This window comes from Rhopalosiphum padi, chromosome 2 (genome assembly GCF_020882245.1).
Source record: "Rhopalosiphum padi isolate XX-2018 chromosome 2, ASM2088224v1, whole genome shotgun sequence".
Taxonomy (NCBI): Eukaryota; Metazoa; Arthropoda; class Insecta; order Hemiptera; family Aphididae; genus Rhopalosiphum; species Rhopalosiphum padi.
The window spans coordinates 14184319-14428111 of record NC_083598.1 but is presented as its reverse complement, the minus strand read 5'-3'; the positions used below and the strand labels follow the sequence as shown (position 1 = coordinate 14428111).

The following is a 243793-nucleotide window of genomic DNA, read 5'->3' as shown; positions in this document are numbered from 1 at the left end:
AAATTAAGAATTACGCATTTATATAGAAAATCATTTCACTATCAAAACTCTAAATAATTTCAGATAAACTAGTTCAAAGTTTAAAAATAATTTGGTTTTGTAATCTCTTACGTAATTGATTGGCAGGAAATGAACCGAACCTAAAATCTAAATAATTAATAATTTTTGTACGTGTATAGATTAATCTTTCTGTTTTTTATTTCGTACTCTTATATGTATTATTTATATACAAATGTATTATATTAAATTTTTATTGTAGTGTACCTATGAACTTTTATCATATTGTACATACACTTGGTATATATTAAAAAATAATTAATTTAGTTTCCTTTTTAATAGTCAATAGAAATGTATTTCAACTTAACTATTATTTTGATATATATTAACTTGTATACAACAACTAATAAGTTTTAAAAATATTGAATTAACTTGTCCAGACTTATTAATTTGTTTGTATATTAATTACGGGCATTGTGATGGGATCAAGCTCAGAATAATATCATAGACCATTATAGAATTGTGGCAGCATTTTTGGTACCTACACAGCGTATGCAATTTACGGTAGAATATCATATTATATTAACGCACGTATGCCTAAATTCTAATAATATTAGAATAGTAAAAACATTATAAAAAGTTAAAAATTATAAATATAAATGTAGTTTTGTAGAAAAAAAAATTAAAAAAATATTTTTCTGGAATATGTGGTAACATTATTATAATATTTAGATGTCGTTTGTGTTGTAATAGAAACATCGAATGGAAACGCGCGAGAGTGGCCGACCCGCGACCCCTGCGCCGCGGCATTTGACCTCGTCGAACTCGTTTTGTGATTCAAATTACGCGGTCGGACTTTACACACCATCATTATTATTATTATTTAAAAAACGTATGCCTACGTGTGATTACAATCTTGTAGAATGTAAAACGAAATTATACGAAATCATAATATCATACTGTAGGCATATATTATTGTATTCAACTGCTTGACGCGTGTACGCTTTAGAGTCCACCAGATAGTGGCTTGAATATTTTAGTTTGTATACGGCGACAGCCGACAACTGAAAATATAAATTTCCGGCCGTTTGTAGCTTTATATTACAATAATAATATATAATTAATATATTGATTATATTAATATTCAAATTTTATTCCGTCTGTGGGTAAACTGCACTAAAGCAGCGTATACATAATTATTTTTTATGCAACACAATAATAAATAGTAATATGATGACACGTATGATGTAAAGCAACATTTCGGAAGCTTTATCGTAATAAAATATTGTTTCGGACTATAGTCTATAATACGTACCATAACTTACAAAAAAATTACACATGCAGTACAATTAATTTTTATTCCAGTTAAGCAATATATTACAAATTGTATCATTGAAATTCGTATAATCGATAACAATTAAAATGTTCCTATTAATTAATAATTATAATAATTAGTCAATAAAATTAGGTATGTATCTACTAACATTTTACTGAGCAGTATACATAAATTTCAGTCCATTATATAACCGTAGATTTCATCTGAAATGCGTATATTCATTAATAATTAAATATTATCACAATAATCGTCCAACGTTATCATTATGACTTATTTATTATTTATTAAATTCGATGATAATTATATTTTATTTATATTATAATATTATGTATTTATGTTATATCATATACCATTATACCATATATAATTTGTATTAATCGTATACATAATTATTTTTCTCTGTTTTATTAGCTAGTAGGCATATTATTTTCTAATAATAATATTATATTATTCAGTGTTTTCCAATATTTTTGATTTTATGAAATACCATATAAAATTGTTATATAGATCTTGTATAATAATAAAAAATTGCTTCCTTTAAGTTTGGCGATTGTCAGTATATTTTAACTATATATTTATAAAAAGCACTTCTTTAATTATTTTAAAAAACTAATCATTTATTGTTTGTCAACGGCTTAAAACAAATTAAAATAGTTACCTACTTAAATCAAAACACTTAAACATACTTTTCAGTATAATGTTTGTACTAATACGCTATTAAAAAATATGTTCGTTGGGTAAAAAAATTTTGAAATATGTAATTAAAAAGTGAAACGTTAAGTATTTTGTAAGAGAAACGTTAGCAGATTAAAAATACAAGATCAAAATATTAAGATTAGGTGAACGAATAGACGGACAGGATTATACTGTAGCAGAGACATGCGGTCATCGTTTCCGCCTAAAATGTGATTTTTGTTTCCACTAAATCTATTTCTACCTAAATTATTGAGATGGAGTTTGAAAACCCTAGCCTATCTACAATGCTATCGATCATCGATGTAAGTATAGGGATTCGGATTAAACCATTTATATTTTATTGTATCAACATATTCAATCATAGTAATTTCGTCCAATTTATACACTTATTTCAATAATAATATTGAAATCATGTAAGTGGATATAATTGTTTACTACAAGTAAATCAAATTGAAATCATAATTTTAATTTTAATCGCAATGACTAGCGAACTTTTCAGTTATTTATATTATGTTTATGGATACATATACAGGGTGATTCTTTTATCATTATATACACTTATAATTTCGTAAAATATTGACTTTGTTTAATTTTTTATTTTGTTTACTCAAACTGTATGAAATTTGTCACCAACCACTTTCTTTTATTTTTAAAATGGCAGCCTAAATTTAAAATTTAATAAATTAATAGAGCTATTTTTTATGAATTTTAACGTTCAAAGTTCAAATTATTATTTTTCGTTAATTGTTTAGCGAAATATAGCTTTTCAATGTTGTGCCGTTTTTGGTTTTTATAATACTTCTTGTTTCTGAAGATCAGTAGCCAGATGGGTAATTTATAATAAGAAGTGCATATTTTCATTTATAATAAACTCGTTATAGGCTATCAACGCAATGATAAACTATGTATTTCACAGGCGTAATAACCTATAGGATGAACACCTAAAATACTCCAAACCGGGTACCCACGAATTGCGTACCAAAATAGGTATAGACAAACCTTTTTGAACGTGCTACTTTTTCATCTATAATTAATTATTGTAAGTAGCTCCTAAAGTGATATTGCAATAATAATTAATAAAGATATGCCAGGTTATATAAAAAAAATTTTAATTTAATTGTAAAAATATAATAATGTTATAATAATATAAATTATAAGTCATAATCAATCACATTAGTTATAGTTAGTTGTTCTTTGTGAGTTAGAACGTTTTTCCGCCCATAATTCCGGAGTTATTAAAAAATTCTTCAATCACTAGGTTTCTCATAAAATATGCATTTATTATACGTTTTTTTCTATGCATTCCTCGTCATAAATCATAGTGCATACATACCATCTCTTTTAAATAGTGTCTGTGTGGATTGTATGCCACCTCTTACATGGACTTGTAGCCTTAAATTCAAATAGACCATTTGAAAAGATGTTGGAATGTAATTAGGAAATGTTTTGTCATATGATTAGGATACAGCCAATTTAAAAGATAATACCCCAATGTTTTTGTACGTATTCAATAACGTAATTCACATTTCACCGAATTGCGGTCAAAGGGACATTTTTTTCCTTTTTCATACCCCGATTGTAATCCGTATAAAGTAGGTAAGAAATACTATTTACAGTGATTATTAAAACTAAATAAATATCCAAATGCATCTTAGGTATTATAATGTAGATAAAAAAAATAGTACATTTGTGTGACTTTAAATTTAAAAAAATGTATTTTCTTCAATAATAATCGGCGTGAATGTTGCTTTTAGTTCGTTACAGATAAAACAAATCGATAAGCTGCAAGATTGTAAATAAAAAATGTTGAGTTAATAAAAATCAACTTTTAATATTAAAATTATTTTATTTTTTTTATTGTATGTCTTTTATTTATATTCAACTAGTATACTTATAACACATTTTACGAACTTGACTATGTTTACTTAAAATACGTATATCTACCGTTAAGACATTTTAATATGTGATTTATTTATTCTGTAAAAATATATTAATTATAAGTTTATTAGTTGACTGTACTAATAATTTTCTTAACTTGAAGTTGTTAATTGTGTAATGATAACTAAAAAAATAGATTAAATTATATTTTTATTATACTTTGATGTGTCTATCCTTAAAATTGCACATGCAAATATAATAAATACATTATATGTAAAAATATTATGAGTTGTCACATTGCTTATAATAAAGTTGAATTTTTAGTGGCACCCTAGTGGCCTAGTAGATACGTTATTTTGGGAACCGATATCGCAAATCGGGCATCTCTGCATTGTTATAATATTCCGAAATCGACAAAAGTATTACCTAATTCAACTTTCGTCCATTATCGTAATAGTTGAGAAACAGTTATAAGTCACTATTTAATTTGTAAACGAAGTATGTAATATACAATCAATACATTATTTATAATTAAAAAAAAAATGAATGAATAGCATAAGTTATATGCACATAATAAACAGATAACAAATGAGTTATTAGCGTACGGTTTACAATTTATTATCCAAAAATCATTATTATAGGTACATACGTAATATAATTTGTATATAGTATATAATAGTATAATATAATATTATAATGTGTAGGTACCTAATATAATTAAAATTATTTTGTACTTAAAGTCATCATTTTATATCGATGTCGATGTGTAGTAGTTTCTTTTGAAGAAAATAACTGATCCCATCTTTAACAGTCTTTTCTTCTCCGTTTTTGTTTATTTTAATAGACTGTAAAGATAAAGTATGAAAGTAAGTGTATTAACAGTAATATTCAACATAATATTTTTAAGTCAAAGACTTAATTGCAATTAGGGGATATTGGGATTCAGGGGTAATAAAAAAGAGTTGTTAATTTATTTTTAGTGCCCATAGTGTTATTTTTACAAGATGGTTTTATTTAAAATATTAAAATGTATAAGAATTGTTACAAGCTACTCCAGCTTTAAAATGTAACTTATGCGTGGCATAATAGCTCAGTACTTATCGGTTATTCGGGCTATCTTGGCTAAATATAAAATGTACAAGTAAATTCAATTCTTCTATTATTTTTATTTAATTTACGGCCACTACTAATACTGCGTTATATTGTTTTACGTCGACTTGGTAATCACAAGACAAAATAATAAAAGCATGTTTGCTCAATGCTAAACAAAACTTATAGTTTAAAATAATAGAATTAAAGTGCAATTATATAAGAACAAGTAAACAATAACCTCGGAAGTTTGAAGTGGTATGGAAAATATTGCAGTGACTTTTCCATAGAGTATTAACACTATGGTTCAGTTTTGTTAGGCAAACATGTTTATATTTTATATTAACTTACCGATTACCAAGCCTGTACCTATAAGGGGGGTTAACTCGATGAAAATGTTTTTTTAGTACGGTACTACGGCCTTGTGGATTACATATTTGTCTTTAAATAATAAAACGTGGTATTAACCTATGGTATTCGCAATGATATAAATGGGTACACAGGAATATCAAATAGGTAATCAAGGTAACCGATAAGTAAATATATTGCAATATTTGAGCTCACGTAACGCTAATAACTGTAAAAATTGCAGTTTAAAACAAATTATATATATATACTAATTTAATAATTTATAAGAATTATTTACACTTGAAAGTTCTTACATTTAATCCTGTTCAGGATATTGCCTCTTCTTCTTTGGTACCACCTTTGCTAAATCAGAACAAGTCAATTCGTAACCATCCATAACTTTGTCATACAATTCAGGTCTGTCTATTGTGTCAAGAAGTGAGTCTCTACAGGCCACAGTACACTGCATTGGGACACAGTTTAGACAGGATTTGTGCTGACATAGTTTTGAGCGTACCTGCATTGTGAAATACATACGAATATATTCACAGTTGATTTTATATATGTGGCCGTGTAGGTATTTGTGAACAAATAAATCAAAACCCTTACCTCCATTATCTTTTTAAGGCAAACGGAACACTCAAAACTCACGACAAAAATTGATATAGTTGGCGATGGGTCTTCCAGATTACTTGAAGTAGATGTAGAGGCGGTCGTTGTTCCTAAAATAAAAAAAAGGTTAAAACATGGCAATTTAAAAACAAAAAAATTAACTAAAATAGTGCTGTCGCATCACGTTATGTACCTTGGGGATTTTCTGCAAAATGCTTAGACCCTGAGTTGTCGTGTGAGCTAGTGTTTCCGCTCATTATTTAATAGATTGTGATCAAAATATAACAGTAGTTGATTGTTAAAAAAACCTAAAGGTAACAGAAAAAAATTAATATTATTATTTTTATATTATGCGAAGTCTAACGTTCACATCATAATAAATATATTATTAAAAAGGTATAATATGTATTAATATCACATCGTTATAGCTTTCAGCGTATAAAAATGTTAATTTAAACCATCTTTTTATTTGTGAATCAAGATAAAGAATAGCAAAACTAGACGATTTACCTGCTCTAAACCAGTTACCCGGAGTACGGTCGCTGCTATTTATTAATGTAGTGCGAGTTAAATTCCTTAGACGGTTCAAAAATTGAAGACGCTCTTTTGCCGCGCGAACACCTAACAATTACAGTAGGTGATACAAAACTGATCTCTAATCAGTCATTTCTATGTATCATGCGGCAAGGAACAGGTGTCATGAGTGCAGCTGGTGGCGCAGACGCCGATCGGTGGCCACGACTCCAACTCCTCGTGTACACAGTGTTGACAACGTAATACGCGCATCCCGCCACCCATAACCACTCAATACTGTGTTGTTCTGTCATAATATCTGGTAATTTCCAATAAAAAAACGGACTGATAAGTGATAAGTGATAGTAGTTGGAGAAAGGTTCGGTACCTACATTGATAGAAAAAGATGGTATACAACTCGGACTACCTCAATTATATAAATACCTATTAAAATCGAGAGAGACAAAGAAAGCAAGTAAAATACAACAAAAAGATACCATAGGTACACTTTTTGAATAGGTTTTTATAGTGTTGGTACACATGCGGCCGCCGGATTTGAAAATGCACGGCATTTCTTGTATACCTAAATAAAAATTACATCATACAATGTTTATTTGTCTATCAGTCAATGCTCAAAAGACATTACGCGACGTACTGTCACAAGTATCTCCATTGAGGATTATCGCAAATTCTTGATGCCCGTTTAAATTATTAACCAAATTGGTGATTTCTGCATTGTTACAGTAAGTACTCTCTAATATTTGTTACCAAACCAATATTTAATATAATATCTAGCTGAAAAATAAGTTTTAATTTTTTTGGAAAGGCGAGGGTTGCTCGTTTTACTAGTAAGTTCATTGCCACCTATGCATCCCAAACCCCTTGATTAAAATTTATTTTCAACATGTAGATGTAATTTATTAAACAATTAATCGAAAATTCGTAGTCTGCAGTTAATTAAACATTACTTATATTATTATACAGGTAAACAGTCTTCATTTAGTTTTTTACAGAATACCTTAATATGTAATTATTTATATTTCCAGAATCTCTGAAATAATTTATTTTGTAAATAGATACATCAAAGCCAGTCTTAGGGTGGAACGAGGCCTGGGGCAAATCGTAATTTTTTTTTAATTTTATTTACGCAAAGCCCAAAATGTCATACCAAAGCGCGAGGCCTGCTGACCCTTGCCTAAGACTGGCACTGACCAATATAGGTGTACACATTTTGTAGGATTAACATTGTTTATACAAATCACTAATGGTTAATAATTAAAGATGAATTTAATGCATTACAATCTTCAAAAATGTATGATGTGTTGTCGTGTATTCTACGCGTAAAGAACATAGCTTTACATAAACTAAGAAACAGGTGAACACAGGAAAAATAGGGTAATTTTGGAAATTGAGAAATTATATGTTATTATAAACGAATGACAACAACCAACAGCTTTAGGAATATATAATATATTGTATAATGTATATATTTTATAATAATTTCTTGGCTTTCCTAACATTTGGTAAGAATCTTATCTTCCCAAAATTCTTCTTCCTTGCGTTAATTTGGATCCATTCCGGATCGTTTTTTCAATTTTTTTTTTTGTTTTAATATCACAAATGATACTTAACAAATATTTATGTTTAAACGTTTTTACGTTTTATTGTATTATTTATTCATTTATTATAATACTTATACTGTATAACTAATTTATTTTTTTACCATTTAAATAAAAAAATTAATTTTTTCGGTCTTTATGCCCATGGAAAAATGGAATTCACGAAAACAACTATAAAATTACGACAGTTATGTAGTACACAGTACATGCAGAACAACAATCGTATATTATACGTATATAATAAAACAAATCGTTACACATCGTTATAATAAAACAAAATATAGTTCATTGATAAAATGTTTACGCTAATAATAAAATCCGTAATCTGGTAAATATACTATAATATTTTTATCAATAATACGTATTTAGTCATTTGTATTATACGACAATAATTAATAGTAATAAACTAATAAACAAAATTATTGCCGTGGTTGATTGAATATAAATTACGCATGCACATGTCATTAAAAGAGGACGCCACAACCGCATTATGTGTTGTTTTTTTTACTAGAGTAGGTAGCCGGTAGGTAGGTACACATCATAACAAATTTAATTTGCGTTCAGCAGAACACATTTTGTGATGTTAGCTTTAAGTGCTTGCTTTAATATAATTAGAGTAAATTTACCTATTATCAAATTTAAAGGTAAGGATATTACTTAGAAAATGACATATACTTTTATTGATATTATCATTTTAAAGTGATTATACCAATTTTCTAAATAATATTCTTACCTTTAAATTTTCATAGGTAAATTTACTCTAATATTAAAGCTAACATAACAAAATGTGTTTTTCTGAACGCAAATTTGTTATGATGTACGCAGCATCGTCCAGATGATCACTCAATGGGAGAGAGCGAATTTTTAAAAATTAAATTACCTATTTTTATATAACCTGTAATTTATTGGAGGCTAATTATTTGCATTATTTCACTAACTAATGCTCTGTATGTATTATTACTTATTAGTAGTATCAAAAAAAAATAAAAATATAATTTTCAGCTCAATTTTATAAAATTAAAATAACGTAAAAAATATGGCCCAAGGGGGGGCCCTTGTACCCGCCACAGGATGTGTGTTAGTAAAACAGAGACAACACTGAACACATGCGGGCGCGGCGTCCTTTTAAACGTCATAAGATCAAAATATTTAAGACCAATATTTGTTATGGACGTAAAGTCGTAAAATAGCCGTCACACTGACAAAAATTAAGATACTACTATTGGTTTGATATAAAAAAATAATGTAAAGATGTTAGAGTTAGGTAGTAAACAAGTTTATTATGTATCAGAATCAGTCGGAACACTTTTTCAATTTTAAGTTTTAACACATTCTTGAAGATAATAAATATTTTACATTTTACTATAAATTTGTCAATGTTTAATATTAAGTATATATTAAAATATTAAATGTGCTCCAACCGATGAAAAGTAGACTTGTTAACCAATTCAAACATCTTTACATTTTTTAAATCGAACTATTAGAAGTTGGAAGTTAGTAGCTTTAAGTTTCATTATTAATCTTAAGCTGGAAAATGATCTTGTAGATGTCACTTGTGTTTAAGGTAACATAAGCACATATTTATACGTCATAAGATATAGATTTCTATATATTTGACAATATAAATTATATTTTACTAAAACAGTGTTACAGTAGGTACAAAAAATAATTTTTACTTCTTACAAAATGATTTTCAATCATTGTTATTTTTTGCCAATACTTCTTTTTCATTGTTGTTTTTTATATAAATGATTGTTGCATACGTTTCAGGAATACTTTTTTTTTAATTTGTGCTAATTCAGAATTCTCTGCAAAACTTATAAGCTCATTTTTCATATTTTCATTTGCAGCATTTTTACTAAAAAATTAAAGTTTATTATTTAAAGTAGTTAATGCAGCAATATTAAATAATCCATGTTTAGTTACTTTTTTGAAGTTTGTTGATGAAAGGCTTGATAAATCAGTAATAAGTCTTGACATTTAAGAAATTTTTTCAAACTTTCCATGGTAGTATCAAGAGTTATATTATGTACATCAACTGAAAATTGTTGAAGTTGATTATTAATTATAATTTTCTATAACTCTCCTAGCATTATTTTGTGTTTTCGACTTCTAATTTAGGGAAAATTGTCTTCTACAGCCATATCCAAATTTAACTGGTTGGATTCAGTGTTTATTTGTAGAACAAAAACATCCCCACACTTTTTTACTCCATCCAAATATTTTTGAATTTAAATCAGTTTTTCAAAGTCATATCCACTAGTTCTTATGATTTTAAAAGATTTATTTTTTTTGTCTGTAGCTATTTTGAAAAAGGATCAGTATTACTAAAAATTTTATTATAAGTACATTTTGTTAGTATAGTAAAATATTCCGTGTGAATATGTGATTATATGATTGTTTTAAAAAAGGTCTAAGTTATTCCATAAGGTAAATAAAGTTGCTGGCAAATAAAGGTGATTTTAATGCATAAATCTTTTTATTTTAGAATATTCTTTAGTAATTGACCCATATTATAAACCTGTTGCATCTGTACAGTATATAAAAGAAATTTACCGTTAATGAATATTATAGTCGACATATCTTATAATAAATTCACATTGATGTTTAGCAGTGGTTTATTATGTATAGTCGAAGAACATAAAATAATAAATTTAAATTTTGTTTACATCTATGCTGATTGATTTATTGATTAAAGTACATATATTGCTTAAATCTACTGTAGTTTTTGATACGAATATAAGTTTTCTCTTCCTTAACAATAAAATCTTTTTTGCTTTTTTGCTTTTTGAGTAACTGTATCTAAATAATCTTTAATAGCTAAGTAATAATTACTTAAAAATAATTAAACTATTAGTATAAAATATACTAAAGGAGTATCTAATGGTTTTTTAATATTTATAACTATTAAAATATTAAAATATTATAGTTTAATATATTTAAATATAAATATAATACATACAATTAAAAAATTAGGTATAAGGTACTTACTCAATTTTAAAATAAATCAAATAATAGTTTACCATTTTGATTTCAGATTTAATGTTCTTATAATTTATTTTCTGTATTTTTTGTTAAATAATAATTGTTAATATTTTTTTAGTGGTACCTTGATTTTTTTTATTTAAATGAAAATAACTTTTAGAATGAACATTTATTTTTTCCCTGAAATAATAAAATTGTAAATATTAACGAATGATAAAAAAATAAAGTTAATACTTTATTTTACAAAATGACTGACAAATTAACTCGTAAGTTTTGATGAACTGTTAACTATAAAGTCCTACACCAAAATTAATATTATTTTTTCAATAGTTAACTTTTTTTTAAATTTATACAACTAATTCAATTAATACATATTAGAATTGTTCCAATCATTGCTTGATTATAATTTTTTTTAGTTTCATTCGATTAATTTAAAGTGTTGAAGGATCTAGTAATAATCTAGTAATAATTGGATTTTTTTAACAATACACAACAAAATAATTTTAATATTTAATACTAATTACATATTATTATAAAAATATTACATTTTTATTTCATAAGTAATGTTCTGAGTAAACTTTTAACAAAAAAACTACAAACACATTTTATACATTACTTTAATACATTTCTTTGCTAAGCATCTAAAATTATGTACGACGTACGTGACAAATTGTATTAAAAATGAACAATCCAATAATTAGATTTAAAGTACTTAACTGCAGATAATGATTAATTGACAATCGTATACTAAATACCTATACTTATATTTTGTTAAACTTACCTTATATATATTTCAGACATATTTAAAATATGATCAATGTTTGATGTGTTGTTTTTGTAAATTTTGATTTTGTTAATTTTTAAAAATTGATCACTATAGTTCAATAATAATACTTTTTTCTTTTCGCGAGATTTCCTCCCTTTTATTTCTTGGAACTAGACATATTGATTTAATTAGACAATCAGTAGATTAATGATATATTTTATTAATAGGAATCATAAGTTTAAAAGTTAAGACATATAGTCACTAAACAGGCAAGTAAACAAAAAAATATATATTATATATTATATTTTATAACTTGTACATGAAATTAATTTAAATAAATAAAATAAAATAAAATATAGTCCAAAAATTAATTATAAGAGTTAGGTTGAAAATTATTTTATGTAGAACTTAATTAATTTTTAATACATCATCCCTTTACTAACTATATATTAACAAATATAACACAGCATCTACACAATGCCGCTGTAATTTACCTAAGCTAGGCTGCTAGCCAAGGATAACAAATTAATTAATCAATTTTACATTTTAGCCGCTGTTGTAGATGAATAGGAAATTGGCAAGTTTTAGATAGTATTCAAGGATTTTTAAAAAAATAATATTTTTTCCATCATTAAATCAGAAATTGATAAAAATTATCCAATATCTAGAAAATTATTTTCATTATAATTTATTATAATATTATGCATCTCAGATTGTGTTTGCAAAGTATTTAGTACATCGTTGTCAGTTACAATATCATGAATAAGGCCCGGAACTCCATGTATTTGCATGTTTTTACTAAGTGCATCAAAAAGTTGCTGGATGAGCTAAAAATTTGAATCACAATCTAATAAGTTCAAAAATGAAATTTTAGTGTGCATTTTTTGAGATTTAAAAAAAAAAAATATGTATATTTCAAAATAAAATTGCATTTTATTTGCGTGTTTTTTATTATTTATTGATATTTCATAAAAATGCCGGACTGATTATACTTCAAAATTTATTTGTTGAAAAATATGTCCATATACAAACGTAAATAAAAAATAAAAACCTGATTAAAATTATAGGTCATTATTTGCTTGGTCGGGTTGATAATCGCCGTTCATTTGTATTTGAAAACCTGTAAAAATCCCTAGTTGTAAATTTTAATTTTTGAAATAATTACAACAAATTATATTATATTAAAATTGTGCATTCATCTCCCTCATCTTTTAAATATTATTATTAACAAAAACGAACAAAACTTAACTTAAAAAAAATTAAATGCATATTTAGCGCATATTTTAATAGTTTTTAATGCATGAATTATTCATGCCCTAATCATGTATATTCCCCGACTCATTTTCATTTTTTGCATTATTTTTAGTTTTTTTCACACCAAAACTAAATAACAATGATTCACCTCTACTTCTTTTCATTTTTAAATTGATCTTTTAAACTAATAACTCAATTTTAAATCACACATCACAACGTACGAGAATCGGAGAATTATAATTTAATAAACCGTACCGTACCGTCAATATCGCGCATGATGCACATAATCAAATATCAATACATACTAAACGTCTTAAACAAAATATTTCTGACTTTCTTTACGTTATACATAGGTTATGTTAGGTAATGGGAGTAATAAGGCAGTACCTATATCAGGGGCAGATCCAGACCAAGATAACAAGGGGGGGGTCTATTTTTAAAGGGCACACATTCATTTTGATAAAGTATTTATTTAGGTACATATTTATGTTACTTTCCACAGTCTCGTACAGGACAAAAAAAAATATTTTTTATAGAAATAGTACTAAAAATATATATCTATAAATTATAATTTTGTTACCCTTGAAGTATAATTACGTCAAAAACTAAAATCAGAGACTTCAAACTATTATTTTTGAAAGATCGCCCACCTCTGGATCCGCCACTGACCTATATTACCTTTATTACCCAATAGGTATAATAAAATCACTTAGTCGTATTTTTTTGTAATTATTACATCGATATCTTATCGATACTAATCCAAATAAACTTTCACCGACCCGTTTTTGTAGTTTCCGAAGATTAATATAAATAAATTACACAACTATTTATTTTCAGGGGTAGGTAGAATCCACCAAATCTAACATTGCCTGCGTCACTAACCAGTAGCCAAACTTCAGTAGCGCGACAATGTAGACTGAGATACTACTGAGTACTGAGTATATTAAGGGTAAGTTGCAATGGTTGCATAAAGAGCAGTCTGTAAATTTGTTACCGGCCCTGTAAGGTTTTTAATGATTGTGTACTATTCTAGGGTTGTTTAAAGAAATATTAAATTATTGATAACCGTGGTTACCAAATAAATTAAACCGTATAGCAAAAATGTTTTTCACTCAACTCAAGTTAAAGACCTCGGAATAATCTTTATTCCAAACTTTTATTTAATCTCCAAATATTAGCTGTAAAAAAGAAGGCCCTTTCTTTAATTGGCATGATTAAACGAAATTGCTCTAGCTTTAATAATCCATTTATACTAAAATGCCTATATATTTCGATTGTTCGTCCTATAATTGAATATGCACCAATCATTTGGAAAACATATAACATAAGTCATTGCAAACAATTAGAAAAAATTCAAAATAATATACTTCGTTTTATCTGCTTTAAATGTAATCTATAAAGACCTCTTCACCCTGGATATGAAAATATTATAAACTTTTTAAATTTGAAAACATTAAAGGATAGAAAAAACAATTTTATATAACCTTCCTATTCAAACACCTTAATAATAAAATAGACGATTCTTCCCTCCAAAGCAACATCATTTTAAAAACAACTAATACAAACACTCAAAATAAAGAATTATTTTATTTAAAACCTAAAAACACTCAAAATTATATATCTTGTACTCCAACAAATATTTTATTGTCTAGTGGAAATTCAGTAAATAATTTAGATTTTTTTTTCTCTATATAACTTAATATCTCAATACTCATTATTATAAACTTTTATATTTTATATTTTATCTTTATTTCTTTTTATTGTATAAATATTTGACCATATTATAATCTTATATTTATGGATCTCTAATATAATTCATTTTTTTTTTTAAATGTAAACCCTATGTTATATGTGAATTGGACTAACTTCCGTTAAATAAATATTCTATATTGTTTTGATAAAAACAATAATCGCAATAACGAATTTAGTTAAAATAAAATATAAATAGAATATTGATAATAAAACGTGTTTTTCTTATCATTATAATAATATTATATTATTTTAACCGATCTGTTACTAGTTACAGAGCACAAATCGGATCTGCAGTTTACAGGTCCGGTAGCCGATAATTTACAGATATATTATATTTTATACGACGCTGGCAGGTGATGTGGTGTGTACACTGCGATAATCATACGGGGGAACATTAATAAATATACAAAAAACCAATCTAGTTTTAGATAATCAACAAATAATTTAATTATAAAATTCAGAGATTCTTAATTTGACCATCAGTGACATGATGAAGTCAGTGGCGTGCCCAGGTGGAGAGGAGGTTATAGGGGTTATATCCCCCCTCCCATTAACTTTTTTTTGCTGACTTTCGGAAAACAAATTATTAGATATTAGAGTTGTTACTTATTATAAAGTCATTGTTTTTGATTATTAGTAATAAGTTATTGCTTATAAATTATAATATTATATACATTTTATTATAATTTTATACTTTATGTTCTCTCATTCTCTGCCTATTTAATTTTATAATGCAATTTTTTGCAATTTCTCACGTTTTTGGAATTTTTTTTTTATAATATGGTGTTTTAATGAACAAAATACTTAACAAAACAAATTCATAATTATATAAATAAATTATTTAACAATGGTAATTATTTTAATATATAAAATCTAAATACATATGTACCTTATTTCGTTTATTTTAGGAAAACAAAGCTTTCTTAAAAGTAATACCATAGAGAATAAATAAATACAGAAAAGAAATGCCGGGTATACCTTTACCTCCCTATTCCCGAACCTATTATATCAAGGTCGGAAACATGGCTATTGCTACAATTTTCTATGCAAATAATTTTGAAATTTTTTTAATTTTGATTAAAAGTTTAAAAAACGATGTTAATCCCCATCCGTGTGAAAAAGCTGTAACAAATTGTACAATATAATGCAGTCAAATGTGGTTTATAACGTAGTATTCATACATACAATTACACTTATTTGAGTTATCCATTAATCTTACAAACTTGGGAGAATCGAATATAGTGAGCTACTTAAAATATGAATAGGTTTAGAAAAGCTGAAGATATTTTAACAAATATTCCTGGTCCAAATGGAAAAAAAACTATAGATAAATGTATGTATATTGAATATGTATACAATTGAAAAAAAATATAGGATATAACATATAAAACTATTAAATCTTACTATGAAGTCATGTCGGGTAAAGCAGATGTTTATTTAGATGTAACGCCTAAATTATTGAGTTTTTTTTATTATTCACTAATAACTAGTGCACCTAATAGAAATAGAACGTATTTTTTCATTGTACAAACATATTTTAAGTAATAAAAGATTTAATTTTAATGAACATAATTTGGAAATATATTTAATTATTAACTTTAATTCAAAAAAGTAATGCATTCATCATTTTTTTTTTATAATTAATTTTATTATTAAGAATTTAAAGTTTTTTTTATATGACTTGTATTTTTACAGTGCAATTTATTATGCAATTTTTATGTATTTTTTGGTATAATTATACAGTTTTTGAGTGTTCTTGATGGAATTAAATTCGATCTTTTCTTATAACATATATCCCCCCCATCTTATTCCTGGGCACTCCACTGGATGAAGTACATAATATAGTATACCTACTATAATTTAATAATTATTATTACTGTTATGGCCTTAGAGATATTCATTTTGATTTTTCAATCTTGTGACTAAATTGTAAGTATTGTCATTGAGTATATACTCAATGGTATTGTGCTATTGTCCAGTCATAATAAATTATAATTATATAAACTATATTATCTATATATAGACAGACTAGACAGTAGCCCACTGGGAATTTTCCAATTTTCTGGTGAGTAAATCTATCCTTGGTCCTTACCTAGTTTAAAACTAGTTTTAAACCTAAATATAAGTCATGTTAATTGTTTTACTTTATCTTATTTTTAATTATATGTAAGTTAAATTTGTCATTATTTGAGTATTAAACTATTAACTTAATTATAAAAAGTAAACACAATTATTTTCTAAAGTTAATATATAGCCATAAAGATCACACCAAAGGTATACATTACCTCTTCAGCGCTTATTTTTTCAAAATAATAATAACATTGATAACTTATCATTTTTAATAGTAATTTTATCATAAACAAATTATTCATCACAATATGTCATACTATACTTAATGTTAATCGAACGAATTATAATAATTTAATAATTAATAAGAACCTGCCAAACGACAACCGGCAAAAATATAATATATGAATATTTTTAGTTGGAAAATAAAAACGTCCACAGTAGATAATAAATTGCCTTACATTAACCTCTTAATTTTTTTTAGAAAAATAATTTAATTTGTATAGTATAAATCTATTTCTGACGCGTAGCCAGAATTTTTTTTAGGGTCGGGGGTGTTAATTTAAATTTGAATATAACTAGTGTACGGATCACCCACTCTTCGTTGTAGTAATCAGCCTTCATACAAATATTACCTATATCAAATATAAATAATGGATCCACATAACAGCATATTTTTATACATCTGAAGCACATAGTAAATATATATTTTGCATAAATACGATTGTGTTTGTAAGGTGATGAGCGGGTATTACAATATCAAAATCCTCCTTCCCGACTAATGATGAACTATAGGTGAATACCCAACGGGTAAGAAATATATTTTGGGTAAATATCCGGGCGGTGCGTACGAATTGCGTCACGTATAAAAATATATAAAAAAGTATAATACTAATTGCGTTCCGGGTTTTTCTCGAGCACGGCTGAATTGCGTCCCCAGTACCTATGATATCTAAAATGTATAAAGGCGAAATTATTGATTATTATAAATTATTTTAGTATTTCCGATTAAATAACACATTTTGTCTGAATGTAGTAAAATTAATATCATATTTTCTCCAAAAAAAGTGTTTGCAGATTTTGAAAAGCAATACATTTAGCTATTTTATCAGTTTGGCCTTCAATAACTTTAAAAGGATGACGTTTTCATTTGGGGCAAAGTTGGTATAGGAAAATACAATCGATTGGCCTAGGTTCTGAATATAAAATTGACAGCGATATAAGTAAATACTTGAAATATTTTTTTGGACTCCATTTCTGCGTCCTGACGAAGTGATCGACTGTTTCACAGACAATTTAATATCTATTAAACCGTTAGATGAAAAAATATATATATTCACAGATTATATATTAGATACATATATACTGCCAGAATCTAGTTTTTCACCTTCATTATGGGAAGAATACTCTACAACTATACGGACTACTAATAGTTGTGAAGCTTTTCATTCGAAGCTCAACGCGATGTTTTATAATGCCTATCCAAATATTTTTCAATTTATAAATACTCTGAAGAGGTTACAAACTGATATTTATATAAAACAACGTAATAGCACTCATTTAAAGAACCGTACAACCTCAATAATTAATAAAGAACAATTTTTAAAACAAGCAATGGCAGATTTTCAATCAAAAAAAATTAGTAGATTTGAATTTATAAAAACGTTATCTTTTACATTTTTCCAATACCATAATATTTTTTACTACAGATTATATTTATCTATTTTTTAATATTTTTATACATGTACAATTACAAATGCAATAATTAATATAAAAAGAAAAAACAATATTTTTAACCGACTTGTAGTAGTAATTATGTAATTATTATTACAGACTGTCCTAAGTCTGTATAAAAATGGGAAGGGAAATATTTATTTAGTTTTTAAAATATACGAGACGCATTTGGTATGCACAAAAAAAATCGGGACGCAACTAGTATTACCACAAAAAATAACCGGGACGCAATTAGTATGACCTCCAAAAAAACTTGGGACGCAATTCGGAAGGAATTGTTGCCGCGGGACGCAATTCGTGTGCAGCCAATATCCAGGTATTTACCCACTACCCACATCATATTGGGCGATTGTAAACTCCGCCAGAATACCGGTCAAGATAAAAAGGTAGTAAAAAGTCTAATGTAAACTCCGCCAGTTATTTTTGTTTACCTGTTCAGTGCTCACATTGCCATGTGCCTTCTCACATTAAATACATTAACATCTATTGCAATGGTATATGTCGAAATTTTTATTTTTATTAATTTGATGTTGTCAACTTTTAACATAAAATGTATGTAATTAAATATGGGTATTTTGACTTGGATCATCACACTGTTTACATTTTGTTCGTTTATAAACGAAATATTATTGAATAAGTTTTGTTTGAATTAATTACCCAAAATATCGGGCAATAACAGGGGAATTTACAAAATATATATTTACCAGGTATTTACCCATCACTACTCCCGACTACTAACCTATACCGGATATACCAGATACCATAATTTATATAGTTAATCTGTAAAAAATATATACTATTTTTGAATAGAATTGGCAAATTCCATAGATCTGCATAAAAGCAATTTAAACAGGTATTGATGATTAAATACAAAATCATAACGAAGTGTTGTCATCAGACCTCTAACTATACGTGTACACCAAAAATAAGGGAAATCATGCACAATATGATCGCGAGCTTATACAAAAATAAAAATCGTACGGAAATAAGCACTTTCTGTTTTTCCCGAATTTTCCAATTTTTCTTTCCATAAAAACCTTATTCGAAATATTCCAAATAATTTTTAAAAAATTAGCTAAAACGTTACAAACCTTCTAAAACGAATAGCGATGTGATTCCCTGCGGCAAGGATGGATCCACGTATAAACCTGGAATTTATAAATCTGGACCGTATAAACCCAAACTGTACATATCAGGAACGTACATATCTGGACTGTATAAATGTGGATCATAAAATTCTGGACCGTAGGGTTTTGGCCGTTCTGGACACATACATATCTGGAGCGTACAAACCTCAACCATACAATTCTGCGGTCCAGATATGTACATCCAGTACCCTACGGTTAGTAATAATTTAAAATTTTCACCAAGTGCTTAAATTATCATATTCTCTAAATAATTTTAACTTTTTTAAGCTATTTATAGACAATTGAAATTTTCTAATTTGTTTACTATAAAATTAATTTAATATAAAATTCCTAATAAAAAGTTTATTTTCCAATAAAAAAATATCTTTTATAATTTATAATCTTAACAAAATTCGTACCCAGAAATTACTCGATCTCAGTGTCACGTTTAGAACTGCGCATAACAAAATGTTAATCCATCCTATAGGTATCTGATATCCAGCGTAAAATTACATTTTTATCCAATAAACCTGTGAAATGTTGATTATTTTTATGAAAATGAATATTGCTTAACGCCAAATTATATTGCAGAGAAGAAAAATAAAATTAATAAAACATAATTAATTCAATTATCATCACAATTTTTGATACACTTTGTAATCGATCAGTAAACAGTAACACATTATTTCAACAAATGTTGCCGTTGTTTTTTTTATTCAATCTAGCTGTTACAATAACATATATATATATATATATATTAATAAGAATATTTTGTGGAATTAAATGAATAAATAAAATAAAAATAAGAATCACAAAAATAAATCGTGTGTGTGTGTGTGTGCATAAATAAATTATATCATAACAATTAGTTTTTAAAATAAAAACATTGATAATCTATAATTTTTTTGAGTGAGTAATTACCATTCAATTTAGTAATGTGGCATATTGACTGTTTTCTATTGCTGTTGATTGATTTTTATAGTTGTTATTCTCATTTGTTTTTAATAATTTTAATAATTGAATATAAAATATTCTTCTGGTACTCACTTTCTTATGACACTATTATACTCGGCTCATAGTCGGTAGCTAATTTGTAAAGGAATTTTCTAACTGTAAACTGGAACATATCACATATAAACATAATAAATACCTAAACGTTTTAAAGTTTAACTATAGCTGCACATTTTATTAAATTTTGAATTCATCCTGTGATAGAAAATTGTGTGGTGATTGCAAATTTGCATTGACAGGATTTGTTATCTATGGACTATGAGTACTTATCAATATAATAAGTGCATTAGATCATAGGTATACTGGTATACTGTATATTATGATCTAAGGTTTTCGCTATTGAACTATTCTATATTATGTGAATTTATGTCTATATAATATAGTTTATTATATGGTTTAATGGTTTTCGAGGAGGTACCGGGAACAAACATTTTACTAAATAATTAAAAATCATTTTGGCGATAATAAATATTAAATAAACTACTTATTAAAATATTTGTTACTATCAGTAACCAACTTTTAACGGTTTAGTTTATAGAAATAAAAATAATTTTTTATTAATTAATTTTTTTTTTTTTCGGATCGTTTTGATGATAAATGAACAAGTTTCATAATATGCATCACGATTTAAAATATATTTAAGGTCTGTCTCAAATCATAGTATGAATCATTGCGTCATGTATAATATCAATATTTAAATTTTCAGTAAACCACTAAACTATCAGCTAATTAGCTAACTATACCTACAACGGCTACAATCTACTTAGCATGATTAAAGATATTATTATCTAGCTTACGTTACCTCCACCGTATATTAAGTATATTTAATCTAATCTATGCCTCCACAAAAACTCGTTTAATGTTTTCGGAAGATTTGACTTTCCGAGACGTGGTATGGTCACACTGAGTTTTACACAGCTGATGATGAAGCACTGCTGTTGTGAGTTGCGATGCGACGGTTTTATTCAACTAACTTCATATTATTATATTTATCTATGTTTTACAGTATATGGTTGACTTTTACTTAAAGATAGTAGATTTATAATATTTATTCAATTTATTGTTTTTTGGAATACCTAATACCTACGCCCTACGGTGAATGGTATATCCTATATTAGTGTTACAAATTACAAAATCGACGTCTGAATAGTCTTGCTTGCTACTCGAACTTGTATTCTATTATGATGTGATGGAAGCAATGAACGTTCGCATCGTGTTCGTTTGATTATTGTTATTATCAGATAATATCTTATACACGACTCGTGATTTTTTGTATGTTCGTATCATTGAATATTTAATAATCGACCTAATTAATTGTCCTTTGAACAACGTATATTTTAATCTGTGATTTTAACTAGTTCCGTAATATTAATATACTTAGTAAATCGTGTTTTCACACTTAAGTTTTTCACTCCGCCATTTATTAGGTGTGCGTGTATATGCCTGTGTCTGTTAATTAATTTTTATAAAATGTGTCTAATATCTGTGGCATATGCATGTTTAATACATTAGCATTGTTCAATATGTTAGAAGACATCAAAAACGTTATGAGTTCCAAAAGGCTGAATAGTGATTCAAATGTACCGCTTGCATTCATTCAGGACACAAAGACTGGAGAATTATATGAGGTGAAAACCGATAGTCCAGTAAGTATTGTATCTACCTATCATTATTCTGCTTGTCTGTTTTTAATTTGTAACTAAAGTGTATCTGTTTAAACAGTTTCTCTTTGGACGCCTTCTAAAATCCTCGGTAGTAATCGAAGAACTATACATTTCTCGCTCTCATTCTACCATCACATATGCAAGTGGTCAATTTCTCCTTAAGGACAATGTGAGTAAATATTAGTACATACAGTTTTTTTTGTATTTGTTATATGATCTTACTGATATTTCTCTGTTGGTAAAGAGGTATAAACCTCAAAATATTTTAAGTCTGCTGCAGAGGTATACCATGGGTAAATAATAAATATTGAAGGGAGTTATGATTGGATGGCACATCAAATAGCAAAAATTACAATTTATTAAACCAAATATTAATACCATATATAACTAGTGGCTTATTCTCGACCTTCTCCACAAACCCAGTAATAGCCTTGGCAATATAATTCATACATTTGAAACTGTTAGGTAGTAATTTCATTTAACTGGCAATTGTTATAATGACTGCACTAAAATTAACAGGATGATTCACCAAGCATGTAACCCCCTTTATTTTCTACAATAATGCAGTTATTCAAAATTCTTGATATTTTTGTAGTAAGAGGTCACCTCACTCTCATGTGTTGTTTCACGCGGGTAAGAACCACTTGAACTGTAGTCCAAGATAACCAAATCTTGACATTAAAAAAAAGGAGATTTTTTACTGTGGAACATTGTTTTTATTTTATTGATATCAGAACTACAAAAATAGTTATTCAAGTTTGTCAGATGGAAAAAAAACATGCAGATAAAGCATCATTTAAGGAATGTCTTGAAGAGATACAAATTTTTTTTCCAATAACAACGCTCCTTTTGTACAAAGAATTATTTGTGTATAATTTTAGTGGAAATTTTGATGAAAAAATATCAAAATTCAAGCAAGTAGTTTTTTTAGTTATTTAACCTTGGTGACTAGTAGTTAAAAAAAACTTAATGTGATATACATATTTTATATTTTAGTAAAATAATTTTTGAGGATCATTATTATTGATTAAAATATTTCACTACCTATTAGTATTTTTAAAAATTAAAAACAAAATAATTAACAGTACAAATAGGAGCGAGGGAAAGCGGTTTTATTTGTAAAACAAAAGTTTGTATTACCACAGAATTCTCTTTAAGTTGTACAAAAAATTGCAAGAGTTGGATGATATTATGGTTAATGTTTAAATATTTCAAAAATTAGAATTTAAATAAATTCATTATTGAAAAACAGGGAACATGCTTGGTGAATCATTCTGTTTATAATTTATCATTAATAACTTTTATATATGTATATATTAATGATAAAAAAAAAAAATTATTCCTTCAATAAAAATATTCTTATGAATTATTATTCATTAGTAGACACTGACCAACTGGTGTTTATTTTTATTGGGAGATTCAGTTTCAAAGTCTATCCTCTGCTGCTACTGGAAAGCAATATGTAAAATATGATTTGTCACAAATTTGGTTTTAATTATTTTTTAAATTTTGTGACTATTTCTTATGTATCTATTAAGCTATAGGTATTCATAATACTTTATGTTATCTTTTAAGATAAATCAAAATTGTTTTCTTAAAACATTTTATTATGGATATAATATTAACAATCATAAGTTTTCATTATTCAAACACTAATATAATACTTTGAGATAGTATAGAATAGGATACAGTCAATAATGAACACAATGGTCAATAATCAACTATAAACCAATTAAAAGCCTTACAACTTTATTTTCACATTTTCAATTTTTTCTTTTTTTTTCAGGGATCATCTTCTGGTACATATTTGAATTATAAAAAAATTGCAAGCACCGAAGTTCCATTAAAAAATGGAGATCTTATTGCCTATACTGATAAAAGTAAAACCTGGGACTTTATTTACAAGTTTTGCCTTTTAGCAAATCCTAAAAAGAAATCCAGGTAAGTAAATTAATACTGATTAATATGTAATTGTGAAACATTTCATAAATTTAAAAAAATTTAAGCTTTCTTTATAAATGAAAATAATAAATTTTAAACTCGGTCAAAAAGTATTTAAAATTTAAAATAAGTACAAGTAATTATTTCAATAATTGTTTGTAGTTAACATTTTGACAAATATGAACATTTTCAATTATTTTTTTGTTAAAAATGTATAGCTTAGATTTACAAATTGAAAACGAGGTTCCTCAAAAAGTCATAAATAAACATTTCAAGTTCAAATTTTGAATACCTTTGGATACTTATTTAAAGTTTAAACAAAAAAGGTTGTTGGTAATATATGAAATAATATTGATAATATTATTTTATAATTTATGCTATTTGTCTTCACCAAAAATTATGAGCATAATATACTAATATTTATGTATTTCATACTTGCCACAAAGAGTAAAACCATAGGGATTATTTTGGAGGGTTTGGCAGTCTTAACTGAAAGATTATAAGATTTGGTGCCGACACTTGTTTTAATTTTCTTCATTCTACAGGGTACCTTGTTTATTGTTATATTAAATGTATGAAGGTGATCAATATTGTTGCATTAAAAATGTATTCTGAGCAGTTATATTAAAATTGCATTTCTTAAAATTTCTCCAAATATCTGGATAGTGATCAATTTTCTTTATGCTTAGAAAAACAAATAAAGAGTTCTCAATTTTCAATCTGTTAAAACAAAAAACCTTCTACCTGAAAAACACATTAAAAAATAATAGATTGTGAAATTAATAATTTCCTACTTTTCTATTTAGAATCTTTAACTTTAGTAATTGTGTTTGTTTTGTATTAAAAACATTTAGAGTACTTAAACATTTTATGGTGAGCTGATAAATATATTATTTATATGTTTTTTATTTACAGATTAGATGAAGAAACTGCTGATGTAGAGGAACATAACAAATTAAAAATTTCAAAGATACGTAAGCTTCAGAATCTTGTAAAGGAAGTAAGTACAATTGGTGTAAATAAACTAAATTTAAAACTGTAAATAAATAGTTGACAGGCCTGATAGTTGATATGTTTCTGTACTCTTTTTATAATTAACATAAACTGTAGAAAATATACATTTGTTTCTGTGGTATCACAAATTAAGTGGTTCCCACAATAGTATTACTTCCACTAAGTAACAACATTATACCTAAAAGTATATAACCGAATAAGTGTTGGATTAATAAATGATAATATACATTGCTCTTCTAATATTTATCATTTATGAATTGTAACCAATTGAAATAAAATAGTTTTAATGTAATATACAGCTTTTATTCATCATATAAATATTTTACATCTTTGATATTTTAAGCCATCCCAATGTTTTTTATGTGATAAACACCTGTGTGTTTTATTTTGAACTATTATAAAAGTAATATGTTTGATTATATTATTTTTTGCAGTTAAAATATGATAACACAAAACTTTACAATGACACTAAAACTCAAATGAATGCATTTAATAAAATGATTAAGGATGTAACAGAAATGAATGACAAGATGAATAAAGAAATAATTAAAGTATGTAAAAATGTTAGTATACATTTATTGAATGTAAATCAATAAACAAATATATTTTTTTTAGCTACAAGATAACAATCGAGAGTTGAATAACGAGCTGAATATTAATCGCAAAACATGTGCGATGCAAAAAGGTAATATTGTGAAATTATTCTTAACACTCAAAATTTCATTATGGTTTTTATTTATTTAAGCAGAACTGTTGGATGCTAAAACTGCTCAGGAAGAAGAACCTGTAGAAATATTTAAAACTCAAATCATTAAACTCTTAGAAAATGATTTTCAATGTTCTATTTGTAATGAAGTGATGTTTCGGGTATAAACTATTTATTTATTTATATTTAATGTTTACCAATGTTATTATATATTAATATATATTTTTTCTTTTTAAATATTTTTTAAAGGCAAGTACAGCTAGTTGCAACCACACTTTCTGCGAAAGCTGTCTTAAAAAATGGTTGAGCAAAAGCCCCTGTTGTCCTGTCTGCCGGGGTATTGTGGAATCTATAACTTATTGTCTTATTTTGGATACTTATATCACAAACCTATGTGATATTCTAGGTGGAACAATAAAGGAGCAACGTGTTACTTTACAACGTGAAAGTAAGAGTTTTTAAATAAATGTTATCTATTATTATTAAATCAATAATGCATAAAGTACTCATTAAGTGATGTAATCATATATTCAACATATATTATTTGACTTAGGGAATGGGTATCCACCTCAAGTGGCTAAAAGAGGTAGAAGAAGGGCTAATCAATCAACAACCCGCACTAGAAGAGAACAATCCATGTTTAATTTAGTTGATGTACCACCAGCCTTGCCTATTAGAAATACTGCTAGGTATAGTGTCTACAACCTACAACCTCCTGTTATTGATATTGTAGATCTAACTAATAATACGTCTCGATAATATTAACTATTTCTTATAATATTTTGAGCATACTGAAATTATCACTCATTTGCAATTTAAAATATACTAATTTCATAAGTTAATGAAATCCTAGTGCATTATATTTTAAGACACCAGTGTTCAAATATTTTTTTTTTTTATTTAAACTTAGTTCTATAATTAATGTAGACTTAAGAATCCATTAGAAACACAATATTCTTTTGTATTTATAAAAAAAATTAATAAAAGTATTCTATGATAAATATTACCTCTTTGATCTTTATATTATTAAGAGTACCACTTTATAATAACTTACATTATTAGTCTAGTTGCATTTTAATGTAAAACAACAATTTTATGTTTATATTCTTAAACAGTATTTTATTATATTTAAATTTGTCACCGGAGCATATAATTATTTTTCATTTAGGCAGATAAATTACAAAAATAAATCTTTTCTGGTACAACATATAAATTTAAGTATAAATCTTAATTTCTGTTGTGCAATTGTATTACGTCTTGTTAAATGTTTTTAGTTTCCTTACAAGTTGTATTTTCTACTCTTAAAAATCAGTAAAATTGGTTGTAAACTTTTTTATTTGATACCCCAGAGCTCAATTATAAACTATTTAGATTATAGATAATTTTATTATTATTTTAAAGTTTTAAGCACTTATAATTAAAGTTTAATTTTTATAATTTAAATATTTATTGATTTATATTATATTTTTTTTTCTTATACTATACCTATGATACATTGATACATAAAAGACAGTTAATAAACACACTTGCAGTTACTATATTGCAAAACACACACATATATATTATATAAATTATAAATTGTTATTTGAATGAGTATGTTACAATTACATTAAAAATATCTTCCTCAGTTGTTCATTATACATAAAATTGTATTAAATTTATTAAAAATCCATAGTATAAACTGTTGTTTTTATATTATTAATATAATATAATGTAAGTATTCAAGTATTATAGGTATTTGAGATTAAACTTGTATTTTGAATTGATTATGTTTATTTTGTTCATTTTGACTGAGTAAAAGCTTTTTATATATATTTTGTTTTGTACTTAATACATTTAAATTATTACAGTGAGACTACTATTTAAAAATTCTCAATGAAGGACAAAAAATGGAAAAAATATATATCTAACAATTAATTAAATTTATATTTTGGTTTATAAAAATCCATAAATGCATATTCAAACATTTAAAAATGTTTTAAGGTCATTATACTATATTTACTGATTAGTGATTGAGTTCGTAATTAATAAAAATATAATATATATATATACATCAGTTATCAACAGAGAATCTTTGTCATCGTTACCATATATCTTTATCAAATGGTCCTGAGTGAAGCTGTCTACGCCAACACAATATGCAATAACTTAAAATTTGTCGGTGTATGGATATGAAAATTGATTACTTATTTATCTTTTATAATATTTATGCGTGTCCTGGTGTCCTGCTGACTTACATTAAGTCAGCTCAATATGAGTTAATGGTAAAAATATTATAGTCTTACATTATTTTTCTTGTTGATTGATATTTATTGAGCATTATACCAACTGTTAAAAATATCTCTTAGAAATAAACATTTAATTTTGGAAAACATTTCTCTTCAAATCTTAAATTTATTAATTACATATTATTTATTGATTGTCTCGCATGTACCTGTTTGAAAACTTACTAAATTGTGATAGTAAAACAGATAGATGGTTATTTCCTTAATTGATGGCCAGTCAATAGGCACAACTAGTGTATTTCTTAAGAATATAACAACAAATATATTGATATTTGTAATCTGAAAATTTATATATGACTATACGATTATTTATATACAGTGAAACTTCTAATTAACGATTACTGGAGGAGCCATAAATAATGATCGCTATTTAGAGGTAACTATTAATGGAAGTTTCACTGTAATTAATAAAAAGTATCAACTTTTTTATTTCTTGTCGCATATCAAAATATATTGCATTTAAAATATGAATACAATATCATACAGAGTATCTTGTTATTATTGTTTTTTGGAGACTCGTCTATTAAAACAAGGATTTTTTCTTTGATAGTAGACGATGCAGTATAATATCTATATACATAACCCATTCTTGTAAAATTAAATTCTGCGAAATAAATAATAATAGTTATTATTTATGTTTTTAAAAATGTATTAATTATTTGTAGGTTTTTGGTATTTAATAATAAATGTGTGACTAAAAATTTACAATATCAGGTTAAAAAGGGTTATTAAAAACTAGAGTAAATTATACTTGTATAAAACAACAAATTAAAACAAAACATAATATTTCAAACTTTCAGACAATAATTTTCATTATTTTCAACAATTAAAAATAAAAAAAAAGTCCTTAAATCTTTTAAAATATTATAGTGTGTGCTTGAATTTAATTAATTAGTTTTGGCTTTTGAAAATAATGCACTTTCATCATGTAACACCATAGATGACATTTATTATATTTTCTAAGTGTTTTTAGTTGTTTTTACTTTTTAATAATAATAAAATAGTCCCTAATCAGAATCTCAAACATTACTCTCTACATAACTATGCAGTATACACATATTGTACATGACACATGACACATGTATTTGTTTTCAGTTAGAGCTAAATTAGATCATAATTTATAAGTAGTATAAATAATTGCATAGGTCATAGGAAAATAATACATTATATTTATATGGTTGAAAATGTATGGACTCTAGGAAACAATGTAAAAATAAAAAAATAAAACAACTATTTAATACTGACTATAATAAACACACTAAACATGATTTACTTAACCAAATCATAAAGTAATGTCCACGACTCGAAAATTGTTTTTTATCATGGTTAATAGGCATAATAATTAATGTCACGCAAACCAAAGTGTAAATGTACATTATTTTTTTTATTTATGTAATAAAGAGTAACAACATTCATAATAATGATAATCAATAATAATATAATAGGACTAGATTAAATACTTAGATTATATTAAAGTTAAAAAAAACAATAATGAATACTTATAAATTAGTAGATGTACAGTGATATTTAGTTGTCGATTGTTGATAGTACTCATATTATCAGTAACGTTCAGGTTTCTGTTCGTTCAGACCAGGCACTAGGCCATTCTTGCCACCAGATATACCGTGTTTTTGCATAATACTACTTTTTTTTTTCAGTTCGCATAGCAAATGCTTGTTGTGGTCTTCGACAAAATCCAGTTTTTCGCATATCCTTGCATTTTCTTGCTGCAGTTTGACCATTTTGTCTAAGACCATTTTCATTTCAACAGAGGTATCAACAATGTTTTTTTTCTGTAACTCTTTGGTCAGCTCAGACACAGTAGTTTTAAACTTTCGTTTAGAAACATGTAAATCATCTTGAGTGCGCTCTAATGTGGTTTTCAAGTCTGCAATCATTTGCATTTTATGCGCCAAATGACTGGCCAGTTCTTTTTTGTCGCAATCATAAAGCTCTTTTTCTTTCGCAATACTATCCTCTTGTGATTTGAAAGCAATCTTGAGGTCATTGTTTTTTTGTTTCAATATATCACAGTCGCTTTTTAATTTGTCCAAAGCTGTTTGTAAATTTAAACATTCTGACTGCAGTGATGCATTGCGTGAACTCAAATTTTCAGTGAACATAAGCAATTCATTGGTTTTGATTTCACAACTTTTCATATAAGTTTTAAGATCAATATTTTCATTTTCCAAAGAATTTACAGTATAGGTGCATTTGGTAAAGTTACTATTCAACTCTTCGATAACACTTTTTAATTTGTTCATCTCTTGAAGTTGTTGCTCTGAACATTTCTTCAAATCCAAATACATTTTACTGTTCAGTATTATCTTTTCTAAATTACTCTCTTCATTAAATGATTCATTTTGTTTGGTCAATGATTCCAATCTATTTTGAAGTTCTTGTATTTCGTGCAGTAATTTACTTTCTGTTTCATGAGAACATTTTGACTCGTGTTCATATTTAGTTTTCCAGAAGTCCAAGTCTTTTGAAATTTTTGACTTGTCATCTTTGAGCAAGTCAATTATAACCTTGTATTCCTTGATTTCTTTGTTTTTTGTTTCTATTACGGTCGTAAAACTGGCCACATCTTTACAGTTGGCTTTCAACCATGCAATCTGCTTGTCCTTGTCTTTCAAACTATCAATCAGTTTTTTCTTTTCTGTGTTCAAGTCCAGAATTTCCTTTTCCTTAAGCACATAGCGCATGAACGCCGCTTCTTTCTCATGCTTAGCAGTATCATACATTTTCTTTGATGACTGTAACTGCGATCGCAAATCGCTGACATCAGTCAGGTACTTGTGCTCATTGATGGCCAATTGCCGCTGATAGTAGTCTAGTTCATCTCGTTGCTGTCGAACGACATCATCTAGTACTTTCTGTTGGTCTTCACTGGGTCCTTCTAGTTGGTTTTCATTGGATATTTCCAGTTGATCTTCACCGGGTACTTTCAGTTGGTTTACGTCGGACGTGCAAATTTCTTCTTCCTCCTCGTCATCATCCATTACCTGGATGCTGTCGACGCGATCATTATTTTCGGTTGTTTTGGAAGGCGGAGAATCGTTCACAATCTCCGGGATATCCATTATTGCCCAACGGATAACGGCTACCTACGACAGCCACAACAGCTGCATGACGTGTTAACGGAGCGCGTCATCATCGTCGATTAGCCATCGGTCTAGTAACGTATCCTTCTATCGTCAAACATTCGGAAAAACAGCTGTAGAAGGAGTAACATAAACTGTGAATGAAAATTGTACGTGAAAAAAATTTAACGTTTTATGCACGATCAAAGATAAATCTTAAACCAAATTTTCGAAAAGAGTCACAGTACTAGTCTGACTAGACAAACGTGCGCAGCAATAATTGTAGTGTAATGCTACAAACAGCAGCAGTACGCCAATACAGTACGTCTGTCGTCTAGTGTCTACTGCAGTAGTATATCGTATTCGTATTTCGTATATCGTATTCCTTGTGCTATCACGATTCACGAGCGCGCGAGCTCCGGTATCCGAATATCCGATAACGTTTCAACGCGGTAGAGATAACATAGATGATGCCGTGCGGTAAATATCTCAGCCGTGATCATAGACCGCGGTTATATAGATTGTAGACACGCAGCGTCCGTGACCGATATTTGTATGGTGGTCACACTCGCGCCACGATAAAAATTGCGACTGCAGGTCTGCAGCTGACCAACATTCCGGTCGGTCAGTGTACCCCGCCACCCACCGACAACGATCCGTCAGCCGTCATCGCGCCGGTCTGACTGTCTGAGACACGCCTCTCAAAGACTCAAACTATCCGCCATCCGCGTAGAGCGCAACTGCGCACAAGCCACGTATTCGTCGATCGCGCAACCGCCGTCGTGAGCCGGAAGATAGAATTCCGCATTCTGTAAACCATAGATTCGGGACCGCTCCGCTCAACCACCACCGCGCCACCGATCGTTGTTTGTTCGCCGACCGGCGATCACCATTTTTCGTACACTGATCACTGATCAGTCGACGGTCGTCAGTCACTCGTCTCTTTTCTGTCTGTCGTTTGGTGTATGTGTCGCACATCTATTTTAAAACAAACCGCTGTATGATTTTCCGCGTTTTATCGGTGCGGTCATTTTCTTAGTTCGGGTCTTTTCCTTTCCGACCTACGCCGCCGAAACGACCATAGATGTAAGTAGTCTGTTCGCCTCGCGACCACCCCCCTTCCATCAGCGAAGTGATTACGGTCAAATCTTGAATCTTCGGCTAACTTAACGCGCACGTTTCTCAATACGGTTTTATCTTTTTCTGATAACCCTTTCATTCGTTTCAGCATCTACACAATACCACAGTTGGACGACAAAGACTTCACCATAAACTTTAGCAACGACATTACGTGAACTTACAGATAAGCGCAACAACAGCTTACGAATATTATAAGTCCACCATGTCTTCTTCAGTATGTTTGTATTTCATGAGGGGATCATGTCGATTTGGCAACCGTTGCTGGAACTCTCACGATCTGGGATCCATCCGCTCTGACAGCCCGTTCCAGATTCAAGGTAAATAATCCATCGTCCGCGTTCTATCCCTGTCCGACGACTACGCAATGTGTGTTACCTGTTGTGTAACGCTTCTCGTAAAATTCGTCGTGAAGAATGTCACTTGCTTTCCGGCATAAATATTAATATATTTAAAGTTATAAGTTAAATACATTTTTATATATCTGGTCCATTTTTTTTACAATTAATATGTAGATTTTGGACATTTATAGAATTACAGATAACGATATACAATGGTGTTTTACATGTCAAATGATTGACATAAGTCTTGATAGGTAAACTATCCTAGGTAAACTTGAAATGCATACAAAAATCATTATTCGAGACCATTTAATTCAAATTTGGTTTTGCTGCCATCCCACATATGTACCTTACAAGACTTTTAATCGGCCATTGTATCTATTATGTCTTATGCCCTATCGTATGTATCCAAGTATATATTTAAAAATTACAATAAAATTGAATCAGTAAACCAAAGGTTAATTAATAAAAAATTAATTCCAAATTACAGTCATTAAAATCCGCCACAAGCAGTCTTCTGATATTGTATCTAGTATAATTAAAATAATAGAAACTCATCTGAAAATAAGCTAATTTTAGGAAGTTTGAAAAATATTTATACATTTGTACCTTCTATAATGCTCTGTATTTATTTTTATAGCGGAATCCTCTGATGATGATGAAGAAATCAGCTTTCCTGTGGCGGCAAGGAGAGAAACTACTCCAATGATAGCTTCACCAAGTAGTAGTGCATCTAGACCTAGACAAAGAAATCAAGTTCTTCCCAATACAGCAAAGAAGTAGAATATATTTTTTTATTCTTACCTATTTTTGTTTTAACTAATAAATCATATTAATTTTAGGTCACCAGAAACTAATAAAACAGCAACCCAAGATAAGTGGAGCTTAAAAAGTAAATATATTTTTTTTCCTACATAAACATTTTATTAAATAATTTTTGAAAAATTGCTTTTAGATAATAATACTGGGGAGACGAGAGAAGGTACTCCTGATAGTGTGTTAGTAGAAACAGTAAAAAAATTAAATGAAGCTGAAAATTTAGTTATATCACTTCGTCAACAGCTGCGTATTAAGAATGAGGGAGAAAATTTCTCTTGGATTGAACATCAAATGGAACAATGCATTGAAAGTGATCTACAATGTAATATATGTTACGAAATGTTCATCAAGGTAATATCGCTAAATAAAATAGTCAATAATTTATTTTATTTTATATTTTTTTACTTATAATCTTAAATATTTTTTAATTATCATACTTAAATCACTTATTTTTAAATTTGTATATTATTTATTTAAGCGACTGTTATCAATACCGGTGAAAGGGTGGGGCAGGGAGAACTCTACTCCTAATTTGTTATTTTTTGGTTTATGGCGAATTGACCTATTATTTAATTTGTAAATTTTAAGGTAAGAGTATTATCCAGGACCCAAATAGGTTATTTACATTTTATAAATATAAAAATCATATGTGGCTGGATAATATTAATACCTTTAAATTTGATAATATTTCACCCTAATATTAAAAATAATAGTCAAATCTATACATGTAATTTTATAAAATTCATTAAAATATTGTCATTGCATATAAAATAGGCATTTTTATTTGTTGTTTATCAATTCTTACTCATCATTAATAGCAAAAATATTTTTTTTACAGCCAACTGTGCTAAATTGCTCTCATACATTTTGTCTTGAATGCATTGAGTCATGGACTCGAAGAGTTAATCACTGCCCAACATGTCGAGTTTACGTTAAAAATAAATCATACTGTCTAACTTTAGATACCTATTTAGACAAAATATCTGACTGGTTACCAGATGAAATAAAAACGAGGCGGGAAACTTTAAAAGTTGAACGTAATAATAATAGAGGTAATAAATTGTATTTTTAATATAATATATTATTAAGTAATATTTGTTGGTGATATCATAATAATTTATATTAATAGTGGAGGTTAATAGAAACCGAAGAAATAATGCGAGGAGAAGAAACCATAGAAACCAATCCATGCGCCGAACATTAGGTGTATTATGGGGTGAACGAGATCGAGATGGTGCTGAATGGAATATTGCCCTGGAAGAAGCATTATTTGATCCAATACGTTTAGGTGATGCAATTGGTAGAAATAGAGATGATAGGGAAGATGATGTATGGTCTGATAGCGACTTGGACAGGTATTACCATGTACTATTTTAAATTAATTAGATTAAAACTAGCTATGCTTAACTTCTGAATAAGTAGTTCTTTTGGTATATCTAGTCATGTACAAATTACTAAGATCATTGAAAGTTCTTTTATTAATTTACTAGAAAGAATTTTAATAGTATTATTATAATTTTGGTAGTCAAGACTAACAGATACTACTCATTTGAAAGGTGGATAATTTTGAAATGTGCACAAATGGAGTAAGATTTCTAATATTTTATTATTATACCACAAATTGCACATTGTTTTTATACATTTTATATTAGATCATATCTATAATATATGCATGTATTATGTTTGTTTGGGACATTTATCCATTGTGATAATAAATAACTATGGCTTCAATCAATACTTATTTATTTTTGAATATAATGACTAGGGACTGGATTTTAATGTTTAAGACAAGTGTCAAAAATTAATATAGACATAAATATATTTGAATAAAAATTAATAGTTGATATTAGTTTGTAATTATTAAGATAATCAAGACTCGTGCTTTGCAAACCTGGTTTATCATGAAAATGTAAAAGACCCGGGGATAAAAAAAACAAGTTTTAATATTTAAAACTATCAGTTTCTCTTTATCCCGTATTTCTTGGAAAATAAAAGATATGCTTTACATTTGTTTAGTATTGAAATTACATTTTTAGTTTGGAAAGTACCCTGTCCAAATTGTAGAAAAAAAATATGCAAATGCATTGAAATCCGAATCCTAGTAGTGATATTATTTAATAATGTATTATACAAAGAGATAATAGTAGCAGTATAAACTATAAAGTATAATATACTCCATTCCAAAGAGAATATCCCAGGTGGCAACCAGTTTTTGTCTGGCGGCGCACATCTGCATAACGTGGCATAGGTTGTGACCGATAGAAGGGGAAAAGTGCGCAAAATTGGTAATATTTGGTTAATTTTATTTATTATTAAAAATATGAATTTGAACATTTCTAAAGGATATTTTTTTTACTATTTAATCACATTCACATTTAACTGTGAATATATTATACATTTTACTTTTTACTTTTTTTTATTGTTTAACATAAACATAATTTAGTATTTTACTTTAAAATTGATGCTCATAAATATTAAATCCATAAATATATGTCAGCACAAAATCATCTGCTTTGCTGTGTATGTAGTCAATAATAAAATAAATATAAGTTTGGAATGATTTATAATGTTTTCTGGTTGAATATATTGGAAAACCTTACTTGCAGTCTTTTCTGTTAAAAAATTTGTTTTTATTCAATACTGTATAATAAGCAGATTGTGAATTACTGTGGTCATTGTTTGTTTCTCATAGTAATACTATAATATTCATCTTTTTATCATAGTAAAACCATTAAATCCATAATGCATTTAATAAATTCCAATAAGAGCCCTTATTCTTATGGAAATCTATTAACCTTAATGATGGATACCTACATATAATACAAATAATATTAAATCTTAATTAAATATGCATTAATATTAAAACAGCTACTAATTAATGGAAATAATTATTCTTTAATCTAATTTGTAAAATGTATTTTCTCATTGTGTTAAAATATATAAAAAGAAATATATATTTTATATTATTAAATTATATATTTACTATTAAGTATAATTTAACTATATTCAAAACAATGATGTAATCATGTATGATATTTAAATTTAATTTTCAGTATTAATTAAATTACTAATTTTTAGAATGTACCAACTTAAATTTACTTCTAAATATTTAAATTGTATGTGCGTTTTATTTTGTAAATATAAAATATTAAGCTACAGCTTTTATATTGTATTTGCGTGTTGCTATAGTAACAATAAAACATGTTCGCTACGTATCATATTTAAGTATACTTGTTTGAAAACATATTTTTAAAAATTGAAAAAGTAAAATATCAGTGTAATTCTTGCACATACTTATGAAATAATAATTAAAGGAGGCATGATCAAAAATCAAATGTAATGCTACACTAAATAATAATTTATTTAATACCAAGTACATTATGCCAATTGGCGCCATTCAGCATATACGAACAATATTAAACGACCCCATTCAGTGTTATTTGCAGTGAACATGGTTTTATGTAATAACTGATAACTAAAAATATAATTAATTTTTTGATAGATGTTAATTATTTGTATATTGTAGATCATTTATAGGTACTTTTAAGAACTCTGTAGCATTTTAAAGAGGTCCTCATACTCGCCTGTTGTGTTATCTTTATCTTACAATTATAAGAAAGCAAATTTTTGTTTAGCCATTCCAATTTTGTATATTTAGTGTAATATAGGAGTGTAATTAATTTTTTTACCTAGGTATAATCAAACTACTCTAAAGTATATTTTCTATGTTTTTACAATATTTTAATTTTTAAGTAAACTATGTGTATGTAAATTATTACCACTATTATATTAAAATCTTATGTAAAATAAACATGAAAAAACATGGATAATGTTCATTCCTTAGTTTGAAAAGATGTCAATTCATTTTAATATTAAAGTTAATTCAACAAAACTAAGCTTAAAAATATTATTTTTGATAAAATTTTTTTTTTTCTAATCAAATTATAGGTTAGAATTATGTATTAATTATGTATTGTGTCTTCACTAATTTTCAACTGTGAAATAGTCTAAAAATATTATAATTTTTGTAGATATTTTATTTTGATAGTCCAACAATTTAAAAAAAGTAAATTTATTAAATGCACCTTCCAAAACTTAAGAATTACTTGCTGTTCAATTTTAAATTATAAATTTTAATGTTTAAGAATTTAGATCATTAAAAATCCAATTGGACGTTATTAACAGTTGTTACTGAAGTAAAAATGTATACACTACTGTTATACATATATTTTAAATAATTTTTTTAATAAAATAAATAAATATGATAATTCAGAGCCTAAGGGTAAGCTATCTCAAAAAATGTTACATGTGCTCACTTATATAAGAACTAGTACCCCTCTCTCTTGTATTTCAGTAACCCAAAAAATTTACTCATTTCGTACAAAATGCGCGTATTTACTATTATAGTATTATACGAGTATTATGTACAAAATATACTATATATATTATAACTGATTAACTATATATGTGTTATCGTAATATATAACACAATGCCACATTAACATGGTGTTTCAATTTTTAAATATAGAGCACTGTACTTTAAATATTAGTTTGTTAAAAAATAAAAGTCTTATGTGTTGATACTGGTGTCTGGATGTTAAAGACCCAACAGCTACAACCCACCCACCCCAATTATGAAGGGCTGCTTGAGCACCTTTTTAGACACATGATAGCCGCCATTGCAGAGCCTTGTTAAAATGTAATTATTTATGTTTTAAATTAAATAAAAATATTTTAGCAATTATAGGATTGTGCTTTTAATGTCTTCGAAATTTATTTGATTGTAGTGCCTAGTAGATTATTTATTATTTAAACAAACTGAAATATGTTGTTTTTTTCCAATATATTTTATTTAATATCAATTCGTGTGTTTTTTTTTCCGGTCTTCAGTTATGAGTACTTTTGCTCTTATTGTGACAATATGGGACACTCAGCTTCCAACTGCCCCATATCCATAATGGAGGAGACTGATCATGTATGGTAGAGCTAATCACTTTTTTCTACTATCCCGTTATTTAATTGCGTTGAAGGCACCTTTTCCTAATACGCTTTTTTGCTGGGACTATTTATATATATTTTTTTTTTATATAATATATATATTATATTTTAAATAAAAATATAATACTTGTAATGTAATTGTTTTGATTATTAGTAGTAGTTCATATCATTAATCGATTAATCGGGACAAACTTGTTTCATTCATTTGTCCTCGATTTATTATAATTAATTGTTAAACTAAGATTATCGATTTATAGAATTTATGTACATTTTTTTTTTCATTCATATAATTCAGGTCTTTATAATAATATAATAACAAATAAATTAAAATATATATCTCATAAACATTAGTATTACTGCACTATTTTTTTTCCGTTTATTAGTTATTAGTTTGCTTAATTTTAAATATTTAAATACTTGGCTCGCATTACTTTTTGTCTAGTATAATTTTTTTTTATTATTATTATCATTATTATAAATTATGGATTAATAATATTATTATGTAAGGTAATTATATTATTGAAATTAATTTGTAAAATTATTTTATTTATTTTCTAATTATGATGCTTAATAGATTTGTACACCTGTTCATAATTAAAAAAAATATCTTAAATTGTTATGTTATTTTATACAACACGACACTCATATTAACAAGCACAATTAGCTTTCAATGGTGAAAACTTATTGTAGGTTTGAACTTTGATCAATATAATAACATTTAATAAGCTACATTTATAAATTATATTAAATTTAAGAGTACCTTAGTAACACTAAATATAAAAAAATATTTGGTTGTCTATTATGAAATCTTTGAATGAAAAGAAAAACAACAATTCCGTTACAACCTAAATATTCCTTTAAATATTTATGTCTAAACTCTGTCTAATCAATATTTATTTTAATGTTGGTAATATTATATTAATGTCAATATGCATTTAACTTAAATGATAAAAATAATTAATATCATACTTTGACAAGTTATGAAGTCAAATCACGATAGCCTGAGTAAAAGTTTGAAAGTCAAATTCTGAAAATTGTTGAAGTATTATTTCATAGTTTTTTCGTGTTCATGGGTTTTTATATTGATATTTAACAATAAAAAAAGAAAACTATTTTTTCGATCAGTTATGAATAATAATTACTCATAAATCGGTTGAACATAATATTCTAGTAAAATCAAATATTAACATAATAATTTTAAAAAAATTATTGATTTCCTACATTATTACGATTTTTATAAATGTTTCAGATATTTTCCTTTTGAATAACTGACTTGGAAATCGAATATCAATTGAGTTGATGTGTATGATTATGGTATGATATACTTTACAAACTACTATTAAAATCAAACGTTACTAAAGTAACAATCAATTATGTACCTAGACTTAATAATTAGTTTTTAAACGATGTTTATTTTTATTTTTCTGTTTTCTATGCATTTGGTTATTTTTGTGTAATTGTAACTTAATTATTAAAATTTTTTTTTTTGTGTAGTATCTGTTCTATATCTGTTGTATCGCCAGTAGAATTATTTTGTATCGTTTTTTGACGCTATTTAATCATTAAATTAAGTTTTTATTTTAATGGAAAAATATTTTTTTCTCAATTTGATTTTCAACATATTATGTTAAAAAAACACTATTATTGTTCTCTTAATTATTTTCAAGAAAATTATTGATTTATATTAATTTTTTATATAGATTTGTTTAGTTGTTACTTTTATATAATTTTATATAATTTTTTGGGATGGTAAAAAGTAATCAATTTTTTGTAACTTATTATTGTTTTTATTATTTTTGTTTGTTTTTTTAGAGATACTCAATGGAAATGTCTAATGAAAACCGATTTTAAACCTGTTTTATTGTAAAAATCCTTTATTTTATTTTAAATATTATACAGCTTATAATAAACAAACATGATGTGATGTGTAATAAAGATTGTACATACATAATTTTAATATAAAATGACTCGTAATAATTAAATTTATCATATGTGTATCAGTGTTGGCCGAAGTACTGCACTCAATACAATATATATATATTATTTATATATTCTTATTTATGTTGCTCATTACTATTTTTCATTATATTTTAATCAGATTATAAATTATAAGTTAAAACATATTACTATTTGCAATACTAAAGTAAGGACTTAATGTTAGGTTTTGTTTTTTTCTTCATTTAAAACAATAAATATGATATGATCATTTTTCAGCAAATGTATCTGTAAATATATCATAACAACATAATTAGTAATAATATAATATTATAGTATAAAATGTCTCTCAGTAATATTATAACATTTAATGCTATATTTTGGTTTCCTTTAATTAGTCAACTGCCACCAAGTTCTAGTAATTTTCTGTAAGTGTAATTATTTTATTAATAATTTGGTCTTCAGTCTTAACATTTTGGCGAAATATGCACAAAAAAAACATAACATCGAAAATATGTAAAAAAAATTTTATTATAAATAAAAATGAAAAATAATATAATATAATACAATTTATAAACAATGTTAATATTTCAGCATCTAATTGGACGACTTCTTGGTTCAACGTCTGTACATCTAAAATGATAATACGATAAAGTATAGCAGTGGTCTTCAACCGGTGGGTCGTGTAAGCTTTAAAATTGGGTCACAATAGGTCTTCTTTTTAGCAATTTTAGCTTTTTTACAAAGCTTACGTGGATCGCAAGTCCAAAAAGGTTGAAGACTACTAACTGATGTAAAGCATTATATACCTAACCACGCATTCGGCCAGCGAACCTTTTTTATCTGACATCTAGGTGTGCGATACTGCGATGGACAGTATATACATACCAGTGTCTTGGTAAGTATTATTCTATTATATTATATTTCGATTTAAGTAAAATCTTTGATAATATTAACTAAATATGTGAGACAAGGGTGCCCACTTTCACCTGCATTGTTCAATGTATTTATTGAAAGAGCAATAAATGTCATAAAGCATTGGTTAGAACAAAAACCATGCTTCGCTTTGCTGATGATATAGTCGTTCTCGCAACATCTGAGGAAGACCTACAAGCAGCATTAAATGTAATGAATTTTACGTTTAAAGAATATAGTCTGAAAATAAATTCAGCTAAGACCAAAACCTTAGTATGCTACAAGAAAAACGTACCATCTATAAATATAACATTAGAAAACAAAGAAATTATCCAAGTAGACCATTTCAAATACTTGGGCAGCATTATAACAGACAACGGGAAATCTATTAAAGAAATCAGAAGTAGGATAGGTCAAGCAAAGAGCACATTCCTTAAAAAGAGAAAAATACTAACATCAAAAAATATGAACATAGCAACGAAGAAACGGCTCATAAAAACATATGTCTGGAGTGTGGCATTATATGGAAGTGAGACCTGGACAATTAATAAGAAAGAAAAAGATATGTTAGAAGCTCTCGAGATGTGGTGTTGGAGGAAAATGCAGAGAATAAGCTGGACTGATAGAAGATCAAATGAAGACATCCTGAGAACAATAGATGAAAAACGAACATTGATAGACACCATAAAGAGAAGGAGATGGCAGATGATAGGACACACGTTGAGGCACGGAGACGAACTGCATAGTATAATAATCGAAGGTATGATAGAGGGTACAAGATCAAGAGGAAGACCTAGGACGAGATACATTAGTCAAATAATGCAGGAGTCACTTCCTACAGGGAGCTTAAAAATATGGCGAATGATAGAGAAAAATGGAGAAGTCATTTATTGTGGAAACATTTGCTAAAAAAAACCAATCTCCGGATTGAAAAACAAAAAAAAATTTTTTTTTATGCACGAAAAAACTTTAATATGCTATTCTTAAAAAATGTACCCAAATATGCAAAAAAAAAGCCACAAAAATTAATTCGTTAGATGCTAGATTATAAAACGGATTTTTAACTCACCTAGCTATAAATAGAAGGCATAGACAAAAATAAGCAAGTCCTAAAACTTCTCATCCCTATTTATAAATTATGATGGAAATGCCACGTCAATTTACCTCCATTTTTCTTTTACTTTTTTTTAAACACCAAATATGTTACAAACACAAATTAAGAAAATTATTAAATTATAATGCTTTATGACTTTATCTATATACAACAAAATTTTTAAAAATAAATTTAAAATGTATTCAATTATTATAGTTAATATGATAACCAATTAATAATGGCAAATGGCAATCTTATCTTATTTACATCATTTAAAATGCTATTCATTGTATAGAAAATATATGATTAGATAATAAATCGTCCACCATTTAATGAATCTGTTACCAACCAATCATTCTGTAATATTGGCTTACGGTTTTATGATTTTAAAATGCTTATAAAATCATTGTCCGCTATGAAATATTGAAGTAGTTATATTTTAATGCAGTAATCAGAGTTTAGTCTTCTAGGGCCTAGACACGCCTAGATTATCCATTATTTCATTGCAAAAAACATATGCTGTAATATTATTGTTTATGTAATGAAATATTTTTAGGCGCAATCAGGCAATTGCTCTCTTGCACTGGAAAAACTGAAACATATTGTCCTTTCCATTTACTTCCATGCAAATATTAATTCCGTTTAGAGTTTTAGGCCTACGAATTATATTATTATATTGATTAAATATGTCTTTATAGAGAAAAACAGCCAACAGAGAATTTAGATAACTAAAACCTCATTTTGCCTCCCTTAAATCCGTAAGTTATTCCACTAATAATATAAAGTATCTATTGAGGAAGCCTCTCTCCCACCCACAATTAACCCTACACCTACTATATATTATGAATTGCAATTTATTGAAAAAAAAAGATTAATATTGGTAACACATGTATCTAACATTCTATTATAATACTACAGAATAAAAACATACTAGTGTTTAAAAAGTCTAGCAAACTTGAAAAATTTAAATTGGTCAATAAAAAAAAAAAATTAGTTTTTAATGCATTAGTGCTTAAATCAACTTAAAAATTACAGAATAAATAATTATATTAGTATTCAAGAGTTCAGGATGTTTAATAATAAATACAGTCATACAGCATAATTAAGGGAACAAATTTTAGTATGCAGCAGAAAACATTTGCTCAAATAATATAGTAACCGATATCTTTTGGTCATAAAATTATTATATAGAATGAGAAATACTAGAAAAAAAAATTATACTAACTCGTCAATTTTTAGGAATATTGTGAACCAAGGTGTTTATAATTTTTAAAAATAAATTATATGTAAATAGGTTTTCCATCATTTTATTTGATACAAAACAATGTAAATCACGTCATTAACATAAAATTAAACTTCTCCCCTGACGTTTTGGGCGACTTTGTGACATTTGGAAAGATGGTCAGCGAACTCGGAATATGGGGTCTTCTTGAGTGGTACGTCTTTCCATAAATCAGGTGTCAAATAAGCGTATGTCTTAGCAATAGCAGCATATGTAGCCTTGGCTATAAAAATAAAACAAATAATTAATAAAAATAACTCTCAGTAACAATTTAAGTATAAAACATAATATTTTATCTTTCTAACTAACCGAAATTGCCGAGAGTACCAGTGGAACCACGGGCAGATGTGTAACAATCTTCAATTCCAGCCATTGTCAACAGTTTTTTGGGAACGGGAGCACTGACGATTCCAGTTCCTCTCGGAGCTGGGATCAAACGCACAGCGACTGATCCACACTTTCCTGTGACCTGGATGGAAAAATAACAAAGTTGATAAATAAATAAAAACTCACCACATTTTTGAAATAAATCAATATCATACTTTGCAGGGGACTGTATGTGGTTTTCCAATTTTGTTTCCCCAGTAGCCCCGTCTTACAGGAACTACAGACAATTTGGCTAAAATTATAGCACCTCGAATGGCTGTTGCTACTTCTTTAGAGCACTTGACACCCAATCCAATGTGTCCGTTGGAGTCACCAATAGCTGTAATATATGAGTATTATTAATATAAGCATTGATCATCTTGTTTAAAAGATAATATGACACTCTCTGATTGTACATTATCCAGTTGTTGCTTTAAATTGAACACAATGTAATGTTTAATTATCAGTTAGTAAAATAAATGCATTAAACAGAAAGAAAAATTCAAAGAATACATTTAGTTATGTACATGACAATTATTAAGAGGCAGATAAAAAGTTTATAATAAAGATTCAAATATATTCAAACTGTTATAGTGGAATTATCTCAACAAAAAGCCATCATTATTAAGAAGCATACATACCAACAAAAGCCTTAAACCTGGTACGTTGACCAGCACGTGTTTGTTTCTGGACAGGCATGATTTTCAATACTTCATCGTTGAGTGAAGAACCAATGAAGAAGTCAATGATTTCAAATTCCTAATGAACACATACAGTTAATAAATGTTACACCCAACAGACAAGTGCTCAAGAAGGGCGACATGCCGCCAAGAATGTTAGGCTCAAAGGAAAGGCCTAAGATGACGAATGAGCTCACCTTGATCGGCAACGAAAACAAATAGATCTCTTCCAACGAAGAGATTTTGCCATCCTTGACCAGACGGCCGAGCTTGGTGACTGGCACCCATTCCTTTTCGGCTTCCTTGCCTCTACCACGGCCACGACCACGTCCGCGTCCTCTACCACGGGAACCTCCTCTGCCGAATCCACCGCGGAAATTACCGCGAGTCTCTGCCATATTTAGCTGCGAACATATACCATTGTGGACATAAGATAAATTATGAATATTCACGATACTTAAACGTCACGTCACACGCCGTCACAAAGCACACATGCTCGACGGGGTGAAGATATTTATTAAGACCAGACGGCACGCTTAATAGCAAACAATCCGATCGCGGGTAGATATAATGACTTACCTTTGGTTAAACGCCGTCGGAGAAAACAAAAAGTAAGTAAACGAGCACGAAACAGGGAAACGTGTCGAACTGGAACTCTAAGTGTGAATCCCGTTTTCAGATAAAAGACGGAAAACTCGAAGAGACGGTATGAACATACGACAGATTGTTGGTTATGTTGTCGTTCACAGTGCGCACCAGCCAAATGTAGGTGCGTAAAACGTCTATGTAGTCATACTACCTACACTGATTTTCCCCCTCTTATCAAAGCATTCAAGCACGAATTGCCCGCTGAATTTGAAACTGCGAATCGATATAATATTATTTTCTTATTGGGCAATAGACATTATTTTATTGCATTATTAATCATTATGTTTATTGTTCATTTCATTTCGCGTGTTTGGGATGTACCGACCAAAAAGGCTTTATATTTAATAAAGATCAAACGTAATCCGCGACCGATTGCTGATAAAATAGACTTTCTAAGTTTACAATCAATAAACAGAACAACGAGCTCTGGGACAACTCTGTGGTGACAAGTAATGAAGTAACAATAGGTATACAAACGTTATTTATTTAATAGATTACTTAGTAAAATCTTAAACAACGGAATGTCTAAAAATAAACACTTTACACTTTACAGTTAAATAAGTTTACAAAAAATAAAGGTCCATGTGAGATGTGACTATTTGACTGTCACATGGACCTTTATTTTTGTAAACTTATTTAACTATAAAGTGTAAAGTGTTTATTTTTAGACATTCCGTTGTTCGAGATTTTACTAAGCATTCTATTCAATAAATGGCTGCAAACGAGTTGTGTCCCAGATACTAAATTGTGTCCCGCAGTTTTTTTTGGGTTACACGAATTGTGTCCAACAATATTTATAAATTCAAATTGTGAATTTGTCTATTAAAAAGTTAAAAATATGTTATATATTATAATATTTTACACGAAATAAGAAAAAGTTCGTATAAAAAAGTCATATTATTATAGTAAAAACAAATTTCTCGATTTAAATTTATAAAAACATTTATTTCAATTAACGAAACAACATATTTTATTCTTGTGAAAAATATCGATTTGATTTATATTTCAGCACACAACTTGTGTAAAACTTTTTAAAACTTTTTGGACTCAATTTGTGTATCCCTCTTTTATCATTGGGACACAACTCGTGTACCCCACTTTTATCATCGGGACTCAACTCGTGTACGAGAAATTTCGTCGGGACACAACTCGTTAAATGCGATTTACACCACTATTACCTACCTAATATCATTGTAAAAATTTGAACTGGTGAGAAAAGCACAATTTACTTCATTTATATTATTGGAAACGGATGAAAGGCTTTTGTAAGATTACAAAAATATTATTATATTAAGATTACATGTAATATTAAATTTAGCTCCACCCGGAACGTTTTGATATAAATATATAAATAATATTTATTACACATCTTGAAGGTTTTGTAAAATCTGTCACTAGATAGCCTCCCCTCTCATACTATAAATGGGCGTGCGCACGGGGCGAACTTTTTTGGGGGGGCATAATACATTTTCAAATTTATGTAGGTATATATTTAATAATTAATTATAACAATATGTTCAAGATCATGAAAATATTATTTGTTGTAAATTGTAATGATGAAATAAGATTAAAATATTTGTGTACCACTACAACAATTTTATTAATTTATTCATAGAACATAATATAATCATATATCATTCTATTTTTTATACATAATTTTTGTTTAACTTCAAAAATATATGTCTAGAAATTAATACATTAATATTGTGTGCACATTCAACTTGATTCTATTTACACAGTTTGTAATTTACAATTAGAATGTGTATGGGCGTAGCGAGGGTGGGGGGCAAGTGCCCTCCCCTTGCATTTTAAACTAAATTATATTTCTTACGCCTTATAAATTGAATTTTAATGATTTAAAATTGACTATACCACTGCCCCCCATGATTTTAGTTCTAGCAACGCCCACGCAGAATGTGTACTAATGTGTTTAAAAAAAAATTAGGGGCACTGTCCAAGTATTAGCTAGGGCATTAATTGTTCCAGGCTCGACCGGAAATTGAAGTCTGCGCACGCCTATGATACTATATTACCATTATATTTTCTATTTTCATATTTGTGCACATTATATTACAGACATTACATTTTTCTATTGTATTTTTTTTAATAAAAAAAATAATAAATATAATTTGTAAATTGTTCGATAATTATTTAATTATTTTTGGTTATTCCGAAATTCTTACAAATCATTGTGATGATTATTACTATTTACTATCAATTTGCATATCAACTGCCGTCTGTCAATATCAAATACACTATCTAATATTATATATATAAAAAAAAGAATAGCTGATCCCGTACGGTGTTGGCTGTGGCTTGCGACAAAGTAGATTTACATTTACCCTATCTGAACCCCCCTCCCCCAAATAACGCCACTGATTAGTTACTAGTTATAGTTAGTCTGCTTGGCATGTTACATATTGTTATCTTATTGTCTTATACTCAGTTGGGCAAAATATTATCTAGATGAATAGAATGATGATTTTTTTAAATTTATTAAAATAAAAATGTAATTGAATAATTTCCAAGCATAATATAAAATTCTACGGAAGCGTTGAAGGGCCAACCTTATTTATTTATTTTTTCTCATTATTATAGATTATCACAACTCATTATTATGAATTAGAAATTGGAATTCGTAAAATAGAAAAATTTTCCAATGGTAGAAACTTTGAATGAGTCTAATCTCAATGTACTGAACAACATTTATATACAATCTACCCCGCCATATTGTATATATAAAATTTGTATAAGTACACAATTGAGTCTCTCGAACGGCAGACTCCCGAATAAATTTAAATGTCTGGCTAATAATAATATTACAATATAATAATACAGTATATAATCTATGGATATGGATGGATCTATCATAAAAATCTATCATCTATGGCAATCATCAATCTTCGCTATTCGTCGACTCGTCGTAGACGATTGACGGTTGTAATAATTTTAACGGAGAAAAAAAATAGACGTACAAATCGTTAAACCGTATTTTAATATATATATTATTTAACTATAGACTAATCAGTGATCACTAACTAATAACAGTAATAACTGTTTTAATTTAAAGATAAAAATAACAATTAAGGATTTTGCAGGACTAAATCGTTACGTGTTTTTAGTATACCAACAACCGTCAAAACTGTTATTCGATGAGCCACGTTTAAGCAATAGGTAATATTAAACATCAATACAAATTATAAATGATTAGATATCGATATGTCTATATATATTATTTTCTATCCGACTAATTCACCAATTTAATGGGTAGCTGTATGGTTAACCGTTAAGAATAATAATTTCTTATAATATATTCCTTATATTTTTTGTATAGATCTGTCGAACACCGTGAGAAATTTTCAATCAATAAATTTGCATTGAAGTACAATTTAGGAGTACCTGTGGTTGGTAATTTTTTTTTGGCCCAGTACGATGATTATGTTCCAACTCTATACCAACTTATAGGAATCAACTAATTTCATCTTAAATTGTATTCATTTATTTAAAAATGATTGAAAATAATATTTAAGCAGCTTTTTAGCTTTTTGAGTTAGCAGTATTTTATATAATTTGTTAGTAAATTAGTAAAATAAAAATTATTTTTTTTATAAAAAATGAATATTTTTTTTACTTTACTATTATATTGATGAATATTTCACATTAATTATAACTTATAAGTAATATTGTATTTATTTAATGACGAGTTTATACCATAATAATGATTTTTTTAAATTTTTAAATATGTTTAATGACTATATTAATTATTAAGATTTTTTTTATTACTTATGGAGTGTCCTGTAGTGATATAAACTTCTATTTTCTAAATGAAAATCTCCCTTTTTACTAAAAATGATTTAGAGAATAATTTATTTAAAAATTTTGATATATCTAATTAAAAATTCGTGCAAGTAGTTTTACAGTTATTAACATTTTTATATTAAGGATAAAAATCCTTACAAATAGTTTAAAAAAAATATAAAATATATGTTATATTGGATTTAGGGTTTTTATAATCAGATAATTTTTATAAATTATAAATATTGATAGATTAATATTAATTACCTACTAACATTTTTATGTTACCATACCACTTATATCTTATAAATCCACTACGTGAATCTATTATCCTTAGTACACAAAGTTAAATAGTTAAATTCTTCGATTTTTTTGTAGTTTAATAATATAGATTCAAATTAATTATTAATTAGTATTCATATTTTATAATGATACATAATTGTATTTCTTATTAATATTCTCGTTTACTCTCAAGACCTATTATTCGTGTACTAAAATATTTAAATAGATGTGTATAATATTCCTTTTTATGTAGTTATCAATATTGTTGAACTTTGACATATCTTACACATTTATTTAATAATAGTACCTATCAATTTTACTATTATATTTGTTGATAAAAATTGATATACATTTAAAGTTGTGAACATTCCCCTTCTACCAATTTGCTACGCTATATGGCTGTAACTTGATGGCAGCGCGGGCTAAAGCTTTGCTTAATACCTAAAGCTTGAAAATTTAACTCAAAACTTTTTATTTAGTTTTTTTCATTGGAAATTAAAAAAAAGTTTAGTATAAAGCTACTTAAATTTTTTCGAGTGATATAAGTTAAATTTTGACAACATTAAAGGTGATTCAAATTAAAATAATTAAGTGTTCTGAAAAAATTTTTGTTATTCAACAAATATTAATCGTAGAATCTTGAAATATTTGACTACCACTTAAATTATAATTTTCTATAAAAAATTTAATTTTCAAAATGTTGAGACTAATTTTAAGATAGTTTCTTTATAGGTATATCTTATCATAATTCATAGATTATTTAATTATTAACTGTTCTGTACTCAATTATTAATCAACAATTACAAAAAAAAAAAAATTGTATAAAACAATAACAATTGTTGAGTGGAATTTTCCCTCCCTCTTTACAGCTTCAAAAAATCCGACAGGCTAATACTAATTTTTGTCAAGGTTCATGGATATACTAATAATAACAAAACATATGCACGCACTTGTACCCTCTATTATTTGCCCCTAATAATAATATTATATTTGTATCGATGCAATTTGTTGTTTAGATCTGGGAGCGGGAAAAGTACGCTGAGCTTGTTCATAGACGACCAGACGGGTGGTATACTGGACGATTTGATCATAACGAAAACGAATGGGGATTATTTGTACATGGTGACTAACGCTGGTTGCAAAGAACAGGACATGCGAATGTTAACCGAACAATTGGTGAGTATTTTTTTGTTATTCCTGATAACTTTATTGAGCACATGAATGTTTTGACTTTTAATAAAATTGACCAATTAGATCCAACTTTCTACCAAAAATCATATTCAAAAATGAGTATTGAAGCATTTTCATGATTCCTATAAAAGGCAACAGACGAATAAGAACACATCGTAGTGAAATCAATACATCCATTGCTTAGTTCAGAATCTTAAATATTATTTTTCACTAGTTTTCACTTATTTCGTAATCTCGCCTCTACCAACACATTTCTTTAGATTTTCTATTGTGAGCACTGCCGGAAATCGCCATCTCATGTCTTCTCGTTGGGTTTTCAGGCCATTGTCAAATCGAGCGGCCAAGACGTGAGCTTGGAGTTTTTGGACAGCGATGAACAGTCACTACTGGCCTTACAAGGACCCCGTGCTGCTGTCGGCAGTAGGCGAATCCATCGATCTGTCGAAGCTTTACTTCATGGACTCGATTACGGCCACGGTCTGCGGCGTGCCGGACTGTCGGGTTACCCGGTGCGGTTACACCGGCGAAGATGGTTTCGAAGTGTCCGTGCCATGCCCTCCGATCGGGTCGAGGCGTTCGTCGCTCACGACGACGTGAAATTGGCCGGACTGGGCGCCAGGGACACTCTGAGGCACTGTAATCGACCCATAGACCTAGTAATACTAGTATAAGGTCTATGAATCGACCGATCTGTTTTATTTTGTTATATTATATAATTATTATCGTTCTCGTCAGCACTGCGTTAGGCGTGCCACGATCGTATAATTATGTAATAATGTCGTGTACGTGATAATTCAATTTTCGTTTGCAGGTTGGAAGCCGGTATGGGTTTGCACGGATCAGATATAAGCACTGAAACGACGCCGGTCGAAGCTGCGTTGATGTGGACCATAAGTATATAATATATATATATACCTATATAATTTGTATAATATATCTGTACGCCTCGTTTATTGTTTTTCCTCCCAATATTACCGCCCCGTCCATTGTCCGGGATGTTGCACTGCACGGTGTAATATATAATATATATATATATTATATATGTGTGTGTGTTTTGTTTTCACAACGTAAGATTTCTGTCATTTATTTCCTTTCAGGCCGTAAGAGAAGAGACGAACAACGGTTTCCCGGCGCTTCTGTGTCTGAAACAACTGAGCGACGGCGCACAACATAAGAGGGTCGGTCTCGTACAAAAAGCTCACGGTGCTCCAGTCAGGGGCGAAGCTATCTTATTTAATGCAGTAGACGGTGAAAAAATCGGTTCGGTGACTAGCGGATGCCCGTCTCCGACATTATCCCAGAATATACGAGGTGTGGCTAATAAATAACGAGATTTTCTCTGTAAAAACTTTTTATTTATATTTTTTAATGGTTTAACATTTTTCCCCTTCTATATACTCCCCTCCATGTTTGACACATCGCTCCATTCTGATTTTCCATTGGTTGAAACAGTGTTGGAAATCCTTTTCTTGCAATGTCTTTAACACCTCTGTCGCTTTTGTTTTTACAGCTTCAACTGACTCAAAATGTGTGCCCTTTAACGCACTTTTTAGTTTTGGAAAAAGCCAAAAGTTGCATGGAGCGAGATCTGGTGAATATGGGGGGTGTTGAAGCACTGGAGTTCGATTTTTAGCTAGAAATCGCTTTACAGATAAGGCACTGTGAGCCGGCGCATTGTCTTGATGCAAGATCCAAGAGTCATTTTCCCACAACTCAGGCCGCTTTCTTCTTACTCGTTCTCTGAGTGTTGTCAATACTTGAAGGTAATAATGTTGATTCACAGTTTGTCCCTGAGGTACCCATTCTGTCATTATTACACCCTTAATATCGAAAAATACGATCAACATGGCCTTCAGTTTGGACGACCCACCCGTTGATTGTCTTCAACTTCTTCACGACCCTCACGAAATCGTTTGTGCCACTCAAAAACACGTGGTCGTGATAGGACACTATCTCCATATACTATACTATATATACATAAAACTTTCGGTCGCAGATTTTCCAAGTTTCACTAAAAATTTTAAATTAATACGTTGTTCAATTTTTTCGTCCGGCATGATTTCGACATTCAACACGTAAGAGGTCAATTTAAACGACGCTTACACATAGACTACAAAACGGAAACTGACTAAAAGGGTATTGTGCGATGCAGTGATATTCATAAATTACAAATATACTACCATTATACCCTTATCTACTCATGCCTTATCGCTAAGTAGATAGTCTCGTTATTTAATAGCCACACCTCGTAGCTATGGGTTATGTAGACAGTAAATTTGCCAAAAATGGAACGGAGATACAAGCAGAGGTCCGAGGACAGAAGATACCTATGGTTGTCACGAAAATGCCATTTGTGAAAGCAAATTATTATTCAAAACCCAAAAAATAACAATTTAATATTTTATTTATAATAACATAATATCAATAACATAACATAACAACATAATAACATATTATCCATCACAGAGAACTACATGGCGTTGACATTGATGAAATATTTAATCTAAAAAAAAAGAATAGAATATACAGTTTTAGTGGACAATGAACGTACCTAATTATTAAATATTTCTCATACTTTTTATTCCTCCTTCTATTGCGAATTTGTTTTTTTTTGATAATCGAATATTTAGAACTAAATTTTGAATTATTTATTATTCGTCTTAGTTTTCTATTTTTTTTATAAAGTTTACAGCAGTGATATTTTAGTTGATTGATTTTTTGTTTAAATCCTTCAATCATATTGTGCATTTCATTTCTCCACCTATAATTTTGTTTATAATTTAAATAAATTTAGTTTGAAGTATTTATATTATTATTATTATTGATATCTATTGATAAATGATAATTATGTACTAGATAACTACTAAATTATTTTAACTATGTTTATTATTTTATCTAAAAATTAATAATCATTATTAAAAGTAGTATTTAAACTACTCAATAATAGTTTATTAAAAGAATAATATAATTTATCTTACATCTCCATCACTTGTTTTTGTGCTTCTACGTGTTTAATAAGTTCATTAATTTGAGTTTCTTTTTGTTCAAAATTGTCTTCTGGTCGTTTCCTAATATAATATGATATTTAATTTTATTTTAGAATATGAATATTTTATTAAAGGTCTATATTATTTAATATTTTAAATGTAAAACTTGGAAATCATTAAAATTTCCTACGAATTTATACGACTACATCATGCTACTTGGCATGAATCAAAATAATTAATAATACATTTTAATTATGATTTCAAATTTTTTTTTAAATCATAAAATTGTATAACACTTTTTAAACATTGCTCACATAAAACTATTATTAAATATATGTATATTTTTAAAATTTGTTTTATTGATGTTATTTTTTGCCATACAGACTTAACAAAATCTGTTTTTATCACTTTTTAATTGTAGTACTTGTTAACAGTTCAACGTATTATCCTTACAATTTACTAATTTCCAATTCCAGTGTTTTTATTCTATCTGATGCTCCCAAAATGATTCCATTATTTTCAGATATTTCATTTATTGCTTTGTTTAAATGATTTTCTAGTGATTTTGTTGTATCCTTTAAAAACGCTATTTCCATTACATATTTATTTTTTTTTCTCGCGTAACTGTAAACATTATCAAGTTTGCCATTTTATAAAAAGCGGTATACTAATACTTATTAAACCAATAGTGATTCTTAATTAGTAATTACTAATTAGTCATCATTTATCTTTGTCAATAATTATATATAAATTGTATTTTTGGAAAAATGTAAATTGATGCAATTAAACATCTGGCTATAATATTTATCATACTTATAATTTACTGGTAAGTTTTTTTGCTATTATTCAAATGTTTATATTTAAGTTTTTACGATCGAATTTCAATTTTTTATTTAAATAATTGATGTTTAATCAATATTAGTTTAATAATTTTTTATTATAGCAATATATCGCACGCAAAATTCAAATAAAAATTACGGTTGTTATCGATTAATTTTGAAATTGTATGGTTATTATTTAATTAGGCATTTGTTTTTAAACAGACCTCTTTTGTAGTTTCCTATTTGTTTCTTTAAGAATTTCAATATCTGCTATTAAATTGCTGAATGTGTTTTCATACTCTTTAATTTGTTGGGAAAACATTGTCAATTTCTTAGAGTCTGGTTCATTCTTGCACTTCTGACTGATAGATTTATATTTCTTATCTATAATTTCATACTCTTTAGATATCTGTTCGGTTTTATTAAACATAATTTGTTTTTCCTGGAATTTATAGAGTTATTTAAGTCAGACCATAAATTTAAAGTATGCACATCCAAAATGTATTCCAACATTGAGATTATTTAATGTATAGATTTTCTTAATTTTCTTAATAATTAGACAATTTTTATTAATGAAGTATTTAATAGGCATTTAAAATACACACCGTACGTAGAAACTCAATTTCAACATTAGCCTCACGTAATTTGTCTTTGTAACATGTTTTCACCTTTTCCACTTCTAAGTTGACTTTTGTACCGGCTTCTTGTATTAAATTTGTAATCTCATTTTCTAATTTGACAATTTTTTCTGAAATTTGTAATTTATTTAATAAGATACATGTGTTTTAAATGTTATTTATAATAATGACCATTTGAATTTTTTAAATCCGTTAAAAGTTTATCTTTTTCTGAATATGTTTTTTCTACCATTTCAATTGCTTCTTTAACTCTGTATCTGGCGACATCCACGTCTGTCTGATATTTATAAACAACTTCATGGCACGATTCTAGTGCAACTTCTAATTCCTTACGAACTAATAATAGTAAGTATTATTTTATCATAACATATTAATAAAAATTATTATAGGAACTAGGCACTCGTAAACATTTTTTTATTAAAATAATGATAGGTGTATTTTTTTCTATATTTTTCTAGCTATTATTAAAATAACGTTTATATTATACATCTTAATTAAATCATATTTATTTATTAGTGAAATTAAATTAATATTATTTTCTTATAACATAAATGACATATAATATATTATATGATAATATAAAACTAAAAATTAATATTAAAAAAAAAAATTATTAAAACAATTTTATTTAAAAACTATAAAGTTATGTTAAACTTTACCTCGATTCGATTTGTCTATTGCTTGGTTTAGATGCAAATTTTCATTTTCAATCATCTTAATTCTTGAAATTTCCATCTGATAACCTAAAATTTTATGTATAAGTATTGAATAATATAAAATATAGATCCATTCTTAGGCTTAAAGAAATTACAAAAAATAAAAAAATACCTATATAATTACCAGCTGCATATTTATGATTTTTTTTTTTTTTTATTTGGTGAGGAGAGTAATTATAAAAATTTAAAATATAATCATTAATAAAATGCTAAAATAAGCAAATTAATGATTACCATAATAATAAATAAAAACAAAGTCGAAGTAAAATGGCCTATTTATGTATCAACGAGATTTAGAATACTTTTGAAAATGACTAATTTTGAAATTATTTGATGTACCCTCTCTAGTCTCTATATAGTATAATTATCTCAACTTCTTTATTTTTATAACATTCTTTTTCAAAAAAAAAAAAATTTTTTGTAAATACAATTTTCGAATTAATCAATTTTTTTTTAACCAATTTTGATCAATCAACTAGTATTCTAAACCCAAAATCGGTAAGACAAGAGCTAGGTATAATTTAAAAAAAAATGTATTAAATTTGATAGTTGTATATATTTTATCGTTTTAAGCACTATATAATACATTATACATTTATTATTAAAGTAATATATTATTTATTATTTATGAGTTATTATTTTATTTTATTATTAGTCACATTATAAAATTATATAACTTATATAAAAACATACTCGTATATTTTCAGAAAATACAATTCTACATTTATACATTTTTTTAACAATATTATACATTTTTATTTACAATTTAATTTACGAATATTATATTATAAATTATGTCATAGGAATTTATGTTTCATTAATCTAGTTCAACATCCCGCTTGCAGAATTTAAAAATATTTATATAGTAATGTGTGATAAAGTGTACACTGTTTTCACGGATACACGGTATTTATATAAAATTAGTAATCCATAATTAATATATTTAGTTTTATTTGGATATCAAATAAATATTATTTAAATTCATATATGTACTCCATGTTTGACATTGATTTAGTTTACTGTATTAGTGTATTACTGAACCCATCTATGATTATTGATTAATTAATTTTATTTGACTATTTATTAAAAAATTTAATTTTCATAAAAATGTACGGTATAATTTGTAATAAACGACCACACAGTTTCTTACTACAATTTTCTTTTTCGATGCGAATACGTTTGGATTCCAGTAGCAAATATTTGTCGTGTAATTCATCATATTTGTCCATCCAATATTGGCATTTATTTTCTACTTCGAGGATCTTCTTAATATAATTCGTTTTTTCATCACTAGTTTGATCAAAGTTTATCATTGGATGTAGTTCGCCAATTTTGTTTTGTCGAGATGGTGTGCACATAATATGATTGTTTTCTTTTTCCTAAAATGTTTTTTAAAAAAAATGTATGATAATTTATTATGATTTCTACTAACCTGCAGATCTTGTTTAATTTCATTTTTATTGTGTTGCACACCAAAGGAAGCTAATACATTTTTAAATTCTTGTTCTAAAACTCTAAGTGTTTTAGAGTTTTCTTCCAATAAAAAATTTTCGGAATCCTCCTAAATGTGTAGTTTAATAAAATTAAGACATTTGTATTTTTATTTTCTACCATTATAATAGTATAATAAGTATTCACAAACCTTATTGTATTTATTCTGTGATTGCTTTTTAGAAAAATCATTTGTTTCGATATGTTTTTCATTTGGTATTACTGTAGAACTCATACTAGACATTTCATTTACCATGGACATTTTTTCATCCTAATAAATCAAAAGAAAATTTACAAGATTGAATGAAATGAATGATACGTATAATTTAATAATTAATAATTGCAGTTACTTTGAATTTATTCAAATTTTCATCAATGCCAGTCTTGAATGATTTTGATAATTTCAAAAGTTTTTCTAATGGCAAGTCACTGTATAGAAATTGAATAACAATTAAAAATAATTAGTTGTAAATTCTCAGATTCTGTCAAACTTTTCGATCGTGTCAGATTTTTCTCCTGAATTTAAATCTTCCTCCAACGAGTTTTTGTTGTCTTCTGGTGTAGACATTGTGTAAATAGCGCAGCAGCTTATTGAACAAAACAACAATAATTAATAAATTAATGAAAAAAAAAAAAACCACTAAATGAACGAATTCAAATAGATTATATTTTATTTTGTGTTATAAACTATAAATATTTATAGTATAACCATATTCATGTAAGTCTGTATAGGTATAATATGATCAAAAAAAAATTCAAAACAACTGATAGTAATAGTACAGCTAGGTAGATCATAACACACTATTATAGGTAGTGTCGTTTAATTTTGTCTGGATACAGTATTTGTTTGTATATAGTAGTCGCGCTGTAATCATGGCAACACGTGACACAATTTTTGAACACTTCAAAGTAGAAAGATGTGTCCATCGTATTACAGCTGTTTCCTGAAAACCGTTAGACCGAAAAATGGCTTCTATGTTATTGTGAATACTGAATTCCACTTGTATCTTAAACTGTATAGATTTCAAGTTATAAGAATTTATAATAAATAATAATATATTATATTATACGATTTAAAAACACTTAGTATGTAATAAAGTGAAGAAAATACCAAAACAAAAATTAACGATCGTTGTTTAAGGGTTTTAAGGAATTATACAAACTTTAATAAAATAAGTAAAAACTCTCATGGCCTCATATCAAAAATAAAGACACTAAGTTTTTTAAACTTATACGTTCATAAATTCATAATATTATAAGATTAAATCGAAATATATATTCCTTTCAACGAATTGTTTTTTTTTAAATATTTTATTTGTATTTTGATCGTGGTATAAATAGGCTATAAATATAGCTCATAGGTAAATTGATGTATGTTATTTTTTTTTTTTTTATTATATACTATAACTTATAGATTGACTTTTTTTTTTTAATTTGTAAGTTCACATTATTGTTAACATTTAATTATAATAATACAGTTATAATTTACAAATGAAGTTATAGTTATTAGTTATTATAAATCCGGGAGAGATTATAATATAATATACCCGTCATCATATTTTCGTTGTCTTTATTAAATCGTATTATATTTGTTTTTATTTCAACGACAATAATAAAGTATGATATACTAAAAACAATACCTATAATACCTGTTATAAATTATAAAACGAATATAAATATAACTATAATAACTATTATAACTATTATAATACGAAATAAGAATGATGAAATAACAGCTCATTTAAGACTTTAAAAGTATTAATGTTTATTTTATTTGTAAGCCGGTATTAAATTTGTAGTTATAAATAGAAATAACTAATGTATATTTATGATTTTATTTTATAATTCAAAATATACCGTGAATATAAAAAAATATTATTATTATATGAAATAAATTACTTATAGTAGGTAATGAGTTCATCAAGGCAGTGTGGATTTGGGTTATTTTTTCATAAATGTCACAAAAGCAATTATGCAACTTCCTGACATCCGGGACTATTCATTTTAAATTGGTAAAAAAGTTGAAAATGTTTTTATCGCATATTTTACATATACGTATTTAATTTATAGAACGGAAATTATTAAATAGATAAGTATCTGACAGTTCATACAAATATGAATATTGATAAAATAAATTGAAAAATCGAGTCATTATACTTTGTATATTTTGATCATCTATACGTGCTTTGTAGTATTTTATAACAAAAATAAAAAATGAAGATTTGTTGCTTAATTGTATTAACTGTTTTCACTACATTAATATGTAATTTAAAGGTTAACATAAAACTTTATTACATTTTTATAATTAGTTTTAAAATTGTTATAAAAGTAATTTCAAATACCAATATATAGTATATAGATATTAGATGTATATTATTTTTACTTTATTATTCATGTTTTAATGTTTATGCACATTTAAAACTAATAATTAAACACTGCAGCATGTTTATAATCTATAATTATATGTTTAATTATATTATTGGCAGTTAAAGCACAAAAATTAAAAACTAAAAAGTAAAATAGGACTAAAATCTTCTTATAACTTTCAATTATATAAAATTAAAATGTAATATGTAAATATAAAAGTATTTTGAGTTTTATTTTAAAATAAAAAATATCATAATAGTACAATATACTCGTAAATTATTATATTTTTATTATTTATATTTCAACTGTTAATTAATTTTCAGGGTCAACAAACGACAAGAAAAGTGCAACCAAAATTTAATAGATTATTTGGAAATATTTCACGAGAATGTTTGCATGAATATCGTGTCACTCCAGGTAAATATAATTAGGTAGGTATATTTAGTTTGGAATAATACATGCTTGTTTCTAAATGGTGTGACATGTATTGTACATTTTGATTTTTACCTTTTCTATAAACTGCAAATATTTAATATACGAGTACTTACACGTGTGTATAGAAATAAACACACCATTAAGAATATAAATTTATAACTAAACTATTATAATCAATTTGTGTTGTGTTTAGAAAGAGTATTGGCTGTTTATACTTTAAATATTAATGACCGAGAAGCAAAATGTTATGTTGCTTGCATGTTATTGCGATTTAATGTGGTTTGTCAAATTATTATTATTACTTACTAGTTTTAAATCATGAATTTGATTTAATTTTGTTTAATTTTATATTTAAATAAATATTTAGGGATCTTCAAGTTTCTAAAAGATAGATTAGATCTGATTACTGATACATATAAAACTATAATAATAATTTATTTTAGGATTAAGAGGAATCCACAATTTTTTGAATTAGATGTCTAATGTTTATCTATTCTAAGTTTATCGTTAAATCATAAGTAAAATGTATGTTATTTTATTTCATTATATAAATATAATAATATATAATATGTATGAGTATGATATATTAAAAATATCTAAGTATAAACATTATTAGCTTTTAACCATATAAACTGTTCTTATTTTTTACAATTTACGGTAGTAAATTTGGAGTTTAAACAAAGTTTCTATTTTGCTTACCAATTTTGAATTTGATAATTGAATGCCTATACTAATTTTTAATCATCATTATAAAATTCAGTAGGATAATTTTTTTGACATTGTCATTAAAAACATATTAAAGTAATTAGAAAGTAAATAAATTTATAATTCATAATAAATAAATATTTGTAACTTAATTTTAAATATCACCAATACTATTTGAAATTAAATTATATTTTTAACTCTGTTGAAAAATTTAATTTTTTATTCAGACCACAAGAAATGGAAGTTACAATGATAAGGCTTTAACAATTGATGGCGAAATCTAATTCAAATAATGAAATTCCAACTAATATGAAAGCAGCCATAGCAATATGCGATTTTAAAATTTAAAAGTCCAACATAAATTTAATATTAAAGGAATAAGTGGCCATACAATGCTTGTAAATAAATATAGTCACCCTGTATACTATAGGTTTTAATGTACTTACCTATTATAATAAGTAGGTATTTGAGCAAGTTCTTTTAAAAATTATAAATAAATTCTACATTAACATAATCGATAATTCATATATCGTGTATATTATAATATAATGAAACGTTACTACTTATTTAAAACATCGAATCTAATATCATAATTAATGGAATTAGAGATTTTACAAACGCCATGCAAATTACTTATACTTCATAATATTTCATAATATTTTTAAAATTTAAATTGTTATTTAAGTATTTTTTTTAGACAAGTTTTTAAAATTACCGCTGATATCTGGGTATCTAAATGAAGTGGGAGATTATAGTTAATATGAAATCTAAAATCTCTTTGATGTTCTAAATGTCCAAAGCACGGATATAGATACTATCTATATCCGTGGTCCAAAGGGATCTAGTTGATGTATGTGGATCTACTTGTCGCGGGATCTAGGTGGTACGTAACCGGATTTGTCAAACTGTAAACTGTTAACTGTTATTATCATAAATGTAATGTTTATATTATTTATTTATGTTATAAATATTAAAAAAAAAAGTAGTAGGCAATAGTTAATAATATATAATATTTATGTAAATCTGTTATGTTATTGTTTATTCAAATTAGTAATTAAAAAGCATACTCAATATAACTGAAATAACAAATAATAACACTTTTACCCTTTAATTATTATTCTCGGTTTCTATAGAAAATAATGTCAGATCATTTTATTGCACAAGACATAATAGAATGTTCTGATGATGAAAATTATGGTTTTAAACAAAATCAGGTAATTGTAAAACAAAATATAATTCTTTATTGAAGACTATAGAAATACAGTGATTTAATTTTGACTAGGAAATTTATGTTTGTTTTAATCTCTATGGAAACCATGATACATAATAAGCAATTTGCTAACCAATGCATTTTAAAGTTGACTGAAACAAATATCAATACTAACAAATTAAATAAACAAGAAATTAAAGGAAAAATTCTTAGTTTCTTGTTTCTATATTTGAATTTGTTCATTAATTAAAAAAAAAAACATTCAAATTTAGTTGTTATATTTTATTTCCGTGAGTAAAGTAAATAATTGTATACAATTATTAATCTATTATCAATATCTGTACCTATGAAAACAAATGTTACAAGAGCCAAGTATGTTTAGAAATCTCAAAATATAATGTTTAAATATTTATTCAAAATTGTAAATTATTTTATTTACCTGATAACATTTCTAGTAGAAGATATTGTTAAATTTTATATTTAAATATATTATTAATTTCTAGATGAATGAATGTTATCCTGAACCATCTGAAATTTATTCATTGTACAAAGCCTTGGAGTCAGCTAATGTTACTTCTTTAAAACTTGAATGGACTTGTCCTGGACGAAGGGAATTAACACCTGACGATAGTCAAGTATCTCAGAGTACTACTAATGAACTTTGTGATATTGCAGAGTATGATAGACTTGTTCATATTTTAACTGATTCGTTTACAAAATCGTAAAATAAAATTTATTTTAGATCATTAGATCAATCTGATTTTGATTTTCAAGAAGACATATCACATATGAATTTAAATCGTATGGATGGCAAAAAAGAATTAAAAGGAAGTGCTAAGAAGAAAACTACTAGTTTAGATGCAGTTTTATCAAATATGGCTAGACATCAAAAATTAGACAATATGCTTGATGAAAAATTTGATTCATTATAAAATATAATTTTTTGAGGTAAAGTTAAGTTTAAATCTACTAAGTGTAAACAATTTTATTGTTTTTGTGTTTAAATTGGAATTGTACAAATTTTAATTAAGTGATTACTGTATAAACATATTATGCGTCTTTTTCCAAATTATAAAAGAGAAGAAAATAGTAGTTTTTAATGACTTAAATTTTTTTTAAATGTAGAATTCAAATAATATTTTGAATCATCAAATAGTTAAGTAAAATGTAAAAAAAAATAATTGGTACATTTTAATTTAATACTAATAATATATTTTTAGAACAGTTTAATGTTAAATTTTGAATTGCATACAAATAATATTTTTTTAAAACACCAAAATTGTTAATTTAGAAATATTTTAATTTTTAATTAATTAATATTTTTAATATCTACATGTCTTCACATTTAAAAATTACATTTTATAAATATGTTACATATCCAATTAAAAAAATATTTATCTATAATTTGTATACTATGGAGAATAGTTTAATTGTATTTTCATAATTTGAAAGGAAACTTTATTATAAAATATTTACATTTTTTTTTCAATTTACACTATGCTATATTCTACATTAATATAAAATAATAAAATTATGTTTTAGATTTAAGAAGCTGATATATATTAAACTAGAGATATGGGTGTCCAAACTATACCAATGGATAAAAATATAATAAAAAGCCGTCTAGGTTGCTCTGTATGCAAAAAAAAAGTTAATAATGATACTTCGATTAAAAACTTGTCATCAAAACCCTGGATTGATAAAAGACATTTAAAAAAAAATGTTTTTGATAAAAAATGTATTAATTGTGAATATAGTAAATTAACACCAACTGTTACATTAAATACTAAAAGTAATGAATGTTACTGTAATCATATGGAAGAAACAAAAAATGAATCCTTTCCAAAATTAATATGTTCTAAGCGTTTTAAGACTCCACATCTAACTAATATTAATGAAAAGTGGTTGAATGAAATTATTGAATTCAGACGTCAAAATTGGTTTGATTGTCATGCTGATTCACTTGATGATGGAATTTGTGTTCAAAATATTATTCCTCTAAGTAAGTAAATTATCATATTTTTTAAAAATTAAACTTCCTTCTTTTATTTAATTTTATTATATTGTAGTATACAGTTATATAGGCTATTTTTACGTTGCTCTGTATAGTATTATATTATGTTAATATGTTATGTATTGGAATATTACTATTGTTACCTAACTTATTACTATTGATATTATACTCATATCAAGTATATTTATTGGCTGATTTTTAAAATATACTTTAGTAAAATATGTATTTTGTTTCATCGATGTTTTAAATTATGATTGCAGATATTTTTAACAAATACAAACTAAATTGTAATCATCAAAATAATTCATTTTCAATAACTCATGGTAATGAGTTGAGAACTGAAAATCCATGTGTATACTCAGAAAATACTACTATAGTTAAAAAATATCTTAATGTACAAAAAAAAACTGCTGTTTCTAAATTTGCTGGTAATAAATTAAAATGAAATAAATATTAAACTAAAGAGCAATCACATCAATCACGTATATTTTTTCTATCTTACAAACGGACAACATAGAAATTTAGTGTTTAGCGGTTTCAATTTTGTATTGTGAATAGAAATTTCAAATTTATCGATAAGAATACTATCTATGGATCTGTGTTCTTGTTGGTTATTACAATAATTTATATTTTAATTTTTAAATTATAGTATTTTTGGTGCTTATAACTTGTACAAAGATTAAAATATAAAAAATATCAATGAGATAATGTAGATAATTAGTTTTATGATATACATTTATTCACTTGAATGTTTAAGCTAAAATAACACAAAATTGGAATTGTTTAACATAAAAATATTCTGCTTTAGAATATAAAATTTAAAATGTATGTTGTCATTTAAAAAAGTTAATAGATTTTGAAATAATATGTGTTGTTTGATAAAAGAATCACCCTATTTAGTTAGTTTAGGTATCTGATATATGCACATTGATGAAAATTTATTGTATATATTTTATATTATTCATACACAATCAAAATATCAAAGTTTGAATTAAATTAAATATATAGATTTTTAAATTTTTAGCTATGAAATAATATTTATAATCATAGTGTTCAGATTCATAGGCGAAAATTTGGATTATCAGAAGGGGGTTAAAATAATAAACATAGAACAGGCCCCCTATAAAGGGCTTTGCCAGGGCACCCCTTTCATATAAATACTTCAAAATCATTTATTTAACAAAAACATACAAATTTTAATTTAATTATTAATAACATTTTTTTAATATTAATTTAACTTTAGATATATTTTTATGTTCATCTGAAAATTCCTTAAGAATGGTCTGAATGGAATAATTTTTCCGATTGGTGATAAACTGATAATAATAGACGCTAAGTAGATCTTACGTTATATATACCATATCTAGAAATCTATTTTATCATGGAATAACCTGTTACTTAACCTGTTGTCGTTATAAAATATTAACATAGGTCAATGATTCTAATTTTATTTTAAATTTACAATACAAAATGCATGCATGAACATTAAACGCTCGTATAACACCATTAACACCTATGTATACCTATCGGATATCCTGTTTAAGAGTTACATAATACATTTTATAATTTTCTCTAGTAAAAAACATGAAATTTATTGAAAAACTTAAAAAAAAGTAGAGGGACTATATAAATGTTTGGGAGGCAAAGCCCCCGATTTATGCCTATGTTCAGACCTTTGACACAGACTACAGAGGATGCAACTTGATGTGTATCCAGGGAGTGAAGAGGATTTAGCCCCTTTTTGAACAATTTTCTTAGACCTAAATTCACAGTTGGTGCAGGTACATACCCTGCTTGCCCCGTGGATACGCCTATCGGCTATCTTTATAATCATAATATACAGAAAAATACTTTTCAATTAAAAACATGCACTAATTATCAAAATATACAGTACAAAACTTTGTTATTTTATTGATCAAGCAATAATTTATAAAAACTCTTTGACTTCATGGACATAATATAAAAAAAATAATAACATGCATTTTAAGCAAAATCCAATTTTTAATAATAACAATGATCTATTATATTATATGGTGCAGGCACGTACACAGGGGGTGTTTTGGGTGTTCAAACACCCCCCAAAATATTTGAGTTTTTGTATGGTTATTAACTTTTTTAATTTTAATGTTAATTTTGTTATATCAATGGTTATATTTAAAAAAAAGTATTGTAAGTATACTATAATTTTTTTTTATGTATTTATAATATGTTCTACTTTTCAATCACTGATTTTCAAAAAACAATCCCAAATTTTTTCTGTATACGTCCTTGATATGGTATAACAATGTATTTTGCTTGATTTAAATAATATATATATTTTATAAAATTATTAATTAACTGTTTTAGGTAAAAAAAAATATCCAAACACAGTTCATAAACCTTGGAAACCACCATCACCATCAGTTAATTATAAATTTTAATTTCTTGATTACAATTTAAATGAGTAATGTATAATGTTTAGTACACTTATAATATTTTTAGCTTTTTTTTTTTTGTTAAATTAAAAACTAATTATTGTAAAGACTATCCATGAATATATTATACAACACAATAAACACTGTAGTAAATTATACATAACTTATTTTTGTATTTACATAAAAAAAGATTATGTTGCAACAAAAATTATTACATTACAAATTTACAAATTACAATAATTGGTTTTGTTTATGTATATAATTATAACTGTAATATTATAAGTATTGTCTAATTATATTAATAATTTAATTTAGTTTTAATATTATTATTAAATTTATTATCAATGATACAATATGTAGTATATAATGTAATAATATTAATTTCAAATATTATTATTTTTAAACATTAAATAAATTATCTAGTATACTATAATATGTTTTCTTTTATAATTATATTATAATATTTTTAATTCAGAGTAATTTGTGTCTTTAGTCCATGTTAAATTAGTAATCACTTAATACTTAATAATTTATTTAAGTTAGAAGTGTTATACCTGACAATTTAACACTCACAAAAATACTAATACATTTTAATCACTAGTTAATATGAATCTAAAATTTGGAAAAATTATTGAAAGATAATAACAATTAACATTTTTGTCTTAACATGTTATTATAATAAAATAGAAATATTCTTCCAGATGTTCGTGATAGAAACTAGAAAAGCATTTTTCTAATGGTATGCCTGATAGATATAGAAAAGAAAGATGTTTGCTATTAGAATATTATGATTATTATTTTGAAGTACCTACCAACTGCTCAAATGAATTTGGGTTAGTGGGTTATGGTAGTCAATAGTTATTTACTTCTAAAAAGCCATACAGAGGTAACGGCAATAGTAATAATTTACACAAAGTATGCTCTAAAAATGTTATTACTTAAATAATTAATAAGTACATATTCTTGATATTTTCGAATACAAAATTGTTTTAAGTTGTAATGTCAAGTAGTTAACATAACGTTTGGAGAGCAGTAAAACAATAGTTAGTCAACCATTGCTGCATGTTAAATATTTTTTAGGTAATAAGAAATCTATGAAACTATATTTCGTTAGGAAATTAATCAGGGTCTACACAGAGACATATAATATTGTAATGAACATCTTTAGAACGATTTTATCATGTCTTCTGCTTTATAATAAAACTTGTTTTAATTAAAAAATAATCGTAATCACGTTGCGTTTTACGTTGGCTATGGCAACGCACTAACGTTCAATGCGTTCGTGACAAAATAAATTTATTGTCATGCTGAGGTTGACGTTTAACGCATAGAAAACTAATTAACGTGTGACAACCACCTATAAAGTATATAACAGTGAAACCGGACTTAAGGTAGTTTTATTCGTAAATGCTGAGTGCTGATTACTGAGCAGTGAACAAACGGACGATATGTTTTCTGTGTAACCATAATCATTAATCGAATCACAGTGAATCATTTCAATCATTTCTCAGTTTTCACTTCGGGTCTCGGGCAATTGACAGACGATACTTGGTCTGAATTGGACCGGTCACTGTGGTCAGCGTTACGACGTTACTGCTTCATTGTAATGCGACTAGGGAGCCCAAATGTTCAACCTATTAACCATTAACCACCCAAATGATGGAAGTTGTCTGAAGTTAAAGTCTAATATTAAAATCTTTGTCAGTCAATCTCAATTCTACATACAGTCAATGATCAGAGTATCATCAGATTAATCTTTTATCTATGATCACAGTGGTCAGACGTCAGTTGAGTTGTTGGCAGTGTCATAGTCACTGCGGGGTAGTCGGGTAAAGTAAGTAGACACTTGACAGACTCACTCTGACCCATAGAGTATTAGTATATATACTCAATGGTATTACTCTATGCTCTGACCACGAACTAAGATAAGTATTGTATATCTTAGTTCGTGCTCTGACGTAGTAGCCCGTGCCACCGTGTATTAGTTTAGGTGGCTGCTGGTCGTGCCGTTGGCACCACTGCGCTCGCGTAGCTCTATCGATCCATGCCCCGCCCCCGCCTTCCCAACCCGTCGAACCCGCACACCCCGTCGTCAACACCCGGTTCCGTATAGCCAAGCTCACTACTTTTAAGTATTGAGTGTAGTTGATCTATCGGCCGTTTTCCCGTGTGCGTTTCTTATTATTTTTTTTCCACTTTTTCAATACGCGATTCCCCCCCCTCATGCACTTCCTACCATCATAATCCGTTGTGTCTGCCGTCGCCGCTCAAATCACCAACCATTGCCCCGCGAAAACAAAACCGTTTCGTCGCGCGCACGACAACCAACGCCGTCACCCTCATCATCCCCGATAAAGGTCTGTTGTCGTCGTCGCCGCCGGTGAAACAGGACCAAAGCAATAGTAATAGCAGCAGTAGAAGTAGCAGTAGCAGCGGCAGTACCAGTGGTTGTAACAGCAACTATACCAACAATAACAACAACAATAACGACAATAACAACAGTAGCAGCACCACCAGTAGCCGTCGCCGCCGCCGCCTCCTCCTCCATACGCCATATACGATTAACGCCGCGCCGACTTCAGCAGCGGCAGCAGCAACAGCTATAACAACAACAGCAGTATCCTCGACAGACGCCGAAATGGAGCCCCAAGACACGAGCATGACGAACCTGATAATCAACTATCTACCACAGTCGATGACCGATAAAAAACTGCACCAAATGTTCACCCAGATCGGACAAATCGAAGCGTGTCGGGTTATGAAAGACGTCAAAGTAAGTTTTTACCATTGGAACATTGTGGTTCTAAGATTTTACCAAAAGCTGAGACAGTTGTATGGTGGCTTTGGGGCTCTTGCAATTGTATAAGTGCACGGGACTTATAAAACTAGGTTTGGTAGGCATATCGTTTTATTTGAATGGACAAATTTCTTAAGAATCTCTTTTGTTTAGAGTTGATTGATTATCTAGGTAAGAAACATGTTGCGTATTAACATTGTGAACTTAAAAAAATTCATTCCAACTCAACATTATTAATAAATTGACTATTTGATATTATATTTCTAGTTGAGTTTAAGGATTCAATAAATGGACATAAATCAATTAATCATATTTAAGTTCTTGAAAATTTGCTTTTTAACTTAACTGTTTTTACATGAATGCTCTTAATTTGTAATGCATTAGATTGTGTTTAGAAATTGTTTGTTTATTTCACAAATGGCTGCCTAAATATAAAAATAGTATGGAATTATTTTTTCTGGCTGTGTGGTACTACCTATTTTAATACAATTATAGCATTTAAACAAAAATATGAATACATTGTTTAAAATTATCTTCGTTATCAGTTTAAAATAAGTTAATATTTTAGTTTGTATCAAAGAAGATACCTGGGCTATAATTCTTATTAATTCTGAATGTATCGATTAGGTTTCTCAGAATGAAGGATTAAACAATATTATCCAATTTAACATCATTTTGATGGGTTAAAATTAAATAATTTCAAAAAACTTGAGTTTTTTAAGTACATTCATATAAGTTATGGAATAAGAACTTTGAAATAGATTCCTTTTGATTATATTTATTTTTAGAGATAACATTAATGTAATTTGACAGTTATAATATTTATTATCATTGCCAATTTCATAATGATTTGTATTCAACCTAGATAGGTTCTATTAATTACATTTAATATTTTTTTGTTTTACTTATTTAGATAAGAATAAAATTACAATAGTCTTAATATGTATTATAATTGCCACTATTTGAACTACCTATTTTAGAATCAGTCCCAGAATCGTTTAACTGACAAATTTGACTTATTTTATAATATTTCGAAAACTAATAAGAATCCTGACTATCTTATCAATTTTTTACCTATATGATATTTATCTCAAAATTGATTATACATTTTTTCATACAGCTTTTTATACTAACAAATAACATAAAAATAGAATTCTAATTTTATGGATACATGATGTTAATGAATAAGTAGAGATGTTAAAATTGTTAGGAAGGTAATTTTACCTAGGTAAAAGATATATTATTAAAATGTATTGAAAAATTTGTATACCTTCTACAAATTTAGAATAAAATCAAATAATAATACCTATTTTGTTTGTTTTAGACTGGTTATAGTTTTGGTTTTGGTTTTGTCAACTTTGTTCGTCCTGAAGATGCTTCTAGAGCTATTGAGGTAATGAATGGTCTCCAAGTTGAAAATAAACGTTTAAAAGTATCTTATGCTCGTCCTGCTGGAGAAGATATCAAAGATACAAACCTTTATGTTCAAAATTTACCAAGGTAAAAAAAAATTAAAATAATTAAGTTAATTTTTATAATAGTTAACATTTAACATTTTGAAAATAATTTTAGATCAATAACAGAAAGAGAACTTGAAGATCTATTTGCTCCTTATGGCCAAATTGTTCAAAAAAATATACTTAAAGACAAATATAGTGGACTTCCTAGAGGAGTAGCTTTTGTTCGGTAAGATATTGATTTTTTTATAATACATTGTGTCATTATTTAATCAAAATAAGAAACTAACAAAATACAGAGAAATTTTGTTTTGGAGTCTGCTCATCAGGCGTTTTTTTTTTTTACAGGATATTGGTATATAATTTTTATAAACTTGATCATAATGATAAAAAATCACGTTTACAAATTAATTTTAAATGAACTTTGTATTTGAGTTTTGAGTATGTATTTATTCGAAACTGTTAGATGTTTATTTTAATATTTTTCCAAATGTTTTCATGAAATATTAAAAAATTACTGGACTTAGTTTTTAATATACTACTTAAGTTTTGGAGAATTCCTTAGTAAAAATACTATTAACACAAATAATAATATAACAAATTTATATATTCCACATTTTCCCCAGAATTTACTAATATTTCATATAAATTGATTTTATAACAGTAAATGTTTATTATTGCTATTGATCATTATACACTTAATACTTATACTATAGAATATTTCACTGTAATTTTATTGATTGTATATTATTTATTTTTTCTGTCATATTATAGTTATAACAAAAAAGAAGATGCCCAAAAAGCAATTATTCAGCTAAACGGTGTTTTGTTGGAAGGATGCACAGAGCATCTATCAGTGAAAATAGCAGAGGAACATGGCAAACAAAAGGCAGCTTATTTGGCCGGTCTGCAAACTGGTTTAGCGCACAGAGGTACAAATGACACCCTCACATACTTAAGCTACTAGATAACAAAAGAAAAAAGAAAAAAACCTAAAAATTTCCCTCCCCCCCAATCAATAATCTGTTTCAATGTCTTCGAAGTTACATGTCATAGATCAGAAACAAAATGTAATACCTTGAATTCTGGCGCTACGATTTTCTGTAAGTATCATCAATTGTATCTAAACATAGGCCTATTACGATACATTACAAGTGTATGGTTATTTTTTATATTTGGATAACTATCGGTTATTTAGTCTATTCAGTGGCAAGCTTATAGTTTTTGTTAATTCTATTAAATACAAATAATAGTTGACAACTATTTATTGCATGTAAATGCTGTAAAAATATTCATGAATAATTTAAAACACTGTACTTTAATATCTAATGAGCAAATTCTGTATTGAACAAAAGTATATACAATATAAATTATTACTAATGAACTATTATGTAACTCAATATCATTAAGAGAAGTTTTTAAGTTATACTTATTTTAATTTTTTTGCATATATATTTTTGTTATTTTATTATTATATATTATATTGATTAGCAAAATTTCTTATTGTAATTATAAGCATTCTGTTTCACTGATATTTAATTTAATGACTTGGATTAAATAAAATATTGATAATTTTACCCTATGTACATTTGTTTTCTATCTTCTATTTGATATTTATATCATGCGTATTACAGTGTTTATTTGATTAATAATGTTACAAATTATAATATAATATTATGATATATAAAAAAGTTTTAAGTATTTTGCGCGCTTCATATATTATTTTTTGTAATATAAAGCTTTTTTTAGATATTTCTTATCAAACAGTAAATTCTTTTTATTTAAGTTTATTAAGTATTAATTATATTATATTAATTATGAACTGGTAATTGCTTAATTATTTAAATTATTTTTAGTTATAATTTAATCCGGTATATTATAAATATAATCTGTGACAAACATCAATAGCTGTTAACTATTTCATTATTTTATCGATGTTTCATGATAAATACTTCAAATATTATCAAAAAGAAATAATAATAATTAAAAATAAAATTAATATTTTTTGGAATAGTGTAATTATTTAGTTAGTTATCACAGATAATACATTTTACAACTGTTAAGGTTTAGTTAAGTAGTTAAACCTTAAATAACTTTTAGAATATTTATCTAAATATTAAATATTTTGTAAATGAGTATAATATAATATGTATCAAAGGTATTGGTATTAAAGCTTAATTTTTAAATAAATTGTATTTTAAAATATTTAATTAAAAAAGTTAAAAATACTTTCCTACCAACCTTTTTATATTTGCATTAAAACTTACATTACTTAAAGTTTTCATCATAATAAGTATTTATATAACTGAATGATGTATATAATTAGAGTTCATTTAATGTAAAGCTATCAAAAAATGCTTAATTTTAGTTTAATTGTGGATTTTTGCGAGGAACTATATGAAGAATTTAGGGAAAAAAGCAAATGATAAAAAGACACTGGTATGAAAAAACAATTCAGATATTACTAATAATATTAGATAGGCCATGTATATTTTGTTTAAAATCGAAACACATTTAATTAATTAAGATTTACCAAATTAAATGAAACATTAATTTTATAGTTGATAAAGAAGATTGCATTATTAGTAATTTTGGGGTAATATTATAATTTGGACTTAATCATCTGATCCTTCTTGTTTGAGTTAGTATATAGCTAATTAAAAATTAGGTTGTTCACATTTATTGACTAAACATTTACACATTAAAAAAAAAAAAAAATATTGCATTTTTTTTATTTTGGTTAATATGCATAATAATAATTTATTAAATTTATTTATTAATAATTAATGAAGTTCAAAAATGGTGTTAAATAATAATTTAAAAGTATGGTTTCCTAACTTTGAAATTTATTATTATCAGATTGATTTAGTTGAGTATATTCAAGTACATTCTAAATTATAAGTAGAAAAGAAGTAGTAGGTTACTAGCATAATTTTTATTTAATTTTTGTGGTGGAAGGGTTTTAACTATAAAATAACTTTTGCTATTAAGGTGAACTCTATTCAAATAAGATAAAGTTTAAATAATGTTCATATTGCATTTAATTAAATCAACGTGTTTTTAAATTTTAATATTTAATAAAACAAATGTACTGCTTTTTTCCATATGCCTTTTTAATTTACATTTTTCTTTTTACCACATTTAGATAACATTCATCTCATCCCAAATATTATCATAAAACTCTTCTGTATGTGATATATAATATTTATATCTCAATTATTTATCAGATTTTTGTTATATATAATTAGTAATTAAAGTTACTTTTTGTATACTTAGCACATTAAATCTGAATCATTTAAATCTCTATATTTGTATTTTCAGCTTAACATATAAGTCCAGATTTTCAGATTATAAATTTGTAGTTGCTATTTTTTGCTACAAGTTGTAGTTTTTTGGCCATTTTCTACCTTTTTACCTAAAAAAAATTCAACAATTAAATATGTTTAATGTTCTGTTTTCTCCAGTACATCAACCCATAATTTGATTGTACTCCCTACTTCTTTGTACTTAATTTTCAATAGCTTTATATATTTTTTTTGCATTTTGGTTTAAAGGTTTTTTTTTTTTGTATTATTTAATATTTGTTATTTGTTAGTACCTGTTGGCATCCATTTGTTTACTAATATTTTTTCTTTTGTATCTTTAGGGGCTAAAAATCTACAAAATATGCATCAATTAATCAGAGCTAATCATGTTATTGACAAGTATCCCAATCCATTGTTGCAGCATGTTGAAAGACATACTATTGGTGCTATGCGCCAAGATAGGGCTAGTTACCGCCATACACCAGTTGGTTTGTTTCCACCGCCACATGGCTACAATGTTGGAATCGGCAATGGGAACATTTATTAATGTGCATCACTTTCTGATAATATTTTTGTACAAAATTTAAGGTTTTTTTCTTTTTAATGTAAATTAAATTAATATAATTTATATATATATATATATATATATAATATAACTTATCTCCATAATTTAAAATTGCTCGATACATTTATGAAATGAAAACAAAAAAAAATTGTTGTAGATTTCTTTTATATTTAGTATAGTATCTATATTGTATTGTAAATAATTTCAAGTAACAAATAAAGTTTATGTTTATGATTCTTTGGAGTATTGAAAAAAACTCATAAATTTAATTTTGATATTATTATTATTATTTTATATAATAATTAATTATCTTAATTAGTATAAAATATAAGTATGCATGTGTGCCTATATTTCATGTTTTTCTACTGTAATGTTTTTTAAATAAAATAACTTGTCTGTATATACAATACTGATCACTGAAGTCTTTAAAAATTAATATTTTCCACACAATTTATAATACTATCTTTGAATTAATATATATATATTTTTCTTTTTTAATGTTGTTAATATGTTAGAATTTTTTTTTCGTTCATTTAATACAATATAAATTAATTTATGTGTAATTAAAGTTAAATTGTTTTTTTTTCTAATTTTATTTTTATTTATTATTTGATTGATTTACAAGCTGTGTTGGGTATTTGTTTCTTTTCTCAAGCACAGTAGATTTTTAATTTTTTTTTTATTTTAGTATATAAATATAATTTATAGAATTAAGTTGTAATATTAAAAATAATAAGCAGGGAGGATACATATCTATAAAAATAAACATAATTCTTAACCTTAAGTAAGTCATAAAAAAAAGAAAAACTTAATCGTTGAACATTATAAAAATAAAATTGACTTCCCCTGTTTGATGTGTAGATTAACCTATTATTTTTCATACATTATTTGATGAGACTGTTTTTAACTATTTTTTTTTACGATGGTTTACTTTATGCTATTATAATTTTATATTAAATATATTTATGTTGTGAACCATAACATTATATATAAATTATTTGAAGGAGCCCTTTATATATGTAAACATTACTTATTTTGGAGTATTAACTCAGTTTTTTTTTTAATTTCTATACAATTTTATTTTTGTAACTCCATGAATTCCATAATATGATAAACAAAAGAAAACCATAAGTTTTAATATGTGAGGTAAAATAAGATTGAAGAAGATTGTGTAAAACTACAGATATTGATTTTATAAAATAGAATATTATAATAGATTACAAAATTGCTATAACGTGCCTCCGTGTATGTATATACTGTTTATAGTTTAAAAAAAAAGGATGGGTAAGTGGGTACTGCTCTGCTGTATAGTCGGGGGCACGTATTTAAAGGATGGGTCCATGTCGATGGGGTGTCTGGACCTTTTGAAATTTTTCCGTACCGGCATATAAAATCGTAATCCTTTATAATGTATATCGAATTAAAATACTTTGTTATTAAATACCTACTGTTATTTAAAAATATATTTGTTGTATTGTGGGCTGTGGCAGTGTGGTACAAAAATAAACCACTGTACAATGGATGATCTCGAATATTGTAAAGGTATTGCGTAGACATGATGCACGTCAGCAGCGACGTCATTAGTCATTACGTCAATATTATTTAACAAAGGGTATTACCACAGAATACATTAAATTTATTTATTTATTCTGTGATAAACGGCCAACGGGCATACTGACTATATAAGTATGAATCATGAAAAAATAATGCAGTTATACGCTGCTAAACATTACAGGTCTTTAAGTCTTGTAATTGTAGTTATTGGCTATTTATAATTATACTAGACATCAAGTTTAAATGAGACATAAATTCACTAGAGATGATATAAATAATTTAATAAGTTGGTTTATATTTTAAATACAAAATGGAACCTAATTAACGTAAAAAAACACAAAATAATAATTAAGTAGTTTAAAAATAAAAATAAATAACAATGAAATAAATGTTACGTTTTTAAATTAATTAATCAGATTTTCAAAGTTCGTACACAAATTTTTAAGCAAAAGGAAATACGATCACTAGATGGTTTCTTCCCTCATCCTATTCATGTTTTTTAATATAATGTAGCACATATTCTCATTATGCCTATAAGCCTATGGGTATATATTGTATATTCTCTAATAATAATAATAATAAAAAAAAAAGATTTTCAAAGTTCTCCACCTGACTATAAACAAGCTTGAGTTCTAAATATAACACTGTGTACCTAGTCCTTTGTTTTAACGGCCGATATTCGATTCTAAGAAAACTAAGATAGTGTCGATAGTGACCTGCGTATTAACCAGTTATAATTGTTATGAAAACCAAACTTCATTTCCAGGTATTTTTCAGTAAAATAATACACAAACAAAAAAACCCACAAGTCCCAAACTAAATATTGAATTATTTGGAGTAATACGATATTTATTTTTAAAAATTATAACATGATAAAAATGTTTACTTTTTCAACATAATAATAATAATTTGCATAATTACTGGTTTAATTGTAAATGTTAGTTAAGTTAGTTCATTAGTTGATAGGATAATTAAATAGCTTTAAAAAAAAAAAAATTATGTTATAATGTTGAAGTTCTGAAGAAACATAAACTTGCGTTATAAGTTTGGTTTTTGTTTCAAAAAAGTTGAATTGCACATAACTTAATAATAAAAAAGTTAGACCCTCTTATTTCGTCATTTCTTATTTCTTCATTTTAGGTAAACTTTCATGTATCATATATCGGCCGGTCACTTCCCCCCGGAACACATTGTATAGCCAGCAGTGTGAAAAAAATAGACATAGTTAAAAATAATTAGATTAAATTGTTTTATTAAAATAAAACGGTTGGTTTGTATAAAAATCATATTAAAAAATAAAGATAAACATTATAATATGTAGGTATTCAAGATTATTTAGAACTCCTACCACCCACCAAAAATAAAAAAAATGCTGGCTACTACAGTACTACCTGTGTTTACAGTTGGGGTTGATTGAAGGCCATTATAATAGATGTTTAAACAATTTTAATTCAATGATATATTAATATATTAAAATTGTATAAAGAAAACAATTCTGAACGGAGGTTGTCCAACAGCCCAGCATATGGTTTATTACACTAATATTGATTGTATTATGTATTACTAGATAAGTTGAATTTGTTTTTACCAACAAGATCTCTATTTCTACCTGTACAGCACTTATACTTATTGTAAAAATAATATATTTACAAATTGTATAATAAAACAAATAAAAACAGATTACAAGATCTAATTTGCTATTCAGGAACCACCCATATAATTGAAAATTTGATGTATTTTTACTGACGACTGATGACAAAAAAAAATAATACACAGTTTTAAAATCAATAGATTAATTATTTTGCTCAGAATTTAAAAAATTTAAAATTATGAATATTATATTGTGTATTAAATTAGGTATTGACTTAGTATCAAATTATTATTAATTTTATTTAGTCTTTTATGTATAATATATTTATATATGGTATATAATATATATATTGGTATCACAGATTTCTGTACTTTACTCAATACATAAAATAATTGAATACTGTCTGTCCTTTATGTTTTGAAAGGAAAAAGTTTGTTTGAATATTAAAATTGAAAATTATTTAGTTAGCAATAAGCTAATATACCAAAGATTATTATTAATTATGTATTATTAACTTGGATGGAATATTTATTAATGGTATAGATAAATCTTTTTATGGACAATTTTCAAGTTTTTTCACTTGTTAGAAGGTTGTGATAACTGCTTATTATAAGTTAAGACGTTAAGTATCTCTATAAGAGTTAAGTATAAAAAGGTATGATACTGTAGCATTCATGCACTTTAGTCACCTTGCGTTTGAATGACTTTCAGATGTATCACTGAGTATTGAAAAAGATTTAATGAATAAATTATTTGTTTATCTATGCTCTATGCATATGCCACTTAGCATGGAATATTATAATTATTTTAATTTAACAATGGTAACAGATGTATAAAATAAAAATTGTCATACATTAAGTTCCTCTAACCATTTGACCACATAAATTAATTAAAAACAGAAGATAGGATAATTGCTTTTATATAGATAGTTACTTGTTATTAATCTTTAATAAAGTAATTGATTTTTTTAATTATTAACTTTGTATAAAAGGGAATAAAATAATTTGTATTGTTAACTTTGTATAATTTTAGTACTACTAAAATTTAAATGCTAGTTGTGCCCACAAACACATTGGTGTTAAACTTATAGACGAGGTATTGTAAAAAGTCTATAAGCCAATAAGATAACTGATAGTGATACCATTGTTAGTACACATCATTACACGTCTATTTCCTCTGTTGTCTAAAATGTTAGTTGTTTCTATATAGCATAGAAATTTAATAGTGAAAACTATATGTTTTCTTCATTATGTTTAGTAAAGATAAAGGTGTCAATAATACTTTACCGAGTATCACATACCTACATCCACAAATTATTAAAATAATTTACGTGCATAAGTAATGTGTATTTTACAATTTATTCCAGGCAGAGCACTGAAAAATATGCTTACATTTAAAGTAATAACAATTTGAATTATCATATCTATTAAATTCGATACAAATCATTGCAAAAATAATACCAAGTCAATTTATAAATATTGTAAAATTGTTATAGATTACAATTTTAACAGTCTATAACTAAATTTTAAAAAAGCTGACTAGATACTTACATACCATATACTACTAACACTAGTAATCAAATTATAATAAATTACTATTTTTATTATTTAAAAATAAAATTATTCATAAATTATAAAAACAAAAATTCATATGTTTAAAAAGACTTCTAACCATATATGCAATTATTAACCATTAATGTTTATGTAATATAAATAACCTAATTTGAATGTTATTTCCTTATATTATATTTTCTTCAAAAAAATACTGCATCATACTGCTTTCAATTTTATCAGAAAATATTTCTTGTTAAATATATAATTTTAAAAATAATTTAAATAAAACATTTTTTTCTGGGGGAAAAGATGTAGAGATCTTTTACCCTGATAATCTTTTTATCATTAAATTTAATATTTTTAAATATTAGCATTATGTTGAATAGGTGTTCACATATATAACAACACGGCACATTTTGATGTACAACATAATTTAAGCTATAACTAATTATTATATTAATAGTTTTAAATAAATCAAAACTCGAACTTGTTATTTTATATTTTATATATTTAATAAAATAATTATTTTACAAAAACATCCTTATTCGTCTCCCTTAGTTACCCTCGTGTATATCACTTGGGCATGGTGTTGTATAACTTGCTTGATAAGACCTGCATAAATATATCAGTAAATTATATTCCATAAAACATTTAATTGTATCGCTATTACTCACCTTTTTGGCAGAGCTCATCTAAAGCTTTTCTTGCCAATGATCCTCGAACCTTCAAACGTTCACTGACAACAGACGGGGTAATGAGTTTGTACGATGGAACTTCTTTCAACAGTTTGTCATATGATACCTTGTCGAACAATACTTGGTTGTTCAACTTATCACGAACTTTACCTTTGGACCACTTCTGCTCAGAAAAACATACATAAATTTAGAACATAACCTTAATCATGATTAAAATTAAGTAGTATTGATTAAAAACAGACCTTCTTTTTGGCTTTGCCACCGGATCCTCCTTCCTTTTTCTTTTGGGTTTTCTGGGGCTGCTTGGACGAGCCCTTTGTGTCCTTCTTGGGCGGCTATAATACAAAATAAAAACCTTGGTTAACCAAATATTTAGTATTTATATCAGTTTTTTTAATGAAATTTATGACGATATAATTCGCGTAAAGTCGATAAATACGGTAATCGGCATACGTATAACGCGGTCGAACAAATACACGAGTAGCAAGTGACGAACAAATAAACATAAAAACCAACGTCGTTTAAAATGAAATATACACAAAAACGTATTAGTCACATGGTTTTAGGAAATGTTGTTGGAAGTGTCTTTTATCGTCATACAGTTGTACTATGTGAAACGAATATTAGTAAGAAAGATGACCGATTGACAATATAATAAGTAATAATAACAAAAATTACTTACCATATTTAATTAGAAAAGACCTAAAAAATAATATATAAGTCGAGCTGAAACCGCCGACAAACCGTGTTTTATTCCACCAGAAAGAAGCAAAAACACGACGTGACGGATGTCGGGCGACAGGGAAACAAAACTTACAATGTGTCCAACCTACGTTTCAGTGTTGATAGACTAACGATTTTTGTTTATTCTGTGCGAGCCATTGGTGTCACTGCACGGTTCACTTTGCCGTTATCATGTATTTTGTCCTACCGACAACAGCTGTTTGAAAAATCCAATTCGTTATCAGTTATCACGTTATTGGAATAATTTTCCAATAGTTTATGGTACGAGCACAGAACTTTTAAGTCTAAGGCCTAAGCAATTGAGTTGATCGTTTTCTTTGAGGAATGTTGTATTGAGTTCGACCGTTTGTCCAAATAGTGCTCTAATCGCGTGCTAACATGTCTGTGCACGTGTTCAACAACAACGTAAAGGTTCTCAGTACGTATGGTTACTAAATCGTGATAAATTAGATTTGGTTTTCAATATTTTAATTTATAGTAAACCGGAATTTGTCATTGGCCGTCTGCTCGACTCCGCACTATAGCACTGAATCTTCTGAACCCCGCGTCATCAAGAATCCGTCATTGTCGCAATTGAAAAGAGGTACCGGCGGTCGGTCTAGTTTCAATGGGGTGGTTGCTACTGTTTTTGGAGCGACCGGACTTTTGGGAGGTAATCTCATCAATAAATTGGGCAAGATTGGGACACAGGTAATTTTTTTTTCATATCATTGATATTGACATTCCTATTCATTCAAATGTATTTCATTCAAATGTATTGTGGAAATAGTTAATCATTCCATATCGAGGAGATGCTTATTTCATAAGAGAGTTGAAACTTGCTGGCGATCTGGGTCAAGTGTTATTTCAACCATATCACTTGAATGATGAAGAATCTATCAGGAAAGCAGTGAAATACTCAAACGTTGTCATTAATTTAGTGGGACGTGATTGGGAAACAAAAAATTTTAAATTTAACGATGTCCACTATGAGGGAGCAAGACGTATTGCACGCATTAGTCGTGAGATGGGTGTTGAAAGATTAATTCATGTATCTGCACTTAATGTTGATCCATTGCCTGCCGTAAGTTATTAGTGCATTTTTATATTAACTAGACTTTTAAACACCAATATTTATAAATAAATCTTCAATAATTCTGCTAATCTATTAATAATTATTAGATACTATTTTATTATTTGAATTTAAGTTAAGAATATATTTTATAGAAATAAAAACTTTATAGTATAATTAGTTCCATTTTCTACAGTTTTTAAAACTGTTAATTTATTTATAATAGTATAATTCTGTTATATATGGTAATAAATTGTTATTCATTGTTCTAGCCTATTTACTTGAAAAAAGGATCAGGGTTTTTGGCATCTAAAAAAGCTGGGGAACAAGCAGTACGTGATGAATTTCCCGATGCTACTATTTTTCGCCCATCGGACATTTATGGGCAAGGAGACAGATTTTTATTGTAAGTATTTCATATTATCAGCTATGAGTGATAAGGCTGTCATATAGTATGCGGTCTACCGCAAATAAATAAATTAAAAATTATATCATAATATTAAATTATAATTATTGTAATTGTAGCAGTAATAGTAAAAAATTAATAATTTAAAATTAGTTTGTCAAAAAAATTCATCCAGTCACATACGGTGTTGGACGATCTCCCAGTTAATGTCATAATTGTTTTATTGGATAACCTTGAGTCCAGTAGAACACCAATTCTAACTGTTGACTGAGGCTTAGTCCACTATTTGGACGACTATTTTTGTCAATAACAGTCAAAAAAGCATTATCTTTCCTATAATAGTATATACAATTATGATTAAATAAGCCAAATGAATATAAGAAAATAATTTTCTTAGGTACCTTAAGCTTTGTGTTGTTTGACATCCCTTTCTCTTACAACGTAAAATCTCTCCTTGCATAGGTATAAATTCATACCACTTCCACACTTAATACATTTGGCATTTTCATTATTTACCACAAGATTTTTTCTAATTAAAAAATTTGTGGTTGATTCGTCACTACTAATAATTGAATAAAAATCTTTTACCAACATATTGAATGTGTAAAATATAAATTGTGTCGCGCAATAAATGACGTACTGAGCTATAGAGCCTATACTTTTACAAAATGTCGAAGTATTGTTATCTGTGTATAAGGCAATAAAAATAAAGTTTTGACCGAAGAAATCTATTAAAAATAAACTTAAGCCTATGTAAAAACTGCATCCTACAGTGGCCGGTAGAACGCGTTTGCCGGTAGACCGCATACTATATGACAGCCAGTGATAATATAATTGAATAATTTATGAGTTTTTATTCAAAACAAGTTACATTATTTGTGAATTATAAAAATATATAAATTAAATGGATGTCATACCTATTTATGTTGTCTCCGTTTTGTTAAAACATACCATATCTAAATATATGCTCAGAAACTTCAATTTTGTATCTTAAGCTTAAATATTAGAATGAAATAACCTATTATCAAACTTAATGGTAAGAAAATTATCTGTGTTCTCTTGCCGGTTAATGCAGTATTTTAATTTTTAAGTTAATGTTATTAATTTAAGAATTAAAATATCCTACTAATGAACACAAATATTTTACTTATCTTTAAGTTTGATAATAAGTCATTTCACACTAATATAGTAATATTTAAGCTAAACAGACAAAATTGAAGCTGTTGAATTTATATTTTGGCATGGAATGCGTTACTAAGACAAAGACAACACATGTGGGTATAATGTCTTCTTCTACCTACTAATTTGGAATATCACAGGTATTTCTTGATCAATTTAACCTTTCAGTTACACTGTTATGCAATTGTTCATATTTAGTCATTTTGTCATTGTGATATCCATGGTGTAGAATTCTACGTACATTATAATAGTTATGAATTAGCCATAATAATAATAATTATATTCTTTAAGTTAATATTTTTATGCACTTAAATAATATACCTATTGCACTTAGTGTCTTAAATTTAATGCTTGTTTATTTCTTTGTATGTCATTTCCATAAACCAATAAGTAATTTTACTGCTATTCTCTTCTTTTAAGTTTTTTTAAAAAAACTAGAGAAAGTTTAAGCTTGACTTTTAGATTATAAATTTCTGTTTTAATTCTTAAATTTATTAACTTTTTTACTCGAATCATATTCTCAGATATGTTAATTAGTATTATTAAGTATGCATTTTATTTTTTTTTATAACTATGTAGTTCTTTGATTATGTTAACACCATCATCAAAACCTAAAACTTCAAACTCTGTTTAAAAAATCATTCACTATACACAAAACTAAAAATTTAAAAGTTCTTAAAATCTTAAAAGTTAAAATCTAAACCTAAAGATTTCTAAAATAATTTTTATTAATGATTTGTTATTCCCTTTATCAAATCCATTAAAATTTGAAATAGTTTTTTAGTAAGGCCAAACTCCACCTTAGAATGAATTAAATTATTGATTTTTACATTTTAATAGAGCTCATTTGTCTCCATTGAAAATTTAAAATCAATCTCACTCATGCTTCATGTAACATAGTCTATGATTTATTTTTTAACCAATTTTGGTTTTAAATACAATTTTACATGAAAAAAACAGAATAAGTTATAAAATTATAATTACTTATTTAATGCATTTATTTATATTATTAGATTTAATACTTTTTTTTCCCTGTAATTTATATTATAATAGATAAAAAAATTTTTAATTCTCTCACATTTTAGTCCAAAATGGTAAACATTTGAATAATTTTATAAATAAAAAAAACATTTAGATATTTAACTTTTTTAGTGTTCTTGTAAATAAATTATTATATTGATTTATTATAATAGATTATTATCATAAATGATAATATGATAAAAATATTTTTGTACATTTATATTCTAAATTTAATTTGTTCTTAAAATATAAATACATATTTATTGTATTGCAGTTTAAATAAAATTTGATAAAAATGTATTGTTTAGGATGTACAGCCATGCATGGCGTCGTACTCAACAGCGAGTTGTCTTATGGAAGAAAGGAGAACAAACAGTTAAACAACCTGTTGCAGTATCTGATGTAGCATATGGTATTCTAAATGCTATGCTTGATAAATCAACTTCAGGAAAAATTTATCAAGCTGTGGGGTATGTCAATTATGATAAATTGAATACATTTTCACAATATTATTTTTAAATTAAAAAAATATTAAATATTTTTAGGCCAACTCCCTATTTGTTATCCGATTTGATCGATTGGATGTTTGCAGTTTTGCGACGTGATGGTAAATTCAGTTTTGATTATAAACGAGTTGGCATCATGGAAAGTCCTCAATATCTAATCAAAATGTGGTTAACAGACTTACTCTGTCCCAGTTGGCCTCCAGGTTATGTTACCGCTGAACGTTTTGAAAGAGTAAATAGTTTTTTAAAATTATGCTTGTTCTTATTGAATATGTGTTAATAATCAATAATTATAAGTATGATATGAAATACATATGTATGTTATTGTAGGAGTTTGTAAGCGATATACTTGATGAAAGGTTACCAACTTTGGAAGATCTAGGTGTTAAACTAACTAAGACAGAAGACCAAATACCACATGAACTTAAGTTTTTGAGAGCTTTCCAGTCTTACATGGATACAATTGGTGAATTTGAAAACCCTGCTCCACCACCACCTTACATAGCACCACCAAAGCGTATTTTCACATAAATCATCAAAATTAGGTAAATAAGATGAAATAATAAGTAACACTCATAATTATAATATTTTAATTTTATATTTGTTTTTATTTACAAACGGTAAATTCTTGACATTTATCATTAACTTAATAGTAAATATTAAATAATAAAATAACATAATTATACATATTTATCTATAAAATAGTTACAAAAAGTACCGTTCACATTTAAATCCAGTCATTATCAGAGTGCTATATTATATTATAGGAATACTGACTAGGTATATTCATACGGTTTTAATAACTTAGACTGAAAAGTCAATTTCATTAAATTATATAATCTTATATTTTTTTTGTACCTAATCCTAATATCTATAATAATAAGACTTGAACTGAAGATATATTCTATTACAAAGTTTAAGTCATCTTAATGGCTAGTATCACATCCGTCCTGAATCGTTGTTTTGATGTTTCAGAAACCATCTGAAGAACGCGTCTGCCGCAGTGGGCCTAGTCGGCTGTGCCACCAATCAGAGTCTAAAAAAAAGAAACACAAATACACAAATAAATATTAATTGTGTTAGAATAAAATTAAAAGTTTATCAAATAAAAAATAAAACCAAAAAAAAAAAAATTGTATAAGTAAAATGTATATTTTGTTTTAAATAAATGTTTGTGTGTCAAATATTGTATACATCAAACATTTAAATTGTAAAGGGAGTGTTAGAAATAAAAAGGTATCTACTAGACAAACCCTTTTCTGGACTTTGTTCACGTGTGTATTATTTATTTGATACAACAGAGTACAGGTTTATTTATTTTATTTTTCTATTTTTTAGTTGGTGAGAGGTAAATGGTGTTGATTTTGTTTATTTTTATAAACAATGCAGAGTTAAAACTCCATGAAAGGTTTGGAGATCTTTGATTTATAGAAAAAGAATAAATACTACAGTTATCTGTTGTAATCTAATACATTCTAGATTAATAAGCTATTTATTATTAATGTGTGAGAAAAATAATTAATTCAATGTTATATTATAAACAGTTTTGTAATAATGCCTATTTATTAACTAATGTGAGTATAGCAGTTGATAGTTTGAAGTTCAAAGTTATACTGTGTACACAATATTTAATTTTTTTATAGAACAAATAACAAAAAGAAAAAGTAAAAAAACCAACCATAGGAAGAAAATAAATAAAAGCGTTGACTAATCAAGTCCACAACTAGAAGAATTACAAGTTTCTTAAAATATCAATAATTTGAATTGATTATTAAAATAAAAAACATTAGCATAGGTTAGGTATAACATTTTCAGAGAATTTGAATAATATCTATATCATTTGGTAGTTTTGTACTCTACCACATTTTAAAATACAATCGCCTAGGTTACCTACATTTATACAATTTTATTTTTAAGCTTATGAAATGATTATTTGTGAAAAAAAGGTCAAAATTTAAAACGATAGTTAACTATTAAAAATAAGCTTTTATACGTAGGTACTCTAATATTCATATGCATAATATTATATATATAATATTCTATATATTATATAGAGTCTAAGTATAAGCTCTCTAGTTATAGGTATAATGCTAATGAATTGTCTATTTAGCAAACTAACAGTGGCCAAATTTCTTATGCGTATGAATACACTCTCTATCAAGGCACATTATACGAAAAAAGTGCAGCTCCATGATGGTAGCAGCAATCTACGGAATTTTTGAGGTTCTTCCTCGTGGCCTTTCCGGAATTTCGATTTACTTAATTTTTTATTTTCTAATTAACAATATGTCAACATATAATCAATTTTATAGTTATTCTTATAATCGGGTATTTTTCAGGACGTATCCACTCTATGATTGTACAAGAGTACAAAACTACAAGAGCACCTGCAAGACTAGGTATTTTAAAGGCCAAATGTAAACTCCTACACGAATAACCTTTTTACCTGTATCATCATTAAATGTAAACTCCTACACTAATAACCTTTCAAAATTTTTACCTGAAAATCAGAGATATTGTAATCTCCTACATAGAAATTTTTCCCCTTTTAAAAATAGGGTAATATTATTTAAATTCACGATTTTGAAGTTGAAAAGCTCAAAATTATCATAACTTTAAAATAATAAATATATATTTAACAAACAAACGCTTGAATAGAGCGTATTTATACGCTGTATGATGATTCTAGGTTATATCCATATTATATACTATACGTTCATATCGGCACTTGCAGTACAAAATGTTAGATCATCGATATGATATCGAATATTGTCAAATAACGATAGAACATGATAATCTCGTCTATATCGGAAATTTCCGAACAAATTGGCGTTTATTGCCGATATCGTAGTCCGCTCGTTACTGTATAACTGTGTTTGTTTGAATCTTTTGCGTCTTTCTTCGTTTTGTGCAGTAAAGTTAGTCACAGACAGACAAAAACAATTTCTAAATATCAATTCATACTTAATCAAAAAAACAAATATATACGAGAAGAAATTTCACGTTTTGAGTTTATCTCCAAAGTGTGCCATAAAAATATACGTAAATGATTATGACTAAGTATTGTTTTATTGAATTTTTTATTATTTTTTTCAAAAAAATTTTTATTTGATGTATTAATATATTGCAACTATATTGACTGATATTTTTTTACAGCAATACGAGCGGTATTAATTTTTTGTAAGAGTTAACACTATATTTTGTAGGAGATTACACTACATTTGTAGGAGTTTACCATTCCCTATTGTAAAATGTAGAAAACTGGTAAAATGGAATCAGGAACCTATAAGCATAGACGTTTTGTATACTGAACCAATTAGCATTTATTATAGGTATTTCTAAAGGCTCAGGGAAAGGCTGTACTCAGAACGAATTCTAAGGATAGGTTTTGAACCCCTTATACCCTCCAAGGTATGGGTTTGAATTGTGGAGTATTCTTTAGCTTTGTTTTTTAACCCCTATAGAATTGCTCGCCTATAGATTTTGTTTTGGCTCCCGAAAATTTTTGTTAATTAACAGGACGAGGTGGCAATAATTAGTTACAAATATAAAATTTAAAAAATAAATTGCTCCGACCAGCTATATACCTACGTCGCCATAGGATTTTCTTTTTAAATAAAGAAAATAATATTTAATTTATTTTAATTGTTGTACACAAATATACAACAAAAAGCAATATTTGTATGTCAGTGTCTATAAAATAAAAAATTACTCTACAAAATGTTGATGACAGTTTCAGACTGTTTTTAGAGCTATCAAGAAAAATTTAGAGAGTATAATTTGAACCACGTCCAAAGATGTACCAAGTATTGTATTCAATTCACCACAGGCAGATTGTCCATCTTGTTCGGATTAGTGGACAAAGCAGAGAAGTAAACTTATATGCCGATTTGCCTGAGCAGAAATGAGTTGCGTTGAAAACCGAGATACCTACACCGTATAAGAGGTTTTGATAAATTTTAAAGAATTGAACAATATCAGCGCCGGTGTCTACGTCATTTGATTGTTACATTAATAACGAAAGATAGCACTATTTACAAAAATGAAAACACACGGTTTTGCGTTTCATCAGACATGTAGTGACAAATTTGGAATTACAAATTTATTTCTAAAGAAAAGAAATGTATCTGAGCGATGCTATGTTATGGACACGAAAATAATGAAAACAACAACAATAATTACTAACACATTTTTGATGAAATATGACAAAATAACTATTACCTATCTAGGTAGATGTATTATTATATTTATATTTTATATAAAACAAAACGTAGGTACAGGTAAGCATATACTATATGTCTATATACCATCGTCGTATTGTACATATTATAATAACGTAAACATATTAAAATGCGTATCAAAAATGGGTAACTTGGTATTTTTTTTTCTATTCAAATTGGGCATGGCCTTAGCCAATATGATGCGTACTATACGTCAATCTGACGCGTCGCAAACAAAGTAGTGAGTAGTGTGCAAAAGACTACGGTGAGGAAATCGGAAGTAGGAAGTACAATCATCGCAGTTTTGCGAGGACTGCAAACCGCGTATTCGATGACCGCGGTCACGACCTTGTTAGCGGTAACGCACCTATAATAATTATTATTGCAGTACGTATATACCTGTACCTATACCTATATAATGCCGTGTGCCCGTGTTATAGCAGGCTGCGGTTAAACAGACACTCTTGTGAATTATAATAATGGGGGTTCCGGTCGGAGTCAATGTCTTTCGAGGCCCCTATTATATTGCGTAGGTTAAATAAATGAATTATAGTAGGTACCATCGCGTATAAGTAGACCGTGTATTATTATTTATTATAAGGTATCGTATTACACAGGCGAAACTTACCCACTGAAGAACCGTAGAAAAGTTTCTAATCTTTAAGATAAATATTTTTTGAGATACAAAATTAAATTTATGACTAAAATCATCAGAGTTAAAATTGTAATTTTTTTGTTTAAATATTTAATTTTGTCAAAATGTAATCTTCAAATAAATACAAAAAAAATCGTTTGTTCGTTTATTTTTTTAGAATTGTATAAGTTGAACTAATGAGGAACCTTTTATTAAATTTTTCAGTATTTTGATTGAGTATAGAAATCTTGGAAAATGTTAAAAAAAACAAAAATTCAAAAATTCGTAAATATTTTAAAATTAGTTTAAATATTTTTACTTATTATGCATAAAAAATGATTATAAATTGTAAAAGTGGAATTGTTTAACAAAAGGATAATAGATCTATATATATTGTACGTTAAAATCATGAACATCCAATGTTGTAAAAATTTGAACTTCAAATGTTCATAAGAAATGTATGAGATTTTGTTTTTTTATATAAATTAAAAAAAAATTCTGTTGAATCTTATCTTGTTAAATGTATAAACCTCAGATATGAGAATAAAAACTATGAATTTTCAACTACAAAATAATTTTCAAGTTTTAGTGATTTTGACGAATTATATTAAAAATTGAATTTAAAATACTTGTAAAAAAATTGTGACTAAGTAGGTACCTAAGAAGTTTTAGGTATATTCGATATGTATTAATTGTTTTAAGAATAACATAAATAATCTTGTATTTAATTATTTAAATTAATTTAAAATTCAAACTATTTAGGGTGATTATTATATCGAACAACACTTACTTAATATTTTAAAAATCTATTAACATTTTTGAAAATATTTTTGTTACATAATTTTCAGTTGAAATAAAACAATATTTTTTATCGTTATATTTTTTTAATTTTTGTATTTTTTTGATCAATAACATACATTTTTCAATTCATATTTTGAAGAAAAATATTTTTCGGAGTATTTCGTTACATAAAATCTAAATTTGGACTAGTAGTTTATGAGTTATAAACTTATATTATAACTATTTAAAGTGCTTGTTAACGGAGTAGAGTGGTAGGGAGCACAGCGGAGGTATATATCGAAGAATGATGGTCCACCACACCGTTCACCTACATAAACTTTAAATACTTTTAACAGTTATAACTTATAACTCATTAACTACTAATCCAAATTTAGATTTTTATGTATAAAGATACTCTGAAAAATATTTTTCTTCAGAATATAAATTTAAAAATGTATGTTGTACAAAAAAGTAAAAAAAAACTTAAAAAATTATAACGATTAAAAATATTATAGTTTAAAAAAAAAAAAATAATGTAAAAAAATTTTTTTCGAAAACTAATAAATTTTGAAATAATGAGTATTGTTCGATAAAAGAATCACTCAGGTTAATTCAAGACTTTTTGCTTCAATAACATATCACAACATTTTGCAAAGATTTATACTTTATGTTTCAATTACTAACAACTTGTATAGTTGTATTATTAGTGATGACTGATGACTAATGAGCTTTAAAAGGGCGCAATAATAATCAGTTGCTTCTTTTTGTCTTGTATAAATTAAGTTAGTGTAAACAATGCTGATCACGATTACACGGTTGGAATTAAGGTATCATAATTTGTAGTAGAACAATTTTGTTCGTGAACAAAGTTTTTTTTGTATATTCTAAGTATTTTAATGATTTTTTTTTTTAATTGCCTACCTATTCATACTGATAAATTTAAGTTCATAAAAGCCTCCGACCAATTACGGATAACATTTTCCTTGATAATTTTCATTATATAATAGTTATATTTATGATAGATAAAGGTAAGTACATTAATTTTGATCGTGTAATCACAATTATGGAATTACCCATTGCTTATATTGCGTGCTTATAAGTTATTACAGTTACACCTATAACGATCTTACTATTGCGCCCCTCTCGAGATGGTAAATACGTAGAGTAATCGAATTTAACGTTAATCTATAGTCGACAAAGCTAGTAAACATCCGTACAAAGTCACAATAGATGTCGAGATAATATACATAGAAAATGTATGACGTGCTAATATTTTTTACCGATTATTGTTTTGATTCCTGTGGTATATACCGCGCACACACGCACACAAATACACGATATCCGGAAATGGTCTTGTGAAATAGATGTATATTATAAAAATAACAAATATAGTTATTCAATAAAATATACACTATACAGTTGTGATTGTGAGTGCGTCGGCCGTCGTCAGACTATTTAGCTGTTGTAGGTATGCTAACAGAGTGGACCGGAGGCTGCTCTTCTGGTGGGAAAAAAAATGACAAGATTACTAAAATGTTTACACTATCATTACATATACATGCTGTGTCCCGAGAAACGTGCAATTGCAGGCATTATAATACTTAGATATTAAAGGTATTATATTTTCATGTATGGTTGAATATATACACATCACAGTATAATATTATAATATACCATGATATATACACACACTTATATATATTTAATGACATTTTTGTATCTATTATACTTTTGAGAATTTGCGCGATAAACATACTTGTTTTATGATGTTCGTGACGTAGAAAGTATAAATATAATTTACGTAATAATAATTAACAGGCTCGAAAAATAAACTAAATTAAGTTGACGATATAACGATTTCGCACCATATGATATACTGCGCGTATTAGTGGCAGCGAGAATTATATAAGTCGCACGGCGAGAACATATATTTAGCATTCTAGCTGTGTATTACAATAGGGTGAAAACTTCTAAAGTAACTCTGTTCGCAATTAAAAATATATTTTATTTTTAAAAAACTAATTTATTTTATTTCTATATTTAAAGAACTTGTATACTTTCGTATAAAATGTTTTATATGTCATTAAAATATTAGCTTATAAAATCTAAGTCATTATTGTTGTTTAAAAATGATTATTGATGAGAGGAGGTAATTCTATTATGTGTAATAATAATATATAACCTATACAATTGTAGCCTCCCTCCTAAAATTAAAGCTCTAGTTTGGAAAATGACCCTGTCTAAATTGTTGTCTATATACTATACCTAATACATTGCCACACCCTTTTTTGAATAAAACGAATTATACGTTATAATTCATGTCGTCGTGAGCGCAGATACTTAAAAAATAAATCTTGTGTTGTCGCCACTGCTGCACACCATAAGTACGAGGATATTGCACACTCTATAATATAGCTGCAGGGAATGACAGCACCACGTGCAACCCGTGTTTATCGTGTAGTGCAGATAGGCACTTAAATACATATTATATACAAGACAAAACACACACACATATACAATATATACAATATATATAACAGCCAAAACTCGTGTAATGATTTATTATAAAATGCACTGCATGTGTGCGTACCCGATTTTGTATGATAACTAATCCGGCTTCCCCTTCCCAGAGGGTTGAGACGAAAAGAACCTAATCCATGACATACATAGGACATACCCCCTGCGACGTCTATAAAAGATGATTGATTCTGTGACTGTCGTGAATGGTCATATGATGTGTAGCAGAAGAAAATAAAATCTTTGACGTAATGACGTGTATATATATATATATATATAGAGAGAGAGAGACACCCCGTATTATGCATAATACACAAGCAAACGCAATATTCATAAAATACCATTAAAAAGCCATAAAGCCGCAGTGGTGCTCCCACAGGTAAACCCTGTACATAAATATATTAAAATATACACCGTAAAATCATCACCGAATGGTGAAAAATTACGGATACGCCGGTGCCCGATAACTTCGAAGCAGACAAAATAATGTCGAATAATTCGCGAAAAAAAGAATAATTCGTTAACCCGGGAGAGGTCCCGTCGGGAGTTTTGACCGAAACGATGGTATATAACTTTAGAATGTCGTTTGAGTGGGATGATATATTATGTTTACTCGTATATTGTATAGAATTGGTATAAATGGTTTTAAATTATTATTATACGCTCATATAATACAGCTGATGGAAATAATAATACATAATATTATAACGAATTATTCGTTATAATCGGCTTGTTCTTCGCGAGGAAGGTGCTTTGTCAAATTATTGACATTGCTTTTTTTTGTATATATATATATATATACCTACTCGAAGTGATCACCATTGACGCGTCTCACGGCCATCCCTTCTCCTTCCTCCCACCCCTTACGATATACGCCATCGGTAAAGCCTATACACACAATATCGTCGGACAGCACTCGACGGGCACAAATGATGAGTATACGTACACTATACGCATAGCAGAAAAAGAAAATCGATGGGAGCATCACTGCGATAAAGGTATATGTAAAAAGCGCGCGCGTTCAGCTGCGTACTCACCGAATGACGTCGATCGGTTGGTGCCGGCGGCGACCGTTGTACAGTTGGTGGCGGCGTCTGTACGGCCGTCGCCACTGCCGTCGTCGCCGCCGCCGCCGCCGCTGTCGTTGCGTTGGGCCAGCGCGGGCGTCAGTTCGTCGGGCGTCGACGACCTACTGTCGGGCGATTCGCACACGACCGCCGCCGCCGCCGCAGCCGCCACTGCCACCGCGGCCACGTCCGGTATCTGCACACACACACACGCACAAACACTCACACATCATTTCGGCCTCGGGATTCAATTTTTTTTTTTTTTTGGGGGGGGGGGGGGTAAAGTTTCCAGTTCTTTCGTTCTTTTAATACATTTTATTTTCTTTCGATTTTTTGGTTTTAGTCTTATATCGATAGAATATAATATAAAGCTATTAGGTAATAGGTTATTTTAACGAGACGCATCCGCGCCTGCACGTCGATTTCACAATATTTACCGTTCTCGAGTTTTGCGCCGTGTCCATGAAACTCCGACCACGTGCGTACTGGTACACGTCGAAATCGTTGGGCACCTCTTCGACTTCCACGTGCAGGAAACTCTCTTGACTGCCCGTGAACTAAACGTACAGGCACACATACACACACTATTAATAAGATTTTCCATCGATCGTTATTTAAAAAAATTTAGTGTTCTATCATAGAGTATAATATATATATATATATATATTATATATATAGGTAGATGTAGGTACCTATAATAATACATCGTATAGTGAATATGATTATAATATACGTACATTATAATGTTATTAATAATTTGTTGTACAATATAAAATATCGACTAGATACAATGATATCCTATATAGTTTATCGGTATATTCATGTATGTATTATTATGTGTAGCTAGTAGCCATGTATAGGGCATTGACCGTTCGATATTTCTTAGAATCTTTGTATATACGCCTATATTATTTAAATCAACATAAACGTGTGCAGATTCATATTCAGGTATCTATACATATTACATATGTTTACAGCCATACAGGTTACTCATAAGTTATAAAGATTAACATAATAATTTATAATACTAATATAGGCAATGGCTATATAATGCTATGTATATGATATGATTAAACATTCTATTTTATTATTATTGATGAACGCATTTTTATCCCAACCTCTGCTACGCACGTCGCTCTTTGGTTCAAACTCCAAAACAACATGAATATTACCAAATTACAACCAGTTTTCGAAGTTTCGAGTTATATTAGCGTTTCCTAAATTATTGCGTCAGACATCCTTCCACTTGATCATATTAAAAAAACCCTTAGGTACAACAGTTACAAAACAAAATGATAAGTGGAAATATTGTAGATAAACGGTATTTGAATAATAACAATAAACTGTTTGTGTATAAGTATTTTCAGTCACATTAAACAAACAAAATATAAAAGCAATCGATGGACTGGACTTTTCAAGGTTTAAATTTTAAATTTATAAATAAAATGAGAAATTGTTGAATATTTCAAAATAATAATTCTTTAGATTCGTTTTGAATAAAACTAAAAAGTTAACTTGTAGTTTGTACTCAAAATATGTTTAAATATTTTGTTCAACAAAATATGATTGTGATTTTAAAATAAAAACTGTTAGGTACCTAATTTCGTATTTTTCTTTATTTTTGAACAGTATTGAAGATATTTTTTTAAAACTACACCGTTCAATTAGAATATAATAAATATAATGTTTCATCGAGAAGATTTCAACAGAAACACATTTTTGTAATAATCTCGTAATATTATATTATACATACTATTAGCAAATGGCAATTAAACAATGACATATATGTTATATAGTCACAATAAACATTCGATTTACTTAGATGGTATTCGATAAAATAATAGCCGAGATCATTATTATGTAGTTATATCTTATATCACTTGTACGTTATAATCAAACAGATTATACGTTTGATAGTAATTACTAATTACATTCTGACTATTGTTATAGGCTTATAGCAATTATCAACAATAAGTCTCTTCATTTTTTTGTGTATATCCTTATAATCAATTTAATGAATCCTTATAATGCTAAATAGATTTCATAATAATTACCTAAGTATAAAAAACAGGCTAACGTGATGGAAAAAATTATGGTTACACAAAAATAAATCAAGAGTATCTTCGCACTCACCTAAATATTGATGTAGTCCATACAAAAGACTTTTAATCCAAAATAAAAATAATCTTCATACTTTGATTGATTTGAATAATTTTTTTATTCAGTTTTTAAAACAATTCTATGATTGCATGTTCATTATAGAACAATAAAAAAAAAAGTATTTTGTAATAATAACGGAGATGATAGGTTGATCATTGTTTATAATAGCTTATACCCGTATAGGTATATAAGTATACACGTTAATGCCTACTATAGTCGTATGACATACTAACCAATATTGAGTAGGTAACTAACCAATGATAAAAATGCATTATAGCTGAAAGAATTCTATAATTTTTTGATAGAATAATTTTATTCCATTAGCCTAATTGGTCGATAGCAAAAACCATTAACAAAATATCCTAATTACATAGGTTTCAACATTATTATTTAGTATTTTTTTGTTTTAATATTACTTCATAATTCATAATTTCTGTTTAAATTGCTTAATTGGTTGGTACCTATAAACTATAAAAAACTTTTATAAAATAAGAATGTTACATATAGTGTCTAATGTAGTATTGTCTATGTATAATATATATTGTACACAGTATTATTAAATGACCGTAATATTTACTAACTTGCACGACTACTATAAGTAAAATCCTTCAAATATTTGTAGTAAGAATTATTATTTTAATAGACTTAAAATATAGTCCTATAGCTTTATAATAGATAGATAATATTAAATACTGTTTATTTGGTATAGGTACATCGAATTATTAAGTACTATTGTACTATACACGATAAAGGTTAATGTATAATTTATATCTCAGAAATACTGAAGAAACAAAAATTCACTTTCAAACTAAAGAATAGGTATCATGTAGGTATTGATACGGTCTTTTTAAAGAAGTTGACAAAAATAGTCGGTGTTAAATTTAAATATTTAAAATGTGTGAATTATGATAAATTGTTAGATTAATAATTATTACATCCAGAAAACGGAACTAAGCTAAGCTCGATCTATTATATATTTTTTAATTTTCTCATTTTAATGGTGAATTGAAAATAATTCCTTTCCGAAATGTCTAAGTATTTGTTGTCAATTTGTCATAGAACATTTAATAGAGAATTTTTAATGTCTCAAAAAATCTTAAGATAAAATAATAGGTTTTTGTGAAACTTGATACACGGAATATTAGTTGAATAATATTTCGTTTTGTCCTTAATTTTTTAAAAAAAATATTCACGAAAACTATATGAATAATGCAAAGAAATATTGTTAGTGGAATACTGGATAGATATCCGTTTTACAGATTATATTAGCGTATTGCACTATCGTATATATTTTATATGGGCTATACATAATATTACATATAGTTTAATTATACGAGATCAATAATTACAAATGTATTCACAACACTTTGTAAAAAAGAAACCAGGCTATTATACTCGTAATCATAACACTAGGATAATTTTCGTACAAAATCTTTAAAGTGAGTTATCGTGTCTTTAGATTGAAAACTTTCACGCACGAGCATTTATAATAATATATATGTCCTAAATTTAATATATATTATTATGTATAATGTATAAACGCATTTCTGAATTTCTACTCACAGAGATTTTATCATTGATCATTGATCAACGTCACTACTAATTAAGAATATAGAAGAGAATAATATATTTTATTTATATCTATATATTTTATGACGTAGGTATGTTGTACCCTGCTTGTATACCTACATATTGGTAGAATATTTAATCGTGTTAAATGCATAAACCACGATCACGATCAGCGTTTTTAATTTCTATTCCAGGTTATGATGGCTGGTTTAAAATTACATCAAAGCCATTTGTCATCATGTATTTGCCATCGTTTTCTATAGTTGTATGGACCAAAATTGTTATGATGTTTTATTCCCTATCGCACATTATACATATAGCCACATAGGTACATGCACAATGTATATTATTATACGAATGCCAAGGTTCGCAGAAGATTATTCGAATAATATGATGTTATTTGTGCCGATGAAAGGAATCGTCAACACAACAAAATCAACCTTCACTTTAACGGTTGCGACTTGTTTTCCTTCGATCTCTACATGCGTAAATGCGTAACACCTCATTCGCATAATATAATGTAAAATAATACACGTCTCCATATATTCGATTTTTGTCAGCAAACTGCATTATAAATACGGATTTTGTTGAAACATATTTTTCACGGTTGATATTAATTTATTGAGGTGACTAAAAATAGGCCGTTGTATATTTTTCATATTCATATTGTAGAATAATTGGGATAATCATGAAATAGTTTCGATAAAATCGTGAAATGCGTATTTAGTTCATGCAATGGACGTTTTTTGCTACGATTTTGTTTTTAAATTCTTATTGAAAATTAGTAATAAATGATTTTTTCTAATTTTATTAAGGTAATAAGTGGCGATCTATAAGCATAATAATTTTTATATTTAAAAAAAAATATATAATTTGTAGTTTAACATGTGAAGATTCATTAATAAAATAATAAATACGAACATACAAGGCAACTAGTATTGTCATATATTATTCATTACTATATATTATAGGTATATTAGAGGTACTCAATATATTGTTAAAATTATAACTCATACAAATATACAATAAGTTTTATGAGTTAAGCACTAGTAAGTTCTAAAGATGTTTAAAACATCATACGCCTAATAAATTTAGTTTTATTCATAATCGTTATCTATAAAATATAGTCTAAAAATATAAAAATTACAACCATATTATAATATATTTCTGTAATTTTGAATACAATGTAAGGTATACGTATTATAATGTAGAAATTGATAGAGCTGAAGTTTGTTCACAAGGTTTAAACTTTAGTGAAAGGTTTTATTTTAAGTATTAACATGCCTAAGCATTGAGCCATTTGAGCCAAGTTTTTCATATTCTTAATTTATTTAATATACCTAATTAATGTTTATCATTTTGATATACTTTTTATGCAAGTATTAAATTATTATTATTGTATTATTTTTAGGGAATATTTTAAAGTTATCTTAGGTTATTATATTTATCGTCAACATCCTCAATTAATAATTTATGATAAAAATAATTATATTTATGTTATATAATTTAATACTATCTTATCACTGAAATTGTATAAGATTATATTATTATCTTGTATAACCTTTAATAATATTATAATGTGCGACTGTTATTAATTATTATGGTAGTGGTATTATTTGAGAAACAAAACTTGGTAATAACGTATTATTCTGTATAATTACAATAATAATGACGTAAATGTATTTAAAATTATTTATATTTTGTGCGTTGTGCTATACAAAGACAAAAATGAACTCATTTTTTAGAATATTGGATAATTTCATGCAACATAATATTATATAAAATGTATTTGTGCAATATAGATTTAGTTAAGCATGCGGGAGAATCATACTTATACCCATTCTCATTAACATCATACGACAGGGCGTCGTTTAAAACTGCACACTTACTATTCATAACCGAACATTTTAGTCCATTCAATATTGCACACATTTTCTGTTGTTAAAAAAGAAAATCTGGAAGGTCGATAATTTAAAACCACACACATTTGATTGACAGTTATTAAACATTTATTGTTGATTGTTATTGAATAAATCCTCATAAAAATAACTTAATACATGAGATCTTATAATTTTAATAGTAATTAAAAATAATTTAATATGTAGTGAGATAAAATAAAGTATGTTAAGTAGAAAATGCATAGATTAAAATTAATTTATATCCTAGTGTTTACAAATAGTTTACTAATTTAATTTTATTGCTTATGATTTTTGATTAAATATGATTAACTGGTGTGTATGGTTTTAAGCGATAATGTGATTTTATGTGTTTGTTATTGATATATATCAGTATGTGCGGTATCAAAGATTTGACTTTGGGAAACTGTGTGCATTTGAATAATGGCTTTTTTTTAAAGTGTGCGGTTATGATGATCACCAATATTACATACACCCTACAAAACAAATGACAGTGATGGTGGTGTGTTGTAATCATTTATTTATTAACACTGACTTGAAACTTGTTTTAATAAAATTATAATTTTCTAACCCATTCAATTCGTGGTTATCTTTAATACTTGATCACATTGTTTTACTCTATAAAAGAAAATACTTTTTTCATTTTTTTTTCAGCTTAATTTTCAATATTTTTTATGGAAGTGATCATAAATTCAGACTATGCAGAGTAATGGATTTGATCGATATAGAAATTGTCACGCATGATTATTGATTTTAGTGCACTAGAAAATCATAAATATATAATATATATATAATATTATATATAAATATATCGTGCATACACATATTATAGGTACCTACCTAGCTAGTATCTATTATATATATATATATAATTATAAATATATTACATAGGATTATACCTATATTATTTATATTTTATGTATCACGTACACTATACAGCGTAAGGTTATAAAATAAAAACAATATAAGCCTGATATCGATATATACTGTTTTCATGTTAAACCATGAATTTTTTTTATATTAATCTCCGTGTTAAATTACTTTTGTTTCGAAAGTTTTATAGAGTGGCGTCGACATGAAATCGCACGCGAAGTTAAACAACCATTTGGTGTAAAAGTGACAAAAATATATTCGTTTTGACTAATTGTAATTGAGGAATCAGTACAGTGCTTTGCAAGTCGTATTATTTTATATCTAAGAACTCTATACGACTATATACTCAAATAAAAGTATAATATTTACGAATATTATATTTAAATGGCTATATTAATGGTCATATATTATATGCGAACCATAACATGTAATATACTTGGATAGGACGCGCAATGAAAAATCTTCTTTGATCAAGTTATATATATATGAATAATTTTAAATAGCAGCATGTGTAGAAATATTGTTACACATTAAAAAAAAAAAAAAAAAAAAATGTTTAACGTATATTGATCAGTGATCACTGAAATTCTAATAGGTATATTATTATTTACGGAATTTAAAGACATGAATTTCAGATACACGTATTGTAAATAGCTAGAAAGGTACTTTGTAATTCATAGTTCTACACACTTTGTAATAATTTAATTTAACGCCTTTGAACGATAATGAACTATTCTTGTTTAAATAATTATACTCAGGGCTATTTGACTTATGCCGAAATTAGCAAAACGTAACAGACGCGCATCACTATTATAATACGTATACAGTCATTATACAGGTACGCTATAATTAATTATATATCAAAATCTATTACTATCTGTACGCTCAAACGGTGGGGTATCCAAGAAGGGAAGGATAAGGGGGCTATTGTCCGCATTATTATAGTTTGTGTTTATGTCTGCTCTCAGACTTCAATTTTAAATATGTACCTACTGTAACGTGAAGTTACTCACCAAAAAGCCGTAGTGCTTGAGTATGTCCATTTTGCACATTGGGCAAGTTCGGTGCTCTAACAGCCAAGGATCTACACAGCTTTTGTGGAATTCGTGTCGGCATGGTAATATCCGAACTACTTCGGACGGTCTATATGGTTCAATGCATACTGCACAACAGTCACCGTCACCGCCGATTTCCTGTAAAATGATAAATAATTCAATAATATGATTTTTTTAACATGGCGGTGAAACGCTGTTTTTCAGTTACACATTTCGAGGTTTAATAGCTTTTTATGCTTTAATCAATTGTACATGCAATTCTTAAATTTCAGGTATAAAAAAGGGTTCACAAAAGGTTAACCGGTGCTGCGTCGCGATTGCAGCATGTATATAATATAATATATTTTTTTAAATTATTTTTTATGGGTCTTAAAATGTTAAGTACCTATATTATACATTTAGGGTTTTTTTATGAATATATTATTTAACTATTGTTCAACATATCAATTAAAGAGCAACATAACAATTTAATTTAATACCTTATATATGCAGGTATAATATCAATATGTGCTAATGTTTAAGAAAATTATATAGGTATTTTTATGGTGTGCTTCAAATGGATTTTCACAACTATATATCTCTCTATTTCATATTTATAGTTTTTTTTAACTATTATCATCGCATATCTTATATTATAATATAATTGTACAATAATTATGTTGTAAATCGAATTTAGACGAATAGTCTAAAAGTATTATGACGCTCTATAAAGATTAATGTTTTCAATAAATATTTAAAAATATTATTGTTATTAATTGTCAATAGTCAAAATATTGATATCTGATTGTTTTTTTTTCATAAATTGTATACATTTACAGTGTACTTAAGTCAATTTTATGTTATTAAACTTTTTTACTAGCATATTTGCCTAGTTTATAAATAAATAGATGATTTATGGCGTGTAGGTACTCACATATTATATTAATATTTATTATGTTAAATAGACAATAAACATATAGGTACTTTTTCCAGGTTGTCTAAGAATACGTAAATATTAGTTTTATTGACAAAATATAGAAATTATTTACATGATTTGTTCCATGAATCTAGTGGTTAAATAAATATATGAGCTAATATGATTTTAGCTAACAGTATGCGTAAATAGTTAACGTAATTTTACGTAATTTTACCTTGTCATCCATTTTGATGTGCTTGGTAGGTATCTTTGACAACGCTTTTTTGGCCGCGTTACATAATCGCCTCTAGAAATCAAAATACAAAGGTATTTTATTATTAGAGGAAGCTATTATACATCTATAGTTTGTAATACGTTTGAAAAACGTATTAAATATTTAAATATTATTGTTGATATAAGTGTATTTTAAGTTATGGTTTATCAATGTACAAAGAAAGTATACGATAATAAATATATCAGATTGAGTATTCATTGAATAAATAATAATTATTAAAATTTTGTCAACAATAAAATATAGTAACTTTAAAATATTGTCGTATATTATAGAGTATAGGTAGTTACTAGTTGTTTTACTGTGTACATGTATCCTCACGCGTATCTTCTGTACAACGTAAGTATTCATAATAATATATACACTGGTCGATCGGCTATAATAAGCATTTAATGTACTTCCACTTTCACTTCCTCATTTCTCGGTACATGGGTTTGTTTCGTCTTCGTAGACACTCGACATTATTTTATTTTTTACTCTCATACAATAATACACACATCATTACAATACCCATAGGTACGTTTGCATCTGCGCCTACCAGTACACGTCATATTGCACAATGTTTGTTTTGGTTTGGAAAAAATTTTCTCCTAAACGAATAACACTGATAATAATCATTGCTCATTGAATAATATTATAAGTTATAACTCGATTTTTAGATTCGAAATTAATTAATTTTTTTCATTCAATTTTAATTTTCTCTGGACAATTGTAAAGACATAAAAAAACAGTTCTTTAAAAGTTTCAAGTTTAACCTCAACTTACTAGTATAGTAGTATCAGTAGTATCCAATAAGTTTTTAATTATCCATCGATAGAAAATCAAGTGTAGTTGTTATTATTTACTAGATTGTTTCACTAAGCATAGAGAAAAGGTACAAAGTGTAAAACAAACTAAAAAAGGTATAAGTAAGTGTTTCTACTCCGTTTAGAATAGTTTAAATTAGTTGATTTATCATTGAATCAATAATATACTAAACGCACAAAATTTACATAACTATTTTAGTAGTTTATCGAATTCAAACAGTTAATATTTTAAGTGAAGGTTATAAAACATTTAATTATCATAATATATATTTTATCATATGTATTTTATTTTAATGATATAACTTACCGAAAGTTGATCTTTAGCGTGTATATATCGGAACCTTTGTATGTAGTAGAATACAAGCCATGCCAAAGAAATTACCATAAGCACTATGAACGATATGCTCACAAACAATACTGAAGTTCTGAAAAATAAATACAGATTGTGCTATTTATTAATAATGAATAATATATTTTATTTCCTTTACAATATTACGAATAAAAGTGATTACTTATGAACTCATTGTAATATTATTTTAAACATAGAGGATTTTATTTAAATCAAGCCATATAATTTTAAATATCATCCATCAACTGTTTTAACAACTAGACCGTGTAAATGGGTGACATTACTTAGCTTATTGTAATAAAATAACGGTCTGCCGATTAAAAACAGATTAATTAGTAAATTAGTTTTTATATTTGTAATTAAAATAACAAAAATATAAAAAATATATTTTTTTAATTTTTTAATTTTAATGTTTTTTACCATTTACTAATTATATAATATTATATTCAGTTTGAAATTTGAAATCATTGAATAAAAATGGGTTAAAGTAAAATAGTTTTGTGTGAAACTATTTAAAATCTAAATACGTTTAAATTATAACTAAAGAATTTTGTTTAAATTCATCAAATGATTTCACAAATTAATATGTCTATACTGTATTATAAAAACTAAACATATTATTTTATATTGCGCATATATTAACTAATAATCTAAAAGGTGTGCATAAATCTCATTTAAAGTTGTAATTAATAGTATTATATTACATAGGAACAAATAACAATTAACATAATTTGAATTTAAAATTATAAAGTTAAAAGAAAAATCATATGCTTACCAAAGAATTAATTACATTTTGCAATTTGTGTCTTATATGAAATATGTATAAAAATTAATATAATTTATGTATAAAAAAGATAAAATGTGATTGAACAGGATACAAATTAGTTCATAAGATTTGTTAGTTTGAACCTATAGGAATAGAAATAGAATTTTGGTACACTAACGTGTTGAATTCTGAATATCATTGAACCATTATATATAGCTACGCTGTGCCATTTCACTATAAATTATTAATGTATTATACGTTGAACATTTTTCTTAAAAAAAGTCAACATTTTTTAAAACAATTTTCTTATCGAGTTTATAATAAATAAAAATGTAAGGCTTTGAGATAAATAAGTACCTAATATAATTAAATAGTATGAGTGTAATGTTATACTATGATAAAATCATACAATACGGTCATTGAACATTATATTATATAAAAAATAATATTTCAATTTCCTTACACGATATTTTAAATTAAATATCACTAAAATAGTAAAATGTGTAGGTATAGTTGTTTTCTTATCGCAACCGACACAATTTCTAATCGAAGTATTAGTGGTAGGTACCTACTACCATGTGTCTATGTCTATCTAAGTACTGTCTGGCGTTTACAGACAAATCACAAGCTCATTACAGCCCATTTATTAATTTGACCGAATATTATTGTAGCTTAATATTATTATTTAATAAGTACTTATTTAGTCATATTGAACTAAATTATTCACATAGTTTAAAATGTATTAATATTGCATCAGACATTATCGGCACTAGTCGATAAAAATATGTTAAAAACTTGGAATTGCTATAAAACTATTATCGAGGAATATTGATACCAAAGTGTTTTGTGTTACAAAAAACCGTTTATTTGAATTCTAAAAATCAATATTGATTTTTTTTATTATTCTTTATTTTGTTAATCGAGTTCATTTTTCGGAGAATTTCAGTCCAGAAGCTAGGATGAGGATACTTCGAATTTAAATAATTATAATATTATATTATAATTATAACTTCATCATCGACAACTTTTACCATTAAACTGTTTAGTTTTGTTCGTCTTTAATATAAATAATTAAAGGGCAACAAGTAATAACTTTTTATTGTCGTTGGCTGAAATATTTGAAATTTGAATAAATACTTTTGTTAAAATGTTAGTTTAAGTGAATGATGTTATGATACATCTGAGACTTATATTTAAATTGAATATATTTTAATTTTTTGAATATTTTAAAAGTTTATAAATGAATACAAAACGAACATAAAAATATCAAACCAACTTGGATAAGAAATACAATTAATAATTACATAAAATTATATATATTATATAATATAAAATATAAACGAAATATTTATATCTTAAATAATATTACTTTATTGATTTGACATTGAGTTTGCACTTTTAAAAGGTTATTAAAATTGGTATGCTATGTTTGATCAAAATTTGTGTGTCCTACTTTAGGTAGTCTATTTTCTTTTCTAAATGTTTATACATCGCATTTAACGCGTCAAGCATAATTAATGTTATACTGCCTTATATAATCAAGCGTGGACGATAATAATTAGTATCTTTATAGTATATCTTTCAATCTTTCATAATAAATTTTAAATTGACAATAATATTATCGATATTGTAAAAATATTGTAGTTTAAAACTTAGAATATTTTAAGGTTGTATCACTTGTATCAAACTATTGAACTTTATAATTTAAATAGGTACCTTAGATACTATAGGCACATTGACTTTTATTCTAGGAAGTATCTTCAATCTAACTATGTATTAAGTTTGTTTACAGTATTAAATTAATTATACTCGTATATCAAATTATATTATATTTTAAAATAAAATTGTTAAATATTACATTTTTATGCGAAACCATGATAAGTTTATCATTTATAATGTTAATATTTCACTATATGCATCTTGTTATATCGATGACTTATCATTATGATTTATGACCTATACGTCATAACCTATACACTTAAAATAACAATTTTAGTATCTAATAATTAATAATATTATTAATACATAAAAAAATTTCTTTAGTAGGTCTTACTCGTAATAATACAATACTAAATTTTAAATACTTTGTAAATTGATGATTTGGCATCATTTACTCTTAAATACAAATTTGTATATAAAGTAAGTATTTTGATAATATTTTTGATCTGTAACTTTTGCAATTTAACATTTAACATAATTTCACAATTCAAAGTTGTTTTGACATTTAAATATTTGTTAATTTGTCATTGGAAAACCTGATTAATGGTAGTTATATACCGTAAACTTGATTGGTTTTGTATTAAATGTGTTGGTTTATAAATTATAACATACGTATATAACTATATATTATGTAATTTTAAATTAATGTTTATAGTTAAATATTAATGAATAGTTTTTTTTTTAATTTTCAAATTGACTTAAAACTAAGACATAGTAAAAACAGTGGCGTATTTTCAATAATTTCTTGAAGGGGGGGGGGGGAGTTAACATTTAAAAATATGATTAGCTTATTTGTTTCATCTTACTTTAAAACTAGGAATAAAGAAATAAAATGAATACAAACAATATTAATTTATTACTGAAAAAATGTTGTCGCGCCGTTACCGTATTTCCGCAACGAATTTCTGCCCGGTCGACTACGTGTTGACATCGGTTGCCGGTGCTTTACTATTATGGTTTTTGTGGATTGTGGACAATATTTTTATAATTATTTATTTTATTTGTACACACATACTAGTTAGGTATTTTAATTAAAAACTTCTACGACGTGTTGGTGCATAGATCCATTTTTTTTGTTCTTGGGGGGGGGGTTGAACCTGGGACCCCCTCCTCCCGTAAATACGCTACTGAGTCAAAACTAAAATTCTTTATTTAGTTATTAGACATATTATTATCATGTTTAAAAAGAATATATTTTAAATTGTTAGTACCTAGTTGATAATTTATTTGGTTTTCAGTATTTTAACAGTGTAAAACTTATTTAAATCCATCTTAGTTTTAATGGTTGAACAATGGGTTAAGTTAATATTTATTATTGTAAAATAGTTTTTAAAATGTCCATGGTTAAAGTTCGAATATTTATATCGATTAGCATTAGAGGTGACAGTGTTTGACATTGTCTCTTTAATACTAAACTATAATTGCAATGACCACGCACTACTATCGACGTCCAATGACCAATAATAATAATTATTATTATGTTAAAATAGAAACCTTTAGATAACAACGACAAATAAATGTGTTCTAAACTTGGTCAGTGGTCTTATATGGTTAGATATTATATTATGTGAAATGGACCACAGTTCAAATAGTCCATACTTTTGTTTTTATATTTACGATTAGATCATCAGAAAAGAATTTTTATTTTGTTCTAAGACGATGTAAAGCTATTAAATTTTTGTTTGTAATTAAATAGTTAATTGTATAATAATGTTATAATAATAAGTCGTTCGTACTATATAATATTGATATTATATTATAATTTATATAACTTATTATCACTGTAGGTTCATTTTTATGTGTACCATATAAGTAAGGATTGTCGATGTTTTTGTGGTTATTGTTTTACATTTATATTTAACGTTAAAGAAAAACTGAAAATTAATGAATTTGAATAGATATTATAAAAATGTGAACGCATAAAATTGTTTATGATTTTCTAAAACCAGTTTAACACGATGGACGGGAAATAATGTGATAACGTTAACAATAATAGATAATTAGAAGAGAAGGTATCAAAATACAATAACACAATTTTGTTTTTGAATACTAATAAATTTAAGAATTCAAATTAACGACTCTCTTATTAAATTAATTTACGCAGTTATAAGTTTATAACTCTTATTTTTAATTTTTAAATTATGTTTAGTTAAATTTTGATTCTCGAATGATACTTAATATACATTTTTTTTTAAATTTAAATAATAATGATTAGCTCTCTCAATCAATATAAAGATTCAAGATCACAGTTTAAGTTAGGTCCAACACTCATAGGTCATAATAATTTCATAGGTTTTTGTTAAGTTTAGTTTGTAATTGTTTAATATAGATAAAGGTAGAAATAATTTACATATACGTGCTAAAATTAAATATTTTCACTGGATGGTTACCAAAATATAACAAAAACAACAAATAACAACTATAAAACTTAAGCTTAATAATAATTGCTTAGGCAATTAAAACAATATCTAGTAATTCATTGTTTTTGTTCTATCCTGTTTGAGAATTATATAAATATAACAATACATAAAAAAGTGAATGATAATATTATTATTATATAATATGTTAACAAAAAAATGACACGTAGATTGTTATTATTTAAAAAGAAAAAAAAACCAATAAAGTCACGTTTTTGTTGGTTTTGAATAAATATTTTAAGATAGCATTTTAAATTAAAGTTTAACAAAGAAAAAAAGGTAAATTTGGAAAACGCATATTAAAATACATATAATATAATATAAAAATTCGTGCCATGACTTCATGAGCTAAAAATTGCATTTCAAATGTTTATGCCAAAAACTGTTTTTTAGATCTTAGTACTTATCTTGAAGTTATAAACATTTGTTTTATTATTAACAAGATACAACAAGCATTTTAACGTAGGTATAAATAAATAAAAGTAAATAAATAGTAAATATTTGGGCAGCATTAGTATCATACAATAATTTTTGTCTTAATGATTTAATATTTTAATGTATAATATAAGATCGGCAATTACACGTAGGATATTTATAATATTACAATTGTACATGATTAGGTATTAATCTAGGGACGATTGCTTAAAATAATTTATGCATCTTAAATGTTTTGTATAATATAGACCCAAATATAATTTCGAATGAATTTTATGAATTTTATGAACTATTATTATAGTTGTATATATTATGTTGATACTACTATTTTGATTACATTTTTTTTACAGTCAAGTTTCATTCATTCTAGTACTTAAATTTTTTGATAAAATGATTCATTTATTCATTGTTTCTTTTTCAATATCAAAACTATCATAATGCACCTTCACATTTTTTACTGACAATTACAAATTACTATACGTATTATCGTCTGAATGTCAATATTAGAACCACATGGTGCTGAGATACAATATGTAGGTACCGGAATTAAAATAATAGATTTTATAACCTAGAGCTTAAGTTTTTTTGTATAGAAGTTTAATGTTAGAAAAAAATTCACCTGATAAGTTAGTTGATTTATAGAAATAATTAGATACGTCAAATGAGTATGCTAGTTTATGATCTTCCGGAATACTACTAACCTTATGACCTTGCACTCCACGTTATTTTTATCAATTTGATGATCGTACTTGGGAAACCTATTTTTTATTATATAGGATTTATTAATGAGTCAAACCATATTATACATTTAAACAAAGAATTATCTACCTATTATAAATGGTAAAATGAGTTTACTAAAAAAAAATATCCATGATAAGTTAATAGCATGACTGTTCAGGTATCTAAAACGTATTTAAATACAAATACGAGTATAACTTACATCAATAGTTATTAAAATACAAAATAGGTATTTACACACTTAAGCACACTAAACGACAAGAAAAATTAGAAATAAATGAATAAAAAAATTGATTATATTGAAGCAATCTAGAAAAAAAAAGAATTATAAAATTTGAAATTTTATTTTATTTCATTTGATTATTTAGCGAAACAAAACAAAAATTGTGTTGTATACACATAAAATTATTATATCATGATCTTATCTGTTAAGTGGGAGTAGAGTTATATGTGATAAAAATGTTAATTGAAGTTTGACAGTTTTTACATCTTATGCATCTTTAGTTCGATATATTTTCTTTTTTTGTCCATGATGTGTTATACCCTTATAGTAGGGATGGGCAACTGAAAGTTATTAGATGGCCAATTTTTAGAAAATTTAAATTTAGCGGGCCAGAGTATAGAGAGCAAATAAAAAGGTCATTCAAAATATGCATTTTAATTTAGCATAGACGTAGCATAGAGTATAGACGATTGACTTTGAAATTGTATGGTTTAATTTGAAAATGTAGCGCAGGCTAGAAAAAAAGGTTCGCGAGCCGGATGCTGCCCGCGGGCCGCCAGTTGGCCACCCTTGCGGCTTACAGGATATATTTCAATCCTATTAAATAAACGTTCCGTTTAATGAAATTTATATTCTACTGTAGCATACAATTCCATAATACTTAAAGATAGTTTTTTAAACATTTTAAAATGTAAATTTTAATCGTAATTTTGTATTTTTGATCTCACTTTATACTTTTAAAATATCTATATGTTATTAAAACAGCAGCTTTATATTATATATTTCAGGAATGATTATTGAAAATGAAAGGAATGAGAAAAAAAACAAACATTGTGTAAACCATGTATTACAAATTAATACTGTATGAAAAACAATTTTTACTGGAGTCAAGTTTACTGTAGTCCTTACTCCTTAAGTAGTTTTTAAAATGTGAAAAAAAATGTGTGCACCGTCATTGCATAGAATTGCTTGATTTTATTCATAGTAGATGGGCATCACCAAACATACAGTGGTTAATACACAAATTCTTTAAAAAAGTGTACCTGACAGTAAGTCACCTTTGCGAGGGAAAAATTCATAAATGTATCAATATTATATTGTTATAATATAGTATTTAATATTGACAACTTAAAGTCTTATATATAAAAAAGTTTAATCCGGCTATTAAATGATTTAATTAAATTAAATTAATTTCAAATGGAACCATTGTTAATTTTAAAGTTAAATTATTAAGAAAAATGACTAATAGTACCATAGTATAGTCCATTGTCCAGCCAATAAGAGCTTGACTTATATTATGAGGTATTTGAGTAATCTCAACCACTATCCAGATATACATTCGTAAATCCAAATGCAAGCCACTCGATTAAAATATAAATTATATTATTTATATTTTTCTAGTTATACAAGAAATTATTATTTATTTGTTTAACCAATGATTGAGAAGATACCTATTAAAATTTTAATAAAACATTTATAAAAATATAATTATTAGAGTTCAAATTAAATAACTTGATAGTTAGGACTTAATTTTAATTATTTTAATATATGAATTACGCATTATTTTTAGAATGTGTCGTTTATTTAAAATATATAATATCCCAATGGTATTTAAAATTATTATCAATACTAATAATACATAACAACTTAATGACATGAATAACGTAGTATTCATATACGTATTGCATAATATATTAAAGAACGATTTGTTCTTATCTAATAAAATAGAAAATAAAACACTTTATATAAATATATGTTCATTAACAAAAAAAGAAAAACCATTTTTTTTTTACTTTTTAAATATTTATACATATTAATGAATATCAATTTTATTTTTTAAAAACTACTATACATTTGAAATTAATTTAGAATAAAATAATATATCAAAAGGTTGGAAAATTATGTTTTATAAACTAACTTGAATGTAAACTATCAGAAGTCACTTTCTCTCTCCACTCCGTAATATGCAGTTCAATCATTAATATTGGCTAATAACAGTCTGCAAACAGTCAACAGACTCTACCACTTCCACCCACTCTTGAAATCCAAACTTAATTTAAAAACCAAAATGTTTTTATTTAATGGACAGACCATTTTGTTATCTGGTATTCAAATTTAGTGGCCTGCTAAATATTTAAACATCTAATCTATTAAATTAATTGTCCAAAATATAACTATATTGACGAGACTAAATGATATTTAAAATTCTCATAATAAACGATTTTCCAATGAGTAACTTTCTCGACAATTCTTAATGTTTATGTTATATCTTAAAAATTCTAATAAAAAAATATTTGAATATATTTTATATTTAGATATTCAATAATAAATAATGACAAAATAAGTTATGTTATTTCTTGTTAATTGTATCAATTCTAAACTCATAAATTACTTTCGGCTATCAGTTTTTTACAAATACCTACATTACAATAATAAAAAAAACTAGGGAAGTTGCGTATCTATATAGTAGATATCGAGTTACATTAAATAGGTCACTGTATGGATGCGTTAAATTTGAATTCAATGATAAATCATTCATTGTATACTAAAACGATTCTGAGCAAGACAGTCTGTTGGCCTATACTTATATTACAAAAGAAATGTTATTTGATTTATATTGCTATTAATTATTAATTTTTTTATTAGTAACACGATAGGTTTAACTCATTTTTGCATTTATTTTATTTATAATTATCATAATATTATATACTAATATTAAAATAATATATTACTAAATTACTGTAACTAATTTTTAAATCAATATAAATTTACGGCAGAACGGTGTGAAATTGTGAAAAGACTATTAGAATAAATATTTTAAAATTAATTATTATAAAATTGTATAATATTTAGACAATAATAATATACATAACGGTGAAAAGTTTCAAGATAATTTGGCTTTAACTTCTTACAAGAAAATAACTAAAATCATTTTTTTCGTTTTAATATCAAATTTTGTTCAAATTAAAATTTAAAATTTCTATAAAAATAAATTATGCATATTCATTTTTATATTTTGAGGTTAATGGTTTATACTAGAAAAACTTAAGTGGAACTTTGTATTTAATTTTTAAACTTTAGATATCAAAATTGAATATTTGAAAGATTTTTAACTTCAAAATAATTTTAACGAATATTGTCAACATTGTAACTTCAAAAGTTAAAAAAATTGTGCTTATGTATTTTCGATATTGTTAAATTATTTTAAGAATCTCTTATGAGGGATCTTCTATTAAATTGTCAAGGTGTTTTGCTCTCAAACAAGAAGTTTATTATACATTAATTGAATAATTTAAGTAGAAAATTTAAAATGCCTTTATTTAACACAAAAGATCCAAATTATTTCGAAAATTATAATATCATGTCTGGAAAATGTTGTTATAAATATTTGGTAAAAAGCAAAAATCACTAGTTTTTTATTTTTGAATTATATAAAAAAATAAAATCAAAATTTATTTTGTTGAAAATTGGTTTTGCCAAAAAAATTTTCTATACCGACTAGATCCAATTTTGCTTATAGAAACCACTCCCGAAGTTGAAAAATCAAATCAAACACACAGACAAATATAATTATAATAACTGTACAACCAATTGCTCCGTTTAGAATCTAAAACACAGGTACCTAGACTATGGATTTAAGATTAAAATCATAGATTTAACCGTAATTGATTGTTAAAGAATATAGACGAATAAGTACAATCATATTTTAAATAATAATAAAAACGAACTATAAATATTTTTTAAATTAATTTAATAACATATTATATTTTACACTGTTATTTATAAATTTGGTAATATGGGTAAAATTGAAACTCCACGAATATGAATTACAAAGATTTATAATGACGACAATAGACTTTTTACAGATAATATATTTATAAATGTAATTTAAATGATAATATAATATTTTAATTTTATTATTGAGCACAGGTAAATTTGTGTACTTAAAATACCCAAGATAAGTACTTACATATAATTATCTAAATTTAGAATTCTGTTACATAGAAATATATTATAGTACAGTGTGTCAAGAAAGTTTGGAAACGATAAATTTAAAAATGGAGATCACATGTCACATGTAATCTTATTAATGCGATGAACCAATGACTAAATATTAAAATAATCGATAGCACTTCACAGAATTTCTATTTTCAATTATTTTATAATTATTGTGTCTTATCATCATGATATAATATTATCCTCAAACAATTATATAGTATTATTTATTTTTCTTCTTTTTCATAGTCTTTATTCTTCTCTTCGAACTTAATGGAGTTCTACACCTCCATAGGCCCCTGTTCACTACCTCTCCTTCATGTATACTAACTATTTATTTAAGCTAATTTTACCTAAACAATTTAGAATAATATAATGTGGAATATTTAAAAATTTAAACAGTGCAATATAAATTAAATTTCTCATTAGTTTATAACAGTAAGTGACTTCTTGCTTATATTATTATTATTTTTAAGTCATATTTTGTTAGTGATATCACTAGTTGCGTATTTTAAATACAATAATTAATTCAGTAATACAATGAAATACAAATATTCCAAGACTTTCACCTGTTCACCGTGGAATATTGGAGTTATATTATTATTTAAATCTTACGATACTTGGTAGTTAATAACCACAGTAATAAATGTACGAATATAAATATAAATGTTAATTTAATAGCAAGAATAAAATAAATGCGTTTTAGGGACGAACAAAAAAAATTAAAACTGTTGTACATAACATATTTATACATCTAAAATAAATAATTTGTAATTAAATGTTGATATTGGGTCGAATGATTTTTTTAAACATTTTATTATTTGACTAAGCATCATTTCTGGCAATCGTTCAGTTTTAAAGTATTAATGTAATATAATGTAAACTACATTTGCTGTATTCTACAAGTATATACATTTATCAGGATTATCATAGTTATTCTGTAGGTATATTAAAATGAATATTACATAACATAATAATATGAATTATATACGGTAAAATGACGATTAAAGGTATTTTTTTAACGAGCCACAAATGTGAATGGATTAGGATTATATTTTACAACTAAATATATTAAACACAAAACTCATAATTCTAAAATATTATCAAACTTAATTATAAACATATAAGACATAGTTGGAATAAGGAATTAAAGTTTTAAAATGTAAGTAGAAAACTATCATTAATATGCCTTTAATACATTAAAATAACATTTCAGATGATCGGAAAATATGTGGCTATTATTAAATTTAATATTATCACATATTTAACAATCGCTTAGGCTCAAAATCTGAATAAAATGTAGTAGTATTAACTATATAAACAAAATCTATTATAGTATTTGTGATTTTTATTTGATGTAAAGTATATCATGCTTTAAATTATTGATAAAGCGTAAAAAGTGAATAATGTTTACTCATCGTAGTATAATAAGTATGTGTAATTCATGAATTTTTAATAAAAAATAATGGATTTTGTATAAAAAAAATTATATTGTAAGTTATGGTCAGAAAATATTGATATATCATCAAAAAAATTATAAAACCAATTTTTATACATAGAATATTTAGTTGATATTAAAATATTATTACGTCGATGAAAAGTATTTGGAAAATTAATTTATTGTATTATTTTGAACTTAATAAAGCAAACAGTTTTGCTTATTACGCTATGGTAAAAAGAAAATTAAATACTGGGCTGTCTGCATTAAGAATTGGGACCTTTTTGTTTTTTTTCGGTTTCAGTTCCAATTAGATTTTTCAAAAAAAAAAAAAAAAAATCGGTACTAATTCCGGTTCCGGTTCTTAAAATTACAGAATTGAGGTTCCGGTTTTTACCGGTAAATACCGTTATTTAGAAGTATATTTTTTTTTCAAAAAGAAAAAAAAATGATTATCAACATCATACATATTATCTAAAATTATAACTTTCTTAATGGGTTAGTTGTATGTTTACTATTTTATTTTAAAAACGTCAAAACAAATTTAAAAAAATAAGATTTGTTGAATCATATTTTAAGAAGTTTCAAGTTAAATAATAAATAATAAAAATAACGTTATTCAATCCGCACTTTAAATTGATTGAACACTCGGCGATTCGAACGCTCGCCTCCGTGCGTTTCAAACGTCGCGATTTTAAAACGCGAACGAGCTTACACATTAGGCGTGTTGCACGCGTTTTACACGCGTTTCTCAAAAATAAAAAGTGCGCTAAAACTTAAAAATTAAAAGTTCGCCAATACTTTGTATTTCGTGATGCAGGTACTAATCTTGATGTTACTATTCATCGTGCATGACATACAACATAATTTTTGTTTCAATTTTAATTTATTTATTTTTAAAAATGGAAATATTAAATTATATTAAAGCTGCGTGTGTTATTTTCGCACTACACGAGGAACACAAACGTAAAAAAAGAAAATAAGAAAGTTAAAAGACGACATTAAGTCCATCCTCTGAATCTAAAAATGCCAGAAAATGGTCAGTTTCAGGTAACATTTATGACTCTACGCAGAGAGTTTTTTTTAAATATTACCGTTTGTCTATAACATTGTTTGATGAGTTGGTAAGTAGAAATATATAATTATTAAATATAAATATTTTTTAAAATAAATTAAATGTTTTATGATTTTACGTTATTATAGTCATTATTAACATTACTTAACACTTTTGAATACCTTATGTAACTAAAATATTTGTTCAAAATGTATACAGCTAGTATGCACTAAATAGTAAATATGATATTAAATGTGATTTATGATGTACAACACTAACTAAAAACCAAACATTCCTTAGCAAATATTTTATTGAAGTTTTGTAACTAAGTTTTATTTTTACACTCAACAATATGTAATAACAATTAATTTTTTTTTAAGATATCACTGGTAGGACCTATTTTTTCAAAACAGCATACTATCACCAGAAGAACGATTGACCGTGACACTGAGGTAGATAATTTTTAAATAAAAATAAAGAATGTAGACATAATAATTATTTTTTAATTTATTAACTTTTATTTTAAAAAGACATTTTATTTTTAAAAATGTTAATAATTTGGTTTTTGAGTAGAATACATTTCAGAAGGGGATGGTTGTGAAAAATTGCTTGATTCATCATTTACACTTGGCGGAGAAGTAATTGTAGAGCTTATTATATTTTTAGGTACATTTTGGGAAGTATACTGATGAGGAGTAATATTAAATTGTAACATGTGTGACAGTGGCCTTTGATAAGAAATAGATGAAGGACTATGAGGATAATTATTTGTGGCGTAATGTTGTTGAGAAAAAAACTCGGAGTAAGGTTGTTTATTTGATGTATTATAAGCATAAGTAGAGGTTACCGAAGAGTTTTTTACTCGTTGTAGGTACGGCATTTAAAAATTCAACATATAGCTGAGTTATTTGGTCTTTGTTCAAAGATTTTATTTGAGGAAGTAATGACATTAAAAAAGACTTTTCCGGGTCTTCTGGTATCCTTTGTCGATTTTCTAATATTTTTAGTAAAGAAGATCCAACATTTTCAGTCTTTGGATTTTTTTTTAATTACTTTCAGTTCTTCAAAAATATATTAATTATATATAATTTATAATTTAGATTGTTGAATTATGTTTAATATTAATATATTATTATTTATTGTATGTATATTTTGTTTATACTGTTTGTCCGAAAAAACAGAGTACATTTTATTGAATATATTGAATGTATCTTATTCGAGCGTAGTATACCGTAAAAAAAATTTATGAGTGTGTGAAGTTTAAATTTGTAAAAATCGGATAATTTTTTAATATAATTTAGTACAATTTTTAAGTATAATATAATCATTACAATTTACAATAGCAAATAATACCTTTTAATAATATTAACAAAATAGTTGTCTTAGTTTAAATATCTAATTTCGTCCAAATTTAAATTTAAACATAGGTCATTAGCTATGCTGCCACTGAGGATGAAGTCTAGTCACGCCTTTGAACTTAATATAACAATAAAAAACTGTGTTTATATATTTTTTAGGTTTTACGGCATACTTATCAGAAAGATTGTTCTAAATGTTCAATCTTTAGCTATAAAAACTCAACATTTAATACATTTGCAACTACTAAATAATTTTCAAATTTTCGAGATTTCGATGAACTTTGTAAAATTTTGAACTTTAAAATTTAAATACTTATAAAAATCGTGCCTATGCATCTTTAATATTTTTAATTACTAATAACGTCTTGTGAGGAACCTTGTATTTAATTTTCAAACTTTTTGACCCAATAAAAAAATAACATTGATATTTATAGAAAAAAAATATTTAAAAAAAAAATTAAAAATTAAAAATGTCTTAGAGTATCTCAAAACGAGTTAAAATATTTTGAAAATGTTATCATGTATAAACATTTGGTAAAAATTTCAAGTCGAAAATCCTTCAATCAGAATTCTTTAATTTACGGCTGAATATCCAATAACAAAAAAATTTAAACTTCAATCGCTCGTAAAAAATTAATTAAACTTTCAACTAGGTATTTTATGGCATTCAAACTTATTTTCATTTCATTGTTTGACTTTTGAATTTAATAAAAACAAAATGAAATTAAAAAAATAATTATAGAGAACAAATATTTATTATTATATAGTTGTATACTTATGTATAGTATGTATATATACTATATACAATAATAATGATAATAATTAAGGCTGTGAATTTAATGCTATTAGCCAATTTATCTATTGGCTATTATTAAACTTTAAGAAATAATCATAACAAAGAGTTTTACAAACTGACATCGAGGTGCTGAATAACAATAATTATTACTTATACATTTTTATTTTGGTAACTGCTCATATTTTATCTTTTTCTGGAACTGTTAGATTATAGAAATATAAAATTATAAATACACGTATACATTTACAACATCATCAAATTTAATGAAATATTATTACATATTACCTAAATATATAAAATAGTTTAATATTTAATTGGAACTTTTGGAACTAAAAAAAACCGGAAAAACCCGAAAAATTTACTCCCAACAAATATTGGTTTCGGTTCCTAAAAAAATCCTAAAAGGGTTAGGGTATATGGTTCTGGTTAAAATACCGGTATTTTTAATTTCGGTTCCAAGCCCTGATCTGCACATACACATATATAATAATTTATAAATTGTAAGTAATACATAAATAATAGGTATCAATATAGATATAGTAATAAACAAATTAAATGACCAAAAACGATTGTATGGTGTAAATATCGCAGGAAGTTAGAGGATCTAAATTAAATGTATAATTTATTGGTACTTACACTACTTAGTAAAAAGTGTGGTTTAAATCCGTTATAATATTACATTATAATTTATTATCGATGTGTGTCATAATTTTGTGTTTACCTCAGCGTTGATAAATCTATTAATGTTTAATAATGTTTGGCGTTGAACGGATATCAAGAATTATATTAAAAAGTTGAAATTGTATCCATGATTAAGCTTCAAATAGGCAATTGCCAATTGGTGTAATATTTAATTAGTTAGGTATAATGTCTATATTTATAAATATAATAATAATAACATTTTTAACATATAAATATAGCACTTGACTACCTAATCAATAATAATCATATTATTATTTTGAACAATTAATAAATTTGTTAAAATTTCTCTGCCAATATATTTCAATTGTAGTTATTAAACAAATAATATGGTACATTTAATATGAGTGTTATTACAGTTTAAAATTAAAAAATACAAAAATCTTAGAAAGTTTTCAAAATAATTCCTATTAATTTTAGAATTGAACAATGTTAGAAATAACACTAGACGCGTATAACATAGGCATGTACCTACTATGATAACATATAATATACTACTTAATTATTTATCAGTAGTACTTAAACTGTTAATAAAAAAATTTCAATGAGGTATTTATGGTTAAAATTTAAAAATAAGTTAAATTAGAACTTGATTATCTTGACAAAAAATGAAAATATTAAAAAACAATTTGGACATTGCACAGAAAATATTCTTTTTATAAAACGATATAGGCTTTTTGCTTTTAATTGAACCAAAGAGTTTTAATTATAAAAGTACAGAATACATTTGTTAATGCATCATGTGCTAGACAGACGAAGAAAACAAATATTGATGTTAGACGGACTCTAAAACAAATTACGCCAGTAAACGATTAAATAGGAATATTGTATTTTAATAAGTTGTATTTGAACTTAAAATCTTTAACCAACTTATTAGAGCCCCAGTAAATATGTGATACACATAATTAAATATTAATTTTTTTTTAATGAAAAAGAGTTTTTACACCTAATTTATGGATCTTATCGGTTTTTTTTTAAATTTGGGTACATAGGTTGTTTTTTTAAGTTAGCTGTAAATCGTAATGAAATATTAAAAATGCACGCGGCAGTGATAATGATATTTTCAAGGCACATAACATTGTATGGTTTATTAATTAATATTGATGTATACTAAAGATAGTAATTTATAAATAATACATATAGGTATAGTTTAGCAAAAATTAGATGTGTATGACGTGTGTGTTTTTGTCACGGTCAGCCTGTGTGTTTATGACTTGTGAACATCGACATATTATTGGCGTGAGAGATGAGCCCGTGTTCATATTTTTTGTTTTCATAAGTAAAATGTTTGTTTATTTTTGAAGGAAATTGTTCTACTTCTTTGATATTGCCCGATATTGCCTTTGCATTTATTATATTATGCGTTTAAACTATTCTGTCATTGTCATCGTAATCGTTTGGACAGTGTAGTATTGCTTAGCCAAGCTGGTATTTATCAATTGGTTTAGTAAAGTTGTAAGTTATAATGTAATAATAACAATGCTATAATAATTAATACATGCGATGTTATGTCAAAAATTAGTTCCAAGTTCAACTTACCATATTACTAACAGAAAGATAAATTAATTTAAAAGTATCATAATAATAAATGTATTTTTAAATTTAAAATATCCTAAGAAATAGAGACAGAGAATAGCTTAGAATTGTTTTTGCGTGCAATAATTTATCACTGAATTAAAATGTGAAACAACATCCACTATAGTAATATACTCAATGACGAGGTGCATTCGAAACCTATTATACACATTAGAAGCGGGTCAGAAGTAGGTTCCTTGATATTTTTCAATTTATTTTTTTGATTTATTCATTTAAAATCTTAGAGCAAACACAATATATGTATAATGTATATAAAATACATATGACCTAATCTATGTATAGATTACCCATATTATATTATTGTTTATTATATTTATCCATAGATAAAATTGTTTTCTTTTGGTGTGTGAAAGATAATAAAAAAGGAAAATTAATTCATAATATTAAGACACTAAACATTTAACACACTATTAGGATTAAAAAAAGGCATGATCTCCATACATAACTAAATTAATTATCTTTAAGTAAAATAAAGTAATGAGTGATGACTAATAATTTAAAATATTAGGTAATTAATATTACCTAAACTTTAATAAGTTTAAACTTTAGTGAAACCAACTTATTTTTTAACATCTCTATTAAAGAATTAACTTAATACAAATAAAACTTTGTGCGCCGTGTTGGATAACGTGCTCAAAAACAATATCATAGTAGGTAATTATTTAATTTAGTTAATCAAAAAATGACCAATAAGGAAAGTTATTAGTAACTTAAAACTTTATTACTTATTAGTAAAAATATATTTAATTTTAATTTTTAACTAACATATAAAATATTATGACGACAATATAAATTACATAAATAATTAATAATTTATTAATGGATTTATATTTACTCGGCAGTTTAAATTATTTTTTGAAAACAGTAAATATAAATCTTACGTTCAAAATTCAAATCAATGAAATTGATGACTATACTTTAATAAACATTAAAAGTGAAGAGCTTAAAATTTGTTTTAAATACAAATATATTTTTTTCCAAGCTTAGAGAGATGATTATAATAAACGATAACAATTACTTACAATTTAACACATAAATAATAATAAGTTTGGTAATTTTTGAAACCACGCATCTTACGATATGAAAATATACTAGTAATAATTTTATACTTGTACATAGAATAAATCTAATACCTAACTAATTAGATTCGAAATATATTATTGACTGCTTAATAAATAAGAATTACAATGAGAAGTATAGTGGACAAAATAATACTATGATACAATTGGATGTGTGAATTGACATGGTCAAATTCACTATATGTTCAAGAACTCGCATTAGTTCAATTTCTTTGTCTATTCATCCGTGACTGAAATTAATTTTACACGTGTCTTTTTAGTTTTTATCGATTATTCTCTTATTATTTCCTTATCAATATATATTATATACTTATGGTATAACGTATAAGCAATGACATTTTTCCGTTTTCTTGTATTATAGCGTCGTGGGAAAATGAAAAAAAACTACATGATGACTCAACCGATATAATATATAAATAATGTAGGTAATAGATTTTTCGTTGAATTATATTATATTGTGATTTTTACTGATATGTTATTTAAGAAGAAAAACGTTCTTAAGACAAGTTAGGGTTTATTAAAATTTCAACTATTCCTAAATTATGTATTTTATTTTAAAAACCGTATTGAAAATAAACCATTTTTTTTTTGTAAATAGTAAAATGAAGTATTAATTTTTATTTGGTAGCCCTAAGTTACCTAATTAAGTTAACAAGAAATATATCCTTGAGTTACAAGCAAGACATTTAAATGTATAGAATAAACAATATTATTATTTGTTGTACATTATAATACGATCAAGTATCAATGCTAACTAGATATACCTCATACCTAATCATAAAATATTATACATATATATTTTACTCAGTAGGATATTACTTTTAATAATAAATCATATTGTTGTCCCTGTGTATTAACAATAGGATCTAACACCACAAAATCAAATTTATAACAAATCGTATATAAATATATGATAAAAATTCAATTAGTATATTATATAATCCAATGGAGTTGTATATAAATACCTGTTAATGTTACCGTATGGCCTGGTGCAATGACTGGCTATTGTGATTTTTACCATTACCCTCCTGGTCATGTCATCCAGCATTCGGGCCATGTCCTCGCCCTTCCATTTATACGTGAAAACCGCACTGATATTTCCTACGACAAAATAAAGTCAAGGTTATTAAATATGTATAATTTTACTACACTAAATTTAGATATAGTGTTCCGTGGTGATTGCAAGTTTTAATTAAATAACTATATAGTAGTTGCCAGTTTATAAGAGGTTATACTGGTTATAGAAAAAACTTTGTGACAACATCGTCTGATGGATTTGCATTATTTCATTTCCATTGCTTATATATTTACAAGATGACCGGGCGTGCCACCGTATTTAATCGTTTTCTCATATGTCTATAACACAGGTCAACGCGGTGGCTCACTATATATATTATTATTATTTTTATTGTCATTTGCCTTTTCATTTTTTAGATAACAAAAGGACTAACGATAATACAACAAACTAACCAAAACGAAATAGTAGTTTGGATGTAGGTCATGGCTAATACTCGTGTAGTAAACACGTAATATAATCGCGCATGTGTATTTTACTGGACCACGGCGAACTCATGTTTATTTTTATTATTGCTTGTAACCAATTTTGTATAGAACTGCAAGTTCGATTAGGTTTGGGATTTAACACGTGCGACGTGCGTGGTTAAGAAATGATATTTCGTGCGTGTCGATAACCGTTTATAGCTGAAAATTTGAAATGGACAATTAATGTGATAGATAAAGTAAGATTCATACTAAATTTCATTTGTTTTTATAAAGTAAATCCGTTTCAAAACGAAATCATTGTTATTAAAGGATGAACAATTATAGGTTTATATTATATTCGAAGTAAAAATGTTTTATTTGAAATTTTTAAAATTAGAACGAGTAAAATAAATTAGAACATAACATGAATAAGTATGAAACAAACTTAGATAGAGTCTCTCACATTCACTGACATCGTTTTCTCACTATGATCACTATATGATCTAAATCTAAAAAAATTAATCTTAGTAAATTATTAAACAAAAATAAGACGATAAATGTGTCGGATATTGATAAAAATAAATTATTTATTTTATTTCATACATAAAATTATTTTTTAAATTACCTCCGCTAATCCTTCCAACAAAATAATAGTTATAACTTTACAAACGTTTCAGTCAATATGTCTTCGAGTAATCATCAAAGTTCCGTAGTTTGTTTCAATTGTATCTTTTCATTCAAATCTAAATATAAAGATAATAGATGAAACTGCTACAATTTACTACCTAATATTTCGCTCAAAACTTATACTCACTCAATTCATCTTATTACAAGAGTGATGTTATGCAATACACATTTGGAAAGTTTGAAAAGATGATTAAACTGGAATTGTTACAGAGACCTACTGGTGTAAATTAAGTTAATTAAATTAAGGGCGTCTTAAGTTAAGTTTTATTATTGTCAATTCTATTGTTTCTTTTAATATATTTACCTGATGTACATTTAATATATACACACTGTAAAAATTATAAATCAAGTAAGATTAAAAAAAAAAAAAACAATATTAACTTATTAAATTTATGAAATTAATTAATTCAAGTAAGTAATATTTAAAATATGCAGTAAAGCTCTACTAATAAAATGGCATTTTTATTGATAATTTTTAGGGTGATTGATTACATAAAATTGTTTGAATATTTTTTTAAATAAATACATAATAAGCCTACCCTTTAAACATTTAATTTTATTTATTACAAAAATTGTCAATATGTAACTAATTATAAATATATTACAATAACGTAATACCAGAAACTCGAAATGTATTTATTTTTATTTTTCACGCTTGAACCGCATAAACCGAATAAGAGTTTACTGACCGCGTATATAATTTTTACAAGCTATATTGTGACCATGTCCGTTGATCACATCAATATATGTTGACATCAGTAGACTCACTTAAGAATTCTGCATCGTTGTTCACGCAACAATAGAAATATTTATAACTAGAATAATAAGCATACCGCTGTTATAACAGATTTAATTTAATATAATTTTAAACAAATTTGAAATTATAAATCAAAAAATATAATAAATATTTATTATTTGTACCGTTAGGTAAATACATTTACAAAATATTTAATTATACTGTAAGTAGCTAAAAAATACTAAATTTATTTCTATCTAAAATGCAAATAATAATAATATGTACTAAGTATTTCGTTATAACCATAACTAAAACAAGCAATTAGAAAATATTTCAATAGTCCTTATAATAGACTTCAAGATGTATAATATTTAATGATAATATTTTTTTTTTTCGTTTAAATATTAAGTAAATTTAATTCTTAACAAATTAAAATATTTTACATTATAATTGTATGGGTATTAGGTATCTAAAAATATATTTATTTCAGTGATAAACAGTGGTTATAGTATGACGTAAAAGTAATTGCAATTCACTGATATTTATATGAATAAGCATTTGCCAATGGTCGACTAACAATGTAGACTATACCTATTGAGAAAGAGAATACGACATGACTGTGAGTTTTAGTAAAATAAATCGTGCAAATCGAATCGCAACGAATTATGATTTGGTAAATTGTCAGATAAGCATTTTGTTGTGAACTCTACAGCGACTCGCAGATAAAAATAGTATATTCTTTACATTGAACGTTTTCTCCATACACGTCTTTAATTGACTTATTATGATTATATTAAGGACCATAACTGTTATGAAATGAAAAACAAAAATATGTTTACATTGAAATATATTAAGATCTAAGGCTTAATACAAACGTCAGCATTGAATTAATATAATAATGAAGTAAAGTATAATTTATTAGAATATATTTAAAAAAAATGTACATAATTAGTGTTTCTATTTAACATAAATATTTATAATTTATTTTCTAAAAAGACAATAAAATACATTGTTATGCACTTAAATGTATTTAGTTATTACAATTTATGATTAATGAGAGATAACTATTTGAATAAATGTCTATTTTCAACGTTTATAGGTATATTTGATATATGTTGTTATATTGATATAAAATATAATTTTTAGTTAAATATTTCAACTGATTTATAAAGTTCCATAAACGAGTATATGTTTATTTTATAGGCTTGTACATTTTCTATATGTTAAAAGAACTAATTATTATTGTACTATATTTTATGTATAGTTTATGTATAGATCGTAGTTATTCTATATATATATATATATAAAAAATGAAATACAATTTCATATTTTTTTTTAAATTAACTAAGAAATTTAGAAAAATAAATATCTAATAACGTTAAGGTTTTGTTAATCTCAAGAGATGCATATATGCATAATATTGCATATACTATATGATTTATTGTATCTATAAGTATATATGTACCTTAGACGAAAAATGCATAAAGATGAAATATCTACATACTTTTATAACTTTCATAAGAGCCATCATTATATTATTCAAAACAAAATAATACTAGCTTATAGCATTTAGTAATAGGTACTAATATATTAGGTATAGTTTTGTTATTATGAAACTATAAACAAGCATTTGAAGTTATTTTATAATTTTAAATTGTACGCAGTTATGCACAGTATCTAATGAGTTTTATGTGCATAGCTTTAAACATTTTTTTCCTATATTAATTATAATATTGAACATAATCGATACAATGTTTATACGTAGAATACCTATGTTTTTACTTTTTACTAATAAGCACAACGTTAAAGTCGTTTGTTGTTTTGAATTATTATCTCTTTCAAAGTTCCAAAACACATATTACATTAATAATTTATTCAAACGAACAGTTTAAACTTTTTTTTTGTGTTTTCATATTTGCAAATAAAATATCTTGGATTATTGAATAATCAACTAAACAAATATTAACATGAAAAATCGATTATAAATGATCATGGAATTACTAAAGAAATCATTGTTTTGTACTTTCTGTTTTTAAACTCTCGTAGTTTTATGAGTGTCCGGCGTCCGCATTACGTTTTGTATAGTTCTGCAATGATATACCTTTGTTGCTATTTTACTGCGTATATTATATAATTAAAATTTATATTCCGTATATTGAATAAATATTATTTATTGTGTAAGACAAAAGAAAACGCGACAAGAATAAATTCGGACGATTCGTTTGATAATAATGTTTTATAAAAAAAATCTAACAGGCGATGAATAATAATTGAATTATCACTCAGTAGAAATTCAAATAAAAATTACCTCAACTATTTTATATTTAAAAACACACTAAACAATACGTAAGAACTTAATATATATAAATTATATTATATGTGATATTTTTAGAATTTAGATATATAGATGATAGTTTTTGTGTACTAGCGTCATGTGCAATGGGTCGTTAGAAATACTGAACAAGTATATCTATGTTTAGTCATAAGGTATATAAATATTATATAAAAAAAAAATATATGCTAATTAATATATTATGTAATGCTATAACTAGTTATAATAACACTGTCTAGATCACTCTAAAGACAATAAATAATTTTGATTATTCTAAGCATACCATAAAAACATGGTTATATTAAATTGAATTATGCGGAAGCCGGATAGACAACTAACATTGCCACCTTGAAGTTCCAAATCAAGGTATTTAATAGATGTTTAAATGTATAATGTACTTATGTAAAATGTGTAATATATAATATAATACAAGTATATCTTAAACTATAAAAAATTACTGAAAACTATTTTGAAATTGGAAACTATAAAAACAAATAATATAACTTGTATTTATAAGTTTATATCTTGTATAATATATTGGCGTATTGTAAACTTAATCGTATAAAAACTGTATTATATAGAGTAGAATAATTTCCTACTAAACTGTAATTAATGAAATATTGAAATATATTATACTAGTAACTAACATGCATAGTTATTAAATTTAACATGTTTGTTCATGACGAAAAAAAATAAAAAAACAAAGCGTTAAAGTGAGAGACTTAGATTCCCTACCTTTAACAGCGTTTATTGATTAAAATGCTTCTTTTTTAAACTTATGTTCTTAAAAATGTACGTTGGTACGCAGAGGGCTTGAAGATAATTTCTCCTCTATTTAAAATAGGTAATTATCTATTTTCAAAATGTTATTACTATAGATTTATTATTATATTTTATTAGTTTGATAAAAATGATTGACCAGTGATTCTTGTCGTAGACGCGTAACAACTAACAACCCATAGAATACAATTTTATCTTTAAAAAAAATTATTATGTGTAAATGAAGTCTTAAGGTAAATGTAATTAATACTTCTGATATTTATAATATATGTAATTTGTTAATATTCAAGAAAATGGAATCGATGGATCGATGGAAGCGAAAAAAGTATTTTGGTTCAGAAAACTAATGAATAAACTAGGGCAAAATAAAATAAAATTTACAGTATGCTTTTTAATTTTGTGTAACTTTAAATACTGATTAATATAAAGCATAAATTAGTTATATAATATTCTTAAAGAAGATAAGGAAGTTAAACACAATAACTGACAAAAATATTTTATTAGGACAACTTAACAAAGTCGACAGTTATTGACTATTGTATACGTACAAAAACATATAACAATTATCAATCTCCTATTTAAATTATATTAGGTAATGTATTTTATATCATTAGATTATAATAAATAATAAGTAAATATTTTATAAATATAGATATTATGAAATAATCTGGTTCAACCAATTTTTTCTACATTTTATAGAAGTATTTTATAGTGAATAAATTTATACACGAAAGTATACATGTAAAAGTATGGGATAAAATTTTAAATAAAATTAAATCATCATAATTCTGATTGATTAGTTAAAATGAGAATGATGTGAGACTGTTTAATGGAATAAATTCTGAGGTAAGCCATAATGAGGTAATTTAAATCTTCTGTATAAAATATTAACATTCACCTTCATCCTCCAAAATGCAATTCTTCCATATTGATCACATTATTATCTAGGTACAATTTATTCATTTCAGAGTTAACAACTCATATACATGGTATTATTAAAATGAGGAGTTACACGTTAAATTCTTAGCTTGTAACATCCTGCTACGTATTTCTGGTATTTACAATGAATAAATACTATAATAATAATTAATTTCTAAAATAAATTGAAGATGTATGTTAAAAATAGTTTTAAATGTTATATATTATAAAAAAAATTAGCCTATTATTAATGAACATTACTAGAGCATTCTAATTAGCTATAGAAATTGTGTTTATATTATTCACTAGTTAAATTGTGTTAATGCTCAATTATTTTATACATTTTTTTAACTAGGAAAGGTGAAGATTTGAAATTTATACAAATATTGAATTTTTGTATCTAAATATTAGTAAGTAACCCATCTTTTTTTTTATCTACTGTAATTGGATATTGTAATTGTATCCTACATAATCACTAAAAGCTAAACAGTATACTATATGTACACAGTACACTATTATCACAATAGATGGCACTGAACGTATATTATATTGTTTCTCATGTATATTATCGTTCTATTTATTAAGTTATTCGAACTTTCTTTTCACAAAAAACTTTCTAACGAACTTATCAATACCATACGATCCATAAATGTATTAATTCTGCAAGCAAACATCAAAATTTACTGGATATAACTATGAAACGTTAGACGAAGGTCCACCGATGAGGTGACGACCGGGACAAAAATACATATACGCTTGCAATAAAGCCACACATACGTTATTTATAATCAACTACTCCTCAACATTGAGAAATTTGCATACATACCATTGCATTCAATAATCTAATTACTAAAAATTGGTCCATTATATGGTAGTTAAACTCAGTGGTGTATTTAGGCCTGGGTCAACGGGGCATAGGCTCCGAGGCCTCCTAGTTAAGTCCAAGTTGGGAGGCCACAGGACCTGTACCATTACATTAAAGAGGGCCTCTAACTTTTAAAGGTCCCAGGGCCACTAAGTTTCATGCTACGCTACTGGTTAAACTTGAAGAGCTTTTAATCAATCCTCAAAAAATCGTCACCAAACATCTTTTCTATAAAAGATTGATCTTGGATAATAAACCACATTTCCGTATATAAAAAATAAAAACTTTACCTTATTACAAATTTTATTCATTGTCTATTAAGATCAATTTTTGATAGTCTTCATATAAAAATAATTTTATAGAAGGTCAAAAATTTTATAGTGACTATTAACAATGTAAAACGACATCATTGCATGTAATGTGTCTTAACATTTCCTTAAATGTATTAAATTGACTTATGAAATATTTTGATAAAATTCCTTTTTTTTTTTTAATAGTTTTATATTTATGAATACCTAATTGTGATCAGTGATTAGTGAATATATTATTTTGTATTATGATAAAAGTATTACATTATTTTCTATTAACAAATAAATATTAAACTTGTAAGCAATGTACACACCGTAATAGTTATAATTGTATTATAAACAAAACATGAATAATTTTCTTAATTATAATATTTATTTATTTATACCTTCTTGCCCACTTCTTTTAAAAATTATTAACTATAACTAGGTATACGAGTATAAATATAATCATTTATTCTTAGACAAAAACAATCGTTACCTCAGCTCAGAGTTTATTTTTTTAAATTACAATTATTACATTTTTAAGAACTCATGACATTTTCAATTTAAATATTTTATAAGTGTACAATTTAATTTTATAAAGTTTATCAAGTTCAAATTATTTGTCTGCTTTGTTGAGAATCATTTTTTTTTGTATATAACGATTTATTTAATTTATTGTATACATATTATATGCAGCAGTAGCAAACTCTACAATTTGTTTATAATTTATTTTTAAAATATAATGGAAGTTGCTACTGACGCAAGCAGTTTATAGAAAATGAGTAATTTTTATTTTCAGTCAAGAAATTAACCACTTTTACTATGAGTAAAATATTTTGTATGTACCTAATACTTTTTTACACATAATGTTTAAAAAGAAAAATATTACAATTATTATTTCTTATTAATTTTTTAGATGGCTTCAAAGAATTTTAAGTGGTATAGCCCTCTGATTTTCTGCTTTAAATATTTTTTTGTATACGTTATATTTATTTCTTTCTACACATCTTAATTAATTTACATAATCTATCTAAACAAAATATATATTTTTAAGAATTAAAGTCTAACGAATAATGATCTAATATTTAAACGTAGTAACTAAATGCGATAGGAATATTATAGATAATATTGTATGATTCAAATATAAATTCTGCGTACTTACTAAATGCAATCTGATGTAATTCATTGAGGCCAACTTTATACGATGGTTTTAAATTTTATCATATAATTAATATTAATTTATAACTATTCCTAACTATTTATAATATTTATAAATGTGTCAATGAGATTACAGCAGTTACACAGATGGTTTTAAGAGTAGAGTGTGTTAAAATTGTCGACTTCGTATGAAATATAAGCAATGAGATTTAAACAAAGGATATTATAATCTCTGTTTTAAGTTAAATAATTTGTTTAGAAGTTTTTTTGTTCTATTTGCACAGAAATAAACGTATAAAACAAGACGCACCTTTGGTTTTACCTAACCTAACCGAGGTCAAAATGCAATTTACTCATAAGAATTGAGAAGAATAGAATACAAATTATGTTTTGTTTTTAAGTATAATTCGTAAATAAGACGAAATCCATACGAAAATGATAACGATTGAAATTGTATTCACTTTAAGAGAACATTAATAAAGCATTAAAAATATAATTAAATTAATAAAAGAACATCATACTTACGAAGGTTCGTTAATATTTTTAGAGAACGGATAGAAAGGATGAAAATAAAAAGATAAACATTTTTCTCGATTATTATTATTTTAAGGTTACGACCTTAGACTTCCTGCAGAGATGTGTAAAATTTTAGCGGCCGACCTCGTTTTTCGGTTTTTATTTTGTTAACACAATTTAAATTATTTTTCCGTCCGCTTTATTTCGTTTGGTACAAAATAATAAACTACGAAAATAGATTGCTTGGCACTACAGACAAAACCTTGGCAATGGGGAGCAGCCAAAAGTTTCGTAAAACATTGTGTGTTTGATATCCGATTAGTATTATAAGCACGAAAGTGGTCGATAATTGTGTAAAATAAACTAATTTATGTTAGTGCCATTAAATATCTACCTATTTTGAAAATCGCACTATAATTTTTAATCTATTACAATTTATTATTATTGTATATAATAATATATACGATTATATTTATCAGAGTTTAAAAGTTTAGTATGATAAGGATTTACATATTTTGCATTGTTTATGAAAACATTTTTTTTTTATTTATTTCAAAACAAATATTTATTATTGTGGATGATTTTTTATAATTTTTTACTAAACGAAATAATTTAATATATAATATATCAATATTATATTAATAAAATAGACACATTTATTTTAATAATAAATATTTATATATTGTATATTAATATAAAGAAGAAACTTAACAAAAACTAAACCTGATAGGTTTCAATAAAAACATACATAAAGATGAATTAAATATTTGTATGACACTTCAAATATTTTAAGCATAGGTTTATCGTTAATTTTCGTATGGAGATAAAAATTTGTTTTCAAGACAGCTGATCTTTTGGCACATACGAAATCCAATAATCGTATCCGTATCAAAACTAGAATCCCTCATTGTGTTATGTAATTTTAAATCTGTCATGTTTACGTTATAAACTAACACTAATAACTCACACTGAATGGTCAAAACTTTTGATTAGCCGGAGACTTAGAGTAAAATTGTTTTTAAGAAAACAATATAATATGAATGCTAAATCTAGTTCATTTAAATAAATTAAATATTTTTATTGAACTATTTATTTAACCGTTAATTAATAACATGAAATAACATGAAAATACTCTCTTAAATACCTGATGTATTCTTGTATCAACCAATAAAAATATAATTATTAATGATTAAAACAGCCGTAAATTTAAATTTGTAATTTCTACCTAATGAGTATTTATATGTATACAGATTGATCATGATCTCAGGTAACACTAAATATTTCAGACCTATGGCCTTGTATTGAAAGTTTTTTTTTCAAGAGGGTGGTCTAGAAAGTACTGAAATGTACATTTTGTTATGATTCATTTTTGGACATTGAATTATAAATAATAATGTTAAATATTTAAATATTACATTTTTTATGTGATTTATTTGTATTTATTTAACTGCATTATATACATATGATTGAAGTATTTAATATTACCTGAAATTGTGATCACACTGTATAGTGTATATTATATAAATAAAAATATTTAATTGATTAGATTATGTACTAATATCCTATAGGTATACATAAGAAGTAGAGTAGAGATATAAAGATTGCAAAGCACTTCACAATTATTATTTCACTAAATAGATAATATATATTATGTACAGTTCTCATAGTCATATATACACACACATACATACACACACACACACACATATACTTTAGGTAACTTTGTTTAGTATAACATAGTTTATCAATATAAATAATAATATTAAAAAAGAAATTACAAAGAAACACAATCATATTATCTGTGCAGTCAATATAAATGGATTTTCAATACTTAATGAGTACTACGTATAACATATTATATTGTAGGTTTATTGTACTGTAAACTATAATAATACCAATATATATAATATGTATAATGTAAAAGTGAAATGATTAAAACATAAGATATTATGATAGCTTATGTAAAGTTATAAATTAATAACCACCATCCTATTAAGTTATTTATTTACGTTAAATTGTTATATAGGTATAGACGCACAGTGTTAGGTATATTGGGGAATGAAGATTGGGATATATTGCGTATAATCACTTCCCATATTTTGTTAGAGTAAATTCACTAAATTTACGATGGATGTATCCAGGTAAATCACCCGGATGTATAATATACCGTATTATAATAGTAAATATTATATTTTTATAATTTTCTACAATCACTTATCAGATGGTTGTTAGTACCTAGGTAGTTAGTAAATATTACCAAAATATTTTAAAAACTGAACTATAACAAAATACCCTCCGTTTATTCTTGTATATTGTAATATTATGTAATTATATGGGTATGACTATAAAATAGAAATAAATATTAACTTATTTCTTACCAACAAACCTTACCTAATTTTACAAATAATATAACATCACTCATCCATAAAAAAAACATCTACATTGTTTACTATGGATAAAAATTGTAGTATAATTATTAAATTCAAATAAATGCTTATAAAGGTAAAACTGCAGGTAAAGGACACCATGACACAAAATGGTAATTCATAGTAATTATTAAAAATAAAATCTGTTATGTTTCTATTTTGATTTTTTCAGTGGTAACATGATGTCCATTATGATAATAATTTTCAATTTGATAATAACAAGGACTTTATATTTAATAGATCAGTGGATAAATAGTAACAGTAATTATTATGTTGAAAATAATCATGGTTTGTGGTTAAATATGTATAATCATGATAGTTAAATTTTATCATTTGAATAATTCTGTGTCTTAGAAAATCTCAGCTATAATAATATAATAATGACACAGTAAATTGACAATAGGGTAAAGCCTAAAGGTACTTCAAAATGAGCTAAGAAAGTATAGAATTTAAAAGGCAGAGGGGGCTCTTTAAAACATGTAGACCCGTGTACGGTACCACCTTGATACTCCGTTGAAGCAGAACTCAATTTCATAAAAAAAGGACAGGGTGCTCAAATAGTGTATTAATAAAATAAGTATAGCTAGTATTAGTCATAATACAAACTAAATAAATTTCTAACTATTAATTTCTACCCATTTAAAAAAAAAAAATATCTAACATACTATTTGTGGCATTAGCAGTAGTGGTATTAAAGTATGTTTATATTAAGCAACGAATCCAAACGAATTTTGAATTTGGTACATCAAAATGTACCGATCACATAAGCATAACATGAAAGAAAGGCCGTTTTTTCAGAAATGGTAATATTTTCATTACTTGTCTGCAGGAAACCTCTAAATTCGGAACACTTTAAATAACGGACACTTTAATGGCTAGATTTTAATAATTTTTACTGTAATTATAAGTATAATATATTTTATTAAAATGTACATTTTTCATATTATTATAGTTTATCTTATCCCTCGTAGGAAATAGTCGTCTCATTCAATAACTGATTTTATTTTAAACAATAATTCATACAAGTATATATTATATGTAAATAGTATAAATGTACATATTATTCGTATTTTTTTATATATATGTATTTTGATATTTCTTCATTTACCTTCCCACCCTCGCAAAATATTAGAACCTTCAAATAGCGGGAAAAATCTTAGCAACCGATAGTGTCTAGTATTTAGACTTGAGAGTTTTAACTGTATTAATAAATTTATTTATTTTGCATTCAGCCCGTCATAACTATCGAACACACTGGATAATGAACACTAAAGAATAGTCTAAACACTCTAAACGGTGCTGTACACGAGTATTCGATAGATATTGAACGGTACAGACTTATTCGTCCTCCAGCGTTCACTAGCCTTCACTAGTGCAAAGAAATCATTGTGACGATGACGGGCCGAGTATAATATCCGAATGTCGTTCACATCGAATAGACATCATTTTATTTGATCTTACCACCGCTGACTCGAACAAGAACGAATTGCACAAAATATAGTATTCGCTTGTTCGGTACATTTTGATGTACCGAATTTGTATTCGTCCGCGTTTTATGCTTGATAGAAACGCATCTAATATTTTAATATTAAAGTATATCTGAACACAATTTACCGTTACCGCGTGTAGCGGCACCGCCAAGACAATAGAATTTTACCATCATCACTCTAATGTGGGTGGACCAACTTATACTCTTATATATGTATAATAATAATGTTTGAAAATTTTAAAGTATATTATAATTTTGATATTATCGGTCTCGCAACGTACAATTTTTATCGTTTTCGTGATTTTTTTTCTATAGACCGAAAACAATCTCCCTAAAGTACAAAATAAACTTATATCTACATAGTTCATATAACAAGGGATTAGTGGATATAATTATTTCGAGTAAAGCTATAACATTTTTCATTTACAAGTTTATCAAAGGTTTTTATCATTGTCACCTACTTATAAAGGTACGTTAAAAATACGTATACTTTCATTTATTTTAGCAATCATTGATTAAATAAAGTGGTCATTGGTGGCACTACAAATTATAGATATAAGTATTTAAATTAAAAATCAAGGGAATGAATCACCCATTAATAATAATAAAAATAATTAATTAAACATGAATTAACTATTTTATGTTTTTAGTGTACTATAAGAATAATCCATAAAAATGTTTTATTAAATAATTAATAGAAATATTCCTTACACGGGCATATTTTTAATAAAATATGTTAAACATTTTTATGATAGTAATTCGTATACATATTATATAAAGTTATTTACTTTAGTATGGACAAAACAAATATATTCCAAACACATAAACATTAAACATTTTTATATGTCAATGACTAATTTAAATTATTTTTAATAATTAAAAGGTCCGACATTAATTATAATACTCAGTTAATAACTAGTAGTAACTCAGTAGTAACTAGTAAGTATAGTATACAAGTCTCAATAATATTGTATTTTATTGATCATCATTAGTTTTGTTTTCGTATACTTTTATTCTAATTTGTTACTATTTTTAACCAATCGTTTGTTATATTTTGATAAGAACAACGAAATCCATCTATATTCTTACAATAATTAAGCTTAAAAGCATAACATAGAATAATACATTTTAACAAGTAAATATACATTATAAAAATATATTTATTGAGAAATAGATAAATGGTATTTTTATAGGATATCAAATCATAAAAATATTACGTTGTAAATATTATATTAATAATAATTATATAATTATTACAATACTTTTAGAAAAAGTGATTAATTTAAACACTGATAATAATATTGTTATTGGCTTATTATTGCTCGAAAGAGTAAAAAAAATAATACATGACGAATAAATGACGATAGTCGATAGGGTTAACTGTGAACACGATAATAATATAGCATTAATATTATATTATAGCAATATTGTTGTAGTCCGCCGATCGTCGATAATAATAATAATAATAATCTGGTTACGTGTAGTTTAGTCTACAATACACTATATATAATATGTACAAGTAAATAATGAATAATAAATTATTATGTATACTACAATAAGTACATAATATTTATAGATTATTCAGGTTATACATAAGTGTTTTCGAGTAGTGCGACGCACCTGAATGGTATTAAATATTATTATTATTAAAAACGGACATGCTCAACTACGATTCTCGAGTGCGAAGCTCATACGCGGGCGAACACGATTGACGGCTGTACCTATACTCCTCACCGTTGTAAAAGATTCGTTAATTTGTGTGTTTGTAAAGAGGACAGTGCACGGGGTTCCTGTATTATGAACTATTTCGTGCGTGGGTATTTATTTTTTAACATGTGGTATACGGTACCTATTCTGCAAGAGAAACACAAGAAGACATAATAAATTATAGAGGCACTGTATTAAATTTTGTCCGATCAATCTTGCTTGAAGCAGTTTGAAAAATTAGTCTGTAAATTGATGGTACAACATTGTAAAATTGTCAGTACTTTTATCAACCGTAAATTTAGGTATTTAAAATTTGCTATTTTTCTTCGCTGATTAAGTGCAGTGGATGTAATTATTTTGGAGCTGCAATTTTTCAAACGTGTGTAGAATCGCAAGAATAAAACATTATTTTGTAAAGGTGAACGAGCAAGGTCTTGTCATAATAAACCAATTGTTTTGTTTGTAGCGAATATTCTCAAAAATGCCAATCAATATAAGATTACATTATACGGTCTCTCGGGGAAACTGAAAAACTTCCCGTAAAACGGGTACCTATATACGACGTGTAACTTAAACGATTTAAAAAATATAAAAATTGCGATCTAATGTTGAGATGCCAACGTCGGGGACGAGACGAAATATATATTATTAAATCATAATTTGGTCGTAAACCAAGTGACTACGAATCGTAAGCACGAGTGTAGGTTTTACGTACTATTTATAAGGTACTCACTCGGATCAGAAGGCAAAAGCTTCATTTTGTCGAGGTCGGTGGCTTCGCGGTCGTTATAGACGATCACAGCGGAGGCGCCGGCCCGGCGCGCGTTGTCCACTTTTGTCTGAAAACTGCACTTGCCCCTGCGCACCAGCGCTATCCAAGGCCCGGAGTCAGGCGGCTCTTGGACACCATGCACCGGGGGCGCGCACCCATTGCGGTCGCCGTCCGTGCCGATCACGTGCAGCAACATCCCGGAGGCGGCCCCCACGTGATACTCGCCGAACTTGCCGATCTCCGATTTTTCCGTCTGGACCGCGACGCCCGTGGCCACGTCGTAGCTGGTCACGTTCAGGTATGCGGTCGTGTAAGAGTCGGCTGTCTCGTCGACGGTGGACGCGGCGGCCGGCCACGGGTCCGACGACGCGGCCACGCCGAGTAACGTCCACGCGGCCAGCATCGCGTTCATGGTGAGGTAGGTGTCCGCCGTTGTGGACGCCGATTCGTATTCGATTGGCTACAATTTAATACGACAGTACGTTGGTAACAATATTTTCGACGTCGAACTTACGCGCGGTCTTTTTTTTTTTTTAAAAGCGGGCAAACGAAAATCGATATTTTTCGACTGACCGAAATTACTTTTATTTGCTCGAAAATGGGTTAAGACTCTAATAATGGTGATGTGGTGGTAAACCGAAAATCTGACGGATGACCGGGAACTATACTACATCGTCGCGGATGCGACGGTAATATTAACGTTGCCGTGAAACCGATCGATCGAACTTGCTTTCTGAAGCTCTGTATGCGTTTTCACCGCTAACCGACGACTTTCCGTGAATAAAAGACGACCGTCGGGCATTCCGCGGCTGCTGTATAAGCGGCTGCCCAGGACTAATGTCGGTGAGCTATAACGATTTTTCGCGTCTAACGCTTAGTTAACTACGCAATCGCTGCTGTGGCAAATTCACACGTCCGCTGTGACTACACGACTAAATAACGAGATCGAGAAATCTTCGCCTAAAGCTCGAGCAAAACGATGGACCGCGGCGCGTGTCTCGCACACTACTGACGTTCTGTTATCGGGCTCCGCTGCACTAACGCAGTACGCGGGTGGCGCGACGTTGTTACGGGGACCCCGTTATTGTGGTGGCGGCGGCGGCGGCGGCAGTAGCTGCTGTTCTATACTGTAGTAGTTGTAGCGTTTTGAATAACAATAACAAACCAATGCAGCCAGCTAGAGTGACGTTAAAATACCGCCTGCGTTACCGTCACGTTCTCCGCTATCGGACCGTGCGCCCGTGCACGATAAAACACGAGCCGCCACATATTTTAAATTTAAACCTCTGGTAGTTTGGCCTCTGTCCGCCAAACATAATTTTATTTATTATAATATTATTCTTATGTCATTGTAACGATTTGATGTCCGTATAAACTATAAGACATTAAACTCATTAAATTATCAAAATCGGTGTAAAATCAATGTATCGATGTAGGGACCAACAATCGGTGTATAAAATATAATATTGTATTAGATAATATCGGTCTATTCACTATAAACTATAATATCGTGCCGAATGAATTATGAAAATATTAATATCACTACTCAGACGATATAGATATGATATTTTGGTTCATTTTTTCTTATTATACCTACGTAAATAAGTCATTTGTTAATGATAGTTTGAATTACCTACGTCATTTTATGATGGCCTACACGGCCGCATGTTTTAAACGTTACAACTTACAAATTACAATATTCAAAATTCACGATTTACTCAAATGCTACATCAACAAATAATTTTTAATCGTCATATTGTCATAACCGATATTAATTAGCACTGATAAGTTCGTAGTTAATTTAGATTTAAAAAATAATGACTGAACCTAGGCACTTCAACACAAATTACCTATTTTATGTTTGAGTCATATAATCGAAGTGTTAATAATGAATATTTATAATTTTATATGACAAATTATATTATATGTGATGGGAATTATCTATAAAAGATTATGTATTTATTTAAATATATAAAATCTCTGTTGTTAATTTTTAATAACACTGTAAGCACATACATATTATATATTTATAACTTTATAAGTATTTTTTTCTTTAAGAATGTTTTAAAATTATGAATATAATATAGTTAAGACATAATTAAATGTATTATTACTTATCAGTTAGAATAATATTTAAACTCTAATATTACAAGTTACAGGACTAGACTACTGGATTTTGTACATCTTATAATTTAAAAATAAATAAAAATAATTATACACCTAATTAGAATAAAAATAATAGTTTTTTTTTTGTCAATAAATTACTATTAATTTGACAGCAATTGCTACAATATCTAAAAAAATCATTGAAATTTATTAATTACTTATTAATGAAATAAAATGTATAATTAATTGTAATACTGTCATGTAATTCAATTAATGAATATATTTCCCATTTTAACTGTATAATATGTTATTTAAGATTAAAAATAAAACACTTATAAAATAATTTGATAATAATTTACTTTGCTTGTTTTAGGCTTTAGCAAATATAATAACATATCACACATGGTTTGACTACATTTATTTTTTAAGCTTTTGAGATTTAAAATTTAAAATTGTAATAATAAGAACAAGGCATTTTTGAAGTTGAATCTAATATTGGTGCATAAAATAAAATATTGCAATAATAATTTTTATTTTTAAAACTTTTAATACTTCTATAAAATACGAGTAATAGTATAAATAATAAGGATATCTTAAAATGAAATGTATCAATTATTATTTATCGTAAATAATAAAATATCTTTAATATTTCATCACTTTCTTCTAGCGATAGAATTTTTAAAATTAGAGTTCGATTGCTTATGTATCTACGTATAAATACACATTTATTGGTTAACCTCGAAAGTTAGAAAATGCAACATGAATGGGTGATATCCAAGTCTATTTTAAGCTTAACCAATCAAAAATTTGAACTTTCTAAAGCATTTAATATATCAATATTTAACAAATTGGAGTTTAATTTATTAAGGGATGAAAGACATAATAATTGTACAATTATTTTGTACTATTATAATATTAAATACAATCTTTATTTATAAGCTCTCCTAATAAATTATCCTTCAGAATGAAAATAAGTCTATTAGGGATATTATTTAAACTCAAATTACGTATAGAATGTTAAAACTGGTTTTCCACATTCGTTTTTTCCTTCAATTACCTCGGTGTATGATAGTCAAAGTCGTTTTTAGTATCTTGATGGCCCAGTGCTGATTTTTCTTTGCTGTCCCTCGTTATCGTTATAAATATCAATTTTTGACAATAGCAAATAATTGTATTGTTTACATATTATGTTATATAATTAAGTATGAAAAATAAATACATTTTATTAACACTACATAATACCAGGTAATAAAAAAAAAGTTTTCCAATAAAATAACAATAAATAATATCTGTTAAAATGCCCATATAAAAAAATTATACTAGGAGCGGTGTTCACCTGCCTAATCACATCTCTAAGTTAGATCCCTGTATTTCATATTTTTCAGAGTGGTTTTTAAATACGATAAGCCTGTTATTATAAATTAAAATTATGCATTCATTAAAATTCAGATTTTTGATTTTTAATCACCTATTAGTAAGTATACTAGACTCTATATACCAAATTTGTATTTTATCTAAGGACTTGATGATCTTATGATAATATATTGTACATCAAGGTTTTATTTAGATTTTACAAATCAATCTATATTATATATAAATTGTATAATAAACAACACTACATTAAATTCAACTGTAATAAATCTTAAATAATTATCTTAGAGGCGTACGAGAAACCTGTGAATAACATAATACAGATGATTGTTCCGTATTTGTAAGTCTTACCTTGACGCGCCACACTTTGCTCATAATCTTCGGGTTTATTAATACGTATTGTCAGACCGGAAATTGAGAGGATTAAAAATGTATGTATTCGACGTACAATATTGAATATTATATTAGTTTTGAACGGCGACGTGAAAACGGTTTGATCGAGAACCGTTGAGAATCGGACGGCTGACGATGACGTGGAGAAAATGGACAGTGGTATTATTTTCCAATCTGACTGACCAATGTAAAATATCGAAGTTATTATCGAATAATATAACCAAGGGCATAACTGTAGGAAGAGTGCACCTGCACTTCTTCTGAAATTGTTGAGTGGGTGGGGGTGGGAAACCCCCCCAGATATGCCAAAAGTAGAAATCTTTAAATTTTCTAAAATAAATAATGAATGCATTTAATATACGTTTATAAAATAAAAATATTGCGACTATTGTGTTTTTAAAATTATTGAATAAAATACATTTATTTCACATGTCTCTTATTGTATAATATGTTGACGTATACTCAACGTTATCACATTGTATATAAGTTACGAAAATGACCCGGTAATGTTATTTTTTAAATATATAGAATAATTATCGTCACATTATTTTTTTCAAACAAGTTATACAGCATTTTTTACACGAGCTTAGGATCTCTATATACTTAATATTATTTAACGATACGGGGATTGCTACGATTTGTTTCTAAGCCATAAAATTAGTTTAAAACTTGTGTAGTTGTGTAAAAACAAACATTAAGTTATGGTTTCAATTTTGGCGAATAAATTATTTTGTTCTCTTTTTCCTATTTATTTAACCAGTTAAATCACTAAACATAACCTTTGTTATATACTGCAGTATAAATTTAACTTTGACAACTACACCAACTACGGTTCAAATTGGAAATAGTAGGCTATTCGAGAATGTGTGATATTATTTTCTATCATTCAATTGTCGATCATTCAATTTTAAGAGAACGAGTCCGTCACCGACTTTTGTATTCATATGTGTACTTCCATTTTAATTTTATTCTTGATAAGATCGTTTTCTTGTCGTCTACTACGAGTGCGTTAGTTATTATATCATGTACAGATTGACGTAATTCCAGCAAAACGAGTATTGTACATATTTTGTTTGTAAACCTTGTCATTTCTGGTTCAACGAAACGCGTTGTCTGTTTATTAAGTATTATACGAATCAAATGTAGTGAATGGTAAGACACTAAGACGCACATTATCATGTCAGTGTATTCACCTATATTATTCATAGATTCCTACTAGGAATAGACAATTTATTCATAAGATTTAACAACTAATCATAATGATTAGAAAATAAGCTAGTATTATTAAAATCATTAAATAATAATCGTATTATAATACTTATTATATAAAAAAGCGCTTCAGGGGTCATACTGCTTTGGTGCTTCGATCTTCCTCTAATAGCACTTAAACACATTACTGAAAATAATGAAGATATTATTATAGTTGTAGACTTTAAATCAGAAATAGTTAATCGTAGGTATCCAAAAATTGATTATGAATGGAATTCAGTGTACCTACGGTGTACTATAATCCATAATTTATTATACTGTTATAATATAGTGTTAAACATAAATTTCTAATATTTTATTATTTTAAGTTAATTTTTTGTGTAAAATTACTTATACAACATATAGTATTGAAGTCAAACCTACTCAAAAAAGCGATACAGGTGTATTATGCAAAATTATAATCTATTATTCTGTTCAATTAAATGTTGAACATTTTTATTTTAATTTCAAAACTATTTCATTATTCAATTTCAATTATGATGTTTTACTTTCTTGATTTTTAATCAAATAAGTATGGTAATTGAAATGAAAAAAGCCTGAATTTTCGTTAAGTAGAATAATGATAAAAATGTAACTCAGTTGTAATGATTATGTGGATAATTAAGCTAGATTTAACATAAAATATTAATGAGAGTGATCCGATATCACACCCAAGCGGTATAATGATTTGAATTCGCAAAAACGTCGGCGTGAACAGTCCCAAAATTTCTATTTTTTAACTTTTCTCCAAAACTATTATAACTAAAAAGTTGGTTGATAGCTCATTAAAAAGGGTTATCAATTAAATACAAAATGTGTGATTAAAATTAATAATAATATTTATTTTTTTACAGTTAAAAAAATAGTTATTTTTTGTTAGATTGTCATTTAGTGTGGTAGATTACCGAAACTGGAGAACGGATTTTGTTATTTGGGGTCTTGTTAGATTCACATTGGCTAGGAGAAGTGCTGTGAAGATTTTCAGAACTTTAACTTCAATCGTTACTTCACTACAAAGCTATAAATTGAAAAACATAAAAAACGCCCAATAAAATGTATTTTAATTTTTTTTGAATGTCTTTAGTGAATTAATTATGAAAGATAAAGTTCTGAAAATTTTCACTGCACTTTTCCTAGCCAATGTGAATCTAACAAGACTCCAATCAACCAAATCCGCGCTCCGGTTTCAGAGATCTACCTCACTAAATGAAAATAAAAATAAAATACATTATTCATACATATTGCATACAATTAATAAATTTCTAAAAATTGAAAACCGAGAAAGTTTACATGCCGATTTTTCAAGCGTTTTTATATAGGTTTTGAAGTACTGTGAAAATTATTTTTCTTTAGAACACGATTTTAAAAATATACGTTATCTTTCAAAAAAGTAAGAAAAATGTCTTTTTTCAATAACATAAAATTAAGTATAATTATCTAAAAATTTCAAAAAAATTAAATAACGAATGTAGATACTTAAATGGACCACTTTGTATTAATCAACTATATCTACATAAATTAGATACATTATATTATTAAATAATATATTAAAATAGATAAATAGAAGAACAGTTCTACAAAGAAACTTTAAAAATATCATAAAGACTAAATATTGTTGTTGAGCTTAAAATTCTTTATTTACAAAATATAAATCCACCCAAGTTGCTTATCTGGCATGCGAAGTTTTTACGTTTTATTTTTACTATTATATATTGGCGTAATAGTGAAATTGTGAGTGGATAGTAGTTTATCCACTCACAGTTTCGCTGTACCAACAATATTTTATCATTATATTTTTACACTCACTTCATTTATTTCAAACTAAAGTTCAAAAAAAAATAACTAAAATTAGTGTTTAATGTTTTTACTGTAACCGTAGTATGTTTGTACTTACACTTAAAAATAATTCAACATAATTTCTGATTTATAATTTAATTTTTATTGCACATCTACACGAATTTAAAATTAAGTATTAGGCTATTATTGTGTTAACGATACTATTTATAAATGGCTTTCTCCTTTTCTGTTCCTTCAAAAATCAAGACGGATATTTGCGTTTTCTCTTTAAATTATTTTTTAGATCGCTAATATTTAAGAGATTAACTATATTTTCTTCTTTTTCCGTATTTCATTCGACAAAATTAATATAAAAGATAAAATATGAGAGACAACCAAATATGTCTTAATCCTATTTGTTCAATTGATTAAAAATAAAAAAATAATTGCTATTGATCCCTGTTCATCATTGACTAATAGCTTTCACTTTATTACTCACCAGTATCAATATATACATGAGTAATATATACACTTTCGATTATTTATGATGCTTATTCAAATGCTTATTTATTTTGTGATAATTATTATTTACATTTGCGCCATTAAAATAAACAATTGTTATTCCATGATATTGGTTTTCAAGAATATTATCATTTATATTTAAAGAACACAAAAACAATTTTTATTTTATTATAAACTATTTTTTTAATCCTTATTCATATTATAAAAATTTAAATTTGAAGTGATGTATGTATAATTATTTCACATACATTTTTGTATAATTTACATTTATAAGCAATTTTATGATGCAAGCAAATAAAATGTATAACTATATTTTATTAAATGCAACTATTACTTTCTATATAATACATATTATACAATAAAGAAATATAAAATACCTAGTTTATCAGTGGGTATTATAAGGATTTTTGATTTATTTTAAAATTAAATGACGTGTCAGTGTGAATGTCGTTAAATTTAATAACACATTACAAATATGTCCAGATTTATTTGTTTTTAAAATGCACATGTATCGATTATTTTTAACGAATTAAAGAAAAACATAACATAGGCATTATGCTAGGTATGTATAAGAAATGCTTGTTTATATAATTTATAGAGTTAATTTAACTATTATAATATTGCATATTTTATTATTATGATGAATGTTTACCTTAAGTTTCCAATTTCACGTTGTTATCGAATTTTGCTATAAAACAAAATTCAATGCCAAGAAATAGGAACGGACACACGATTTATTATTATTATTATTATTATTTTTTTTTTTTTATTAGGGTCCTTATCTGGAACAATTCACAGTTGGCATGGTGCGTATAAACAGAAAATCATGGACCACGGTAGACTGCACACAGCTGAAGGAAGCTGCAATCTATAAGCCGTGGCGAGTTCTTATAAGGTCCCTGTGAAACTATGGTAAGAGGCAGAATTAGAGAGAGATAGTGATTCATAGAGATAATATACTATATATAGGTATAAGGAACATCTTTGAACAGTGTTTTGTATTTTTATTGGTTAGACTTTTTTTTATGTAACACACCTATTTGTATTGGATATCTGTATTATAATATTATAATATGCCTTTACAAAATATATGTAATTGATGGTTTTTGTTTTTTAATTGACATCTTAACACAAGTTATATACGTCTAATACTCTAAACTTGATGTAATGTGGGAAATGTTTTTAAATTATTGTTTACTGTATGATAGATTCGAGCAATTAAAATATAAATAAATGATGAGTCAAATAAATAATTTTATTATTATTCTAATGCACTGATAGAAATGAAATAATCGTATTTTTAACACATGGATCAATAACATTTAAGAATAAAATGTAATAAACACGCGACGTTTATCAGTAGTATTGTTTACATTTAATCACTTGGTGAAAAAGTTTATTTATAACACATTATAGAATACACTTCGTGTATGTTACATATTTGAAAAAAATTAAGTTGGTTGTTTGAATTTTAACAGATTTTTTAAGTAACTATTAACTATTGCATAAATAGCATGCATCATATTTAGATATACATTTATATTATGCAGTGTAAAATAAAAAAAATTAATTCGTTATAAAACTAAAGACGATACAGAATTATAAAAATGTTAACAATTTATTCACAAGTATTTATCTTTTTTATCGTGGTTTATGATGTATATGGAAGTACAATTTCGAATTTTCTATTGCACCGAGTTAATGAATTATTCTTAGTAATAATAAATTATAAGTCTTTATTATACTAGTATTAACAAAAATCTCTTCCCATTTTAAAAATCCACCATCTAAACAATTAGTCAATACGTTAATAATAGTAAAATATAATGGTAATTTCTTTGACACCATTCAATTCACATAAATATATATCATCGTTATAAATTATTCGTGCAACCATTGACAGAATCAGGTCATTAAAATTATATTCTATTTCATAATTTATTAAATTTTGTATAAATAATTCAATATTAGGTATAGTAAAATAGTATTTTATATTACCTATAGGCAATGAGTAATTTCCAGTTAGGTGTGGTTTACTTGAATGAGGCAACAGCAACGGACGCTACGGCATAGTAGTTTGTTTCAAAATACCAGAATTTTTATTTTGTTGCTACTATTAGATATTTTTTATTCAAAACCAACAGCTTATGAGAAAACAAATTCATACATAAATAAAAAGAAATTCTAACATTACATAATAAGTGGTAGTAGTTATTTTGTTTTGACTTAATAAATATATGTATATACGCCATTGAGTACAGAAGCTTACCATATTACACACAAAAAAAAAATGCTAATGATTATTACAAGTTGGTACTCGTATAAAACGTAAAATATAAACATATATAGTACTAAAGAAATAATATTATTCAAGAATAAATATGCATTCATGATAAAATCAGAAAAGATAGAAATAGTGCGCTGAATTGTGATGTAAAATTAATAATAAATATCATATAAAAAGAAAAAATTTATACATTTCAAAAATAAATGTTTAAAATACCTACCTATTTAAAGTTGTGTATACTTCATAATATACTGCACACAAATTATTTATATTATTTTAAAATCGTTTATCAATTATTTAACAATTAATCAAACAAATGAAATATGTAAAAGACTCTAGGTTTAATATATTTTGAAATATAAGTAAAAATGCACCTATTATAAAATATCTATTGGCTATTATTTTGATGGAAATTTATTTAATACAGCACAATTGATTTTCTTATATAATTGTTAATTGATAATGAATACGAATACTTTCAAGTTTAATATTTCCCTATAGGTATCTATATCTTATATTTTGATTAAAGAAACCTTCAACATATTAATTTGTATTCTACGAATTCTCAACCGAGACTTGAATATAATATTGTACAATAAAAAAATATTCAACAAATATCATTCAATTTATTTATTAATTATTTTTATATACATTATTCACAATAATAATGATAAATCCTACATTCTGTTATATCATGTGATTGGAATGAAAAATTATTTTTTTATTCTAATGTAAAATAGGTACAATAGTTACATTGAAGCATTAAGAATTGCCTACCGTAATCGCCCTATTATAGAGTATGTACAATTTTTATAATAACTTAAAAGTTATACGTTTATACGTTTTATATATTTATATGTATTATACAGAAAATTAAGCTTATTAATAACATTATTTGTATTCTTATTTCTTAACACAATTCAAATATCAAATTATGAAGTGCACTGTATATAGGTTATTTAATTTCTTTATATTATGATAAGAAAACACCTTCTATACTCAAGTTTATTTAAATTGATGTATACAATAAATTGTAAATAAATACACATTATAATATAATATATAAATAAATCAATCACAAATATTATTTGAGTAATGGGTTAATGAAAATTTGCTAATAACTAGTATTCTTATCGGTTTCTTGTAAGCAATTACATCTATTATTTCTTGTTTATGATTTCGACCAGAACTTAGAACTTCATGTTTCGCTTTAGAAATTGTATTAATGTTGAAATTATCTTATTATCTTATAAGATCTATACCAATCTTAAGGGTCAAGTGATCCTGTAAAGGACTGTTTTCGGTTGGTATTGCTGGTTTTTATTGATGTTGATTTGAAAAGCTGCGTATCAGTGCCCCATTCTTTTTGGTTATGTTTAAATAAAATATAATTTATAGCTTATTAAAAGTTAAATTTTTATTGAAAATTTGATAGCTTTTTTTTTCATAAAAATAAAAATGTTCTTTTTAATTTAGAGTGGAGTAATAAATTGAAAATGGAAATGTATTGAATTTACACCGTGTATTTAATTTTAACTGTCATCTCCTCTTGGAGTAGTAAAAATGCTTTGGTTTATCACTTTGAGTGTGGTTTCTTGTAGAAAATTAGATCTAGTTTGTACTTGTAGGGGTAAAAAGTGAAAAATATCAGTATTTATAAAAATAATATATAAAACAAATGATAAAACAAAACAAAAACTAAGGAGAAATAATTTTTAAAATATTTTGATTTATTTTGTACTATTTACATATATTTTAAAATTTATAATTTTTAGTTAATTTTTTTATTTGTAATTATTAAAATTTTTGTTTTTGTGGAATAAATAATTAACATAGTAGTATAAACATATTGTAAAATAAACTTATTAATATATGCTTACAACTGTCTCCATTCAGAATTGTTATTCGTATGAAATTATTTATCATTAAATTTAAATATTAATTCAAAAATATCCGTTATTAAATAAATAGAGCGGTTACCTATTTTTATATTTTTAATATTATTAATTATTTTAATTTTTATAGGAAAGCCTCTTAAAAACATTACTAAATTTATTAGATGAATAACAATATAGTATTTTTTCATTTTAAGTTCTGAGCAGAGCGAAGAATGTATTTATTTTACAAACATGTGTATTTTTTTGTGTATGCGTATACGATAAGTAATCAAAATAAGTGTTGAAGGGTGGTTTTGGATAGCAAATTAGAAGATAGGTAGTTAGTTAGTAATTTTATTTAAAGAAGTCAAAATTAAAAATTCCCGGTATTTTATTTTATTATCGGATAAAAGAAACCAAAAATTAAGGTAAAACAGGAATATTTACGTAAATCCATAAATAATTATTTTATAGCCATGGTTACTATGGTACATTATTAATTATATAAAATGGAATTTAATTAATTTTAAGGTATTACCTTTATATTTACACCATAAACTTATTCACACTGTTTTACAGTAAGATGAATGGTATTGATTCAAAAGTTATAATATAGTACAAATATAATATATAATTATTTTAGCTACATCAATAAAACATATCATAAAATATAGGTAGGTACATATTACATAGGATCTAACAGATCGTTTCAGCTCAGAATAATTATTTTGTATACAATAATGTTATACCATTGAATTCAAATTTAATACACCTAAAATAGAGAACTACACAACTAATGTACAGAAGAGTATTTCCCCACTTACCTTCTATTTTTATTGATAATGATAAAATAATTTTATATCGGATTAAAGGGGTATTGTATTAATTTATCATTTATATAATTTTTACTTAATGTATCTTGCTATATGATTTACCTAATAATACACATTATTATTATGCATTTTATTATCTACCTATACTAACAGTATTTAAATTAAATATATAATATATATATATTTAATAACACTGTTAAAATAATAATTTGTTTTGAAAATTAAAGTATTATAAAAATATGAATATAAAACATAGTACCTATACAATAGCAATTTTATTTATAAGCTATAAGAAGAAAGCTTATAACTATACAATTTATTTTTAATTTTTTTAAAATGTAATTATATAGATAGAACCATGACGTTAATCAATAAATGAGAAAGTTAACCTCGTTGATTATCATTGAAAAATGAAAGGATTTAATAAGTAATATTTGGCTGTTGAGATAATAATATAGCTGCAGGTTGTGCCAAAAAGGACTTTATAAATTTGTAATTTGAAAATGTGTGAATGCTTTAAACGGAGATTTATTGAAAAAAATTGTATTACATAGATATATAAATTATCTATACGATAATTCAAATAGAAATAAAATGAAAAAACCAAAACTAAAAATTGCAATCTATAAAATATAAATTATAAGATTATATATTATAAATTCTATATTTTCCATTAATACCTACATATTACATATTTCGAGTACATCTAATTAAAATGAAATAAGGAATATGGAATATGTGACAAATAGTTTATTATACAACAATGATAAAAAAAAAAAAAATAGGTTAAAATTGTTAACGAAAATAATAAAAGTCATAACGCATACTTGTGTTTAATGTTTAATATGACAAAAAATAAAATATAATTAAATTTGGTTAAAAATCGGATCTGGATGCAACCTAAGCTGAAGTAAAGCGAAAATACCATCGTTTTTTATCAATCATATTTTGCAAGATGTAATGATAAATAACCAATCATTATAGAGGTTAAAAAATTATTCTGCAGTATTAACATAAATAAATAAGTTATAGCGTCAGAAAAATTCGTGTTAAAAAAAAAGTCATGTGAAAGGTCCCCCGTGATTTGTTGAATCTTAAATTCTGAGTGAAGTCATGAATAATATATTGATTTCACAACGATGAGGTTTTTTTTGTCTGTATATACGAATAAATTCTTTGATCTTAAAATTGAATATAGTTTTTGATAGAAAATTCAATCTGGTTGATACTTTTGATAGGAAAAAATTAAAGTTCAAAGTATTCTTCGAAATATTTATGTGAGGTTTTTGATCAAGTTTTCTCAATCATTTGGACGAAATACGATATTTAAAAAAAGAATAACAATAATAGTTATTTGTAATCCAAAAATATTTTTTTTGGTGATTTTAAAATTGCACGTACCTATATTATTATATTTTATAAACATAATCATATTTTAAAAACATTTAAACACATTTTATCAGTTGCCTATGTTTTATAATGTATACTATATTATTACTAAAAAAAGCAATAAAAAAAAAAATCATTATAAAAGTTAATAAAAATATATATTTATATAATAATAATAAACTGACAGATCGTCTCCGCTCAGAATTATTTTTCGTTTGAAATGATTTATCATTGAATTAAAATTTAACACATCCGTAATGTATGTTGAGTGACCTTTTCAATGACGAGTTACACTCGACTCCTACTGAACAGCAAAGTGGTTACCTAATTTACTCATTTTTTTATAATAGCGTAAATCACCAAGCTGTATCAGCGTGTCAGTGACGCGAAGTCCGTTTTATTGTTATAGTTACGAAGAGTTTGTGTGTGTATTATACAGGGTGTGACGATATTTGTGTGAATTACATTAGTTCAAAAAACGACTATGTCATGTAAAAATAGAAACACTCAGTGTCTACGGTATTATTGTTATGTCTTATATATGTAAATATAATTATTATTACATCACTACTTCTGCAGTACCCGCATAGCCACATGACCCGTGTAATATTCTGCGAAAACTTCCCAGCAAAATGTTGACAACGTAAACTCGTTGTCAAAATGTATGACAAGTTTTGTTGAAAAAAAAAAACTATTTGTAAAAACTTTTTTAATATTCATAGTGTATTTCATATTCATTGTGTAGTTGGTAATTTCTTTCATCCGAGTAGTCTCGAATTTAAAAATGCTTATTCCTTTTTACAAGCCCTGCGAGAAAAGTTCGGTTGATTTTTCTTTTTGATTGGTTATCGTTTGAATGTGCTACCGTTTCACGACGGTTTATTAATGTCACCATATAATATTGTATACAACGAAAACATACATAATATAAATATAATATGACAATACTAATAAAGCATTGCTACGTATGGGCGTACAGACTACAGAGTAAACCTTGACCGTTAGCAATTTATTTCAGAGAAAAAACATAAAATAACTCTCTAAAAAAAAAAACTCTTGTTAGTTATTAATATCATAAATTGAGTTATGCCTTATGCTTATACTATACGACATCGATATATATATATATATATATATATTATAAATACATATTTTCACAAACTTATTGCATTTTATAACTAACCACCCGTATTTTCGGATATAACTATTTGTAAGTGCCTATTACTGGATACACATATGAAATAATATAATATATCATTTATCATTGTAGTTTGGCACCTTTAAGAAATATTTTCGTGCTTTCGCCACATTGATTGATATTTTTAGTTATTTATTTATGGTAAAATAATTGATTATTTATAAATACTGTTTATGTAGGTAATTGAATTAATAACCAATAGTATTAAATACTTTAAAACTCGCACCAATTCGTTTAAAAAATGTTTAATTGTATTCATTAGTGTATATAAGTATAGCATAAACTGACGGAGTATATAAAAAACAAGTTGATTTTTTTTAAAGAAAAAAGCTTATTATAATATATAATATAGCTTTTCCTAGTTTTCCTAAACAAAAAATAGAACACTATCGTATACTTAAATTGTAATGTTACATTTGTTAGTTAATATAGGTATTACATAATAACATAATATAGTAGATACAATTAAGAAATGTAATTGTGATTAATTAAATTTTATGTAAAGGTACATAATATACAATGAGTGTATAAAAAGGCATAATATACTTTGTTTTCGGTTCGATGATTAATTTTAATAATCAACGATTTAACATCAAATGTTATTTTCTTAAACTGTAATATATGTTCGTATCTACAAACAATTTTTATGGTACAGTTTAGTAAAATTGTCTACTTAATAAATAATATTCAAGGACATTATTATATCATCTCTGTTTAAATTGTCATCCAAATGTCTAAACCTATTTTGTTATATTTTTAATATAATGTTTGTTACTGTTAATTATTTTAAATAGTATTCAGCATTCGTGTATTTTTTGTTATGATGAAACATAAAAAGTATTAATTTTATTTTTATTGTTTTGTTTTGTTCTGGTAATGTATAACATTTTTACAACTTATTAAATGTTTAAGAGGATATTGAGAGTATAGATTAATCCATTTTTTTTTTAAATATAGAACTAGTAGTAAGTTAAATAAACTTTCAAAATTTTGTTATTAGTTACTATAATATCTATATTGTTTATAAATAATAAATAATTATTTTTATTAAACATCAATTAAACAAATCTAGATTTATGTATTTATTTTAACAATGAAATTTTTGCTTTTTGCATACGATTAAAATATAATATTATTGCTGCTGATCTCTAATATATACCTACTATAACAATATTTATCATTCCAAAATTCAAAATCTATTTATATTTTGGAAAATGTTTTTCTTACATAATTTCCAGTTGAGATAAAACAACATTATATATATATTTCTTAATATTGCTTATCGTTTTAATTTTTAAAGGTTTTAACTATTTTCAATGACAACATACGTACATTTTTAATTTTATATTCTGAAACAGAATATTTCTCCATTCAGTCAAGTAGTTTATGAAATGAATATTAAAATATTTTGAAAAACGTTAATGAAGTAATGATTATTATTTGATAAATTTTGTATATAATATATAAGAATATCTTATGTACGAGAATACCCAACAGTATTTAATAAATACTATTTATACTGTGTATAATTGCAATATTACATACACACATCGATATTTTTTGTAATACTGTTTGCAGAGACGAAACGGACACAGACAACTGCACTCGGTGGTTGTCGTCAGATCTCAGGCGCCAAAATTACATACTACACGCACACATACATAACAATATAATATATATATCTATATACTATATAGAGTGTAATTGTGAATATACATAGTAAACATACTGCTATAACACTGTGTTTTACTGCACAATAAAATATAGCACAGTTTAACCTAAATTAGATAGTTTTTGTCCTTACAACGGATAATTTTAAACAAAATGTATGTGTATGATATAGTAATAATATCGTTGTTGACGAATTATTTTTATCAACAACAATGTGCACGCGAACTTAAAAATACATAATGCAGTTTCGTCGACCTTGGAGCGGTCACGTCGTATAGATTTTCCGAGGCGTCCTTTGTACGGCATCGGCATCGTTACACACACACAGCCATAAAGCAATGACAGTACCAAGAATTCGATTGTAATTGGTATATACCAATATATTTTAGAGTAAATAATAATAAAAAAAATTGTTTATATTATTTTTAAAACACAATATTATCAGAATCGTAAATACCTAGACAGTGCACACGTTATTTAAGTGCCAGGGAAATCTGAACACAGAAACCATATTGATGTAAAATAATAATAATTGCACGTTCTAAATTTTGTAAAAATCTATGCATATTTTAGACGGGTGTTAAACGAGCAGTACTGGACGTGGGATTTTATGACAGTGTAGCATCGTTCAAAATTAATGAGGAAAATTTAAGCTGGTGAGAAGTCGTGTGCCTTTTTGTTTTGCACAGGTTTCACTAGTTCTTTATTAATAACCTAAACATCTAATTAGAATATTAAAAGACATAATTTTAAGTTCACAAAACCACGTGTGACTTTTTTTTATTAAATTGTTTAATAATATAATATAATCAGTAATCAGTTGCTATTACTTATCTAAGTTCCGAGGTAAACAGTAATCTTTGGACCATGACTCGTGAACTATTTAACTTTAAAGCTCATTCTTATAAACGGATAGTTTTGTGTATTAATTCTACAATAATACACACTACAGTCTACAACTACAAAATTACATTATCGGTATGAAATTAAAACATATTTAAGACATTTTTCAAGAAAAATAAAAGTATAATATATATACATATATCATATATAATATACTTTTTTTTTTATTCATATTATGATCTTAATAACCAACTGTTTGGGGTTTAAACTTTGAATTAAGTAGTAACTATACAACGAAGTTCATCGTATTAAATGAACTCCAATAAAACAATATTAAAAAACAATTATTGATGAGCACAATGTTTGGTCAATTATAATTTCCCTTCAATATTCACAAGTAAAACAAAGGATCAAACGTAATTTGGGACAACTGAGAATACATAAAAAAATATAACGTACGTGCTACCCCAATAATAATAATAATAATAATAATAAAAAACAAGTGTTATATACTATAACATAAAATAATAATTTTACGTGCTAATGGAAATCTGCTAAAAAAAATTGCACATAATTTAATATATAATATATGTCATTTATACAAAAATATTTTTCTAAAAACAAAATAATTCATTTTTTGTTTAAAATATAATAATATTTAAAATTGAACTAATTTAACTAGAAAATATATATTTTAAGTTAACAACAAAATTGAATCAAATTTATAAAATATACTATATGTACAAATCGATAATATATAATTAATTTAATTAATAAACTTAGATACAAACAAAAAAAAATTGTATTATAAATTTATTTTATTAATACTCTAGGAAAACAATCCTTAACATTATTGTTTGTTTATTGATTTATAAATATATAACATAGACAAAATATAACGTCTGTATAGCATGTACATGTGACTGGCACAGATATACAAGCGATTTAAAAAAAAATATATGTATATAATTATAATTTTGGCACTTACAACGAGTAATAATGAGATTAAAAGTTAATTATTTTTGATTTATTATGATACACTTAAGCGCATCAAAAACATCACTTTTATCCGATAATTGGTGTTTATTTTCATCAGTCGTTTTTTTCTTACAGAATATAATAATACGTTTATCGTGTATAGACATAAATGGGATTTGCATTTCATATTATTTCATAAGTTCTATCAGACGTGACTCAAAATTCTGTATTAAAAATATTGACCGAACGTCAAAAATTAATAATTGTATCTTATATCGTTGCGAGTATCTCGTCTGCGTGTTTAAATCAATGCTCGCATCATATACATGCAGTGTTATAGTTAAATATGAATACTCGCAGAAGCGCATTTAGTAATATCACGGACTAGCTGTCGACATTGAACTAAAACTCTTAAACATATTGTATTTGCACCTGAAAAAAAAATTAACATAAAATAACTGTTTTTAGTCGTAATTGCTATTATACTAATATTGCATCTGTATGAAAAAAATATGTTAGTTTGAAGAGTGAAACGTATGCTCGCTCAAGGACGCATTATGGATGTGATTACTGTGTGCTAACGCGGTACACAACAATACACAAAAATTAATCAAAGTATGTTAGAAAATTGACATCTCTGGGTAAAAAATACCATTAGTTTAGAACGTTGCTAGAATAGTAGATGGCGTTAGTGGGTTACAATTTTGATTCGAGTTCAGTATACCATTTAAATTTAAATAATTTAATATAATAAACATTATACATTTTATATATATAGAATATTAAATTACTCACCATTGGTCGTTATGTACAGTTTACCCCACTAGTAAGTTCTTGATTATTTGGTCTTCAGTTGTTGACTCTGAAATCAAATAACATAAATTATTTTCATTTTTTTAAATAATATTCTTAATTGTAGCAATGCTTATAAATAGACACATAGTACTATTATCATTTATAATACGCTGTTATGAATATTGATTGTTACAGTAAGCGTCAAATTAAAACGTTATTAATGAATACGATACAATATCAAACATCATTAAGATATGCTTAAGGTATGTAAATATGCACTAATTTTAGGGTTACTTTTGTAACGAGATTACTTGGAATATTATTATTATATATAGGTACCTACATGTTATTTCATAAATATTATACTAGTTGACAACACAAAAATAGGAACCAACGCACATATGCACCTATATTGCCTATACGATACGCCTGATGAAGATACGTAGTGAATTACTTTAAACTGTGACCACCCAAGTAGCAAATAGTGCCAAGGACACTATCCATATAATAGAATATGACAATTTATATGGATACAATAATAAAAGCGGTTACAGTATAAGCTATTGACTTACGATTTGGGTTGCTTGTAGGCCGAGTAATTTCTGCAATTTTTGTAGTTGTTGGACTAGAGATCCATTGCTCTCTTCAAGGTTGACAATTTTCTTTTTGTACTCGCTATTCTCGGAGACAAGAATCTCCACTTTTCTCTCTAAAGTATCCATATACTCCTTTTTCTTGCGTCGACTTTCTTGCGCTGATATCTGAGTAAATAAAAGTATAGTAGTAAAAAAAAATTATCGATGAAATAAATCAGATGCGATAACAGTTACATTTATATTATAATATAATATTCCAGTGTGTGATGGTATAATAATCTAAATGATAGATTACCTTATTTTTAATTTTCCTTCGGATTTTTTTTAACGACTTCTCTTCGGCCTTGGTCAATGGCAACCTGGTGGGTATTGGGTAGCCTTCAGCTAGCAGGGTGCGTTTCTCTTCTTCAGTGAGCGTCAGTGCGCCGGTAGATCCTTTCGGCTGACAGCTAATCAAAGGTGTCTGTATGGGCTGCCGGCTGCTAGTGATGGTGGAGGCAGTGGCTGACGACGAGGATGACGACAGGAACAACCGCCGAGTGGGCGACGACCGGTGGTGCGGTGATACGTTACCGCCCTCACTATCACTGGACGTAGATGAAGGTGGCGTAGGTGGAAGTGAAAAACCTACAGAGGGGCAAAACACCAGAGCACCAAGTAAGTATGTGCAATATAATGTATAAGTAGTCAGTTCATATAAAATATAAAATATTATGTCGCTTTTATATGTGCTATATATGTATTCAGATTACAGGGTAGTTGTGGAAATATATAGTCCTCGCCCACACGAGAGTATGTTTTATCCTCCGCATGCCATTACTCATTATGTGTTACCGTTTACCGGGACAAACATAAAAGTGCAGTATGACGATAATACGTCGAAATACAAATATTGTATTTTATATAGTAAAATTGTAGATGTAAACGTTGTATATTAAGTGTGATGTGTATAATATATGTATACATAAATGTCATTTATCATATTACCTGTGCCATCCATTTTCAGACCGAAGTTTGGGACGATTAATCTATGCGGTTGGTTGAGGAAAGCTCTGGAGGTCAATACGACCGTGGTGGGTTCATTATAACTGGTTTTCTGTACCTGTAACATTTAAAAATATATATTATTATGTAAGATTGTAAGGTATATAGTGGTTTTATTTTTACAAATTGTGTCCATTCACATTAAATTATTAAACAACTGTAGTGTAGATTAAATGGGAAAAAAAAGACGAAAATTGACTGTAATGTTGCTATTGAAAGTAATATATTTTATATCATTATTATACGAATAAATCATAATAATAATAACAATAATGTATAAGAATTATGTAAGTTCAAGAAAATAAATTATAATATATTATTCACAGTGTAAACGTGTATGCAAAATGATTTTAGATTTTTCTAATTTTCATCTATTAATGTATTAACTTCGTAATTATGATATATTTTTTTAATTTAAAATATTTTTGTATTTGTGTCTGTCTTTACCCTAAATGGAGCAAAAAATATGTTTTAATTTTAAACTTCGAAGGTGGTTACTGGTAGAATTTGAATCTAGTTGGTACTTATTAGAATATTAAATTTCTCCATACTTTACTTAATCAAAAAAATTAACGAAAATACAGGAATATTTATGTTATACAAAATTGTTTAACAAAATTGATTTTGTTATTTTTTTTTTTTTTGTAATTTGAAAACGAGTAACCGTTGATATTTAAAATATTCATGAATTATTTATATTAACATTTTTTTTTTTAGATGTAATTATTATAATTTTAATATTGATAATAATTAAATTTGGTTTATTGTTTATTGTTTGATATATGAGACTTTATCATAAGGTTATCAATATTCTAAACAAAGAAGATTCTAGACAATAGGTATGTACTCTACAGTTCAAAAACAAAAAGGAATGAAAAAAATGTTTTTTACTGTATCGTGTCTCTGTCAGAAAAATGTGTAATTTTCAATTAATTTTACTTATATAATTTAAAAATTCATTCAAAATACAGCAATAAATAACAAGATAAGTAGATTTAAATCCAAAAATATAAAATAAATAATTAACTGTTATTTTAAAAGGATAATCTAAGAAGATCGATTTTGTAAATTGAATTTAGATAAAATGTCATTGAGTAATAATAGTTCAATATATTTGCGTCATGTTAAATTAAGTTCACATCGATATAATGTACATAATACAGAAGTGACATAATGTTTATTAACGTTTTACGATATTAGTATGTTATTAAAACATGACATTATTCTGTAAGTCATTGGTCAGATGTCTAATGGAAATACTAAATATTTCACAAGAAAATATTTTTGTTTTACAATTTATTATAATTAACAAACATTGAACCGATCAAAGTAAAAAAAATAAAAATATTATATACATATTATATTAAATTGACTATAACTGGTATGTATAATTAAAATCAATAATTTAAACTAATTGGCTATTCAATTATTATTTTGTTTTTATTTAATGTTTATTTATCAAGATAGTAAGATCTATAGAAATGAATTATTAGTATATTATATTAAATTTCAAGAAATATAATAAACACATTAAACCCAAACACTAATTGCTTTAATTAATCATTTGGGTTTGAATTTAAATCGTCGTTATTTTTCGTAACAATCATATTCAAATAATAATCTTTTAACTTTTATAAATTGTTATTATTACATTGTTTTTTCGTGTGTTTGAGTATATCTATAATAACTATATGCCATTATTAAGCAATTAACAATTTAATTATTTATTCTGGCATGAAACATTTTATATTGTATAGAATTTTTAATATTAATTCATTAGGTTCTATAATATTCTTATTTATTTTTTTTATTTTTTTTACAATTTTTATAATAATTATTCACGTTTATTTCACTTGCTCGTGTCATTTTTATATTAGCGAGTGCCAAATAATGTTTAACATTTAATAATATTTGTGCATAATAAATAATTGAAAATGAAAATTAGTTCCTAACAGACTATTTAGTTGCTATAAAAATTTTAAAATATGTTAAAACGTGAAAAACGTTTATGAATATTGATTTGTCTTGCCAAAAATAGCTGAAAGAATTGATTTTTTTTGTATCATATATAACTATAAATTATAATACTATATAAGTAATATTATAACTGATAGATTTTACCAAATATATTAAGCAAGACATTATACTTTTATTACGGTTAAATTATAATTTATCGAATATCAGGAAGCATGGCCGTCATCATTACATGTATATTATTTATTTTAACTACAGTAATGGGAGCTGGTTACATGTAAATGAAAATTAATAAAAGTATATTTATAGGGATATTTGTATATTTATATTTAGATATATAAAAAAACCAGTAAATATATCTATCATATTCTTTCTTTTTAATGATTTTTCTTTAAACTATTATTTGTAATAATTGCATACACTATATAGCATTTAGATTTTAGTTTCTCTTTAAAAGTGTTCTAGGTATATTAATGTTTTAAATTTCTATTTTTAAAAATTCATAGGGCTAACATTTACTATAATTCAAATATATTAAGTTTGTAAATTATCAATAAACAATAATGTTAGAGATAATTAAATTATCATCGTTGATTTCAAATTTGTTATAATAAACGTAGTTTTAATTATTAAAATAAATATAGATAATAATTTGATTTAACGGGGAATCTTATTTAAATAACCTAAAATATATTTTTGTACTTATCAACTAATTGTTTTTTCGATTTTCAAAAAACTACAAACATTCAATATTTGTCCGTACATTGTATTATATTATTATGGTAAATGTCCACTCATATATTTGAATAAGTATGATTAATATGTTTAAAAACTAATGTTATAGACTTCATTATCTAATCTTTTTTTAATACACGCTGATTTATTACTTATACAATTTACATCATATTTGTATTATTACATTTAATACTATACATTTTCAGTATTAAATATTCAGCATGTAAAATGTATACAAAATATTACCTATATAAAAAATATAAAATGTTAAATTATTCGAAAATGCTAATTTAAGTTATATTTTGTCAAATTGTAACTTAATAAATAAATAATTTTCTTCTTTGAAATGTTTGTTTGAATTATTAAAAATTGTAATAACCATAAAAAATAAATGATTTGTTTTCGAAATACATTAGCAGGTTCGGTTAAAAAATCGATTTAAAGCTATTACAATAAATTGTGTAATGTAGTATCTGTTAGTAGCTATTAATATTACCTTGCCATAATGTCTGGGCGTATCGTCAGACGCAGAACATGGTGATGGTGGGCAAGAAGAAGTCTCAACATATTCCTGGTCACTCATCGGTTCATCTTTTACTGAAGCTGTGTCTTCTTTGATACTAATCATTTCGATATTACCGGTACGATCACATCTCACTTCATCAAACGTTAGTTTACAAGTTCCATCCTGACTGCTATCTTCGTCCAAATCTAAAAATTATTCATAATCATAATTAACAATAAAAATTGTGTTATTTTGTACTTCAATTGAAGTAATTAAAATACTTGAGGATATAACTAAAAAAACATTCTTGATAGTCCATTATGAATCAATCGATTTAATTCAAACTTAAAAAGGAGTACTTTTTATACTTATACATATGAGTATATGACTCATATGAGAAAAATTATTAAAAACAAATTATGTAAGTGGATAAATGAATAATACTAATATTAAAATTATAAATTATAATTACAGTGTAATATATATTATACATGCAGTATATAATTCTGTTTAGCATACAGATTACAGAATACTTGAATATCGTCAAAATAGTAATTTTTTTTGGTAAGGTTATTTTAATGCACGTCCCTATCATTCTATGTATTTACAACTAGTAGGTACTATGAAGTAAATAGAATTAAATAGATAGGATTTTATTGTTAAAATGTTTTAATTTTTTATGTTGCTACCATTGTTGCTATAGCTTTTTCGTTAAACAGTTATATACTAAACTACGTCACATATATGATATTATTATAGAATTGCATTTTTATCTATAACGGTTTCCATAAAATTTATGAAATTTCGATAAAAAAAGAAGAATTCAATTTCGTGAATGATCAATATAGTAATTACTAATTACATATTTTTTCCATGTTATTTCTGAACTCTGTGAGCAAAATCAAATGTATAGTAGTAATGAAGGGTTACATTACATATATCCAACCTGGACAATCTGATTAATGCATATAGCTCATGTATTTTCCAAATTAAGTTACTATTAAATATATGCATATTTATATCATAATAATACCTACGAATCATATTTAATATTTTTTCTACAGGAATTAATGAAAGGTTGAAATTTTATCCAAGTATATCTACGATATTTTACGACAGGTATGTAGAGTAGTTGGGTATAAATGTATAGGTAATGATATGCTAATTCCCTGAAATATTCCTAAGACTCGGAAATGATCAGAAAAATAATAATATTTTTATGTTGTCCATGTTGCAAAATTGAAGTTTCATATTTAACTTATAGTCATAAATGAAAAATACTTTATGAGCAAATATATATTATATGAGAATAGATAAACGTTTGGCTATGGCACTTAAATGTCAGTTTTTCAAGATTTTTAATATCGACATGATATAAAATACCATTTCCTCAATAGGTACTACCTATTTGTATAAATTAACTTATTTTCAAAGAAATATTCCCAATATGTAAGGGAACAGATTTTCCGAAATATTCCTGGAACGCTCCTCGAGGAACATTCCTAGTGGCACATCACTATGTAGCTATATAATTTATATGTGTGTAAAACAAATGACCATTTTCTTTTAGTGGAACACGTAACGGGTTTTGTCTTCCATGACTCACGGCCGTTGCCCCCTCTTCGCCAAAAGCGGTTCACGGTTCTTCTCGAACTATACGACGAGTGCATGCATTACATTATTATTATCATTATTATATTGTTCCACGGTACAGAGTATTGTAGGAATGCGGCGAAGAATGCGCCATTTACGCCGATATTATATATATATATATATATATATGTTATATATGTGTATTATATTATATATTATATGGCGAATTACGAAACTCGGCGACGAATGATGCGCGGCGACGTGACTCACCTATAGCGTCCAGCGACTCGCTAGACCCGTGTGTGGTACAATACGAGTGTTCGGCCTTGATAGGGGCATTGCCCAACAGCGCGTCGGTCATCAGACGGTCGTGCAGTACCACGTGAGAATTCGACCGGCCGTTTCCACCGATCAGCCAATCGGACGCATCTTCCGTGGCCCTTAGTGCGTCGCCAAGATCCTGTGAAACACAAATACTGACGTTAACTATATTGTCGTACACATAAAAACTGTTATTAATTAATAAAATATGTTATTCGCGTTTTAGGCACGATTAGGACATAAAGAGATAGAACAAAATAAAGTAAGCGAGGTATACGTATAGGTATAACTGTATATATATATATTAATAATGATTGATGTGACATTCTCGACTGCGTTAAGTTTTTTTCTTTTTTAAATTCCTATATAAGGTCAATCGTATAATATAATATATCGATGCATATTATAAAGATACGTTCGATAAATTATTATTATTATTTATCACCCAAGAAAGTGGAGAAATTTTCGCTAGACGCGCGAATGAGTGCTGCGCCTCCAGCGACATTTTGCGACCACCGTACTCTAATAACAATAATATTATTGGAAAACTTCTAATAATTTGACATCCGATGCATTATATGACGTGACGCTCACTTGAATTTATATCGTCAATAGTTATATAGAAACACTTACATGCATTTCTTGTCGATATAATATAAAATAATTGTTCGTTTATATTATTATTGACCTCGTTTAATGTTTAATAATCAATAATACCCCTTACAGAAAACCGTACGTGTGTTTGGACGTGAAAATGTCATAACTTTATTATATATATTTTGACGCAAACAGATCAGAGTCAACCGCATAGAAAAAATAACATCATATATTTTGTCAATGAAAAGTAAACAACGAATTTTAAAGTCAATATATTAAATATATATATATACGATGGTGTGGATAGTTTTAAAAATCCAAATGATAACTGTACTGTGGTGTTTTGAAAATATTATCGCGTCGTATTTACAAATTGGTCATGGGCGTATTTTGAAAACAATACGATAATATTTTACAGCCAGGAAGTTAAATCAACATTTCAAAGCACAATGAAATAATATGATATTTTAGTGATATTTTGAATTACTCTGGTATATAATAATATTAAAATGTATAATATTCGGAAGTATACATCATAAATTCATAATCATTACTGTGGTTCATCAAATAATAATTATAAACATGGTAATATATTATTTTTTATAAATGTTTAATATATATATATATATATATATATTATATGCTACTTGGCCTCTTTAATAATTGCTGTCTACAATTATTAAATGTTTAAACCATTATAAAATATATTATTGATAATATTAGTCTCTTATCATATTACGAGGACAAGTATACCATTATGTGACAGTAAAATATAAATACAAATCCAACTAGTCAAGTATAATCTTCAGACTTCAATAGCCAACAAATTAAATATTATTACGTATAGGTAATTTAAATTGCGTTTAGTCTATGCGTACAGTTATAATATTAGTAATATTACTACTAAGTATTAAACATAATATATAATATGTAATATTTATTTTAATAGCATATATTTTATGCGTTCAACAGTTACTCAGTTTTTTCATAACGAATGATATAAATGACCCCGCAGAGTACACGAGATCATGAATTTCCAAATTTAATGCTATTCGATTTTTGTTTAGCTTGTTTCCAGTTGACATTATGTACGTATACCTAGCTGTATAAAATATTTTGCTTAACCCGAACAGAGTGAAAAACTAGTTTTTTGAATTCATTATGCGGTCTTATACAATATTATATCTTGCCAGTTTTTAACAACTAAATAAAATATAAGTTTATATAGGTATTATACTTTATACTAAATTATAATATATACAATGCTGCAACAAATGTATAATTCCGATTATTATAATTTTATATATATATAGTATATACCCATTGAAATACATTAGAACTTTTTTTTAGCGATGTCCTCGATATTTTATGAGTATGTTTTGAATTGTGTTATATAAAAAATAAATTTATAATGTGATAATATTTAGTATGAAATAATCTCTACAAAACTTTGCATTAATTGGCATCCAACTGAGTTTGGAATTCTTCCATGTCCATGTCGATGAATATCAAACGAATACATATTTTACTATACTCGAAACTTCATTACCTTCTTGGGTTTTATTGGCTTTACTATATTAAACGTGTGGCCTATACATCCTAACTATGCTCGCACTACGTACATATTAATATACATTATGTTCATGGCATTTTTCCTGTTTGATAGTCACGTGAATACTGAATTGATGTGAAAAAACGCTTTGCACACCAAATTCATCATATATATTTATATATATATATTATATTATTATATATACCTTTGGAGTTAACTCAAAATGTTATATATTAAATCATATACATAGACTAAGGAGCCTTTATTAGAGACCAAATTATGAACTCGAATACTTGAATAATACGCTACAATATATTATATTCATTGGAAAACCATAAATATACACAAGTAATAAAATAAAATAATTATAAATACTAATTTATTATTTATTACCTATACATCATTGTAAGAATACTACATAATAATATAAGTAATCAACATAATTAATCAACACTCTACATGAACATATTATTATTGGCATAAAGTACTGTTATGTATATGGGCATATAATAATATATATACATATAAAGAACGATTACTTTCGGGATACACGATTTCGGTTCATAACGATATTTGCAACGACGGTGGCTGCGGCAATGGTGAGAAATGTGGCATGAATATTTAAAAAAATATATAGTAATAAATTTGTTCTGATAAAATGCATCAGTTTGCAGTCGTCTGGCCTTTCTCCACTCTCTTCTCGCGGTACACCTACACTATGGTCGCAACGTTTGATCGTGCGCTCACACAGATACGCACAGTGCATATTATTGCATTATTGTTGTTAGTATGTACTTTATAGTATGGGTATAATGTGTGTGTATGTGTGTGTGTATGTATGTATATACTTTCACCGTACACCACCACTGTGTATATATATAATAATACAACAGGATAAATATGTATCAAAGCACGCCCACTATTGTTGAATATATATGTTTTTATATTTTACATATTATATACATATATATTTAATAAGTACAAATTCAAGTTTATATATAATATAATATTAGCTGTATAGTATATTAGGTACATGACTTTAAGCCACGCCCTTGCCAAATATTCACTCACTCGATTAACCGGTTCTTTGCCTTTCTCCGGGCCGGCCGGCACAAATCGTTTCCTATAACTACCGCGATGTCGGCGGCGTGGCGTCCGCTATTACAGTTACCTTCAAATAGCGGTGTAGCGGCAACGGTGTTTATTAGAAATGCAAAATCCCATATACCTATAGTTAACCGCGCACGCAGTATAGTAGTAAATTATACAGCGATATTATATTTATCAAAATGTCGTATTCTATGAATCCATAGCAGTAATTCTACGTAAGTCCATATAAATGTATAATATATTATATTCTAGACTATACAATATAATATAGACTCTACAGTTCTATATACGTTGCATATATTGAGAATCTAGGACACTTCCCCCCAGGACAGAGCTACAGACGTGTTCACCCTAGTTTATAATATACATGTATATAATATACACGGTCTTCAAAATTCTTGTGACGAAAATGCTGTGGATTATATCGGTTCTCATATGGTCTCCGACATTTTTGTCACACACTATTTAGAATATCCTGTTTATATTTTATATGACGTATAGATAGACTGCATAGAAAATGAAAATGTGTTTTGAGCAAGTACCTACATACTACATGAGCATACATGTAACAAAATCTAAGTACCTAAATGAAGTAACTTATTATATAATAATATGGCACCCCATGTATTCGACACGTGGTTTCGGGAATAATTATTCATCGGAGTGGATTGGACGAGAAATATTAGAATCATGAATTTGAAATTTGAATTAGGAGTTACTACTTAAGCCCTTCACTGTAACAAAGTCTTACCATTTTTCATCCCTATACACCCTAATGATTATTATTCTAATTTGTTTGACTCACGATGATTACCAAAATAAATAATAACACTATTAAACACAATACTTTTTATATTTTACTATTTATAATGTTGGTAAACTAGGAATAATAATAAATTATATAAATCGATGCGAGTCTGTCTTTGATAAATCTCTTTTGATACCTATTTAAAACTAAAATAAATCACTAAATCTATCCTGCGTCACAATGGATCTTGATTTTATAATAAGCTTTTATCATTCTCATGCAAAAAAAAAATAATTGGTCAATAGTTTCTAAAAAAAATTCATATTTAGATATTTTTCCAAATTTGAAATTTGTATGACAATTTTTTTTAGGAGGCCTTCAAATACAAGTCATTATGGTAGTTATGAAAAAGGGGTGGGAATATGTGAACAAGCCTTTTTTGTTATGTCTATAGCGAATAATATTAATATAATATACTAATATAAATATACCTATTATGGTAATTAATAAAATATTTTAACATACAATTTGCGGTTTCAGAGGATGAATGCAAATCCAAATGCGATCGATCGGTTTTCACGTGTGTATAATACAATATTTAAATACACATATACTTATACCTATACATTAAAATATTGTTATAAAGCCATGTAGGTACATAAATTGTTCGCGAGCAGAGGAAAAAAAATGGAAAACATATTTTTGGCACCTATGCAAATATTGTCAACGAGTATCTACGTAATATGACGTGAGAGGTGCGTAGGCAGGGCAGGCACGGTTGCGGCGAATTTGTATCATATTATATTATGTTTAATGCGTATGATTGTGCGCGTGCTAGCGGCGTAGGTTTTAAGTATTTCAAATATTAAATTATATGCCACATTTCGTCTGTTTAAAAATCGGAACTTTAAGCTTTGCATATATTGGTACGGTTCGATGATGACGAAATAAGTGGGCTAAATATTACGTACATCATTATAAGTTTATAAAATTAATTTTTTAATGTTTCATTTTTAAGCATAAATAATGTATCATTAGGCATGGTATTTATATATTTATTGGTAGCATTCAATTATAGGGTCAGTATATTTTATAGTATTGTCTGTAATATAAAGTGTTAATTAAATCGTTATATTATATAATATAATATAGTACGATACAGTTGCGACTTGCAATGAAATTAATAGTTTCGAATGATAAAATATGGGACAGAACGCGGAACGAAACGTATTCATTATCATATTGTCAGTTGAAACCGACTGATTTCGTTATTGATAAAAAACAACAAACAATAATTAACAAATTCATTTTGACGCATAAAGGCGGGGATACAATAATGAATAAACACCCTTCGCCAATTCACTAATAATCACCATGACACTATTTTTATCAAGAATTTTAATATATTATCATATAATTTATATATCATACGACAACGATAAAAAGTACCTACGTGTGTGACAAACTGACAACAATGTCTATTTTATGTACCAAATATATATCGCATACTGTGGGTAATCATAAATAATAATAATAAGACGTAATTGAATTTGTAAAGAGTTCCTGGTGCAGTGGTCGCGAAGCACCGGCGCAGGGGTGGAGAAGCGCTTATAATAATATTGTATATTATTTAAGTATCATATCCGGTATTGTTTTATGCTGCACACGGCGACGACGTTTTCTTATTTTTTATTCGTTTATTATTTTTTTAATCATTTTTTTTTCAGTCAGTCGCCTTATCCGTAACGGAAGCAGAACCGGTAGTGATGTTGTTATCACCGTGCACTGTTCTATACATACATATAAGTTTTGATATCCTGCGTAACGGGAATTCGTTCCAGAAGAGGATCAAATCGTTTAAAACACGCACGCGTCATACAATATACAACATAGCAAAATGTATATAACTACATAAAAAACGGCAAATACATATGATCTGCGTGTAAACACGCTGTCCAGGAAACGATCAGGCGAAAACGAATATAATAGTATAGGTAACACCGAGTGAAAAATAATATGGAATTTTTATTTTTTTTTTTATTTTTTGAAATACGACCACCGCGCGCTACCGACGGAGATTTGTCGACATAATGTTTGATATTATTACACACGCTGTTGGTTACAGGCGGCATGCCTCTGTAATGCTATGCGTATACCGATATCAGCGTGTCATATGTATAATATATGTGTGCTCATATATTCATCGGTCGTGTTACGGTTTTTACTTTATAATCGTAAACAGATATTATATTAATATTTAATATTATAACGTATCGTACGCACTTTTACCCTTATGCGATTATTCATCTATTTATTATGCTTGTAAAATGTGTACACCATTACGACGAACAATACAATTATAACGATTGAGATATACAGAAATATGTTTGAGTTAACATAAACTATATGTTAAAATGTTATGAATGTTATGATCAATAACTGATGTATAACTTCTATAACAGCATTTTATTATGAAAACGACAAAATTATTAATACTATGTTTAAAATTGTATTTAATTAAGAACTATAACAAACATAAATATATTATAATGATAATAGCGATAACAGTTAAAAGACGTTTTGGTATTAATTAATTGAATTATGTACAATATATTATAAAAATGAATTTCTCAATCTTTCTTTTCTAATAGGTAATATATAGTTATTTTACCAAAATAACTTACGAAATTGTACAGATAATATAACTGATGTGTTATATTGTTAAATTAATAATTAATTCCTTGTTGCACTCAAAAAAAAAAATTATATATATATAAATATAAACAAAAATTAACTATCTTAAATTATAAGTTATATAGTTACATAGATACTAGATAACAGTAGGTAAATTAATATTGCTGAAAGCAATAAATGGTAAAATAATATAAAATATGGTCTACTTAAGTTTCAATACTTAACACATCGAAAAATTATTTTTTTAATATCACTTTCAAGACAAGATTTAAAAAAAATATTTATATTTTACAATTTTTTATCGTCACTTTAAATGATATAATTTAAAGACAATACGAATTTTAAACCTCGTATTCTGAAGTAGAACATTATTCTATGACTTCGGTACATAAAAATATAATTTTGATCGAGTAATTAATTATACTTATAAATATTTATCTAATGATTTTATGAGCGAAGTAATGTCTATCTGAGGTAGGTTATGAATTTATGATGGTCTACTAAACCACTACTTAAAAATGTGGTTTTACATCAAATTATACAACAAAATATTTTCAAAAAATTTAAAACTTCAAAATAATAAGCGCAGACATTTATGGTTAGTTATGTCGACGCTAACATGTCATTAGTATAATGATTTTAAAATATTAGAGTACCTATACATATATAAATAATAAATCTATATATTGTTTATGCTGTATAAAATTTAAATATCCCGCGTGTTTCATAATATGTATGGCTGTAAACTGTATCAATAATTATCACTTATCTGCAGTAGTCAGAGTACCTATAACACTTTAACAGCTATGACATGTCTGCTTTTGCTTATGTACTTAAACAACAATAACAATAATAATAATAATAATGTACTTATCGTTATCTATATTATTTTATTGTAAGCAACTATTCATTAATTGACAAATCCATCCTTCCTGATATTATAAATTAATTCACATTTGATGAAGTATAATTATTATTTTGTGTTTGTATAGGTACTCAATTTTAAATAATGCGTTTTATTTAATAATAATTTGTTTAGTAACGCATAGTCGATTTCGCCGGTATCAATATGACTTAATTGTTTTACGGGAAAAAAGAGAAACAATTAACCTTCTACAAACATAGTTGTTGATTATTACTATTATTACGTACTTCATTGCATAGTAAAATATTAATTTTTATTCTTATATGTACCTAACCAATGGTTTAATGGTTTTTTTTTAATTACCAATTATCATAAGCAAATATACATCTCGTGTGGAGGGTTTATCGCTGTGTAGACATATATATTATTAACTATGTGCTATATTTATGAGCACGTAGGTTTATGAGCACAACTATAGTTTTAATATTTGAATGAATAAATCACAAATGTACCGTATGGATTCTTATCGAATGTTCTAACAGTGCTCTAAACACGCTAATTAAAGGCGTTTAAAAAATTATTTTCTTTCGAAAAATCGGATTCCTTTCGGGTGCCGGAAACCGAACGGGTTTACCGTTGTTCGTTTTATACCTCGGCGACCATAATTTTTGATGGCTTAAATATAATATGCGGGTTGTTTAATGATAGATTGTAAAAGTCGCTGTTGAATATTTATTAAAGTAGGTACCTATACTTAGATATTATACATAAATACTAGATAGTAGGTAGTAGATACATACACACAAAAATCTTTCGGGTTACTTGTATTATATTTTTATTAGAAAAAAGATATATTATTTCATTGGAATAAATTTATTATTATAATTGAAATCTCAATATAGTCTACAAAGTTAGCATTAACAATTTGTTACAATCGTTTAATAATTGATAATTTTTTATTATCTTTCGTTTAATGAGTTGAATAGAAATTTGTTAAATTAGTCTCAGAACCTACCTATAAAAAAAAAAAGATTAAAATCGATCAATTCACCGAATACTTTAATTTGAATTAAAAAATTATCCATATAAAAATAAAAATAAATTTAATTATCCATTCAACTAAGCATTGGAGAATTTCTAATAAAAAAATTCAAAAATAAAATAGTTAAAAACCTAAACTTTCTAACCTAGCAACCTAAAAAATATTTTTTTGATATGTTTATTAGCGTATAATATTTAATTTTAGAATGTTTGCAAAAATTGTTTAACTTAAATTATGGTTACCTATTTAAATATACTTGAATGCAATGTTATAATCGTTATTTATTCGATTGTTAGCTGTAAAATAATTATAATTGGTTTATTTTATATTCTATGCAATGTACGCCGCGAGGAAAATTATACATGTAATAGTAATAAATAATAATCAACTTGATATCTTAAACATATATATATATAATATATAGTATGTGCAATAATTAAAATGGAAAGTTACCATTGATAATGAGTTTGCTTTTATCAAATTTGAAATACAGTTTAATAGTGATAAAATAAATCAATAACACATTACATAGTAGTTACTAGTTACCACCATTTAAAGTTATTACCATTTAAATTATATGAAATAAAAATGAATAAATGCAGCAACTGTATGGAAACAAATAAATTAATATAAAAAGGTTTAGAGCAAGTGGTTTGATTACAGTACTACTCGTGTATTGGCAACAAAATTATATCGACTGCTAATGTATAATCTGTGACATTTTAGCTAATTTAGCTAATAATATACTAATAAGTTCCAAGGAGAATATGTCAGAATTTGTTCATATAAAACCGGATTATTCAACATGAATACTTACACAAAATATCATTTATATTTTGTACATTACCATTACCGGTTCCCGACATAATTTAATATATTAAATTGTTTTGTGTATGATGAGTATTCCTCACTCTTCAGTACCTACTTATTTAAATTTGCATTTTATTTTTAATAAAATAGGATGGTACATATTTTACGAAAATTTTTAAATACAATGTTGGTATCACTGTCAGACGACATTAAAGTTATTGAATTTACATATTATGTATTATGCATTTTGACTTACAATAAAATATTGAATTTTACGTAATATTCACTGAAATTAGCTTATGCGTTAAAGGAATAATTTAATTTTAATGTTAGTTATAATTGATATTTGATGTCACATTCTAACGAAGTATTTTACACTACTAAAGACTGTGATTATTTTGAATTAAAAAGAAAATAGGTACATTTTTTTCTTCTGATAACAGCTTTAACAGTGCGTAAATTAAGTATTGCTACCGGTAAAACAATTTAATTACGCAATTAGCTACAATATTATACTTGGACATCCTTATTAAAAGATGCATTTCACACAATAAATAAGACATATAATGTATATAATTAGCTAGTCCATAACTAAGAACGAATGGGGAAATAAGAAAATTAAAAAATGTTTAACCGTAATTCATTAACTTCTAGTGATATGTAATTACTACTGGTAATTAATAATTTTGTGTTCAATAATTGTTTAAAAGATGTTATAGCTGCAAAAATAGTAAAATTAACTGTTTTTTCAAACTATTTGCAGTTTTGTGTAATAAACTTTTTGACTCTTGTGCATACAAACTATGAAACCATAAGATGTTATAATTAAAATATTTAAGTGTTATAATTAGAGCAGTCTTACAAATAATTTGTATACTAGCTGTAGTATAGGTACATACAATTTTAAATATTATAACGATTGACTAATAATATAGGTATTAGGTACATATTATAATTATTGCAATATCACATACACGCGCTTATATAAATTTGAACTAGAACACATATAAACGTATATAATAGGTGGGCATACATAAACTGATAATATATCAAATAGGTTTCCCAGATTAACACTTGAACAGTACTTTTAATTGTTTTAAATTAAATAAGAAATATAGCATTTTGTGTACTGAATATAAGAGTGTAACGAATTAATAATTCAAAAAAATAAAAAAATAAAATAATAATAATAATATATATTAACTATTGTGAATTGATTAAAAAAATGCGGAATTACATGAAAACGTCGCGTTATGATGAAAAGACGAAAGTCACGGTGTCTAGACATCGTTTATGGAGGCTATAGAATACGGTTATAAAATTCAGAACAGAACAAATTCTGACCGGTATCCGACAATTTTCCCATCTGGTGATTGGCAAGCAAACCTATTTGCTCAAAACCGGTTTTGCTTTCTCAATTGTTTGAATCCGAGGCGGCAATTTGTTTTAGCGACCTTTAAAATAATTAAACCACTAAGTGGACGTTTGATTGCAGAAGACGCGATACCATAATTTCGCCGTGAAAATTCTCAGAAGAGTTTTTATTCGTGAATCCACTTAAGAAATCATTTCACACAAATGACAAAGTGACGTCATGTTTAACGAATAATGTAACATCATATTAGAGCCAATTATTATAAGGTAGTGAATATCATATTATTTTAGATGAATACCAATATTAATCAAACATTTAATATGCATGCATGAAAACAATGCGAAGTAACCGAAAACTTCCTACTGCAATATATTACAATCATATTACAGTATCATGGTGTGGGTCGTGATCTACATTTTGTTTTTGTTCCGAAAATTTTCACGATTTAGAACAACAACAGCAAAAATAATAGGTTAGTTTCCACATACGTTAACGCGGAAAGAACCCAAACATTATAAATATTATGCATAATAGCTACTAGCTAGTACACATACCAAAATATGAACATGCGCCACGGACGGCTCAAGTCACCACCGCCGCGTTTACGCGAAAAGAAAAACACGAAATGTGTTTGTCGAACAATGTCACGAATATATTATTATTATTATAATCATTCGCCTACACGTTGAGTGGCTCGTATACGCTGTTATTGTACATTACTATACACCATTGAGTATTATATAGACAATGATAATATGCTCAGTATACGGTTTTCGCGTTTATACCTACATATTCGTATGTAGTGGCGTGTACAACATTTATTTTGGGTGAGGCCCAGAAATTTTCTATATACCTATCACCACCACCCACTTATGATCAAATCAGTACTTATATTTTAGTTTTTTTCTCATTGCATCTGATATTATCACTAAATTAGGTATATACAAATAACTGAATAGTTTTGAATAGTTTGAAAACGGAAAAGATCCACTTAATTGAAGTTATAGTAAAGTAATATTATAATATTTTTTTTTTTTTTTTTTGTTATTGTGTTAGTAATCCGTTGCATGCAATCGCTCTCATTTAGACAACAGAAATTTAAAAAAAAAAACCTAAATATAATAAAAATGTCAACATTACCACGCTTCTAAAAAAATGTTGAGCCGTGGAATGTGCCGAATGTGTTAGATAAATAGGTTATGTGTATAGATAAACGATGATGTACTAAATACCTAAATACAGACAATTTTACTTATATTTTCTAGAACTTATATAGAAACATTATACAACGCTTTGCACTGTTTATAAGTTTTATCATGGGCCATGGTAAGAATTGCTTATAGTAGTACACCATAACCACACCATAACCTATACACTTTAATAGATTGTATATGGTAAATGTAAAAATGTAATACATTAATATTGTATTAATAATTGTAGTTCATTACTTTAAAGTCACTGATCTGTATGATAGTCTTATACGCATCCGAACCACCTATTGATTTTGGCAGAGGCACAGGATAATCGCGGATAGCACATTATATATGTGCCTATCGCTTATACGACGCTTAAAACGTTTATATTATACACAACATCACACATTGCGATCATAGTAAAGTGATATGCGATCGTGTGATCCGTGCGCGTACACGTTCAAGGACAAGTCTTTTATTTTTTGCGACGCGAGTGATCGTCCGACGAGAGCATAATATATTACTATATTATCATAACGTGGCGGGATATAATATAATAATATATAATACGCGCACAAGAGCGAGCGGGGTGAACGAACAACAAGAAACGGAAGGAAGTCACTCTAGGTCATTCACACCTGTCGAATATAATATTACGTATTTCGATATTACTGTACCTATACAGGTATACACGCAGGTACGTATATATATATATATATATTTATAGATATATATACACACATACACATTATATATATATATATATTTAAGTGCGCGTGCGTGTCTGTGCGCGCCGAGCGGTGTGTTCATTCAGAACTGGTGTTTTCACGCACGCACGTTGTGCACCGCGCACGCGGCGCATACCGGCCGCGGGTCAACGGGGCGGCCGCATTCCCGTCCACATTCCAGGAGTGCCGCTCGCGCGCGGCGTGTCCGTCGTCGGCGTCGCCGCCGGTCCGGTCGTCTACCGCCGTGCCCCCGGAGGCGACGGCGATATTTCTCCCCCACCCCCCCGAAAACGGGCGTATATTCTTATCTCGTTTGCCCGAGGCCCCCTGTCGGTTTTCGGGGTCGCACCCGCGAAAAAGACAAAATAATATATCGACACACCACTCACGCGTAATATTATTATATACATGCCGATCCATTAATGCCGACGACGACGTGCGAAATTTTCGTATCACGTACGGTGATCCGTTTTAATGGGTTTCACGTATATATATATATATAGGTGTTACGTACGCGTAGTATATTATACTCGTACAGGAACCGTAAAAAAAAAAAAAAAATGGGAGGGACGGTTCTCATTTGAAAAACAAAATAATAATTGTATCGCCACAGGAGACAGTAGTAAAAATAACTCAAGAATTTGAAAACATGATCCTTATACTAATAGTGTTATATTTGAACATTCCAAAAGTTTGAATTTTAATACATTTATCGTTATTAAAAGAACAAATGGGGGTGGGCATGCTTGGTAAATCACCTCGCAGTATATAGATAGTTATATTATCCAACGACCCATCTATCACGTCAGATGTATGTTTTAGATAAATTGCACTGCACGAATTCAGGGGGGTAGGAGCGGTTCGGCTTGTAATGTCATTAGCATCCTTCGCCGTCGGCGCCTACGTCCGCCGCGTACGTCTATATAGGGCAGCCGATGACGTCGGGTGATGCGATTCGTTAGTGTTTGTTCGAAAACCATCGTATTGTACCAGCTGTGACACATTATTATGTGTAAAGGTACATAAAATTGTTATTCGTACACGATTCCCATACATATAACATACACTCGAGAAACATTTATTTTTAATTCTTGAATTATTTACCTAACCATCAAGTTATATATAGTAGGGTTGTATACAAGGAACCTATACATAGGAATGACGACAAGACTGTGTCATAAACCTGTAATATTGTTCGATATACGATTTTTAAGTGTGGTTCTGCTCGTGCCATCGTTTAGACATTAAAATAAACACATAGTTTTTTTTTTTTGTTAGAACGTATTTTAAACACTACAGTACATATTCGTACTAACGGCATTTATTTTCAAAACTAAAGCTTGCAAACATTCGGAAATTAAAAACTACACCTAAAGCTGCAGGTGATTATATCGAGTATTTGTTTCAATAAATATTGTTATCTTTTGTAAAATTTATGTTACATACAATATCTTTAAACTGTGCGGTTAATGTTTATTCATCAAAGAAACGAATTATATCTCCATAGATCCGTGTTCACGTTACATATTAATGTTATCTAACGAAGTAACGATTCGTAAGTGAAAAGCATTTAACAGTTTATATTTATTATAATATATTATTCATAAATCATTATCATATGATATACAAAAACGGGTACTTTAAGTTCATTTTCTTCTGTGAAATTGAAGGTACACTCATTTATCTCATTTATATAATTTCCGAGTTTTTTGATAACCATGTAATGATTTAAATAATGCAGAATTGATCAATAGTCGATAATAAATAATTGATAACTTGATAAACAATAATTAACCATCCGTTGATAGTTGATACACAGCATAGTTTCAAAGTGGTATCAGTCTTCTACATTTTAAAAAGTTTAGTTTTTCTTTAATTCCGAAAAATAGAAAATCGATTTTGTTAAAATAATTCCAAAATAGCTAGTTGGTATGTATTACTTAAATGCCGTTACCACTTTACAGTTGATAACTAATAACTAATAATTTTTATATTATGCTTACACTCGTAAATTATTACTATTTCAACATTTATTGCAAATGAAGGAAACTCCCGCGTTTTTAAGGTTATATCCTTCACCTTGACATTAGAAAGTATTTATGTATGCAAATTTTTGTTCTATAAACTATCCTATATGTAATTTTAAATATAATACATTGTATTATTCAAAATGAATGTGTAATAAAATCATAATTTATTAAATTAATTTAATATACCTGTATTTTGTACATTAAACAATAATTAATACAGCGGGCATAACTTGATTAAAATAAGAAATAATTTAATGCAAAAATAAAATCAGCGTTTTCAAATCATCATTACTAAATTGTTTTAATTTATACATAAAATCTAAAATTGATATTTTAGTTTTATTTCAAAACCGAAAATTTCATTAAACAATATGACATGATTATGCAATTTTCGTTTACTGACATTATACTGCGTTGACGACAATTTTATTTTGTTATTGTTTCCCGTTCATTCAAAACATTTTTAATCATATTTTATTATTATCTTGATCCTAAATAAGGTCAGCGGATATAGAATTTTGTTTGTGAAAAAATAAAAAATAATAAACGATCAACATAAAAATATGACTATATATTGGCGTGTGTGAAATTTACACGCGTGTTGAAAGACTAAAATATTATAATACAAACAAATGGCGACGATGCAACGGCGTCGGTGGCAAGTTGCGTCACTGCAAGCGGGCTATATTATGGTTTTTAGATATGGTACGGATGGAGCTTCTCATCTGTGACCTGTTTTTACACACCATTGAGTATGAGTTTTCATTTTCTTTAAAATATAATTTACGTAAGAGACATCTAAACGCAAGCGGAAAACGTTTTTTTTTTCGGAGAGGGTAAATTTTTTTTTTACGAAGAAAGTATATCGTGTTGACCACAACTGCTTGGTGATAAATATTGAAAGATTTGCGTATAAATGCACGAAAATATTTTTATTATTGTCTATATTATGTAGTAAGAAATCGTATTGGTATACGCAAGTACTGACTCATGATAATGAAAGTATAATATACTAATATTGAAATTTGATGGATAGTCATTACTCATAAGTGGTTGTACTTGTGGATAAATATCCATGATTAGAGTGAATGAATCACTGGATTCCAGTGCAGCAAGTATTGTAATGAACTCTTTTTATACATAACATAATATATCATATAAATTCATATTATTACACGTAAACGATATCGACTTTAGTGTCCTGAGCACATATGGAAGTAACGGTACCTGTAGGGTTATACAATGTGCTGTAAAGGTTTTTACCATTATCTATGTTGTTCAATTATAGATTGACTTCATAATGGTTCAATAGAATATATATTTTTTTTATTTAAAAGAAAACGTGTTGTTAAAATAACGACAATTCAAACGTTTTTTTTTTTTTTGTACTGATTCCGGTTTTAGGTCAAATTCAGATGGAATCATTAGTTTTTTTTTGCATACTCAGAATCTAACCACTTAAATCAGTAAATTTGAATAGAAGCCAATATGTTGTGAAACATGGATGTTTTCTTATTTTACGTAGTACGTTGATCGTTAAAACTTTTTATTTAGTTTATGTTAATACATATTTAAATACAATAATTTTGTGGAAGTTATCAATTCTAAAAAGATCGATAAGGGGTCAATTTATTTTTAATTGCCTCAATAAAATGGAGGTATTAAGGTTTTATGTATATGTAGATATTTAAAGACACATCTGGACTTATTTTATAATTCATTATTTTTTGCTTACAAGTTATATTCATTATTAAAATGATTAAGCTATTATAATTCTATCAATTATTTGTTTATAACAAATAGGGAATATATTTAAGTATTATTAGAATACATGTGGAATACATCAATAGAGCAGTTCATTTCAGATAACAAAAATGAATTTAGACGCCTGCAGCAATTAAGGATATGGTACACAAAATTAGTATACTGCTCTTAGTAAAAATAATAATATATACAAAATAATTGTCAATAATAAAAAATAAAAAACATATTCTGAAGTCTAAATTTGCTATTCTCAAAGTTTACATGGTACGACTTATTTAAAAAAATTAAATTTTGACGACCCACAATATAATAATGACCTTTATTTTTGGTCAACTTTTAGTCAAACAGTATAGCAGGGACATGTCACTAATACATTTGTAATTATCATTAAAATTCGAACATCAATGTAAAATATTATTACATTTACTCGTATTTAAATATATTGTATAGTATTATAACTATTATATAATAATACGTATATATTCATCTTATATTTTTTTATAATAATCTAGTTGAATATTTTATATAATAAAAATAAAAATATATCAAAATATTTCAAAAATGTATGTGACTCACAGTTTGGGAACCTCTGGTCTAAGTAATTTGTCATTATAACTAATTAAAAATTATCGATAATTGTACAAATGATTTTGGGGTTTCAAACTGATTGGAGATTAGCGATGGCCCGGGCCAAGGTCAAATTCACCCGGAAACACAGTCACCCACTCTCGTTTACAGGTACGTTTTAATATAACACGAGACACATTCACCCTTCACGACCAACCGAGAGATCCTTTCACATTTTTATATATACACACTACACACATATATACAGTTGCCGGTCCGATTGCAATGCCTGTCTGTCTCACTCTACTGGTCTTTCACCAGTGTACCTTTCACTTTGGCTGCCTTTCACCGGATCAGAATTGGCAAGCTTTTTCATGCATCTAAAGACACCCTTTCTCACATGCTATTATAATCCAGACACGGTCACGATTGAAGTCTAGGCCACTGAAGTCTCGTGGGAATGGGTTTTTATTATTTATTATTACTGTTATACCTGTGATATATAGGTAGCATATTCACCCTTCCCCCTATAAAACTAATGGACAATCAAAGATAATAGAGATAGTATGAATAATGGTATTTATCGACGTCTACACATAGGTTAGATATTACACCACGAGTCTTCACAATATGATAACTGATAAGTGTCAACTTAATATCGCCCTCAAAATTCTTTCACCAGCAGATATTATACATTTCTATACGGTCAAAATGTTTATATTTTAACTCTAATAAGTGTTAACGTTACATATTTATCTATCTAATATTTCTAAAAAGGTATTGAATTATTAAAATATAGTGATACAAATATTGATGTTGAATATTAAACTACAGTACAACAAGTATAAATCAATGATAAAAAAATATTCATTGATATAGGTAGGTGATTATTTTAATACTCCCAATTAATATATAAATTATATGATGTATTAATATGATATACCTATTATAAAATAGAAATAATGTTGTTAGTATTAGATTATAACAATAAATATATGCAACGATTTTTGCCTATTTTCAAAGAAGGTATAAAACTAACATTTTATATAATACTAGATTTATGTCTAAAAAACAAAGGTTTTGTGATTCAACTTAAAGTTTTTATTAATTAATGAAATAAATTATTAACTAAATTAATTTTATTTAAATAAATATATTTAAATTTAAATGTTTAATTGATAATCGTTGATGCGAAAGTTATTGTAGTTAGAAATCAGATTGAAAATTTAAGAAAGAAAACATATTGTATTTTTTCTAATTTTAGTATTTAGTGCCCTATTCTACCAAAAATACATATAGAAATTATTTTCCTCCTCTTCCTATACATTGGATACTTTCTTAAAAGTTAAGGGTGTAAGTGTAATATGTAAAAGTATACGAAAAAAAGAAAACGACGAATTAATTTTATAATAGTATAGCATACGAAATAATAATAATAATAATTCTCAATTAATTATACGTTTTAATTAGCTAATACACATAGATATTTTATATCTATATATTCAAACATAGATTATAATATATATATATATAATGTATATTTGTATATATACTAACTCAACAGGTGTGCGATTGTTTGAAAAATTAGAGCAAGTGTTTTATTATAAAGAGCTAAAAAAACGTGCAAACGCGATCATAAAAAATAAAAATAATAAAAACGTATGTGCACGTGGCTTATAGAATGACTACACTAAAAAAATCTACTGAAACGTCTATTAAAAATCTAAATAGCTATAATGAGGTAATTCCATTATTGCGAAATACGCATTTATTTGATGAACTTTCATATAAAATATGAATATACCTAATACTACGATTAAACATATTATGAATTATATTTTTATATAAATCCTTTAAATGAAGTTCACTTCAGTGTAATATCTATAAATAACAACTTTTATTATAGCAGCGGTCAAAATGTAGTTTTTACTTATTGCAAGTGTTTTTGATTTATTTTTTTTAATGCATGTACCTATGCTTTGTTTATTTACGTCTTACACAAATATAACATTTTAGTTATAAAATATCTAAACAATATTTATTTTACTGGTAAATTAGTCCTTTTAAAATTAAATTAAAACCAATTTTTATCATTAAATCGAATAAACCTTTTGGTTTAAATATACTATATACACAATTTGTTCAAAATAATCATAATAAGCATACATTTTTAAATGTGTTTAGAACTACAAACGAAGGATAATTAATTAATAATTGGCAAAACGATATTATTACGAAACATCGGAAATTAGTTCACAAGATAAATATATTAAAATGTAATATTATAATGTAGCACATAAATACAAACGAATAGTGTTCAATGTAAAATATCATTCGCCCTATCATAATTACACGCCCGTAATATAATGTATTATCGACTAAACGCGTTGAATGTCGAGTCTTAGAAATTTCAAAGGTTGTTAATTTTTAACCTCACGAAAAAAATATTAAATTATAATTTAACATCCTATAACGTAACTATGCGTGTTCACGTACGAGGTACATCATTAAATGATAAAGTACTAATAATAAATTCAACTAATATTTTCATATTATGTTTCCGAGGTACCGGAGACATATTGCTTATTTGTATATATAAATTATAAACACTGAAAGCACACGTTGACATAATTACATTTTCGAACAATATTATCGTAAACAAACAATAATATAATATCTGCAATATTAACGTTAAAAAATAATTTAATATAAACTCATAGGTATAATCCATAAATTATTGTTACTTGATCATGTATTCACTTTTTTAAAGTTAATATTGATTAACATTGAATGATACGTAAATAAAATTATGTTGAACATTTTACGTATTATAATATTATTATATATATTGTAGAAGGTACACAAACGGTATGCGACAGGGAAAATCATTTACGTCAGTATAATACAACAACGATATTCTAAAACTATGTTGTTCGTCGCCGTTGACACATATTTTAGCGTTGAAAAGTATTGTTTTAATTTCATGCACTATTTGCGACAGTCGAAAATGATTTATAATATTACACAATTTTTGTTTTAAACTAACCTTTTTATGTCACAGTAGATTAACAATTCACAAATTAGTTTACAGTTCGCTAATAGTTTAATAGTTGAGTAACGTTTTAAATTAAATTAAATAAACAATCAAAATAAAAAATTGTATAATATAGTTGATAAAATATAACAATTATACGTTATCCTTTTTATATAACTAATAATTAGTTTATTCTCATTATATAACAGCTAATTCAATTCACAGAACTTTGTATTAGTTTGAGTACCTATTTTAAATACATCCAAATCTTGAAAACTTATATTATTATTATGATTAGTTGAAGTGGTATTTTTATGACACATTGCAAAATTGAACTTCTAACAAAACGAAGATTGAATGATTTTTGTTGTCATACACTTCATGGTAAATGATAATTTAGTATATTTTAAACCTACTATATTTATTTAACACTTTATAATGTATACTTTATAAAGAACACATTTCTAAGAATTTTGATGTGAAAAGCAATTATGATATGTTTGGCAGTTCAATGACTTTTAAGTACGCTCCAACATATTATATAGACTGGATATTTTCTTACTGAAAATTAAACATGAGAGAAATAGTGAGGAGCAGCAGTTACTAATTTCACTTGTGATTTAGTAACGATTAAAATTGACGACGTACATACAGTCATATACTACATAGCCTATATCTGGTGCCTTACTTTTTCGTCGAGTACTTAATCATAAAATGGCAAATTCCACGACGGTTAATTGAAATCTATACATCACATCCAGATCGTACTTATAGATTTACCTAATTCGAGTGAAAAAAAATATCTGAGAAATTTTTCAATAAACGTTATCAGTAAATAATATGACAACATGACGCAGTATTCAGCAGGTAGTTAAAACTACGATACGAATGAAATTTTCGTTGTTTAAATGCACATCAATTTTAGTCGACTATTTTATAGGTGCCACTTATTTTGTGTCATTTCGATGGCTGGCACCGCAATTCATCCAGGTTTACGGTGCATAATAATGGTGTAGTACACCTGCAGTAACGGTAATGCAATTTAATCAAACGACGAGGAAGAAAAACAAAATTTGTGCACGACAATATATAATGTGGCCAGTAACCACGACCGACGTCAACTTTGGTATGCGTGCAACAGCGGCGTGCACGCGAAAAGGGCAGGTCAGAATTTTTCTGATATCCCCGAATGGCCCCCATACGACCAACGAGTGCGGTTATTGTCAAATCATCGTCGGAAACCGGTTCCGCCGAATCGTGGCGAATTTTTTCTACGACGTACGCAAACAGTTGCGGGCCGCAACAGACATTTTTCCGGAGCGTATTTTACGTTTAGAATATTATTTTCATTTACGAAAGCACACACAGACGCAGAACACAAATGTATAGGTACACGTTTTGGGCGCGCAGTGGAAATCACTAGGTAACCCACCGTCGACCGGTTTTCATTCCCAGGATCCCCGAAAAATGCATTTAAACATTATATACCGGTTTCGTATCCGTTCAGCACAACGCATACAGATGCGTACATACATAATACATGTATTAAAATAAGCACACGACGGTAAAGCATAATTTTATAATATTTCATATTTTTCCAATTTCTACGAATACAAAATACTACATTCTTATATAATTCAGTATATTTAATATTGTATCCACCACGTCGAGCTATGCGTAGAAATACGCGACAAGGCGGTGCTCATAATATATTATGTGTATCGGCGATTGTTTTTCATGATGCTCCCTAAAAAGCAGCAATATAGTACAATTCATGCAATAATATGTGGGATATATAAAAAAAATCGAATGATTACGTCCTTGAGTCTCGACAATCTGCATTGGTGGATTTTTTTTTTACTTTATTATTTTATTTTATTTCATTTTTTTTTTGCTTTTTATAATACGACTGCAGTGTTATAAGATAACTTATAATATATGTATTTAATATGATTGTTAAGGTAGCTCTTGATTACTAATAACTAATGAATATTTTATTTTTGAATAAAAAATAACATATGTGGCACCTGTTAATATTTTTTATTATATATATATATATATATTATATGTATTTATATGATTCGTGCAATGTTAAGTCAATCAGACGAGTATGACCTGTACCGTTATAAACTTGTTATTATTTTTTTGATTCACATATCACCTAAATGAAAACACGCAATTAGTAATAAATAATAATATTAATATGTAATTTATGTTTTTGTAATAAATTTTTTAATTAGTATTTTAATTCTATGTATACATTTTTTATAAATTATATTAATTGTTCATTTTGGGTGTTAAAAATGATAAGTATTATGTAATATACAGGCAATTATCGATGTACAAGTTTAAAAAATTTATCTGCAATTAATTCAAAGTAAAATAAATATGCGATCCATTAAAAATTGGCCTTGATTTCGAATTAATATTACATTAAAGTAAGTTAGAGTAATTTTTCATTTAAATATAATTTTAATAATAAAATTTTAAAATAAATTGTTTGGGTTTTAAACAGTCTTGAAGAAAATTTATTTTTATTTTTGGTAAGCTATTTTACAATCATATCAAACTGGAAAAAAATTAGATTATGTTGTGATTATTTTATGACAAAAATAAACAATTATAAGCGAAAACTATGCCAGACTTTTCATCCCTTAGAAAACCAAAATATTAAATAGATATATGTATTAATAAAATATTTTACTGTTTTGTATAACTCGACAAGATTTAAAAATATGCCTCACTCGTCTCACTACGTCTTACAAATTGTAGTCATGTAGGTATACAAGTGGTACAACAGTATAATCATAGTATTCGACAGAACAATTTTATGTTATTAAGTTGTTAACGTTAGTCTTTAATATTTGAGTCTATTATCAAACTCAAAATTTTAAAATGCTGATAACTCTTTTAAAATTTGAAACACTGTAAAAACTTGAACGTACACAAACACAAATAATATTTTTAGCTTTAAGTTTTAAAATAATATGTAAGCTCACTTTAATATTAAAATGTTTTTTAACAAACATTGATTTCATTCAGTATTGTATAAAATTGTTTAACATACATACTACATAATAGTGCTTCGTTTATACTTTTATCATTTAGTTTTAAATTTTTCATATAACGAGTTTTTTTTTCTAAAAACCACGTGTCCATTCTTAAACTCGACGATTCAAAACTTTTTATTAGTCTGACCGACATCGAATTATTGAGAGTTGACTGTATTATAAGCATTTTATGGTACGAAAAAATATAATTGAATTATTATTATAACAATTAAAAATATATCGTAGTATCATTTCAGGCCGTAGCGACCGACAAATTGATTTTTCCTATGTATAATAAACAATATTATAAACGAAACGTTTCGTAAAGCGCGTCGCCGCTGTGCAGAGCTTATATTTAGTGGTGGCGACGGCTATACGACAACGATGACGCCAGAAAACTGTTACGCTCGTGGGGGTTGTGATCGTCATTCGCCAGCGTCATCGTCCCCCGAGATCGCTGCATGACGTCAGCAGTGCGTGGGTTTTGGATCACTTTGCGCGCTTGCTATTTCTGTGCAACCCGTGTTGTATATATACACTGCAACCACGACGATATTGTATTAAATGAGGATTAAGTCGAACATGCGGAGGCGTTGACACGACGGCGTGGTGGTGGGTCCATTTGGGGAGGTAGCATGTATATAAACTTGCACTCGTGTATATTATTATTATGTGCGTGTGCGTCTGTGGCGGCACCACCCTCGGATTGTCAACTTGTAGTCCGACGCCAATAAAATAATAGTATATATTATTATTATACATATACCTACCTATATAATGCAATGTAGTTCAGACAATTTCCTAACCGAGTTTTCAACACCCACGCACAGTTGTACCATAATCGATCGTATCACTACCTCCCTCATCGCCTATAGTATAATAATATATAGGTAGTTTCCTACAGGTTGGATTCAAATCTCGCGATTGCCGTTCCTCTACATTTTAGATAGTTTTATATTATTACGATGCCAATAAAGTATAATGTCAGACGTCATGCGCACACAGATCACTATTATAATATTATTATAATCATTATAATATTATTATATATTATTCTACACGAAAGCTACCATATGTGTTTTGATTCGCTGTTGCATTGTATACAGTTTATATTATAGGCAGGTATAACCTACGCGTCATCCGATTACGAGTACTTTGCTCGGACTTCGTACAAAATCACATTCACGACAGTCAAATCAAACGAAATGATAAGCTGTGCGCACTGCACAAACGATGCATAATAGAATAATAAAGACGAAAAATAACCCGGAATCGAGTCAACATAATATATTGCATTTAGTTGAGATGTTTATAGACGAGGTGCCCAACCTTTGGATATTCGAGTGAACGTGTTTAGATTGTTTTATTACTCATCGTATAATAATATCATATCGTTTATTTTTTTCCGCGATCGGATTCGCACCTACAAATAACAGAGCGTCCGCTGCATACACTGCGTGAACAATATATTATAATAATAATATTATTATAAAACATGCTAGTTATGCACATAATAGCATACCTACCTACGATGTTGAGTCGCACAGAAAATTTGAATAAAACAACTATTAAATAGTTGGCGCGATGAGATCCTATAGAATTTAAGATCTACGAATTCGTGAAAAAATAAAAATAAAAATGGAACTGCAGATATTCCCAATGGTGTTAAATAAAACATTTTCGAAACAATAAATAGGTATGTATTTTTTAATACTTTAGGAATTATAAATATGCTATAAATTACATATAATTTTGTTAAACTAAAAATTGTGGTCAAACGTTATTGAATAACAAAAATAATGAATCAATATTTAATATAATATGGTATAAATATAGTTATATACCCACATTTATTATTTTCGTTTTTTCTGTTAGGATTCAAAACTTTAACAATTCAATGTTTCGAACTGTAGTAATGAATAATATCAGGTGTTTTTATTTTTAATTATATTTTAGTTTATATTTATTTTTGACATAAAATAGAACGATATCTTCACTGATAGACCGCGCATGTAATTTATTTTTTTATCGTTAACATACGAACAACGAAGGTAACTTATAAGGTTTATAAGGTATATATATATATAGTATATACTCGCATACAGTAATAAGTATTTTAAATTTGTAATAAGTATATTATTTTAAATTGCAATTAATGCATTTATAATAACTGTAATTGGTATTATAATATGCTATTATGTAAATCGTACTATGCTTCATACTACGATTAGTGAAGACATGCATTAACATCATACCGCGCGTTTTTATGAACTTTAGGTTTTTATATAAATACATTAATTTTTTTTTTCAATGCTACTAATTAACACGTTCCGATAAGTAAACTCATTCAGTTTATAAATACTTACAACCTACATAACATTAAAACGCATAAACTGCATATAATTATTATTATTTAACGACGATTACGTGTTTCTATATAAAAAGCCCCGTTGAATGTTATGCATATAATATAGCTGTAACATAATAGGCATAATTATATATTATAGTTGCGATATCTATACCACGATCTGATCGATTTTACGGGACTTTGCGGTAAACGACGACTTGAATGCGTCGTCACAAAAATATATCGCTGATATCTCGAGATTGCGTAAAAAACGCATTTTCATGCGACGACGGACGTATACGTTTCGAGACACCCGCCGAATAAAAAATAATACAAGCGTAAACCCACGCAATTCCTGTCACGATTCGCCCGCACCATTTTTCTTATAGATATATCAGTAAAGCGACGATCTCCACTGCGGCGGCGTAGACATTTTCCGAATATTTGTCGCACACGTTTAAGTATAGCCATATACATACGACGAGACGGCGGCGACCGCCGCTCAGGCCTTGGCCGACGAATACCATTATTACAATAACGATATATACTGCAGCTGGTATAAACCTAGGTTAGGTTATATTATTATGTGTACTACCTACTACAATAACGTATTGTTTTACGAGACACCTTATGGGATCCGTCTGCGGCGGCGGCGATGACCGCGGCGGCCACAGCCATTGCCGTCACACACTCACACACACACACACACACGCTCGCGAGCACAGGTAAGACGTACGTTTATTATACATTATGTGCGTTGCGTACGTGATGACAATTCCGTTACAAGCCAAGGAGTGTCGAATCCAGTCGACCTTCGAGAGAGATGGACGACCAAACGTTCTTCACACGCGCGCGAGCGCGCGCGCGCTAGACCTTGGAAATGTAACTTCACCGGCGTCAATGACCGACGTGACGTCACTCGGGGATTTTCTAGAAAAACACACACACACACACACGAAAAATCACGATGTGTGTATATCGACATCTCCACCCTTGGAGAGGAAAAAAAAAATAACCAAAACCTATCCCTGACCGGTTTACGGCCGCCGAAAAAAAAACCGGATTTGTTTTCCTTCTTACGATTATTATACGATGCCATACCGACTTCATCATCTATATATACGTAGGTATACCTATACTAATACCTATGGCTCGCAACTAAACCGTATACGATGTATATATTTTATTAAATACTTATCCGAGCGACTATGTACTACACGCAATATATATATATATATATATATAATAAATACATATATTTCTAATCCCGCGGACGCGCGGTGGCCGCACGTGAGAAGTTCGATGAGGCCCAGGGGGAAAAATGTTGTACGCTTCACGGGTTTCAGGAGTCATTGACCTTGCGGGACGGCCCGCGATGGCAACATTATGTGTAATACACACACACACACACACACTCGCGGGTTTGATCGCGTCTATATACTTAACAGCCGCGCGTGCGTATGTACATAATATGGGTTCGCAGCGAGAGACTGGAAATCCATTAACGTTTCCTTACGGGTCTCGCGAGCGCGCGCGCACGTCTTCCGGTGCAGCAATCGGCGTCGTCGTCGTAGTCGTCGTCATCGGTCGTACACCGCATTATAAATTATTACATAACATACCATTTTGTGCGTACACATATTATTATTATCATGTATACACGTCTCACATTATCGTATTCAAGAGCAGCGTTTCTTTCGTACCTATCTGTGTCGCGAACACCGGACTTGAATAATGAATATTCACCCCTTACCAAACGACAACGACCCATATTACGCGCGTATCAGCTGGTAGATATACCAATATATATATATGTACGTGAAGCGTTTAGCCGATAGCCGTTATCAATAATATGTATATATTATAATATATACCTATCGCGTAAAATGCTCTGCTGTATAGGTACAACGGCCGCGCGGCGGACTGCGGTATATTTTATGTATTACCTAGGTACTATACTTAATATCGCGGTCGTTTCGCATCAGGTGCGTGTGTAATCGTCGTGAGAACTGTCCCGCTACGGCGGTATATACGAGAATTCGTGCGGAAATCCTATCTTTGACCATATTATACACATAATAATGATATAGACATTCGTACGCTGGTATATAGTACATATATATATATATAATATTATGACATAGAACGGGCGTACGCCTATATTATATGTACCTACCTTTGAAGCCCGTGACATTCGCGAAGGATTCCACGATGATATTATGTTACGTAAACTCTAATTATTGGAATATTCACGCAGTTAAAACGCTATCAATTGAATATTATCGCTATCCTTACAATAATATACACATAACACCATGCTAGTGTTTATTGGTTATTGCACAACCAACTGTTGTGCTTTGTGCGTATAGCGCCTACAGGTCGTAAACAGGACCATCACTAACAATAACACGTAGTGTATACTTACAGTATAATAATATTATAATAAAGGTACTTGCGACCTAACTCGGTTAGATAATGTTATATTATGTGTATGGGTCGTGTAGTCTTCGGAATTTAGTATGAAAAAACTGCAGTGTAAATCACGTAAGATTATATGATCCCAACCCTGTTGTTGTCACGCGAAATTTGAAAGACCTGTGGTATATTATGGCGTTTATACGTCCAACTATACCCGTGAAAACATATTATAATTATTGTTATTCTGTAAATTTTAATTAATAATTTTACATTTTATCATTACTAGACCTGTGCGATTGTTTGTTCAGATGCTTTTCATATATTATGAATTATGACACTTTGATTACGTTGCGCACGAAGACGTTTCATATAGATTTCGATATTGCGGCTATTCAACCGAAATGCCAAACAACAATCCGGTCATTATTATGATATAATATTCTTATTGTATTAGGTATACCTAATACAATAATATTTTTAAATATTTACATTTGGACTCACAAACGGGTTGGCCACATTATTAAAACGAACATAGCATTTTTTTTTATAAAACTCGTATTTAGAACATGACATTAAATACAAATTATTTTTTTCTTTAAATATACAGTAAAATCCCAAAATAAATGTTAACTCGTTATATTATAACTGATTCTTACTAACCGGTTATAGAATTGAAAAATAATCATATGAAAGGACAGACAATTTTTTATTTGTTAATCCTAGAAATGATCAAAACTCGGTAAAAGCTTAATAAATTATAAAAAAAACTCGTGTTCAATGAATATGTATACGTCAATTATCAAGAACAAGTGAAATTCTTATACAAATAAATGCCATATTTTCTCAGTTGATATTCGAACTACTCCAATCTACAATATGTAACCTGATTCATTAATTTTTTAGAGATTTTTTTACATCATATAATGATTATTATTTACTATTAATTCATCAAATATCTACCTTAATAATTACTAATTATAAAGTAATGTAAAGTATGTTAGATGATAATTTATAACTCTAAAATATATAACTAGTAAATTGTACATATACCTATCTATATAGTAGATACTATAAAGCATATAACTAATAAATAATATAAACCAATGTCCGCTTAAACAATTATTTAATACAATTTTAAAATGTAAAACGCATTCGTGCACAGGTACTGCGCTATACCTAATTGTAATTACAAAAGTTTATGTACATATATCACTACTGCTATAGCAATAATTAGCAGTAGGGTATAAATCGTCAGAAATAAACTACTGTTATAGCAGTATTATTTTCAATAGTTTCATATTATGAAATAACATATTTTACTGTGTCACTGCAATATTTGATAACATTCGGCATTGTATTATTTATACTTAAGTTTTTAAGCAAATCTCTAAATGTGTAATTTTTCTTACAAAATATTTTAGGTAGGTACCATTCAATTTCTACTGTTTATAAAACAATTCTGAACTGAGTCAATTAATTAATTGAAAATTTAAAAATAAAAAATAAATTAGAAATGTATTCATAATGAATTATATTTCAATTTTGTTGTTGTATAATATGGAAGTTGCATTTGATTAATGTGAATTATAGTGCAATATGGTTATTGTGAATATCTACAAAAAATGAATAATTTAAAAGTAATTAATCGTGTTATTCGTATTGCACTAATACACGTATATATAAGACTAAAGATAAACGCAGATCTTCCACCATCATTATTGTACATAATATTATATATATTATAGAATATTTATTAAATATACATATACGTAATTTGATCATATAGTTAATAATATTATTATATGTGATATTTTCTGTATAGGCGGAGAGATAATGAAATCGTTTAGACGAACTCACGTAGAAAGTGGGCTGCAACTATTAAAGGCAAGACAAATTTTATGTTTTTTAAGACAGATTTGACGGTCATTACGAGTTACAATAACTACATAATTTTAACGACTGTCGCCGTTACTGCAGTCGATCAACAGGAAACTAAAACATCTATACTATGATTTCGCGGTCAAATGACAGAAAACGAATTTTTCGGTTTATTGTGACAAGAGCACGATAACTAGAAGTCTAGAAATATTTTTATCATACAAAACTGCAAACTGACGGTGTATTATGTCCGCATATTTTTTAGAACGCGTAGAGGAAACTCTATATCAATAACACACGTCTTATTTGTCTCTAAAAATACAGCCGAGGAAAGGAATGTATGACAAGGGATAGGTCAAAATATAAAAACTGCGGTAGTAAACTATTTCACGTGTATTAGATACTTGTTTTATTTCTTTTGCTTTTCTACAGGGTAGTAGTATACTGTGATTTAGGTAATTAAATATAAAAGAAATAATAAATGAATGAATTTAACCAATGGTTGTAAGCCATTTTAAGTAAATATTAAAATCCTATGCACGCTGATATTTTTAAAAAACGCTTAGACGGTTATCTGTAGTATTTCTGTAAATCCACGGCGAGACATTAGAGAAAATAAACAAAAAAATATTTTCTGCAGTTTATCTTTCCTATAGTCTATACTTTATTTACGATTTAAAATAGTGATGCGTGAAACATTTGGGCACTCCATCGATCCAGAAAAAGTGTTCGCAAATAATAATAATTATAATAATACTGTATTTTTGTAAAATAAATATGCATCTCACTCAGCTTCCGCGAATAATAATGAAAATGCATATTTAATTTAATGGTAAAAAACTGTGTCGACTTGCCCACCTACACGACGTTTACCGGAAATCGGTAATTCGATCATTTCGACTAGTCATCGTTTGTAATGCGAAACGGCTGGAAAAAAAGGGAAAGTGCACGCGATTATACAGAACGACTATGGCGGCGTAAACGGACGGTGGGTGGCTGTGGCGGCCATGATTTAAATGCAAAAATGTTAGTAGTTTTTCCAATGCACATAACGTAATATTATGTCGACCCGCATTATGCATTGTAAATGTATAGGTATTATAAAATAAATGTGATTTCGCAAAAACAAAAAAAAAAAAACAAAACAAAACAAAAATGAGACAATCGGAACAAAAGGAAAAAAAAAATATATTACATATTATTATACTAAGAAGCGTGTACACTGACTGTACACGCGCACTTAAATAAACTCTCGTATACAGAATGCAGATACCATCCGTTTGTCGGATATCAGTTTTGTAAAAAAAAAAAGTAATGTTTGTATACTTCTTTGGAAGCCGCACGCTATGAGTAATATCCATACCATTAGCAATAGTATTTTTACACAGATAATAGATATTGTGTGATGTCGAGATTTCGAAGAACTACTTGAAGCCGATTTATCAACCAGAATATTTGTCAAGGGGACCTTATTATACATTACGGTACAGTGACTATAATAATTAAAATATATTATACACGCGCCTGCCATGACCGCTACCGTCACTGCTACTGTCACCGCTGTTGATATTATATTGCTATATTAATGACTTTTGCGAAAGACAACACAATTGGCAACGATTTAGTTTGCAGAACACATTAGATAATGACAGTGTAATTCATACAATGCTTATATCGATAGTCCACGGGTTCAACACCACCCGTAGCGACACAGCGACACAAAAAAAAAAAACTGGGAAAATCTCGCGGGTAGTAAATGCAATAAAACGACCCGGATAGAAAGTAGCCCTCATTAGCCTCATTGAGGAATAAAACATAATAAAATAAAATAAAAACTCAATTTCTACACGATAAGGGCTCCCCCATGGACTACTTTTTTTTTTAATATAAATTATGATTAAAACCGTTTAATAGATAAAGGCGCGTATGAGTGCTTGACCCCACGTCAGACCATATTATATTCCGATTCGGAAATACCCGTATATAATGGATGCTATAATAGTGTAATCTAATTATCGCACATTATTTTACAGCCTAAATTATGTATTATTATACATTGTTATGGTGTTAGTAAAAAGTTCACTCTCGAATATAATAAGTATTCAACTTTACTGGGGAATTCTATTTATGTATAATATAAGTACCAATATTTGCTGAAGATGCAATACGCGAGTACGAAAATCGATTATGATTTAATACATTATTATATTTATATCAGTTTCAAAGGCCGACGGGTCGATAATACATGTATAATATATAACATTATTACAAATGTGTTTACACTTAATATTCGTAAGATTATAATACAGTATTATAATAAATTGTAAACACTCCTTAGTTTTTGTTACATGAAATCCTGGCCATATTGCAGTATAAGCCATCATCAGCGTTTAGGCTTTAGACTACTATGTATAAAAACAAATTAAAACATTACAAACTATAGTAATATGTACAATGTACATTAATAATAATGTTATAGTATTACATTTTAATATATATTAATATATTATTTAACACGAGTAATGGGTAATTAAACATTCCCTTGTATTACTGGCAGTCACTTTGATCTATAAAGAAAGTGTAGGTGAAAGAACGGTTCAACTTTCAAATGTCATTTCCTATACAGCCGCATATTATGTTCACAATAGTAGGTACATACTACATTCAATAAAAAATTCTATCGACTCAAGGTCACACGTATCGCATAAATAGTGCTCGAGATAAGATGTATTTATACTTTATGTAAATATATCAACCAATGTTCATTAATTAAATATTATTTTCGACTATTAAAATCGGAAATTCTCCCCAATGGTAGTTTAACGCAAAGTGTTGGTTAGGTATTATAGAGAGACATTTTTAATTTTAATCCCACTATTATAAAACTGGTTTTTGTGCGGCATACGCCCGGTTAAAATATGCATATTATAAACACATTGGGCATATTAATTGCTAAATTCATTTCTATGCAAAATGAAAATGATTATATTACAAAATGGTAAGAAAAGTTTTATGTTCTCGATAATGATATTCACACTATATCAATAATGACATTTCTAAAAATTTTAATGGAATATAATACTATAGATACTGGCATTCGTAATATATATATATACATATAAAAAAATGAACATACAAGTAATATAAATTACACACACACACAAGCATACGGGCAAAATATGTATAAGGTAGGTAGGTACTTATATTTATTATATATATTGGTACGTTGATCGGACTTTTCCTTCCGTGGGCGTTTTCTGTGTCAAACCAGAAATTCATAGGAATCATTAAATACACGGCCGATTAAAATGTTAGTTAGGGTATTAATTTATTGAACGCATTTCGATCGCTACAGATATCGAAGGTTTATTTATATTTATTTGTGTTGAGCTCGATAGTGATTTTAATATTTTTTATAGGTATTTTGATATATTCTACATTACGTACAAGCTTCCTGTATATATTACAAGTTATAACTGTATACACAAAATAATATAGGTATATAATATATGTGATTGTGGAATGTGATACGGCCGATTTACTTTTGCAAAATAATTTACTCGATGACTGTTTGATTTTTTTCTGTTATTTGGTCAACGTTGTGCACTATCAGCTGGATTTTAACTTCCTGTTGTTTGTAACTAGATAATAACACACAGGTATGTGTATACTTTATGTTGTATGCAATTTATGTCTGTGTATGTTTTGAACTGTATACGTTAAAATAGAAAGAAAACGTGTTGTTATAGCTAAGTATTACGTAAAGACAACGCACTTTCCACGAAAATGAAACGGGTTGGATAGACGGATCGTTTAACCGTTATTATCTGTAGCGTATTATAGAACAATAGTCGACGGTTTTCGAAAAACGCACGGTCCAAGAAATCGATAAAAGTAAAACCAGTATACCTACCTATACTCATTATAATCGGAGGAAAATCAAATACATAAACATTATAATCACCTGGTCCAAATCCGAATCCCAAAGGTCTTTCATGTCGTCATTGATGAATGGGTCGAGCTTAAGCTCCATGTATATACCCAAAGCGTCCATGTCTTGGCAGGACATGGTCATGTTTTCCTGCAACGTCTATCGTATGGTCGTATGTCGTTTTCTCACACGGGGTAGCGCGAGAATTGGAAAAACAGCGCGATGCTTAGTAATATGTCGACAGTGCACAGCGCACAAACACAAAAACGAATTTAACAAAAAAAAAATTGAAATAAAATTTGCAAACAATGACAAACGAAAAACCACTACAATTTTATGCAGGTATTTACGATAAATTAGGGGGGTGTATAACGGTTTTGAAACGCGTATGTCGTGTATAATATTATAATGTCGCACTGAACTCGGAGTGAACACGCGAATCGTTTGTCTTACATTTTCCGGTGAAACAATATAAATATGATTATATTATTATTATACGTCTTGCCGCAAGCTTAACAAAAATTAAAAGTAAATAATATTAATAATGATACGAAAGAATAAATGCACAGACACATATACACACAAACATAAACAACAAAAACCACACACACGCGTGTACACGGACGCAACGTGGGGACTGAATCGTTTGCCGGGCGCGTCTGATATTAATGAGAGGAACGTACGAGCGCGCGCGAGAGACCGACGACCTGTTGCTGATGCCGAGGCGTGTACGGCGACCGTCGCGTCGTCAGACGTGCGTGTGTGCATCCGGCGCGTCTGGCTCGTCGATCGACGGGTGGAAGGGGGGGTGGGGGTGGAAGTTTTGCCGCGCTAGCGCCATCTACCGTGTATCACGGGCGGAATTGATAGCTATAGTACTATGATAACATTATTATGAGTTACGATACATTTTATTTACAGAATTATTTTAAAATATTATAAATAATAATAATATTTCCAGGACAGTTTAGTGGCGTAACGGCATAATTTTTCGCGAGGGGAGATACCTATGTATGCAACTATATACACTATTTACTATTATAATAGGTGGAGAGAGGTACACAATAAAACAACGTATCGAGCTCCGTAATAAATGTCGATTATTTACGAATATCACTATACAAATAATATCATTATCTATCACAGCTGTTGTGATTATATAATTTAATAAATGTGCCTATAATTCATAGGCAAGTTATACTTGATTTTTTTTTATCTTTTATTGACAGTTATTTATACAGAATATATTTTATGATTCTTGTTGCAAGTCGTTTTGTTTGGAATCTCAAATATTAAAGATTCATATTATATACTTACCAAAATTATTTTCAGTGGATACCTGCAACAAAATGTACTTATCAAGTAACGATTTGAATGTTAAATATACATAACAAATAGGACAGAAAAACTGAAAAACGGGTCAAGGAGAAGATTCATGTGTGGAATTATAGGCAATGTGATTACTGATAACTGATAAGTGGCTATTTCTTATTTTATTAGGTATACTATAGATTAATATTATCAACAATTATAAATTTATTAATTATAATAATAACAAACAAATACTTATCAGCTAACCAGTATTCAATTTATCCAATACATTCGTAATGAATCGTATTATTACCACTTGAATAATTTATTGATTTTGCAAATAATCTAAGACATGTCTTGGAATTATTTTGAAAATCGTCATTTACAAAAAAAAAAAAAACTTGGATTGAACAAAATAATAACACTTATTATTAATTAATCAAAGTACTAATTTACCTATAGAAATAAACTAGCCTATATACATTGACCAGGTTAGCTAATTAGATAAATTACTTAGGTATAACTCCTTATACGTACTCCTATATGTCTGGAGACATAGTACGGGACGACACAAATTTCAGTCATAGCATTTGTTGAAATAATTTTCCAGATGAGTGCTAATATTAAAGGGCATCATATACTGAAATATTATAATTTATATTAATGCTAGTATAATAATATTTAAATAATATTCCAAATTAAAATACTTTCAACTTGCAATCATGAGTAATGTATATAGATATTAGCAACTTGAGTCATAAAATGTCATTAAAATCATTTCTTATAAAAATGTTATTAAATGTGTTATTACTTATTGCTATGGGATTGGTACGGGTTAAACGACTTAAACATAGCACAATACGTATATCAATTATCTATATTGAGTATAATAATATGTTATTATAATTTATTGTTCTATGTATATATTCAGCATAATTATAAAATAATATATTACATTTTTCCATTTCAATAATACTCATTTTAGTATAGCCGTACACGAAGGTAATAATCTATAATATTACCTAAATTAATAGTGTTGGCATTATAAATAATAATTATTTTTTGATTGTTAACCCTAATATGTATGTTAAAAAAAACTAATATGGAATTAAATCCATTAATTTTTATACGTATTAACATGTATCATCTATAATCAATTATATCATTGATCTGTTAAGTAAGTCTTAGCCTGCAATATAAAGTATTGATGTAACTTAATGACACACGAATGTACAATTTAAAACATTCGACATGCTGATACCCGATATTAAGAATTAATTTTCCGATACAAGGGAAAAATTGTAAATTTAATAATATGTTTTTTCTTTATATAGTTAGAAATCAAATAACATGGTAGATAGGTATAACTTAAGATTAACTTTTAAATAGTATTATAGTAATACAATTATAAATAGGTATTTTAATATGTTTATTGTTTTCATTTTTCACACCAACTATATTATATATTATAATTAATATGTAACAATGTAATAATGCTTAAAAAATAATTAGATTGGAATGTATAATTGAACACTATTTACATGGGCGCCCGGAGGGGGGGCAAGACGGGGCATTTGCCCCCCCCCCCTGGAATTCAAATAGAATGTTGAATATTTTAACTTTTATTTTGATTTATAAACATTTCATCGATATTTTTACTTTAGTATGTGAGGTTGGTATTTGATTTCATATAATTCTAACACATTTTGTAGTTTACAAGGAATAAACTTTTTTTAGTGTATTTTTTGGTGTTTGATTTCATTATGCCCCTCCCTAATAAATTTCCTGCGGGCGCCCATGACTATTTATGTTAATATTCTATAAGAAAATATTGAAATATATAAGAATTTAAATTACTTTCTGTTAATATTTTATTTTTATGTACCTACATAATATTAGCAAATAAATCATTATACTAAGAGTTTTAACTTCTTACACTAATAGATATGTATTGGCTTAAAATAAATGACACTAACATAATATTCAACTTAAACGTGATTCAATAATTAGTAATTATGTAGCAAAATTAAACAGAAAAATCTAAATAGAAGATTTTACTACTTTATTTTTGATATTATGCCTTCATAAAATTATTATAAGTACATATTTTGAATGCACCTTCAAAATAAAAAAAACTTTTGAAATATCTCACTATTTACTTAAATAGTTATGTCTTAATATAAACACTGCAATAAACTAAATAACTAAACCTCAAATGTTTTGTACAATGGTTTAATCAAAATATTAAGGATACAATTACATAAAAAAATCTGATTTACTCAATGCAGTTAAATATTTTATTAATTAAATATGATACAAAAAGAAATTTATGGTGTAAAAGAAATTTCATTTCTACTAGCTATAGTCCTTGTTTCGTAACACAAATGTTTTTAGTTTAAAACGAGGTTATTAGATCAGTGGTAATATTATTGTCTGTTCCTAGAGCAAGGTCGACAAGACAAGTTTTAATAGCTGATTTAAGGAAAGTGTCAACAAGTTTTGAAAATATTAAGTATTTTTCACTGGTTAATAGTTCCGGCATTGTATGACGCCATATTATTTCTTAAATAAACAATTATTATCGTGATATTATTTAATTCCATCAAAGCATTTCTAGTTAATTTATGTTCTATAATAGTATGTATAAGAATATAAATCAACCTTTTTTTACACAGTTTAATATAATAATTCCTGTTATGAAATTAAAATATAATTATATTGCACACATGTAATTGTAGATAAATAGTATATTCGTATATAGAGTTAATATGCTATTAATGCAAATATTTTACAATGTAATATAAATGTATAATCACTATAATAAGTGTAGGTACCTACTTATTTTCCACGTATGGAAAGAAAATGGTGAATTATAGCAATACTAAGAAGTCGTTTGATAGAAACTAATAAAATATATTATAAGCATACAATAAATTTTAAAGTAATTTATATTTAAAAAAGTAATATAGGTACTTTGGGAAATTTTATAACAACTAATAAATAGTAAGTAATTGGTATTTGCCATTTTACCACGTACAAAATGTAACTTATAAAATGTACACAATTGTATGCGTCATTTCTTCGTATTATTTGTTATACTAATGAAGAAAACAATAGTATGATTTTCAATTTACGCGAATAAAATATTTTTTTCGAATAATATGTAAAATATGATTTAATGATATTGTTAATAGTTCTGTTACCAAGCCTATTTATAGTGGTCGAACATACATTTCAGAAAATTTATTATTTTTACAAATCTCGCCCGGTAACTTCTCAAAATGTATTAAAGCAATTAATTATATTAATCTTACATAAAAATATCATGTTATTATTGTTTTAAATCTAAATTTAGAAATTCAATGATTTCTACGTAAACAATTAATGTAATAATTAGTAATATTTTACACAGAACACACAAACATCGTTGGTTGAAGAAATAGTCAATATATTAAAACATTAGGGTGGTCGTGCGTATTTTACGTACAACTGTTGTCTGAGATTACCTCGATCAGGAATTTCAGTCAAGTGGATAGAACGTCTGCACGTCACAGACCTATTGAAAGATCTTCAAGTACCAACATATAGTTGATTTTTCTTATTCCGTTGTTAGAAAATCAGTAGGTGTAGTTAAAAATAAAAATTCTCAAATACCACAGCGTAGACACTTTACAATAAATTATAAAAAAAGACACATACATAATGTCATAAGTTTACAAATTTAAAGGGAATCATTCTGACCGAGCCTGCAACCGGGTTTAGACTTTAGAGTAGTTTCTTATTTGCTTCACATCATTTCGGCTCACTATAATATATTATCATTATATTATATGTAGTTTTATCTAAATATCTTGTATCTTAGGATATGAAATCTAGTAGACACTTTATAATTTTAAACAAAATTATATGATGATAAAGTGAACTAAACATAATTATTTTAATTAAATTAGTTTATTAAATGTATTATACTAAAGTTTTAGTGATATGGTTAGGTTAGTTTAGGTTATTTTTAGCATAGTGAAACAAAATCAAGAAAACATAGGTATATAAAAGTTCCAGAATAAATATTTTTAAAAATATTTAAATATTATTTAAATTAGAAATTCGATCGTTACAAATTTACAATTCTTATATGTGAACGGCAACGTAATTTATTATTTCAAAAAAGTTTAAAAATTAAGAATTTTTTTTTTTTAAATTTACTTAAAATTTATACTTTTCATTCTACTCGTGCAATAAATAACACCATAAGACATGTTTAATATTTGATATACGACTTTAATATGGTATCTATAAAAAAATACATTTTTAAACTATTTTTTTTTTAAATCCAGTATTTTAAGATATTTACTTATTTAATTGTTAAGAATTTGCATTTTATATAATATTTTATAGTAGTATAGTATTATTCTCAATAAATTATATTTAAATAAGCCAACGCCTTGATAATACACGTATTCATTTCGCTTTACATATTATAGTCTACCTTTTTCAATTACTATTCACTAACCATATTGTATTTTATTTAATAGAATTTTTTTTTTGGCAAAGTAACAAAATTCAAACAATATAATAAACACGAAAAAATGTGACATACTCCAAATGTAAATTATTGTTTTTGACTGTATTCATTTTAATGTAAATTACTTTTTCGAAATTGTTTACCGAGAATGCTTAGTTTGGCATAGCATATCATTTCTAAAACGCCGTTTATATTTTACCACTACTTATATTAGTACGTATACTTTATAGTATATTAAATTTTATCATAACAATTTTTAATTTTTACCTACTATTAAAATAAAGTATCATTATAAGTAACTTATTTTTTTGATTCAATTACGACTAACTATCGAGTCTTAAATAGTTATATAGACGTAAAATTACAACATTAAATATTTGTATAATATATAATAACATGAATAATTATGAAATATGTATAAGATAATTAATATACAATAATTAACATCATACCTTATGGTATGCTATTTCAAAAAATTATTTACTAAATAGGAGATAATAATAGCGTATTGTTTAGTATTATCACAATAAATGAAAATAATTATTTTAAGTTCTAACAATAATGTTACTTAAATCTATAAAATATTGATTGTAGTCTGTTATAGAATTATATGATAAAATAATTATTATTTTTTAATTATTAATAATATACTTAAAACGCTTAAATGATATATGTGTTGCCTAATAATCATATAGATAAGACGTTTTTTGTTTGAAACCATTAATAAATTATTTTCTATTGTAGTGATTTCTAAATGTAAAAAACTTTTATACTGTTAATGATTAGCATAAAAAATAAATTTTTAAGTTTGGTGTTTGGTTGACAACTTTCATCTTTGATTTAACAAAAATAAATACAAGCTGATACAAATTTAAATATTTATTCATGATTTGAGCGTGGTAAAACTATAATTTATAAGCATAATAGAGTAATACACCCTTACATACGTCATAATGTAATGATGTGCGCCTAAGTCATCATATCCTTTTTAAATTTAAAATGTGTAATAAAATAACTATAATAATTGTTATCCATTAAAGATAAGAATAAGTTACAGATATTGAATAGGATAAAATATAACGATATTATACACATCATATAACTTATATGTTTAGGTTAGGTACTTAACCTAACCGAAAACTGGAATTCTTCTATAATATAAGGATTCCAGTTTTTAGTCGAAGCCCCAGACGTGTTATTATTGTCTTTTTGTATGAACGGTCAAAGACGAGTGTAAAAGACTACGCAGATCGTTTATGCAATAAGACATAATAAGTTAGTTATAAACGTTTGTAATAAATTCAAATACGTATAATTAATTGTGTTAAAAAAGTTAAATAAAATTAATATATAAATATATAATATAAATCGGTCATCTCATATTATATCTTGGATACGAACCACGGGTTTCAACAGGTAAGTCACTACAAGGAGCGGAGAGGTAATATTACCAAATTATAATATAATAAGTAAGTGATTAAAAGACATATGATTGTTCCCGATAATTTTGAGTCTTTTCAATCATTACAATAATATTATACATTGAAGATGAATTTATGTTTATGCAAACAATATTTAAACTTCTTAACTCTGAATCCCGTGATCATCGTTTCGCCTGTGGTACCAAAAGAGAAAGAATATATAAGAAGAACACAGTGGTTGGTAGTATCTCTGAATTGTTATAATTATGCCAATCGTTATTCCATTGTACTCTGTCTGCTTCGTCTTATCAAGTCAGCTCAAATCCAGTAACTCTTAAGGCCACGTTCACCGCATCTCCTTTCTTATAACATTTTAGATTGGCTTGTCAACCATGGTTCACATCCTTTGACAGTGCTACAATGACTCGCGATTTCTCTCTAGATCTTCTTACTCTTCACAATAGTGCTTTTATCTCGAAACGGAATTGCAATCCTTTTATAGTGGTTGGTCAGTACTTCATTAGGTCTTCTCTCGTAAGTCCACATACCAAATCCTGAAGGTCCGTGGGTCTTGCCTTGATTCCTCATTGGCAAGCGTCTGAACTAAGTATAACAATAACAAAATTTTAAATTTTAAAGCAAAATAATATTTAATATTTTGTTTCAAACCTTGTACATCAATGTGAAATTTAAATCGCTGACCTTTAATTGCCTATCTAATTTGCCGTTTTAAATGATTATTACATAAATAGTGTTACGGGAAACGTAACAATTTGAAACTATATACAGACTTTACAAATTACCGATTTTAGAGTATTTTCAAACAGAGGAGAAGAATTTTTCAATTACATATTAGTTTCCAATTGTGCACTGTCATCGTTAAATGAAGAACTTGACTGTAACCGAATTGTCACCAATTATTATTACAATATAGATACTGTTAGTACTGCAAGCGGACGAATACGGATGATATACACGCACACTCATAGGCCAAATATAAACGTCACAATATAAAGTACCATTCAAAATATGGATTGATGTACGTGTGTCTACATAGAATTATTATTGTTATTTATTAACAGGTGTTAGTTTTTACGTGTCACGCGTTTGCGCACACAATGACTTATGATTTTATGAGTCATAAGCTCACTGAAATAATAGCATACTCTTGTTGGCGATTGCGGATAAGAATAAGCGAATCAGATACTGTATCATTTTCATTACGACACATTTTCAGCTTAAATAAAAAAGCAAATACAATTATTATAGTTATTAATCCAATAACAACTTTTAATTTTTATTAAAAAATAAAAAAAATAAAATATTAAGTAATTATTACAATTATTTTTGAGTTTCTATTGCTGTGAATGTAAGTAACTATTTCTATAAGTGTCTATACTATTTAATGTTGTTGTGTTTACTATATTCATAATATTTTATTGTGGTTAGTAGTGTTAGTACCAATACCGGTTTTTTTTTTTTTTTTTTGTCATAAATCTTATAGAGTTTAAAAATAAACCTTATAATAATGTTTTTTTAGATTATAGGTATGGGTGTTTAATATTATTATCATGTTTAATAATGTTACAATGTACATTTTTATCGTTCACTAGTAATAATTATTGTCATTACATGTTAATAATTATTAGAGTTCATATACTATAAATATATTATTAATAATAATTCCAACAGATTTATATTCATTGTTACGGTTTTGTATTTATAATATTTTTAATTTGTAAATAGGTATGAAATTGTTGAAAACGAATATAAATAGTAATAAATGAATAAAGTGTTATGAAAATTAAACATAAATTAGGTACTCAAAAAAATATATGATATATGTGATATATTTTCGAAATTGTCCAGTCAATACTCTTTGAAAGTCTAAAATACACAGTTTTGTTCAAACTTCGCACAGAATATTATTAACAATTTGAAATATAATAAATAATATTATGCTAGAAAAAAAGTAGGAAATATATATGAAAAGTTAATGAAAATAAAAATAAATGTGCAAACTTATTATAATCTAATATTCATAAAGGGCTTAAATAATTTAATGAAAATAAGATATAAAAATGAATAATGATTTTGCTGATTGAAAAACTCCAAGGTAGATAGGAAAATTGTATTTAATAATTGATTATAAAAATAATAGTAGCAAATTAAATTAACAAAATTCATTTTCGAAATAATGTAAATTTAATTAACATGGTCTGTTCAGTTTTAATACATATAAAAAAAGTATAAGATAATAAACACTAATATTAACTGGAAAAAGATTAATACGTGCTGTGACAGAAGATGCAAAAATTATGTAAAATATTTTTTTCAACTACGTTTTGTTATAATACAGAAGGTAAAAATATTATAATTTTTCTCAGAAATCGTAGTAAGTACACACAATTTATTTTAAAAATGAAGAAATAAGTCCTTTTTCTCCATTATCATTGTAGTTATAATATTATTGCATTATGAAATATCGTTCTTAAACGTCATACATAAAACGAATTTGTAACATGATCTGCTATTTATACAACGAAAGGTGGAAGCATATAGAAATACATCTCATAAGTTCAGAAAACATTATTATTATTAAGTTTCTTAATTTTCATAATAATATATCAATTATATAGTAGTTATGGTTATAAAAAAAACTATATTATTTTTATTTTATATATATATGTTCGTATTTCAATAATCTTGAATTTTCATTTAAATATATATAAATAGAAAAAAAAATCATTGCTTAATAATTTAACGTAAAATAATCTGTTCTCCTTTGAAAATCCATTAAATGGTATAGAAATCTGAATAATTTAAATATGTTCTTAAGTATACTAAAAGTTAAAAATTCAATAAAAATAATTAATTATTTACTAAAGAAAAATTCAGGTTTGAACATATTTTGATCTGTAAATGGTGATTTAATAAGCACAAACGATGGATTTGATACTTATTTAATATTATTTAAAAATGTACAAAATAAAAATTTGTATTTCGCACATGAATCATCTTCTTACCGAATCCGTCCTTACGTCCTATACTATTCGAATCCAAAATGTATTGATTAAAGTGTTCTATATATCGTGTTGATACATATATGTATATTATATTAATGATAAAGTGGGAGTGCACATATATATACCCAACCTAGCGTAACTTAACCTAATATAACTTACGCGTAATATAATATACGCGTGATATTAATATAATATATTATAGCCAATCCTGTGTTGCAGTAAATATCATTGATACTGAAAAACACGTCGTCGCGCGTCGTTCTCCTCAGAGAAGGTGCGCAAAACGGTGTACGGCGCTCATCGCGCTGCAAACTGCCCAGAACGGGATCCCTACGATTTTGGCGGGTGCCTGGTGGGTGGTGGGACAAACGCCCGTTAACGCACCTGCATCGGCACTGTCGCAGTGATGTGTCTTCACACGCACGCCGACTCGGCGACAGGACGGATAACGCGACACGGACCCGCGGCACACGCTACACGGGCACCGCGCAGGAGAACCACAATGATTGCGGGCACGCTGGTCGTCGCCATCAGCTGTTGGTCGCTGTTCGCCGCTGCCGCACAACATGGTTCCGACCGGCGTTTGGTGCACTACGACGGGGACCTCGTTCGGAATTACCGCACCTCCGCGTTTACCGACGGCGAACCCAGCTGTTGCGCCGGTAGACAATTCCTGTCAACTGAAGATGACGACAATGCGAATCCCTTTGAGGTAAATGAGAGCTCCTATGCTGGGTTATATTGATATTACAATGTATTGTCGTTTTTGTTTTATACCGACTGTGTGCTGAGTTTAGACAACCAAAAAGTAATTATTATACCGCTTATAAAACGAGGGGGAATTGTAAACTATAGAAACCTGTTATATAAGTTATGTCGTCCATAGACTGTACAAATAAAATACGTATTTTTAAAATATTATAAAAATAGCATAAAAAAAAAAATTCATTTATTTTCTTGTTTGTTTGGATGTTCAATTTAAATCTACGATTTATTGTTTTGTATGAACTATACCCGTATACAAGGAGGCGATTAAAGCGGACCGAGTGATCTATTTTACATATTATTATTTCACAGTATTAAACACAAATAGAAGTCGTTACTTCCTAATAGTCATTGATCATTAGTGTAAAAGTGTTCTATTTAAACAAGTTTAGGCATCACATTTATTTATTTGTGGAAGGTTCTGTATTAGTTAATTTAAAAAATTTCAAATGAGGTTTAAATCAAAATTGTTGGTAAATAAAAACATAAAAAATGACATAGAGAATTAATGAATATTAGATTCTTAAAATGTATAACAAATTAAATTCGTTTTTTTGTTTTGCATAATGTATTCAAGTTAACAGTTATATGAAAATTCAAAATACCATCATAAACTAATTTTTATACAAATAGAACAATCCTAGTAACTATTATTTCAAAATAACTGCAAGATGGGTCAGTTAAAAATTAAAAAAAAAACCATGTCCATGATAATCTATTATAGACATCGTGCTGTTATTGGATAAACGCGTTATTGAATTAAATATAATTGTGATGGCTAGTGCATATTATAATATTAATAAAAGTATAGATAATTTTAAAGTGAATAAAAGAATTTATTATGTTATGTCAATGTCCATATTGCCATATTGGTATTTATGATATTATATGCTATAATTTGTATATATTACGTATAATAAAATATAGAGCCCCAAAATATACATACACATTTAAGACGACAAATATATATATTTTTACAATATGTTTCTATGATTTTTATTAATATAATATTTGTTCATTAAATTTAAAACATTTTCGTTATTTATAAGGTGTTACCGGGTTCAAGATAACATAAACCCTATGCACAAGCACAGAATAGATTATATACGAAGCGTAGTTTAAATCAAATATTTAAATAAATAAAATCAAAATAAAGTATTGATAAGTCTTGAAATGTAATCTATATATTAATAAAATCAATGTGTGTCGTGTGTATATGACTCCACAGGCAAGTCTATCGTAAAAATGGTTCTGGAATTTTGTACATAAGTAATATTATATACCCAAATTTTGTGTTTTAAAAATAGGCTCAAATAAATGTTTGTTGGCGAAAAACCGTTTTTTGGATGTAGACAGTAACAGAAAATAAAATAGTTATTATAATTGGATGTAATTTTAAATTATATTTGATAAAAATCACCAAAATGTTAAAAATGTGTTATAAATATGTGTAGTTGGGAGTATTAAGAAATGATTTTAAAAACATACTATGCATATAGCTCTATAATAGGTATTGATATTAACTGTAACACTTAACTATTAATATGTAAATGGTAGATCACAATCAAAGTGAGACAAAAGAATCTAATTAAATAAAATAAAATATTATAAAATTCTTTCATAATTATAATAAATTAAACCAATTAAAATGTTTCGATTTACTAGGTAATGTTTCTTGGTAACATTAAGGTACTAATTATCTGTCAATTACAATTTTATTGACTATAGATCTGGTTTTTTTTTATAACTGTCTATAATTACTTATTTAAATACCCACAAACCTATTAATGACTTTAATGGATTTTATATTTTACTTTGTATATATTATTTGTCAGAAATTTTAGTTAGTTATTTTAGGTTTAATATAAAATCATAGTAACTACCTACTTACTAATAGTTTTTGTTCCATTGACTTAAACATGTTATAAAATCCGGGCTAACTAGTTAAGATAAAATAAAATAAAGCGTGTGAAATAAATCTTTATAAAGTTTATTTAAATTAGATATACATTTTAGTATAGGCGTATGGTTTTAAATTAATTTGTGCAGTTAAGTCTTTTATTAGAAAATTATTCTTTTCAATCTTCCAATTTTATTTTATTATGATTATTATTTGATTTTATTTTTCAGAGGTTATGTACGTTTGACGGTCCTAGTCACTGCTTCCTATATCTAAATCTAATTCTTCTATCTAAATGAAAATGTACTATATTTTTTTTTACACACTAGTCATGTTAAATAAGTTCAGTTATACTTACTCTAAACTATAATAATTATGATATTTATTAACTTTAATTTACTTTGGTACATTTTGATGATATTAAGAATAAAATATGAACGATATGAATAATAAATATTATCAGACATTATAAATAAGCATGTAGTACCTACTTTTTAAGTAGGAAGTTAGTGTAAGAGTTATAAAATAGAATGACGAGTTTAAAATAATCATATTGCCCTTGATGCGTTCTCAGACGGATGAAGATTTTGCAGGTCATACAAAATTAGTTACTAACCATTACTATTTTGATTTTATAACAATATAATATAATGTAATATTGTTTAGTACGAATTTAAGTAAATTATCTTTAATAAATGTTTTGTATACTTGTTTAGAACCTAAAAGCAAAATAATATTAGTACCTACCAACTGATAATACAATTTACATTAATCTTGTACTTTCATAACAACGTGACTCGCATGTGCCATACACGATACACATTGTTGCATTCGTACAACAATACATAATAATTTAGTAATTAGTATTTATTTAAAATAATGTTTAAATTATTTCCATATTTTTCTACCGAGATCGATGTACAAATTTTGCTTTATGGCCATTGGATAAGATTAATACATTTTTAAATAGTGGTTTTTTGTATTGCTCATACTTAAATTAGTTAAAATATTAAATAATTACAATTTTCATCAATAGAATTGATTGTGTAGAAAACTTATAATTTCTTTTTTTTTTCCAGTTTAATCGGGATTAAATCTATTTACTGATAATTTATATCATAATATCGTAAGTTGTATTATACAGAAGATATTAAATTTGAAGTAGATGTTGAATATTTAGAATTTAAGTTGAAAACTATTATTTATTTATTCAATTAAAACTATTTATTAAATTAATAAAAGTTATTTTTCTAAAAATATATATTATTGTGTTTTAGATTCCATTGAATGTTATAATGGAACTGAATCAGGTCTCAAATGTTTCAGAACTATTCACCAAATTTTTGTCAGATACTAATATGGATGAAGCTCAAAGACGTTTTATCACAACAGGTTTTCAAAGTAAGTTGATAAATTGTCAAAAATGTATTAAATAAAATGAATACTTTTACTGCACAAAGAATCAATTAATATAAATAACTGAAATTATTTTTCCACTATAACAACTCTGAAAAAGTACCTATATAATAATTATAATAACTATTTTAATAAAATATTATTATATTTAAGAAATAACAATAAAATTTATAATAAGCAACAATGTAACATAATATACAGGTATAAATGTCGTATAATACAAAAAATACATAAAATACATTATGTAGTAAAATTATGAGTTATCCAAAATTATGTTTATTTTACATTTAATGAACTTAATTGAAAATACTTAAATACTTAAATGAAAATATTTAATAAAGAATACTAAAAAATAAAATACATTTAAGTATAATCATAAAATGTTTTTTTTCAGGTCGTACTACGTTAAACTTGGAAAGAAGTATGATTTGTCTATTTCAATAACAAAAGAAACACTTATAATACTTATAATAATTTATTAATTAAAAATTATGTGTATACATTGTGTAGAAGCAGCATTTATACCTAAGCCGGCTAGTTGCACTATTGAAAGTCAAACGATCAGCTTAAAAGATACCGATGATCGAAGTTTATATTATTTCCCTTCGTGCACGCGAGTTGACCGATGCGGAGGTTGTTGTAGTCACGATTTATTGGCCTGTCAACCGACTAAAATCGAGACACTCCACTTCGAAGTATGTTATTCTAAAATACATGTTTATTTGAAAATATTAAAAGTCATGAGATGTTTAATAGGTATTGGTATCGCAGTACAATGTAGCAGGAAAATTAGAATTCAAAGGTAGAAAAACAGTTTCAATAGACCGACATTTGAAGTGCAAGTGTGAATGTATCGTTAAAGAAGAAGTACGATTAATAATAGGTTTTCCTTTTATTTTCATAATATTATAATAATTAAAATAATATTTATCATTATTTTCTTCAGAACTGTAGCCCATTGCAGATATATAATCGAAAAGAATGTCGATGTCAGTGCAGCAATGAAGATGATGAAGATAAGTGCAACGACGAACACGACTTAAAGCAATGGAACTCTGCGACATGCAAATGCGAATGTCGTGAAATTAAGGAATGTACTTCAGGATATGGATTTGACAATTATACTTGCGGGTGATTTATCCACAGTTTAAATAACTATTAGATACGTTTATATAAATTATAATATAATTATAATTACTGTATATATTTCAGATGTGAACCTTTAAGAATAAGAACAAAAAATACTGGTACTCATTTGAACAGAAACAAATATTCATTAGTAGTTTCATGAGCTTAATTTTCCAAAAACAGGATACCAATTATGTAAATTATATAATGAATATAGAATACTAATCGTTTTGTTATTTATATTATTTACTATATTATTTAAGACTATTAAATTATTATGTTGAAATGTTATTTACATATATTCTTGTTTACAGTAAAATGTTAGTTTGTTTGAAAGACAATTGTAATTTATAAAGTGTTTAAAGAAAATATTTATTAGATAATATCTTTATTTTATTTCAGATATTATGATTAGAAATTAATTGAAATATGATAAAATTATTGTTTTAATCATAATTTTAATTCTTACAACCAGTATTTATTCAAATTATAATTATGATTATAGCTCAGATTTTGAAGCTAAACAAATATCAGATAAATCATAAGGATTTATATCTCAGAGATAATATCTGGATTTATAAAAAGAGCGATGATAACAAATATTTTTTCACAATTTGAATGTGTTTTCTCTGCATATTATAATTTTTTTTTTTTATTTTTTATTGATCTAAAAACATCGACGACAAAGCCCATTAGTTATAAACAGGTTACGATTTGATATGATTGGATACAAAAATAAGGTATAATATTAATTAGGTTATATATTTTTTTTATATATAAGATTGAAAATTTAGTTTGTTTTGATAATCCATATTACATGATATCTATAATTTTATATTATAACTTCACATAATTTGCAAGATCAGTTTGAAACAACTGATTTTCAAACTATATAACATTATTATAGATACTGGGTGGAGCGAGTAAATATGTTGGTTATATAATATGATATTTTGCATTTGCAATATCATTATGGTTTATATTTTTACGTTTTTTTTAAATTTTCTTCGAATAAATTTCAAAATTACTGCAAAAACTATAATTATGTAAAAATGGTAGGTTATAAATTCGCAAAACCAGTTTGTAAAATAATAAACGTTTTTTTAATCATGAGACTTAATTTTTGAAAAATGTATGTATATTTAAATTTTTCAGATAAACTTGTCTTATTTTGACTATATTTTAGATTTATTTTAAGCTTTTTATAGGCATTTGAAATAATGCTTGACATTCTTTATTAGTTTTCATTCGACTTTTGTAAGATATACATTTTTATTTAAACATAAAAATTTAAAATTTACAAGTTTCTTTACTGGAATTCAAAAAAAAAACCTTGAGACACATACATTTTTACAACTATTTGAAATTCAAATTTTGACAACATTTGGGGATTGAAGTGTAATAATATAAGTTATAACGATTTATCCTCGAATGATTTTAGTAAAAACTTGAAAAAATTCAACCATTAATACGTATAATTATTTTCATTACACAAATAATTTTTAAAACATTAAGACTAATTTTAAGTTTATCATAAAAATCTTTTTTATATGTATCAATAAAAAATATTATGTTTGGTTAAAAAGTTTGAAAATATAATACAAGGTTTCTCATTAGATGTACTTATAAAAATTAAAAACTGTCAACAATTTATTAACGGACATTTTTTTTTTACAATTTAAAGTAAAAATTTTAATTAACTAAATCATGAAAACTAAAATAAAATATTTTTAATTAAAAATGAATACAATTGTTAATATTTATGGCTAAAAATTTAAAATTTGTATTATAATTTTGTTTTTGATAAATTGGTCATACAGTATTCTAAAAATATCGAACATGTTTAACAATTATATGTACAATTGTTATTATAGATGTCTTAGGTTAACATTTTTTATTAAATATTTTTCATGCATAATTTAAATGTTTATTTAAAATTTAAGACTTCGGTAAATATTTTTCGTTAATCAATGACAGAAATAATTCAATCGAACCGATTTTTTTCATAAATAAGATGATAGGGATTATTCTTTATCGTTATAACTTAATTCCCTGTGGTTAGTTTAGAATTTTAGATTATACAGTTTTTATAATAAAGTACTAGTGCAAGATAATATAGTTTATTAAATTATTAATAACTTCTTATTTTTGTTTAATAACACGGATAATTCATGGCGTAATATGGCGTGGTAAAATAAGTAAGTATTTAGTGGTACTTTTTAAGTACGTATTTAAAGATAATACATCTTAAAATGTTTGGTAAAAAAGTGCATATTTTATGATTTTTAGTGCATTAAAGTCCTTGTTCTACACATATATATTTATATATTATAGTATGATACTAATTGAGTTTTATAAAATATTTATAAATAATTGATGATAGATTTTGTTCGTAGATAATATTAACTAAACGTATTTATTATATTTAATAAGATGAAATAATAAGTAATGTTTACCAAAATAAATCGATTGTAATTAGTGATTACGTAAAAAAAAATGATGAAAAGTCACTTGTCTTTTTCCACTCGATTATGTTGGTATGTATATAATACTTACACAGGATATTTGTGACTGCGCTACAGCTACTGTCCAATAATTAATCGACATACATGCTTATGAGGTTATACCCATGTGGTATCCTCTGTTCACCGTCGTTCATTTGCACGCCGTCGCGGTTGCAGAACGGATGCGCGAGATTCACCGAAACTGTATTTATTTTCACAGACTAACAACTCGCAATCATGTTGGCTGTTTATGCGCTGTCCGCCGTCTATTTGTCTCTGTCCGTCTTCACAGTCGCCTTCACCGAATCCACCGTTGCGGACGACGCCAGAAACTCGTGGGAAGTAAATAGAAGTTTTTCTTTTACATCCCGTCACGTCAATCGTAATAAAAAAAATAGGTATATACATATATACCATGTGCCCTGACACCCCAAAGTTTGAATTTTTCATTTTTTTTTTACCATTAATACTGTATTATAGCTTTTACCAATACTTATACCCTCAATTTCAGAAATTGTACCAAATATTTCCTGCACAAAAATCAATTTTTAATTAATGAAAAAAAAAAATTTTAATCCATTTTTTTAGTAACAGTGTGTTTGAGGTAACGTATCCTCTGCACTCCAGTAGAAAAATTGGTACAAATTATACTAAAATGAATGCTAAAAAAAAAAAAATTTAAAATTCTAGGCTGTGCAGGTATACCATCATTGTATGTAACTCATTCCGTTTATCGATTCTCTGTATCGCTCACCTATGTTATATTTTGGCGCTGTCGCTTATGTGTTTAATTATAAACTATTGTGTATTTACAAATTAACAATCAACTTGTTGATGCTATTCCGGATAAAAACGTGTTATTTATATACACATAATCTTACGTGAAATGTATACATTATAAGCCTATTTAAATAATTATTCAACTATATCAGCCACTCTCACGTATTACTGCATATAGTTACTATCAGTGAACGATGACGTGACGGTCGTCAGCGAATTCAAGGGGTGGCCTGCTTATCGTACCAATATAGATGCTAAATAAAAAAAATTACAGATTAATAGAAATCATTTAGCTTTTAATTTGATACGGAATTTTCATTGATAATAATTAATAATACAACTATTTTTTTTTTTATAACCTATGGGTCACATATACTATATTATAATATAACCCCAACATATTATATTTTTTGTTAGCCAAACTACCAGAAAATATTTTTTAGTCATGGCACTGTAGTACATCGCTATTTATTATTTAATGCAATCATTTCTGATTCAAACAACACAAACGATATAATAATGTATAATAACCCGTAAGCATGTACATCTATTTTAAGTAGGAAATCCGCACAAGAATGATATAATAGAATGACAAGTTACAAACAGAAATACAATCATATTGTCCTTGATCAATTCTTTGTGTAGGAACTTAATTTTTATAGATCATAGAAGTCAGTAAGTCCCTCTAAATTTTGCTATTTTACAACAGTCTACTACACGCATATTATAATATTTATAGTATCTAAACGCGATCGTGTTAAATTATTTTTAATGTAAGTATTCTGTGTACCTACTCGCTTAAATTCTAAGAGCTAAATAAAAATATTGACAGTAGAATATTATATATTAACCTTGCACTTTCGTGAAAACGTGATTCTTATGAAACTATAAGATACCTACTATATTATATTTTGGTAGGTACATTGGTATAACTGTATAAACATAACAAGTACGTAGTACATAAGTGGGCAAGTACATACACAACAATTGTTTGTTATCATAATATCTGATTTTGCAATGAAACACAGAATATTGGAAAATTCAACTCTTCATAGTAAACACTTTTAATTTAAAATAAATAAATTCATCTAAAGTCAACTAAATAATTAAAACTAGTCAATTTCACGACAAAAAAGTAATAAGCAAGAAATAAATGTTTAATTGGAATGAATTGTGTACTTAAATAAAATAGTTTTTATTGATATTGATTTAATTATGACTTTATTTATTATACCACCAGAGTTAATTTACTAAATAATTTAATAATTATTATTAATGTTTAAGTTAAAAATTGTATTACTTAACGTACTAAGGTATCAGCGTCGATTAAAGTGCTTTTTTTTAAACTTTATTGAGTACGCTTAGTGTAAGTAAAATATTTATTAATAATTATCAGAATAATATTATCTGTTTAAATTAATTTCCTATTATATTTATATTTATATATTATTTATTTTTATCTATGAAGATAAGGATTTTTAATCATGCTGTTCATAACACAATTTATAAAATGTATAAATTATAATTAATATATATGACTTATTAATTATTGTTATATTTTTTAGATTCCTTTGAATGTGATAATGGAATTGAATAAAGTAACAAATGTTTCAGAACTTTTTATTAAATTCATGCCAGACACAAATATGAATGATGCTCAAAAACTTTATACCACCATAGGTTTCCAAAGTAGGTTACCTAATGTGATCAAATCTAATAAGAGGTTTGGATGTATATAAAAAAAAAAAAACAATTATTTAATAATTTAATAATATTAATAACGAATAAAATATATATATATTGTTTTTCTGTATTTCAGATCGTAATGCATATAGCACGGGAATAAGTAAGTTTATAGTCTGTATTAAAATATTCAAAGAAATAATGTATAACAAAATATTAAAAATAATTTATATGTTTAGAAACAACGTTGATACCTAAAGTGGCAAGCTGTTCTATTGAACTTCAAACGGTCTGCCTTAAAGACACTGATGATCTTAGTTCATATTATTATCCAATGTGTACTCGAGTAAACCGATGTGGAGGTGGCTGTGGACATGATTTATTGGCATGTCGACCAACTAAAATCGAAATCCTCAACTTCGAAGTATGCGAATACAAGAAAATCTGAAATTTTTGTTTAATCTGTTAATTTATAAATTGTTTAATTTTTTTGGTCATTCATGTTACATTTTTAGGTTATAGTTTTACAGTATAAAGGATCGCAGAGATCTGGGAAATTTGAATTTAAAGGGCTAAAATCAGTGTCAGTAGACCAACATTTGAATTGCAAGTGCGATTGTATTATTGAAAAAGAAGTGTGATTAATAATTTTCTTTTCATTTTTAGAATAATGAATTGTTTATTATAAGTATTATTTATTTACAGAATTGTACACCTTTACAAGTATATAATCCTAACGAATGTGGTTGTATGTGCACCAATGAAGAAGATCGTCATGAGTGTCATGATGAATATGGGTTAAAATTGTGGAATTCAACAGCTTGTGCGTGCCGATCATTGTAACTGAAGAATATACTTCAGGACTTAACAGTGTTATGCTTGCGAGTAAACTTGAATTTTTAAACTATCTGTTTAAGACTTTATTCAAAGTTATAATAATGTATATATATTTCAGGTGGAAACTAATTATATACAAACACAAATAATTAAAAAATTAAATAAGCTTACTGGAAAACGTAAATAACAATTATGTACATGTGATAGAAATTTGATTTATCTTTTATAATTTAAAATTTCATTTACAAAGTTTATGCATATACTATATTATTATATTCTTAGACATCATAATGGTGAAAAATATGTTCATTATACAAACGTATAATATAATATTAAAGCTATTACCAACTTACCATACGGAATAAAGTTGTAATAATCTCAACGCAATCGTTTAGCACTAGTGTATTATAGTATATTCAATAGTATTAATTATTCATTCTTCAATTTCACTTTTGATTATTCGTTGGTCAGTCAACAGAAAACAGTCATAGTTTATTAAGGGGTTATGTATAGACAATTTTGTGTCATGTGTGCGCTACATTGTATTATGTGTGTTCATGTGAATGGGAGATGTAATAATTAGTTTAATTACTAATTAGTGAAAAGTTACGTTGGAAGACCAGTTGTATTGCGTTTGTCGTGCTTGGGTTTTAACGACGTCGCTTCATATGTCCGTATAATAATTGTATTATATTTGTACATCAGAATCTTAAAAAAAGTTGAATATTGCATTAAGCTTTTTATAAAACTCCCTAAACGAGAGGGTACGAATTTTCTAAAATCAGTAAACTTTTATACATGTTGATAATATTATTAATATAATATATCAGAGTAATATCAGAGTATGATAAAAAGAATCAAAACTATTCATGATTTTAAGATATTGCAATATTTATAATTTTTTAAATATTGCAATATTAATCATTTTTATTTTATATACTTACCTAGGTTACCATTTCTTTTATATATTTAGGATTTTAATTTATATTACATAATAACTATCCAGTGATTATATTGAGTCAGTTTTACATACTATCTAATGTATTATCATTTATTTATTTACATGTTTATGTTAATGTTAACAATTATTAGTAGGGCCCAGATTTATATGCAATAAAAATCTATAAAATATGCAGATTCATATCATAAGTATGCAAAATGATTTTTTTTTACAAAATAACAAACTAGGTATTAATAATTTATTACTATATATAAATGCCATATATCAAGAAGTTATATATAAAAAAAAAAAATTATAAACATTCTGATTTTAAAATGTTATTTATTTTATAGGTTAGTAGTACGTATATTGTATGTGTATGTACTCAGCGCCTTTTTGTAAGAAGATTTTTAAATTTAAGAGGGAATGTCTTGATTAAAGAAATTTATTTTTCATAGTAATATCAAATTACAGTATTTATAAAAAAGTATAGTAAGTATTCACAGCACTTTTATAGAGAGAACACAGTCTTTGACCCTTAATTTGTTGCTAAAAATATTTATCAAATACACATTGTGACTTATATTGTCTACAAAAATATTTATCTTGTTTAAAAAATGATTTTAAAACCTTTATTCATCAAACTGAAAATAATTATTTCAAATGATAAAAGAACACACATTTGATTAAATAAAATGATATTAATATCTATATTGTTTTTTTAAATGTGTTAATACACGTGTCACATTTATTATTATAAGTTAATATTAAATTATTTACGCAATTGTTCTTACTTCTCTATTAAAATGTACATATATATTTAGGTATGGCATTCCCTTTTTTATATTATAGTAAACAACGATAGAAATAAAATATAAAGAGGCAAATGTATATGTGGTAGTGTGAAATAGTGAAAAGGTTAATAATTTATAGTTTATACCTATATTGATATATAATCAATAGTATAAGAAAATTAGGAAAAAATATATTATGGTGGTTTTGAAAAGCGGACTAAAATGTTAGTCGAAAAAAAAGACTATGGAAAAAAAAATTCAACGGAAAAAATTTCGAAAGAATAACCCACCCGGTAAAATAATATTACACGGAAATAAAAACCTATATAAATGCTGCGCATTTTACATTACCCAACTATTGATAAAACTTTCAACACTGACTAGTTTGAGTACAGTACAGTTACAGACGTTACAGTACTTAATTTATGATTTTGAGTACTTACTCCTTATATTATCTAAACTATTACATAAAATGAAACAAGCACAATAAAAATGGAACAAAATAAAAGAAAAGCTCGTATAATTTGAATTGTTAAACCAATATTATGTAGGATAAAACAAAAAATTATTTATATCATAGTATTATGTTATAATTTTTTGTTTTTTTCGCCTCGAATTTTTCTCCGTGGGTATTTTTCTCGTGATTTGACAAAAAAATCTAAATACATAATTAACTTTTATATATAATATTATCCTTATATCTATTATAGGCACAACTAGGTGTTTTTTTTATCGATGATTTATCTTGTGTCATACGTTATTAATGTTAGGCTCGTAAAGATGTAATATGGCGAGGGTCACTATTTATAATTTTCTTGGTAAAAAAAGTAAGTACTTTTTACCGGGTAAGTAAGGATTGTAATACATTCTGTACAGCGTCGAGTACGCATGTTATTATTCGATTATTATTAAGGACAGTTTCGTATCATTGTTTGTTATTCGTAATGGTATATATATGTTATAGGCAAAGTAGGTCCGAACATTTTGGGAAAAGTAATAATGATCATTTTGGTATGACATTTTACGAGATTGCCCGGGCAAAGTGTAACTTGCCCGGATTCAAGTGGTTAAAGTAAATTAAATACAGTGCGCAGCGCGCTGCGCATATTTATATCGAATAGCATTTATACATAACAATTATACTAGAAAATTATACTTTGATATTTTATTCGTACGTGACATTGACACGGTACGCAACGGTCGCCGGTCGCCGGTACAAAGTACAGGCACTGCAGCGACCACGTGCAACGACGATACGACACCGTCGACTCTCCCCCGCGCCGCTAAAGCACAATGTGGGACCGGAAGACAAGTTGATCCGGACGAGTACCGGCCGCCGGTTGTCTCGCTCTCTTGCGTGAACCGTGAACCGTCTTACCGACAACGGCGACAACTTCGCCTAGTCGTAAGAACGCGTAGAACATAATTGTGTATTCTATTTTATGTCGTAAACACCTGACATAGTGACATTTGACAACTAGCTATTGTGTACCGTTATTTATCATCAATAAAAATACATCGTACAAATAGTGAAATTCGTGTTGTTCTTCTATACTGACTGGCTCACCGTGAACTCACCGAGCACCTACCGCCATGGGCAATACTCGTAACCGATAATACGAACCGATCCGTAATGTTAACGATACAGTGATCGCATAGTATATTGCGCGAACACTATTGCCATTCACGATAATATACACGTTTATCCAGGATAATGAGGTACTACCATTACAAACTTCTTTAAGATATGAAGTGACAAGAAAAATTGGGTGGTCACTGGTCAAAAGTATGAAAGGTGTACTTGCACCTTGGTAAGACCAACCGGTGTAAATGTAAAACATCTTTGCAACTCAAAGTGCCACACTATTGGTGTATGTTGTATGTAGGTACTATGTAGTAATAAATTAAGTTAAATAATTCTATCTCTATGTGCTTAACATTATTTCTTAGTAATAATAACTAAAATAATTATAACTTAATAATAAAAAGTATTATTTTTGATCATGTCAAACCACTTTTATATAATAATATTAACTCTTCAGTTTTATGTACCTAATTGAATACCTAATAGATTTAAAAAAACTAATATTTGAAGCGTCTATTTTAGGTTTATTTATGATTATTTAAGTACCATATAAGATATCTTATTTAATTTTAATATATTCAAATATTCAATATTTAACCTACAGTGCCGAAATCGAATTGGGCACTGTATACAATGCCCAGACAATGTTAACTTATTCTAACTTAAATTGAGTGCAGAGTGCTCAATGTTCGATTTCCTACTTTGACCGTAACAACGCTCGGTGGCAGCGGATAGAGAAGAACGAACATACCGTGTTAATTGTGGCGGTGATGCTGGTGGTGGTTGCGGCGGTGATGGTAATGGTTGTGGTGGTGGACCATGGTCTTGGTCATCGATTCGCGGACATCCAAAATCGTCATTCGCATGCTGTCACGACGACAGAACGTTAGCGACACCGGCCACGCCCGCACACGATCCGCTCGCGCAACGTAACCAAATAATATAAAACGCGCGGTACTGTTGTTCGCAGTCATGTTAACGTGCACAGCTTCGCTGTCCACCACTGTCGTCTGTTGCACACTGCTGATCGTCACTGTCACAGCCAGGCACGGACAGAGCGTGGCCCGTTTGACGACGTCCGCGGATTGGCGCGGAGACATCGTCCACACGACAGACATCGAGCGTGAAGACGTCGTCCACACGACAGACATCGGGCGCGAAGACATCGTCCACACTACAGACATCGGGCGCGAAGACGTCGTCCACACGACAGAAATCGGACGTGACACCATCACTTCGGGCGGCAGTTCTTCGTGCTGCGACGGGCAATACACAGCCGCCACATCGTCACCATCGCACAACACTGTCGCAAGTCCCCGTAAAGTAAGTAACTAACCTGGTTAGGTCTGTCCCGCCCTCTCGATCCGCACGAGCAGTATTTCGGTATAAACAGTATTCGTATCGTGTAATACAATATTTAATGTCATTGGGTATAACTATTTCGCAATGTAAAATGCTTATAAGCATAATAATATATTATATTATGAACTCTGCCTCTCACTCTCCAGACATTTTCAGTTGCACTATACTTTTGCATCCTGCTGCAGTATGTTATTATTAATTTTTATTATATTCGCGCAAGTGCTTCGATATTATTCATTATATGTAGCGTATGGAGAGGAAATATTATTCGAGTTGCCTCACTGTAAAAATAATACCCGACGTAACCAACATACTTATTACCCACATAGTAGACTCAGGGGTGGACACACGAGGAGTTTGGGAGTTCAGGTGACCCACAGTTTTGTTTTCAGAAAAATCTGGCACTTTAAAATGATAAACTACATAAATATGTATAATACTACAATAGTCAAAAATTAAATATTATTAAATAATAATAATTAATAAAATGTACACAGATTCGAGAACATTAATTCTATAAAAATATAATTACAATTTATAAATGTATTAATATATTATGTTATATAGAAATACGTTAAGACAGGGTTGTGGGCATTGAAGTATAAATATCAGGTACAATATCGGGGGGCTGGTGCATGTCAACAAATAATTTAACTAAATCGAAAAACACGCGTATAATATAAGCAGCCTACCGTACGCGCGGCTGCCTTGATCTTTACAAAACATTCACCGATACTGTTGTTTAAATAAATAAATAACATAATGCATGGTGAAAATAATTAGGGAAATATTATTGAGTCTGCTAATGACAATTTTAAATGTAATACCTATATAGTACATACACCGTACTATAAACGTACTTTGTTATTTTGGATTCATTTACAAATACATTGAAACATCGTTTGAAGATTTCTCTAAAATAATTTGAAGAACTAAATCCAAAGAAAACTCAGATCAAAACCTTATTTCTATTAAACATTTATCAAGATTTTATGAAGTTTACATATATGAAATGGATATAGAATTAAAATACCGTTCATTTTGTCTGGCTTACCATCAGCTTAAAGTTTATAATGAAACTGGACCATTAAAATTAAATGAAGTGTTGAAGTTCGTGATATCTAGAGACGTGGTTTTTTTATATCCAAATATTTATATTGTATTTTGTATAAAAAAATTTATACACCTTCAGTCAGCAGTGCAACTGCAGAGAGAAGTTTTAGCCAGCTAATGAACAATTAATAATAACTGTTGACCACACAACGAATTTATTTCTTAATAGTTAATATGTTGAAATCATTCTGGGTTTCTCGTTAAGTTAGAAGTTACTTATGAAAATAAAAGTAACTCGTTAAGAAACTTGGTTAAAAGTAACTTAACTTAACTTTTTAACTCGTTAATGCCCAGCCTTGAATTATTGTAATATTCTTTACTATTCTTATTTTAATTTTAATATATTATAATAAAAAATATAACTGAATTATTTTTCTATTGGATTAGAATTAGAACTGCCTTCTACTGTGAAAAAGAAAACAGTTATTGAAAACTAAAATTAAGTGAATATACTGCAACTATATAAACAATTAATACAATTATTAATATGTATAAACCCTTCTAAAAATCTAAAATACTTAATATTTTTTAAAAATTCCAGGTAATTTTATTAATTGAATAATAACAAATAAAATTAACAATTGATTAATAATACCAAAGTTTGTAAGTAAGATTTAAATTTTACTTAAAACTTAGTTGTGACTTATGTCTTATCCCTTATAGTTATATTAAATGTTGGTTTTAAAATATAATATAAATAAGGTAAATTGCGAACGCAAGACTTTGTAAAGCATAGTTGGTTGAACCTTCTGTACAGTGGCCTCTCGTAAGTGAGGCAGACCCACAGTAGGTACTTAAAATCCCGAGTTCGCCACTAGTAGTAATACGTACTACGGTATTTTGTTATTAATTACTGACTTGTAAACGATTTTATTTGGGCATGGATCAATTACCAATTGCACTAAATACAACATTTTTGTTTAGGGTCAGCATACAAATTGCGCTTCTTATATTTTAGGGTCAGTTTACCAATGCGTGCCATATATTTTAGGAAAGGTATACCTATTAAAGGACTTGTAAACGATTTTATTTTTCATAATGAACACCAAACATAATAAACAAATGACGCTGATAAGTTACATAACGTTTATGCAGTTATGCTTCCATCTAAACCAATACTTACTTACATAAGATATCATTATAATATAATGATTTAATTAATAAAATAATCAAAAATTATTTTATCAACATTTCAAAATAACTATAATATAAAACGAGTACAAGTAAACAAATATTATACTCTCTTCGAACGTATTAGATTTAAGATTTCAAAACGTGATTATTATATCAAAATAATTGTAAAATTTGTTTCAATTGTATTTTCGTTAAGTATTCCGGTTGAATCTTGATGGCACATCATGGTACAATCACTATATTATATAATATCCCGGTTTTAGTTTTTAAATATAATATTATATTTTGATGATAATAAAGAGTCAATATATTTTATTATACACAAAAAAACGAAATTTTTATTACAAATTTTTAATCACATTTAATAATATGGGAAAATCTACTTATAGTAAAGTTATTATTTATATCTAACTACATAAGTAACTAGTTATGGTAATATAATATTATAATCATTAGAAAATCCATTTGAATTAATATTTATTTAATACCATTTACTCAAATTTAAATTGTAAATTGTATGTATTATATTCTTTTGAGGTTAATTATTAATTTTTTCGTTTTGTCTAGCCAAACTAAAATCTACCTAAATAATATAAATATTCACTATTAAGGAAAAACTAATCTTAATTTATTAACCAATTCTCAAGTACTAATACTTACCTACACTGTTGTATTTTATTTTATTTATTTATGTTATATTTTTTTTAAGGCGCGACATGCAGCATGTGATGTTGATAATTAGACACTAATCACTCAGGGTCTCAGTGATTACCAACTTTTCATTCAATATGAATTTATTGAAAAGTATAACTAATACCTATTAAAAGCTACTAGTGGAAGCATGATTAACGAAAATATGTACTATAACATTTTTATGGGTGATGATAGTTTTCCTTATCAAATACAAACATATCTATATCATGACTCACACAACTTAGAAGAATTTATAGGCGACATCTTACCTATCTCAAAAAATCTCAAGGACTACGTCTTAGTATCCATTATTAGGTAATGACAGTTAGTGTAAAATAAATACCCTATACTTATATTTAAGTAGATGCGCTGTTATTAAAAAAAAAAAATGATCAAACAGGTCAATTATGTCATATTAATAGTTTGAATTTATTTTAAAATTATTTTGATGAAAATAAAACTAAAAAAAAACTTGATTAAAAGAAAATTTTTAGAGCACCTGGGAATTGAGCCACAATTTATCGTTTTCGAAAAGGTATACAGTAACTTGGCCACTATTTTCAACGATTTTAATTATTGTATCCGGTATTGAGCCACCATTAAGTTTTAAACTTCTATAAAATAACATTTATTATACGTTTTTTTAGGAGTTCAATCAGAAGTTTATATTCAAATTAGAGGCGTCAGGAAACGAACTTTAATTTGAAACAATTATATTAATTATAATTAAATCTGTATCATATTATTTAAAAAAATAATTTTATTTTTAAATATTAAAAAAAAAAAATTAGTTAATAAATATTACATACTTGTGTATTTTTGTATAATATATTTATAGCCTAATTTCTGGGCAGTAAAAGGTATAAGCTAATATTGTATATAATATAATAAAAATAATATAATATTTTATATGAAGCAGATAGACAAAATGTGGCCCAATTACCGACCATCCAATGTTAATAATAACTAAATAGTAGAATTATAATAATTTATTAGCTAACCTTAGATGTTATATCGCTAGCTTACTTGTGCACCTCACATTAACTCCAAACGTTATAACTCTCAAGGATCAGTGTTAACTACGACATATACTTACTTTTAAACATGTCCACTTGCAAAAACAAACTGCTTATATAGAAAATTTTACTGAAACCAATATGGGTAATGAAGATATAGCATAAAACTTTTGGGGTCAACAAAACCCACTGACATTAATTTAATACAAACGTAACAATCCAAAACCCTAAAAAAAAATCACTAAAGCCTCATACTACGTTTCTAATCAAATCCTCCGGCCTCTAACATGAGCCTTCCATACCCTTTGTAGCTAATAACAATACATTACAAAACATTTCTTAATCACATAAATCTATCATTTTATTATGTAATAGAATACAAATAACGTACACTATAATTAATAATAATAATTTTATAAACATATTGTAAATATTTAGTTAGCTATCACTCTTGCTATGAATAATAAACTACAACTACATACTTTTTCTACAAATAAAAGTTCATATACAAATTTAAAATATAAATGTAATGTCAATGTGAATCATTTGACTTCATGTAATGTCCTTACAATCGTTACATACGTGATTCGTACATAGCGGAGTGCCCGAATTGGTTCACGGGTTGTTTCAAAGAGTATATCCGAATTAGTTCCCGGGTTTTTACAAAGGGTATATCCGAATTGGTTCCCGAGTTGTTAAAAATTGTGGCTTAGTAATAATAATAAACAGTAAAATTTTATAACAAACATTTTTTTAAAACTTAATTCTACTATATTTCGTTATTTTAATTTTTGTCCATTTCTGTTTTTATAAATGTTTTCTTATTTTTAGACTTCAGATTTTGTAGTTTGTTCGTACTTTGCAATTTTATATAAGTTTCAATTTGAATTTTTTTTACTACATCCTTAAATATATTTGGATGTGCGGAATAAAAGCAACTGATGAACTTGCTGTAAAATGATTCACAGCAATTAGTAGTTCGTTCTATACTACTGGTATATCCAGCCTACATTGTTGGTGAAAATGAGCTATCTTTTTCAATATAATCAAATAATTCATCAAGTTTGTTCATTTATCGGTTTTAATAACATTTATTCGTTAATATAGCAATCGTTATCGTTATGTAATACTTCTTGAGCTTTTCGTTTCAAATTGTTGCTTAATTTTTGACTGTTAAGTTTTTTTATCAATGTCTTTTTCGTGGTTAAGTATAAAATTTTAATTAACAATTATATTTAAATTATTTATTTTTAAATACGACTTACATATTCTTTGTACACATGTCCAACGGTCAATGTCGACTGCCAATTTTTTTTGAAATCCAAATTTATAACCTTCTAATATGATTAGTTTTTTTCATTTTTTTCATTATACATAAATTCCATATTTGCAAAAATTTAACACTATACGTAAACTCAATGGTTATGTTGCGATGCATAACTGAATATCTTGCCGACTAACGAGTAATGACTATCCGTCTACCTATATCGACCAATTCAGATGCAGCCGTATACATAGATACCTACACAGTTGAACACATTAATGCATTTTAAATTGTAATACATAATGGTATTTTAATATTTAATACACTTGACCTTGATTAAATTACAGAATACAAAAAATAGTTGTTTTGTTGAATAATGAGGTAATTCATAAGCTTTTAATATAATTCCACTCTGTTGATATTGTTGATTTATTTTTTCAATAAAGGATTTAATTATTTTTTAGGAGCATATTCATTGTATTTTATTTGTATCAATTAGTTAATAGGCATTGACTTTGTTGCATACATAAATAAGTTATATAAGAAAAAACAGTACCTCAAACCAATACAGTATATTCTTATAAAGTTAAAACATTTTTGAAATCAAAATTAATATTAATAGAAATGAAATGTAAATTATAATAAATATTAATTTATGTAAAATATAAACTTATTTGTGTGTTTTTTTACTGCTTTTAAGTTATTTTACGATGTCAAACGCCAATTAATATCCACTTAACTATAAAAAGTAAAATGTTTACCTTATATTCACAAGTTTTATGTTTCAGATCCCTTTGGATGTTATAATTGAACTGAATCAGGTGACAAATGTGTCAGAACTGTTCTCTAAATTCATTCCGGATACAAATTTGGATGAAGCCCAAACACTTTTCTTTACAACAGGTTTTCAAAGTAAGTCGATGAACTAATTAAATGTATTTCTATAAAACCAAACCAATATAATTAATTTTCAAAATACTGATGAAATAGGTATAACTTGTATTGTATACTAAATGTATTTTGGTATTAACGGTACCTCTCAACGAATAATGGATTTTTTATTAATAATTTAACAATACGTTATCGAACACACAATACAACGCCCTGAGATAATTAAATTAAAAAAAAACATATTAAAAACAAGAGTTGTTAAACTATATTAATCACTCCATTAAAAAACAATTACACTTTTGTAAGATGTTTGCTAAAATAGTTTTGAATAAATAAATAAATATTCTAATACCTACTTAAACAAATATTATTCTGAATACGTATTTTTCTTATTGTGATAATACTATTCCCAAAGTGTATTGTGTATATAAAAAAGTATTATACATATTGTGTTCAGTATACACTATACATGATATCTAAGTACGAGTCACTGAGTCAGTTATACAAATTAACATTTTTTATAAATAATATTAATTTTTTTCTTCAAAATATTTTTAGTTTATGTTGCTATTTAGGGGAATTGTAAGTTCCTACACGAGACTAACAGGAAAAGAATTATATACGTTAATTATTCCTACATATTTAATGACGTATAAGTTCTTCACGGTAAAAAAAAGGTACGTACCTATGTTAGTTCCTACATAGCAAAAGACAGGTAAAAAAAATATACTACATTTTATATAATATTATAACTTATAAGTTATCAAACTGATGATACTGTCTTAAAAAAATAAAAATATGATATCTTCGGTGACCCTTCTCATCATAGCGAGGTTGTGCTAAAGAGCGCAACAGACCATTGTAAATAATGACGATTTTTAGTCATTGAATGAAACACTGATTTTATTTCAAATTACCTAGTTTCATTGGAAAAATATGTCTGTAGACTTAAATTGAAAGAAGAAAAATTAAGTATAAAAAAGACCCCCTCTTAAGAGTATAAAACGAGTAAAAAATAATACAAATCATCGTGAAGATATTAAAATATAATATTCTATTTACCATAGGTACTACGTGTTATACATAAAAATAGTCGTCTATAGAAAATAAAAAAAGGTGTTAATTCCTAATATTTACTGGCTGTTAAGAATAATGAACATAGCTGGCGTCTTAGTACTCGTCGTCTGGAAGGCACGGCATCGGACGAAACCAGAATTTAGTTAATTTGCAATTCAGAGTTCAAACGTCAAACACCACACAAGAGTAAATGGCTGCAGTCTACGAATCAATCAACATCGATGAAATCGAATACTGTTGTTATTAATGAAATCATCGGTAATCGTATAATATCATTATCGCAATACAATGATTTCGTGCATTGAAGATACAGCAGTTGACGAACCGACGACGTACGTAAAATTGCAGTTCTTAGTTGAAGCCGTCGGATAGGATGACAGAGAGTAGGTACCCCCGAGAAAGAGGAGGCATGGAGTCTGGCGATAAGTCACCAACGCGCGTTTTCCGGCATGCCGTGGTGCGACGAGTTCACGGGTGTCGCATGCTCGGTTATGGACGCGTTAGACCCCCTGTGCATGGTGGTCAGCCTAACGGCACCCGCCTTTCACAATCGCGCGGCCCAACGGCGACACGGTGGCTGTATTATAAGTGGTCTCCGGAGTTATAGCAATCGTTACTGATTTACGAGAGATCGACAATTAATCGTTACGTAACAATGCGACCGACTGCTTGATGGACACGAAACGTCACGGACAACGGTATAGTTAGAGCGAGAATGTACTGCATCGCGCGTACAAAGGTGTAACGACAAACGGTATAAAAGTTGACGGGCGGCGACGGAACAGCCGGCGAAGAAGCCGGACAACAACGATAAAAACATTAAAAACGTACTAAAGCGTTTAACGTCGAGTAAGTTGCCACGAAGCGGTGGCACACTAGGACGCATGTCAAAATAAAAGCGTCCCGGTGTACGACGTTTACCTGTCACGACACGGCCGGCGGAAACTGACGAACCGCCGAGCGCAATCGAACAGGCATAAAAATAATACGGTGACCGATAAAGCAGCCGATCAAAATCGACAAAACCGCAAATGGTATTTTGCGATCGTACAAAAATACGATGTCGGTGTCGGAGACGTCTCAACAACATATATTGTAAAAGTAAAAAAAACAAAACAAATCTCGTGTGACATGGATTGCGGGAACATAGGTACAACCAATGGTCAACATGTCTTTGAATGCAGTGACAATGTCTAATTGCAGTGACATGGCGGTACTGAACGAGATCCACATATTATACATATATATATCCTGACTGCAACCTTGATTGTGACGATATATATATATATATATTTATTATGTATCAAAACACTGTGGTGACATCACTGACATCGGGTCACGGACTATATGTGATATTAACGTCAATACGTCATTGATAACAATAATAATGAGCACAACGGAACAATTACAAGGTGACCGGTCGGCGTTTGCATCACCCGCGAAGACGCGCGATTTCGATGTGATGCATCGTCCGGTAATAGTGAATTTGACGGGCCGTAGGTATTCATAACGAAACTGATGCGCCACCAATAACATACGAGGTTGACTAATATATATATATATATGTGATGGCAATGCAAATTACATACCAAAACGTTAGCCGAATGGCGAATCGTCGGGCGGGCCGTACATTTTACGCACCAAAACGATATATGGTTTTGAGTGTACCAAACACTCGTCACTCGATCTACAGTAATTAATTTTTAATCACATGTATATCATTTATTTTTAAAACTTTTATAAGAAAACTTTTAAACAATTATAATCTTCAAAAGACTTAACATTCATAGTGAAGATATTCTTAACATAATGGCTAAAACTTCGCGAAAATTAGATTTAGTATTGTAATTTTTTCTTTATATCAATGTTTATTAAAAAAAAGTTCTACTTTTCTATAGTCGATTTTCAAAAACACACCCCAAATCATTTTTCTGCGTACGTCCCTGGCGACAGTTCTACCGACTTGGAAATGTGAAGATCTTGGACCCGTTCAAGAATAGACACACGTGACTTAACGAAGCCAAGAAGTTCATGTACCGTTGGGATAATCGGCCGTAACCTGTATCTTAAACAATGTCCTGCACGAAGTAGATAAGCAGCGCGATTCAAGCGAGAATAGAATAAAATCACCGAGGTTCGGTATGGCCAGTGATTCGAGTACAGAGACGCTCTCACTAAAAGCGACCATAAACCGGTTGAGTTCCGCCAATGATTTGGTAGTAGATGGTGACGTGCTCAACAACAACTCTACCATAGCACCGGAAACCAAACGAGGTTTATCGAAACGAGATTCTATACTTGATCAAATTAATTTATACGTATGCCTGGATACAGACCACAGATAAACGGCACAGCAAAAAAGGGTCGCAGAGGACCCAGATCACTTCAGTCTACCAATTTTGACTAGGAAAAGAACGGGCAGTACACCGAACGACACACGATACGTGGAAATCGTGTAACGCGACACACGTAGACCAAGACAGTCGCTCACAAAAACCAAAGGCCGCAAAATGCCAGACATACGGCGGAGCGAAGACTGGACACGGCGGGCGGCTTGCCGGACAAAAGATAGCTGCACGGACATCGTTGGCGATCGTCGATTATCATCGTTGATATAGATAAATATTAGGCCGCGTTTGAGTCGCGAACAGATAAATTAAAAATGTTTTCTTTTATTGATTGTTAGGGTATAATGATGTATAATTTCAATTAGTTACCATTATCTCAGTGCGAAGATATTATACAACATACAATTCCATACATTATTATGTCCTATTAAAATGCATATTGTATTAATAATAAATAAGCGGTGGTATTGCACAACTCTATGAGTAATATAATAGATAATTTGCTTTTAAAAAGTAATACATTTTTAGTAAATATTTATTTAATATCTGAACTGATTAATGATTACAAAACAAAATTTATGAACAATATTAAATGTAATATTGAATACTTATATGGGTACTTATATATTTTTTAAATTATTTTATATTTTTTTTAATTTCAAATTCCATATAATATTTCGCTGAACATTTCTGTATAATATAAAAGTCGAATTTCAATTGAGTAGTAACCTGCTTAAATGCGTGTTGATTTGCGTTTAACAACAATTTGCGGGGTACCAATATGCCTCCATCTTTTATATATAATTTTTAAATAATACAGGAGATATCTATACCAAACTCTACTTGCTTTAGATATTTTATTAAAGACAACACTAGTTGTCATTATGCAGTGCTTTCTGAATAAATTATCGATACGCTCAGTACTTCAGTTTTCAAAATTTTTTTCAAAAATCACGATTTAGTTTAATTCGGAAAGACAAATTAACAGAATTTTAATTTAAATACCTATGGCTAGTGTGGAGCTCTGCAAAAAATTTATATACAGTTGTGGGAATATGTAAAAAAATGTATTATATTAATAAAAATCTGATCATATAATTATAATTTCCGGAAGAAATTATTTTATTTAGTTCCATTTTGAATAGTTTGAACAGACTGTGTAAGAAGATAGGCTATAAACATTAATTGTATTTTGATATCGTTTGATCTTATTATATGGCGGTTCTTATTGAAATAAGAATAAATAATTACGAACAACAAATATTATGTGTGTAAAAGATCTACTAGTAAATGAGATATTACATGAATTTACAATAATGTATTGTAATGCCTTGTTATTACTTTAATTATAACTAAAAATCATATAATATCTTAGATAACATTATTTATCAAAGAATAAATAACTTTATGAATAAATTATTATTTAAAATTAATTATATGTTATTGTTTATTTTGTTTCAGGCCGAACTACACTAAATATAGAAAGAAGTATGTATTCTAGTCACATAATAAATTTAAATAAATACTTATGGACATTCAATCAATAAAAAATATTATAAATAATTTGTTTACTTAGAATCAACGTTGGTTCCTAAGCCAGCCGGTTGTTCTCCTGTACTTAAAACGGTCAGCCTTAAAGATACTGACGATCAAAGTTTATATTATCATCCTGCAACGTGCATTCAGGTGTATCGTTGCGGTGGTTGTTGCCTCCACGACTTGTTGGAATGTCAACCGACCAAAGTCGATACCATCGACTATGAAGTATGTAAAACTAAAGCTACTTTTTTTAGTCATTCAATTGTATCTGTTACTAATTTTTTATCATATTATATTTCATAGGTTATGGTCTCACAATATAAAGGTGCTGGAAAATTCGACTTCTTAGGTCGAAAAATAGTGTCGATAGAACAACACTTGAAATGCAAGTGTGGATGCGTTGTTAAACAAGAGGTGCAATTAAATAGCATTTCATATTCTTCCCATACTTCGAAATTGATTGATGATTATAGCATTGAACATGTATTGTTTTGTTTTGTTTACAGAATTGTACCTCCTTGCAAACGTATAACCCAAAACAGTGTATTTGTACGTGTAGTAACCAAGAGGACCTCGATAAGTGTATCGAAGAAAACGGTTTAAAACTATGGAATTCAGCGACTTGCAGGTGCCAATGTCGTGAAGTCAAAGAATGTACTTCAGGATTTGGATTTAATTATAATACATGCAGGTAATTTTTAAACTGTCATATTAGTTGTATTGAGTAAGGAATAAATTAAAATCCTATTATAATATTTAATATTTCAGATGTGAAGCTTTAAGACAAAGAATAAAAAACACTGCTTATGAATTCAACAAAAATACATATTCATTGGGAGAAACGTGACCTAATCTAAATTTTAATGTGAATAATCCTTTTATTGATAATTAATAACAATTTTTTATATACAGGATAGAGCTTGACTTTTTCTATTAAATATATCAATTTATTTTATAGTTTGCTCTATTTATATTATATGTGTTGTATACCTGTGTTTTTAAAAAGCCAAAACTGTATTTATTTTTATTTTTAAATTATAATTTAGATTCTGAACAGAGTGAGGAATGTATAGATTTTACAATAATGTATGTTTTTTTTTTTATTTGTGTCTGTCATCACGTTTTGGAGTAGAAATAATGCGTTGATTTTTGACTTCAGTACCTTTTTGAAAAGGAAAATTTATCAAGTTGGTACTTTGGGCGGTCAAAACTAAAAAATTTCCAGTAGTTTTCAAATGCGTCTGGAAAAATCCTAATAAAAATTTTCGGAATCCGTGAATTTTTACGCATAATTAGTTTTCGAAAAAATTTTTTTTTTTTTATTTTGCTGTAATTCAAAAACGATTCATTGTAAATACTTGACTAAAATATTTTGACTTTTTTTAAGCTATTTATAGAAAATTGAAACTTGGCATTCCAAATTCTTTAAAATTTAATAGATGGTTTTTTTTATAAGTTGTACTTATCGTGGTAGAAAAGGTGAGCAAGTGAATATCGCTCTGCTGTATACTAGAGATGGAGAGTAGGTCACTATAATGGATGTGTTAAATTTGAATGCAATGACAGGTATCATTGTATACGAAAAACGATTCTGAACGGAGATGATTTGTCAGTATAGGATAATTAGTATGATATATTATATTATTACCTATATTTTAACTGTAATATATCGTTATTTTACTCAATTTCGTAAAAAAATATTAATCATACGCTCTTAAATTTTTTCTATATTGACGCTGTAATTTTTTTTTTACAATTACTTTGACCCCCAAAGATTCATTTTCCTATTCAAAAAGGGGCTGAAGTCAAAAATCAAAGCTTTATTTATTATTTCTACTCCAAAACGTGATGACAGACATAAAAAAAAACATACATAATTGTGTATTAATACATTCCTCACTTCGTTCAGAATCTAATATTAATCAAAAATCGTTAGTCTCAATCTTCGTTGATGAGCATTTAAAGTTTTAATGTTCACGAAATATGTCAAAATCGCGAAAATTTGCAAGGAATTTTGAAGTTGAAAATTAATAATATTTTTGTAATTATACCTAAATGAAATTTAATTTTTTACGAAATCATGTAAAATAACGATACCCACTTGCCCACCCTTTTTTAATTTATATTACACCTAGTAACTAACGATAGAAACAAAATATAAAAAGGCAAATGTATATGTGGTAGTGTGAAATAGTGAAAAAGTTAATAATTTATATTAGTTTATACCTATATCGATAATATAATCAATAGGATAGGAAAATTAGGAAAAAAAATATTATGGTGGTTTTGAAAAGCGGACTAAAATGTTAGTCGAAAAAAAAGACTACGGAAAAAAAAAATTCAATGGAAAAAATTTCAAAAGAATAAACTTAAACCCACTCGTTAAAATAATACACGGAAATAAAATCTTTTTAAATGCCACGCATTTTCATTACCCAACTATTGATAAAACTTTCAACACTGACTGGTTTGAGTAAAGTACAGTTACAGTCCTTAATTTATGGTTTTGGATATTTACTCTTTATATTATAAAGAGACTGACTAAACTATTACATAAAATAAAACTTGCACAATTAAAATGGAACACACAAAGAGAAAAGCTCATATAATTTGAATTTTTTTAGCCAATATGTAGGATAAAACGAATAATTTATATCATACCTAGTATATTACGTTATAATTTCGTGTTTTTTTCGCCTTGATTTTTTCCCCGTGGGTATTTTTCCCGCGATTCAACAAAAAATCTAAATACATAATTGAATTTTATACATATTATACTTATACCTATTTATATGGCTACGACTAGGCGTTTTTATTTATCGACGATTTATATTTTGTCGTACGTCATTAAAATATTAGGCTCGCGAAGACGTAATACGGCGAGAGTCACTATTTATTTAGTAATTTTCTCGGTAAAAAATCAGTTGGTACATTTTTACCGGGTAAATCGGGATTGCAGCACATCGGTACAGCGTCGAGCACGCGCGTCATTATTACGAGGACAGTTTCGTATCATTTTGTTTGTTATTTTTTCACGGTATATACACACACACACGCGGGTAGATACAAACAATGCAGACAATCCACTGCAGATACACAAACAATTTACCTACGGCAATCGCGCGCAGAAGAATGCCGTGCGCCGCGACGACGGCGGTGACTACGACGATGTTATCCGTGCCCACGCCAAACACAAGCGCATTATTGTTGTTATTATCTGCGTCGGGCGGTGGATGAGTCACGCTCGGCGGCCGCGGATGTAGAGAAGAACGAACGCGGCACTCGCGCGCTGTTCACACCTGCGACAGCAACCGTGTAAAATGAGGCGGTGTCGGCGGCGGCGGTGGTGGTGATTGTGGTGGTGGACCGTGGTGGTGGTCATCCGTTCGCGGCCATCCATCGTCGTCGTCATTCGCACGCCGTCACGGCAACAGAACGCCATCGACACCGGCCGCGCCCGCACACGATCCGCTCGCGCAACGTAACGAAATAATATTATAAAACGCGCGGTACTGTTGTTCGCAGTCATGTTCGCCTGCACCGCGCCGCTGTCCGCCGCCGCCGTCGTCTGTTGCGCACTGCTGACCGTCGCTGTCGCCGCCAGGCGCGGACAGAACGTGGCCAGTTCGACGACCACCGCGGATTGGCGCGAAGACGTCGTCGTCCACACGACAGACGGAGGGCGCGACACCATCACTTCGGGCGGCGGTTCTTCGTGCTGCAACGGGCGATACACCGCCAGCACCTCGTCACCATCGCACAACACTGTCGCAAGTCCCCGTGAAGTAAGTAACGTTTTTCCGTGTAACATTTTAATATCAGTCGTTGCTTTTCCGCGCGTATATCCGTAGGGAACACTTCCGAAACGATTTCCGGTTTATCGATCACATATCTCGGGGGAAGGTTAGCCTGGTTAGGTCTGTCCCGCCCTCTCGATCCGCACGAGCAGTATTTCAGTATAAACAGTATTCGTATCGTGTGATACAATATGTAGTGTCATTGGGTAAAACTATTTCGCAATGTAAAATTCTTATAAGCATAATAATATATATTATATTATGAACTCCGCCTCCCACTCGCCAAGACATTTTCGGTTGCATCCTGCTGCAGTATATTATTATTTCTTATTATATTCCCACACGTGCGTCGATATTATTTATTATGCGGCGCATCGAGAGGAAATAGTATTCGAGTTGCCTCACTGTAAAAGGAATACCCGACGTAACCGACATACGACATACCTACGTAGTAGTACGTACTACGATATTTTGTTACCTGCAATTTATATACTCACCAGACCTTGTAGCACACATGCAAACCGACTATGTGCAATGGGTAGGAGAATCGGTTAATCGCATTCGCCACAATCGTAGTTGACTCTCTCCGTTGAGTTATTATTATATCTAATAAATATTCCGAGAAATAAATTTGTGGTCAAATCAACTAAATTATGTCCCCGTACTCCTATCAAAAATTTTAAATTTTAAACGGACGTCATTTTTCGGGTAATCATATAACAACCGTGTACCCATATAGTTGGGTTTTCTACAGGCAACTATTATAATATAATAAACAATTTTATTGTGGACACCGTAAGTGAGTCTAGTCGTTTGAATAATATCTGAGTTGTTTACTTCTACACAGACTACCGGAAAACAAATATATGTCTATACAAGTTACATCTTTAACAATACAAGTTTTTGTTCCACAATACATTTGATACACAAATATATACAACCACCTGTCGACAACTTATGTGTAGAAACTGAAATCTGTATCATTCAGATGTCATTTGTTTTTCTAAGATTTGTAATTTGTAAACCGATAAGCTATGAATATTATGTTATTGAATAATATTTGTAACCTTAAACTACAAACTGAAAATACATTTTTACAAGAAAATAATATTAATTAGCACACTAAAATTTACTTTTATGGTTACTTTTAACTAGGTAGTTAAACAATTAACATTATGAACGTACCGACCTACGTATTTCTTTAAAAACAATAAATATTGCGTAGTATTAAAATATACTTCAGAATATTTAGGTAACTATTCACTTATAACTATATCTACTTCAACCATAATTCTTTTATAAATAAAATCGCTACATTTTACCAATTATTAATTTTTTTTATAATTTAGACTTCTTGAAATGATATCAATTTTTGAAAGTTATTTATTTTACATAAAATTAATCATGATATCTATACTTAAAACATAATCAATAATAATAGTACAAAGCTTGTATCAATTATATTTATAGAATTATAATATACTTGTAACCTACTACGTTGTCAAATGTATAGCTAAAAAAAAAACCGAATAAATCACTATGCTTATAGTAAATTATTTATGTATAGTGTAACTATCATCATTGTGTAAGTTATTGTATTAAATGCTTAAATTTGAATTCAATAAAAAATTAATACATGAAAAACGATTCTAAGGAGAACTAATGTAACAGACTCTATTTCTGAGGATATTTTATAATTGTATTATATTATTAATATTTATTTATTTTTCTACTATAAAATAAAATAAAAAAAAAATAATAATAATAGTAATGGGTATATTAAACTAAATTTTACAAAAAAGCCAACACATATTTTATATTATTAATTATTATAACAACAATACGTTATAATATAATTCTTATTAACTTATAAGCCAACACAGCGTACCGTATATAACAGTGTGAATAGGTCCATATAGTGTGATTGTTTAAATAGATTAAAAAAGTGTTTAATAAACACTGCTTTATTTGATTAAAAATTTTGTTAGAAATATGTACGATAAATCTTAAATTCAATTTACATACAAATATTAGAAATTAAAGTTGTACCTAAATCTAAATGTTATGAATTTATAATTACAAAATAATTTATGTAGATGTTCATAATTTTTTATGAAATATCAATGTATTAACTTCAAATACTTATAATATATATATTTTGATTATATATCTTTCATATATATTTTAATTTTTTATAAATATTCATATAAATATGTATTACATTTTAAAGCTTTTTGACTTAGAAAAAAAAATATCAACAATAATGAGTAAAAATATTTTATAAATTACGTAATATCTAGAAAATGCTAATACAAATATTATTTTTTGAATATTTAAAATATCTAGGGTTATTAATTTTTTATTAATAACAAAATAATAAAATTAATTCTGCCAAAACTGATGCTATGAAATACAATAAATACATATATAATAATTAAATTTCTGCTTTTCAACTTATTTTTTTCGGATTGCTTTAAAAAGAAATACTGAATCTTTGAAACGCATATTTTATAATCATTGTTTAATAAACACATCAGTCGCTTTGCTCAGATTTTAAAATATTTGTAAATATTACATTTTAATTTAGAATCTACGTATAGTGGTTAAGGTATTAAAATAATTGTTATTTTAAATTAAATTAATTATAATTTTAAATATATAGGTACCTTTTTAGCTGGTTTTAAGAATTATTAATCATTATAATAACATAATATAATGTGTATAATATGATTATAGGTTTACATTTTGTTTATCCCTATTCATCGGTTATACGTATTGTAAAAAATATATGTTTACAAATTGTACACATTTTTAATAAAAAAAAAAAAAAAAAACAAATAAAAATTTGATATTTAAAAATATACTATATGCATAAAATATGTATTAGGAATTTCTACTAAAATAAAATTACCTTTTTAGGATGTATTGTTCTCACAAAACGCATATTCCATTCATATAACCTATAACTATTCGTGTAGATACTATTGTCTATTAATTACTAACTTGTAAACGATTTTATTTTTCATAATGAATACCTGATATAAAATACAAATGACACTGATAGGTTATATAACGTTTATACAGTTATGCTCACATCTAAACCAATACTTACCTACATAAGATATTATTATACAATGATTTAATTAATAAAATAATTAAAAATTGTTTTATCAACATTTCAAAATAACTATAATATAATACAAGTAAAAGTAATCAAATATACTCTCTTCGAACGTGTTAGATCTTAAGATTTCAAAACGTGATTATTATATCAAAATAACTCTAAAATTTGTTCAATTGTATTTTCGTCACGTATTCCGTCACCGGTTGGTGGCCCACAGTACGGTATACCTACAATATTCAGGTTTTAGGGTTTAAATATATTGTATTTTAATGATAATAAGGAGTTAATATATTTAATTATATACCGAAAAACGAAGTAAAAATTACATTTAATAATATGGGTAAAACTACATATATTTAAGATTTTATGTATTATACTATTTTTTTGACGTTAATAATTAATTTTTTCGTTTTGGTTCAACCAAATATTATTTTAAACTAAAATTTACCTAAATAAATATTCACTATTAAGGAAAAACTAATCTTTATCTATTAACCAATTATCAAGTACTATTATTAACCTACACCATTTTACTTTATTTATTGATATAATACATATTTTCTTTAAAGCGGGACATGCAAAATGTAATGTTGATAATATGACACTTATTACTTAGGGTCTCAGTGATTACCAACTTTTCATTCAATATAAATTTATTAAAGATTTTAACTAAAACCTATTAAAAGCTACTAGTGGAAGCATGACTAACGAACATATTTATTATAACATTTTTACGGGTGATGATAGTTTTCCTTATCAAATACCAACATATCTATATCATGACTCACACAACTTAGAAGAATTTATACGCGACATCTTACCTATCTAAAAAAACCTCAGGGACTACGTCTTATTATCAATTATTGGGTAATGCCAGTGAGTGTGAAATAAATACCCTATACTTATATTTAAGTAGATGAACTGTCATCAATAAGTTTAGTTATTTACAATGAAAAAAAAAAAGTTTAAATTTATTTTGATGAAAATAAAACTAAAAAATTCTTGATTGAAAGAAAATGTTTAGACCGCCTGGGAATTGGGCCACAATTTATCTTTATTCAAACATGTATACAGTAGCTTGGTCACTATTTTCAACGATTTTGATTATTGTATCAGGTAATTGAATCACCATTAAATTTTAAATTTCTATAAAATAACATTTAATATAAGTTTTTTTAGGAGTTCAATCAGAAGTTTATATTCAAATTAGAAGCGTAGGAACATTACAAGTCTGGAAACGAACTTTAATT

The 243793-nt window shown here is 27.1% G+C and overlaps 16 protein-coding genes, 2 long non-coding RNA genes and 2 pseudogenes across 35 annotated transcripts in view; 11 read left to right on the top strand and 9 right to left on the bottom strand.

Moving 5' to 3' along the window:
* Nucleotides 1–4525: 4525 nt before the first annotated feature.
* Nucleotides 4526–10338, bottom strand: LOC132922451 (uncharacterized). 2 transcript variants are annotated; one of them, XR_009661020.1, is made up of 6 exons: nucleotides 10015–10338; nucleotides 9772–9946; nucleotides 6150–6264; nucleotides 5954–6066; nucleotides 5659–5861; nucleotides 4526–4752 (listed from the first exon to the last, which is right to left on the bottom strand). XR_009661020.1 is itself a non-coding variant. In XM_060985987.1 (5 exons), exons 2-4 carry the CDS (start codon nucleotides 6211–6213, stop codon nucleotides 5661–5663), a joined length of 378 nt encoding a protein of 125 aa, XP_060841970.1. In that variant the 5' UTR covers nucleotides 6214–6264; nucleotides 6467–6742; the 3' UTR covers nucleotides 4526–4752; nucleotides 5659–5660. The 2 variants fall into 2 exon arrangements, 1 of the variants encoding a protein (XP_060841970.1); XM_060985987.1 differs by lacking the exons at nucleotides 9772–9946; nucleotides 10015–10338 and adding an exon at nucleotides 6467–6742.
* Nucleotides 10339–11193: 855 nt separating this feature from the next.
* LOC132923404 (uncharacterized) lies at nucleotides 11194–20973 on the bottom strand. Its single transcript, XR_009661169.1, has 6 exons — nucleotides 20821–20973; nucleotides 20193–20303; nucleotides 19738–19983; nucleotides 12891–12959; nucleotides 11855–12009; nucleotides 11194–11253 (listed from the first exon to the last, which is right to left on the bottom strand). It is a non-coding gene; the product is annotated as an uncharacterized LOC132923404 (long non-coding RNA).
* Nucleotides 20974–21721: 748 nt separating this feature from the next.
* LOC132922058 (E3 ubiquitin-protein ligase RNF8-like) lies at nucleotides 21722–27923 on the top strand. Of its 2 annotated transcripts, XM_060985368.1 has the most exons (10): nucleotides 21722–22060; nucleotides 22315–22430; nucleotides 22507–22617; nucleotides 24235–24389; nucleotides 25305–25389; nucleotides 25838–25954; nucleotides 26019–26088; nucleotides 26152–26270; nucleotides 26359–26557; nucleotides 26663–27923. In XM_060985368.1, the coding sequence occupies exons 2-10, from the start codon at nucleotides 22332–22334 to the stop codon at nucleotides 26866–26868; spliced, it is 1161 nt and encodes a 386-aa protein (XP_060841351.1). In that variant the 5' UTR covers nucleotides 21722–22060; nucleotides 22315–22331; the 3' UTR covers nucleotides 26869–27923. The 2 variants fall into 2 exon arrangements, with proteins under 2 accessions (XP_060841351.1, XP_060841350.1); XM_060985367.1 differs by having other exon boundaries at nucleotides 21723–22430.
* Nucleotides 27924–29759: 1836 nt separating this feature from the next.
* On the bottom strand, nucleotides 29760–31978 carry LOC132920082 (coiled-coil domain-containing protein 186-like). Its single transcript, XM_060982148.1, has one exon. It carries the CDS (start codon nucleotides 31475–31477, stop codon nucleotides 29954–29956), a length of 1524 nt encoding a protein of 507 aa, XP_060838131.1. The 5' UTR covers nucleotides 31478–31978; the 3' UTR covers nucleotides 29760–29953.
* Nucleotides 31979–32315: 337 nt separating this feature from the next.
* LOC132920085 (probable E3 ubiquitin-protein ligase makorin-1) lies at nucleotides 32316–40990 on the top strand. 2 transcript variants are annotated; one of them, XM_060982154.1, is made up of 8 exons: nucleotides 32316–32563; nucleotides 32706–32934; nucleotides 33596–33734; nucleotides 33798–33847; nucleotides 33911–34125; nucleotides 34613–34826; nucleotides 34904–35129; nucleotides 40022–40990. In XM_060982154.1, the coding sequence occupies exons 2-8, from the start codon at nucleotides 32820–32822 to the stop codon at nucleotides 40038–40040; spliced, it is 978 nt and encodes a 325-aa protein (XP_060838137.1). In that variant the 5' UTR covers nucleotides 32316–32563; nucleotides 32706–32819; the 3' UTR covers nucleotides 40041–40990. The 2 variants fall into 2 exon arrangements, with proteins under 2 accessions (XP_060838137.1, XP_060838136.1); XM_060982153.1 differs by lacking the exon at nucleotides 40022–40990 and adding an exon at nucleotides 38665–39386 and having other exon boundaries at nucleotides 32318–32563.
* Nucleotides 40991–44006: 3016 nt separating this feature from the next.
* On the bottom strand, nucleotides 44007–45785 carry LOC132921416 (small ribosomal subunit protein uS5). The gene is made up of 6 exons (XM_060984437.1): nucleotides 45623–45785; nucleotides 45241–45447; nucleotides 45005–45122; nucleotides 44540–44703; nucleotides 44307–44466; nucleotides 44007–44220 (listed from the first exon to the last, which is right to left on the bottom strand). Exons 2-6 carry the CDS (start codon nucleotides 45439–45441, stop codon nucleotides 44066–44068), a joined length of 798 nt encoding a protein of 265 aa, XP_060840420.1. The 5' UTR covers nucleotides 45442–45447; nucleotides 45623–45785; the 3' UTR covers nucleotides 44007–44065.
* A 3691-nt stretch (nucleotides 45786–49476) lies between these two features.
* On the top strand, nucleotides 49477–53435 carry LOC132923180 (aminomethyltransferase, mitochondrial-like; annotated as a pseudogene).
* LOC132922697 (putative leucine-rich repeat-containing protein DDB_G0290503) lies at nucleotides 53346–58597 on the bottom strand. Of its 5 annotated transcripts, none has more exons than XM_060986344.1 (13): nucleotides 58104–58597; nucleotides 57963–58041; nucleotides 57764–57883; nucleotides 57554–57682; nucleotides 57272–57500; nucleotides 56065–56148; nucleotides 55577–55726; nucleotides 55373–55515; nucleotides 54992–55209; nucleotides 54400–54570; nucleotides 53938–54027; nucleotides 53535–53720; nucleotides 53346–53462 (listed from the first exon to the last, which is right to left on the bottom strand). In XM_060986344.1, the coding sequence occupies exons 1-13, from the start codon at nucleotides 58178–58180 to the stop codon at nucleotides 53420–53422; spliced, it is 1719 nt and encodes a 572-aa protein (XP_060842327.1). In that variant the 5' UTR covers nucleotides 58181–58597; the 3' UTR covers nucleotides 53346–53419. The 5 variants fall into 5 exon arrangements, with proteins under 5 accessions (XP_060842327.1, XP_060842326.1, XP_060842328.1 ...); XM_060986343.1 differs by having other exon boundaries at nucleotides 55577–55741; nucleotides 58104–58596; XM_060986345.1 differs by lacking the exon at nucleotides 53938–54027 and having other exon boundaries at nucleotides 55577–55741.
* Nucleotides 58598–59782: 1185 nt separating this feature from the next.
* LOC132922857 (uncharacterized) lies at nucleotides 59783–61467 on the top strand (annotated as a pseudogene).
* A 623-nt stretch (nucleotides 61468–62090) lies between these two features.
* Nucleotides 62091–67237, top strand: LOC132922412 (uncharacterized). Of its 3 annotated transcripts, none has more exons than XM_060985917.1 (4): nucleotides 62091–62333; nucleotides 62833–63005; nucleotides 63072–63277; nucleotides 63872–63947. In XM_060985917.1, exons 1-3 carry the CDS (start codon nucleotides 62259–62261, stop codon nucleotides 63259–63261), a joined length of 438 nt encoding a protein of 145 aa, XP_060841900.1. In that variant the 5' UTR covers nucleotides 62091–62258; the 3' UTR covers nucleotides 63262–63277; nucleotides 63872–63947. The 3 variants fall into 3 exon arrangements, with proteins under 3 accessions (XP_060841900.1, XP_060841898.1, XP_060841899.1); XM_060985915.1 differs by lacking the exons at nucleotides 62091–62333; nucleotides 62833–63005 and adding exons at nucleotides 64604–64771; nucleotides 66690–67237 and having other exon boundaries at nucleotides 63137–63277; nucleotides 63872–64331; XM_060985916.1 differs by lacking the exons at nucleotides 62091–62333; nucleotides 62833–63005 and adding an exon at nucleotides 66690–67237 and having other exon boundaries at nucleotides 63137–63277; nucleotides 63872–64331.
* Nucleotides 67238–68829: 1592 nt separating this feature from the next.
* LOC132920673 (protein sex-lethal-like) lies at nucleotides 68830–76344 on the top strand. Of its 2 annotated transcripts, XR_009660756.1 has the most exons (5): nucleotides 68830–69530; nucleotides 70879–71054; nucleotides 71127–71240; nucleotides 71786–72114; nucleotides 74658–76344. XR_009660756.1 is itself a non-coding variant. In XM_060983232.1 (4 exons), exons 1-4 carry the CDS (start codon nucleotides 69396–69398, stop codon nucleotides 71976–71978), a joined length of 618 nt encoding a protein of 205 aa, XP_060839215.1. In that variant the 5' UTR covers nucleotides 68830–69395; the 3' UTR covers nucleotides 71979–72593. The 2 variants fall into 2 exon arrangements, 1 of the variants encoding a protein (XP_060839215.1); XM_060983232.1 differs by lacking the exon at nucleotides 74658–76344 and having other exon boundaries at nucleotides 71786–72593.
* A 3722-nt stretch (nucleotides 76345–80066) lies between these two features.
* On the bottom strand, nucleotides 80067–81117 carry LOC132920086 (small ribosomal subunit protein eS25). The gene is made up of 4 exons (XM_060982155.1): nucleotides 80957–81117; nucleotides 80517–80609; nucleotides 80254–80437; nucleotides 80067–80191 (listed from the first exon to the last, which is right to left on the bottom strand). The coding sequence occupies exons 1-4, from the start codon at nucleotides 80957–80959 to the stop codon at nucleotides 80121–80123; spliced, it is 351 nt and encodes a 116-aa protein (XP_060838138.1). The 5' UTR covers nucleotides 80960–81117; the 3' UTR covers nucleotides 80067–80120.
* Nucleotides 81118–81252: 135 nt separating this feature from the next.
* LOC132920084 (NADH dehydrogenase [ubiquinone] 1 alpha subcomplex subunit 9, mitochondrial) lies at nucleotides 81253–86432 on the top strand. Its single transcript, XM_060982152.1, has 8 exons — nucleotides 81253–81436; nucleotides 81497–81708; nucleotides 81788–82081; nucleotides 82342–82475; nucleotides 84983–85144; nucleotides 85220–85412; nucleotides 85511–85725; nucleotides 86156–86432. The coding sequence occupies exons 1-7, from the start codon at nucleotides 81397–81399 to the stop codon at nucleotides 85709–85711; spliced, it is 1236 nt and encodes a 411-aa protein (XP_060838135.1). The 5' UTR covers nucleotides 81253–81396; the 3' UTR covers nucleotides 85712–85725; nucleotides 86156–86432.
* Nucleotides 85760–139875, bottom strand: LOC132920083 (E3 ubiquitin-protein ligase goliath). 5 transcript variants are annotated; one of them, XR_009660691.1, is made up of 9 exons: nucleotides 138747–139875; nucleotides 123593–123728; nucleotides 104272–104389; nucleotides 103102–103173; nucleotides 101930–102109; nucleotides 94836–94955; nucleotides 94369–94594; nucleotides 92095–92312; nucleotides 85760–86216 (listed from the first exon to the last, which is right to left on the bottom strand). XR_009660691.1 is itself a non-coding variant. In XM_060982150.1 (8 exons), exons 1-8 carry the CDS (start codon nucleotides 139195–139197, stop codon nucleotides 86152–86154), a joined length of 1368 nt encoding a protein of 455 aa, XP_060838133.1. In that variant the 5' UTR covers nucleotides 139198–139874; the 3' UTR covers nucleotides 85760–86151. The 5 variants fall into 5 exon arrangements, 2 of the variants coding, with proteins under 2 accessions (XP_060838133.1, XP_060838134.1); XR_009660690.1 differs by having other exon boundaries at nucleotides 92095–92315; nucleotides 138747–139874; XR_009660692.1 differs by lacking the exon at nucleotides 94369–94594 and having other exon boundaries at nucleotides 92095–92315; nucleotides 138747–139873.
* A 16328-nt stretch (nucleotides 139876–156203) lies between these two features.
* On the bottom strand, nucleotides 156204–199314 carry LOC132920507 (cyclic AMP response element-binding protein A-like). Its single transcript, XM_060982951.1, has 8 exons — nucleotides 198607–199314; nucleotides 164790–164979; nucleotides 162918–163132; nucleotides 159656–159770; nucleotides 158964–159295; nucleotides 158645–158833; nucleotides 158073–158139; nucleotides 156204–157709 (listed from the first exon to the last, which is right to left on the bottom strand). The coding sequence occupies exons 1-7, from the start codon at nucleotides 198715–198717 to the stop codon at nucleotides 158116–158118; spliced, it is 1176 nt and encodes a 391-aa protein (XP_060838934.1). The 5' UTR covers nucleotides 198718–199314; the 3' UTR covers nucleotides 156204–157709; nucleotides 158073–158115.
* Nucleotides 199315–205270: 5956 nt separating this feature from the next.
* Nucleotides 205271–206948, bottom strand: LOC132922301 (uncharacterized). The gene is made up of 2 exons (XR_009661003.1): nucleotides 206497–206948; nucleotides 205271–206430 (listed from the first exon to the last, which is right to left on the bottom strand). It is a non-coding gene; the product is annotated as an uncharacterized LOC132922301 (long non-coding RNA).
* Nucleotides 206949–207021: 73 nt separating this feature from the next.
* On the top strand, nucleotides 207022–214353 carry LOC132922300 (platelet-derived growth factor subunit B-like). The gene is made up of 8 exons (XM_060985747.1): nucleotides 207022–207196; nucleotides 209073–209565; nucleotides 212796–212919; nucleotides 213329–213355; nucleotides 213445–213629; nucleotides 213691–213801; nucleotides 213881–214065; nucleotides 214147–214353. Exons 2-8 carry the CDS (start codon nucleotides 209260–209262, stop codon nucleotides 214223–214225), a joined length of 1017 nt encoding a protein of 338 aa, XP_060841730.1. The 5' UTR covers nucleotides 207022–207196; nucleotides 209073–209259; the 3' UTR covers nucleotides 214226–214353.
* Nucleotides 214354–216686: 2333 nt separating this feature from the next.
* On the top strand, nucleotides 216687–220310 carry LOC132921135 (vascular endothelial growth factor A-like). Of its 4 annotated transcripts, none has more exons than XM_060983989.1 (7): nucleotides 216687–216901; nucleotides 218912–219035; nucleotides 219166–219192; nucleotides 219269–219453; nucleotides 219545–219664; nucleotides 219735–219910; nucleotides 219985–220310. In XM_060983989.1, the coding sequence occupies exons 1-6, from the start codon at nucleotides 216692–216694 to the stop codon at nucleotides 219870–219872; spliced, it is 804 nt and encodes a 267-aa protein (XP_060839972.1). In that variant the 5' UTR covers nucleotides 216687–216691; the 3' UTR covers nucleotides 219873–219910; nucleotides 219985–220310. The 4 variants fall into 4 exon arrangements, with proteins under 4 accessions (XP_060839972.1, XP_060839971.1, XP_060839973.1 ...); XM_060983988.1 differs by having other exon boundaries at nucleotides 219735–219914; XM_060983990.1 differs by having other exon boundaries at nucleotides 216768–216908; nucleotides 219735–219914.
* A 3847-nt stretch (nucleotides 220311–224157) lies between these two features.
* On the top strand, nucleotides 224158–236579 carry LOC132921133 (uncharacterized). The gene is made up of 7 exons (XM_060983986.1): nucleotides 224158–224508; nucleotides 230556–230679; nucleotides 235545–235571; nucleotides 235660–235847; nucleotides 235926–236036; nucleotides 236129–236313; nucleotides 236391–236579. Exons 1-7 carry the CDS (start codon nucleotides 224158–224160, stop codon nucleotides 236467–236469), a joined length of 1065 nt encoding a protein of 354 aa, XP_060839969.1. The 3' UTR covers nucleotides 236470–236579.
* A 2331-nt stretch (nucleotides 236580–238910) lies between these two features.
* Nucleotides 238911–243793, top strand: part of LOC132921134 (vascular endothelial growth factor C-like) — a 9862-nt gene continuing 4979 nt past the window's right edge. The window contains exon 1 of the mRNA XM_060983987.1: nucleotides 238911–239407. Coding sequence (XP_060839970.1) covers nucleotides 239150–239407 — 258 coding nt within the window. The 5' untranslated portion in view covers nucleotides 238911–239149. The remainder of the gene's footprint in view (nucleotides 239408–243793) is intronic.

Excerpts from the sequence above, each read along its gene's own strand:
- LOC132920086 (XM_060982155.1), bottom strand. Across the intron at positions 80,438-80,516 it reads GTGGCAAAGCCAAAAAGAAG|AAGTGGTCCAAAGGTAAAGT; the intron begins GTCTGTTTTTAA and ends TTTTCTGAGCAG. Across the intron at positions 80,192-80,253 it reads AGATGAGCTCTGCCAAAAAG|GTCTTATCAAGCAAGTTATA; the intron begins GTGAGTAATAGC and ends ATATTTATGCAG.
- LOC132922412 (XM_060985915.1), top strand. The coding sequence starts at position 63,905 with ATGGGTGTCCAAACTATACCAATGGATAAAAATATAATAAAAAGCCGT. Across the intron at positions 64,332-64,603 it reads TCAAAATATTATTCCTCTAA|ATATTTTTAACAAATACAAA; the intron begins GTAAGTAAATTA and ends TTATGATTGCAG. Across the intron at positions 64,772-66,689 it reads TGCTGTTTCTAAATTTGCTG|GTAAAAAAAAATATCCAAAC; the intron begins GTAATAAATTAA and ends TAACTGTTTTAG.
- LOC132922451 (XM_060985987.1), bottom strand. The coding sequence starts at position 6,213 with ATGAGCGGAAACACTAGCTCACACGACAACTCAGGGTCTAAGCATTTT. Across the intron at positions 6,067-6,149 it reads TTTTGCAGAAAATCCCCAAG|GAACAACGACCGCCTCTACA; the intron begins GTACATAACGTG and ends TTTTTATTTTAG. Across the intron at positions 5,862-5,953 it reads GCCTTAAAAAGATAATGGAG|GTACGCTCAAAACTATGTCA; the intron begins GTAAGGGTTTTG and ends TTCACAATGCAG.
- LOC132920673 (XM_060983232.1), top strand. The coding sequence starts at position 69,396 with ATGGAGCCCCAAGACACGAGCATGACGAACCTGATAATCAACTATCTA. Across the intron at positions 69,531-70,878 it reads GGGTTATGAAAGACGTCAAA|ACTGGTTATAGTTTTGGTTT; the intron begins GTAAGTTTTTAC and ends TGTTTGTTTTAG. Across the intron at positions 71,055-71,126 it reads TATGTTCAAAATTTACCAAG|ATCAATAACAGAAAGAGAAC; the intron begins GTAAAAAAAAAT and ends AAATAATTTTAG.
- LOC132921416 (XM_060984437.1), bottom strand. The coding sequence starts at position 45,441 with ATGGCAGAGACTCGCGGTAATTTCCGCGGTGGATTCGGCAGAGGAGGT. Across the intron at positions 44,704-45,004 it reads CAGGTTTAAGGCTTTTGTTG|CTATTGGTGACTCCAACGGA; the intron begins GTATGTATGCTT and ends CATATATTACAG. Across the intron at positions 44,221-44,306 it reads TGGTACTCTCGGCAATTTCG|CCAAGGCTACATATGCTGCT; the intron begins GTTAGTTAGAAA and ends TTATTTTTATAG.
- LOC132920082 (XM_060982148.1), bottom strand. The coding sequence starts at position 31,477 with ATGGATATCCCGGAGATTGTGAACGATTCTCCGCCTTCCAAAACAACC.
- LOC132920083 (XM_060982150.1), bottom strand. The coding sequence starts at position 139,197 with ATGAACGCGATGCTGGCCGCGTGGACGTTACTCGGCGTGGCCGCGTCG. Across the intron at positions 123,729-138,746 it reads GCTTTTGCCTTCTGATCCGA|GAAATATCAGTGCGGTTTTC; the intron begins GTGAGTACCTTA and ends ATTTTGTCGTAG. Across the intron at positions 102,110-103,101 it reads ACATCAAAATGGATGACAAG|GAAATCGGCGGTGACGGTGA; the intron begins GTAAAATTACGT and ends ATCATTTTACAG.
- LOC132921135 (XM_060983989.1), top strand. The coding sequence starts at position 216,692 with ATGTGGTATCCTCTGTTCACCGTCGTTCATTTGCACGCCGTCGCGGTT. Across the intron at positions 216,902-218,911 it reads GCGGACGACGCCAGAAACTC|ATTCCTTTGAATGTGATAAT; the intron begins GTGGGAAGTAAA and ends TATATTTTTTAG. Across the intron at positions 219,665-219,734 it reads ATTGTATTATTGAAAAAGAA|AATTGTACACCTTTACAAGT; the intron begins GTGTGATTAATA and ends ATTTATTTACAG.
- LOC132922300 (XM_060985747.1), top strand. The coding sequence starts at position 209,260 with ATGTGTCTTCACACGCACGCCGACTCGGCGACAGGACGGATAACGCGA. Across the intron at positions 212,920-213,328 it reads TATCACAACAGGTTTTCAAA|GTCGTACTACGTTAAACTTG; the intron begins GTAAGTTGATAA and ends GTTTTTTTTCAG. Across the intron at positions 213,802-213,880 it reads AATGTATCGTTAAAGAAGAA|AACTGTAGCCCATTGCAGAT; the intron begins GTACGATTAATA and ends TATTTTCTTCAG.
- LOC132922697 (XM_060986343.1), bottom strand. The coding sequence starts at position 58,180 with ATGTCTACACCAGAAGACAACAAAAACTCGTTGGAGGAAGATTTAAAT. Across the intron at positions 57,683-57,763 it reads CACAGAATAAATACAATAAG|GAGGATTCCGAAAATTTTTT; the intron begins GTTTGTGAATAC and ends CTACACATTTAG. Across the intron at positions 54,571-54,991 it reads AATAGGAAACTACAAAAGAG|TTACGCGAGAAAAAAAAATA; the intron begins GTCTGTTTAAAA and ends TAATGTTTACAG.
- LOC132921133 (XM_060983986.1), top strand. The coding sequence starts at position 224,158 with ATGTTAACGTGCACAGCTTCGCTGTCCACCACTGTCGTCTGTTGCACA. Across the intron at positions 230,680-235,544 it reads CTTTACAACAGGTTTTCAAA|GCCGAACTACACTAAATATA; the intron begins GTAAGTCGATGA and ends ATTTTGTTTCAG. Across the intron at positions 236,314-236,390 it reads TTTAATTATAATACATGCAG|ATGTGAAGCTTTAAGACAAA; the intron begins GTAATTTTTAAA and ends TTAATATTTCAG.
- LOC132920507 (XM_060982951.1), bottom strand. The coding sequence starts at position 198,717 with ATGACCATGTCCTGCCAAGACATGGACGCTTTGGGTATATACATGGAG. Across the intron at positions 159,296-159,655 it reads TCTGAAAATGGATGGCACAG|GTTTTTCACTTCCACCTACG; the intron begins GTAATATGATAA and ends GCCCCTCTGTAG. Across the intron at positions 158,140-158,644 it reads GCCTACAAGCAACCCAAATC|AGTCAACAACTGAAGACCAA; the intron begins GTAAGTCAATAG and ends ATTTGATTTCAG.
- LOC132920084 (XM_060982152.1), top strand. The coding sequence starts at position 81,397 with ATGTCTGTGCACGTGTTCAACAACAACGTAAAGGTTCTCA. Across the intron at positions 82,082-82,341 it reads ATGTTGATCCATTGCCTGCC|CCTATTTACTTGAAAAAAGG; the intron begins GTAAGTTATTAG and ends TCATTGTTCTAG. Across the intron at positions 85,145-85,219 it reads AAAATTTATCAAGCTGTGGG|GCCAACTCCCTATTTGTTAT; the intron begins GTATGTCAATTA and ends AAATATTTTTAG.
- LOC132922058 (XM_060985367.1), top strand. The coding sequence starts at position 22,281 with ATGTTTAATACATTAGCATTGTTCAATATGTTAGAAGACATCAAAAAC. Across the intron at positions 25,390-25,837 it reads TTCAGAATCTTGTAAAGGAA|TTAAAATATGATAACACAAA; the intron begins GTAAGTACAATT and ends TATTTTTTGCAG. Across the intron at positions 26,089-26,151 it reads AACATGTGCGATGCAAAAAG|AACTGTTGGATGCTAAAACT; the intron begins GTAATATTGTGA and ends TTATTTAAGCAG.
- LOC132920085 (XM_060982153.1), top strand. The coding sequence starts at position 32,820 with ATGTCTTCTTCAGTATGTTTGTATTTCATGAGGGGATCATGTCGATTT. Across the intron at positions 33,735-33,797 it reads CTTCCCAATACAGCAAAGAA|GTCACCAGAAACTAATAAAA; the intron begins GTAGAATATATT and ends TATTAATTTTAG. Across the intron at positions 34,126-34,612 it reads GTTACGAAATGTTCATCAAG|CCAACTGTGCTAAATTGCTC; the intron begins GTAATATCGCTA and ends TTTTTTTTACAG.